Source organism: Ursus americanus, chromosome 19 (assembly GCF_024610735.1).
Source record: "Ursus americanus isolate L20-20 chromosome 19, mUrsAme1.1.p, whole genome shotgun sequence".
Classification (NCBI taxonomy): Eukaryota; Metazoa; Chordata; class Mammalia; order Carnivora; family Ursidae; genus Ursus; species Ursus americanus.
In genome coordinates, this window is record NC_142145.1 from 50,313,135 (window position 1) to 50,556,927 (window position 243,793).

Sequence of the window (243,793 nt, forward strand, 5' to 3'; positions counted from 1 at the left end):
AAGATCTACTCTCTAAGCAACTTTCAAATATACAATACAGTATTGTTAACTATAGCCACCTGCTATACACTGATTTTTAAATTTCTAATTCTAGAAATTTTTAGGTGGAAAGTGATTTTTAACTTCTGTTATTCATTACTTCTACACTAATCACTTGCCATTCTACTCTAAGGAAGAACTTTCCCTTCTCTACTATTTATTTATATCAGTATGGACCCATGGATTCTTATTTTAATCAATGTATTATAATCTATAGCTATCATTATTTATCTGATGTTTAAATTGTCCCAGGTTTGACCAGTGGGAGCCCTCTTCAGCCTGACTGCTCTATCCTTTTTGACATTTCTCTGTCTTTCTTCAAGTATTTACTTGCTTTCTGGCACAATCCAATGTTTCAGGCCCAGTCTTTACTTTCCTTGCTCAATCCCTGGAATTGGCCAGTTGTCCAAGGATGACTGGTCCCTTTTAATGGACAATGATATTTGGAAACCAAAACCTGAGCACTGTATGTATTCATTCCTACTAACGTGCCAGTGCTTCCAGTCCTTCCCCAAGGACAGAGCTAGAGTGTAAGTATTCACTTATATCTATATATTTCTATCTGTATCAATATACTACAAACTGTGAGTTCATATCATTAGGAAGTCCAGTGGTAGCTCTTTTACAGACCAGGGTGACAGAGGAAGAGGCAGGCAGAGAGATGAGCTCATGAACATCCATGGGGACAATGGGCAAAGGCCAGGAGGCTGCCCACAGTGATGGACAAGGTCAGAAAAGTGGTTTAAGGGGCTTAATCTGAAGAAGTTGTGGAGGTGGTTAATAGAGATGGTATCCCCAGGGGCAAAAGAGAAGGACAGAACGACACTCTCCTACTCTCTGTGATAATAAAATCTAAAGAAATATACCAAGGAGGGGGTAATCTTTTTTTTTCTTTAACTGATAGACTATCTTTTAGAGTAGTTTTACGTTAACAGTGAAATTGAACAAGTGTGATTTTTTTAACTCTATAATCAACAAAAAGCAAGAGTATTAGAGCAGGGGGCTAAGGATGGTCATCCCTATAAAAAGTCATAATCCATTGCTCAGTTACCAGATCTGGGCCACTTTCAGATCTGAATCCCATTGACTGAAGAGGCAGCTGAGTCTCCAGAAGGAGGGACCTAGCGACATCATGGCAAGTGTATATGGTGATGATTCCCCCCGTCCTTCCCCCAAAGAGACCCACAGCCACTTACTTGAGTGATCGTACAGTGTGAAAAGAAAACAAACCAGACTGTTTAGGACTATTTGACACAGGATCTGAGTTGACATTAACCAAAAGCACCAACACAGATGGCTCCTCTATGAGAGTAGAGCCTACAAGGACTAATTAATAGAGTCCTGGCTCAAATCTGGCTCATCATGTACTCATTGGGTCTATGGACCCACCCAGAAGTCATTTCCTCAACCTCCAAGTACATAATTGATATTAATATATTTGGGATTTGGAGTATACCCCACAACCCCACAACACGTCCCTGGTATGCAAGCATAAAAGCGGTAATAATGAGGAAAGCCCTATGGAAACTGCTGAAACTGCCAGCTTTGCCAAGATAGTAAATAAAAATAACATCATATACCAGGGAGGATGGCAGACATTAATGGCACCATTAAAGACCTGAAGGATTGAGACGTGGTGAAGGATTCACTATCATATCTCCACTTAATTCACCAGTCTGGCTCTCTCAGAAACAGGATGGTGCCTGCAGAATGACATAGATTAAAACGATGAATAAATTTACAGGTGTCAATGCAAAACCTTTTCCAATTCAAGGCAAGTAAGGACCCACCATGTTCTGGCAGGGAAATATCAGCTAAGAAAGGAAACTGAGTGACAAGTCTTGGACTTTGCCGACCCTATAAGACAAGCAAGACAGAAATAACAAGTGGTCCAAGAACTCTTCCCAGCCTCTAGAGAAACCCTGGAATAGTCGGTTCTACACATTAATACTCTGCACATATCAAGAAATTGATGGTTTTGCAAATTCTTAGCGAGCAAATGGATTTCTCTTCCATAAATATGTCCTGTCACCTCACAAGTGACTAAGCCACATGTACTAAGGATTTAAATCAAAGATATATGCAGGGTTTTAAACATATACAAGGAAATACCTGAATACAACCTCAAAGTCAGCAGCAAATTCTACAATCCAGTGCTAATAACAGATAAAACCTTCAGTGAAGAATTTCTTTTCAAAGCCTTATTCCAGTTTCATGAGACCAGCAGGAGGTGAAGCAAATGTACACTTCTGAATCACTTCATGCAGCAAATGCTGTGAATCTTCTTGCAGCCCGTTTAGAAACACCTGCAGTGAATGACGGAGGGTCCCACTTGTCCTTCTTCTGCTTGCTGATCCACATTGGCTGAAAAGTGGACAGTGAGGCCAGGATGGAGTCCCCAATCCACACTAAGTACTTACTTTCAGGAAGAGTGATGATCTTGACCTTCATTGTGCTGCGAGCCAGGGCAGTGATCTATTTCTGCATCTTATTGGCAATGTCAGAGTACATGATGGTCCCACCAGACACACCATGTTGACATACAGTTTCTTCTCAATGTCAACATCACACTTCATGATGGAGTTGAAGGTGGTCTCATGGATATGGTCTCACAGGACTCAGTGGCCAGGAAGGAGAAATGAAAGAGTTCCTCTGGACAGTAGAGACACTCATTGCTCATGTGATCACCTGGCTGTCTGGATGCTTGTAATTCTCCTGGTAGGAGGAGGACAGAGTGGTGGCCATCTCCTGCTGCAAATCCAGGGTGACATAGCAGAGTTCTTCCTGATGTCATGCATGATTTCTTTTGCTCAGTGGTGGAAGTGAAGCTGTAGCCTTGCTCTGTGAGGATCTTCATGAGGAAGTCAGCCAGCTCCCAGCCAGCAAGGTCCAGACCCGGGATGACTAAGGCTGGGTGGAGCCCTAGTAGATGGGCACCCTGTGGGTGACCCCATCCCTAGGGCCCATGACAATACCAGAGGTGTGACCAGCACAGCCTGGATGGCCATGCACATGACCCACATGTTGAAGGTCTCAAACATGTCAGAGTCATCTTCTGTCTGTTGCTCGTGAGGCTCAGGAGTGCCTCAGTCAGCAGTCCCAGGTGCGCTTCCAGAGGCTGTAGCTCAGAACATAGTCATGATAGAAGGTGTGAAGCCAGGTTTCCCCAGCTCATCCCAGCTGGTGACCGTGCTGTGCTCCACGTGCTACTTCATGGTCACGATGCACCAATTGCTCTGGGCCTTGTCACTCATGCAGCTGTCCTTCTGCCTCGTGCCCACCATGACACCCTGGTGTTAGGTGCCCAATCATAAATGGGAACACGTCTAGGGCTCCTCATTCCCTGCAAAGCCAACTTTACACATGCCAAAGCCATTGTCAATGACTAGCGTGGTGATTTCTTCTTGCATTGCCACCTGTGGGGGCTGGGAGCAGAGGAGCCGGGAGGCTGAGACACAGGAGCACGTGGAGCGCAGGCTGGCTGCAGCGAGTGACATCACAAGTCTTTGTATGTGATCATTGTCTACAGTTTCAGTTGGTGACTTCTCTTTGTTTTAAGCATAGTTTAAAGTGGTTTTAAATTTCCACATAGAAGTTTTGTTCCCCTGATTTTTATTAATATTGTGTTGTAATTAGAGAATACCGTCTTTACTGTTTACTGTTTGGACTTCGCTGAGGATTTTCTTTGTGGCCTAACAGTTTTTGTGAGTATTCATGGGCAATTGAATCCTTTTTAGGATATTTAGGATATTTAATTGGATATATTATCAATCAGATCTACCTTATCAACTATATAACTAAGGTTTCCATAATTATTTTTTATTTACTTGATCTCTCATAGATTGAGAAACAAAGACTAAGTAATTTTATCAAGTTCTCGTTAGTAAATGGTAATGTTCTTTAGGGAAGGGCAAAACCGAATTCAGGCAGTTTGACTTCAGAACTTCTACTCTTAACTATCATATCATGTTGACTTTCGTGGGTGTTCATTAGATTTTTCTCTGTGTGGCATCACTGGGGCGTCAAGCCATTCGGTAGGAGGAAGAGAGATCTCCCAGGGAAAATCAGTAAAAAGGATTGTGAGGACATGGGAGTTTGTGAAGCAATTTAGCAAAGTATCCAGGAAGTCAGGTAATCTCTGAAGAGCTGAGGAATTGTGCAAATTATAACACAACTAGAGAGAAAGGATCCGTAAATTAATGGAATATTGGTCAGTGAAATTGCCAAGGGTGTGGCACACTTAGCAAGGTTGCAGTGTGGTGGGGCAGGGGAGATGCAGTTAAATTGGGGATTGTAAATGGCTCATGTTGAGCAACAGAGTGATTAGGGACAAGCTCCACCAACAATCTGTGAGAGGGTTCTGATAGTGAGATAGTCACCTCTTACAGACCTCCCAACCTCTGACTGGGGAGGAAGATATGAGCTCTGAGTCAGGAGACTCCACCCACCAGACCATTGCAGGGGTAAGATACAAATAGGGAAGGACCGAGTTGTTTGCCTGTGAAAGGGAGGTGACAGCTCCATTGTGGTGGAGGGTGGGGTAATGAGTAGCTCTCTACTGGCAAGACTTTCAGCTCCTAAGAAAGGAGAAAGATACCCGTGCTGAGGAAACTAGTTTGTTCACTAGCAGAAACGAGCTCACCTTAAGGAAGTCCTCTGGTATTATGTCTAAAAGAGGACACAAACCAGAGCAGTATAGTTACAAGGAAAAATTACTGCCTGCTTATCTTTAGGACTGAGAAGTAGACAGAATATTTGTTCTCGGGGCGCCTGGGTGGCTCAGTTGGTTAAAAGTCTGTCCTCAGCTCAAGTCATGGTCCCAGGGTCCTGGGATCGAGCCCCACAATGCACTCTCTGCTCAGCGGAGAGCCTGCTTCTCCCTCTCCCTCTGCCTGTCACTCCCCCTGCTTGTGCTCTCTCTCTCTCTCATAAATAAATAAATAAATAAATAAATAAATAAATAAATAAATATTTTAAGATTTTATTTATTAATTTGACAGAGAGAGAGAGAGAGAAAGAGCACAAGCAGGGAGAGAAAGAAACAGGCTCCCCACTGAGCAAGGAGGCTGATGTGGGATTTGATCCCAGGACCTTGGGATCATGACCTGAGCTGTAGGTAGATGCTTAACTGAGCCACCCAGGCACCCCAATAAATAAAATCTTAAAAAAAAAAAAAGAATATTTGTTCTCTACAAGTTAGTTTCCCAAGCTCATAAGAAAAGGCCTTTCGTCTTTGCTCACAAGGACAGACAATGCAAAACTCCACCCATATGCTAGTAGAGAAATGGAAGTGTTGTAAAACTACTTTCTTAGGTATCTGACAGTTTTGGGTTGGGGAAGATGAGATTAGGTCTGTTTGAGAGGCTTGGTTTCTTAGACACCAAGTTATTTGGACCGTGGAAAAGGAATTCCATATCTGCCCTCATACCTACACCCTCCTGCCTCATATTCTGGAAGAGAAATACGGAGAGGTGGAACAGCTGATTACTTGAAATTGTCCATTCTCAAGCAAGCAAGAGAAGATGTGGAATTATATCAGGCCAGATATGAAGTTGGCCGTGGAGGAGGGGGAGAGGCTGAAGGGGTTCTCACACATCCCGCAGCAAGCCTCTGGAGGAAGATGACAGGCAAGCAGCAGGTGTCAAAGGCAAGAAATCCCATATCAGCCTGTGGTAGATACTGTCCATCTGTAGGTGAAGACAAGGTGAGCAATTGGGTAACTAGCAACTGAGAACAGCATATCCTGGTATCTTTCCTTAAGGAAAGCTCTACTCTGGGGCAAAGAAAGGGAACTTGGGGAGCTTGATCAAGTGAGGGGCATAGTGTGGCTTCTAGGGAAAGGAAAAATAAGGAGACTCCAATTCTGCGGGACAGTCACTCTGAGAGTTGAAGAAGTTACCCAAAACTAACAAAAGCCAGTTATAGCACACCAACCAAAGAAAAGGCCCTCAAGTCGTACCTGGGGTTTCTTGTTAGGAAAAACTGATCCTGGGGTGTCTCAGTAAGATAGAATAGGGTTTGTGTTTGTGCTGGTTGGTTCTAAGAAGGGACGGGTTGTTAACCTTGCTTGCAACCGCTGTGGAGTCTTCAATGCGTTTCGTTAGCAACATAGTTCTGTTGCCCCAAGTCCTGTTGAAAACCTTGTTTATCACAGTCTAACGGCTGGCAGAGCTGCGCTGCGCTTTCTCAGGCTCCAATTAGATTAAAGGTCCTGGTTGGGGAAAGTAATTTGGCCGAGCAGAAGGCCAGGGAAAAGCCTCAGTAGGGTTGTATCTAGAGGAGCCCTCGAGGAAAAAGTCCATGAAAGCAGACCAAGGGGAACCACGGCTTATGTAGAGGCCGGAGGCCGCCCGGCGTAGCTGAAGCTACTTCCTGCACTCCCATGGATACTTGACTCTGGGAGGAGATTTTGGCACGTGGGAAGAGAATAACAAAATCACATTAAGTGTAAGATACCATGTACTTCCCCTTCCTGTTGTGGTTGGCTTTGCTAGAACACACCTTGAGGAATTTGGCTTTGACTTGTAAGCAGTTTTCTTCTTACGCAAGCAAAGTTAGAGACAATACACTATTTACTATAAACTTCCTTTGTTCTGAAAAAGCAACAGGGTTGGACAGATTGAGTTTTGTAATAAAAGCCAAAGATGTTCTCTAAAATGGGAAGAGTTGAGACACTGTGAATCCAAAAATCTAAAGTGTTCGTGGGACCCTGTAATATACCATGTGTATGCGTGTGCGTGTGTGACTTGTGACTCCACTCAACTTCTTTCTTCTTTTTTGAGAAGCCTTTTTTTAGGTTTAGATCACAGGAACAGGAGGAGGGACACACCCAACAGCTGTAGAAGCAGGAAACATCTACTCTAAAACTGAAGAACAAAAACATGAAAATTGAGAGTGTTTGCACATATTTTGTTCCAACTAACTTTCTTTAAAAAGCCCACATTTCATCTGTGTATGATGGGGAATGGGGATGCTTGGTTCTCTTTGCGCCGTGTCCCCAGCATAACTTAAGCAGTTCTATCTTTGCAAATTTACTGTTTCCTTCGGAGAGTATTTCTTTTCTAGATCACATTCCAGGGCATTAGGAGCTAAATCCCCATCAGGGGATGATGTTCGCCTCATGCTGAAGGAGGGTCTGTGAAGAGGAACAGGCCTGAGCTTGGCTGAAGCCAAATTAACTAAATTACTGATGAGAGCATTTAGAACTAAAAAATAAAGATGGTACGGAATGTGAAAAATACAGGTTGTCCTTGTTTTTCATAATTTATTTGGTTATGTAAAAGTAAATGAGCTACTTGTATCTCTGATGGGGATGCTGACTCCCACCTTTATGACAGGCCAGCTGCCTTATAAGGGGAAGATGAGTAGTGTCCAGTTTTCAGGGGAAAAGCTTCTCTTTCAAGAAAGTGAAACCTAGATAGGAAATAGAAACTTAGTCCACGGGGGATCTTGTCTTTCTCTCTGAGTTTTGTTTGGGAACTATATTGGAAATAAGGTAGACATGTTTGAGAGACTACTGATTGCTAGGGGAAGACCACCCCCACCCCTCTGAAGGCAAGGGCTATACGCTGCAAATGATTCACTGATATTTTGTAAATCAGACTATATATTCTTTTTTATATTCATCACCTTTTTGTCCCCTTTGGTCCAGTCTTTCTCAAAATACGGTATTTAGACTACCTACACTAGAATCACCTGGCAGTTGTTAAAAATAAAAATTCCTAGTCCCGTAGAGTACGGGCACACCTCGGAGATATTGTGGATTCTGTCCCAGTCACCCCAATAAAGTGACTACTGCATTAAAGAACGTCGGATAAATGTTTTGGTTTCCCACTGCATATAAAAGTCATGTTTACACTATACTGTAGTGTTTTAAGTATACAATAGCATTATGTCTGGAAACAACGTACATATCTTAATTTAAAAATACTTTATTGTTAAAAACAAATAAAGCTAACCATCACCTGAGCTTTCAGCAAGTCATGCTCTTTTTGTGGGTGGAGGGTCTTGCCTCCGTGTTGATAACTGTTGATTCATTAGGAAGGTGGTTGCTGAAGGTTGAGGTAGCCATGGCAATTTCTTAAAATAAGACAACAATGAAGTTTACCGCATCAACTGACTCTTCCTTTCATGAATGATTTCTCTGTAGCATGAACACTTTTGACAGCATTTTATCCACAGCGGAACTTCTTTACAAATGAGGGTCAATCCTCTCAAACCCCGTCACTACTTTACCAACTAAGTTTATGGAATATTCTAAGTTCTCTGTTGTCGTTTCAACAATGCTCACAGCATCTTCACCAGGAGTAGATTCCACCTGAAGGAACCATTTCTTTGTTCGTCCGTCAGAAGCAGCCCCTCCTCCACTAAAGCTTTATCATGAGATTGCAGCCATTTGGTCATATCTTCAGGCTCCACTTCTAATTCTGGTTCTCTTGCTGTTTCCACCACATCTGCAGTGACTTCCTCCACTGAAGTCTGGAACCCCTCAAGGTTCCCCACAGAGGTGGAATCAACTTCTTCCACACTCCTGGTAATGTGGATATTTTGACCCCATGAATCACAAATGGTCTTAATGGCATCTACAATAATGAATCTTTTCCAGAAGACTTTCCACTGACTTTGTGCCCAGATCCATCAAAGGAATCACTGTCTGTGGAGGCTACTGCCCTATGGCATGTGTTTCTTCAATAATAACATTTGAGTTGAAATTACTCCTTGATCCATGAGCTGCCAAATGGATTTCGTGTTAGCAGGCAGAAAAGCAACATACATCTAATTGCGTATCTCCACCAGAGCTCTCGGGTCACCAGGTGCATTATTAGTAAGTACTTTTTTGAAAGGCATCTTTTTTTCTGAGCAGGGGGTCTCAACAGGGGGTTTAAAAGATCCAGTAAGCCATGTGGTAAACAGATGTGCTGTCATCCTGGCTTTGTTGCTCCACTTACAGAGCCAACACATGGTAAATTTAGCATAATTTTTTAAAATTAATTTATTTATTTGATTGAGAGAGAGCATGAGTGGGAGGAGAGGCAGAGGAAGAGGGAGAAAATCCTCAAGCAGACTCCCCACTGAGTACAGAGCCCAACACAGGGCCTAATCCCAGGACCCCAAGATCATGACCCAAGCTGAAATCAAGAGTCAGAAGCTTGACTTATTTCACTCAGCATTATCTCCTCCAGTGCCGTCCATGTTGCAGCAAATGTTGAGAAATCATTCTTTTTCATAGCTGAGTAATATTCCATTGTATATATGGACCCAAATAAGTCAAGCAGAGAAAGACAATTATCATATGGTTTCTCTCATCTATGGAACATAAGAACTAGGAAGATTGGTAGGAGAAGAAAGGGATAAAGAAAGGGGGGTAAACAGAAGGGGGAATGAACCATGAGAGACTGTGGACTCTGAGAAACAAACTGAGGGCTTCAGAGGGGAATGGGATAGGCTGGTGATGGGTAGTAAGGAGGGCACGTATTGCATGGTGCATTGGGTGTTATATGCAACTAATGAATCATGGAACTTTCCATAAAAAACCAGGGATGTATTGTATGGTGACTAACATAATATAATAAAAAAATATTATTATAGGAAAAAAAAGAGTCAGAAGCTTAACCAACTGAGCCACCCAGCTGCCCTAATTTAGCGTGATTCTTAAGAGCCGGAGAATGTTCAGAATAGTAAACGAGCATTGACTTCAACTTAAAGTCACCAGCTGCAGTAGCTCTAATAGGAGAGTCAGCTGGTCCTTTGGAGCTTTGAAACCAGGATTGTCTTCTTCTGTGAAAGTCCTAGACGGCATCTTCTTCCAATAGAAGGCTATTTTGTCTACACTGAAAATCTGTGTTTTAGGGTAGCCATCCTCATTGATGATCCAAGCTAGAGCTTCTGGGTCACTGGCTGCAGCTTCTCCATCAGCACTTGCTGCTTCACCTCGCACTTTGATGTCATGGAGGCGGCTTCTTTCCTTAAACCTCATGAACCCCCCTCTGCCAGCTTCAGACTTTTCTTCTGCAGCTTCCTCACCTTTCTCAGTCTTCATAGAATTAAAGAGAGTTAGGCTTTGCACTGGGTTAGGCTTTGGCTTAAGGGAATGTTGTGGCTGGTTTGATCCTCTATCCAGACCACTCATACTTTCTCCATTATCAGCAATAAGGCTGCTTAGCTTTCTTATCACTTATGTGTTCACTGGGTGAGTGCTTTGAATTTCATTCAAGAATTTTTGCTTTGCACGCATAACATGGCTAAACGATGCAAGAGGCCTAGCTTTTGGCCTGTCTCATCTTTCAACATGCCTTCCTCACTATGCTTGTTTCTAGCTTTTGATTTCAGGGGAGAGATGTGAGACTCCTCCTTTCCCTTGAACACTCAGACTCCATTGTAGGGTAATAAATTGGCCTAATTCTAATATTGTTGTGTCTAAGGGAATAAGAAGGCCCAAGGAAAGGGAAGGAGACAGTGGAACGCTGGTGGATATAGCAGTCGGAACGCACACAGCATTTGCCCCATAAGTTTGCCCTGTTAAGCAGGTACAGTTCATGGTGTCCCAAAGTAATTACAATAGTAACATCAAAGATCACTCATCACAGATCTCCGTAACAAATATGATAATAATGAAAAAGTTTGAAATACTGCAAGAATTACCTAAACGTGACACAGAGACACAAAGTGAGCAAATGCTGTTGGAAAATGGCACCAACAGACTTGCTCTATGTAGGGATGACACAAACCTTCAATTTGTAAACAACAGCAACAACAAACCACAGTATCTGTGAAATGCAATCAAGTGAAGCATGATAAGATGAAGTATGCCTACACTTGACTCATTTAAAATATCTCAGCATGGAATCTAGGAATCTGTATCTTAAACACCCCTTACAGGGGTTTTTTCTTATGCATACTAAAGTCTGATCACCCCAGCAGGATCTCAGCCGTGCTGCCAGCAATTAAGGAGAAGATCTGTGTTCATGACAGTGATAGCATTTTAAAGAGGGAACTGGTGGTGAAAACAGCATAAAGAGATTCCCAAGTGGAAGACTGGAGCTTCACTGTCTAGCTTTTTTATAGAGCCTGTGTGTAAATTCACCTTCTACTGCCAATTGAGAAGACTTTAGTTTGTTATTGCCGGAGATGGTAATTTCCTGTAGACTTTGACTCTTTCTTTGTAGAAAAGCTTATAAATACCTTATCTTTGATTTGCCACCAGATGAAGCCTGAAACTTCCAAGTTGGGCTGTTGTTAAATCTTTACGAAGGTGGTTTTCTTTGAGTCAGACCATATCTTTCTGCAACAATTGGAGTAGGATCTGTCTTGGGTGTTCGGTTCTATCTTCTCCAAGAACTACAATGAATCCTCACCAACATTTTATTTGGAGCCAGAGTCAAAGGTTGGAAATGAATGACCTGGCTGCTTTGTGGCCTCACAGGACCTCTGAGATACCCGAGTGCTCACAGAGGACTGATGGGAGCCTCAGAAACAACGAATACTTCCTCCTTTAATATTTTCTCGCTGCCTCACTTACCTGCCATGCCCAACCTACCGTGTGCTTACACGCTGTCAGTCCCATTCTTCCGGCCTCCTCTCTTTTCCTCTGCATGAGTTATGTCATTACTAATCTATAAAAGCAAAACTTATACTTTGTGCTGCTTCCTATATGATTAAGCATATCACCCACTATTGTTAGAAGCAAAATTAAACCATTTTGCACTATTAGATAAACAAAATAGTAGGGTCATCCTGACTTGTTCTGGTATCCAGACTAAGAAACCCTGGGAAATTTCCTGTAAACCTGGATTCCCTAAAAAAGTTGGGTTTTTTCCCCCACAATGAACATGCTAATTGAATTTGGTACCCTCGATAATTTTACCTTTCTTTCCCTGTAAGTGTGTTTTGAATTTGGTGAGCCAGTCTTTTTGGCTTCCTCAGAAAGTCTGACACCCTCGCATGGATGATAAGTAAAGTTTGTCCTTCCTTTCCTAAATTTGACGGAATCCTCAGTCTTCCTTTGGGGCTCCCTTCCAGCTCCTTCTATTGTGCCCTCCAGAAACCCTTCCATTGCACTAAGATCACTTATATTTCTCCCCATTTCAGTAAAAGCATCATTAGCCAGCCAGTGGCCTGAACCCAAAACCTAATAGTCATTTGTGACCGCTAGCTCCCCCCACTCCCTTCTCTTATATCCTAAAAGTCTTTCATACTAGTTCATAACTCAACCATGACCTTATTTATTTATTTAGGTATGAGAGTTTTTATGTTTTAATCTGTTGCTATTTGAAAACATCTTTACTGAGATATATAATTCAAATACCATAAAATTCACCCATTTAATGTGTACAATTCAATGGTTGCATGTATATTCCCAGAGTTGTGCAACCACAGTCTAACCTTAGATATTTTTATCATCCCAAAAAGAAATCAGCACCCTTTAGCTGTTAACTGTAGTCTCTCACTTGGGTTCCCTTAACAGCCTCCAACAAGTTATTAGTTTAAGCACTTGTGTCCCATTCTCCATACTACAGTCAGAGAGAACTTTCTTTTTTTTTTTTTTTTAAGATTTTATTTATTTATTCGACAGAGGTAGAGACAGCCAGCGACAGAGGGAACACAAGCAGGGGGAGCGGGAGAGAAAGAAGCAGGCTCATAGCGGAGGAGCCCGATGTGGAGCTCGATCCCATAACACCGGGATCACGCCCTGAGCCAAAGGCAGAAGCTTAACTGCTGTGCCACCCAGGCGCCCCAGAGAGAACTTTCTAAAGTGCAAATCTAAGTGCACCTTATCCTAGATTAAAAACCTTCAATAGTTCCTTATTCCCATTGTCGTCCTGACACAGTACAAAACATTTAAGTTGAATTTAGGGCCTTTAGGAACTAACCCTTTTTCTTAATTCAGGGATAAATAATATTTTAGAATCATCTGGGAGCCATGTGGGACTTCAGAAAACTGACAAACCCCATGAATATGTATGCAAGAGTTGATATGTGCTCGGATATGTTCTCCTCCTCTCCTGGAGAAAAGATGATAAATTGCATTAGATTTTCCAAGGTTTAGATTATCTAGAAGAGCAGATTAACTATATATAGTTTTACTCATCTTATAGTTTCGTATTGATTGTACTTTTATTTTATGTGTGGAGTGGGAGACACAATCACATTTTCAGAGTTCGAGGTTTCTAGAAGATCATTCTGGCCTGGGGTGTGTCGAGGGCTTATGCAGCCCAGGGCACAGAAGTTTTCCTTGGGGGAATAAAGTCTAAAGTGAGCCTTGTTAGTTAAACTAAGTGCGTGGGGAGTTGGTTGGTAGAGGAGGACAGAGCTGGGAAGGGCCACAGAAAGGCGAAAGTCATCTATTGGAGGGGGAATGGAATGCCAGCACCACAGTGCGTCTGAACTATATATCCTGGGTGTGAGACGGGGGACCCTTTTTTATTCATCTTTGAACCCCCAGTGCTTGGCACACAATAGGGATAGGATTGGCAGCAAGTGCCAAATGGATTAACAAACAAATGAATACTTCTGATAAGGCGTCACAGTTATTTATGTTTCTGTGCCTGTTTGATTCCTCTCTGACTCATTAATCTGACATGAAGTATTTGTTGAATTGCCCTCAGTTGCATAGCTAGATAGAGGCTAGGCTTGGCGCTTGGGAGCACACGCTTTACTCATAGCTCACTCCTCTTGTCCCTACCACCATGCCGACTCTTTCATGCTGTACAAGTAAACAAATGGACCACCTCTGAGACTTCTCGGAGGCTCACAAACCACAGTTTCTTTTGTGATAATTAGTTTCATTTCTTCTCAGTTAGCCACATGTCTTATGGGTAAGCAACATTTTTCTGAAGCTGTGAATTTCAAATATCCAAACCCTTGTATTTAGGTAAATACAGATGTTTTCTCTAATGGATGTAAGAGAGCACAGTAAGTGTGTACTCTTGACTCTGCCATGGTGCCTAATGTCTGTTGTGGGACTCTAATGTCTTAATGGAACTGAGTCATCTGAAGAAAAGCTTGATGTGCTTGCCAATATAGTACTTTGCCTCCAATTTCTAGTTGATCAAAATAAAGTTTATTAAAACTGAAGCTTTCAGGGAAAAAACACCAGATTTTGCCTAAATTTTAAACAATGCTGACAAATATTAGAATTTATTTTGAATTAGATGTATTATTCTTACCAGAGTATAAGTTTTCAAAACAATGACACACCTTCACATTTTAGCACTACGTTCTACAGTTTCAGAGGATTTCAGGAACATTTGATACTTGGTGTGGATATATGTAGAGATAATCTAGAGAATTGTATTAATGAAAAAATGGTTCGGTTCACGATATCATATGAATCCCAGATGAGTTCATCCAAGTGTATACGTGTTTAGGCTTCCGAGTCAAACAAATTTGGATTTTAGTCCCAGCGCTGTCAATTACTAGCCATATGACCTTGGGCAAGCGGTTTTTCTTTATATCTCAGTATAGAATAATATCTATCCAACAGAATTAATTGAAATAAGTGCCTCATTTAACTCAATAATGGCAGTTATTATGACAACATTCACAGTAAGGATATCAGTCTGCAATGTATCAATTGTGGTTTTTAGTTGCAAAGAACAAAAACCATCTCTGGCTCTTGTAAAAGCAGACACAATATTTTTGACTAGGAATCTATGTAGCTTGTGGATTTCCTGGGAGGTTGACACATCCGACTTGAGAGCTACATAGCTGAAAGCATAGGGAGAATGAAGAACTGCTTCCGTGAGAACCCCATTGCCAGCTGCCTCTTGCACAGTGGACACAGATCTACCCTGGGCTAAGGGGGCCTCTGTTGCCTCCACTAGCTGGATGCTCTGGTTGCTGCCCCATTAATGTCTGATGGGACACATGAGTGCATCGCAGAGGCCTGGAAGACTAGAACAAAGAGTTTCTGGCATTTACAGCCACACCTTCAATCAGAGATGTGCTCTGTCTGGCACCTACATTTATATGATGGGGTATCCTCCAAACATAGGAGATTGAGAGGCTGAGTAGCCAAAAATACACAAGCATGCACTATCCTTCTCAGGGAGCCACGCATTTTAGAGATTGCCTTGACTCCTCTCTTTTTCCCATACTCCACATCCAATCCGTTAGTAAATCTGTCAGCTTCACCTTCAGAATATATCCCGAACCTGACCACTGCACCTCAGGTCCACCACCACCAGCCTAGATCAAGCCCTTATTATTGCTTGCCTGGATTATTGAATCAGCCTCCAGTCGTTCAGCCCCTTACAGTCTATTTTCAACATAGCAGTCAGAGTAGTTCTCGTAAGAAATATGTCAGGGGGCACCTGGGTGGCTCAGATGGTTGAGCGTCTGCCTTCGGCTCAGATCATTATCTCCGGATCCTGGGATTGAGCCCCAGGCTGGGCTCCCTGCTCAAAGGGGAGTTTGCTTCTCCCTCTGCCTCTCCACCCCCACTTGAGCTCTCTGTCTCTCTCTCAAATGAATAAAAATCTTTAGAAAATTTTGACTTAAAAATATATGTCAGAGCATATCATTCCTTTGCTCTAAGTCCTCCAATACTTTCCCTTTTGTTCAGGGTGAATGCCAAAATCATCATAGTGACCTAAAAGGCCCTTTCCATTAGTCCCTCTCTCCCCCATTCATCTCTCTATTATTATTATTATTCTCACCCTCTATTGCTCTATCACAATGCCAGCCATGTTCAAAACTCAGGGGCTTTGCACTTGTTTTTCCTTCTGCCAGGAACATTTGTCTCATTGATCTTTACAACTCGCTCCTTTATTTCCTTCAGCTTTCTTCTCAAATATCACCTTATCAGAAAATGTTCTCTGGCTATTATAAAAAATTGTGACCCTCTGCCCCCTAGGACTCCTATCCTTTTAAATTTTTCTCCATAGCACATTAATCACCATCTGACATTCTGTATATTTCATTGTGAAATTGTTTCTGCCTCCCCGTATTGAATATGAGCACCATGAAGACAGGAAATTGATTTGTATCCTCAACATCTCGTTGGAACACAATAAATATTTGATGAATGAATGATAATAGATTTTTCATTATCACTTTATTTATCTTCTAAATAAGGTACCATAAGGTACCCTACTTACTTTACAAAATGTACAAAATAGTGTCTGCACAAAATGTCATCCGTCCTTTACACTGTTGCCAGAGTGGTGTTTTTAGGATGGCTCTTATTATGGCACTCACGCATATATCATTTTTCTCTTGCTTCTGACTGCTGATAGGTGTTTCTCAATTTGGGGTATGAGAGGATGGAAAAATCACAGGATAAAGTAATGCATCATTCTAGTCCAGAGGGTCAATTCTACTTTTAACATTTGAGGGAGAAAATTTGCAGTTTTATTCCGTTTAAAAATTTTGCCTCATGCATGTTTACATACAAACAGAATCAAGTTTTTCCATTTAGTTCAGTTGGTAAAAATCATGAAAATCCAGGAAGGAAAAAATTTGCATAAGCAGTGAGTGATTAGAAAATTTATTTCTTCTGTGTTGTTAGGTAACCTTGTCTATTTGTGCTGTAATCGAATCAGAATGCCCGGGGTAGTTAAGAACAATATGAAAAAGGATTTTCGGGCATCTCATAATGAGCTTGATGTGGAGGCAGATAACACCTTTCCAAGCACAACTAAGTGTTTAGTAGTAAGTAATACCACCCAATTTTAAAAGCTTATACTGTGCTCATTAAATTTTAAAGTAACCTTAAAAAGCTTATACTGTACCCATTAAATTTTAAAGTAAGTAATACCAGTCAATTTTAAAAGCTTATACTGTACTTATTAAACTATGGGTTTTGTTACTGTAGAAATGGCAGTTGACTATAATCTCAAGTGTCTTTTTTTTTTTTTTAAAGATTGTATTTATTTATTTGACAGAGCACGAGAGAGAGCACAAGCAGGGGGAGCGGCAGGCAGAGGGAGAAGCAGGCTCCCCACTGAGCAAGGAGCCCGATGTGGGACTCGATCCCAGGGTTCTGGAATCATGACCTGAGCCAAAGGCCTCCTCTTAACCCGCTGAGTCACCCAGGCGTCCCTCAAGTGTCTCTTATGTGAGAAAACACTAAGCAAAAAGAGGAACATCAACACTCTTAAAAACCAACTCCATGACTCCCCTGAAGAAGAATGAGGTGGTTTGCTCTATAGGACATCAAACCACAATAAAGCTAGATTATTAAGGCAGTGCAATATTACCTGAGAGGAAGAAAAATAACCAATACGACACACTAGAAAACCTGGGAACGGAAGCATGCATTCGGTTACATGGGACACAGCAAGGAAAAGATAGGCTGAGTATCCTATAAACAATGCTCAATGATGCAGAAAAAAGAATGGCACTGGTTCCTTTGTCGGTACAATACAAATCAACTCCATACAAATTAGAGGAAAAAACTTCAAATGGAAAATATTTAAACTTTAAGAATAAAATTTGAGAAAGCATTGGAAGTAGAGGAATTTTTTAAAGGAGACCAGAAAGCACTAACCATAATGGAAATAATTAAGATATTCAATCATATTAATTTTGTTTATTTATTTGTCAGAAAGAGGAAGAGAGAGAGCCCAAGGAGGCAGAGCAACAGGCAGAGGGAGAAGGAGTCTCCCAGCTGAGCAGGGAGTCCCAATGTGGGGCTCGATCCCAGGACCCTGAGATCATGACCTGAGCCGAAGGCAGATGCTTAACCAGCTGAGCCACCAATTCAATCATATTAAGATCAAGTACTACTGCTCATTAAAAGATCTCCCAAAGAAGGGAAAATACGAGCCACGAACAGAGGAAAGATGTTAAGAAGACATATAACCAGCCAAGGGTTAGTAGCCACTGTATAGAGAGAACTCCTACAAGTCAACGGGAAAAGTCAAACCATAGAAAAAATGGGTGCTCGGCATGAAGAGGCATTTCACAGAAGTGGAAGCACAACTAGGGAGTACACATAGGGAAGGGTGCTCAGTCTCATTTATAAGGAGGGGAATGCAAATTACAGCCACGATGATAAACTATTTCACATTCGCCAGACTGGCAAACATTTTTTAAGGTAAAAAACATTCCCAAGTGTTGACAAGGAAATGGAACAGCAGGAACTTTTCTATAATGCTGAAAAAAAATTGACGTTATGCGGTAAGTTTATAAGTACACATACTCTGACCCTGGATATATACCCTACACAATATATCCATTGCGTAAGGACACCAGAATATAACACACAAATATTCATAGAAGCCTGATTTTTAAAAAGCAAAAACAAACAAGAAACCCCAATCCTGGAAATAATTAAAATGTCCATTGAGGGATGCCTGGGTGGCTCAGTCGCTTAAGCATCTGCCTTCCCTCAGGTCATGATCCCAGGGTCCTGGGATCGAGCCCCGCATCCAGCTCCCTGCTCAGCTCCCACCCTCTTCTCCCACTCCCTCTGCTGTTCCCCCTGCTTGTGCTCTCTCACTCTGTCTCTCTCAATAAATAAACAAAATCTTAAAAAAAACAACAACAACCAAAAAAGTCCATTGAGTCCATCCTTCTGCCCGGCACCTGCTGGTGGTGCGACGGTTATCGCATTCTGTCTGTCGGGGCCCCAGGGGCTCTGGAGGTCGCAATGTTGGGCCCCAATGGGGACCTGGGCATGCCTGTGGAAGGCGGGGACGACGGCTCCAGGGATGCAGAGTACACTACCGTCAGCTCCACGTTGGACCAGATCAGCTCCTGTGTGGACTACCTGGAGGAGAAGAAGGACCACCTCCACACGCGGCTCCGGGAGCTGCTTGAATCCAACTGGCCTTGAGTGCCAGCAGCAGCTATGGGAGGCTCCTAGCGATGCCAGCTGCTAGGCTGTGGGAGCCCCCAACCAGCCCCAAACCTGCCTTTTTCTTAAGTTGGGGGGTGGCTACGATGAAGGATAGTTGGAAGAAAGGCAGGCAAGGACAAGGAGGTCCCTGTCCTATGAGGAAATCACCCTTAAAAGGATTTTACGCAAACAGTTAATTTAAAAATTTTAAGGTGTTTCATTCAAAGTTAATTCTTTAAGTGACATGGAAATTAAAGCTAATGTATCAGGAGAAAGTTGACAAAGGCCTATATGGCTAGAGATATATTCTGAGATATTAACATATTTTAATGTTCTTTTTCCTTCTTTGATTTTCCCTTCACCAACTCCACCAACTCCTTACCCCCATTCAAAATATAGCAGGCTGTGTGCTTTCTTGCCCCAGGAGAACTTTGTCACAGACTGTTACTTTGGTAGCCCCCGATGATCCATTTCTCCCATATTCTTGCCTGTGGTATAGTCCCTTCCCTTGAATTTAGGATGGCCCTCTGACCTACTTTAACCAATAGGGTGCGGCAGAAGTAATGCTGTTCCCGTCCTAAACCTTGAGAAGTTGTGCAAGCTTCCACATTTGTGCTCTAGGGGGAGTCAGCCGCTAGTCTGACTACCCTGACACCACCTCTGTGAGAATCCCAACCAAGCCAAGAGGAAGGGTTGAAAAAGACATCTGAGGGCCCTGCCCAACAACCCCAGTGGAACTCTCAGCCAACAGCCAGCACCAACTGACCAGCTACGTGAGTAAAGCATCCTGGAAGTGACTCCTCTGAGAACTGCCCAAGCTGATAGCACCAGGAGCAGAGAAATCCGGTTCTACCAAGCCCTGCCAGAATCACAGAATCATGAACAAATACAGAAAAAGATTATTGTTTTAAGCCACTAGGTTTTGAGGTAATTGGTTATACAGCAATAGCTCACCGAAACAAGATACAGAGTGAAAAAGACACTTTGGTCCCAGGAACTTATTTTTTTTCTAAAAGCTTAAGCTCTTAGAAGAATGCAGAGGCTTTTGGAGAGGGCATAAAAATGAATGAAGGACTTGTAGTCATTGATAGAGTACCTTGAAGAAAGATGAAGAGAGATGGATTAAAATTAAAAAAGAGATTTCCTCTGGGCTGGTAAGAAGAGATGGTACTCCCAAGCCTCCTAAGTAGCTATATAGTGCCTCTGAGCAGATGGGATCAAGAGAAGCCTTGTAAGTGATTCCCATGTCCCAGGTGGCACGAAAGCAACAGGAAGCCACCAGATCTAAAGAGGCCACGTTGACAAGGATAAGCTGCTCTCCCCACTACTCAGAACTTGGAACTTGTTAAAACTGGCAACAGAAGGAAACCCAAGATATTTCCTACCAATCTGGTAGATTGGGGCTTAGAGTCATAAACTGTATTACAGTTAAGTATTTTTAGCTAGCAAAGTCTGAACTCAGATCACTAACATCGTCCTTACCTAACATCGTCCTTACCGAAAGAAATGTATTTAAAAAAAATTTTTTTTGAGGGGCACCTAGGTGGCTCAGTTGGTTAAGTGTCCAACTCTTGATTTTGGCTCAGATCATGATCTCAGGGTCATGAGATCGAGCCATACATCAGGCTCCCAGCTGGGTGTGGAGCCTACTTAAGATTTTCTCCCTCCCTCTCCACCTGCCCCTCCCACCGCCCCCCTGCACTCGTGAGTGCTTGCTCTCTAAAAAAAAAATTTTTTTTAGAAGATAGGAGTACTCAAAAACTCACTTTCCTTGCTCTTTATTTTCTTTCTTTTCAAATTTAAATTCAATTAATTAACATATAGTGTATTATTAGTTTCAGAGGTAGAATTCAGTGATTCATCAGTCTTATATAATACCCAGTGCTCATTACATCATGTGCCCTCCTTAATGTCCAATACCCAGTTACCCCATCCCCACATCCCCCTTGCTCTTTATTTTCTTGGTATTTTTATTTGAGGAGAATTTAACTTCATCAGCAAATCGTAACAACCCTGTATTTCCCCACCCCCTTCTTTCTGGCAACTCTCCTTGATCTGTAATAGTTGATCAACCTGGTCTCAACACAGTTACACAGATAACAGCACTAACCCCCAAATCAGCAGGGATTTCTGTAAGCTTCCCTCTATTGTGGGGACCACTCAGGAGTTCGGCTATGTGACTAGCTTTGAGTAATGACATCAACAAACATAATGCAAGCAGAGCTTTGATAGGCACTTCACATTAGAACTTTTTCTTTTGAAATTCTGTGACCGCCAAGTAAGAAAACCAAGCTATCCTATTAGAGATGCCTAATAGAGGAGAAGGAGTTTCGGTTCTCAATAGCCTCAGCTGCCAGCCATGTGAATGAGACCATCATGGACCATTCAGCCCCACTCAAGCTGCCAGGTGACTGCTGCTGTATATATGACTTCAAGTGAGACTTAGCAGAGCTGCCCAGGAAAGTTCAGCCCAAATTTCAGAATCATGAGCAAACACATGGCTTCTGTTTGAAGCCACTAAGTTTTTTAAAATAGAAAACTATTTACTGGCCGCTGTTCACCAATATTTACAATAAAATAAGCAATACACAGTTGGGTAACATTCTGATTACTACAAAGTTACTGTTGTTCTGGACTTCTGCTGAACCAGTAACACAAATCTGAAAAGACTGAGCCTGCATGTAAGGAATGGTTTGGGTAAAGAAAAAAACCCCACACAAATCAATAGTTTAAACTACAGAAGTTTATTTGCTCATTTATGCTAGCAGGTCTGAAACAGCAACATTTCTAATCATCTGATTGGTTTCATGAACAAAGACTTCCCATGAATCATGATCTTTTGGTCAATATAGCACAAGAGTTTCAACCTTTTGTAAAGGAAAGGTTCTCTAGAAGGAACTTTGAATGCCCATTTAACTAAGCCTTGTTTGGATTATTAAAATAGCATTTTTTTTAGTCTTCTCCTCTGAGTGGGGAGGTTATTGGGAGCGGTAAAATTTTTCCTTCCAGGGAGTTTTGCAAATAAACTGTTGCATTAAAATAATTATAGATATAGATAGGAATTGTGATAAGTCTACTTTAAATTGTCCAATAAAATCGTTTTTATTTAAATTGTCCACTTAATTACAGAGTCATCTGTTTGCTTGAAGGTTTACGGCTTCAGGAAAATTTTCAATTTCCCTTGAGGTAGTCTATTTCTTGCTTTGCTCAGAAAGATGGCATCCCAGAAACAACATGGACTTACCCATGATTGTGAAATGCCACTTTTGTTTTGGTGAATGCAAAAAAGACAAAAACAAAAACCCAACAACAACCATTTATACTTGTATAAATAAACAAACAAAAAACCCAGAATGTTCCTTAGCCATTATAGGTTAAACATAAGTTCTGATTGAGTTATGACTATGGAAATTTTTTCTAACATTTAGAAAAACTGCTCTTTAATGAGAGAGAGAGAATAATCTACCATGGTATCATATGTTCTTTTCTGATAAATGAAGTAACTACGGTAAGTTTTTATTTGTCCAAAGTAACCAGTCCTATTGACGCAAAAAACAAAAACAACACTTCCTTTGATACTACTCAAAATGAACAGATTAAATTTGATTTTCATTAGAATATAGTTATTCACATAAGTCATAGAACCAAGACATACATACATATATGTATGTGTATATATATATATATATATATATATATATGAAAGAGGCTGTTCAGATTGCCATACTGGCACATAAGACTGATTCAGACTTGACCTTTAAAAAGATACTATCAACGCTTCCACCAATAGTTTCCCATAATATTGTAGTACACTTCTCTGGCAGTTTTCTCTCTCTCCTCTTGGCAATTATCTTGAAATCTCTTCTAAAGGTATCTTGAAATTCTTCTAAAGATATGAAAAGAGTTTCTGTTTGTATCCACATATCTATACAATTTGGAATTACTGTACAGAGAAATGAGACATCGCCCTGATGAACTGGACCTAGTCTCAATTTGATGAAATGGTAAGGCAATTCATTTTACCCATTAACTAAGAATTTTACCCAATTTGTATTTTTCTTGAGCCATTCAAATCAAAGACTATTACATAATGGGATAGAAGGAAAAGGTCACATGAATTTGAGAGGTAAAACATGAAACATCAAAGAAATCCCATTGGAGTCAGAGGTTACTTTGGTCTGCCTTTCCCTACTTCTCCCTTCAGGAACAGGAATGGCATTTGGCCACAACTTGCCTCTTGCCAATTTATCCTTTACCATCTACTGCTCCATTCTCCCCACTTCCAGCCCTAATTATGTACCCCAGACATGACATGCCTTCACACTCTTGTTCCTACTGTGTTCTACCTTGAATATCATACATGTCTAGCCACTTTCCTCCCCCAAGATTCTGGAACATCTTTATATGGACAAGCAAATTTAAGTTTCTAACATACACAAATGATAAGAATCTATAAAATTAACCATGAAGGTCTTTTCAAACCTAGTAAAACAGAAAATATACTAAATAATTACTCAGACTTTTGGAGAATCGAAAAAATCCCTTAGTCAGCCTACCTTGGGCTTAGCAAATTTACATGTCACTCTCAGGTACAAAATATTCACTAGGTATTTTTAAGAAATGGAAGGTAAATGATTAGACGAGTCCTCTCAATAATGACACTTTTATTTGTTGAGTTAGGGCACTATGCACCCATGGTAAGGATATTTAATGAAACGCTATAATAAAGGCTTTTACCGAAAGAGTACTACTCTATATGAAGCATTTTGCTAAAATCACTTAGCTTAATCCTTTGGTGTAGGTGTTCTAATTCACAATTTTTAGCAACATGGCAACAGCGGTGGAGGTAAGGTCAAGTGGGAAGGTTTAAACACGGAGACACTTCAGGACCCTCGGAGGCCCCCTGAGGGAGGCCACGGTGACGTCACAGCATCTCGGTTCGGACGTTCTCAGGGACAAGCTTTGTCTCAGTGGCCTACACTGGAGCCCACATAAAATCACTAGCAAATGAGGTAGAAGAGGCGGCGCAGGGTGTCCGGGCCTCTGTTTTCTCCGCGTGGGGACACACGAGCCCGCTACGGAGGAAATCCCACCCAGCGAGGCCAGCAGGCCTGACGCTTCCCGCCGCCGCAGTCCCGCGACCCGGGCGCAGAGGCAGCATCCCTGGCCTGGGCACCACCGCCGCGGCGCCGGGAGCTCGAGGCCAGGCAGACTCGGTCGGGGGTCACGTTGAAGCTGGAAGGTACCAGGACCCTCTCGGCTGGCACAAAACCACCACTCCGAAGACACCCGCCGCGGGTCTCGGTACTAGCTCTCCCTCCTAGGCTTTGGGTCTTCCTCCAAGGGCGCAGGCGCCCGCAAGGAACCGCGTTTCCCTCGCAACTTCTCGAGGGCCAAAGGGGCGGGCCCTGGGCGGCAGGCGCTGAAGCCCCGCCCCGCCCGCGCGGCCTGCCGGATTCGCCCCGCCTCCTCTGCACCGCGGTCGGCCCTTCTTCCTTCTGCGCCACAGACCGGGGCGGTGGCCTTAGTGCCGGCTCGAGCAGCGAGGTTCGCGTGGGAGGCGGCGGGCGCAGCTTCGGGCCCTACGAAGAGGGCGCCGCGCGCCCCCTTCTCCCCGGGAGCGACGGGCCGCGGAAGTGACGTGTGCAAGAGCAGGAGCTCGTTTGAATCGGTTCCCGGGTGATCCTCGCGCTTGCCGCTGCTCGGCCGTCGCCTCCGCAGCTGAGGGAGGAGCTGCAGCGCGCCGGGCTAGAGGCCTCGCACCGCCCCGGGGGCTTGAGCTGAGAGCGCCGCGCGGAGTGTGCACCTCGGCCTTGAGCGCGCCCGCGGTAGACGCCGGCGCTGCGGTTTTTTCTCCTTTCCCCCAATATGGCAGCGGCGGGCGGCGGCGGGCCCTCGGTGGGGCCCGGAGAGGACGGCGGAGGCGACGGCTGCAGGACGGTGTACTTGTTTGACCGGCGCGAGGAGGAGTCCGAGCTCGGGGACCGGGTGCTGCAGGTCGAGGAGCGCTCGGACTACGCAAGGTTCCGCGCCTCTGTGTGTCAGGTACGCGAAGGGGCCAAGGAGGGATGCGCGGGTAGAGTTGGGTTGGGAGGGTGACGAGACACTCAAGTTGCTCACGAAGGGCAATAAACCTGTCACCTGGCGCTAGTTCTACGGCCTTGGCTTCTGTCTCCCGGGTGCCCGCCATGCCTGTGGCCCGGCGGCTGGAAGCTTTGGGCCGGTCCCAGGCTCGGCCTGGGAGTGCAGAGCCAGCATCTCCGTGGGCCTCCCCCTGCCCTTTTAGGGGGTCGGGGTGGGGGTGGTTCCCGCTGCCTAGGATTTCATACCTCGGGTTTAATTGGCCCGTGGCGACCTTAGTACTCTAAGGCCTTAGTACTCTAAACTCATCTTCCAGTAGGGAAAGCCACTTGTGTCTCTTCATGTGGAACTTTTTTTAAAATTACGAGCGTAGAGTTAGAACCCGATGGCTGTGTTAGGAGTGTTAAGATGGTGCAGAGTTCTGAAATTTCTGGAGTCGATTGAACTCAGGTTCATTAAATGATACCATAATTTCCCGGGTCGTCCTGTCAAGGAGGTTTGTAGGCCCGCCCTGGCGGGGTCCTTCCGTGGTGAAAACATTTGTCCCAGTGAGCTTCGCAGGTGGAAGCTGCCCTTCTGGTTTTCTGAACCCGAGCCCATGAGAGTTTTAGAACTAACTCGAGAGGTGTCTGTGGGTAGCTGTGGAACACCAAAGAAGGGTGTGTATGCCTGAGTACATGTATGTGTATGTGTGAGATAGATAAATGTGTGAATATATATATTTGTGTTATATGTATCTCCACTGTATTAGTTTGCATTAAAAATTAATGACTACGTAGGAAAAGCTACTTTAAACTGTGAAGAGTTTTATAGGTAGGAGGTGGAGGTGGTGCCTGAGCTTTAAAGAAGGGATATAGTCCTGTGCAGCGTTAACCACGTAAAGTTCTTTTTAAACTACAAAGAACACTTAGCTTCCAGGGAAAGAGAACTTTGTGTGAAGCATTGTTTTAACTTGAATAGGCTGATGATTTAGTACTGTTCTAGACACATAACTCTGTAGTTGCTGAAATAATTGATATCAAGACCTATAGAATAAAAGGGACTTGAGAGCAAGGACTTTGGCTTGTTCACAACTGTATTCCCAGTGTCTAGAACCGTGCCTGGCACATGGTAAATGTCGAAATTAGAATGAATGAGTGAAGAGACAAATGTATAAAGAGTGAATTCCTTCTATGCCTGGATATAGCAGATTCCCGTGTGTATATGAAAACCGAATGAATGAGTGCTCATCTTTATTGATGAATGTTTTCTATTCAAAACCACCCCCCCCCAAAAGGAAACCCTTTATGTTTGTTATTTTTATTGTTTAAAAGATCAGCACATTAAAGAAAATACGGAACCAGAGGGGAATATAAGTAAACCTTTTTTTCACTGTAAAATTTATAACTACTGGTAGCACTTGGGGTTATTTCTCTGCATCCTTACCCCAATTTTTTTATAGCTATTTTTTCACTTAACGTTGTTAGTATTTTTCTATTTTAATGCAAGTCTTCATAATCAAAGTTTGAAATGGTTTGTTTAGTACCACCGTTTACATAACCAGATCCCTTCTTTTTGTCTACATTTACATTACTTTCAATTTTAAGTGATGCCATGATAAACATCTTTGAATAATAGTCTTTTATTTCTCTTTAGTTTAGGCTCTTGACAGTGAAGTTCCTCCAAGGTCAGGAATATTTTTAAAGCACTTGATAGGTATTTTCAGGTTGGTTTTCAAAAAGGTCATACTAATTTACTCTCCATCTAGAAATAAATTGTCTTCTGTGAAAAGTCTCACTGTTAGATGGGGAAGTATTATTACAGAAGTGGAAACTTACTTTTGGAGATGGATGACTCACTTAAGTCAAACAGATAGTACAGTCTCAAATTAGGATTCAAACCCAGAACCCATATTCTTTCTGTTATACTACTTTGCCTCAAAATAAGTTGTAATAGGGAACATATATATTTATTCTATTCCTTCAATATGTATTTTATAAAGATTTTATTTATTTATTTGGTAGAAAGAGCAAGAGTGCATGCATGAGCCTGGGGGAGAGGGAGAGGGAGAAGCAGACTCCCGGCTGAGCAGGGAGCTCAAGGTGACCTCCATCCCAGGACCCCCAGATCACAACTGGAGCTGAAGGTGGATGCCTAACTGACTAAGCCACCCAGGTGCTCCATTCCTTCAGTATTTTAATTTGAAAATCAAGGAAAATATTTCTTTTGACTAATTCTTCTTCGCACTTCCTGCTGGAAGAGACAAAGGTTAAGTTTGATTAGAAGTGAGAGGGAAGAACTAGTAAGAAAAAAAATGGAAGGCTAACTTTTTTCAGAGAATTTACTTTCTAAAGCATCGTTAGATTATGTAACCTAATCCCGTAACCTTGTTTCCATTACCTACATGAACAACTGAATTAAATTACTGAATTAAGTCCAAGGTTATAAAGTTACTAAGCAGCGAAACTGGGATTAGAATCTATGTCTGTTTGATTCTGAAGCTTGTTATTTTTAGTTAAAAAAAAACCTCTGCAGTGCCCACACTATTTACTAAAGCCTTCATTTTCCGTGTGTGTGGGGGGTGGAGGAGGTAAAATAGTGCACTAAATTAAAGTTTTTCCTTAGAACTTAAACCAGCACGTGCTTGTAGTGCTAGAAAGCATTATGGATCTTAAGGAAAGAGTAGATCTGGAAGAACCCCTTAGTCCTGTGATAAGCAGCTATTGACTCACCTGAACACTTATGGCCTTGCAGAGTCAAAGATTAGAAGATGATTCATTTGGCTAGTTCTTAAGCTATATCCAGACATTAAGGGAAGTATGCAAACTTTTCCCTCCATCTCCATATTTGAGGAAGTGCCTACTTTTTCCTTTGTATGGTTTCACTATACCTTGTTTTTTTTTTTAATATTTTATTGATTTATTTGACAAGAAAGACAGCCAGCGAGAGAGGGAACACAAGCAGGGGCAGTGGGAGAGGACGAAGCAGGCTCCCAGCAGAGGAGCCTGACATGGGGCTCGATCCCAGAACGCCGGGATCACGCCCTGAGCCAAAGGCAGATGCTTAATGACTGTGCCACCCAGGCGCCCCTCATTATACCTTGTGACTGTACCATGGCACTTATACCATCGTACTTAAAAAAATTTTTTTTGCATGGTCCTTGAGGGCAGGAGCCTTACCTAATAGTTGGTTTATAGCTGTCTAGTTACATGAATCACTCTCTTCCTTTAAAAGAAACTTGTACTTAGGGTACATATATTAAAAATTCTAGGAGATGAGGGGTGCCTGGCTGGTTCAGTCTGTGGAACATGTGACTCTTGATCTTGAAGTTGTGGGTTTGAGCCCCATGTTGGATGTAGAGATTACTTAAAAATAAAATCTTAAAAAAAAATTCCAGAAAAGGAAGAAACATAAAAGTAGATACAGGAAGGATTAAGATAGTAACCTGAGGCGAGTTAACAAACTTTGATAATATCTTACACCATTGCTGAGCCATGAAATCAGTTTTTAGTTTCTCAGAGGTCAAAACAAAAGGACGGATAATTTATAGAAAAACTACAGTGTCTATAAAATAAAAACATTCCAAGTGCTAGTGAAGCAAATCTTTGACTTGAGAAAAATTTCTGTCCAGATTTCTTACAATTCCTGGTAAAATGGACAACATCCCTAAAGATAGGAAAGTCTGCTGCTTATTTCCTTTAACACAAGGTAGGATATATGTGTTATTTTGGGTAATGCAAGCTGCTTTAACCAGTAACCACTCAATTTTTTTTTTTTTTTTTTTTTTAGAGATTTCTCACTCAAGTGCAATATGGGTGTTCCTGGTCTGTGGGTGATTCAGGGACAAAACCATTGGATATTTTGTCAAAGGACAAATCATTAAAGGCTAGTTTGCAGAGTTTCAGAGCAGTGCATTGAAGGATATAGTTTCTGGCTTAATCCATGGATGAACTTTAAAGTATTTGAAGATTTTATGGACTACAATTTAGTTAGCCCTTTATAGATATTTCTTAAACTTGGCTTTTGAGAGAAGTTGGGCAGCAGGTAGTTTGAAGCTGACCTAAAGAGATGGCAGGTAATTTTTATTACCCATTAAAGGCACTTTCATCTTCATTACCAATTAACCCAGAAAAAGATGGGACCAAAGTGCTCTTATAAAAATGAAAAAAACCTAATCAAGGCTATTGCCCAGATAGAATGTTATCCTGCTTTCGCGTAGGGAAAGGCAGAGAAAGTATATCTATATTTAAGGCCAGGTTAATATAAACACATGAAAGATTTTAGTTTATGTCTGATAATATAGAATTTAGACTAAAAATATGGAGAGAAAAGGGTATGCCATCTTAAAAAAAAGCATAATGAGTAATTAAAAATATTTAATTTATATTTGTCAAATACCAGGCTTTTAAATATTCGGAAATATATGAATTCAAGAAATAATTTTTATATAGAATTATAGGTAAAGAAAAAAGATAGCTTAGTATCTTAATTGAATAATAACAGGTTATTGGAGAAGAGTGTATGAAATAATTAGATATAAATATTTTTCAGATATACATAGATCTTAAAAATTCAACTTGGCACATAGTTTTTTCAGTAACTGTAAGAACAGATTTTTTTTACAGGATACATAAGCTCATCTAACAATTGGGACACTAGAAATAAAGTAGTACTAGCTAAAAAATAAAGACTCAATACACAAAATCCTGATAAAGTTCTGTAAAAACAGTTTTTATTTGTTAAGTACAGTTTTCTTCCCCATCGGTTTATATCTGTAGCTTCATTTCTTAGTATGGCATTGCGTGGGAGATGATTATCTTTAGTTTTAGTAAAGTATACCAGATTGCTCTTCAATATAGTTGTACTGATTTTCAGTCTTCTCAGCAGTGTGTAAGGTCCAATTTCCCTATAGGGAGGCCTGTACTTTATATTATCAGGACTTAAAATTTTTGTCATCTCATGGGAATGATAAGTTATTTTAATTTCTCTACTAACTAGTGAAGATGAGCATCTTTTGTATTTTCTAGTTTTTTCCTTTATGGCTTGCAGTTCTTATATATTTTCTTATATATTTTCAGAAATTCTTTTCTCAAAATTATTCCCCTATGTGTTCCTCCAAAATTTTGGGTTAATATGCAGCACCTTTAATTCTCCTGGCATTTCTTTTTGTGTATGTTGAGATGGGGATTTTATTTTGTCTATTTTTATGCAGTAACTAACTGTTTCAGTGTCATTCATTGAAATTATTCTTTCTCCACCAATATATAATGTCACCTCCTGTTTGACAAGATCTTCATGTATATATATGAGGGTCTGTTTCAGGGTCCACTGTTCTCTTCCACTGATCTATTTATTATAGTATATTTTACATTACAAATTTTTTCTTATGAAAAGTTTCAAACATCTATAAAGAGATAATAGTATAATGAGCCCACATTGACTCATCATCCAGATTCAACAGTTAACCAAGTATTTACCACACAAGCATCATTTTTGTCTTTTGTAGCATATTCCAGTTCTTGGTTCACTTCACTCCTGTATATTTCACATGTATTTCTGTGATCATACTATCAAAATTAACATCTTAAAATATCATCTAATAGCTTAGTCCATATTTAGATATCTGTCTCAAAATGTCTTTTTATAGTTTGTTTAAATCAGGATTCCAACTGGGTCATCAAATGTCAAATTTGGTTTTTTATGCATCTTAATGCTTTTAAAATTTAGGGCATTTGAGCAAAACCCTCTCTTTTCCCCAATCTCCTTATTTTTCCTGACATTGGCCTGTTGAAGAAATCAAGTAGGTTTTTCTTTAATAGTGCACGTTCTGGATTTGTCTGTGCTCCTTTATTGTGTAACTTGTTCTATTTCCATATATCCTGTAAACAAGTTATTTTTAAAGGTTTATAAACAAAATTTAGGCTCACCTTCTTTGATGTATGGAGGCAAAGAATACTACATAGGTGGTGCTGGTACTTTATGTTCTGTCATATCAAGAGGCATGTAATAAATGGGTATTTCTCCCCCCTTAGCAATGCTACGATCCTATCAGTGGAATTCAGGTAGTTTCAGCTGGATTCCTCCATAATAAAAGTTTGAGCTGATGGTTCATCTATTGATGGTGGTACTCTGATTGCTGTTCCTCTTATTTTATTAGCTAGAGTTCTCTAAAGAACAGCTTTGCCTCATCAAGTAGAGCCATTTGGTTACCTGTAACTACAGTTGGTATAAAACAGCAGGATAAATGCTTTATTCTTTTTCTTAATTAGTGTTCGGAATAAGGAGTTGGTGCCCTAATTAGTTTCAGTAGGAACCAATAGGGTTTAGTATAGCTATTGAAGATTTGAGTATCTTTAGTCTAGATTTCTTTTAGTTGTCTTTGGTGGTAAGGTTGGTCTAAGATTAGTCCATCATTACCTGAAGCAGAAGTTGGTCTTTTCACTTAACTGTACATTGTTTAATTTTAGAAAGAGCATATGTCTCTTAATTTGAAAGATATATAAAATTTTAATGAAAACGTTAACTCATTTTTCTAATTCTCATTTTTTGATTAGTTGTAAAATTTCAGTTTTTTGTGTTCGTTGGATGTTTGTTTGTATTTTCTCCTTTTGATTGTTCATCATTTTTTGCTCTTTCTCTTTGTTGATCTTCATCTTGTTTTGTGAAGGCTTTTTGTTTCCTAAGGATGCTAACTCTGTCTCTTGTTGCAGTTCCCTCTCATAATTTATAATTTGCCTTAATTTTTAAAAGTTATTCTGTTGGAAGGGGTTATAATAGGTAAAAAATTCTTTAATACAGAAAATCCTGCATAGCATGGCTGTCCTTATCTCAGTGTTATAAAATATTAACCTCTATTTTTTTCTAGTACTTTTGTTTTTATATATTTAAATATTTAATCTATATGAACATAGGTGTTAATGATTTGCTCCAGATAAATTTACTTATGTATTGACATGAAATAGGAGGCCCTGTTCATATTAAAACCCTTTAGAAAATGTTCCACCTAATCATCATGTTCCTAGGTGACTTAATGTGAGAAGCAGAAAAAACAACCTTGCTAAGCAAATAGGTAATTAATAGATAGAGCTGTGCTTAATTATGCAGAGGAAAAATGTTAAAGTATTGAGACTTAGACTTTTTAGGTAAATGTAGTAACTGTTACAAGATTATGATACACTATTGATATTTTCATATTCTTATAAACTTGAATGCATATTTATTTCTTTTGTGTAATAATTGATTTTATTCCTGTTATTTTGGATAGACACTTGGCATTTCACCTGAAGAGAAATTTGTTATTACAACAACAAGTAGGAAAGAAATTACCTGTGATAATTTTGGTAAGCAGCGTTTAATTGATGCCTTTGTATTTAATATGTTCTAGTACATCATAGGGCAATAACTTTTTCATTATACAGATAAGTATCTAAAACTATTGATAATTTTGGTTACTTTCTTGGGATGAAGGGGGAAACTATATATGCATAGTTTGTGCAGAGGTCATATTTTTTCTTTTTTCTTTTTTTTTTTTTAAGATTTATATATTTTAGCACACACCTTCCATTGGGGGGAGGGGCCGATGTGGGGGGAGAGAATCTCCAGCAGACTTCCCACAGAGCATGGAGCCCAACTTGGCGCTTGATCTCACCACCCTGAGATCATGACCTGAGCTGATATCAGGAGTCAAATGCTTAACCGACTGAGCCACCCAGGCACACCGAGGTCCTATTTTTAAAACAAGATTATAGAAATATAGTTATCAGTTATGGCTGCAGAAGATGAGATGTTCTATAACACCTGGTCACATTTTTTTTACATGGGCCCTCAAGAAGTTAATTCTCACGAACTTGGATTCTTCCGTTATATATATTTTTAAAATCAAATTAGATTCCAGGACCTGCCAGGTTTTCATGCATGATTCCTTTTGAGTTTAATCCTACTTCTCCATTCATGTTAATGCCACTCTAATGCAGTTCCTCATCTGATTTCCTGTGGTTGTTTAACTTTTTAAAATTGAGTGTTTCAGATGAGTGGAAGTATTTGGGCCTATTCCACTATACTATCCTTAATAAAACACACCTGAATTTATAGATAGATCCATTGTTTGAGGGTTTGCCTGTACCATCTTTAAAGATATCTTAGAGATACAATTTGCATATTCAAAATTATAAATCCATTGTGTTTTTGATGCTAGTGTAGCACTTAAGATATTACTTCTTAATTACAGATGACACTGTTAAAGATGGAGTCACTCTATACCTGCTACAGTCAGTCAATCAGTTACTACTAACAGCTACAAAAGAACGAATTGACTTCCTACCTCACTATGACACACTGGTTAAAAGTGGCATGTATGAATATTATGCAAGCGAAGGACAAAATCCTTTGCGTAAGTATTACATTTATACTGGTTTTGACAAACTATTTCTCTCTTTTATCCCTTGACCACGTGTCACATTCCTTCACTGTTTGAAAATTCTCTTTCTACTTTAATTAGAAGATTATGACTCGTCATTGTGAACTTCCTTACTTCAGCCTCTTACATTATTGTTCATCACAATATGTTTCTTTTTCTCAGTCATCTTCAGAGTAAAGATACCTCTCCTTTAAAACTAACCTATTATAATTCATTCCATTTTAACGCATAAGAAATGTACCTACCGATCTTTCCATCTCCTGTGTACTCTGATTTATTCTTCCTGGCCTCCTGTAGATGTCTCCCAATTGAGAAAATATTTTTTTTACCTTGCAAATTTCTGTAGCTGAACTATACAAGTAAGTGGTTTGTGTTCTGGTCTCCATTTCTTTATTATTTCTTTCCACCTTCACTTCTCACAAGTTTTTATCGTACCTTTGGACTGTTTGCTAGTGATCTTTACAAATCAGTTGATTTAGAAAGTCTTTTCTATCTGGACCCTGCCAAAGTGTTTAAAACTACTAAGATGTTCATTATAAACTTCATTAAAAATATTTTTCTTATGGCATATGTATTATAGTTTGTAGGAAATTAGAAGACGTAGATAAGCAGAAAGAACATAAAGAACATCGTGACTCTACCACCCAGATAGAACCTCCACTTATACTTTGGTGTTTATCATTTCAGACCCTTTTATATATTTTTTCTTTTTAGTGGTTTTATATGGAGCATACTTCTTTAACCAACTTTTTTGTTTAAAATAAAATGAACATCTTTAATATATATGCCAGTGTATATTTGTTTTTAGTGTTTATGTAGTATTTATATAACAGACATTTTTTGAACAGTGTTCTTTTAGACATTTAGGTTGTTTTCAGTCTTTTTTATTGTTACACATGACTATTCTTTTGTCTAAATCATTGTACACACCCTCACCCTAAGTACTAGTAGTATTACTGTCAGTCGCTGTGCCATGCACCATGCCAAGTTCTTTATGAACATTATCTCATTTAATCCTTAATCCAGTGTGGTAACTAATGTTATGTAATGACCCTACTTTGCAGAAGAAACCTGAGGCTAAGAGATTTTAGGTAGCTTGACAAAGGCCACGGTGGTTAGTAAGTATTGGAGCCAGAGTTTGAACCCTAGCAGAGGAATTACAGAGCTTGAATTCCTAGCCAGTCTACTCTTTACCTCTGATACTGTTCCTTATATACATGAAAGCTCCCATCTTATTTCTCACATCATATTCTTCTTTCACCAGCTTCCACCCAGTTTTTTGCTCCTGTTTACAACAGCAAAACTCCTCAAAAGAGTTGACTGTATTTACTTTCAGCAGTGGTGCTCCTTTTCCCATTCTCTCTTATTCACTGTCTTGTACTTACTCTTTGAGGGTCACTGGTGGCTAAAGCCAGTGATCAGCTTTCAGTTCCCATTTTACTCAAGCTATTGACACAATATATCACTTTTCTTCCTCGATAAAATAGTCTTCACTTGGCTTTTGAGAAATCATACTCCTGTTTTGTTTCTACCTCACTGGCTGCCTTCTTTCTGCTCTTCTCTTCCCATCTTTTTCTTTCTTTTTTTTTAATTGAGATATAATTGACCTTCCTTCTCAACCTTAATATTGAAGAGTCTCACAGCTTAGTCCTTGGTCCCTTAACCTCTCTTACCTCCTTGGTGATCTTGTGCAGTGTCATGGTTCTAAATGCCATCGTTATGGCAGTGACTCCTCAATGGTGGAAGTGGTCCTTTTTTTTTTTTTTTTTAAGATTTTATTTATCCATTTAGAGAGAGTGCCTGAGTGAGGGGAAGGGGCAGAGAGAAAGGGAGAGAGAGAGAGTATCTCAAGCAGACTCCATGCTGAACGTGGAGCCAGACATGAGGCTTATCTCATGACCGTGAGATCATGACATCAGCCGAAATCAAGAATCAGATGCTTAACTGAGTCATCCAGGTGCCCCAGAAATGGTAATTTTTAGTCAAATATTGAAAGTATTGCCAGACTTACCTCCTGAATTCCAATTTTGTCTGTCCAGCTGCTCATGTGGTATCTCCATTCGCATATCTTAAGATGGGAACCCTGATCTGTTCACTGAATCCTAACTACACATAATTTTCCCATCCAAACTGATTATCGCTCTTTTCTTTTAGTTGCTTAGGCCAAAAATCAAATTGATTCTTCTTTGTCTCATACCTTTCATTCAGTCTGTAAGAAAATCTGATTGGCACTATCTTCAGTATTTATGTAGAAATGACCATTTCTTTTTTTTTTTTTTTTAAAGATTTTATTTATTTATTTGACAGAGATAGAGACAGCCAGCGAGAGAGGGAACACAAGCAGGGGGAGTGGGAGAAGAAGAAGCAGGCTCGTAGTGGAGGAGCCTGATGTGGGGCTCGATCCCATAACGCCGGGATCACGCCCTGAGCCGAAGGCAGATGCTTAACCGTTGTGCCACCCAGGCGCCGCAGAAATGACCATTTCTTACCACTTCTGTTTCTTTAAAACCTGATCTTGAGAAATCATCACCTCAGTTATATAATGGATTCTTAATTCATCTCTCATTTCATGCCTTTCCACATAAGGTTTGAGAAGTCAGATATTTACTCTTCTACTGAAAACACTGATAGCTACCCATTTCACTGAGAATAAAAGCCGAGGCCTTTCTAATTATCTATATGTAGCTCTGCTTTGTTTACTCTCTGCCTTTGTTCTGCAACTTTTCCTTTTTGCTTTTTCACTGCGGTACCAGCAATATACTCAGCTTAGGGCCCTCTGCCTCTTTGCCCAGATAGTCCCTGTCTCATTCCCTCACCTCTTTCAAGTCTTGTTTATCTGTTACCTTCTCAACAAAAATTAACCTTGATCGCCCTGTTTAAGATTGCAGCTGTGTTCCCTCTGTGACTTTTACTGTTATTTGATCCCTTTTTTCCTGCTCTTTCTTTTCTCCATCACATATACTACCATCTAACATGCTAAGGAGTTGTTAATTATGATTACATTTCATTTTCCATCTTTCTCATTGTTTTTCCATCCTTCTAACTAGAATGTTAACTCCACAAGAATAGGACTCTTATCTGTTTTGTTCTGTTCCTAGAAAATGCCTGAAAATGGTAAGTATTTAAATATTTGCATATTGAATGAATCTTTAATTTTTCTCTGGGGATAGATTTCTAAATGTGTAATCATGGAGTCAGTAGATACATTCATTTTTAAGACTTTTGATATATATATATATCAAATATATATATATCAAATATATATATATCAAATATATATATATCAAATATATATATATAACATTTCCACATTAGTTGTACCAGTTTTCATTCCTGCTGTCATTATATGAACAAGCAGAAAATCTCCTTGTTTAAGCTCTTGCTTTGATTACTGTGATTTTTACACTACATTCCTAGGTCTTTCCCTGCTTTTGTTTCATTTGCCTTTAGTGCTGCTTTTGGTTATTCTTTTTTTTTTTTTTTTTAGAGTTTTATTTATTTATTTATTTGATAGAGAGACAGCCAGTGATAGAGGGAACACAAGCAAGGGGAGTGGGAGAGGAAGAAGCAGGCTCCCAGCAGAGCAGGGAGCCCGATGCGGGGCTCGATCCCAGAATGGTGGGGTCATGCCCTGAGCTGAAGGCAGACGCTTAACGACTGAGCCGTCCAGACGCCCCTGCTTTTGGTTATTCTTGACCATATGGTGGATATCTTTTTAAGTCATGCTGTTCTTTTTTAAATACTTTTCTCTTAATGAGCTGATCCAAGACTTAACTAATCTGTCAATGAAGCAGAAAACCTTATCTCTGGCTGTTTTTATTCTCTGAAGCCTGGTATCTGTTCTCGCCCCTTTGGAACACCTCTTCTACTCATTGAGCTTTGATAGAGTAGTAGGGCTTCACATCTAAAACGGAGTGTTTTCTTTCTTCCCCTCTCAATTTTTGCTTCATGAGAAATATGACGATTTATCCTATTTGGTCAAAGACTCAAAACCGTCTTGGATTCCTTCCTTCCTTCCTCACTCTCCTTCTCTCTCCCCTCCCTTCCCCCCTTCCTTTGTAATTTTTTATCTAAGCAGATACCAGATTCTAATAATTTCTTCCCTCTAAATTTCTCTTACCTCTTTTTTGCCTCCATTTCCTTCTCTATTTTCTAGACTTAATACCATTGGCCAGATCCTTATATCTGATTTGTGGTAACTTCTTTCTAGTGTATAAACATAGCCATCCCGTAAGTGTTCGGAGTGTGGAATGCTTGCTGGGGTGCTGCTCTGGATTAATTACAGTGTTAGTTGGGTTGCACTTCAGTGGCAGTAAGAGACATAAATTTGGTGTGTTCCCCTTTTTAATTAAGGAAATAAAAGTGGGAAGTTTGAGTAGTGACCTTGAAGAAAGGAGAATATTGGTTAATAATACTGAGCCAGTGATACGTTGAATATCAAGTTGGTTGTGTAGTAGGAAATAATTAGTTCTTTGTCAGACAGACATGTTCTGCCATTTGATAAGTTGCCGTTAATCATAAGATTTCTATATCTAAATTAGTTCTTAATAGACACTTTCATAGTTGCTTTGTATTTGCAACCCCCACCCCTCCCCGTCTCTAAATGTGTTTACTTTTGACTTGTGCATGATGTATTACATACCACGAACTAGTATTTGATTTTATGGTTATGGTCTTCTGTTTGTCTCCTATGTCTGTATGTCTGTCTTTAGATTATAAACTCCTTGAAGCCAGGAGTCATGGCTGGCTGACTCATGCCGTATAGTGCCTTACAAGTACTGGTTGATGACTGCTTTTTAATGCTGGTGGTGATTGGTGATGATGCCTTTATTATGTATTATATCATTAGGATCATGATAATACTTTAATTCTAGCTCTTTGGAAAATAAAAGTGATGGCTTAAGGTACTTCAGAGTTTCTTCTATTTTGAACTTTTAAATGAAGTATTTGGGAGGGAAAAGTTAAGCAGTAATGTCTTCTCATTCTCTTTCAGCATTTGCTCTTGCAGAATTAATTGACAATTCATTGTCTGCTACTTCTAGAAACACTGGTGTTAGAGGAATACAGATCAAATTGGTAAGAAAATTATACTATAAAGAAATTTAATTTTTCTTTTTATAAAAGTACTACAAGTCCATTGGAAAAATTAGAAAATAAAGAAAACTAAAAGTAGAAATAATTATCTGATGTCTCTTCATTGTTACATTTTTATGTGCCCTTTTTTCTGTGTATATATGTATACATGTATGTGTGATCATAGTGTACATTGTTTTTTTGTGATCATCTGCTTTCTCTTGACAGTACATTGTAGACATTTGTCATATCATGAATATTCTGCAGTATAATGTTCCATTGTTACAGTTTCATTTATTGACTATATTATAAATTATGTAGTCTATTATTATTGAAGATTTAGAATTTTTTCTACATTTTTGCCATTGTAAACCATGCTGGCATGAACATCCTTATAGGTCTTTACATGTCTGTAATTAGTTCCTTAAGCTAACTTCTGAGAAATGGAATTTCTGGATTAAAGGGATTAAAGGACATGAATTCTAAGGCCTTTGATTTATACAGGTGATGTACCTTTTAGTAAGTTGTAATACATTTACACTTCCACCAGCAGTGTATGAGTGAACCCATTTAATTCTTTAATATTTAACTTTTTATATTTTTGATATTGATTTGACTTTTCCTGTCTTTTTGAACTTATTTCATAGCTTTTTGATGAAACACAAGGAAAACCTGCCGTTGCAGTGATAGATAATGGAAGAGGAATGACCTCTAAACAGCTTAACAACTGGGCCGTGTATAGGTTGTCAAAATTTACAAGACAAGGTGACTTTGAAAGGTTAGAAAACCTTATTCACTTTCTTGATGGGTAGCTGGGAATTTTAATAAGGATAAAAACTCTAATATTTCTTCAGTTATGTGTGGTACATTGGAGCTTTTGATATTACCAGTGTATATGTTATCAGCATATATACTTAGATTTTTTATATAATAAAATGTTTATTATCAATACTTAGAAATAGTCAAAACTACATAATATTATGCCCTTCCACTGAAGAATCCTTTTTGTATTTTCTAAAATATGTAGGAGTTATGTCTTAAATACTTTGGAATCTTCCCCCTTCCCTTACTAAAGTTGGATGAGAGCTTTGTGGCCTCTCGACCAGTAGGATGGTTTTATTTACTAATTTTTTTTAAAGATTTTATTTATTTGAGAGAGAGAGAGAGCACGAGTGGGGCGAGGGGCAGAGGGAGAAGCAGACTCTTTGCTGAGCAGGGAGCCCAATGTGGGGCTCAATTTCGGGACCCCGAGATCATGACCCAAGCCAAAGGTAGATGTTTAACCAAGCCACCCAGGTGCCCCAGGAGGATGGTTTTAAACTAAGCTTTAGCAATTACCTGATGCCACTTGCAAAGCGTCTAATGAACCACACTTGTTCTGTTGAGCTCATTGTTGCTCTGCTTTCAGGGCTCTGCTTTTTCTTTTCTTTTCTTTTTTTTTTAAAGATTTTATTATTTTAGGGGCCCTGGGTGGCTCAGTTGGTTAAGCATCTGCCTTTGGCTTGGGTCATGATCTCGGGGTCCTGGGATCGAGCCTTGCATCAGGCTCCCTGCTCAGCAGGGAGTCTCCTTCTCCCTTGCCCTCTGCCCCTCCCCTGGTTGTGCCCTGTCTCTCTCTGAAATAAAGAAATAAATAAAAATCTTAAATAAAAATAAAAGATTTTATTTATTTGAGAGAGAGTGTGGAGGGGAGGAACAGAGGGAGAGGGACAAGCCGACTCCACACTGAGTGCAGAGCCTGACACAGGGCTCAATCCCATAACCCTGAAACTGTGACCTGAGCCGAAATCAAGAGTCAGGCACTCAAGTGACTGAGACACCCAGACGCCCTTCAGGGCTCTGCTTTATAAAATATTCATAGCTGTTGGGGAATAGAGTCTAGTCAGGACTTTTGTATGAGAATATGCTTGTAGAAAATACCCTGAATGAGAATGCCATAGGGGAACAAAATATACTAGAAGTTGTCAGGGATATAAAGATTTAGGTCTTTGGGATAATAACTGATTCTAGTAAGAGTTATGACCCACACGTCTTTTGCTATTTTTAGCTATGTTGTGTACTTTGGGTAACATACTTGGGAAGGATCTGTTGGTATTCTTACTAAGTAATATTCGTTCACATCCTGTTTTGCTCTTTGTTATGTCAAGGAGAATCACCCAAATTTAAGGATCAATCTTAACAATCTTAAAAACTAATATAGTTAGCACAGAAAATTCCCACAGAATTTTTATCAAATTTGTAGACTTACAGTGTCATGTTGAGAGGCAATATAATGAAGAAGAGCTCTGAAATCATTTGGCCTCGTTTGAATCTAGCCTTAATAGTTGTATGACATTGGTGAAGGTATTTTACTTCTCTAAGTTTCAGTTTACATATCTGCAAAATGTGGATAATACCTCAGAAGGTTTTGTGAGAACCAAATTTGTTAGTACATGGTGTAAAATCCATAGGATAGAGCCTGGCCTATAGTAAGCAGTCAGTAAATATTATATAAACTATCATTTTAGTTGCTACTTTCTTATTCTTAGCCTCAGATTTTTCTATAACCATTCTTCATCGTTATGAGTACATGCCATTTCAAGGATTTACAAAATATCCATAGAGAAGGCAAAGACCACAGTCTTTTATAGCCTAAGGATAGAATTTAGCATGCAATAGAAATATCAGGTGGTAGATTGGCAAAAAGGTTAGAAAAATGTTATTTAAATCAAATGGAAGAGAAGGAAGTACCATCTATGATGTTAGAGTAAATTTTAACTGAATTCATGGAACGTGGACTCTGATTTTTCTCTAGGTCTTAGCACAACATAAACTTTTAAACTTAAATGTTGGGGAAATTTTGTTTCATTTTTGATAAAAAGGTACCTGTTGCTGGCTTTTGTCCTGGGTTTTTAGGTATTATTTTAATAAACCATCAGCTGTTGTAGCTATTACGTACTCATACTGTCTTTGAGTCTAGTATCAGTCCCTTGACCCACCCACTCTGATTTCTGTTAACTTCATTTTTTTTATTATGATATGTTAGTCACCATACAGTACATCATTAGTTTTTGATGTAGTGTTCCATGATTCATTGTTTGCGTATAATACCCAGTGCTCCATGCAATACATGCCCTCCTTAATACCCATCACCGGGCTAGCCCATCCCTCCATCCCCTCCCCTCTAAAACCCTCAGTTTCCAGAGTCCATAGTCTCTCGTGGGTCATTTCCCCTTCTGTTTACCCCCCCTTCATTCTTCCCTTCCTTCTCCTACCGATCTCCCTGCAGTGATTTCTGTTAACTTCAGATGCTCCGCCTCTCTCCCTCAGCTTCTACTCCTATAGAAAATATTGTCAGTTGCTTTACCGTTTCCAGTTAAGTTTTTACTGGATACGAGAGTGGATGTTATAGGATACAAGCTATGGAAGAAAAGGAGGACAGTATAAAAGTATAAAACAGCTGACCCTCTTGGTCTATTATGTTGTAGAGAGAAAAACAAGTAAACACACAAAAAATTTATAAGCATTCCAGGTATAGATTATTGCTGTTAAGAAAAATATCAGGTAATATGTTAGAGCCTGATGGGCATCTCTTAAGGTAGATGAGGGTCTCTTTGAGATTGCATTTAAGTTGAGGCTTGAATGATTAGAAGAAAACAGCCAAACGAAGATCCGGGGGAAGAGTACTCCAAGTAGAACACCAGCAAAGACAGGCACTGAAATTATGATCAGCTTCTTTTATTTGGGACGGTGGAAGGAGACAAGCGTGTTATGTTATATGAGGGGGAGAATGGAGGGAGATGAGGTGAAAATTCTAATTTGCCAGTATTCTTTATAACTCTCAACTTGGTACTACCCTTCCTCCCACCCTTTTTATTTTGAAAAAGTTAAAGCAAACAAGTTGAAAGAACAATATTAGCAAGCATGTATCCTTCACCTAGATTTATTAGTTGTTAACGTTTTGTCACATTTGTTATCTTCTATATATATGCATGTACACATTCACTTCCTAAATCATTTGAAAGTAAGTTACATTCTTTATGACATTTCACTACTAAATACAGTAGCGTGTAATCTCCTTCACAAGGACATTCTCATAACCATAATACTACTGTCACACCCAATAAATTTATCATTGATTCAAAATATATAATGTCCGCATTCAGGTTTTTCCCCCTTTGTCATGTCTCTCTGGATTCCTTTATTCTACAATAATTTGTCACATTTGTGTCTTTAATGATAGTTTTTTTTTTTTTTAAGATTTTATTTATTTATTCGACAGAGATAGAGACAGCCAGTGAGAGAGAGAACACAAGCAGGGGGAGTGGGAGAGGAAGAAGCAGGCTCATAGTGGAGGAGCCTGATGTGGGGCTCGATCCCATAACGCCGGGATCACGCCCTGAGCTGAAGGCAGACGCTTAACCGCTGTGCCACCCAGGCGCCCCTAATGATACTGTTTTTTTGTGGAGTTCAGGCTAGTTGCAGAAAGGCCCACAACCTGGATCTGAGTGTTTCCTCAGCACTATTCTTTTCCTCAACATTTTATGAACATTTTTGAACTTACAGAAAAGTTGAAATTCTACAGTGAAAACGCAGATACTCATACCTACTTTCTACCATTGACCATTGCTTTCCCACGTATCTACCCTACTCATCTTCAGTTCAGGTTTTTTTTGTTTTGTTTTTTTCCCAAAATAAAGTACAGATATCTGTAAACTTTCTCCTAATGCTTAAAGCATAGATACCGGTATCTGTCTTTGCTGCTGCTGCTGCTGCCGCTGTTGTTTTAAGGTGAAATTGACCTACAGTGAAGTGCTCACGTCTATCATAAGCTTATCTTCTTTGACTTTATTTATTTTTTATGGACATACAATTCATATACCATAAAATTCACCTTATTAATTTGTACAGTTCAGTAGCTTTGAATATAGTCACAGAGTTGTGCAGCCATCACCACTGATTCCAGAACATTTTCATCACTCCAGGAGAAACCTTTAGCCATTGAAGTCATTTCTGTGTCCCCTTACCCTCTCCCTCACTAATCACTAATACACTTTAAATAGTTGTTAGTCTATTTTTAGTTGTTTTTCTAGGGATTAAAATTAACCTCTTACAATCCAGTTTGGATTAATATCAATTTACTGTAAATAATATACAAAAACTTTGCTCCTGTATGGTTTCATTCCCCTCCCACTCCTTCATGTTATTAATTTTATATAAATGGCATTGTAACTGCATCAGCATCGTTTTATAGTTACTGCTTTATGCACTTTTAAATCAGAAGAATTGTAAGAAGGACGGTCTTTAATAACTATTTTGGGCAGATCTACTAGCAATAGATTCCTTCAGTTTTTGTTTATCTGGAAATATCTTAACCTTATCTCCTTCGTTTTTGAAGGTTGATAGGTTTTCTTCCTTTTTAACACTTTGAATAGGTTAGCCTACTGCCTTTGGTTCCATGGTTTCTGATGAAGAATCAGCTGTTAATCTTACTGAGTATCACTTGTGTGTGACTCATCTCTCTGTCTGCTTCCAGGATTCTTTTTGTCTGGCTTTTAATAGTTTGATACTGATGTGTCAAGGTTTGCATCTTTTTGAGTTCATTCTACTTGGTGGTGGATGAACTTTTTGGATTTGTAGGTTAATGTTTTTCATCACATTTGGGGAAGTTTTTGGCCGTTATTTCTTCAAACAATCTTTATCTTCTTTCCTTCTGTGACTCCTATTATACATATATTGATATGCTTGATGGTGTCCTTTAGGTCTCTGAGGTTCTGTTCGTTTTTCTTCATTCTTTTTGTTCCTCAGACTGAGTACTTTCGATTGACCTGCTTTTTTAAGTTCACTAATTCTTCTGCCAAATCAGATCTACTCATGAGCCACTTAACTGAATTTTTCTTTTCAGTTCTCATTTCTTTTTTTTTTTTAAAGATTTTATTTATTTATTCGACAGAGAGAGACAGCCAGCGAGAGAGGGAACACAAGCAGGGGGAGTGGGAGAGGAAGAAGCAGGCTCATAGCAGAGGAGCCTGACGTGGGGCTCGATCCCGTAATGCTGGGATCACGCCCTGAGCCGAAGGCAGACGATTAACCGCTGTGCCACCCAGGTGCCCCCTCAGTTCTCATTTCTTTAAATGCAGAACTCTCATTTGGTTCTTTTTTTTTTTTTTTTAAAGATTTTATTTATTTATTTGACAGAGAGACAGCCAGCGAGAGAGGGAACACAAGCAGGGGGAGTGGGAGAGGAAGAAACAGGCTCATAGCGGAGGAGCCTGATGTGGGGCTCGATCCCAGGACCCCGGGACCACGCCCTGAGCCGAAGGCAGACGCTTAACGACTGAGCCACCCAGGCGCCCCTCATTTGGTTCTTTTTTAAAAAAAAAATTCTATCTCTTGTGCTGTATTTGGTGAAACACTGTTCTCGTACTTCATTGTTTACTTCATGATTTTTGTTCATTGAATGCATTATAAAATACCTGGTTTAAATTTTTGTCTAGTAAGTCTAGTGTCTGGGCTTCTCTAAGACAATTTATACTTAACTGCTGTTTTTCCTGTATATGGGCTGTACTTTAATATTTTTGTCATGGCTCGGATTTTTTTTTGCTGAGAATGAGACAGTTTAATATAGTGTAGCAGCCCTGGGAATCAGATTCATCCCTCTCCTCAGGGCTTGTTGTTTGTTTCTTCTGTTTTTTGTTGTTGTTTGTGTACTTACTCTCTAAACTAATTCTTTAACATCTGTATTTTTTTTTAAGATTTTATTTTATTTTTTAATAATATTTTTTTTATTATATATGTTAGTCACCATACAGTACATCCCTGGTATTTGATGTAAAGTTCAATGATTCATTAGTTGCGTATAACACCCAGTGCACCATGCAATACGTGCCCTCCTTACTACCCATCACCGGCCTATCCCATTCCCCCACCCCCCTACCCTCTGAAGCTCTCAGTTTGTTTCTCATAGTCCATAGTCTCTCATGCTTCATTCCCCCTTCTGATTACCCCCCCTTCTTTCTTTCTTTAAGATTTTAAATTTATTTCAGTGAGAGAGAAAACATCATGGAGGGGAGGGGCAGCGGGAGAGGGAGAAGCAGACTCCCCATTAGCAGGGAGCCTGATGTGGGTCTCAGTCTCAGGACTCTGAGATCGTGACTTGAGTTGAAGGCAGATGCTTAACCAACTGAGCCGTCCAGGCACTCCTGTAGCATCTGTATTCTTTATCTTGTGTTGCCACTGAAATCTCTGTGTAGCTTAGTGGTCAGGTTCCCTAAATGTCTGGAGCCATTAAGTCTTCCCAGCTTTTGTCAAGGGATTCTGTTTGCATATTGGAGCATGTTTTTAATGCTCTGGCAGGAAGTTTACAACTCCGCCTTAGTCTTTACTTCTTGCTTGCACAGAACCTCAAAGTCAGCCAGAAATGAGAGATTAGGGCTTTCTGAATGCTTTCTTGAGCGTGTATATAGTCCTATATATGAGTGTGATCTTTTCTATTTTCATAAATATGTTGGAGCTTTTATTTTATTTTTTATTATTTATTAAAATTCAATTAGCCAACATATAGTACATCATTAGTTTCAGGTTTAGTGTTCAGTAATTTATCAATTGCATATAATACCCAGTGCTCATCACATCACGTGTACTCCTTACTGCCCATCATGCAATTACCCTATCCCTCTACCCCCCGCCCCTCCAACAACCCTCAGTTCATTTCCTATAGTTAAGAGTCTCTCTGATAACTTCCCTTTCAGTTTTCCCTCCCTCCTCCTATGATCCTCTGCACTGTTTTTTACATTCCACATATGAGTGAAACCATATGAGAATTGTCTTTCTCTGATTGACTTATTTTGCTCAGCCTAATAACCTCCAGTTCCATCCACATTGATGTGAATGGTAAGTAGTCTTCCTTTCTGATGGCTGAGTAATATTGCATTTTGTGTGTGTGTGTGTGTATATCACATCTTTATTTATTTGTCAGTGGACATCTCAGCTCTTTCCACAGTTTGGCTATTGTGGACATTGCTGCTATGAACATTGGGGTGCAGGTGCCCCTTCAGATCACTACATTTGTATCTTTGGGGTTGGGGTGCCTGGGTGACTCAGTCGTTAAGTGTCTGCCTTCGGCCCAGGGCGTGATCCCAGGGTCCTGGGATCGGTAGCCTCTCACAGGCTCCCTGCTCCTCTGGGAGCCTGCTTCTTCCTCTCCCACTCCCCCTACTTGTGTTCCCTCTCTTGCTGGCTTTCTCTCTCTCTGTCACATAAATAAATAAAATCTTTAAAAAAAACCCCAAAGCCCTAGTAGTGCAATTGCTGGGTCGTAGGATAGCTCTGTTTTTAACTGCTTGAGGAACCTCTATGCTGTTCCAGAGTGGCTGCACCAGCTTGCATTCCCACCAATAGTGTAAGAGGGTTCCCCTTTCTCTGCATCCTTGCCAACATGTGTTGTTTCCTGTCTTGTTAATTTTAGCCATTCTGGCTGGTGTGAGATAGTATCTCATTGTGGGTTTTATTTTTTTCTTTTTAAGATTTTATTTATTTGTCAGAGAGAGAGTAAGCACAAGCAGGGAGAACAGCATGCAGACGGAGAAGCAGTCTCCCTGCTGAGCAAGGAGCCCGATGCAGAACTCGATCCCAGGACCCTGGGATCACGACCTGAGCTTAACCGACTGAGCCACCTAGGCGTCCCTCTCATTGTTGTTTTGATTTGTATTTCCCTGATGCCAAGTGATGTGAAGCATTTTTTCATGTGTCTGTTGGCCATGTGTATGTCTTCTTTGGAGAAATGTCTGTTAATGTCTTCTGCCCATTTCATGACTGGATTTTTTGTTTTTTGAGTGTTGAGTTCAATAAATTCTTTATAGGTCTATACTAGCCCTTTATCTGATATGTCATTTGTAATTATCTTTTCCCATTCTGTAGGTTGCCTTTAGTTTTGTTGACTGTTTCTTTTACTGTGCAGAAGCTTTTTATCTTGATGAAGTCCCAAAAGTTCGTTTTTGTTTTTTTTAAAGATTTTATTTATTTATTTGACAGAGACAGACAGCCAGCGAGAGAGGGAACACAAGCAGGGGGAGTGGGAGAGGAAGAAGCAGGCTTCCAGAGGAGGAGCCTGATGTGGGGCTCGATCCCAGAATGCCGGGATCACGCCCTGAGCCGAAGGCAGGCGCTTAACGACTGCGCCACCCAGGCGCCCCCCAAAAGTTCGTTTTTGCTTTTGTTTCCCTTGCCTTTGGAGATGTGTCTAGCAAGACGTTGCTGTGGCTGAGGACAGAGAGGTTGATGCCTGTGTTCTCCTCTAGGATTTTGATTAATTCCTGTCTCACATTTAGGTCTTTAATCCATTTTGAGTTTATCTTTGTGTATGGTATAGAAAAATGGTCAAGTTTCATGTTTCTGCATGTTGCTGTCCAATTTTCCCAGCACCATTTATTGAAGAGAGTCTGTCCTTTTTCCGTTGGGTATTCTTTCCTGCTTTGTCAAAGATTAGTTGACCATACAGTTGTGGGTCCATTTCTGGGTTCTCTATTCTGTTCCATTGATCTGTGTGTCTGTTTTTGTGCCAGTACCATACTGTCTTAATGCTACAGCTTTGTAATATAGCTTGAAGTCCAGCATTGTGATGCCATCAGCTTTGGTTTTCTTTTTCAACGTTCTTTCGCTATTTGGGGTCTTTTCTGATTCCATGCAAATTTTAGGATTATTTGTTCTAGTTCTGTGAAAAATGTCAATGGTATTTTGATAGGGATTGCATTAAATATATAGATTGCTTTGGGTAGCATAGATGTTTTAACAATATTTTTTCTTCCAGTCCACGAGCATCAAATGTTTTTCCATTTCTTTGTGTCTTCCTCAATTTCTTTCCTAAGTGTTCTATAGGTTTTTTTTTAATTATTTTTATTTTTAAAGATTTTATTTATTTGAGATAGAGCAAGAGAGAGAGCACAAGCAGGGCAGAGGGAGAGGGAGAAGCAGGCTCCCCACTGAGCAGGGAGCCAGATGGGGGACTAGATCCCAGAACCCGGAGATCATGACCTGAGCAGAAGGCAGACACTTAACTGACTGAGCCACCCAGGCGCCCCTGTGTGTTCTGTAGTTTTTAGAGTACAGATCCTTTACCCTTTTGGTTAGGTTTATTCCTAGGTACTTTATGGCTTTTGGTGCAATTATAAATGGGATCAGTTCCTTAATTTCTCTTTCTTCGATCTCTTTGTTAGTGGATAGAAATGTAACTGATTTCTGTGCATTGATTTTATATACTGCCATGTTGCTGAATTCTTGTATGAGTTTTAGCAATTTTGCGATGGAGTCTTTTGGGTTTTCCACATAAAGTATCGTGTCATCTGCGAAGAGTGAGAGATTGACTACTTCCTTGCCAGTTTGAATGCCACTTATTTCTTTTTGTTGTCTGATTGCTGAGGCTAGGACTTCTGGTACTATGTTGAACAACAGTGGTGAGAGTGGGCATCCCTGTCGTGTTCCTGACCTTAAGGGAAAAGCTCTCAGTTTTTCCCCATTGAGAATGATATTCCCTGTGGGCTTTTCATAGATGGCTTTTATGATATGGAGGTATGTTCCCTCTATCCCTATACTGTGGAGAGTTTTAAACAAGAAAGGATGCTGTATTTTGTCAAATGGTTTTTCTGCATCGGTTAAGGGGATCATACTGTTCTTGTCCTTTCTTTTATTAATGTGATCTGTCATGTTGATTGATTTGCTGATGTAATCAACCTTGCAGCCCGGAATAAATCCCACTTGATCGTGGTGAATAATCCTTTTAATGTCTTGTTGGATCCTGTTGGCTAGTATCTTGTTGAGAATTTTTGCATCCATGTTCATCAGGGATATTGGTCTGTAATTCTTTTTCATGTGGTCCTTGTCTGGTTTTGCTACTGGCCTCACAAAAAGAGTTTCTTGGAAGTTTTCTTTCCATTTCATTTTTTGAAACAGCTTCAGAAGAATTGGTATTAGATTTTTTTTAATGTTTGGTAGAATTCCCCTGGGAAGCCATCTGGCCCTGGACTCTTTCTTGTTTTTTGGGAGATTTTTGATTACTTTTTCAGTTTCCTTTATGTTTATGGGTCTGTTCAGGTTTTCTATTCCTGTTTTAGTTTTGGTAGTTTATAAGTTTCCAGCGATACATCCATTTCTTCCAGATTCCCTAATTTATTTGCATATAGTTGCTCATAATATGGTCTTAAAATTGTATTTCCTTGGTGTTGGTCATGATTTCTTCTCTTTCATTCATGATTTTATTAATTTGGGTCCTTTTCTTTTCTTTTTGATAAGTCTTAGGGTTTATCGATCTTAATTAATTCTTTCAAAAAACCAGCTTCTAGTTTTTTGGATCTGTTCTAATGTTCTTTTGGTTTCTATTTCATTGATTTCTGCTCTTACTTTATTTTTTCTCTTCTCCTGCTTGTTTAGGCTTTATTTGCTGTTGTTTCTCCTGCTCCTTTAGGTGTAGTTTAGCTTGTGTATTTGAGACTTTTCTAATTTTTTGAGAAAGGCTTGTATTGTAGTGTGGTTCCCTCTTAGGACCAGCTTTGTTGTATTTCAAAGGTTTTAAATAGTTTTCATTTTCATTTGTTTCCATGAATTTTTTAAAATTCTTTAATTTCCTGGTGGACCCATTCATTCTTTAGTAGGGTGCTCTTTAACCTCCACATGTTTGAGTTCCTTCCAAATATCCTCTTGTAAATGAGTTCAAGTTTCAAAGCATTGTGGTCTGAAAATATGCAGGGAATAATCCCAGTCTTTTAGTATTGTTTGAGACCTGATTTGTGACCCAGTATGTTATCCATTCTGGAAAATATTCCATGTACACTCGAGAAGAATGTTTATTCTGTTGCTTTAGGATAGAATGTTCTGTATATATCTGTGAAATCCATCTGGCCCAGTGTGTCATTTAAAGCTCTTGTCTCCTTATTGATCTGCTTAGATGATCTGTCCATTGCTGTGAGTGGGGTGTCGAAGTCCCCTGCTATTATTGTATTATTATCAATGTGTTTCTTTAATTTGGTTATTAATTGGTTTATATAATTGGCTGCCCCCAATTTAGCATAAATATTTATATTTGTTAGATCCTCTTGTTGGATAGACCCTTTAAGTATGATACAGTGTCCCTCTTTATCTCTTGCTACAGTCTTTGGTTTAAAATCTAATTTTTCTAATATGAGGATTGTTACCCAGCTTTCTTTTGATGTCCTTTAGCATGATAAATGGTTCTCCATCCCCTCACTTTCAATCTGGAGGTCTAAAATGAGTGTCTTGTAGATAGCATATGGATGGGTCTTGCTTTTTTATCCAATCTGATACCTTGGTTCCTTTGATTGGAGCATTTATCCCATTTACATTCATTGTAACTATTGAAAGATAAGAATTTAGTACCATTGTATTACCTGTAAAGTCCCTGTTTCTGCAGATTGTCTCTGTTTCTTTCTGGTCTGTGTCACTTTTGGGCATGCTCTTTGTTTACAGGATCCCCTTTAATATTTCCTGCAGGGCTTGTTTAGTGGTCACAAAGTCTTTTAATTTGTTTTTCCTGTAAGCTCTTTATCTCTCCTTCCATTCTGAATGACAGCCTTGGTGGATAAAGTATTCATGGCTGCATGTTTTTCTCATTTAGTATCCTGAATATATCATGTCAGCCCTTTCTGGCCTGCCGTGTCTTTGTGGATAGGTCTGTTGCCAGCCTATGTTTCTACCCTTGTAGGTTAAGACCTCTTGTCCAGGGCTGCTTTCAGGATTTTCTCCTTATTTTTGAAATTTGCAAGCTTCACTATTATATATTGGGTTGTTGATCTGTTTTTATTGATTTCAAACAGGGGTCTTCTCTACTTCTTGGACTTGAATGCCTGTTTCCTTTCCCTGATTAGGGAAGTTCCTAGCTATGATTTGCTATAATGTACCTTCTGCCCCCCCTTTCTTCTTCCTCTTCGGGGACCCCAGTAATTCTAATATTGTTTTGCTTTATGATATCACTGATTTCTCGAAGGTCCATTTGTTGTTTCTCTCTTTTCTAAAGCTTCCTTCCCTTCCATCAGCTTGTCTTCTCTGTCACTTACTTTCTCTTCTGCCTGATTTACCCTAGCTGTTAAGAGCATCCATTTTAGATTGCATCTCAGTTAAAGAATTTTTAATTTCAGCCTGATTATATTTTATTTCTGCACTGAGAGATTCTCTAGTGTCTTTATGCTTTTTTCAAGGCCCGCTGGTAACTCTGTAATCATTTTCCTGAATTCCAGCTTTGATATTTTACTTATATTCATATCCATTAGATCTGTGCCAAAGAGTATTACCTCTGGTTCTTTCTTTTGTTGTGAATGCTTCCTTTTAGTCATTTTGCCCAAAGAATAGATGAACAAGAGAACAAAATAAAAAATGTCAACCATGACCCAAACAAAATACATACTAGACAAATCTGAAGAGGTCAGAAACCAAAAAAGAAAAGGAAAAGAAAAAAAAGGAGGGTGGGGAAGAGAGAATATGATCCCCCAAGTGGACACAACAGGGTAATCCACTTTGTCCTTGGGTGTATTTGGTCTGTTAGGAGACACTAAATCCCAAAATTTTAAAGAAAGCAAAATTTACATATATATACAAAAATAAAATTAAATACAGTGAAAGGAAGCCAAAAAATGAAGCATATACCTATAAAATGTAAAAGTAAAAAACGAAAGTTAAAAAAAGACTTAAAAACAGCTGATTAAATAAGAAACCTGTTGAACAGGAAAAAAAGAAAAAAATTTTGTACTGAAAGATAAATGAATCATGAGAAAAAACCTCGAATTCTGTATACTATTTTCTCCTAGCACTGGAGTTTTGCAGGCCTGTGTGCTACGAAATCTTGGTGTTCACCTGTTGCTCCAGTTGGTCTTCTATAGGAGGGGCCTGTTGGGCTGATTCTCAGGTGTCTTTGCTAGGGTGGAGTTGTACTGCCCCTTGCCAGGGGGCTGGGCTCAGTGTAAGCTGTTTCTGGTTGCTCTGTGTGTCTTTGGTTCCCTGAAGGCTTTCCGCGCCTCTTGAGAGGATGAAAACAAAAATGGCCATGCTCTATCTCCAGCCCCAGAGCTGAAGGTTTCTGGCCACCCCCCCCTTCAGTAAACCCTCAGGGATGAGCGGTCTTCCCTTTTGTGTGCATTGCCCACTGGCACCGATCCTCTCCAGGGGAAGCAGGAGTGTCACCACATTTTTGCCCTTTGCAGGGCCTGCCTGCGTGGAGGGCTGTTGCTGGATCATGCTGCAGTTTGCGGTTTATGGCAAACCGAGCTGAGAGCCCCCTTCCAGCCTCGCTGAATGAAACCAGTTTCCCTCCTCCAGTGCTTGGAAACTGCCGGCTCACGCACCCATTCTTTCTGTGACCCCAGGGATCTTGAGACCACACTGTCCCACCTAGGATTCTGCCCCACTTCACCACCTGAGCACCTTTCAGGCAGGGACGTCTCTCACTGGAGCAGATTTCTAAAGGTTCCAATTTTGTGATCTGGGGCTATATCACTTTCTGGTAGCTAGCTTACGGAGGCTTCCTCTCCCTGCCCTTTGTCTTCAGCTATCTCCCCTTAGATTCACTTCTGTATACCTCCTACCTTGCAAAAAGTGGTTGCTTTTCTATTTGTAGAGTTTCAGCAATTCTTTTCTTATATCTGAGGTTGAATTCATAGGTGTTCAGAATGATTTGATAGTTATCTAGCTGAATTCAAGGGACCAGATGAAACGAGGTCTCCTACTCATCTACTGTCTTGCCTCCCTTTAAACCTGTGCTGGAGCTTTTAAAAACCACTATGGACCTCTCATTCTCCAGCTTTTCCTTGTAAGTTTTTGGCCAGATTTTTATTTTCTCTAGATTGTTTTCATTGCCTTAGTCAGCTATGATCATAAACAATTGCCACTGGTTGTTTTTTTTTGACAAATGACCCAGTGGAAAAAGTGGTTCACAGGGAGCAAGTTCTGAATTAGGTCAAGTAAAGACAAAGCCTACAAGTGGAGGTTCCTAGGGATCGGTCAGAGAAATCTAATAATGACGGGTGTGTGGGGAAGGGGCTTTGAGGGAACTCCAAATTTACTCCAGTGACTCCTACCTGGGTGGCTGGTTTTCACCATGATTTCAGGGCTGTCAGTTTTCAAGGCTTCTGTGGAGCTGATGAGAAGAAAATGGGATAGGGCATGTTAAAACATCACAGAGCTCACTGTTCTTACTGAGATTTAGCTGTGTATCTTCAATAAACACTCCTTGGATTGTTCCAAGCCTTTGGTTAATACTTAGAGTTCTGAAAATGTTGATTTTGACAATGTTTTCAGATGTTTTCAATGATTTTATGAATGAGTGGGTTTTCATAGGTCCTTACTCTACCTTTATGGAAGTGCTCCCTCTCTTAACTGGTTTTTGACATAAGCATTCATCTGTGTAATCCAAACCTCTCTTATCATGTAGAACATTACTTGTACCTAGAAAATGATTTTATAACCTGCAATCATTACATGTACCTAGAAAATCATCATCACTTAGTCTCTGTTATAATCATTGCCTTAGAAGTTAAATTAGATACCTAGAACATAATTGTAATACTGTGTGTTCATTTAATTATTTTGTGGAATGAAGAAGTATGACATTAGTTAGGTCTCCCGGGTGGGCATAATTCAGATGTGTGTTGGATTAGTGGTTCTTTCTGCACTTTCAACTTGCGTAGCAATTAAAAGGTTCTCAACTTAGGGAGCCAGTGGTAAAAATACTATGCCACATGGCCCACTTCCAATGCCATTTTTTAGGTTGTAGAAATGGACCCTTATCAGGATTTTCCCTAATTTTCCTAAAGAAAAAGCTCCTTTGTCTTCAGTGTATCTCTGTGAATTAAGATGAGCTTTCATTGACCTTGATATTTGTGTTATTTGAATTCAGAGAATGAGTATGTAACATTTAGACCTCCTACTTTAATTTGGTTATTTTTGTTGTGTCACACAAATTTATTCCAGAAGTTCTAATAGGGATCTGTGGCCATTTGTCAGTTTGTTGGAGGTGAACCTTTAGTTGGGGGGTTATTCCCTTTGGTGGATTTGAGACAGTGAGATACAAATATACATATGTAGTCACTCTGCCCTATTTCCTGGCAACCACTTATATTGTTTTTAGTTTCTTTTACTAATTTGATTACACCGCCTGTTCCTTTTTCTTACTTTCAACACCTTTTGTGTTTGGTTTCCTTTCAGATTTTGTTTCTCTCTTCTAATGGGATACACTTATTTCAGAAAGATAGTGTCATTTTACATTGTATCAAGTGTACGATTGAGATGTTTTTTGAAATTCTTTTGGACCGTGGTGTGAATTTATTTCTGAGGCAGGTGACTTTCTAAATTCTCCAGAGGATTGCTTCTATAATGCAAGATTTATCTTAAGGCCTTAGATTATCTTCCTCTTCTCCTTACCTTCACGAAGGGGTATTTATATAACCCTTGAGTGTGAATACAGAAAATTTTCTGGACTTAATTACAGAAGTCTGAAACCTACTGGAAAGTTGTAGTCTCAACCTTACTTGCCATGATAGGGTTTTTGCCTAGGTTAGGTTTACATGGATGGTTTGGGTTGAAAGAGAGACTTACTTCCTGGTGACTGTGTCCATTCCTTATCAGTGAACAGAATTTCTTAGTTTTGAGTTAATTTAAGTATGTGTGTGTTTTATCTCTGAGCTCCTCTCTCTCTAAACTTTTATATAGTTCACATATGTTTTAAGATAGTATTTTCGGCCTATTTCCTAGAAGTATTGCCATAGTAATTAAAGTCTTAGAATCATTTACTTTTTTTAAAAAAAATTTATTTTTAAGTTATCTCTGCACCCAGTGTGGAGCTTAAACACACAACCTCAAGAGCAACGATTGAGTGCTTCAGCCAGGCGCCCTGAACCCATTTACTTACTTTTCTTAATAGACATTAGGTTCATAGAATTTGATTAATTACAATTCTTGATTTATAACAGTTCATCAATTCAGGCGTTGTATTTTTTAAGGTTTATTTATTGAAAAATTTAATAAGCTTGAATAACCAGAATTTACCACCCAAACCAGTAAGTTGCACATTTTCCCTAATGTACATTTATGTGCTCGTCCCTTGTTCTGTTTTTTCTCCCCACCAGAGTTAATCACTATCTTGAATTGTTTTCATTTCCTTATTTTTTTTAAGATTTTATTTTATTTATTTATTTATTTGTCAGAGAGAGAGACAGAGACAGAGACAGAGTGAGCACAAGCAGGGGGAGTGGTAGGCTGAGGGAGAAGCAGGCTCTTCGCTGAGCAAGGAGCCCGATGCGGGACTTGATCCTAGTACCCTGGGATCATGACCTGAGCCGAAGGCAGATGCTCAACTGACTGAGGCACCCAGGCGTCCCTATTTCTTTATTTTATAAAAACCTAATTTTACTTATTTTTTGATGCTGCATAAAAGGATAATCGTACTATATGTAGTTCTACAAGGGACTTCTATTGTCACTTAATATTAGGTTACTAAGATTTCAACTTTGTGTGGGTCTGTAGTTTATTTTTTTTCGTAACCATAAAATATTCTTTTGTATATATTTAAAAGAAATTACGCTGTATTTATCTAGTCTCCAGTCAGTGGGCATTTGGCTTCCCCTACACATTTAGCATTATGAGTAGTACTGTCTTATAAGTTGTATAATTGTGTGTGAGTGTGTGTATGCTGTTACACAGTGTTAATGTATGTTTGCTAGTCCAAATCTACATAAGTTCTTAGGTATCTAGAAGGGAGCTTGCGGGTTGTAAAGATGAAAGTTCCAATATACAAGGTAATGTCAAATTGTTGTTGTTTTAAAGATCTTATTCATTTATTTGAGAGAGAGAGTGGGCGAGTGAGAGAGAGTGCAGGAGCTGGGGGTGAGGGAAGAACAGAGGGAGAGGCGGACTCCCTGCTGAGCAGGGAGCCTGATGCTTTGCTTAATCCTGGGACTCCAGGATCATGACCTGACCCTAAGGCAGATGCTTAACTGACTGAGCCACCCAGGTGCCCCAGCAAATTGTTTTCTAGAGAGATTATATTTATTTATTCATACCTCCATCACTTATGAAAGTGTGAGTTTTTTTTTTTTTTTTAAGTTTGAGTTTTAAAACTTACTTTGGAAGCCATTTGGGTCTGTTAAGCTTCTTGCAGGAGGAATTTTAATTCTTTTTTGATTTTGTAAATAGAGTTATAAGAATGGGCTATTACTGACTTAGTTTTGGTAAGTTATATTTTACTTAAAGTTAGTCTATTTCATTAAATTTTCAAGTTTGTTAATGTATAGTTGTTGGTAACGTTTTCAAAGAAACAATGTTCGATAAATTAAAAATTTTTTTTCTGGTTTTAAATTCTTTTTCTGTTTTCAAATTCTTTGATTTCTGCTCTTTATTTATGTCCTTGCTTTGGGTTCATTTTGCTTTATTTGTAACATCTTGAGGAGTGGAATCTTAGTCAAGTCTCAAATCCATAATCTTAAGATGAATATTTTGTGGTATAAATTTTCTTTTTCTCTCTCTTTCTTTTATTATTATTTTTTTAGAGAGGGAAGTAGGAGGAGGGGCAGAGGGAGAGAGAGAGAAAGAGAATCTTAAGCAGGTTCCATGCCCAGTGTGGAGCCTGACTCAGGGCTCGATCTCAAAACCTTGAGATATGACTGGAGCCCAAATCAAGAGTCAGACACTTAACCAACTGAGCCACCCAGGTGCCCCTATAAATTTTCTTTTAAGAGCTACTTTCACTACATCCCAAGATTTGATAATGCTATATATATTCATATTCCTACAGTTTGGTGTATTTTTTATTTCCTTTGCAACTTGTTCTTTGATCCATAGATTGTTTTAGGAATATGTTAATTCAGTTTCCAAGTGTTCTTAACATACTTTCCTCTTATCTTTATGTTGATGTCTAGTTTGATTTTATTATGGTCAGAGAACATACTCTATATATACTCTTTTAAATTTGTCAAGATTTGTTTTGTGCTCCAGAATATATCTGTTTTGGGGAATTTTCTGTGTGTTCTTGAAAAGAATATGCATTCTGTTGTAGAGAGGAGTGTTCTGTAAATGCCAGTTTGATTCCGTTGGTTGATGTTATTATTTATTTCTTTTATATCCTTTCTGGTTTTCTATGTGGTGGTGACTAAGATAGGGATATTGAAGTTCCCCACTTACTTGTAGGTGTGTTATTTCTTTTTTCAGTTCTCTGAATTTTTGCTTTGTGTATTTTGAACTTGTGTTATTTTGTGTATACACAGATTTGAATTCTTGTATGAATTCTTGGTAAGTGCATCCTTTTATCATTATGTAATACTCTTCTGTCCCTGGTGCTTTTCTTGCTCTGAAGTGTATTTTATGTGATATCCATCAGCTCTTCTTTTCATTCATGTTTGCCTGGTATGTCTTTTCTCATCCATTTTCTTTTAACCTACTTGTATCATTATATTTGAAATGAGTTTCTTGTGAAACAGCATATAGTGGAGTCACTTTTTTTATGTGTCACTCTGCCAGTTTAGTGTATTTGCATCATTACATTTACTGTAATTGATATGTATATTAGGACTTAAGTGTGTTATAACTTCTATTCCCTTTATTTTTCATTTTTCTTTTCTGACCTTTTTATGGATTACTTGAATATATTTTACTATTCCATATTTTACTATTTTCTTTATAAAGTGATTTTATTTTTTGGTTTTTTTTTTTTTTAGGGATTGCTCTAGGGAATACTGTATTATATACAAAACATTACATTGTACTAGTGAAGATATTTTACCACTTAAAATGAATTGAAATATTTCCAAATTATTTAGGTCCCTTCACTCTCTCCCATTTATAATTTAGGTTTTGTTTTGTTTATTTAAGATTTTAGTCATTTATTAGAGAGAGCATGGGCCAGGGCAGGGGAGGGGAGGGGGCGGACAGGGCAGAGGGAGAGGGAGAAGCAGACTCCTGGCTGAGCAAGGAACCTGATGTGGGGATGGATCCCAGGACCTGAGCCGAAGGCAGACACTTAGCCAACTGAACCACCCAGGCGCCCTGTAATTTAGTTTTCTTAAGTATTACCTCTGTATACATTGAGAACCATATCAAATAGTGTTATTTTGATTTCAGCAGTCTAATTTTAAAAACTCAAGAGGAAAAGAGTGATCTATTAATTTACCCATTATTTGTTTTTTATTGTTCTTCATATCCTGGTGATAATCTTCTGTCTACTTTGTTTGATGTTTCTATAGCTACTCCAGCTTTCTTTACATTAGTGTTAAGATACTAACTCTTTTTTCAACTTTTTAACGTATCACTTTATATTAGGCAGCATATAGTTGTGTCTTAAAATGTCACAATCTCTGCCTTTACGTGGGGTATTTAGACCAGTTACATTCACTGCAGTTATTGCTATGTTTGTTCCTGATTTTTTTTTTCTGCCTTATTTCAAATTAAGTGTTTTGTGTGTGTGTAATTCTATTTTGTTTCTTTCCTTTGTTGGATTACTAGTTGTTACTCTTGTTTTACTGATAATTTTAGGATTCAAAATGTATATCTTTAATTTGTCTTAGTCTGTCTCAAGTAATATTATACCACTTCACATACAATATTAGTACATCACAGCAATAATATCCATGCCATTTACTGTCTTGATCTTTTGTTCTTAAACATTTTACATTGACGTATATTAAATATCTAATTGTATTCTGGTTTTCCTTTAAACAGGATTCCTTCCCTCTTGTTAATTGACACATTCATTACCTTACATATTTAGCTTTTTTTTTTTTTTGGTGAGAGCATTTTTAAGTTTTATTCTCTTAGCACATTTTAGTTATACAGTAGAGTGTTAGTGGCTAGATTCTCCCTCAGACCTTACTCATCTTACAGCTGAGAGTTTGCATTCTTTTACAACCTCTCCCTATTTTTCTGCACTCTCCAGCTTCTGTCAACCAATATTTGTAGCTTTTCCCATTTTCTCCTCTCTTCTTTCCAGTACTACACTTGTGTGAGGTATTTTCCTTTAGTCCCTCATGTCTTTTAAACCCACTTTGATATTTTCTGTTCCTTTTCTTTTTTTATTTCTAATGGGAAAGTTCTTTGAATATAACTTTGTGTTTTCTAATTCTTTCCAGTTATGCCACATCTGGTGCTTAGCTTTTCCATTGACTGTAATAGCGGTTCTGGCCTTACCCCCAGTTCTGTTTCTGTCTGATACTGGGAAATGGTGTCCCTGGACACCTAGCCTGTATTTTGAGAGACCAGGGATACCTACTTTCCAGAGTATTGTTAATGGTTCCATAAGAGATTCTTTTGTGATGACACCTGGAAGTAAGAATGTCTTTGCTGTAATTCTGTATCCTTCAGAGAATATTTTAGTTTTGAGGCAGTAAACAATTTTGAAGGGACTATTGTAGGGGCAGTAGGATAGATAAGGATACAGGTATTTATTTAGTCTTGTTTGCTTGAGAGAGTTTGATTTAGTAAGGTGGGCCCAGGAATATGCATTTCTTGATTTTTTTGGTGATGCTAATAACAGCTGGTCTGGGGAATATATTTTGAGAACTGCTGGATTAGATGATATCTTGACTTTGGGCTCTGATTCCTTTACCTTGAATAAGGGTGTTTTCTAGCTTGGAGATCATTTTATTAACACTTAATAAAGTTCTATAACAATTTCGTTTGGTACCTAAGTAACCTGTTTAAAATCACTGCATTAATGTTTTATTTTAGTGATCATTCAGGATATGTTCGTCCAGTACCAGTGCCACGCAGTTTAAATAGTGATATTTCCTATTTTGGTGTTGGGGGCAAGCAGGCCGTTTTCTTTGTTGGACAATCAGCCAGAGTAAGTAAAAAGGTTTCTTATAAATGAAAGTTGATTAAAAATATTTTGAGGTTGATTCTGTCTAAGTGTGTTAACCAGTTTAACTTTTAGGAATTTTTAAAGTACTTTTTAATATTTAACAGATGATAAGCAAACCTGCAGATTCCCAAGATGTTCATGAACTTGTGCTTTCTAAAGAAGATTTTGAGAAGAAGGAGAAAAATAAAGAGGCAATATATAGTGGATATATTAGAAACAGAAAGGTATGATACATTTTAACTCATTAATTATAAAGTTGTTACTGTTGGACAGATGATAGAGACAAGAATTTTTTTTCGGTTTCTGTCCGAGATACTTACACTGTTGCTTTAAAAACTTGAAGCTGTGGCATTTTTAAATTTTAAATTTTTCCTTTAGTCATGTGAAAAGCAAAATTGACTGTTTACATGCTCTTTCATACTGGAAGCCTTCATGCTGGAAGCCACCAACTTGTCTCATAAAGCTAGCTTCCTGGAAATTGCTCATAAGATTGTAAACTTTTTTCCTTACACTGACATTGCATTTTTAAATCTTTTTTGGTCTAACAATTTCAAGTTAGAGTAGAAAACAGTTATAGGATAATAGGCTTTTAGGAAATCAGAGCTTCAGAGAAGTAAACGAGTGATTTATTTCTGTTAGAAATTTGCATTCAGATTCTAATTTTAGTGAGCAGAATGTTAACAAATTTGGGTTGTGGTGGTGAGTATATAGTATTTATTGTATTATTCAGCTTTTCTCCACTTGAAACATTTTAGAATTTTTTTAATGTTTTTAAAAATTATTATTATTTTTAAGTAGGCTCCGTGCCCAACGTGGGGTTTGAACTCACCACATGGAGATTTAGAGTCACATGCTATACCCACTGAGCCAGCCAGGTGCCCCTAAAATCTTTATTTTAAAGTAATTTCGAGCTTCTTAAATTCTTCCCTGATTCTAAAACAAGTTGTAAAAAATGTGTAGGAAACTTAAATAAAAATTGTCTCAAATTCTGGGAAGAAATTTCTAGTTGAATTTCTAGTCTAACTTTTTTATTATATGCTTACAGGGTTTTGTTTTTTGTTTGTTTTTTATTTTAATTCCAGTTTTGTTAACATACAATGTTATGTATTAGCTTCAGGTGTACCAGTATAGTGATTCAACAATTCCATGTATTACTCAGTGCTCATTGAGAGAAGGGTACACTTAGCTGAAACTAATGTAACACTGTAACACTGAAATTAAAATAAAACCTCCTTATTGGCATCTCGAGTTGGGAAAAAAGTGTACTCTTAATCTCCTTCGTGTACTTACTTTCTTAAAATATATTTATATTTTTGAGCCCACGTTTTTTAACATTTTGGGTATTTCTCCATTTTACGAAATATTTTTGTACACACACACTTTTAATAGGTTCATAGTATTTTGTCTGAATGTATTGTAATTTATTGTGTTGAGTATTTAACTTACTTAAAGGTTTTATTATAATTATGAATAAAGACACTGCTATGAATGTCTTTGCATAACATTTGGCCAGATTAGTTTTTCTTCATATAGGTTATAGAATTTTAAAAGTGTGACAATGAATTTGAACTTTTTAAATGTTCACGGTGTGGATTACAAATTGTTTTTCTAAAAGGTTAAACCCAAATCAAATACACTCCCCAAAACAGTTTATGGAAGTGCCTATCTGATACTTTCCTTGTTTTTTAAAAAGTGGAGTGGAGGGAAAGGCAGCAAAATGCTGGCAGTTTGACAGGTGAAAATAATACCTTTATGAAATGGGCTGAATTTTTTTTTTTTTTTTTTTGGTATTTTTAAGCCACTTTTTTTTGTATAACTTAGCATTCTCCTCTGTCCAGGAAATTTCTTCATTTTGCTCATCCCGCTTTTTCCGTTTTTAAATTTGTCACATTTATTACACAATTTACACGTCTTATTATGTTTACATAATAGTATTTCATCTTTTTCATTTTATGTTACCGTCACAAAGCCCTATAAGGTATATTTGTGGAAATATTTGCCATGTCAAAACAAGTGAAAAATAGGAATTGAGAATTTAATAAGTGATTTTCAAAACTGTATAGGTATTATAAAGCTTGGATAGAACTAATATTTCTTGGGTCATCATTTCTGCAATTTTTTCCTGTGATTTGTGCTTAATTTGTGCCAAGAAACATCTCATGGGTACTGATGGGCCCCGGTCCTTTTCTTTTTTCTGACCAGTCTTTTCCAGCCTACTTTTTGTCTTCTCCAACTGTTATACACAATCTTGTGTACAGAGTTGGTGGTTCTTGATTTACAACCAGGAGTCTTGCTTTTTCTAGGGGGCAGTATATAGGCCACTTAATACCAGCTGTTCTCAAATCTGTGTTTCTTGTCAAGACTTTTAAGATTGAGACGTTGAATCAGGCTGGACTTCATTGAGGAAACAAATCATTCTAGACGCTTCAAACAGAAAAGCATTTAATAAGGGGAATTAGATGCTTGCTTGATTATTTGAAGGACTAGGAATGAACTCTTCGCTCAGCCTCATAGAATACTGAGACACTCCAAATTGACCTTCAAGGGATGCTGCAACATCTGCTATAATCATGTAGCTGGAGGACCACCACTAGATCAGGAATTTAGAAACACCCTGCCTCATCTGTGATCCAGGAGTTGTAAAGGTCTTGCTGGCACAGTTCCTCCAACACCAAAACACAGACCTTTTGACTATAACCAGTGCTGTATCAGTGTTAACACTTGCAGCCGGAACCTGGATGTCAGTTGTTCAGTACCTTGCATGATAACAGAAAACATTCAGGAAATCTCAGGAAATGGCCTTTGTCTCATTTACCCCTTCTAAATCTTTCGCTACTACATCTCATTGGTGAAACCTAATTTGCATCCACAACCTAAAGTGTAAGGGAGTCTGAAAAGTAGACTTTTGGCTTTCCATTCTCTGCAGTCCAAGAAGGGACAATGAAAGGTGGGATGAATGGGTGCTGAATACCAGCTGATCGTATCTGGCACACTCATTTCCGATTTCAGTTAGATGCTTTTCCCCAGATGTTCCATGAATATCTCACTTTTGGTACATCTGAAATCAAATACTATCTACAAACCTTTTCTGTTCTTTCCTCTTCCCAGTTTTCCCCCAACTACCCTTCGCAATTAACAGCATCCCCTGGCCAAGTAGTTAGTAATTGTAATCCTTGGTAATTATTCATCATTCAGTTCTGTCTTTTAAAATAGTTTTTCATCTACCCTCTCTTCCATCCATTTTCACTGCTTGATTCAGCCATTCCAGACTCCTCTTTCATCATTATTTATCATATACTTTAAACTACCTTGTTTGCCTTATACTCTCAAAGGCTTCATGTTCTCATTGGACTGGAATGTTCTAGTCATGTGCTGGGTAAATGTCACCCTCTTTTTAACTCTGTAGCTCTTGGTTCATATCTTTATAATGGCACATTGTTTTGTAATCATTTGTTTCTCATCTATCAGAATTTGTAGGGAAGAAGGGCACTGGTCTTATTTAACTCTATCTTCCTTGTGCCCATCTTGAGTCGTAGAACTTAGAAGGTGCTCGATAAGTATTTGGTAATGAACGTGCATCACTAGTAAACTCAAACTAAACCACTAGCTCTCAAAGCTTATCAAATGTTACTTGTATACTGTATGTTGTAGCTGTAATATTAGTGTATAGGGATGCATTGGAATGGTTTTGGAGGGTTTGTTTTTATTTTTAAGAAGTGGTAATATATGTTTATTTAAAAATATCAACCAGTTTCCTAGATATAATTGTTTGATGTGTATCCTTAAAAGCTTTTATGTATATAGCAACATACATAGTATATACGTGCATATATATGCATGTAATTTCAACATATAAAGACTTAGAGTAAAAATCGAGACATTTGTAATTCTTACCTCAAACACTCCTTACTCTTTCCCGCTCCCCACTTCCCTTCTAAACAAGCTATAGATAATCTCTGAAAGTGGACTAGGGTCCAGGAGTATTTTATTCCCTCTTAAACACAGTGCCTTGGGCTAAGCCAGCTGGGTTCAGGCTATGTCCCAGTTTTCTGGAACAAGGAGGGCTGGGCATTTATTTGTCCTGACCAAGTTAAGTGATAGGTATCCCAAGCAAGGACTCATTCCATCCTAGGGTAAGTGTCCTCAGTTTTTTTCAGCATTTTTAAACTCAGTATATTTATATATATTGTTTTGTTTTGTTTCTTACCATTTATAATTCTAAAATTGATTTAATCAGCATTGTGATATAGGGTACTCCTGTATGTGTGCCAGTTTAGCAGTCTATGTTAAAACTATCCTGTTCTCACAGCATTGTCACATACTCAGCTAATTTGTCTTGGGCTATTTTCTTTCAAGTTTTTTGAAGCCTGTTGGTGAAACTAAGTGAGTCATATTAAAAGTTAATGTAGATGTTATTTGTATATTACAATTAAGTGTATCTAATCTGTTGTATTTATATTCACTCTCCTAGCCATCTGATTCTGTTCACATTACAAATGATGATGAAAGATTTCTACATCATCTTATCTTAGAGGAGAAGGAAAAAGATAGCTTTACTGCTGTGGTTATCACAGGAGTACAACAAGAACATATACAGTACTTGAAAAATTATTTCCTTCTTTGGACCAGACAGTTAGCGTAAGTAATTACTTGATTCAGGACATGTTGCTATGTATTCTTTTTAAGACAGAAAATATTTAGAAATACATTGAAACCTCTTGGCTGCGTGCTTTGCTTCTGTCTCATTTCCTTCCCTTCAGTGCAGTAACCAGTACTCTAATGTTGGCGTTAAAACAGTTCCCAATTCTGTAACTATTTATTGATCACCTGTAGCATATTGGTCATTATTTGAGGGGCAGGCTTTTAAGACCTATGATAAAATTTAAAATAAACTTCAGAATTTATCAAATTCAGTACCATCACTTTTTTTTTTTTTAAATATTTTATTTATTTATTTGACAGAGATAGAGACAGCCAGCGAGAGAGGGAACACAAGCAGGGGGAGTGGGAGAGGAAGAAGCAGGCTCATAGCGGAGGAGCCTGATGTGGGGCTCGATCCCATAACGCCGGGATCACGCCCTGAGCCGAAGGCAAGACGCTTAACCGCTGTGCCACCCAGGCGCCCCAGTACCATCACTTTCATATTCCCCTTCCGTGCTGCTTCTCTATAACACCTATCCTAATCTTCCATACCATGTATTTTCATTTTTTTGTCTGCCTTCCCCCATTGGAATGTCTTTTGTTATGCACTGCTATATCCCTAGTGTTTCCTGTTAAATAGTAGATGCTTAACAAATGAATGCATGAAATCTATTAAAATAATATATGCAAATGTGCCCATATGACATATTAATAGTACTGAAAATAAATCTTTGTATATTATTCCAGGAAAATTTTTAGAGGGTATAACATATTCCGTTAGAGCAAATCATTAGAATATTTAATGATTCTTAGTTTTTTTTCTATAGTTATATAGCAAATACTATTTACTGGATTGTTTCAGTAATTTGCATTAGTCCACATTACTGAGTCTTACAAAAATGGGTACATCTGCACGAAATTAACTTTTTTTTTTAATAAGATTTTATTTTTAAGTAATCTCTGCTCCCAACGTAGGGCTCTAACTCAAAACCCTGGGATCAGGAGTTGTATGCTCCACCAACCGAGCCAGCCAGGTGCCCCCAAAATTCACATTTTTTAAACAGTATTTCTTCACATTTACCCAAAAGGTTAGCACTTAATTGTGGTTATTCTTTATTTTATTTATAAATGTATGCTGACAGTTTACATTTTTTTCTTTTATAGGAAAATAATTTTATTTTAGTTAATTTTATTTTTTTATTCTTAAGATTTTTTTTGAGAGAGTGTGAGAGAGAGCACAAGCAGGGGGAGGGTTAGAGGGAAAAGCAGGAAGCCCAATGTGTAACTTGATCTCAGGACCCTGGAATCATGACCTGAGCTAAAGGCAGACATTTAACCGACTGAGCCACCTAGGTGCCCAGAAAATAATTTTATCTTAGAAGTACCTTGTCTCTTGCGGAATATTGATGTTTATTGACTGTAACCCAATAATTTTAAATAAGACTTGTGAATTTTTATTCTCTAAGTCTGTATTTCATTAGCTATTTTGTAATTATTTCTTTTAACCAAAGGAACTCAGTGTACATAGCACATTAGAATATAATCTTGTTCTAACAAAGAATAACATATTATTTTAACCGTTCTTTGAAACCTATCTGTTAAGCTAATTATAACATTCTTTCTGCATGTATTATTGTAACCTTACTGTTGATTATGATGTTAACAATTTTGAGGTGCCCGAAGAAAGATCTGAAGGTTTTCAGTGATTTCCTTTTATCTCAGTATTTTAAAGAGTAGCTACGATAATTTTTTAAAATAAAATTCATACAAAGGAATATTGAAAATTCCTGTTTGAAGAGTAATGATAGATGCAGTGTGTTCTAGCCATGAATAATCTCACCAAAATATCTGTTAAAACTTTAGTAGTAAGAGTTCTGATTGGTAATTTTTGAAGGGATGATGTTGAATTTATTAGTTTTGTTTTGGGAATGTTGGGGTGGTATTGTCTTGATGCTGTAGGAGAGAAGGGATGAGAGTTACAGAATGATATTCTCATGTTGAGGAGATAATTTAAAGATATCTAATCCTACGTACTCCCTGATATTTAAGTCCTTTCTAGAACATTCCTGACAAGTAGAATTATAGTGTCTTGCCTTCTGGTTTTAATTTTTTTTTTTTTTTAAGATTTTATTTATTTATTTGACAGAGATAGAGACAGCCAGCGAGAGAGGGAACACAAGCAGGGGGAGTGGGAGAGGAAGAAGCAGGCTCATAGCGGAGGAGCCTGATGTGGGGCTCGATCCCATAACGCCGGGATCACGCCCTGAGCCGAAGGCAGACGCTCAACCGCTGTGCCACCCAGGCGCCCCTGGTTTTAATTTTTTTGATAAACTATACTTTTGGGAGGTATAAACTATGTGGGCTTTTTATGTTGGAAGGGTCTAGATTGTAGTCCACCTCTCAAACTAGTTCTATAACCTTAAAGTATATAAACCCCTTGCATCCCAATTTCTGTACCTATAAAATGGGTGTAGTAATACCTGCATCTTAGGATTGTTTTTACCATTACATGGGATACTGTATTTAAGAATGCTTAGTATAGGGGTGCCTGGATGGCTCATTTGGTTAAGCATCTGACTCCTGATTTCCACTCAGGTCATGATCTCAGGGTTATGAGATCAGGCCCCACACCAGGCTCCATGCCTGCTTGAGATTCCCTCTGACTTTCTCTCCTCTTCCCCCTGCATGTCTCCCCCACCTCCAAAAAATGCTTAGTGTAGTGTTTAGCACCTACCAAATAGTAGTTATAAAAATTTTTTTGTAGATTATTATATGAACTGTAATTTTATGAATTAAATTGAATTAAAAGTATAAAGTTATTTTTCTGTATTTTAGGCATATTTATCATTACTATATTCATGGCCCAAAAGGAAATGAAAAACGTACATCAAAAGAAGTTGGACCTTTCAACAACATTGATATTGAAGTAAGATAAAATTCTTTCTTAGAATATTACAGATTATGAGGTATCTGTTCCAGTTCCAGGTGACTCTGGATAAGAAAAATCAGTCAATTATTAGACAACACCTCTCTCCCTGTGTTTCTCCATAGTACTTTGGCAATTTGATATTTAAGTATAGAGATCATTACTAAATGTATGTGGTTTTTGAACCTTTATTTACTATAGTATTTGATTTCTCTTTTTCCCCTGTCTTCCATAGAGATATGAGTAGTTGCTGAACATCATGTCTCAAAGCAGGGAGAAAAAGGGATATAAATGTTTCTCTTTGTTTATAGAAGTCTTATGATGACAAAGTGAGATTTAGAAGCACAGAACATTTGACTATTGGGTTCTCAGTTTCCTTGCCCACACATTGGAAAGAATTTCACATTATCATTGTTCCATGTCCTACCTCTAAGCATGAAACCTTATATGCACTCCTGAGTTATCTGTTCTTCAGCTCTGCTTTGCTCTTTCTTTGCTTACGTTCTGTTTTTTTAGTAGTATATTATATTCGTTATAGAGATGCTACTTAATGGTTATTTAACCCATATATAAATATATATATATTAAGCTATATGATTACTTGTATAAATACAAGTTTTTGCCTATTCTGTTGTTGGATCATAGTTGAGAACAAAAGTAAATTCATCATAGAATTTAATTATTTTTGTTTTATTTTTATTTTAGATTTCTATGTTTGAAAAGGGGAAGGCACCTAAGATTGTCAACCTAAGGGATATAGAAGATGACATGCAGACGTTGTATATAAACACAGCAGCTGATAGTTTTGAGTTCAAGGCTCATGTTGAAGGAGATGGTATAGTGGAAGGGATTATTCGATATCACCCTTTCTTATATGATAGAGAAACTTACCCCGATGATCCATGCTTTCCATCAAGTATGTTAATCTGTTATCTTAGCTACAAAATGTGAAGTTGTGATTTAGGATTTTTTAACTATTATTAGTTGGACTGTTAAGCCTAGATAAAATAAAACTTTTTTCCTTATGCGTATCTTAGGTATTTATAATTTTTATAATTCTTGATTTTTGTGTGTATTCATTTCCAGGTGAATAAAGCATTGGCTTTAAAGAACATTACATATTCTTTTCTCATGGATTTCTTACTGAACTTTTAGCTATGTACTGCATATTAATCCTTAAATATTCCCCATATTGTCTTCCCATTATCTTTGTAGGTATTTATAAAGAAGCTTTAAACTTTATATAGCCGTACCTGTTTTCTCTTTATGCTTTCTGATGTTGTCTTGCTATGGAAAGCCTTCTTACACTTCAGATTATAAAAAGATCCTGTAGTTTTATTTTTCATCATTTTATGTGTAAATCTTTAATGCACTTACAATCTCCTTTTTTGTATGTACAGTGAGGTGGGGTTTTGACTTAATATTTTGCATGTGAGTGTTTCGTTTCCTAGCACCAGTTACTGAACGTTACTATTTTTTAAATGGTTTGAAATATTACTCTCATAATAATATTAAGTTCCCATAAATACATAAATCTGGATTCTTTACTATAAGGCATTGATCTGTTTTATATTTATATACATGAGTAATGATACTCTTGTAGCTTTATACCATGAATTGATATCTGTAGGGTAGGAAACTCACTTTTTTTTTTTTTTTTTGAGAAAATTCCTAATCTTTTGCTCTTCTGCATAAATTTTGGAATCACTTTGTACATTCACTTTTAAAAATCCTAGTGGAATTACTGAAATTGCACTCAATTCATAGATTAACAATATTAAACTTTCTCATTCAGAATACTTCCTTACTGTATTTTTGGTCTTATGGGTTCTGGAACCAGATTTCCTAATTTATATCCTGTCTTTGCCACTTTCTACTTTGTAAACTTTGACAAACTACTCCTTATTTGCATTTCTTTATCTGTGAAATGGGAGGTAATCTCTTTCCTTATAGAGGTATTGTGAATGTTAGATAAGAAACTGATGCAAATCCTTAGAATAGTGTCCAGCATTGTTGAGTTAGTGCTCATACATGTTATTATTACTCAGTGGCTCTACCTCCCATGATTTTGCTGGCCCCTTTTTAATTTGACATTTGTAATTTTTGTGTGCTGTAGAAAAAAGATAAAGTTCTTCAAAGATACCTTAAAATAAGAACCAGCAAGTTGAGTGATCCAGAGGGGTTCTGTAAAAGCAAAGTGATTTGGTTTGATAGAAAGGAACTTATTTGTGTTTTTTGGGGGGTGGTGAGAAGGGTTTATTTTGTGTGGGTACCTTAATACCAAAATAACTAAGGTGTTACTGCTTCAGGATCATAATGTTTGATCCTAATTTGTTTGGGTATATGAAAATGTATTGGTAAGAAGCATAAAAATGTTACAGACTATTGTGCTAATTATGTGTTTGATGCTTTGTAGTGTTATAATTCTAGCTGTGTATCACCTGAATCTGATCTTTGAAAAGTTAGTTTAGTAAATTAAATTTAGTATTATTAATTGATTTGTTCAAACTAGGCAAAGTTGTTGCTACTAGATACTGTAGATTTCCCAGGTGACTTTTATGTGAATATAATATGTTGGTTCTGACAGAATTGTGGAACTTGTATTTGAGGTACAGGATTCAAGCTTCTATATTTGTAGGGAAGAGGGATTCTGCTATAGGGCATAATCTCTGCATGTGTGACCCTTTTACTGTATAAATAGATTTTAAAGATTGCAGGCTCAGTAGCTAGTGTAGTACCCCTAACACAGATTGATAAGTATATAAGTAACTATATATTGACATAAATCAGAAACACCCATTGGTAATGTGGAACCACTTTGGAAATCTGCCTATCTGAGAGCAAACAGAGTAAAGCTGTTACTAAGTTTTGTAGAAAGCAATGTGAGAGATCTTAGGAGCTTTTGTTACAATTTCTCTGAAGCAATGTTAATATGAGTTGGTTACTCAGTGGTAAAAATTGCACAAATTTTATAGCAATAAACAGTGCTCCACTCATGCCTTTGCTTTAGAATTGAAAGAGGAAGATGATGATGATGATTGTTTCATACTTGAGAAAGCAGCAAGAGGGAAAAGGCCTATTTTTGAATGTTTTTGGAATGGACGGCTAATACCATATACATCTGTTGAAGAGTAAGTTTTGACTTTTGCTGAAATTACATTGTTTTATAAATCTAATCTTTTACTAATTATAATATTAATATTTTGTTCTGTTCAAGCTTTGACTGGTGTACTCCTCCAAAGAAGAGAGGGCTTGCACCAATTGAATGTTACAATAGAATATCTGGTGCATTATTCACTAATGACAAATTCCAGGTCAGCACAAATAAACTGACTTTTATGGATCTTGAGCTAAAATTGAAAGATAAGAACACCCTTTTTACAAGGATTTTAAATGGACAGGTATGATTTTAAATATCAATCTTGCATATTTGCATATGTTCTATTTTAAGTACAGTGAAAGTCACAAATATAGATTTGTACTGATAATTTACATGCTTTATTAAATCAAAAGAATATGTATATAAATTTTCTTCATGAGCATTTATGTGTTGACATTACTCAAAAATGTCAAACTGATTAGACGGTGTTTGGATAAAATTTACAGATCTTTATTTAGATCTTAATGTCAAGACCTTGACAGTGAGTAGAAGCTACCGAAGCATGTCGATTTGATGAGAGCATATGAGAACAGCATTATATACTACGAGGGCTATATGTTGAGGTGCAGTATAAAAATTTGGTAGACTTAATTTTTTTAATGATTAAGATACTGGTTTTCCAACTGCAAGTTACAAAAATTTAAGGTGAAATCATTTTTAATGTCCCATTTTCATTTGGAAATGGTATATTAATGGAGTAAGGTATATAGGAAGAAATGAATTTATTTAGCTTTATGCATTATCTTCCACGAGAGCGTGTAGTGTGGAGATTTTCTTCCTTACTAATTCTCTTAAAGACAGGCATTAAACAACTTATGCTTGAGTATAAATCTCTCTGTACTATCTCCCAACAGGGCAAAAAACTATAAGCAATAACACATTTTCTTATGTATTATTAGAAAACAGTTTTCATTTCATGTTTTAACTGTTTTGAATAGGTAAACCGTATGTGTAATACATAACTAAAAGGAAAAATGTGTTTTGATAGCAGTGTTTCTCAACTTTTTTTTCATTATCATCTTCATAAGGAGCTTTTTAGGCTTTTTTCCCCCTAGTTATTCCCCCAGTGATATTTTCATACTACAGATATACTGTATATGTGTTTACTATATATATGTACATAGTAAGGGATACATATATATATATGTATATAGAAAGGGATTTTTATCACCTTGTTGAGAATGTGTCTGGTTCAGAGCGAGAAGCCTACTGCTTACCCTTTTCCCATAACCAGCTAGTTCTCTTTCTCCTAGGCAGCTAGTGTTCATCATTTTTGGTGTGGTTTAGGATTTATACAAGGGAAGCAAAGCTTTGTTACTGGTAGTAACCATTGAGACCTTGGTTCCGAAGATGATAGCAAAGATTTTCTTTCTTAGCAATGCTTCTGTTAGAAATCTAAAATTGTGTGAGGAAAAAGCTCTAGGAACATGTTCTAATTTTTTATTAGGTTTTCTGAGCGTGGGGGTATGTGGAAGGAAAAAAGGAATGAATGACAGTGTCTATGGTTATATTTGTTTACTAGTTGCTATATTTCATACAACATTAAATTAATTTTTTTTTCTTTTACAGGAGCAGCGAATGAAAATTGACAGAGAATTTGCCTTATGGCTGAAGGACTGCCATGAAAAGTATGACAAACAGATAAAATTTACATCTTTTAAAGGAGTAATTACACGTCCTGATCTTCCTTCTAAAAAGCAGGGCCCCTGGGCAACATACTCAGCAATAGAATGGGATGGAAAAATATACAAAGCAGGACAGCTGGTAGGTTTAACTTATTTCTAGATTCAGTTTTTAATAGAATTTAAAACTATATTAGATGTATTAGAATTTAACAAAATAATGCATGTATTTGGCTCCTCGGAGCCAGGAAGGAATGAAAAGGTCAAACTGATTTTGATTGCATAATTTAACGTGGCAATTTTTAGAAATCTTTTTTGTTCCCCCACAGTCTCAATTAGCAAGGTTTTTAATCTTTTTCTTGCACTAAACTTTACTCAAATGCAGATTCTTAATTTTTTATGTGATATGAAGTAATGAGTGTTTTACTGAATTTTTATTGAGTACGTGCTGCTTGTAAGTCTGCTTGTTGACTGTATTATGGAGAATGAAGAGATCTAGGAGAGGTCTTTTGTCCTTAGGGATATTATAGTCTAAAATCAGATATAACCTAAACATAAGTAATGGTGAATGAGAACCTAATAAGTGCTATGGAAAGAGGATGAATGCTGCTTTGGCAGTTTGGAAGGAGAAGAGAGGATTTTCTGACTTTGGATGGGCCTGGGAGAAGAGCAAATCATGAAATTCTTTGGGCAAGAAGTGGCATTTGTATGGACCTTGAAAGAAGTAGAGGCTTGGGTGTTCGTACAGATATTACAGAGGTCGGACGGTGTCCATTTACTCTGTAAATTCAAGTCATCATCATATACTTAAAGCCTTGGAATTAGATGTGATCGCTAGAGAGGTAGTGCATGTAGCTAGAGCCTGGCTTTCCCAACATACAGGGGGCTTAGAATGAAAAGGATAAGCTAGCCAAGGAAAATAAAAGGGATAAGCTGATGAGATACAGGGAAACTAGGAGAACCTGGTATCCCTGAAGTCAAGTGAAGAGTTCCAAGGAAGAGGAATTTGACTTTTGTCAAATTCTCTACAGTTTTTGAGTAAGGTGTTTACTTTCTCAGAGACCATAATCTGAGCACAGACAACGATACAGGGGAGTACAGTAGTAAAGTTGGATTGCCCTGCAATCTATTGTATGCGAAGGAAATAGCTTAGAAACGAGCTGAAAAAGTAGATGGTGAATAAACTCTGGTGGTCCCTTGTGGGGAGTTTCTGAATAGACTAATGAAAATTATCCTTAGATTTTTAAAGCCGAGTGAGGGAAAGAAATACCATAGGCAAGCTTTAAGCTAGTTTGTTTGAAAGAAATAACTTGTCAGAGTTTGTAATTACTGTTCATAGTCTGAAAGCAAGATTTTATGGGGAAAAAAGGGTTTGAGGTATGTTGGTTTTCATAATTGACTTAGAAGGATTTATGGACCTTTTAGACAACATGTATAGCTATGACATTTTTGTATGAAGAAACCACTGTGTGTTTACAAAGATTTGTTAAGAGTAAGTGGAAAACTTATACAAGTAAATAGAAATAAATATAACTTTATTAGAATATTAGGATGCTTTTTTCAGTAATTTTTCTGATACCGAGTTTTTCCTTTGGGTGAAATAGTTCTGTGAAATAGTTACTAATATTAAGCCTGTTTTAGTAAATACTAAAAGCCTTTTTTCTAAAAACTGAACATTAGGTCAAGACAATCAAGACACTTCCTCTCTTCTATGGAAGCATAGTAAAATTTTTTCTTTATGGTGATCATGATGGAGAAGTATATGCCACAGGAGGAGAGGTTCAGATTGCAATGGTAAGATAGCAAGTAATAAAAAATTTTTATTGAAAGTCTCTTGGTACTGCTTACTTTTGTTTAATGCTGAAATAAAGATACAATATTTTGTATTTTGCGTTTGGTTTTTCTGTTGGATAAAGTATTGTTAGCATGAATTTTTATATTTCTTGTTTGGGTGTTTTAAATAACCTGTAGAGCTTAATATCTGTATAATATCTGTATGCACACATAAAATATGTGTATGTTATTTCTAGTTGTCAAAGTAATTTTGTAAAACATTTTGTAAATTTGTAAAACATTTCATCCACATTGGAGTAAAAATTGGAGCCAGAATTCTTTCTCAAGAACGAATAGAACTCCAAAACTAAAATGGGTTTTATCCTTCTACCATGTTCTTGTTAATATTTGAATGATATTTAATTGTGACTAAGGAGGTTACATGAAAAATAGAAATAAACATTGTGGTATAATGTAGTAATAGCTATTATGGTTTATATACTGAATTAGGGTAAAACATGTTTCTTCCAAAGAAGCAAGTTTTCATGCAGCCAAATTTGAATAGTTTTTTTTTTGTTTTTGAAATGTTGATACAAATTTTTTTATTCAGGAACCTCAGGCGCTGTATGATGAAATAAAAACTGTGCCAATTGCAAAGCTCGATAGGACAGTTGCTGAGAAAACTGTGAAAAAATATGTAGAAGATGAAATGGCAAGGTAATTCACATTTCAAAATGCAGGATAAGAATAACAAGAAACTAAAAAGTGAATTGTAGTGCTTTTAACTATTCTTGAGTATGTTGTTATGGACACATAATAAGACATTTGTAGTCTTAGATTTATATATTGTGATGAACTTCTTGCTGTTAAAAAAGAATGAGAGCTCTGCTTGTAAAAACAGAATCCTATATTTGTTTTATATAAAATTTCCTCCTTTTTCTATATCTAAAGTGTTATTGTTACAGGCACTATGAATCCGGTATGTTAGAAAACAACTTGGTTTGACCTACAACTAGAAGAAAATTATAGTGACTGTTGAGAGGTAAAGATTAGTGCAAGAGAAGTAAAAGAAAGTAGAAAAACAAAACTACAGCTCTTGTTTTATTATTTTTTTAAGGTTTTATTTATTTATTTCACAAAGAGGAAGGGAGGCGTGAGAGAGCACAAGCAGGGGGAGCTGCAGGCAGAGGGAGAAGCAGTCTCCCTGCTGAGCAAGGAGCCGAACACGGGGCTCCATCCCAGGACCCTGGGATCATGACCTGAGCCAAAGGCAGATGCTGAGGCGCCCCTGTTTGTACCTCTTGTATAGCTAATGATGCAGTCATTTTGATTCTTAGTGAATCTCACTAATAATTATTCTATTGAAAGTTTATCTTATCTTTCAAAGGTAACTTGTATTATAAAAGAGCAGAAAAACCAAAAAAAAATGGACAATTCCTGACAATTCCTGGCTCTTAATACAAAGAGATTTTGTATTACTGTTTCAGTAGACAGTAATGGTTAGGGAGGAAAAAATTTTTAGATTATTAATCATACAGAATTTTAGCTTTAACCTTTCAAAATATATCAGAAATAAACATTAAAGTTTCCAGTGACTTCTGTTTATCTAATTAAGACCATAATTAACATAGTTCATGAAACATTAATATACTGGTTTCATAATAGGCTCCCTGATAGATTGTCAGTAACTTGGCCTGAAGGAGATGAATTATTGCCAAATGAGATTAGGCCTGCTGGAACCCCCATTGGTATGTTTTTTTTCTTCCTTAATGCTGAAAAAATACTTTTTGTGTGCTTTATGTATTTAATATGTAAAAGACCATGACAAATTAAAATGCAATGTTAAGACCTAGCAGCCTCATCCCTTTTTTTGGGTGTAACTAAGACATTCTTATTTTAAATTTTGGACTGATAGGTGCATTAAGAATTGAAATACTGAATAAAAAAGGGGAAGCAATGCAAAAGCTTCCAGGAACAAGTCACGGAGGGTCAAAGAAACTCCTGGTTGAGCTCAAAGTTATATTACATTGTAAGTATGCAAACAAATTTGGATCTTTAATATTGTTCTCAAATGTGTAATGCAGGTTTTAATATTTACATATAATTATTGATCTAGCAATCTGATAGACACAGTAGATTTAAGGTCAGGATTTCAAATGTGTTATGACTAATTTTTTTTAATTGATACTTTTCTTAGTTTTTGGTTTTTTAACTCTATTCTGAATTTTCCCAAGTAGGTAACTGTGAACTAAAATAAGATACAGTGTACATATGTATAGGAATTTGTACTAGATAGGAATTCAGATTATAGATAACCCATAAAATCTATTGTAAATCCAAAAACTATGACTGTGAACCTGTGGGCTAGAAATACTTGCTTTAGATTATAGCCCTGGTAGAGGAGAACTGGGTATTCCTGCTCATCTTGTATTTCCCTAATTTGAATCATCTTGTTTCTTGTCCATTGTTTTTGTCTTGATGGGCTTTTGTATTTTTACTACTTACGTTTAATAATCTGTTCTGTCACTGTATACTTGTGTGTCTGTCATCCATGGATTTTAAAGACACAATGTTTTATTCAGTATGTGTTTATTTCCAACATTTAAAAACTAGTCAATGATCATTTATACTTCATATAAATGTGTTGTTAGGTATCTCAGCATTGAACAGTTTGACTAACTTATTTTATTGAAATACTTGCATTTTTGGCCTGTGTGGCACTACTTCTCCAACTGTGTGTGTGTGTGTGTGTGTGTATGTGTGTGTGGCTTAAAACAACATTTATTAGAGTTCTGTAGATCATACATCCCAGATGGGTTTCACTGACTAAAAATCAAAGTGTCAGCAGTATTGAAGGGGGTGCCTGGGTCTCCTGGGTGGCTCATTTAGTTGGGTGTCTGCCTTTGGCTCAGGTCGATATCACAGGGTGCTGGGATCGAGTCCTGCAGTCGGGCTCCCCTTCTCTCTCTGCTGCTTCCCCTGCTTGTGCTCTCTCTCTCTCTCTCAAATAAATAAATCTGAGAAAAAAAAAAAAACCAAAAGTGTCAGTGGGATTGCATTCCTTCTGAAGGCTTTAGGGCAGCCTTGCCTTTTCCTCGTTCTAGAATCCTTGTTCTTAGCTTGTGGCTGGTTCCTCCATCTTCAAAGTCAGTAGTGTAGCATTCTCGAGTCTCTCTCTGACTCTCTGACCCTCCTGCCTCCCTCACCCCGTGTTATTATTTTTCAGTCAAAAATATTTTTTATTGTGTTAAAATATGTATAACAAATTTATTATTTTAACCATTTTAAGATATAAAGTTCATTGGCATTAAATACATTTATATCGTTGTGGAACCATTAACTGCTGCCCATCTCCAGAACTTTTATCATCATCCCATACCAAACTCAGTAGTGAACTAACTCCCCATTACTCCATCTCCACAATCTCCTGGGAATCATTGTTCTACTTTCTGTCTGTGCGACTATGACTGTTCTAGGTATCTCAAAAAAATACATGCAATCATATTCTAGTGTATGTATGTACCATATTTTGTTTATTTATCCATCGATGGACACTTGGGTTGCTTTCATGTACTAGGTGTTGTGAATAATGCCACTGTAAACATTGGTACATAAATACCTGTTTGAGTCCCAGATTTCAGTTCCTTTGGATATATACCCAGTTGTGGAATTGCTAGATCATATGGTAATTCTAATGTGTGACTTTTTGAGGAACTGCCATACTGTTTTTCACAGTGGCTGCACTGTTTTACATCCCCACAAGCAATGCACAAGTATTCTAATATCTCCACATCCTTGCTAACACGTTTTCTGGTTTTTTTTGGTAGAAGACATCCTAATTGGTGTAAAGTGATATTTTATGGTTTGTTTATTTATTTATTTATTTATTTATTTATTTATTTATTTATTTATTTATTTATTTTATGGTTTTGATTTGCATTCCCCTAATGATGAGTAAAGTTGAGCATCTGTTTGTGTGCTTATTGATCATCTCTCTATCTTTTTGGGAGAAATATCTTTTCAGGTCCTTTGCTCATTTTTTAATTGAATTGTTTTTTATTGTTGTTGAGTTGTAGGACTTCTTTATAGTTGGATAATCCTTATCAGATACTACTATATAATTTGCAAATACTTCCTTTTCATTCTGTGGACTGCCTTCTCACTGTATTGGTGGTGTTTTTGATACAGAAAATGTTGTAATTCTGCTTTAGTCCAATTTTTCTGTTTGTTTTTTTTAAAGATTTTATTTTTTTTTGAGAGAGCACGCATGTGCTGGGGGAGGGGCAAAAGGGGAGGGAGAGGAAGAGGGAAAGAATTCGAGGCAGACTCTCTAAAGCCTGATGTGGGGCTGGATCTCATGACCCTGAGATCACCACCTGAGCCGAAACCAAGAGTCGGACACTCAACCAACTGAGCCACCCAGGTGCCCCCAGTTTTTCTGTTTTTGCATATGTTGCCTTTTCTTTTGGTGTACTATCCAAGAAGTCATTGTCAAATCCAGTGTCAGGAAGTTTGTTTGTTTTTTTTTTTTTTTTTTGTCTAAGATTAGTTTTATCATTTTAGCTCTTACATTTAGTTCTTTGATTCATTTTAAGTTTAATTTATATAGATTAATTTCTTTCGAATGTGGATATCCAGATTTCATAGCACCAGTAATCAGAAACACTGTTCTTTCTCCATTGAATGGTCTAGGCGTTCTTGTCAAAAATCATTTGAACATACGTTCAAGGATTTATTTCTGGGCTCTCTCTGTCTCTTCTTATGCCAGTAACACACTGTTTGGATTACTGTAGCTCTGTAATAAGCTTGGAAAGGAAATGTGAGTTCTCTAACTTTCTTATTCAGGATTGTTTTGGCTGTTTGGGTCCCTTGAGAATCCAAATACATTTAGCATGGGTTTCCTATTTCTGCAAAAAAAAAATGGTATTAGGGTTTTGATAGGGATTATATTGCATTGGTAGATCAGTTGGATGTTATTGTCATCTTAACAATCCATGAACATGATTTTGTGTCATCCGAGTGTGCTGAATTTATTGACTGATAATAAACAAAGTCACTTGAGGGGCACCTGGGTGACACAGTTGGTTAAACATCCGACTCTTGATTTCAGCTCAGGTTGTGATGTTGGGGTCATGGGATTGGGTCCCATGTTTGGCTCCCCACTCAGTGCGGAGTCTGCTTGGATTCTCTCTCCTTCTCTCTAAAATAAATCTTTAAAAAAACAAAGTCACTTGATATAATCCTTTTTTAATGTGGTCATGTCACCTACTTGATGTATGTTTTGGTTTTGTTTAAGAATTGCTGTATTTTAATTCTGTTTGTTCAATTTCTAAGTCATTTACATAATTTCAAAGTGAGAAATAAATCTTAAGAGAAGTTATGTCATCCCTCTGTTTACTTCCTCCCTGTTTAGGTAGTAATTTTACTACTTTTTGGCTTACCTTTCCTGCTATAATGCTGAGCAGGAACAAATATATTATTTCTTACCCTTCCTTACAAAAAAGGTAGCATGTTATATATATATATATATATATGTTTTTACTCCTTCTTTCTCATAACAGTCAGCCATTAGATCTTAACAATTCTATATAAATAAACTGTGGTATTTTAGTCTTGAAAAGTCTTAAGGAAAATTATTTTTAATATCGAAACAAAATCATCTCTGATCTTTTGTACCAATTAATCTTATTTACAGATACATTTTTAAGAATTGAAATAAAGGAATTTTAATGAGCTGAATGAATAATTTTCATTATGCTGTTCACTTGCTTAGGATAGCTTCAGATCCTTTGATGAAGTTTCAAAACAATTTCTAAAAATGTACAACAAATAAAAATATTTGATGCCGGTGTGACATTTCATATTCATATTGTGTATTCAGTTTCTCAAGGTATAAATATTTCTTTTTTCTTTTTATTAAGCTTCAAATGGAAATAAAGAAATCATTTCACATATTAGTCAACATGGAGGAAAATGGCCTTACTGGTTTAAAAAAATGGGTGAGTTATTATTCTGAATGTTAAAAATGGTATCAGTATTATGTTGACTTGATTTTTAATTTCTCTTAATTTGTCCAGAAAATATTCAGAAGTTGGGGAATTATACATTGAAATTACAAGTTGTATTGAATGAAAGTAATGCAGACACTTATGCAGGAAGACCACTACCATCAAAAGCAATTAAATTTTCTGTTAAAGGTAAGTGAAACACTATATACCTACATATTATACTGAAGGTGGCATTTTAAATAAAGGGAGAACAGATAGATAGGTAATTCAATAAAAGATGTTTGGCCAGTTGTGATCATCATTATCTTAAAATGGCTTTATGATTCTGCTTCATAATCATATTTCTTCAAGTTTTTATTTAAATTCCAGTTTTAATATGCAGTGTAATATTAGTTTCAGGTGTACAATACAGTGATTCAGCACTTCTGTACATCACTTGGTACTCATCACAAGTTCACTCCTTAATCCCCATTTAACCCATCCCCTTGCCTATTTAACCCATCCGCTTGCCCACCTCCCCTCTGGTAACCATCAGTTTGTTCTCTGTAGTTAAGAGTCTATTTCTTGGTTTGACTTTCTCTCTTTTTTCCCCTTTGCTTGTTTGTTTTGTTACTTTAATTCCACATGAGTGAAATCATATGGCACTTGTCTTTCTCTGACTGACTTATTTTGCTCAGCATAATAATCTCTAGCTCCATCCATGTCATTGCAAATTCATAATCATATCTCTTTAAAGTTTTGAAGGCATCATTGTTTTCTTCTGTTGGTGGTGGTAACATCTAAAGCTATTCTGATTCCTGACCTTTGCATGTGTGAGCTGTTCTGCCCACCACCCCCACTCCAGTCTTCCCTCTTCCCTGATGCCCAGCTGTGTGGAGAATCTTTTTTTGTTCTACTTTCTGAAATTTTTTTTTTCTTTTTAAAGATTTTATTTATTCGACAGAGATAGAGACAGCCAGCGAGAGAGGGAACACAAGCAGGGGGAGTGGGAGAGGAAGAAGCAGGCTCATAGAGGAGCTTGATGTGGGGCTCGATCCCATAACACCGGGATCACGGCCTGAGCCGAAGGCAGACGCTTAACCGCTCTGCCACCCAGGCGCCCCTACTTTCTGAAATTTTAAATTCTAGGAATTTTTCTTGAATTACTTTGATTTCCTACTCTGTTTTCTATATCATCTTGTATTAAGACAAGGACATCTTGACTGGTGTACTAATATTCTTTTTTCTACTTTCCATCTCTTGTTTTCCTGTGTTATGGGAGATTTCTTTAACATGACATGTTATTACACTTTCTATTGAATTTTTCCTTTCTGCTGTCATTTTCAAAGCATTCTCTGCCTGCTTCATGAATTCAGTATCTTTAATAATTCTCTGAGGGTATTAGTAATAGTGGTGGTCTTTTTTTGAAGCATTTAAACTTTATTTATAGTCTGTTTCCTCCATGTTGGTTTTTTTTTGTTTGTTTGCCCTTTCATATAGTAGATGCTGTCTTACATGACTAGTGATTTGCTTACTTTTAAATCATAGACATTTGAAAGCTTTTATTTCGTTTGGTGCGATTATGAGAATTTTTAGATTTTTCTCTTTTACGCTGTCTAGATTCCCCAAAGTAGAGCTTTCTAGTCTTCTTCTAGGAGGGTAAACACCTGGCTGCCAGCATTTTGGGAGCAAGCTGGGGAAGGCTGTTGGGGATTTCACAACTATATAATCTTTCAGTTGGTATTTTCAGCAAACTCATGCTTTTAGTAGTGCTTTGCCCCTCACTTCTTAGCCCTACTCTTTTACCTTCTTCAGAGAATAAGCCTTTTATCTGTTGCTGGGGCTGAGGAAGGCAGTTGACTGGTTCTCAGTATTGAGGGGTGGGGATCTAGGGAACTCTTCTTTCTTTCTTTCCTTTTTTTTTTTTTTTTTTTTTTTTTTAAGATTTATTTATTTTAGAGAGAAAGCACAAATGAGGGGAGAGGGGCAGAGGAAGAGACAAAATCTTAGCAGACTCTGTACTCCTCTGCATGTGGAGCCTGACATGGGGCTAGATCTCACAACCCTAAGATCAAGACCTGAGCTGAGATCATGAGTCGGGCACTTAACTGATTGATCCACCCAGGTGCCCCACCACATTCTTTGAGTAGCTGCAGAACACATTCCAGAGTATGGACATGCTATAGTTGAAGCATTTTTCTGTTGATGAGCATTTCAATCGTTTCCAATTTTTTGGCTATTGCAAACTGTGTTTCTACATGGAAAAAATTTATGCTGCTTTTTGTATGTGTGCTTGAAATTCTCTAGGGTGGGTAAAAAGTAGAATTGCCAAGCTGACATGTATATGCCTTAACGTTTTAAATATATTTACTGTCAAATAACTCTTCCAAAGGTTATGCCAGGGTACCCTCACCAACAGACCACGAAAGGTCTAGTTTCCTTATGCTCATTCCTGGCCAGCATCTGTATTTATCCTAGTTGGTGGTTAAATTATTTAATTATTAGATTTTGCATCTCTTCTCACTTTTCTTGGGCTCTCTGTGTCATCTTTGAAAACCTATTCATTTGCTGTGCCCATTTTAAATAGTTTAAAGGTGTGGTTCTCCGGAATGGGAGAATATATTTGCAAATGACACTACAGATGAAGGACTGGTATCCAAGATCTACAAAGAACTTCTCAAACTCAATACACGAGAAACAAATAAACAAATCAAAAAATGGGCAGAAGATATGAACAGACACTTTTCCAATGAAGACATACAAATGGCTAACAGACACATGAAAAAATGTTCAAAATCATTAGCCATCAGGGAAATTCAAATCAAAACCACACTGAGATACCACCTTACGCCAGTTAGAATGGCAAAGATAGACAAGGCAAGAAACAACAATTGTTGGAGAGGATGTGGAGAAAGGGGATCCCTCCTACATTGTTGGTGGGAATGCAAGTTGGTACAGCCACTCTGGAAAACGGTGTGGAGGTCCCTTAAAAAGTTAAAAACTGAGCTACCCTATGATCCAGCCATTGCACTACTGGGTGTTTACCCCAAAGATACAGAAGTAGTGAAGAGAAGGGCCATATGCACTCCAATGTTCATAGCAGCAATGTCCACAATAGCTAAATCGTGGAAGGAGCCGAGATGCCCTTCAACAGATGACTGGATTAAGAAGTTGTGGTCCATATATACAATGGAATATTTCTCAGCTATCAGAAAGAACGAATTCTCAACATCTGCTGCAACATGGACGGCACTGGAGGAGATAATGCTAAGTGAAATAAGTCAAACAGGGAAAGACAGCTATCATATGATTTCTCTCATCTATGGAACATAAGAACTAGGATGATTGGTAGGGGAAGAAAGGGATAAAGAAAGGGGGGGTAATCAGAAGGGGGAATGAAACATGAGAGACTATGGACTATGAGAAACAAACTGAGGGCCTCAGAGCGGAGGGGGTGGGGGAATGGGATAGACCGGTGATGGGTAGTAAGGAGGGCACGTATTGCATGGTGCACTGGGTGTTATATGCAACTAATGAATCATCGAGCTTTACATCGGAAACCGGGGATGTACTGTATGGTGACTAACATAATATAATAAAAAATCATTAAAAAAAATAAAAAAAATAAAAAATAAAGGTGTGGTTCTCAAATTTGACTTTCTATCTTAATCACCTGGAGAGCTTTTTAAGACACTAGTCTGTGGGGTATCACTCCCAAAGTTTCTGGGTTTGAGTGAGCCCTAGAATACATGTTTCTAATAATTTCTCAGGGGATGGCTGAAACTGTTTGACTAGAGACCACACTTTAAGAATAGCGGGTTTATAGAAGCTTTTCATGTATTTTGGATTTTAATCCATTGCTTATGTTGTACATATTTTCTCCTGTGGAGCATCTCTTTTAACTTTGTGTATTTTAACTAATAAGATATTTTAAACTTTACCAAATATATTCTTTCGTAGCTGTTGAGTACAGTAGTCCCCCCTTGTGTGTAGGGGATATGTTTTAAGACCACCCCCAGTGGTTCTCTTGAAACTGCAGATAGTAACAAATCCTAAATCTACTATGTTTTTTTCCTATATATGCATACATATAGTGAAATTTAATTTATAAATTAGGAACAGTGGATTAATAATAATAAAATAGAACAATTGTAACAATGTACTCTGATAGAAGTTACATGAATATGGTCTTTTTCTTTCTTAAAATATCTATTGTACTACTATACTCACTCTTCTTGTGATGATGTGAGGTGATAAAATGCTTGTGAGATGAAGTGAGGTCAATGACCTAAGAATTGTAACATAGTTTTGGGCTACTGTTGACCTTCTGACAGTGTATCAGAAGTAGGATCATCTGCCTCCAGACTATAGTTAACCACAGATAAGATGAGGGGGTGATACTGTGTTTTGCCTTAGTTTTTCCTATGATAATGTTATAAACTTATTCTTTATTATATTCTAATAATTTCATAGTTTAAAAACACATTTTTTTCTACCTCTAGAATTTTACTTTTATGTATAGTGAGATAAAGATCTAACTTTTCCCAAGTGGCTTATAGATACAATTTATGTAAGTTTTTCACAGATTTAAAATGCCACCTTTTATCATAGTTTAGTTTAGTGTATATAAAATATGGCTGTTTCTGACCTATAATGAATTTGCTTCTCATGTTTACTTTTTTTTTTTTTTTTAAAGAGGGTAAACCAGAGAAATTTTCATTTGGTCTTATGGATCCTCCTTTTCGTGTTGGAGTCCCATTCAATATCCCTCTGGAGTTTCAGGATGAATTTGGTCATACTAGTCAACTAGGAAATGATATTCAGCCAGTTTTTGAAGCCAGGTAATTTGAAGGATCAACCTATATGTGACTTTTCATATTTACTAAGCATTCAGTCGTCTTCTTTTTTTTTTTTTTAGCTTACATTATTTATATGTGTTTAACTTCACATTTATCATTTAAAGTATTAGTGTATTTTATAATATCTGGGGGATTTATTTAGCTCCAACCTTTGCTTTATCATATCATATATAAAGTGCTTCACTAAAGTTTATGTTTTGACTGAATTTACTGTGAAAGTTTAGGTGAGACTAATAGCTCTGTCTTACTCTTTTTTTTTTTTTTTTGCAAGTATGATATGAACTTATGGCTACTTAAACTGAGTGGTATTGCTCACTCTAGTCAGTTTTAAACCTGGTAATACAACTTATTTTGATTTGTTTTTAAAACCATAGCAATAAAGTTCATGGTTTCCATGGAAATTTGGGTCTTTCCATAGAATTTACCTTTATTTAATAGTTCTTTAGAGTATTGTGATTGGCTTATGTTAAGATAGAACTCTCAGAAACTTGACAGTGTGTCCAGTGATATGATTAAGGATGTTCACTGTCTCCCGTTATCTTCTTAAGGTGTCTTGGGAGAAATTCTTGTTCATTCTCAAGAGCATGAATGCTAAGTGTTTCTTTTTTTGCATTAGCTGCCATGTTGATCTTTTTGAGCCCACTTTTAATGTATGCTTTCTTCTGTTGTCTCTATGTATTTTTGTTGTAATCATTCATTTTTATTTTCTTTTTTTAAAGGGCCTATCCATCAGGAAGACCTAACAATTATAATTGTTCACTCTTAATTATCTGAGCATGTGCTGTATTCCAGGCATCTGCTAGCTAGACATATAGAAGTGAATAAGGACGTAGTATTTGCCTTCTAGAAGCTCATAAATTAGGAGATAGTTTAGTGGTTAGATTTATAGCATGGTTAAGTTCTTGAAAAACAATATATAGTTAAATAAAATTCAATAAATTCAATATTGAATAAATTCAATAAAAATATTCAAAATGAGTTTTTTAGTTCTATGTTCTCTAAAGTTGCAAAAAGTGATTCTTATCTTTTGACCTATTGCATTCATTTGAATGTTAAACAGTAGTGGAAGATTTGAACACTTAAATGTGTTTGTTTAAAAATAAAACACTAGAGGGGCGCCTGGGTGGCACAGCGGTTAAGCATCTGCCTTCGGCTCAGGGCGTGATCCTGGCGTTATGGGATCGAGCCCCACATCAGGCTCCTCCACTGTGAGCCTGCTTCTTCCTCTCCCACTCCCCCTGCTTGTGTTCCCTCTCTCGCTGGCTGTCTCTATCTCTGTCAAATAAATAAATAAAATCTTTAAAAAAATAAATAAATAAAACACTAGAAGTATCCCTTCTAGTCACAAATGGAAAAATATTAGCACATCATTTTACACATATTATTGATTATAAGTCCATCATCCTATCATCCTATCTTTGATAGGATATTCTTACATGAGAAGTCTCTGTCAAACATATGTATTTATATTTCGGGTTTTGAACTTAATAAAAAAAAATCCTAGTGGCATGGCCATGTGAATTTATCTTCAACAAAGACCATTTTCTTAGTGGGTTTCTTTGTTGTTTTATTTTTGTTTTTTCAGTGTTATGTGAATTTTAAAAAATCATGCATGTAGTTTTAAAGAGTCAAGTAGTTTGGTAAGGCTTATTATAAAAAAAACAGTTTCTCCTCCTTCTGCCCTCTCTACCCCACCCACAATCCACTTCTCAGAGAACCCTTTTCAACTTTCTTACTTGAATCTACTGATAACTACTGCCATATATCTAAATTTTTTATTGCTGTTTCTTCATTTGTCTGTTTTAGACATTATCTCTTCACTTAATGACTATAGACAATGACATATTCTCTTAATACCAGTTCTATTACAAATAAGCTTCCTTCCTGTTCCTCTGTTCCTCAATAAAGTTTATATTGTGGCTTGGTCAGTATTAAGTGCTTGCTTTATTGCAATTATGTAAATACTAGTCACTTTATTGTACAACTTTGTTGCTACTGTACTTTTTTCTTTGCTAAGTTTATGACAAATTAAACTGTAAACTCTATGCCAAATTTGTCTCTTCTCCAGATGTTTTAAGTGCATAGATAATCTATCAGTTTTATATTTTTGGAGACCTCTGTTTTGGAGCTTGTGATGTGCTTACAGTCTGTACTGATTGTTTTTTTTTGCTTGTCGTAGTTTTCTGTGCTCTTCCTTCACCTTCATCCTGGGGATTCTGTCTTCTCTGTTAGGGAAGTAAAATTAAAAACAAAACCTACCCTCAATGTAGAAAACTTCTTCATAAAGTGAGAAGAGAAAGAAAATTTTACTATTGACTAAACATTAAACCAGAATATGATGATTATCACGGGCAATCTGATATAGAGACTGCAAAGGCTGAAGGAAATCTTACTCCTTTATATGGATAAATGGCTGGAACTCATTATATTCATGTTTTAAAGTTAAAATGGCTAAGTATCTTTATTACTGCTTGTGGGATTTGCAGTTTGGAGTCAGCTGACTAGAAGTTAGGCCCAGGAAACTAGGAGATAGGGTTTTACCTTTTTTGATGGTTACACTATAGAGAGATGGCTCTCAGGGCCCTAAGGAAATATTCCCGAATTGTGAGTCTGTTACGTGGCTCATTTTATTTAGCATTTAACTTTTCATGGCGCTCCAGTTTTTCAAAAGAATCCCACATTCCTCTCCTTTTGCTGAAACACATCCCTGACTAGGTTCCTGTGAAGGAGTACATGTGATGAGAGAAAATTATTGCTCCAAAAATGCCTCTATTCTACTTAATTGAATTGAAAGTTGGACACTGTTTTCCTCAAAATTATGTAAACATTGTTCCATTTTGGTTTCCTTAAAATTATGAATGCATTGCTTCATTTTTGCTTTTTAAAAAGCTTCCACTTTTGCTGATAAATTTAAATTCACTTTTATTTTCATTTTTGTGTTTTCTGTGTATCCTGTCTGGAAGCATATAGGATCTACTTTTAATTCTCAGCATGGCAAAATTTTATAGTACTAAATCTTTGCATAGATCTCTACATTATTTAAAGTATTTTATTCTCTACTTTCCATCATCACTGTTTGCTCTTCCTGAGATCCTTATATTTTGGTGCTGAACCTTCTGGACTGCTATGATTTTCCTCATTTTTCTATTTTCCTTATTGTGTTTCTGCTTTTCTCTCTGACAGATTTTTCAACTTTATCTTTACAACCTTTCCATTGAGTTTTTCCTTGCTGCTCTGTTTTTAATATCCAGGAGTTTTTCTTGGTTTTCTGAACTTTTTTGGTAAATCTTGTTTTATGAATGTAATGCATTTTTTCACTGATAAGTGATAGTTTGTGTGTGTGTGTGTGTGTGTGTTTTTTAAAGTTTACATGCACAGGAAGTTTTTGTTTCTCCAAGTTTCTCCAAGCTCTTTGTTTGTTAGTTTTGTTTTTTTTTTAATTTTTTTTTTTTTTTAAATCTCTTCAGAAACCTGGTAATTTTTGGTCATCTGCTTATAACCGAATGGCTAAAATGCAGATAAGGAAACAGAGAATGTGAGAGAAGCTGTTGACTCTGAACTCCACTGTAGGATGATATGTCTGTAATGCTTTTTTGGAGGGTCTTTTTTCTTGGGCTAGGCAGTTTTCTCAAATATTTATTTGAAAATAATTTTATTTTCTTGCCTGGAAGAGAATAGTTGGTCCAGGTTCCTAGTCAGTCCAGGAACAAGGCTGGGGTGGGAATAGGGATGGGAAGGTCTCAGCAGCCATGTGCATTCATTCAAGATTACCTTTTCTATTCTTTTAGTATTTTGCCCTGCTTTTCACTTTGTCTGCTACGCCCTGGTCTGGACATCCTCCGCCTCAGCCTTTTCAGCAGTTAATCTTCGGTCAGCTGCTAGAGGACGGGGGGAAATCGGGGGTCCGGATTTTCATCATTCTTACTTTCCACCGTTCTGTTTCCCCCTACTCCGAGAGGCACGTAGTACCACCATTTCCAGAGAGGGCCTAGGAATTCTGGGCCGTAGATTGATTTCCAGCTTTTTCCATTGCTGTTCTAGGGTTCAGTTTTCTTGGGAGATTACGAAGTCCTGTTTTCTAGCAGATAAGTTTTGTTGTCCTTGTCTCTTTTTCCTTTCCTTCCTTTTCTTAGCCTTCAATAGTAAATAAAAGAAATTCCTTTGTTCTCAAATTAGAGATGTAAGAGATAGTGAAAGCAGATGTGTGTGTTCAATGTTCATTTTCCCCAGGGAGTCTGTTTTATCTTACACATCACTTCACAGCTTTTTTCAAACAAGGCATGCCATTTAATTTTTATAATTTATTTGCATAATACCTGTAAATATTTAAATTCCATTCTTCAGAAAAATTTGGCTTTTTCTCCCTCATGGTGTATCTTTTACTTTTATTCCCTCATCTTATCCCTTGACAAGAGTAAAATGTTTACGCTGTAATGACCTACATGTGGTCAGAGGCTATTTAGGAATGAAATTGCTCATGGTAATAGATTAGGGCATCTCAGTGTATATTCTAATGAGGTTACATCATAAGACTGTACTTGATTATTTGGACTTTATCTAAAATTACTATATAAGTGCCAGAAGCTCTCTAACATCTCACTGGATGAAAGATTTGGAAAAAAAAATACATGGCGAAGTCTGAACATCTCCTAAACCTGGCCTATTTGGATATTTCCTTTTCTTAGACCTGTATACATAGTCTAGCATTTGATTATTTCCTGCCTTGTATCTTATTTAATAAATAAAGCTTTACATTTTGTAATTTATCATTTACAGTGTTTGGCCCAGTGCTATCACTTATGGATCATTTTTCTTTGTGAAAGAAGTTCTTAGGAATTTTCTCCTATTGAATTATTTATTCTAATTTTTAATATACTATCTTATTAGAAAAATGAATTAAACATGAGAATGGCATGTGAGAAGGTAACACATTTGCAACTTACTTATAGGTAATGCAGGGGAAGTTAAAAAATAATTTGTTTTTTTCAGTGGTTTATCTTTACATTATGAAGAAATAACCAAAGGACCGAATTGTGTGATTCAAGGGGTTACAGCTAAGGGCCCTGTAAACTCTTGTCAAGGCAAGGTAAGCATTGTACATAAATGTTTTAATACATGCTTATTTCCTGTGTGATAAAAATGAAATGGAGAATTTAAAATTGGATGACATATTTTTATAACAGGATGACAATATGGGGTTCTTAGGAATTAATCAGGATCATGTCACTAAACTTAACCATTTATATCTCTAAGGAAACTAGCATGTTTGCTACTGTGTAACATTTAGGAATTAAATATTTTTTAAGTGTCTTTATCTTCATTCCAGTCTTTTCACATTCAGAGTCATTTTACCAACAGTTATCCAGTACTAGGTTTCTTTTTTCTCTCCAACTTTTAAAAAATTTTTGAATATTATTTTTAGAACACAAAAATATGAGAAACTTTAGCTCACATTTATGAACATACTGGGTTTGGTATTTGGATAAAGGAAAGTGTTTTGGGAGGGATAAAGTTAGGGAAGGTAAAAATATAAATTCCAATAAGGTAGTTTTTCAATCAGGTATATAAAGTATCTAGTAGATTTACATGACTAAATGGAATACTATGGCTAACAAGTACTATATAACTTTTCTTCACTGCACCATTAACCTACAAGATATATTCAGAATTTCTCTATCAAAGTGGCATTTAGAATAGAGCATGGGAATTTCTTTAAGTACTGTATGCTGCACTGCATTGTATAATGAAATCAAATTAAAAGTCAAGTTCTTTACATCTTTCTGAATTCAGAGTTTCCTGGAAGAAGAACTTGAATTTCGGGGAAATTTGACTTTAATAAGATAAGCTTACTAAAAAACTAAAATGATTTCTAGATTTTTTAAAAACGCTTTTTTGAAATAACTTTATATTTACAGAAGAGTTGGAAAAATAGATAATATAGAGAGTTTGCATATACTGTCTACCCAGTTTCCTCTATTAATATCTTATGTAACTGTCAAGTATTTATCCAAACTAAGAAATTAACATTGGTACAATACTATTAACAAAACTATGGACTATTCACATTTCACTGGTTTTTTACTAATTAGTTTTCTATTCCAGGATCAAATCCAGAATACCACATTGCATTTAGAGAGGTCTAGATTTTTGGTATTTATGCTTCACTATTTTCCATACTTTTTATAATGCCCATCTTTATTCTGATTATTCAGAGGTTATTCCTTTTGAATTTGAAGAGGCTGTTATCTGTAAAGAAGCAATATGAGTACATTTTTTCATCTATAAATGACCATGTTTCTCACTATAAATTTGCTGAATAGATTTCTGTAATGTTATGGAAATGAAAAGCACAAATTAATCAGAATTGAGTTGTTAAACTATTGAGCTATTTAGGACTTGGATTTAATTAAAATAATTTTTTTCAACAGAATTTTAATTTGAAGGTTATTCTGCCGGGTTTAAAAGAAGACACACAGATTTTAAAAATTAGATTACTGCCAGGTAATATTTTAAGAAATATTCCTAATATTTACATTTAAAATAATATTCTTACTATAAAATATAAGATGAAGTGTTTTTTGGCTTGATTGTGGTATAAGTCTTGAAAATACATTAGAATGTCAAAGTACTGACAGAAATGACTAATTGAAAAAAACAGGAAAATGTAGAGGAAGACATTAGAAAAGTGTGAATGTTGAGAATGTATTAAGGAACTATTCTTAAGAGATACACTAATTAGGCTTATATTAGAACTGGACCTGTCTTTGTCTCTTCTGGCATAACTGTAAATGTTTCATATCTTAAGAAGAAAAGTTTCTCATGCATTTATGTTAACGTGATAATGACTTATCAGCTTTGTAATGAAGTTACATTAAAGTAACACAGGGTAAGAAATGCTGGCTAATTTGAGAGGCAGCCTGTCATATAGGTTCAAAGAATACACTCTGATTTTATCTCTTCTGGTTTTGAATTTAAGCCCTTGACACTTATGAGCTAGGTAAACTTGTCCTGTACCTCAGTTTTCTCATGTGTAAAATGAAATAATATCTACTCTCTCGCGGTGGTTGTGAGGATTCAATGAGTTAATGTAGGCAACCCTTACTTTGCGAGATTTTGTGGTAACCGAATGGAGAACAACACAGTTCCAATATGCATGAGTTCTTGTTAACACAGTACTGTGCAAAGTGAGAACTGCATGTGCTTGTAAAACACAACAATGCTTGGTATGTCAGTTTTAGCTCTGTCATTAATAATACTGTAATCCTGCCTTTGTCCACATATGACCATTTGCACTGTTTTTAAATGAAACATGAGTTATGTCCTTTCACAAATTCAAGTTGTTTTTTTCCCTCAAGCACAAATTGATAAAGATGTCAAAATTAGCACATTGGTAGAAGTACAAGAATAAAATTTTCGAGGCACCTGGCTGACTCAGAAGAGCATGTGGTTCTTAGTCTCGGGGCCATGAGTATGAGCCCCACGTTGAGTGTACATACTTAAATACACATACACACACACAGAAGCAAACTTATTTAAAAAAAAAAAGTTACATACTAATAAACACTTACAATGCTTTTATTTTAGAGGTTAGCTAAAAGTTATAGATTTGGGTAGTGAAATTCTTAATAACCCGGTACTTTGGCATTGTTTTGAATTTGAGAATGAAAATTTGTAAAGTAGGAGGTAGGATGGTATAATGATAATTAATGGTCAAGAGGTTTCAGATTACTCAGAACATTAACCTGCGCCTACCACTTACTAGTCATGTGACCTGGACATGATACTTAATCTCTCTGGATTCCAAGTTCCTCATTTACAAAATAAGGATAATAATATTACCTTCTTCATTAAGATCATTGTGAAGATTATAAAGATAGTGCTTAAAACTTAACGTTGCTTGGCATTAGTTAAAAGTAAATAATAACTAATGTTACTATAAAGTAAGTGTTTTCAGTAACTGTTCTTGGAATTTTTTTTACTAGCATTTAGCATAAATTGTATTTAAAAATATCAGTGTTTATAAAGCACATCAAGTCATCTTGCTACAGAAGTGTGAAGTCTCTTTGGTTAATCTTAGAGGAAACTTGTGTAGCTTGCTTATAAAAACATCAGAGTAGTGGGCAATCAAACAAGTAAATTATCTGCTTATATCATTACATGAACTGATCCTTTGAACACTGTTATCTAAAATGTGTTTTCTCTTAACATGTTTTGAGAAATCAGTCATTGTGTAAAGTTAAAGTGAATAAATAAATGTTTTAAAAAACTTTTCTTCTTGAATACTTTTTCCAGAATCTCTTTTACAGTTTTATACCTTTAGGTGTTTTCTAGCATTAGTTACCATTATGTCATAGCTTGTTGGGTAGAACTAAGTCTAGACATCAAACATTTTACATAATCAAGACAACTCTGGTCATTTATAGGACCTGTGCATTTTGGGGATAGAAATGGTTAAACATGGGTATTGCTAATTTTTTTCTTTCTTAATATTAAGATACTAAAACTTGAAATGTTAGAAGCTTTTTTTTTTTTTTTTTTTGCTGTTTCAATATTTTAGTCTTAGAAACTTGAATCTGTATTTCATTATATAATTCTCTGGTAGGTCCTCCTCGTCGTTTGAAAGTGAAACCTGATTCTGAAATTTTAGTTATAGAAAATGGAACAGCTTTCCCATTTCAGGTAGAAGTTTTGGATGAATCAGACAATATAACAACACAACCAAAATTGATTGTTCATTGTAAGGTAAGTTATTGTAAGATAAGAATATGTAGGTTTTATTTTGAGTAGTATGGTAGTAAATGGACATAACTGTCTCTTTTAGCTACTTTTTAGTGAGACTTATATTGTGTTTAGATCTTTAATGATTATTCCATGGAGAAACTAGTGGGTGTCTCATTGCCCATACTTTTTGGCCAATAAACACATCTCCTATACCAAGGTGTGTAAAGAAGTTTATAGACAAAACATTCTTCGCCTCCTTTCTTGATCCATTCCCCTCTATTTAGATGAAGTATTTAAATTATGAATAGAATGATAGAAATGTTTTTTAGGGTTAAGGATGCGTAGACAAATGAAGGTAAGTAAAAGAGCACAAAAAGAAAAGGAAAACCCAAATAAAGTTTAAAAAAAAAAAATAGTGGTTGAGGAAGTTGGTGTTTCAGAAGATATATATTTTAGAATTATAAAAAATTACTGTTTTCATTCAGAAGTTGTCTAGAATATTGGTGAATTCTATTTTATGTTTTCCAGTTTATACCCAGAAATAGTAGCTGTAGTGGATTATTTGAAAATTTAAATAACAATTATTGAATAATTTGTTACATTTGATTGGGGTCTTAAATTATTTTGTATGTTTTCAAAAGTTTTCAGGTGCCCCAAACCTTCCAATCTACGTTGTAGATTGCAGCAGTTCTGGAACCAGTATTTTAACAGGATCTGCAATTCAAGTACAGAACATTAAAAAAGACCAGACTCTTAAAGCAAAAATTGAAATACCTGTAAGTTGTTGTTATTCATTGATATTATATTGTTTTCAAATATTTCATAACAGCCTTATAGTATTTTATGTAACATTTGACGTTTAAAAATGAGGTATTTGTGGATCTTTTAGCTAAAGGGAAGAAAAGGCAACATGAAATGGTATGGTAACATTTTGTATTAGTAATTTTCTTAATTAACCCTTTTATATAAAAGGGGGCCTGTGTGGCTCAGTTGGTTAAGCGTCCAACTCTTGGTTTCGGCTCAGATCATGATCTTGGGGTCCTGGGATCAAGCCCCACATCAGGCTCTGTGCTCAGTGTAGAGTCTGCTTGAGATTTTCTCTCTCTTTCTGTCTGCCTCTCTGCCCCTCCTGCTCGTGCTGTCTCTCTCTCTAAAATAAATAAATAAAATCCTTTTAAAAAACGTGGCATTTATATGTCAGTTTTATTGTTTCTTGTAAGTTTAGACGTTTCTTAGAAAGTCTGGTAAACCACCACTGAAGGACATATGAACAATTTATCTGTATAATTTAAAAAATAAATATATGGTTAGTATATTCATATAAAGAGATTTCTGTGGTAATGTACTAGTAGGATACTAGTTACTGGATAATATATCATGGTGGAAGGTGAAGCCAGCCTAGAGGAGGGTAAGCAGTTGTTGTAAGTAGTTGATCTCCTAAGATTGCGAAATGGGACAACAAATACTTAAGGAAAATATTCAAATGTGGTTTCTGCATTATTGATATGGTAGATGATGAATAACCTAACCTAACCAGTTGATTAACTGATGCTTTCCTACTAATTATGCATCAGTTAACATCTTGAGCTTCAAAAAGGTTAAAGACAGCTTTTTATTCACTAGAATGAGATGACTCTTGACTTCATTCCACTTTTTTTTTTTTTTTGGTGTAAAGATTTTATTTATTTATTTGACAGAGATAGAGACAGCCAGTGAGAGAGGGAACACAAGCAGGGGGAGTGGGAGAGGAAGAAGCAGGCTCATAGCGGAGGAGCCTGATGTGGGGCTCGATCCCAGAACACCAGGATCACGCCCTGAGCCGAAGGCAGATGCTTAACCGCTGTGCCACCCAGGTGCCCCGACTTCATTCCACTTCTTATCAAACTGCTTATATTGATAACCTTCAAATCCCTCTTACGCACTTTTTTTTTATTATGCATTTTTTTAAATTTAGTCGTGTGGACAACTTGTTTTTGAGCATACTCTCTTGCAAAAGATCAGGAAGATTCAGGAAGGAAAGATTTAGAGTTAGGGAGGAATTTGGGTTTGGAAGCAAAGACTAGTGAGTATTAGGAATTACATAAATTCTGTAGAGCAGTGACAGGCAGAAGACCAAGAATCTAGATCAGTTAGGTCAAAGATCAAAGTATACTGGGGCGCCTGGGTGGCACAGCGGTTAAGCGTATGCCTTCGGCTCAGGGCGTGATCCCGGCGTTACGGGATCGAGCCGCACAACAGGCTCCTCCGCTATGAGCCTGCTTCTTCCTCTCCCACTCCCCCTGCTTGTGTTCCCTCTCTCGCTGGCTGTCTCTGTCTGTCAAATAAATAAATAAAATCTTAAAAAAAAAAAAAAAGATCAAAGTATACCTTATAATACACAGTTAGAAAATGTTAATCCAAAGGCAGTGACTTGAGTTTGAATCAGGTAAATGCAATAGGTTTATAATAGAGCGTGGGTTATTTACCTGCTATTTGGTGAGGTAGGAATTTTATATATGTCATTAGTCATGTAGATGGACTTAGATAGGAATGACTGCAACTGGATGAGGAAGGAGAAATGGGCTAAATAAGATGTAAAGGTATTTTAGGCTTAGGCTTATTTTGAATTTTGTGTATCCTGTGGAATGCACTATAACCTGGGTTATGAAACAATGAATGTAATGTTTTAAGTTTTTGTGCCTTTAAAATCAGTTTAGCATAATCCAGCTCATCTTTGCTGATATGTGGGACATTGATGTGCCCATAATAAATTATAAATGTGCCAGCTTAGCCTTCATGGCATCTACAGTCTTCATTTAGCTATAAACAGCCTTATTCACTTACCCCAATATATTGTTTCAAACGTGTAAATAGTGTATTTTATGGCAACTATTTGTCTCTGATTTTATGGGAAGTTCTTAATTTCTTACATCTTTATTCTTATTAATAGATGCTAGTTACTGAATCTGTCATTTGATTCCAAAGAAGAGGAAGAGAATCCTTTTAAATTCAAATATGCTAGTTTTTGGCTTTAAGAATGTGGCTTGTGGGGCGCCTGGGTGGCACAGTGGTTAAGCGTCTGCCTTCGGCTCAGGGCGTGATCCCAGCGTTACGGGATCGAGCCCCACGTCAGGCTCCTCCGCTATGAGCCTGCTTCTTCCTCTCCCACTCCCCCTGCTTGTGTTCCCTCTCTCGCTGGCTGTCTCTATCTCTGTCGAATAAATAAATAAAATCTTTAAAAAAAAAAAAAAAAAGAATGTGGCTTGTGCTTACAAGTTGATAGTATGATACTAATAGTATAGTATCTTCTTAATGCTAAAATCTATGAATGTTAACAGTGTATATGATGATCTTCCATAGCTTTGGAAATAAATCCTTAAGCAATGTAGAAGATTCACCATTAAAGCCCAAAAATATATTTTCAAAAAGTGCAGATGTCATTCAATATATTTTTGTGTTTTTCTCTTTTCCTAGAGTTGTAAAGATGTGGCACCCGTGGAGAAGACTATTAAGTTGCTTCCTAGTAGCCATGTTGCCAGATTACAGATATTCAGTGTGGAAGGACAAAAGGCAATCCAGATCAAACATCAGGATGAGGTTAATTGGATAGCAGGCGATATTATGCATAATCTTATTTTTCAAATGTATGATGAAGGAGAAAGAGAAATTCATATAACATCGACTTTAGCAGATAAAATTAAAGTAAGTATCTCAGATTAGTTATTTGAAAAATTTTGTTCATTTTATGATTGACTGTAAGACTCTGAACAAGAAGTATTATAGGGTGGCTTTTAAGAAGAAGCTTATCACAGAAAAATAATGCTGTTATATAAAATTCCAGGCTAAATAAGAATCGTTTCATGCTCTAGATTGAAATGTGAATGATTCATATGTGACAAATTCATACTTAGAAAAATGATTTTGACCCTTAACTAAATGCCGAAGATTGGAGTTTTCTTTTAGTTGTATGCTTGATGACTAACTATATTTCTGCATTCACAGTCAAGATCACCTTACCAAAGCAATGTGTATTTGTAACTGTTCCGAAGGCACTAAACAAAAGGTCTGTTAAAGGCAAATGGTGAAACATTACTGTTTTAACTACAGGCCCTGATTTGACCGTTTGAAATTGGCATACCACTCTCTAAAAGCATGATCTTAGAAAACAGTTTTGTAGATTCTCACTAGCTTCATATGGTCCTCATCAATCTGCTATGATTTAAATTTATCATTTGTACCTTGTTAGGGTGAATGTATATATTGAAACTTAATATCTCTTAAGAAGACCAAATCAAAATACATACTTATCACCTAAGGTAGGCCTGTCTAGTACTCTTCTTATGATTGATTGAAAGAATAGTGGGCATTCTGTGCTTACTGTTTTCAAGGTCAGTCAGTTCTGCTATAATGAAACACATGCATTTCTTAAAATCACTGTGCCAGATAAAAAGGTGCAGTAAAAATCACAGGGCTCATGGGGAAAATGGGAATTAGAGGCATAGTACTTGAACTTTATCAGTCAGATAGGAAACTAATAAAACAGTATCAAAAATAGAAATAATAACACATATTAAATGATTAAGAAGTCTGTAAACACTGCAATAATATGTCAGTTTATTTTGTGGAAGTGAGTTCAGGAAAGGTTGCAGCTTACTCTGAAGTTGTGGAAACTCCACTAAATGTGGACATGTGTGGCTGGGTATACATGATCGCCCAAGGTGGCTGGTAGGTTTGAGTTGTGTCATTTGTGTATTTCCATGGATTGGTTTAGCTGGGTACAGTTTTCCATGTTCACCTATTATTTTCATGGATGATATTGTGCATTAGCAAATGTAATATTTGCTTTGTACTCAAACTGTTCCCTGGTGTTTTAATAGCATTGGAACAAATTTGCATTCTCAAACCAAGCAGTATAGCAGAACTAACTGTGCTTTTTTCCTTGACACCCATAGAGAAAAAACTCAAATCTTGTGTGAGAAAATAATGTTTAAAAAATTCAGTTTTCTTTAAGTCAGAGACAAAACATCCCCTTTTTCTGGAAAGCCAACATTTGCAGACCCTTATATAAGGGGGTCCCAATTAACTAAATTTGTAGAGAGTTGCTATGTGGGACAGGAGGTAGAAATTATTTCTTTGTACTATTTTATCCTGTAGCCATCTGGAGTTTCCAGATACAGGATCTGATATTTTAAAAGAATTTTGCTCAACAGGGGTTTAGCTGACCTTATTTTAACTCTTATTTGAAATATTCCTTGCCCCAGCCAGTTTAGTTTTTCCCTCTATAATGAGGACTGGAGGACTGATGGAGACATAATCCTGATCCTGCTTGGAAAGGGAGGCAAGCCATTTTTATCTTCATCAGCAGATGTGAAGTTGAGTGGTTTATAAGTGGTACCAGGAACCCGGCTTCTGAACTGGTTCCTTGCTTTCTCATAGTTATTTTCCCATATTCTGGTTTCTTAATCAAGGTTAAGAAGTGGAGAGCCTCCACCTGTGTATAACCTTCTTTTTGCCATTCTCCAAGCATGTGACCAGCATTTGACATACCTTGCCTCACATTTAGTAGTTAGATACTTGTTGGGTTACAAAGATTTTAAAACATGCACCACTTTATTGGCAATAAAATATTAAATACTATCTTTTGTTAAATGTATAATCAATGTGATTTTTGTGGTCTTCAGAGAATTCTCCAATATTGAAGAAAGCTATCCCTAACTAAGCTGGGAATCCATTGAAGGGATAATACAGCCTGTGTGAGGGAAGAAAAGCCTTTTCGAAAAGTGTAACTCCTGCTTTCTTCCATTAAAAAAAAAAAAGTATATGATAAAGAATAAAACATGGTTTAAAAGATAAAAAGGTAATAAAGATTAGAACAGCATAAACTAGGGTCAAAATATTAGAATATCAATGATTTAAGAATCACAACTATGGAGTGCTAAAAGAGAAGGTTGAACTAAAAATTCTTACAAAGAAAGGAGTGGAAGTTTAAGAATAGAGTAAGATACTCAGCTTAAAAAAGGGATCAAGTAACAGATTAATACATGGAATGCAGGAGATGCAAAATTAAAATAGAGCTAAAAGCATCTAAGAATGAATTAAGACCAAAAGGTGGCCAGAATGGTAAAGTAAATACAACTTGTTTTCTCATTTTGCTGAATAGGAATTAACCTAGATCTTATTCAAAGCCCATATAAATAAATTTCTTTTAACAAAAAATTTGAATATCACTTCCCAGAATTGATCATATGATTTGATCTGTATGGTATTTTATTTTTTAAGTTTTTTTTTAGACAGTGTGCACACATGAGCAGGGGGTCGACACAGAGGGAGAAGGAGAGGGAGAGAGAATCTTAAGCAGGTTTCATGCTCATGCAGTGGGACATGAGGCTTGATCTCATGACCCTGAAATCACAACCTGAGCTGAAATCAAGAGTCAGACACTTAAACTAACTAAGCAGCCCTGGCACCCCTGATTCTGCTTTTTACTTATTCATTGGTTGGGGGTTTTTTGTTTTGTTTTAGATTCTACTTATAAGTGGAATCATATGGTATTTTTCTTTCTCAGTCTGACTTATTTCACTTAGCATAATCGTCCATGTCTCAAATGGCACGATCTCATCCTTTTTTATAGCTGCGTAATATTCCATTGTATGTATACGCCATATTTTCCTTGTCATTTGTCTATTGATGGACACTTAGGTTTCTTCCATATCCTGGCTATAGTAAATAATGTTGCAGTAAACATAGGGTGCATATGTTTTTTCATATTAGTGTTTCATTTTCTTTGGGCAAATACCCAATAGTGGAATTATGGGATCATATGGTATTTCTGTGTTTAATATTTTGAGGAACCGTCATACTGTTTTTCACAGTGGCTGTACCAGTTTACATTCCCACCAACTGTGCACGAGGATTCCTTTTTCTCTTGGCAACACTTCTTATAACTTGTGTTTTTTATTTTAGTCATTCTGACAAGTGTAGAGTGATATCTCATTGTGGTTTTGATTTACATTTCCTTGGTAATGAATGATGTTGAACATCTTTTCATGTGTCTCTTGGCCATCTCTGTCTTCTTTGGAGAGATGTATATATATATTCAGGTCTTATGCCCATTTTTTAATCAGACTGGGGTTTTTTGGTGTTAATTTTTATGTATTCTTTGTATACTTTAGATACTAACCCTTTATTGGATGTCATTTCCAAGTATCTTCTCTTACTCAGTAGGTTGTCTTTTTGTTTTGTTGATGGTTTCCTTTGCTACGCAAAATCTTTTTATTTTGATATAATCCCAATAGTTTATTTTTGCTTTTGTTTCCCATGTCTTAGGAGGCATATCTAGAAATATGTTGCTTTGGCCAATGTCAGAGAAATTACTGCCTGTGTTCTCTTCTAGGATTTTTATGGCAGGTCTCACATTTAGGTCTTTAATCCATTTTGAGTTTATTTTTGTGTATGGTGTTAGAGAATGGTCCAGTTTCAAAACAACAACAACAACAACAACAACAACAACAACAAAACTGTCCACTTTCATTATTTTATGTGTAGCTGTCCAGTTTTCCCAGCACCATTTATTGAAAAGATTATCTTTCCCCATCGTATATTCTTACCTCCTTTATCATAGATTGATTATATAATCATGGGTTTATTTCTGGGGTCTTTATTCTGTTCCATTGATCTATGTGTTTATTTTTGTGCCAGTACTGTACTTTTTTTGATTACTACAGCTTTGTAGTATGTCTTAAAATCTGGTATTGTGATACCTCCAGCTTTGTTGTTCCTTCTCAGGATTGTTTTGGCTATATCAGGTCTTTGTGGTGCCATTACAAATTTTAGTGTTAATTGTTCTAGTTTTGCCAGTGCCATTGGTATTTTGGTAGGGAGTGCATTGAATCTGTAAATTTCTTGGATAATATGGACATTTTAACTATAAATTCTTCCACTTCATGGGCATGAAATATCTTTCCATTTGCTTGTGTCACCTTTAAATTCTTTCATCAGTGTTTTACGGTTTTTGGAGTTTAGGTCTTTCATCTCTTTGGTTCAGTTTATTCCTAAGTGTTTTATTCTTTTTAGTGCAGTTGTAAATGGTATTTTTAAATTTCTCTTTCTATACTTTGTTATTAGCATATAGAAATGCTACCCATTTCTGGGTATATCTTGCCACTTCGCTGAATTTGTTTATTACTTTTACTGGTTTTTCAGCAGAGTCTTTAGAAAGGAAGAAACTTCTTAATCTTATTAATATATGAACCACCACCATTTATGTTCATAAAGGGACTTTTTCTTTGAAGGTGGGGAAGATGAGTTTATAAATCAACTTTGTTTCTTCAGTAAGATAAGTGGCAGTAGGAGGACATTAGACCAAGCTTTATATTTTTCTTAGATAATATAATTTTTCTTTTAGGTTAATTGGACTCCTGAGATTAACAAAGAACACTTGCTACAGGGTCTGCTTCCTGATGTACAAGTACCAACATCTGTGAAAGATATGCGCTATTGCCAGGTTTCATTCCAAGATGATCATGTGTCTTTGGAAAGTGCATTTACAGTAAGGTTTGTGAGCATATATTATATTTTGAGGGATTTCAAAATTCGGCATATGATAACAAAAAAGCTTTTCTCCAAAGCACGCTAGTGAGAGTTGTTTTTAATGTATAAAATAATTGCAATTTCTGTGAAATATGGTAAGTTGTCTTTGGAATAAAACTTCACTGGAGATAGTGGTTAATTCATCAATCTTTCACATCTTTGGTTGTGTTCATTCCTAAGTATTTTATTCTTTTATATACCCTGTACTTAATTGGCTCTGTGGTATCTGTGAGAACTAGAACTGTCATTAAAGGAAAGCCCTCCTAGTGCAAGCAACAGTGAAAATGCCTGTAATATGACGGACGTGAAAAACATAAAAAATAGAGTGTGATCAGTCAATGTGGTGTTCACAAGAAAAAATTCTTTCATTGCTTAGTGATGATTTTTAAACCTGAGTCCAAACAGACCTAATATGTATTACTGAAAGAAAAGGGGAAGACTTATGTAAATACATATATATGTAAGTCTTTGACCCTGGCCTGTCAGTTCCTTGCTCATCTGTTCCAGTAACCTCATCCGCTTGAATTCTTCCATCCGTTTTCATATTTTTTTTTTATTAAGATTTATTTATTTATTTATTTGACAGAGATAGAGACAGCCAGCGAGAGAGGGAACACAAGCCGGGGGAGTGGGAGAGGAAGAAGCAGGCTCATAGCGGAGGAGCCTGATGTGGGGCTCGATCCCATAACGCTGGGATCACGCCCTGAGCCGAAGGCAGACGCTTAACCGCTGTGCCACCCAGGCGCCCCCATATTTGAGATTTTTTTGTTGTTGTTTTTGAGAGAGAGCATGTGTGTGCATCGCGGAGAGGGGCAGAGAGAGAGAGGGAGAGAGAGACTCCCAAGAGACTCCCAAGTAGGCTCCACATCCATTGAGGAGCCCAGTGTGGGACTTGATCTCACAATCCTGAGATCATGACCCTAGCCGAAGTCAAGAGTTGGTCACTCAACCAACTAACCATCCAGGCGCCCCTGAGATAAAATTTTGAGATATACTACTCTCTACCCATAGCCAGATCTCTTGATGATGAGTTATTCTTACTGACCCACCTTTTCTTTCTTAGTTCTCTTGTCCTAATTCCTTTTAATCTAGCATAGATGCTATGGTATAACACTTCTTTGCTAGCTATCTTTTTTTTGTTTCCATTTGGGTAAATAGTGTGGTGTTCTATAAATTGAGGTATTTGGAGGAGTGTTGTTGTATTTAAGTTTTAGAAAATGAGTGTTAAGTATATATATATGTTATTCTTTACCATATTTTTCTCTATAATCGGTGGTATAATTAAAGCCTTTTAACTTGTTAACTCATTTCAGACCACTTCCTGATGAGCCTAAACATCTAAAATGTGAGTTAAAAGGAGGGAAAACAGTACAGATGGGCCAAGAGCTTCAAGGAGAAATATGTTAGTATGGTCTTTTTTTTTCTTTAAAATACTTCTGTAATATGTACTTACATTTGTGTTTTGGCATATGTGATCTGAAGGAAAGCTTTGCTTTTATATACATTTATTGGTTTAAAACCCACTGTTGGAAAAGATTGCTATATTTTCACTGTCTTTGTCTGGGCTGACATAACTTTAAAATCAGTTTGGCAAAAATAGTTTCATGGAAAAATATTGGCTTTTGTTAGAAGTAATAATAGTTAATATTAGAAGTGTAAAGTAAATGGATCAATGGATTCATAGGTTTATTTTTCTTATATCTAGAATATTACATAATACTAAGTTATTTTCTTCAAATTTTGATGATAAAAAATCTGATTAACATCAACACCATGTTAATTATGTAAATATAAATGTACTTAAGTAGATTCTTGATTTTTTTTTTGTGGTGATTATAAAAGAAGCAAGTATGTTTACTTTTTACAAAATAATGCATAAGAGAACAAAGTGTTTTCAAAGCATAAGTTTAAGTGTTTTAATGTATTTATAAATATTTATGTCTTTTATTAAAAGATAACAGCTTAATTATAAACTGTCCTTTTTTATATAGTTGTAATAGTTACAGATCAGTATGGAAATCAGATTCAGGCATTTTCACAAAGTTCTTTATCTGCCTTGGGAATTGCTGGGATTGGACTTGATAGCTCTCATTTGAAAACTACCTTTCAGGTATGGCTTCTTTTCATAACAGTTGGCTTATACCATTGGTTTACAATTAACAAAATTTGGGAAAAACTAAAATAACTAAAAGAAGTTTGATGTTTATAATGCAAAATCATAAAAGGCATTAAAAAGGTTTTGTAATGACAAACTTTGAACATGTGCAAAAAACAGGATAGCATAAGTAATTCCCATGTTCCCATCACTCAGCCTCAATAGTCATCACTTTCCCCTTTACCATATCATTTTGAAGCAAATTCCATACATTATATCATTTTATCCACAAATATTTTAATATGTGTATGGAGGTAGTTTTTCATAATTAATAAAATTTCGTAGTGCTTAGATCCTGCATTAAATAGGATGCCGGGGAAAAAACTAATTGGGCAAGTTTGAAGCTGTGCAGTTAATTGAGATTAGCTTGAAAAATAAGAACTGCAGTGGAATTATTTCAGTTTAAAAGAAGCAGGCAAATATGATGTATTCTGCTTGGAGAGATCAAAGACAATTTTTGGGAAAAAAAGATGTTTGAGTTGGGCCTTTAAGGAACCTTCTAGGCCAGAGTAGATGAAAGAGGAAGAATTCTAAGGCCAAGTAAAATTGAATCCATTTAGAACATTTAATGCTTTTTTAAAACTTTTATTCCTTTTAGAGGCTCCATTACAGTTTTTTGTTTGTCCGTTTTTTAAAGATTTTATTTATTTATTTGACAGAGAGAGACAGCAAGAGAGAGAACACACACAAGGGGAGTGGGAGAGGGAGAAGCAGGCTTCCCGCCAAGCAGGGAGCCCAATGCAGGGCTCGATCCCACGATGACCTGAGCTGAAGGCAGCCGCTTAACAGCTGAGCCACCCAGGCGCCTCTCCATTACAGTTTTTAACTTGACAAAGTAATCACAAGAGTAGCCTCTTTGCTGCCCTTCCTTACTAGAGTTTCTATTTTCACTATCATGTTCAAGACAACTCACTATATCTTAGCAGCACTGAAGAACTTTTCATCTCGTTTTGTTTACTTTGCAAAGATAACGTTTAGTGTTTGACTTTCAGGTTCTTCCATTATTTATCTTCACCCTGTGTGTATCTGAAATCAGTAGATAACTATGTTTCTGCTGTTATGTATGAACAATCCCTACTTTATTCGTAGACGCCCATCCTCATCAATATTTCTCCTGAATTGTAACCCGCCTTCCTACGTTTTCAGTTTTCCCCATCTGTTAGATTCCTATCAGCATGTAAACATGCTGTCATATCTCTCATCTTGAAAAACAAATTACACCCCCTCGCCCCTGCCACCACTACCAAACAAAATGTTCTTTAGCCCTAATTCCCTATCCATCTATTGCTCTATTTCTCTTCTTTCTGTAGTATAACTTCTTGGAAGAGTTGTAAGTATTCTGTTCCCCCATCCTTTTCTGTCTCTCAGGCAAGCCACTCTCATCATATTTTTTGTTTTTTGTTTTTTTTGCTCTGTTTCACCTGACCAAATACATTGTCAATTTTCCGTTCTCATTTTATGCCACCTATCAGATCTATCAGCATTTTATACTATAAGTTTAGACTTCTGTCTCCTCAGTATGGCCTAAAATATCCTAAAGTATTATACTGAACTCACACCTTTCTCCTCTCATAGCTCATTATTTTTCAGCCAAGGTGACTTACTTTCTTCCTATTGTCATTTTACAACAGATGGATACTATCTTGACTCACTTTCAAACACCTTCCCCAGTCTCTGCAGAAAGAAAATGGAGCCTTCTGTTTTAAAACTATTTTTTAAAAAATAGTGGTTTTGGGGGGAAATAAAAAGTAGTTTTAATATGTCATCATTTCTTCAAATTATTTCCATATTTATGTAAAATGTACTGCTATTCCGAAGTACATTCCTTCGATAATTTCAGCATTAGACCTTAGTGCCTTTCAGAATTTTATATTTAATTCTATTTGGACTCATCTACGATTTGTAAATGCATATTCAAATTTCATTTTCAAGATTAGAAGTAAAACCGAAACAACTTCCAAGATGACTTAAACAAGAAATCATGTCTTCAAATGGGCTGTTGGTGTTTCACTAATAAATGTGGAATTCTAGGTTAGATTTTACATATTTTCAGCTTTCAGTATGTTTTACTAAATTAATTTGTTTTCCAAATATTGAAAAATTCTGTGCTTGTTGGTGTTTGGGTGGAAATTAATCTTAATTATTTTTGCAATGTCTTTGTACAGAAAATGTTCTACAAACAGTTGAGAATGGAAAACATGAAATTTTAACTCTGATTTTTAAAATCTGATGGAATAGATTTGTACTCATAGAAATTTAAGATGACAAAATTATTAAGGGTAATTGTTAAAATGTGAATGCTGTAGTGCTTCTGCCAGTACGGAATTAGGTTTTATCATTAGATCACATTGCAGAAATTACAGGCTAGTTTCATTGATTCCCATTAATAAGATGTGAACCAGAGATTGAGCAATAACAAATCAAAGCCCCTACCTTTTTGGAGATCACCTTATAATGGGAAGAGTGGTAAGAAATGAGTGATAAGAAAAATAAAATGAGGTAATGGAAACAGTGCCTTATATAGGGTGGTTAGAGAAGACCCCTCTGATCTGGGTGTCCCGTATGAGAGACCTAAAGAAAGGCCATGTAATCTACAATTTTGCAAACAGCAGGAAAGAACAAGTGCAGAGGGTGTTCAGCAAGCACATGCTTTGCTGTTTGGGGAATAAAAAGGAGACCATGTAAGTAAGAAGGAAATTAGGAAAAAATAAAGTAAAAGGACATAGCCAGAACCTTTTATATCTCTCTCTCACAGAAGAGAAATTCAGTTTCTCTTCTCAAGGAAATGAATTTCACAGTGTGCCAGTATTGGTATGTGTGCAGCTTATTTGTCATTGTTTTATGCAGAAACATAGGCACATGAGTAAATGACAACATTTTCTTGCTTTTTTTTTTTTTTTTTTTTGAAAATTAAGCATAATATCCTGTCTTTTCTCAATGTACTTTTCTTCACTAGGAAAATACACAAAGTATAAGTGTAAAAGGCATCAAATTTATTCCAGGCCCTCCTGGAAATAAGGATCTTTGTTTTACTTGGCGTGAATTTTCTGACTTCATTCGAGTGCAGCTAATTTCTGGACCACCAGCAAAACTTCTTCTTATAGACTGGCCAGAATTAAAGGAGGTAAGTAACTCTGCCTTGTTTGAAAGTATTTGCTATCACATGGCTTATTACTTTCAGATTATCAGTGGATCAGAATAGATATATTTTATTGTTGAAGTAAAAACAAATAGCAGTAGTAATAAAAGGATAAAGTAATATGATTTTTAATACTTCATTATTTAATTCATCACTTGTGTCTTCACTTGTTAAAAAACAGTGTAATAACTTACTGTGATGAGCACTACTTAACATACAGAACTGTTGAATCACTGTATTATGTACCTAAAACTGATATAACACTGTATGTTAATTTTACTGGAATTAAAAATTTTAAATTTTTTAAAAAAATGCAGTAATAATTGACACTTAAAAATTTTATTACAGGAGCACCTAGGTGGCTCAGTCAGTTAAGCATCTGCCTTCAGCTCAGATTATGATCCCAGGGTGCTGGGATCGAGCCCCATGTCTGGCTTCCTGCTCAGCAGAGAGCCTGCTTCTCCCTCTCCCTCTGCTACACCTGCTTGTGTGCTCTCTCTCTCTCAAATAAAATCTTTAAAAATTTTTTTTAAAATTTATTACAGAAATTTTCAAACGTGTAAAAGTGAAAATAGCATAATGAACCCCAAGTTTCAACAGTTACTATTTTTTCCCAATTTTGTTTTATTGTTCTGTCTTACTGTCTTAAATGTTTTCTCTGGAGTTTGAAAAACATATTAGATATCAAGTAATTATATGCATAAAAACCTTGGTATGCCTTCCTGTGCAGGTAATTAAATCTTAAATACTGATTTTGCAAGTGTCTGTTTAATATGTTGAGTTTTTACTAAATGTTTAGAATTCTGATTTTAAAATGTTTAGATTTTGGTATTCAGTTTTGGTCTAACAGAGTTTTACTTGTTGATATGGTAGCTTACATTATTTTCTAAAGGAAAATGAGATTATATCACCATGGTAATGGATGAAATTATACTGTTAAAGGTCCTCTAAGAAAAGTTTACTTTACCTGTGCCTTAGTTTGAGATTGCCATTTTTGATTTGTGAGTTTAAAATAACAGATAAACAAGTGATGACAGTGAGCTTTAAAAACTTTTTTCTGTAATACTGTCTTGACTGAGGAGTTTTACTGAAAAGCCAGTGCATTTATTTTTATCTGAGAGCATTTATACTACATAAGTTAATATATTCTTTATGCCCAGTGATGTCAATAAGGATTTGTTGGTTTACTATGTTATGAAATAATTGTTTACTTTTGAGGTGGAAGAAATGTTGACATGTTCGTCTTTTAATATGACTTTGTGTTGGGGAATGTCAAAAATAATGACAGCTTAACTCAAATTTCTTAGAAGACTAATTTGTAGATGCCATAGAAATCCAGAAGTTTTTAAAACAAACTGATATCTCATTCTGTTAGAGTTACCATTATATGTAGATAAAGCTGTAAAAGTAATCATTGAATATCTGATATTTCTAAAATTTCCTAATTAATTCTTGACCTACCTTCCCCCTAACACGATCTGAAGTGGAATAGGGAACTGATTTAACACCTAACTGATAAATAGAAAAAAATAGGTAAATGTTATGTTAACGTACACGTCTATTCTCTCATTTAATCTTAACATGATGTGTTATTATCATTCTTATTTTATAAATGAAGAAACTGAAATCCCGAAACATTAAATTACATGCCAGTACTAAAAAGTGGCAGAGGGCAGATTCATATTTATAAACATTTGATTTTGGACACTGACTTTTTCCCAGATAACTTTAAGAGCTTGGGCTACAGGTTATTTATTAAAGAATATTCTTTAAAAATAGTTACTATTTGATGGGTAGACCGTTAATGTCATTAGGGATGAAGTACATTGATATGTTTGCATTTGGAAACTGTCATCAGTTTTTTTAAATTCAGGCTTTTAATAAACTTTGGCAAATGGAATATTGTCAACTGTAGCCATGTAAACTTTGTGATGGTCAAGCATTTTAACCAAACTAGTCTCAAGGATATTTTTTTTTAAAAATTAAGTCCTATCTGAAACCCATTATTAATTTTTTCCCCACTTTTAGCAACCTGCTAGCATTATTTGCTCATCAACTACCTCCAATAAAGTGGGGGTTGGAGGAAGCAGAGGGAACATTATTGATAGGAGAGAGCTGATAAATCAGCTTTACTTTATCGCTTGTCTGTTCTCTCCCCTCTTTTCTTTTTTTTAACTTTTAAAATCTGACACATTAGATTGGAACTTTATCAGGTTTCTTGCTAGATAATGTGTTTCCTTTGATGTATTTAGTATTAATAGGTCAACAGGCAAATTCCCAGAATTATACAAGCCTTACATAAAGGTGTTTTAAACCAACTAGACAGTGTAGATCAGCGACCAGTCCTATTTAAGGAGCACTAGAAATCTGTGTATTACTGCTTCATGGAGAGTGGCAGAGTGCTGACAATTGACAGAGGAGCTAAAGTATAAACAGCCAATACTACATCTGAGAACCTCAGATAAGCTTTTACTTCCATCGAAGTCATTCTGATATATAACTTTTAGGAATGTGTTAGAAGCTGGTAATGTCAAATGCTTTTTTTTCTCCCTTTATTATATTATTAATCATTTCTATAAGAAGATGATCACTTGTAACAATATAACTGACTTTCAAAAGTTTGATGAAAAGCCATTTTTGACTAGAACAGATAAATTAAGTAATCATTTAGTAAGTATACAAGTAGTAATTACATTGTTAGGCACATTTGTTTTTGTTTTTTTTTTAATATTTTTTTTTTAAAGATTTTATTTATTTATTCGACAGAGATAGAGACAGCCAGTGAGAGAGGGAACACAAGCAGGGGGAGTGGGAGAGGAAGAAGCAGGCTCATAGCAGAGGAGCCTGATGTGGGGCTCGATCTCACAACGCCGGGATCACGCCCTGAGCCAAAGGCAAACGCCTAACCGCTGTGCCACCCAGGCGCCCCTAGGCACATTTGTTTTAGTGCTTCTTAAAATATTTTTATCTGTTTTAGTCCATTCCAGTGATTAATGGAAGAGAACTACAGAATCCTCTCATTGTTCAACTTTGTGATCAGTGGGATAATCCAGCACCTGTGTCACAGGTTAAAATAAGTCTCATGAAAGCTAACAATTTAAAGGTAAGTTTTAAACGTCCTTTACATAATTTTCATCTACTTAAAATTTTGAGTTTCATTGTCATGGTAATGTTGTTAGATGTCATGTTTTTAAAAATATAGTCTTATATAACCTTTATTATTGCTTATTTTAAATCAACTTAAAGATTTTTCATAATTTTGAGGAAGTAAAGTTTGTATCTTGCAGTGTAACAAGGGGCAATAATCTACAATTATGATTGAGTGGTTATTATACAATACTAATATTTGGATTTCAGATTAGGGTGAATAGACAACACTGAGAAGGTGAGTAAAGGCAAATATAATGACCTGCAGTATGGGTTAAGGAACAGGTATTATTTGGGAAACTTACAAGCTAAGGGTAATCAAAAAGAGTCATGTGAGTACCTGTCCTATGCATACCTTATGGAGAGCTACCAGGGCCTGGGCATAGCTGCTAGACTTACACTGAATTGTATTCTAGGGTATGGGGCAAGCATGAATATGGCCTTGTAACATTTGGGGCTAAACATAGTGATTAATACCAAGAAGTCCAAGATTTGGTACTACCTGTTTACATGAGCACTGGGGTAGCCAGCTGTGGGGACTTTGGGTGCCTAGTACAGAAGAGTTGGAGGGCCCTCCTGTGAGGGGAAATGGGAGAAGCTGCCTACTGCAAAGCTGTATTTTGACACAGTTCCTCCTCTTGAAGGAAATTAATTTGTCCCAGTCAGGTTGTTACCAAGTAACACAGAGAGAATTCCTGGGCTTATATTCAGCTGGGCTTAAGTATCCCTCTACAAACATTTTGTAATTTTAGTGGATGAAAACAGTTGATATCATGTAAATGCAGTTCTCTTAAAATTAACCCGTTAGTTCAGTAAGAATTCTAACAGGGATTTCCAGGACCTGAGAAGTTGTAAATGTCATATGGAAGATTAAAGTGCCAAGACTGGCTTGTGATCCACATGGATTTGTTTTTCATAGTAAAGTAATTGAGGTCAAAGGTCTTAAAGCCTGTTAAACAAACAAACAAAACTGTAATATTGCTTGCTATACAGCCTGATATAGCCTTGCTTCTCTGGCTTAGTAACAAGAATTTAGGACCCAGATGGAAGAAATACTTTGAAAAAGATGGGTTGGGAGACAGTGGATCAGAGGATAAATGAGATAGGTACAAGTATAGGATTTTATACTGTCATTTTGATTACTCCTCATTTTTGCCTGTTGCTTTTTTTGTTTGCATGTATCATAATTACCTAATTTTTAGGTTCTATTAAAGCAGAAATGGGAATTACGGCGTAGGAGAGAGTCTGATACTCTGCTACAATAGTTTACAAATTCACTTTGTTCTTATTGTTTGCTTCTAGAAGAGTTAAAGTGATTATTTTCTACCATAAATAAGAATATTATTCTAGTTTCTAGAGAAGCATTTGTAGAAGGCTGCTAGATTCTTCTAACCAATGATGAGTACCACTGATTCTTAGTCATTTGAAAGTGAGCTTGGTTATCTCTAAGAGGGTCATACTGCAGCAGAGATATAAGGAGCACATCTGAGTAAACTTAAAGAGAAAGATGAAATAACAATGGACATGGTATTATGACGCCTTGACTTAAGATGTAATTTATTTATTTCACCTGTGCCATTCCCCACAATCCCCAGTTTTAGAATATATCTTCAGTGTTTGTATAACCAAACTTCACTTGAAATATCAGTGTTATTGAAACAGTGAACATTGAATTCTGCAACTTAATAACTGAAATACACTAAATTGTAGTTTAATTGATGCTGAGTGATGATTGTCCTTTGGGTTATGTAATTACGTATCACATTGTTTCTACTAGTTCACATTAGGAGATTAAAGATTTTAGAAGTGTGTGCAAATATAATTTTCAAAATAGTATTGGAAGAAAAGAACATTGTAATAGAGGAAAAGAATTTGATGTCTGGAATTTTCTAATTAACTTGTTTTGTTTTTTGTTTCGTTTTTAGCTCACTCCTTCAAACCAACAGCATAAAACAGATGAAAGGGGCAGGGCTAATTTGGGAGTATTCAGTGTTTATGCCCCTAGGTAAGAACCAAACGTTTGGTAGTTATTAGTATTATAGAGATTGATTTTTCTTATTCCTTGCTGAAGTTAAGAGTAATAATTAGCGGGGCGCCTGGGTGGCACAGCGGTTAAGCATCTGCCTTCGGCTCAGGGCGTGATCCCGGCGTTATGGGATCGAGCCCCACATCAGGCTCCTCCGCTATGAGCCTGCTTCTTCCTCTCCCACTCCCCCTGCTTGTGTTCCCTCTCTCGCTGGCTGTCTCTATCTGTGTTAAATAAATAAAAATCTTTAAAAAAACAAAAAGAGTAATAATTCCTTCTATTTAGTGTTAGAATATGTAACTAAACAGGAGTAAAGAGTTTTTTTAAATGAGTTAAGCTTTGTAAAAACTGTCTCAGAATTTTTAAGTTATAACTAACGTAATTTGAACCCTTTGTCTCTTTTTTCCCCTTGTTAGAGGAGAACATATGATGCAGGTTAGAGCCATCTATAACAAGAATATCATAGAGGGACCTATAATTAAGTTAATGATTCTTCCAGACCCTGAAAAACCTATTCGTCTCAATGTTAAATATGACAAAGATGCTTCCTTTTTAGCAGGGGGTATTTTCACTGGTGAGTAAGTCACAAATTTCAAAGAAATTTGTAATGATAATTTGCTTTTTACAATAATGGAATAAACTATTTATCCTAGATGTTCAGCATGATAAAAAAACAAGCCTGCAATAGTCTTTTAAATGGCAAAGTACGTTTGACTTAGCTTTGTCTTCTTTCATCTCGGTGTCCTACATTCCCTTTAATGGTCAAAAATGAGCTGGAAGTTTCTTCATAAACTGAGAGCCTGTTGTAATTGAGTTTGTGATTGTTTGTTCACTGGGTTGTGAAGTTCTACAAAAGGAGCATGAACTGCTAAATGGCAAGAACTATGTGGGCTTTACTAAATAGGTTGTAATGTCATCTTCAACCAAATAGAACCAGGATTGCTTAACGTAATTTGGATGAAAATATATCACATCAGAATTTATGATTAAAGATATTTCAGAACAAAATTTCCTAAATACTTGCAATGTCCAGGCACTATATTGGGCTCTTTGTTCCAGTAATGTATATAACAATTTCCAATGAGTTCTAATGCAGGAGACACTTAAGTAAGCAAGTAATTTCAGTGGAATGTGGCAGGTACCAAGTCAATAGGAAATGGTATTTATTACACAGGTAATTTTCTTGAAGACCTCTGTTTTCCTAAATGGATGCATTCCTATACATAGTTATAAGCAGTGGAAACAAGCAGACCAAAAAATTTAGATCAGAAAATTAGTCATTTTTAGTAAGTTACATATATACATAGCCTTTATACTCATAATTTTAAATCTGTTTTGGAAGATAAGACCTGTTTCCTGTGATTAAAAGACTATATCCATCATATGGGTGCCAAATGAATGATAAACATAAGGGAGATACTATATGTAATAATAGTTTAGCTACTGTATGCTATTGAAAATCATAAGACAAACAGTGTATTCTTGGAATACATAAAGCATAAGGATTTATGACCAGTTGCCTTAACTCTAGGTTGCTGAGTATCCACAGTCTAACCTTTCTGGTCTTCCCTAGTAGAACTTTATAGCATTGCAGACTGTGAAAATAAGACAAGGGACTAATAATGGCAAAGATGTATATGTTAGATTTCTGGAGGAGATTTAGCACTAAAGAGAGTTGTCTGTCATGATTAGTACGTTTTTATAGACAGATTATTGGGGAATGCTGATTACCGAATAGTTTTGTTTTCTTCAGCATTTCATTATTAATATTTAAACAAGATGTACATTTTAAGACATAGAATTATTTAACCAAATCTATTAAGTGAACTAGAAAATAATTTTTTAATATTCACCATGACAGATTTTATGATTACTGTTATTTCTGAAGATGACAGTATCATTAAAAATATTAATCCAGCACGTATCTCCATGAAAATGTGGCAGCTGTCTAACAGTGGGAACCGACCACCAGCAAATGTGAGTTCTGGAAAGCATTGTAGAAGTTAAAAGTAGCTCTTATATTTAACTTAAAATTAAATGTAACTTAATGTAAAAATGCACTGGGTATATGCTGGAGAACGAGACATTAACCTACTTCATCACTTGAGATTGACAAAATTAAGTGTTGATGCCTTTGAAAACGAGGAGCCTACATTGTGATATTTCTTAAACTTTTAAGATACTTTACACTTCAAATTATCTCAAGGACAGTGGCACAGGTCAAAAAGCCGTTGAATACCAACAAGAGATAATATAGAAAATGAGATAGTAAAGAGATACGATTGATAGACTTAGAGGATAGGGAAAGGAGGGTAGAGTGGTGAGAACAGTTTGAGGGTCTAAAGTTTAAAGCGGCACAGTCCAATAGAAATATAATACAAGTCACACATGATATTTTTATTTTTTTAGTAGCTACATTAAAAATGTAAAAAGAAAGAAATAAAATTAATTTTAATGTAGTTTTAACCTAACATCAAATTACCATTTCAGCATGTATTCAATATTTAAAATTTATTAAATCAACACATAAAAGAATGTAAAATCTCAAAGATTTTACATTCTTTTATGTTATGAATTCTTTGAAATTTCCTGCGTATTTTATGCTTGTACCACATCTCTTTTTGAACCAGATATATTTCAAGTGCTCAGTAGCCATGTGGAGCTATTTGCTACCATGTTGGACAGTGTAGATCTAAAATAAATCTCAAATTGGAAACTAAACCATACCAGAGTGTCTTAATTTAACAGTGCCTTTCAGGATTTATGATTCATTTTAATTGTGTGTTTAGGAAACTAGCTTCCTAAATTTATACTGTCCCATCAAGCTGCTATTACCTTAAACTATGTCACCACCATTGAGATCTGTCGTGTGCCCTTTTAATAATAGTATGTCATCATGACTAATCTCACTATTGAATCTTAAAATGTATTGTAAAGGTATATACATACAGGTGTATGTGTATGTATTTGTAAAGCCAGATGTGATCTGTATTTGCATTTAGTGAAGGTAATAGAAGGTTTCATCCTGAATATATTATGTTAAATGTGATTTCTCCCTCCCCACTTTCTCCCCTACTTCCCTTTCTAGGCAGAAACATTTAGTTGTAATAAAATAAAAGATAATGACAAAGAAGATGGCTGCTTCTACTTCAGGTATTTCTCAAATCATTTCATATTTTTATGCATAATTTGTTACAAAGTGATTTCAGCCTTGATGGTGTTTGCTCAACTTGGGAAAAGTAATTTATGATTGAAAAGAAAATATTCATATCTCTTAATTTTTCTCAGGAAGTTTTTTGAGAAAATGTGTATTTTATTTGTAAGCTTTCTAAAATGGTTTGGGGAAAAGACTGTTGTGATAATTATATTAGCTTTCAAAACTATGAAAGCCATCCAAAAAAAATTACATTATGTTGTCAGAGCATTTTATTTTATTATATAGGAGATTTCCATAGTTCAAAACTTAGTTGTTATGAAGTAAAACAGATTGAACTAGTTTTTTTATGGTTTAACTATGTTACTTTGAATTGAATTCACTTGAATTTTTGCTTCTGGATTCTGGACCTCTACTTTGATATATGAAAATTGGCTTTGAATAAACTATGTCCAAGGTTCCTTTCATTTTTTTTTAATGAGAAATGTCCTTTTAACTTTTAGACTAAGTTTTGTTTCTTCAAATATATTAGTCTCTTGAATCATGTAGAAAACAAAGAGTACAGTTATAAACATTGTTACAATAATACTAACATTATGAGTGCCTGTGTATTTATCTATAGAGCTTTTTGTTTCTCCATGTGGTTTCAAGTTATTGTCTGTTCTTTCATCTTACTTTGTAGTATTTCCTTGAACATTTCTTACAGGCCAGGTCTAGTGGTAATGAACTCCCTTAGCTTTTGTTTATCTGAGTATGTCTTAATTTCCTCCTCAATTTTGAAGTACAGTTTTGCTGGATGTAGGATTCTTGGCTGAGAGTATATATATATATTTTTAAAGCATTTTGAATACATTGGTCCATTGTCTTCTGGCCTCCAAACTTTCTGATGAGAAATGTGATGCTCTTCCTGAGAATCCCTTGTATGTAATGATTCACTTTTCTCTCATTGTTCTCCATATTTTCTTTGTCTTTGGCTTTTGAAAGTTTGATAATGTGTGTTGGTGTGTGTGTTTTTCAGTTCATTTTACTTGAAATCTGTTGAGCATCTTCAATATTTACATTCATGTCTTTCATCACACTTGGGAAATTTTCAGCCATTCTTCAAATATTCTCTCTTCCCCTGGTGAGAGGGGCCCTTGCTGGTGTCCCAAAGGTCCCTCAGTTTCTGTTCACTTTTATTCAGTCCTTTTTCCTTTCTGTTCCTCCGAATATAATATCCATTATCTTCAAGTTCACTAATCCTTTCTTCTTCCTGCTCAAATGTGCCATTGAACACCTATACTGAAATTTTCGCTTAAATTATTGTATTTTTCAGCTCCAAAATTTGTTTCTGGTTTTCTGTTTCTTTATTGATATTTCCATTTTTTCTCTACATCACTTTTATTTTCTCCACATCTTCCTTCAGTTTTTTGAGCATCTCTAAGGTAGGTGTTTGTTGTTGTTGTTGTTGTTTCATTGTTGTTTTGAGAGAGAGAGAGAGTGCTTGAGTTGGGGGTTAGGAGCAGAGGGAGAGGGAGAGAGAGAATCTTAGGCAGGTTCCATGCTCACAACACTGAGATCATGACCTGAGCTGAAATCAAGAGTCAGAAGCTTAACGCACTGAGCCATCCCAGGAGCCCCTACGACTGGTGTTTTTTTAAGTCCCTGTCTAGTATATTTGCCATTAGGTGTTTTTCAAAAACAATTTTGGTTGACTTATTTTTTTACTTTGAATGGCCGATACTTTCCTGTTTGTCTTCTGGTGTTTTGGTTAAAAACTCTGCATTTGAATCTAATAATGTGGTAGCTCTGGAATTCAGATTCTCTGCCTTATCCAGGGTTTGCTAGGTTTAATTTTTTCTGTTATTTTTTCAATTGTTATATGCTGTTTGTCATGGATCAGCGTTAGGTGTAAACTTAAGGTCTTCTCATGTCTTTTCTGACCCTTTCTCTGGGCGTGTGTGGTCACTTTCTCGTTTTCCCTATATATGTGGTTGTTTAGTAATGTCCTTTAATGTCTGGTTTCTAAAAAGGAAGAGGGGAAGGAAAGAGTGCTGGCCCTTTAAGTCCTCTGGAAGTTACTTCAGCTGGAGGACGAAGGGCTTGCAACAGTGGGGACTGGTGCAGGAACAATAGCTAATCTGCATTTTTGTTTGTTCCTCTCTGATCAGAAGCAGCAATCAGAGCACGGATCCCCAGTGTTTGGAGGATAGGGTCCTTTTTGCCCACGCTAGTTCCCATAAGCTGTGAACTGCTCCAGGGACATCTGCCTGTCATGGGTCTGGGAGGTGGGGAATGAGTAGCTACTACTGTGCTAAGAGCTGAAATTGATCAGAATTAACTGCAGTTTACTATCCAAGTTTTTGGTAACTTTGAGAGGTGCAAAATAGTTACATTACACAGATTCTGCCAGTACAGTTATTGTCTAGACAGGGAGACAGATACCTGATGCTTCCTGCTCGCCTGGTCTTCCCAAAATCCTTTCAAAGATTTCTTTTTAAACTTCTTTAGTCATCATCAGTAGGGTCAACATGATCATTATATTAATATAATGGTTATTATATTAATATATTCAGACTAACTGTACCAAATGACTAGTTTGTTTTTTAAAATATTTTTAATCTTTCATAGACAGATGCTCTTTTCATTAAAAAAAAAAGATCTTCTCAGTGTGCACTTTCTGTTAAGGCAATGTCAGGTAGTTATGTATTTCTAAATATTCTGAGTTTTATTATCTTGTGACAGACAAGTAACAAATATACTATCATGGTCCTTTTTTACACTATGATAACATTGCCTTGGGTCTTTAAGGTATACTCATGTTACTGCATGGAACTGATTTAGACATCCAAGAAAGCATATACTGCCTTCTTTTCAGTCTTTTAAATTATCTTTCAGTGTATAAATCTATTAAAATGTGTGATAATTGTGCTATTTCCTTGTATTTCAAATATTTGTTTTAATTGAATCATATTTTAGCATTCCAGGGTATCAGAACGAACATTTAGGAAATCTTTTTAAAATAGTCACACATTTTAAAACTATAAAGAAGTAGCAGTTGCAAAACAATGTGAATATACCAAATGCCAATGAATTAGACACTTAAAATGGTTAATTTTATTTTATGTGAATTTCACCTCAATAAAAAATCTTGGGGCGCCTGGGTGGCTCAGTCGGTTTTGATTTCGGCTCAGGTCATGATCTCAGGGTTGTGATATTGAGCCCCACATCGGGCTCCATGCTCAGTGGGGAGTCTGCTTGAAATTCTCTCTCCATCTCCCTAGCCTTCTTCCCCTCCCCCCACTTTTGCTCATTCTCTTTCTCAAATAAATAAATAAAAATTTTAAAAAAATGAAAAGCTGTGTAGGTAGATGGGCAAAACGGGAAGGGGAGTAAAAGGTGCAAACTTGAAGTTATAAATAGAGCATAAGGATACAATCTACAACTTAAGGGATATAGTTACTGTGTAACAACTTTGTATGGTGACTGATGGTAGCAAGATTTATTGTGGTGGTAATTACTTCCTAATGTATGCAAATATTGAGTTACTATGTTGTACCCCTGAAACTAATATAATATTGTATGTCAACTGGATTTCAATTTAAAAAAATAAAATTATAAAAACGGTAAGTCAGAAGGAAAGATCTTTAAAAATCATGTGCGCTGTCAGTTATACATGTAATATAATAAAATATATATCAGGTATATTTGAATGCATGAGAATATCTGAGTTCCTAACGTGTCACTGTGTTTGGTGTTCTGCATGTAATCTCAGTTTTTTAACCTTTTAAAAACAAGTAGAAAATTCATAAAGTTAAAAGGATACGCAGTTTTGTGACTTCTCCAACAGTGAATTTCTGTGCAAACACTACCGAAGTCAAGAAATAAAAGATTGCCAAAACGGGGGAAGCCCCACCTTGTGTCCCTCCCAGTCATTACCTGCTTCCTTCCTGTTGTGTGTGAACACGCGTGCACGCGCGCACACACACACGCGCACACACACACACACAGAATAAACTCTCCTAACTTGGTTTTCTTTGCATCCCTCAATTCTCCAGTTGTGCCCATTTATAAACTTTATATGTATTATCTTCTTTTGTATACAGGTTCTTTCAGCATTGTAAGCGTAATCTGTTACATGGTTTGTAGCTATAAACTCATTCATTTTCGTTGCTGTATAATTGCTGGATCCTAGATTATGTATATGTTTAACTTTATTAGTCGGTGCCAAGCAGTTTTTCAAAGTGTTTATGACACTTATACTCCCACTAACAGTGTATGAAAGTTCCCAGTGCTCTACATTTTCCCCAACAGTTGGTTTTATCAGTCTTTTCAGTTTTCGTATTCTGGTAGGTGTGTACTGGTATTACATTTAGTTTAAAATATTCTCTTTTCATGGTGTGTTTATTGGCCATTTGGATAACCTTTTGTGAAGAGCCATCATGGCTTACGGATTTTTCTGTTTTCATTTTCATATTAATTTGTAGCAGTGCTTTATATATTCTGTGTACAAGCCTTTTGTTAGATGTCTTTGCCCATTCCATGCCTTGCTTTTGTACTGTATGTTATCTTGAACAGAAGTTCTTAATTTTTATATAATCAAATTTGTTAATCTTCTCTTTTACAGGTAGCCGCTTTGTGTCCTTTAAGTTCTTTCCTTACATTTAGGTCATGAAGCTATTCTATATAATTATGTTGAGGGTTCCCGAGAACACCCCCAGGTTTGATGATTGATTAGGAGGACTCGCAGGACTTTATTTATAGTCATACTTAAAGCTACGATTTATTACAGTGAAAGGATACAAAGCAAAATCAGGAAAGGGAAAAGGTGCATTGAGCAACGTCCGAGGGAAAACATACACAAATTTTCAAGGGTTCTTTCCCAGTGGAGCCACACAGGACTTGCTTAATTGCCAAACTAGTTATGATAACACATACAAAATGTTGTCAACCAAGGAAATCTTATCAGAGACTCAGCACCCAGGGTTTTATGGGGGTCTGGTCACATAAGGGTCCTCTGCGTAGTACATATCAAAATTCACATTCCCAGAAGGAAAGCAAGGGGTTAGCATAAACCATATTGTTTGTAGAAATACTTGAAGCATTGTGAGCCACTCTTACCAGCTAATGGTGGGAACCTTTCTGAAATCTGAGTTCACAGATGCTAGCTAAGGACTAAGCTTGTAAGCAGGGCTTTCTATCTACTTTATTAAGTTTTTAAAATTTATTTAAGTAATCACTACACCAATGTGGGGCTCGAGCTCATGACCCTGAGATCAGTAGTTGGATGCTCTTCTGACTGAGCCAGCCAGGCACCCCAACTTTGTTAACTTTTTTGAATTATAATTTGTACAGTTATGCTTGGAATTAATATTTTTAATGTATGCTATGAGGTATAAGTGTAGGTCAAGTTTGTCTTTATGTATAAAACTATATAAACAGTTGTGGCTACGTTATTTATTGAGATCATTTTTTTTGCAGTGCCATCTTTATTTTAAATCATATGTCCACATGTGTGTGCATTTGACTCCCTATTTTGATTTCTTCACCTGTTTGTATTTTGCCATACTGTACTTTCTTGTTAAGTCTGGTATCTTATAGAACAAGTCCTCTCACCGTGTTCTTCATGCATATCTTGACCCTTTATTTTCCATATAAATTTTAGAATCAGATTATCAAATTCAAATAACACAAACACAATTTCAATAACAATACCTGTTGGGATTTTGTTTTGGTAGAAATTTGGGAACATCTTACAGTCTAATATGTCATATTCTTCATATTCCTCTATTTAAATTTCTTTAATTTCTCTATATCATTTTGTAATATTTTGAATCAAAGTGTCATACATCTTTCCTTAGATTAATTACTAAATAGTTGATATCTTTTCCAGTTTTATTGAGATATAATTGACATAACATTGTATTAGTTTAAGGTGTACAACATAATGATTTGAGAGATATATATCCATCCATCCATCCATCCGTCCGTATGTTTTCCGTAGTAGTTCGGTTACCATCCGTCACCTTACACAGCTACAAATTTTTTTTTCCTTGTAGTGGAAACTTTTAAGATTTACTCTCTTAGCAACTTTCAAATAAACACTACAGTATTGTTAACTGTAGTCACCACCTGCACAGTACTTCCCCGGGATTTGTCTTTTAACTGAAACTTTGTGCCTCTTGACCACCTTTGCTCATTTCCCCCACCTCGTCCATCTCCCAGTTGCTACCTCTGGCAAGGACCACTCTGTTCTTTGTATCTACAAATTTGAGTTTTTTAGATTCTACATATAAGTGAATAATAGAGTATTTTTGTATTTGTCATTTATTTCACTTAGCATAATGCCTAGATAATATTGTGGATGCTATTGTAAACAAATCCTTTAAAATTTTTTATTTTATGTTTCTTGTTGGTTACAGAACTCTAGTTGATTTGTGTATATTAACCTTGTAGCCAGCATCTCTCCTAGCCTCCTTAATTTCCAGTTTTATTTATAGATTCTTTGGGATTTCAAAATATTTGCACAATCATGTCTGTGAATAATGATAGGTTGATTACTTTCTAGTCATTGTACATTTTCCCTTTCCTGCCATACTGCACTGGCTTGGACTTAGAGTAAAATGTTAAATAGACATGATGAAGTGATCATCCTAATTTCATTCCTAATCCCTAATTTCATTAGTAGGTACCTTTATCAGACTGTTCCTTTCTAATCATTAGTAAGAAATTCTGTTTATTATGAATTGACAGATTTCATCATCTGTTGAGGTAATATGTGATATTTTTCCTTTCTTTTTTAATGTGCTAAGTTCTACAGAACATTAATTTTCTGAATGTTCATTCAGCCAGTCTTGCATTACTGGAGTAAACCCAGTTTTATCATGATGCATAAACTCTTTTATTTATTGGTGGATTTGTTTTGCTAATAGTTTGTTTGGAATTTTTCCATCTACACTAATGGGTCAAGGTTCCCTGCACTTTCTTATACATTTTTAGGTTTGGTGTCTAGGTCATATATGCTTCACTACAGTAATTGGGGAAAGTAGTCCCTAAGTCTTGGTATTTTTTCTGGGTTTTGTGTGAGAGTTGTCATAATTTCTTCCTTAAATGTTTGGTAGATTTCATCAGTGAAGCCATTTGTGCCTGGAGTTTAGAGAAGGGAGGTTGTACTTATGGATTCAGTTTTTTCAAATTCAGTAGTTATATGAGTATTTTTATTTCCTGTGTCATCTTTGGTCAGTTTTGGTAACTTAAAATTTTTAATTTGTCAGTCTTATCTAAATTTTAAAAGTTGTTCACAGTTTATTTTGTCTGTAGAATCTGTAGTGATCTCTCATTGTTAACATTATTTGTACTTTTTTGTTTAGATTTATTTATCAGAGAGAGAGCATGAGAGAGGGGAGGGTCAGAGGGAGAAGCAGACTCCACAATGAGTGGGGAGCCTGATGCAGAACTCAATCCTGGGACTCCGGGATCTTAGCCTGAGCCAAAGGCAGACACTTAACTGACTGAGCCACCCAGGCACCCTATTTGTACTTTCTGTTACTTGATTAGTCTTACCAGGGGATGTAAATTTTGTCAGTCTTTTCAAAGAACCAAGTTCTGCCTTTTTAAAACTTCTTGAGATTGTTGCTTAACATGTTTATTTTCAACCTGTGTATACATATTCATGTGTACACATAAATTATATATTTATATGTACATATATATGTATATAGAGCTATAAATTTACCAGGATTTTTTACATTGTATTTTCATTATTATTTAGATCAAGGTATTTTATAATTCCCATTGTAATTTCATCTTCTACCTATGGCTGTTTTTCAGAAGTATATTGTTTAATTTCTGAATTGTGGGATTTTCTTATTCTCTTTCTCTTATTGATTTCTAGATTAATTCCTCTGTGGTCGGACAGCCTGCCTTGTGCAATTTCATTCCCTTGAAACTAATGGATAATTGTTTTTCCCTTTGTAGAAAACAGTATGTGCATATGGTCAATTTTTGTAAATATTTTGTGTATACTAGAAAATCGTGCAAACTGCACGTAAAGTACAGTGTTATGTTCATTAATTCAAAATTTTGATAATCATTGTGTTTCATTTTTCTATATTTCAATTTTTTTCAAAATATTTTAAATTTTTCTATCTATATTTTTTAAAGCAGTGTAGTAAATCTCCCATTGTAGGTGTGGATTTGTTTATTTTTCCTCTTCGTTCTGTTAGTGTTATTTTAAGGCTATATTGTTATTTACATAAGATTTACATTATATTTTTCTGACAAATTGAATTAGCTATCATTATGAAGTATACCTTTTCTCTAGTAATGCTTTTTGCTTGAAAATCTGCTTTGATAACAGTATACCAACTTTCCTATGAGTGACATGCAGAAGCTACTTTAGGGATCATGAAAGTTAGTATTTGTATAAGTATCCTTTTTTCATTACTTTTGTATCTTCATATTTTAAGTGATCATTTACAGATGGCATTATAGTTTTTTTTTAATATTTTATTTATTTGTCTCAGAGAGAGCGCACAGGCAGGGGGGGCAGCAGGCAAAGGGAGAAGCAGACTCCCTGCTGAGCAGGGAGCCTGACCCAGGACTCGATCCCAGGACTCTGGGATCATGACCTGAACTGATGGTAGACCTTCCTCAACCAGCTGAGCCACCCAGGCGTCCCTGTAATTGTTTTTTTTTTAATAATTTTTAATTAAAAAGTTTAGATCATACAAATAATTACCAAAAGCACTTGTTTTTTATTTGATCCTACTGTTTGTTCCTTTTTCTTTTGAATTTATTGTTTTTAATTATCATGTTTTACTCCTTATTAACTTGGTAGTTAATAGTCTTATTATTCTCTTAAGTGATTTTTTTTAAGTTTTTATTTATTTATATGACAGAGCGAGAGAGCACAAGTAGGGGGAACAGTAGAGGGAGAGGGAGAAGCAGGCTCCCCGCTGAGCAGAGAGCCTGATGCAGAGCTCGATGTGGAGCTTGATGTGGAGCTTGATCCCAGGACCCTGGGATCATGACCTGAGCTGAAGGCAGACCCTTAACCATCTGAGCCACCCAGGCACCCCTCCTAAGTGATCTTTTTGAGACACTACAACATGCATAGTTGACATTCTATACCAATAGGTGATGACACATTGCATTTTTTGCCCTCTCCTTGGTCAGTGCATGAATCTTAGAAGGCTTAAACATCATTTCCCCTCTTGCAACTTAGATGGTTTTGTTGTGTATGTTAAACCTATCAGTACATTATTATTTCATATAGTTAGTGTTCATGTAGATTTACCAGCTCATTTATTCTTTCTGTTAATCTTCAACTCAGGTTTTCCATCTAGTATCATTTTCCATCTGAGGAAGTTCCTTTACCATTTCCTTTAGTGTACATCTGCTGGTGATGAATTACCTCATTTTTACCTGAAAATATATTTATTCCACCTTCATACTAGAAGAGTAGTTTTCTTGAAAATGATATTTTATATTGGCAGTTTCTTTCTTGCTGTACTTTAAAGCCAGCCTTCACTCTCCTATCATTTATGTTGAGAAGTTAGCTGTCAGCCTTTTTTTTTTTTTTTTTTTTTAAGATGTATTTGACAGAGAGAGAGTGTGTGCATGGGTCTGGGGAGGGGGAGAGGGAGAGTCTTAAGCAGATGTGGGGCTTGATCCAAGACCCTGATGAGATCACAACCTGAGCCAAAACCATTAGTTGGTCCCTTAACCAACTGTACCACCGAGGCACCCCAGCCTTATTGTTACCTTGAAAAGGAATTATTTTCACTCTTCTTTCGTTGTTTTGAGTTTTGTTTTCAATAGTTTTACTATGACGTGCCTATTCATGGATTTCTTTTTATTTTTTCTTCTTAGTTTTTTTCATGGATTTCTTTTTTTTCTTCTTAGTTTTCATAGCCTTTGATTTTATGGTCTTTGTTCAGATTTGAAAAATTATCAACCTTTATTTCATCAAATATGGCTTCTGCTTATTCTTTCCCTCTTCTTTTTCTGACAAACTAGTCCTTAGAATATTCTGTCTCTCATCCTCTTTTCTCTATTTGCCATTCTTTTTTGGCTCTCTTCATTCTAGATATTTTCTTCTAAACTGCCTTCACTAACTAATATCTATTCAATGTGTCCAATTTGCTGTTAAATCCATCTTTCAATTACCAATTTCTGTTTGGTATTTTTAGTGTTGTTTTGTTTCTTGAGGTCCAGTTCTCTATTGGAATTCTCAGTCTTGTCTCTATCCTAAGATAAAGTAACCAGAATTTATTAAAGTCTGTCTCAAGTTCTTCCTAGTCTGTTTCAATGGGCTCTTGTTTCTGTTGGTTTTCATTTTGATTCTCTTACCTCTTCATGTACCTGTTTTTTGTTGTTTATGATACATTTTGTTTATGAATAGTTATGTAAATAATTTGAAGTCTAAGGTATATTCTTTCACCAGGTCAGGTTTACATTTGTTTCTGTTATCTGGGCTAGTAGCAGCCTGTTTTCATTTCAGTCCAGATTCAGAGATTGGGATGATTCAAAGCTGAGTTGTTTCTCCCTTGGGACCTGAGGTAAACCCTGGTATTATAGGAAATATTTGGTGAATGAAGGCAAATGTTGTAATAGTAGTTCTTTTTTTATTCATTTACTTTTTGTGGAGAGAACAGAAATGTTGATGATTTGAGTTCCTTCCCCTTATATGTAAAAATTGTCAATAATCCTTATCTCTTTCTTTCTAACATAGGGATAAAGCAATTCCTAACAAAGTGGGAACATATTGTATCCAGTTTGGGTTTATGATGGATAAAGCAAATATTCTTAACAGTGAACAGGTTTGCTTACTTTTTTTATATACCATAGTTAGCTTTACATTTTCTTGCTTAGTATAGGAATGAAATGGTTTTGTTTAAAAGTGAATTAATTATTGGATACAACTGATAATAAAAATATAAATAATGTAATTTTCAGGAATATTAGAATATATTTAAAATATGTTGATTAATATGACCCGATGCAGAAGTTACTTTTCCATTCCTCTTTATTTTGAAGAGTCCAGTAAGCATTTTAGTGTATATCATGGTAAGGTTGCTCCTATCAACCATACATTGCAAATTTTTCAGTTATTAACATTTTGTGTACTAGAATTCGGGATAATAATGTTTAAGGTAGTTTCGAAATACATCATCACCATTCAGTAAATTAGTTAACTAAATTTTTAAAAATTACCTGTATTTTTAAATCCCCTGAATTTGTTCTTAGATGGCTATTAACATTCAGAAATTTATCTGATAAACCTTTTTTTTTTGAATTTTAAAAAGTAAGTTGATTAGTTTTAGGAGATAATGGAAATTATTTTAGAAAGTAAGATTGCTTTTTATTTAGTATATGCTAGCATTATTTCTTGTCTTACTCTTAAATACTGAACCATCAATATATTGTTAATCACAATGCTGTTTTTGTTTTGTAAGATTATAGTTGATGTTCTGCCTAATCAGCCTGTGAAGTTAGTTCCTAAAATTCAGCCAGCTACACCAGCTGTTTCAAATGTTCGCTCAGTTGCCAGTAGGACTTTGGTCAAAGATTTACGTCTTACTATTACGGTAATGTTTTATTTACTTCCAAAATTGCAAAGAGTAACAAAAATTATTTCTAGTTTTAGTGTGCAGAATAGTTACTTACAGAGTCAGATCTTAGTTATTCAGTTTAAGATTATAGGGAAAATTTGTGTGGATGAATGAAATATTCATAAACACCTTTGTATTTTAATACAAATAGAGAATGTATACATACAGTGTATCCAGATATACCAAGTAGAACTGACTCAAAAATGTAGAAATTTGCCTACCTTTCTTAATAGATACCTTTCTTTAATCACTTATTTCCGGTATGTATTATGAATTTGTGTGAGGTAAATTGATTCCTCAGTGTCCATTTCACTGATGAGAAAGAAGGAAGTAATTATTTTAAGAGATCTGCTCTGATGATTGATCATAGCAAGCTCCCCAAATCTTCTGATTACTGGGAGAGTAAGCACCAATAAAGCTGCCAAGAATATTGACAAAAACATGTAAAACACAGTAGTGAGACTCCACCTTTATGGAAATTTTCATGGTGGGATCCTTCTTTCGGGTTTTTTTTTTTTTTTCTGTTTTAGACAAGTGAATCCTTCTTCTCTTCCCCCAAATCAGTAGATGCTAAAAGTACATAACAAGGTGAAATTTTTAAATGGGAGTCCTTTTGGTAAAGTTATAAGCCATTATATTAGATGGAAGCCTCTGGTTCTTTTATAGTTTCTGGGATTATTTCCTGCCTGTAGAGCTCTTAATCTGAGAACTGAATTCTGTGCTTGGGAGTAAGAAGGATCAAGATAATTTAATATTTAGGGCTTATATCGTTTTTTCTGATATGATCATGTCCTTTTCTGGGTTTAATCTTCGTAATTACCTGTTCTTCTAATTATTTTTTATTGTTTACTTGAAGGATGACTACAACAATCATACTGGAATTGATTTGGTTGGCACTATAGTAGCTACCATTAAAGGTTCTAAGGAGGAAGATACAGATACACCACTCTTTATCGGGAAAGTGAGAGCACTCGAATTTCCCTTTGTGAAAGGATCAGCTGAAATTACGGTAATTTTTATGTCTTCTGGTAGATAACATTAGTGTATTTAATAGTTTAAACCACAGTGTTATAATACCTGTTCTTTTGTATGTATAGCATGAAAATATTCTAAGTATAGCATTAAATTAGAAAGTGAGTGGAAATATTTTGTGATTTTGCTGTAAACTATTACAAATTAAACCTCCGGGATTATTATTACTCTGAGCAAGAACCTCTTTTTCCCTGTGGATGACTGCTCTCTCTAATAATTTTTAGCTTCAGTGATAATATATTCATATATCTAAAAGTTACCATTCTGTGGATAGAAACAAAATATAACATAGCCCAGGTAAAATGTGTACATAAATAGAAAAATTTAACAAAGCAGCTTCTCTTTGTTACTCTTTTTTTTTTTTTAATGGAAATATTTTTACTTGTATAAAAAATACACAGTGTGAACACTTTTAAAAATCACTATTTTGGGGCGCCTGGGTAGCGCAGTCGTTAAGCGTCTGCCTTCGGCTCAGGGCGTGATCCCGGCGTTCCGGGATCGAGTCCCACATCGGGCTCCTCCACTGGGAGCCTGCTTCTTCCTCTCCCACTCCCCTGCTGTGTTCCCTCTCTCACTGGCTGTCTCTCTATCACATAAATAAATAAAATCTTTAAAAAAAATAAAATAAAATAAAATAAAAAATAAAAATCACTATTTTATCACCCTTCAGAGATAATAATGATTAGCAATTTAGTTACTTAACTACCAGACTTCTGTATATACACAAATACTGTATATACACAAATACCCTGTGTGTATATGATTTATGTACATGGGTGGGGTATAAAATTTCATTAATATAATAGAACTCCGCTTTTATAAAAATTTTATTTAGAACATCTTTGGTATCTTCATCAATATGTATACACCTACCATCATTGTGTTGATCATAATTTATTTGATCAATCCTAAGTGGAAATTTAGTTTCTTTCCAGAGCTTGTTGTTATCAACAGTGCTTTTCATCAGGTTTCTTCTATGTGTATCCTTTTGCATATGTCTGATTGTTTACTTAAGAAATTAGTAGAATTGGTGGCAGGGTATGTTATTTTAAGCCTTCTGGTCGTTAGCTGTTGCCAGTTGCTGTTCAGTTGATATTCCCACCAGAAATATGTGTGTGTGTCCCTCATAATATTAACCAACCCTAAATGTGAATGATTTTTGGAATTCCATCCCAAGTTGCCTATATTTCAAAAAATACTTTTGTTACTAGTAAGGTTGAACATTTGTCTTGTTCTTGATCTTTTTAAGATTGTCTCTTGATGCTTTTTCTTTTGGAATGTTTGTCATTTTCGTAATTTTATATTAAAGATATTCATGCTCTTCTGTATATAAGTACATTTTCCTGAGTTTGTCTTTTAGATTTTAGCTTTGCTTGTATTGGAGTGGAGGAAGGATTATATTTACAGTTCCTGCCCTAGTATTCTTATGCGTTTAATCTTTGATTTGTCTGAATTTTATTTTTGCATTTTTTCTAATTCATTAACTTAATTTCTTGATATTATTTATTGAATAATTCTTCCTATATGTATAAATTTGAAATGTCACCTTTCTTGTATTTTTTTTATTGTTGTCATTGTTCATCTTTATATCTAAACCAGTGCTAATACCGCATTGTTTTACTAACATTAGGCTTACAACTGGGGAGCCTGACAGCTTGTACCTGCCTTACAGTAGATGTGTTAGTTGGTCTGTCAGTGACAGACTGTTAGAGCATTTCCGTCTTTTTTTTAAAAGATTTTATTTAACAGGACCCAGGGATCATGACCCGGACTGAAGGCAGCTGCTTAACTGACTGAGCCACTCAGGCGTCCCCCCCATTTTTTTTTTAAGATTTATTTATTCTAGAGAGAGAGCACTCACGCATGCATGGGGCAGAGCAGAGGGACAGGGAGAGAGAATCCTCAGTCACCCCGCTGGATCTCAGAGCCCCACAAGGTGCTTGATCGCAGGACCCTGTGATCATGATCTGAGCTGAAACCAAGAGTCAGACACCCAACTGAGTCAGCCACCCAGGCACCCCTACAGCATTTTCTTTTTTTTTCTTTAATCTAAATTCAGTTAATTAACATATGTATAATTTTTTTCAGGGGTACAGGTCTGTGATTCATCAGTCTTATATAATACCCAGTGCTCATTACAACACATTCCCTCCCCAGTGTCCATTAAACAGTTACCCCATCCCTCCTTTCATTTTTATTACAGTAGAGAGTTAAGTGAAATTTTCTTGTATTCTAACAAAAAGTCAGTAATGAAAGCCAAAGGGGGGAGACATGTTGAAGGTGCAAAGTAAGTTTGTGTTGGAAGAATACACCTAGCCCACCCTACCTTTGTCCTGTTTCTTTGACACTACCCCACCCCTAGCCCCTTGTAGGCATTTGAAATTTCTACCCCAGCTCTACACATTTGTGAAGTTAAGATAGTGACTTAAGCTATTTCCTTGCACCTGCCTGTAGAATCAAGGCTTCGTGTCATACATATGAATTTCCACTAGAGGTTCCTAATACCACACTGAATAAGCAGAAAACTGTTGAGTTCTCCTTGGCTTTTGACTCATACATTGATTTAGTAAGTCTAGGGTAGGGCTCTGGACTCTAATTTAACAAGCAGGTAATTCTCATCACTAGGAACATTTAGGAAATACTGGCTCAGAATATAACCAGTTATTTGTAAATGTTCCGTGTTTGCATGAAAACAATGTATACTGTTTTAAGTTATAATCTAAGCTTATTCAAGTTTGTTAACTATTTTCAGATTCTCTATATTATTTGCTTACTTAGATCTGGAAATTCCTGAAAAAGGTGTCTCAGTTTTGTTCTGTGTATTTGTTCATTTCTCATATTCCAGATTCCCATTTGTGCTTGGATCCAGTTATGGACTCTTCAGTTCTAACTCTTCATTTCTTTTATGTTTCTCCTTGATAAACTATACATCAGAGATTGCAAACTATAAAACTTTATAGGAAACGGGGCGCCTGGGTGGCTCAGTCGTTAAGCGTCTGCCTTCGGCTCAGGGCGTGATCCCGGAGTCCTGGGATCGAGCCCTGCATCACGCTCCTCCCCTGGGAGCCTTCTTCTTCCTCTCCCACTGCCCCTGCTTGTGTTCCCTCTCTCGCTGGCTGTGTCTCTCTCTGTCAAATAAATAAATAAAATCTTTAAAAAAAAAAAAAAGACATAAAGGAGAAGATTTTACATTTAACTACATAAAAAGTTAAAACTTTATTATAATCATATCTTAGAAGTAAAAGAATAATAGCAATATATTGTGTAGAAATATTTGTATGTACACACACAAGTATTGGGTTAGGTACATTAACATAAATCTTCTGAAAAACTTCTGCAAATCAATAAGAAAAAAGATAATCTAACAGAAAAATAAATGTAAAAAAAATAAAGTAACTTTTAAAGTAAAAAAAAATAAAAAAGAATATGAGCAGACAGTTAATGGAAGAGAAAGTATAAAGGACCAATAAACAAGCATGACCTCAGTACCAATCAGGGAAATGCTAATTTAAACAATAATGACTGGTTCTTTTTAATCCATTTTGGGATTAAAAAACTCGGGGGAAAAAAACTTGATAATGAAGCGTTGGCCAGCATCAGAGAAACTAGATATTCTTATACACTAATGATGAGAAGCTAAATCGACAGGCTTTTTGAAGGGAAATTTGATATTACCTATTAAAATGAACTGTTTATTATGAGTCCTATTTCTCATTATTCTAGAGAACACCCAGAGAAATACTGGAAGATATTTTCTTTGCTAAATAGTAGTTTAAAAATGTGAGCAGTTTTAAGCAGTGAAAGGATATAGTACTGTATACCTATCCTATGCATTAATTTTACAGATTGGTATCTAGACATTCACTTGCATTGATCAGCATATTAAACTGCTGAATTATTATAAAGTGTATGTTTTAAAAATATGAACAGTGTTTTATGTGTTTATATTCATGTAAATACATTGAAAATAGCTCTCAGAAACTAAGTGCGATTGCAATTTGGTTTAATGGTGGTCTCGTATTCTGTATTTCTTGGAAAGAAAAGAATTGTCTGTAATTCATAATTTCATTTCATGAATTGTTCTACAGTGTTTTATGGATTTAGGTTTTTAAAAATTCTACTTCTCTATCTGTAAATTGTACTAGTCTAAAAAATAAAACAGCTAGTATCTATTGTTTCCTGTAAAGAATGTAAAAAAAGGTAATTTAGGATTTAAATAAATATATTTGCCTTATTTACTCATTATATGGTATGGTCTTAAGCTAAATTGTATTAAAAGTGTTTTGTATGTGCATTAATGAAGAAAATACAATTAAAAAAAAATCTTTCAGGCTTTTTAGGACCTCTTGTTTGGTCACCTGAGACTAGTGGGTCCACTTCCATGGTAACAGCTGTAACTTAAACTCAGCATTGGGCTTTGGGCATGTCTTTGTGATTGTTTTTATAACTTTTATGCCATCAGCTGTTTCACACTTCTTCAACTTCTTAAAGGTTGGCATCAAAAAGACTTTGCAGGTTAAGATAGTACGTGGCCATTGATACTTCTCCAAAAGAAAGATACTTTTTTTTGGTAATTGTCTATTACATATAATTTTTGTATAATCTATTCATTGGTAAGCTCACTTTCAAACCAATACCAAAAGGTAAAAGGTTTTGTATCTTGGGTGGTACTGCTGTTTTAATGAATGTTAATGAATCTTAAGGATTAGTCAGTGCCTGTTGCCTTTAAAATTTACCACTTGGAAACACACAATGATATTCATAACATTTATACATTGACAAATACTATTTTGAATCTTGTTTTTCCTAACTGCTCTTTTCTTCTTACAGAATCTAGTGCTGGCAGAAAATAGTCCTGGAAGGGATAGTACTGAATATTTTATTATATTTGAGCCTCAGCTACCAGCTCTATCGAGAACATTAGAACCATATATCCTACCATTTATGTTTTACAATGGTAAGTTTTTAGGAAAATAGAGGATTTTTCTTATGTTTGTGGTATTTTTTTTAGTTTACTTTCCATTAACATGGTACTTATTAGTTACTTAATCATGTTACGACATGTTTTGGAGAAGTCACAATTTTAGAATTGTTTTGAATTATCTGAATGTCTTTTCTTAGATGTTAAGAAGCAGCAACAAATGGCAGCACTTACAAAAGAAAAGGACCAGTTATCTAAGAATATTACAATGTATAGAAGTTTATTTGAAGCCAGCAATCAGCTTCTTGATGAAATGAAGTGTAAGTAATTTTGTATTCAAAGGTAATAAAAAATTAGGCTTTGGGGAATGGTAAGGCAGAAGGTGAGACTATGAGACACAAAAATTGTCTACTTTCCTAGACTACAAATAAACTGCAGAACACTGCAGTAACGATGTAGGGAAGTAAGGCAGTAATGATTACTTATATTCTTAGTTATTTGATCTCCTTATGATGATGTAGTCCATCATTTTAAATACATTTATATCCTGCTTACTTATAAAAATTTGAGCTTTTTTTAAATTAGAAGTCAATCTGTGGAAATGTAAGGCTTTTGACATGATAGTAATATTTATATCTAGCTCCAGGTTCTGGCAGAAGATATTGAAAGACAGTATTACTGGGGAAGTGACATGTAGTTTAATTTTTAGTTTGAGTCATGAAACTCTGTGTATTTTACTAAAGATTCTGCAGTGTGTCACACTATGGAGGTGTACAGGGCAGCACATCCTGTATAGAAATATGTAAGTTATTTTTAAGTCAATGCACAATGTTTGCTGCAATTTGTAATAAATTTTGTAGACCACTAAAATAAGACATTTGCTGAGTTGTTGTTTATCTTTTTCCATTTGTCAGATTTTTTTCGCTGTGGTTTTTGTCTTTGTGTTAATTACATAGGTAAAATTTTGATCCATTAACTGACAAATGTACTGCCTGCCTCAGAGTACTCACTTTTGTATATCCAAGGGCAACAATATTTAGAGGATAATGGGAGCTAAGTAGGATGATGAGATAATACATCAGTAGTAACACTAAAGATTCTTTTTATAAAGTCTTACTTGGTTCTTGTCGCAACCTTATGCAATTCTGTATGTTATATATAGTCATGTGGATTAGGATTAAATAATTTATCTAAGATTACTTGGAGTTTGCAGTATTAACATATATATAATATCTTCCTTAACTCTGCCTTATAACCGCATTTTGGTTTTTTAAAACCAACCTTAAAACCAGCTTTAAAACCAAATTTTGGGGGCGCCTGGGTAGTGCAGTTGTTAAGGCGTCTGCCTTCGGCTCAGGGCGTGATCCCGGCATACTGGGATCGAGTCCCACATCGGGCTCCTCTGCTGGGAGCCTGCTTCTTCCTCTCCCACTCCCCCTGCTGTGTTCCCTCTCTCGCTGGCTGTCTCTCTGTCACATAAATAAATAAAATCTTAAAAAAAAAAACAAAAAAAAACCAAATTTTGTTTCTCATTTTTGTGTATTAGATGCAAATCTTAATTTTAGACTTCTGGTTTCATTTTGAATTTCTAAAATACTCAGCGTTTTTACTTTAAGATCAGTCATTACAAGGGAAAAAAACGAGATTGAAAATATTTTTCAAAAACTGTATTTTGGGGATTATTACAAATTGATGCAGGTTTGTTTGTTTTTGTTTTTAATTTTAGGCCAAGTCGAAGAAGCAAAATTAAAAGAGGCTCAGTTGCAAAATGAACTAAAAACACATAATATTGACATTCCTACAACACAGCAGGTGCAGTTTCCATGTATATGTGAAAGATTTGTTTAATTAAATTCTAGTCTAATTTTTTTATCATTCATTTTTTATTTACAGTGTTATGGGCACTCTTGCTTTGGGGGGTTCCAAGACATGTGGATTATAGTCTGGTCACTTACTAGACATTAAAAGAGGCTAACAAAATGATAGAATACTTTTTTCAAAGAAATTACAGTTTGTATTTCTAATGTAATGACCCCAATAAGTGAAATTAATAATACACCAATTTGAGAACTGCACTGAAGGGGCTTCATAATTTATAGCCAGTATATGTGGTGACAAAGAAAATGAGAGAAAGTGACAACTGATTTTTTTAAACTTATTTTTTTATGTGTATAACTCAGTTGCAAAGAGAAGTCCTATTGTAGGTTGTGTATTTCCTAAGATAAAGTCAGTGAGGTGAACATTTTGTATTACTACAACAACACTCTTTTAAAGTAATGCCTATTTAATAACTTTTTGTTCTTGAGTTGTCTAAATTGTTGATTTTTCTCTGCTATCATTATGGCTGTCTAGTACAGGAATAATTGCCTTGTAGTTAATTTTTCTTTATAAATTACAGATGCCACACATTGAAGCACTTTTGAAAAGAAAGTTATCAGAACAGGAAGAACTGAGGAAAAAACCTAGAAGATCATGTACTCTTCCAAACTATACTAAAGGCAGTGGAGATGTTTTGGGAAAGGTTTGTGTTTAAGCCTTTTAAGAGGCAGTACATTTTATTATGTTGTTTTGTCTAAAATGTGTTTTTTAAAGTAACATTATAATAATAGAGTGTCAGTTTCTTTGTACTTTTTCAATTTTTCCCATAAGTTACTTGTTCTTGTTACCATAATAGGGATTTGGCAGAATTTAAAACTGAAATGCGGGGCGCCTGGGTGGCGCAGTCGTTAAGCGCCTGCCTTCAGCTCAGGGCGTGATCCTGGTGTTCCGGGATCGAGTCCCACATCGGGCTCCTCCGCTGGGAGCCTGCTTCTTCCTCTCCCTCTCCCCTGCTGTGTTCCCTCTCTCGCTGGCTATCTCTCTGTCACATAAATAAATAAAATTTAAAAAAATAAAAATAAAAAATAAAACTGAAATGCATAATTCCATAATACTTATATACTGTTGAGGGCTATGGCAGAAATTAGCATGTCTCAGTCCAAAGCTTGTTATCTACTTATAGTTGCTTTCATGTCGTATGACTTTATAGGTAGCCAAGACCTTTCCATGTGACTCAAGCTTCAGTGAAACAACAAAAGAAAAACATCAGAATTTTTCTGAGTTTAGTATTGTTAGAAAGTGAATTCTGGGATGCTCCTAGAACTTAAGAAAAAACAACAATAAACAAAAAACTTCATACATATTTACTGCCAAAAGAGTGCCATTCTTTCTTCTTTAATTCTTTGCCTCTTTGGTTTTTCCTTTTGTCAGATGAATTGCATTTTCATATTTATCTTATGATTATTAAGTCCTGAACATTCTATTTTATAGAAGGTGTTTCTATTTTTTTTTTAAGATATTATTTATTTACTTGACACAGTGAGAGAGAAAAAGTAAGCACAAGCAAGGGGAGGGGCAGAGGGAGAGAGAGAAGCAGACTCCCGGCTGAGCAAAGAGTCTGATGCAGGGCTCTATCCCAGGACCCTGGGATCATGACCTGAGCCCTAGAAAGTGTTTCTTATAGGTGTCCCCAGCACCTTCAGTGTTTGATGGTATTAAGGTTTGTGGTATTATATGTATGTGTGTTTTACTTGTTAAACTTTTCCATTTAATATGCATCTCGCTTTCTGCTTTTACCTCTGTTTTAAAATTGAGGAAACTGAAACCGAGTTGCAGAAAGATTTTTTTTAAAACTTGTTTAAGGTTACATAGCAAGCAGGTAAATGGCAGAGCACAGACTCAAGCCCAGGCAGTCTGATTGTTAATCACTAATCTTTATGCCTACGTACATTACTACTTTTACAACCACTGTGTGAGTTTGTTGGGGTTTTTTTTTAAGATTTTATTTATTTATTTGGCAGAGACAGCTAGCGAGAGAGGGAACACAAGCAGGGGGAGTGGGAGAGGAAGAAGCAGGCTCCCAGCGGAGCAGGGAGCCTGATGCAGGGCTCGATCCCAGGACCCTGGGATCACGCCCCGTGCCGAAGGCAGACGCTTAACGACTGAGCTACCCAGGTGCCCCATTATATGAGCTTTTTATAGTGTTTATAGTTTTTTCATGAGGATATTTAAATTCAGAGAACTTAATTGTCAATATATAGTTAGTAAGGAGCAGAACTTAGATGTAAACCAAAGTTTCCCTGACTCCAGAGTCCATTGTAGTTTCTTTGTAAGTGGTTCCCTAACATCACAAGCCAACTACACAGTGAAAATAGAGAGTAATGGTTACTCTAAAAGTGTGTAGCCAAGTTTAATATCGAAACCATGTTGCATTATTATTTAAAACCCAAATATGGGGGCGCCTGGGTGGCTCAGTCGTTAAGCATCTGCCTTTGGCTCAGGGCATGATCCCGGCGTTCTGGGATCGAGCCCCACATCGGGCTCCTTTGCTGGGAGCCTGCTTCTTCCTCTTCCCCTCTCCCTGCTTGTGTTCCCTCTCTCGCTGGCTGTCTCTCTCACTGGCTGTCTCTGTGTCAAACAAATAAATAAAATCTTTAAAAATAAATAAAACCCAAATATGAAAATTGAAAAGTTAAGATGTAAATTTATAAATTGGAAAACAAGGTTCTGATTTATAATTTTTTAAATTGTTATTCCTCAGAAGCAGTTTAAAGAATTTACAGAAAGAAGCAGTCTTTATAGAAGAAGCAGTCCTACGATTTAAGCATATAGATATCTATAGTTAGCCTGCTTTTAGGTACTAACATTCCACATTCAATGGTTATTTGATACAAAATTCTTAATCAATAGGTAAGATTTTACCAAAGCATAAAATAAATTTTAGCAGAAGAAATATATTTTAAAGTCTTTCATTTTAATATTTCTCATATCTTAAAAATCTGGGGGAAACCTTTGAAATCCCATTTTGTGTAGTTTCTTCTCTGTCCTCTCAGAGTACGAGCCTTCTCCTAACCATCAGGAGAAAGTTTTCCACTCCCTTCAAATCATGCTTAATCTTCATTGATTCCTCATTAAAAAAAATTTTCCTGGTATTTATTCTAAAACTAGAATAAATAATTGTGGAATGTAGTAAGGGACAAGAGGAGATTTTCACCTAGACTTTATAATGTGTTTATTTTTATAATTGTGAATACCTCAGTTAACTTGGATGCTTTAGTCTTGCCGTCCTTGATTCCAAATACCTTGAAATTCATCTGTATTTCTTTTAAGTGCCATTCATCTCCTATGCCTGAGGAAAAATTTATAACATCCATGAAAAATGGCTAGGGTAGGCTCAAAAAAGCTGAAAAAGTGGTAAAAGCTTGAATGAACAGAACATTGTATATGGTACATGAGTAAAAATATTGAGTTCATGTCTCCTTTCGGAAAAGAAACTACTGTATATATACTTTGTATCACCTGAAAGTTTAAGGAGAAAGTGTAATGTTGAGGAGCCTAATGAGAGCTTCCACTCATAGCTTTACTTAGAAGTTACCCATGGACCGCCTGGGTAGGCTCAGTTGGTTAAGTGTCCAACTCTTGATTTCAGCTCAGGTCAAGATCTGGGGGTTGTGAGGTAGAGCCCATATCGGGCTCAGTGGGAAGTCTGCTTGGGATTCTCTCTCTCCCTCTCCCCCTCATCCCACTGTGTGCACTCTTTCTCTCTCTCTCTCTTTCAAAATAAATAAATAAATCTTCAAAAAAAAAAAAAAAAGAATTACCCCGTTTATAAGATTAGAGTACTTGTGAACAACCACAAAAGAGATACCATGGTCCTAGTACTTGTGGTTACACGTAGAATGAGATCACTCACTTTGATTTGCCTCTAATCCTTCCTCTGTTTGCTGGAACATTTTTTTCATCTTCATTTACATGTGCTGGTTTCTTTGCTTGTCTCTCTCCTTACCTTTACTCCATTAACATTTAGAGAATTGGAATACAAGAGTAGACATTGTGATGTTTCCAGCAGCGACACATTTTCATTGCTAGGGCAGGCTTTTGCAGCCTGGTCAGTTAAGAATAAAGGATATATGTGACTATACCAGTGGTGTAGTGAATGAGGTTTTGAAATTAACCTCAAAATTTCGATCTTGTTAGACTTTGAGGAAGAATGCTTGCAAGTAAAGTATTTGTAAATAGAAGGGTGACTACTTATCCTAAGTTCCAGTGTGTTCTTATAAGCAGAAGAAATGATTCTTATTTGTGATGTTTAGATTTGTTTTCAGAAAGAAATACTACAGGGGTGCCTGGGTGGCTCAGTCGTTAAGCGTCTGCCTTCGGCTCAGGATGTGATCCCTGCATTCTGGGATCGAGCCCCACATCAGGCTCCTCCACTGGAAGCCTGCTTCTTCCTCTCCCACTCCCCCTGCTTGTGTACCTCTCTCGCTGACTTTCTCTATCTCTGTCAAATAAATAAATAAAAAATCTTAAAATATATATATCTGTAATATTGGAGTAAGATATCTACTTAGAAAGATCTGATATATAACTATATTTTTAATTGAATCTTCCATCTATTGTATGTGTATATTATTTAAATGTATTTTATGATTACTTTATCAGTTAAGACATAACCTCAATAGTAGAGCTATCAATTGTGAAAAATGTGCATCATCAATTAGCTGATAACATTCTATTTTTACTTGCTCATTTCCAAGATTTACAGGAGTTTAATTTGTAGAACAGTTTTTCCAAAATTTAATAGCAGAATAGACATTTAATATTCAAGCCAATAAGTTTTTACAGCTTGAGAATTTTTTGTTAACTCATGTGAGTATTTCAGAAAAGTTTTTGCTGTCTAGATGTAGGCTTTTAAAATACTTAATAGCAAATTTTTAAATATTTAAAAGTTTCTTACTTGATTTTTTAAAATGGCTTATAGATTGCACACCTGGCACAAATTGAAGATGATAGAGCTGCAATGGTTATTTCTTGGCATCTGGCAAGTGACATGGACTGTGTTGTCACCCTGACCACTGATGCTGCACGTCGTATCTATGATGAAACCCAGGGTCGTCAGCAGGTGTTGCCCCTGGATTCTATTTATAAGAAGACTCTTCCAGATTGGAAAAGGTTAGGAAAAAAGTGGGAGTAATGATTTTTTCTGAAATATCTTTTCTGTTAACAAAGTGCTTAATTTTAAAATGGTTTCTATGAAAGTGGCTAAAACAAACTGAACAGTGACTCAAATTACCTAGATTATTTTTATCTTCACTACGAATGTGTATACTTCATTAAGGTGGGTATTGCAGTGTATTTACTCATATATGCTGGCCATGATTAATTTGCCAAATAAATGTTATTTGTATATAAATTACACAGGCACATACAAACCCAAAGCAAATTTTTGGCTTTTACAATAGGAAGGATGTCAAGATCATTGATGAAATATGAAGCTCTTTTATTTGGACTAAGAGTATAAATGCATGTGTTTTGTCCTGTTTATGTCCTGTGAAGATAAGCACTCATCATTTAGGTAGAGAAGGTCTCTATTAGAACTGCCAGTAGCGAAGTTGAAATGTAAGAGACTCTCTAGTTAGGATGTTTTATTATTTTAATATAAATTGGTTTCTCTAATTACTTCCTCATTTACTTTTTTAAATGTTTTTAGGGAGTAACCATGCAAACCAATTAGGTATTTTTTATCTAAATTTAAAAATATTTTGGGACGCCTGGGTGGCTCAGTCATTAAGCGTCTGCCTTCGGCTCAGGGTGTGATCCCAGAGTCCTGGGATCGAGCCCCACATCAAGCTCCTCTGCTGGGAGCCTGCTTCTTCCTCTCCCACTCCCCCTGCTTGTGTTACCTCTCTCGCTGGCTGTCTCTCTCTGTCAAATAAATAAAATCTTCAAATAAAATAAAATAATAAAAATATTTTATGTATAGTCTGATTTTTGACTTTAAAAGACTGAAAGGAAATGGTAACAAAAAAAATGTAGAACAGTATTAATTGATAATTTTCTCAGATTCTAAACAAAGCTTTACAGTTGGGTAGGAACAGGGACTTAAGGAGAATAGGAACTCTAATATATTAAAGAGTCTACTTAAAATAACATGTATTTCATTTTGTATTCTAAAAATAGTTTGAGGAAACAACTAGAATTTAAACTCAAATCTATCTGCTTCTAAAATCTCCCAGTCTGCTACTGGTCAGTACCCATTTTAAACAAAATGGAAATCCAGTCAGATCATAATTCCTGTGTTCATTAAGGGTAGTACTTTTTGTGTGAATAACTTTTCCCTTTAGGGGAGATGCTTTTGTCAGCAGAATCCGTGAAGACCAAGTTAAAGATCTTTGATCTAGGGAAAGTGTGGATTTGGTATTTAGAGCTAAGGTTTGCACTAGAAAATAGTTATCCTCTGTTCCTGGTACTGTGGCTCTTACTGAGATTGAGTTAACGAGCTCCTAGAGCCACCCCTACCCTCCAGCACTCCTACTTTCAAGATGTGCGAAAAGCTCTGCTCCGTGGAAGGGAAAGGGTCCTGACACACTAGTCAGCCTCCACCTCTTGAATCCCATTGTCGCCTGTGGGCTTCAGTTGTCATTCTCTACTCTGTGGGACGGGACAGGGAGCCAGAGTACCTGATCTACCTCCCTCACATGGAAGTCTGCCGTGGGCCTTGCCTCTTCCCCTGTCCATGCCAGGGCCACTCTCCACAAGAGATAGTCATTTTATTGGCATCCCCATTTAGTGCCAGCTTTAGAGGCTGCTTTTCTTTTTTTCCCTTGTCAAACTCAACAGCAGTTAGTTTATATTGATTTTAGTAGAACAAATAAAACTACGTAGGTATTCTTATATAGTAAATATTCTTATTTCTAAGGGCATACTAGTTAATCATTTAGGAGTGTCATTTATGGATGGGGAATTGATTTAAACGATCACAATAATAAGCAATATATACATGTGTATTTTATATTATGTTTTTTAATTAAAAATATATATTTGTTTTAATATATTTTTTAAATTTCATTCAGACCTCTACCTCATTACCGAAATGGAAGATTGTATTTTAAACCCATTGGAGATCCAGTCTTTGCCCGAGATTTGTTAACATTTCCAGATAATGTAGAACATTGTGAAACAGGTAAAGGAAATTATGGTGACTTTCTAATACAGATGTTACACTTATGATCCAGATATACAAATTGCTGTCTATGGAAATTTATGTTCTTATTTATTTTATAAGTTATAGTTTTATTAATATTTTAATCTCTTATTTTTTCTTGTTAGAGGAAAGTGTTGAAATAAAATTCTAATGTTACCATTCTTTTTAAGAAAATTTTGTAATGTGTTAATATTTTAATATGATGAAAGAAGTCATAATTTTTAAAATTTATTGAATTTTTTAGTATTTGGTATGCTGTTAGGAGACACCATTATTTTGGATAATTTGGATGCTGCCAATCATTACAGAAAAGAGGTATGTATTTGAATTTTTTTAATTTGTAGCTCTAATTTTAATGCGTATTTTTAAAGTTTAACATATTCGGGTCCTATATAGAAATAATATTATGATGTTCAGATGACTAACCTTGTCAAAACTGATTTAAATCCTACAAATTGTTAAGCAGTATAAAATTGGGCACAATATGTGAATGCTTGAGCCAAGAAACAAATTCAAATGAGACATACTTTTGGGATTTGGAGTTGTCTAAAACTCAAGGCCAGTATTCTACTGTTGATGATGGTGTTGGAAAAAGTGTATTCTCAGATAATGTTGTGGAAATGTAATTTGGTGTAACCCTTATTTGTTAGTTGTTAGGGCTGCTGTGACAAAGTGCCACAGACTAAGTAGCTTAAACAATAGAAGTTGCCTCACAGTGGAGGCTTGAAATCCACATTGGAGGTGTGGTCAGGGTTGATTCTTTGTGAGGGCTGTGAGGCAAGGATTTATTATAGGCCTCTCTCCTTGGTTTGTGGATGGTCATCTTCTCCCTGTGTCTGTTCACATCAATGCCTATGCATGTCCCCTTCTTATAAAGATACCACTCGTTAGATTAGGGCCTAACTTTATGACCTCATTTTAACTTGATTACTTCTGTAAAGACACTATTTTTAAGGTCACATTTGGTGGAACTGAGGGGTTAGGACTTCAACATAGGAATTTTGAGGGACAAAGCTCGACCCATAACACCTTTGAAGGGCAGTTTGCGATATAAATGGTTCAGTTATCCATTGCTGCCTAGCAAACACTGCAAAAATTAATGGCTTTAAACAATAACAGCATATCAATTGTCACGTTTCTGTGGATGTCTCCAAGTAGTGTTAGCTAGTTGCAGTGTTGGCTAGTTACACTTGGGGTTGTGGGAGCTCCAAAGTGCCTCACACAGCTGGCAGTTGGCGTTGGCTACTTTATGGGAATTCAGCCGAGTCTGGCCAGAGGCTCTGCTGGCACTGTCTACTGGGGTTACTGTTCTCACACACATCCCCTCCCCAGGTGCTGTGGTATAATGTCATTAAGAATTTTTAGAAACTCTTGTCTACCTAAGAGAATCTAGGAAGCAGTACCTTAAATCTGAGGTCTTAACAAAGAGACATCCTTGACTTCATTTGACTCTTAGGATACTTTTTACTGGCAGGGCACTGGGTTTTATCTTAGTGCTGAGGCTTTCTATTTCTTTTTCAAGAACATTTTGGTCACTGCACAGGCTGGAGATGAAAATCGCCTCAAAATTATTTTTATTTCCTAATTCCTTTATTATTAATTTTCTTGAAGTTCCCACTTTTGTTTTATTAATTTCCTTGAAATCAGTTCCCACTTTTGTTTATCTCCCACTTATACTGACTAGTTGATACTGGCTGCTGGCTGGGCACTCAGCTGGAGCTGCAAGCTGGTCACTGGATCTCTCCATGTGAGTCTCTACTTGTAACTGCTTAGGCTTTTTCAAATGGCATCTGGGTTTTAAGAAGGGGTGTTCCGAGTGGTAAGACAGAAGCTGCAGGTCTTTCAAGTCCCAGCCGTGGAAAGTATATTTCGTAGGTCAAAATCTGGCCAGCTCAAATCCAAGCAGTATGTGGAGAGGTGGGACTGGACTCTCTCTTCCCCATGGCAGAAGGAGCAAAGAATTTGAAGCCACCTCTATACCATCACAAAGTATTAAAATAATTTATCTTACAGATACACTCCCACAAGTATGTGAAGATATATATAAGAATATCCAAGTATTAAAAGAATTTATAATGGGGAATTTTGGAAATAGTCTTAAATGTCCATCATTTAGGATTGGACAACTCCATTATAGTAATAATTTATACAGTAAGGTATATGTTGCTGTTACAGGAATATAATAAATTTCTGTGTCCTAACAAGGAAGGTATATATAAAATATATTTTGTTGAAAAGTTGCAAAATTATGTATAAGATGATGCCTTTTTAAAAGAAAATAAGCTTATGGTGGTGAGGGGACAGGCAAAATGGGTGTAGAGGAATGGGAGATACAGACTTCCATTATGGAATGAATAAATCATGGGAATAAAAGACAGCATAGGAAATATAGTCAATTATACTATGATAGCGATGTATGGTGACAAATGGTAGCTCCACTGGTGGTGAGCACAGCATAACCTATAGAGATGTGGAATCACTATGTTGTACGCCAGAAACTAATATAACATTGTGTGTCACCTATACTCAGAAAAAAAATTTTAACTTAAAAATACATGAGTTTATGTACTTTAAACAAACTGGAAAAATATGTTGTATACTGTTGGATATACTAAGGGTTATCACTTCTCTATTACTTATAAAAAAAAAGAAATCTCTGAAGGAGGGTCTTTCAGAGGGTTGTTCTAGAGATTGAATAAAATTAATACATATAAAGCATTAAGCAAAGAGCCTGGAATACGGAAAAATTTCAGTAAAGGAAAGTTCTCTTTGTATCTGAGATCCAGGGGTCTCGAATACACAAGAAGTATTACATTTTATAAGTATAGTGTTAGGAGCTTGGAATTACCAGGTGATAAACATGTATGAAAAACATTATAGGCTTGCAAATTACTCTAACTGAAAATGAGTAAGAATGTTTGTGGTTATGTAAGAGAAGACAGAGGACAGTTTAAACTATGAGCCAGTATCTATAAATAGTATATTGTAGAATCATGGATACCTTAGAGATAATATACTCTCACTTTCTAAATGAGAAACTTTAAGCTCAAAACAAATAATGGATCTGTACGACATCACACCAACTTATGGCAGAACTAGAACCGTCAGAGAAGTTTTTCTTTGGACCCAGTTAAGAAGAAATAAATGTGCCCTGATTTAGGGGAGCTAAATTAGTGAGATTATTGAAAATTATACAACTAATTGGGGAATAGTATTTGGCATCTTCATGAGTGTTTCCATGGGAACCTAATAATGGCTATAATATACTATACTAGAAAACAGTTGTGGATGGAGAAGCTACTATATTCTGGTAGTGATTAGCATATTTATATGTCCTGAGTATGGGGTAGAAACCATACCCATTAAATGTCATGACAACATGGAATCTATTGGAAGAAGATGAAAAACTTACTAGTGAAAATAGAATTGACAAATTGGATAATAACTAGAAGATTTTACTTAGTTCAGTCAATATTTGGACACTTGACTGTATGAGACACAGTGGATGCTATTACATGTTGAACAACTGGCTCTCCAGTGAGTGGGGGTGTGATTGGACCCTGATTTGTAGCTTTTGCCCATGGTGTAAGTCGTCCTATCACGGTTGATTTCCAGCTGCCTATGTGCGGCCATTGAATGAGGTGTTCAGGAGAGTTGGCTCTCATGACCCAGTAAACACTGGCTCTAGCACACTACCAGGCACAGTACTAGGCACTGAGGTTTATACAGAGATGGACTAGACAACTCAAAGGAAATTCATGCAGAGATTAAAGGGCAATTTCTGGCTATATGTCATTAGGATATGTATCTTAACGTTTGAACTGACAAAAGGGTAAGGTTTCGAAGTGATGGTAGAACTCAGATAAGTAAAACACTAAAGCCAGGTTTTGCTTACAGAACATTTGTCAAACTAATTGAAATTGAGCATCAGTTTTCATTCCTTTGAGAGGCTCAGAGGGTAGGAGACAAATAGAGCCCTTCTTAGGGCTTTAACCAGAGTGGGGAATCTGATAAAAGATCCCTTTCCCAATAAACTGGATCCCCCAAAGGGCTAACTTTAGTGTAATTTGAACAAAAAAACCTGCCATTTCCATTTCAACTCCTGAGTGCCTCTGGAGACTGCAAGAAAATTACCTCTCTTGAACCTTGGCACTAGGTGGAAAAGGGAATTTTTTCCTAGAGCATTCATCAATATCAATAAATTGGCCTTTGTCTGTTTGCAACCTGCATTCATATTACTTGGGTGGTATGAAAAATTTCAGGGTAAACATTTGGTTTCACATAGCCCTAGGCTGGTGTAGTGTCCTTAGATACCTGATTGGAGGAAACACGATTATCTCTGGAAGAATTCACCTTTATCTTAGACCTAAAATAATTTCCATATTGAACATAAGAGCAAATATTTTTTAAGTATGTTTAATATAATTCAAGAAAAGTATTGAAAATGGGAAAAGAACAAGTTGACTTGAAAAAATAGAGATTCTAAAACTAGAAAATATACATAAAAAAATAAGATGCTTGCTGGGAAGGTTAAATAGCTTAAGAGAGAATTAATGAATTGGAAGATAGTTTAGAAAAATTGTCCAGACTACAGCCCAGAGAGAAGGGAAGTAAGAGAAGAAGGACATCGAGAGTCTTGAAGGACAGAATGAGAAAATCTCAAATAGAAAATTTTAAAAAGTCTAATCAGAGTGCCAGAATAGATGGAGAAAAAGATCATAAGGCAGTATCTGAATTACCTAATGGGTGAAAACTTTTTAGAAATGGTGAAAAGACACCAATCCATAGCTTTAAAAAAGAAGTGTAGGGGCACCTGGATGGCTCAGTTGCCAGCTCTTGATTTCAGCTCAGATCATGATCTCAGGGGTCATGGGATTGAGCCTCTCATTGGGCTCCACAGTGAGCATGGAGTTTTGCTTGAGGATTCTCTCCCTCAGCCCCTCCATGCCCTCGCTCGCTCTCGCTCTCTCTCTCTCTAAAATAAGTGAATAAATCTTAAAAAAAAAAAAAAGAATGTAATAGAGTATACATGACGAAAGCTGGTACAGTGTTTGTTCCTCATAATTAGTATAGCAAATACTGATCGCTTTGCTTCCTAAATTTTGAATCAAGTCTTGTCATTCTACCAGTTAAGTACTGTTCTAAAGCTTTTCTGAGAAGAGGCTTTTAGGCATGCCTTTTTAACATTGTTTTTGGTAGTGTTTGTTACTGTTTTCTCTTCCTAAATACTTTCTGCTACTTCAACCTGTCAACTCCTCAGTTTATGCCACCCCCTGGTAGTCCCCACAGCAGTTTTGAATAGGTATTTCTCAGAGCTGTAGGACTGTTGCTCACTCACTGAATTTGCAAAAGCTGTCATTACCTTTTTTGTCCTAATTGAGTGCTTAGAGGGGTAGAACCATAAGACTGAAGGATACTTTGAGAATTGAAACTGCCCATGATAGTAGTATTTGCAGAATTGTTGTAGAAGGGAGCCAACTCTCCTTTTACTGGAGGCGTGTAGCTCATATTGTCAGTCTGTTAAGAGAATGGACAAGTCTATAAATAAATTTGAGTGTGTATGTTATTTAAGATGGTATCAAATCCTTAAAAACATTGCCCCTGAGTCCTGATAAATGGATAGTACATGACTCCACTTTGTATTTTTAATATTCACTTCTAGAAAACATATAAATCCAAACCAAAGCTAAAAAAGTAAAGTGTGATTGTTTGTAGTAAAACAAAATTATAGTAAAACAAAAAGATTGATTTCACCAAAGAGTTTACCACAGATATTCTTCGAATAGACATCTTATTGCATTTAAATTTTCTTTTTAAGATTTTATTTTTTAAGTAATCTCTACCCCCAACATGGGTCTCAAACTTAAAACCACAAAATCAGAAGTCCCATGCTTTACTGACTGAGCCAGCCAGGACCCCCTGCGTTTAAATTTTTTAAAAAGTATCCACTTCAGTGGGAAAACATTTGTAAACCTCTGAAATTATATTTAAAGAATAAATACTAGTCATGATTTTATATTACATTTTTTTCATTTACTATTTTTCATTTTTTAAAAATCACGTTTGATATTTTTCCTTTGTAATTCTGAAGCTAACCCCAATATTAGATTGAATTAGGTATTTTTACATATTATTAAATTGTGTTCTTCTTTAATCATTTTTTAATGTATGTGTTCTATTTCACTGTGTAGATGTACCCTAATTTATGTAACTTGGTGAGACATGCAACTTTCATATCTTTTATTAAAACAATATTTTAGTGCACATTGTTCACATTTGTGATTTTTTTTCTTCAGAATAAATTCTTAGAAGTGAATTGCTGGGTCATGCAAAACATTAAGCTTTTTAATGCTTACTACATTTCCTTTGAAATGTGCTGTCCCAGAATAGATTAGTACAAGAAGACCTTTCTCCCTCGCTCTCCCAACATTCAGTGTGGTGTGTGTTAGCAATTTGAGTAGTGAAAAGATCTTTCTTGAATTCCACCTCTCTCATTTTACATTTTATTTTTGTCTATTTCCTAGACCTTTTTTGAAAGAGCATTCTTAAAGATCATGAAATACTAAATCCAATGTCTGTCTTTTATTCTCTGACTTCTCTGAAGCATCTAATTCTTCACTAACCTTTCCTACTTCCCATTCCATGACTTAGGCTTTACTACATAATTCTAGTCCTCCCAACTCTGGCATTACTAGCTCTTTTTCTTCTCATAGTTGGAATTATATTAGTATCCTCTAAAGATTCGGCCCGGTGCTTTTCCATCTGTATTCTTCAGTCTCATATTCTCTTTTTGCTCTCCTTTGGTGATCTGGAAAACTTGTGTCTAATAGAAGGGAACTGAAATAATGATGCTGCCTTGATAACTGCCGTGGTTTTCAGAGCACAGAGTTCTCTGGCTTCTCTCTTCCTTCCTCTTATCATTAAGCCATCAGTTTGACTGTTTCCATTGCATCCAGTTTAGGCTGACACTTCAGAAGTAATCTAATTCATCTCGCTGCCTCTTGGTTTTTACCCCAATTCATCTTATATTTCACTAGCTTGTTTTGTGAAAATACTAGCATGATCGTGTCATTTCTAATCTCAGAACCCTTAAGTGATTTCCCCTTTCTTAGAACAACTGAGATACATTTTATAGGCTCACTAATTAATATTCATTTGCTTACAATAGGTTGTTAAAATTACACACTGTCCTACACTGCTCACCAGAGATGGAGATCGCATTCGAAGTAACGGAAAGTTTGGGGGCCTTCAGAATAAAGCTCCTCCAATGGATAAACTTCGGGGAATGGTATTTGGAGCTCCAATACCAAAACAGTGCCTGGTCTTAGGGGAACAAATAGGTAGGTTGAATAACTAATTAAATAACAATTTCTCATTTGATTTCAATCCTTTGTCTGGGGCTTGTGTATTGATACTCTAACATGAAAAATTAACCAGTAAAAATAGGAATACAATGTTTTTGTCCAGTACTTTCAACTTTCTTATATCAGGTAGTTTTTAATTATATAGAAGGTAGGTTTTCCTTCTTTTTCATTCTTATCTTGAAATAAAATACTGTCCTTATTGAATAGATTAGTATTTCATCACATCATCATACTTCTTTTTATATTAAAATTGGTAACTATCTAGATTACAACTAAGAGCTTTTTTTAGAGTGCATGACATGTGACCTCCCTCCCCCATTTTCCCTTCTGCAGGCCTGTGCCCTTGTTTCTAAGCAGCCAATTTAATGGCCTCTATATCTGTGCTCTGAAGTGCATATACTTTATAGGCTATAACTTAGAGTCTGCTCTTACTTTTTTATAGTTCTAAATGCTTGGGTGTCTACTTTTGTAGCAAGGAAGTAGTCTTTTGTCATTGTTAACTTTAAAAAATTTTTTAACTACTCTAAGCACCTCTTAAAAGTAGAATCATACAGTATTTGTCCTTTTGTGACTGGGTTATTTCACTGAGCATAATGGCTCCCAGGTGCGTCCGTGTCATCGCATATGTCAGAATTTCTTTTCTTTTTAGGCTGAATAATATTCTCTTGTATCTGTATACCATATTTTCTTAACTTTTATTAAAGTATAATATACATACAGAAAAGTGTACTCTTTGTAAACGCACAGCTTGGTAGATTTTCACAAAATGAGCACTGTCCCTGTATTAAGGAATAGAACGTGATTAACCCCGCAGAAAGTCTCTCACGCGCTCTTCCAGTCCCCACCCAATCCCCTCTTGAAAGGATAACAGCTTCCTTGACTTAAAACAGCATCTCTGTTTTCATACCTTATGTAAATGGAATCATGCAGTGCATACTTTTTTGTGTTATCTGACTTTGTTCATGCAACACTGTGTATGTAGTTGTTTGTTTTCATGACAGGATAATTTTCCGTCATATAAATACACTGTAGTTTATTTCTTTATTCTGCTGTTAAGGAACTTGGATTGTGTTCACCTTGGGATTATTACTTCGGCTACTACCAATATTTAAAGTAATAGTTGGGAAAGATGGTGGGAAGAAGATTGTTTTGTGTTCTTTTAAGATGTTCTTTTGTGTGTTCTTTTATGTGTTCAATCAGGTGCAGCTGTAAGAGGAGACCCAGGAGAGAGGCTCAGAAAAACAAAGTGTAGTATGCTCACAGGTCTTAGAGACAGGAGGCATACCACACCACTGAGGGCCACATAGAAAAAACACAAATGTGGTGAGGAGGCAGAAGATAAGAGCAAGCAGAGTGCTTGGGCCACAGCTTTTATTGAGGTTTCAATAGGAAGGGCATGACAGGGCAAATAGCTCAGGATTGACTAGTTTGAATAATTTCAGTGGGCTTTGGACTATAGGTATGGTCTGTAGGCAAAGAATGATGATTAAGGCAAAGGAATACTGCTTTTTGGGGTGTACAAGCCAGATAGAAGAGGTTTGGCTCTGGATTGGTTAGTTAGCATGCTGTCTAACTGGCTAGCCCCATAAGGGGCAGTCTTTACCCAGCCAGAAGGTTTTAAGATGTTAAAACATCATAATATACAGAAAATCAAAATTGTATACAATATAAAGGCTCATACTTCTGCTTATGATGGCAGTGAATGCATGCAAAAATATTCTCTGTAAACAATAAGTGAGCATCTAAAGAAACTGATTATAAAAAATCAGAAAAAACAATTCACTCAGGGCTAGTGAATTGCATAAAAAGCCCCAACCCATATTAGTCTAGCACTACAGGTTATCTCCATGGTTCCCAAGCCAAAAAGAATTATCTGTGAAACTTTAAAAATACACAGCTGTCATACTGACAATTTGCAGTTTCCCTGGGCATCTGAATGTTAGTATAACAGTGTGAAGCATTATCTGTAGATCTTTGGGAATAAAACAATTAAAGATTTTTGTGCCCTTGTTGGGTTATCAAATATGTAAAGTTAAGAAATAATGCAAGGATTTCAAAAATACAACAGTTATGTATCCTTCTTGGTAAATATCTTCAAAAATACACTATACACATAGACTAATGAGAACTCATTAGAACTCAAATATTAGGGGCTCCTGGATGGCTCAGTTGGTTGAGCATCCAACTCTTGATACCTGCTCAGACCATGATCTTAGGGTCCTGAGGTTGAGCCCCTAAGTTGGGCTCTGCACTCAGTAGGGGGTCTGCTTGGGATTCTTTCCCTCTGAATCTCCCCCAGCACGTGCACATTCTCTCTCTCTCTCAAATAATTTTTTTAAAAAACCTCAAATATTTAATGATTTAAAAAATCAAATGAGATCATTCAAGATTATTGATATGTATAAAATACTTTTGGTTGTAAGCAATAGCAACCAGACCTGACCACGTCAAACAAAACAGGAATGTACTGGCAGGAAACTGGAAGAAATTGCAGATTCAAAGATTGTAAACAGCCAAGACAAAATCAGGGATGACTCTGTGACATTCAGCAACCTTGAGTGTCTTGCACCTAGTCGGTTTGCATTTTTTAATGTGCTCAGACTCTACAGTTCCTAAGAGAGCGAAATTCCCTCCTTAATCAGCTGCCCATAGTAATCAGTTGGCCATAGTAAAGATCAGATAGAAGAGAGCTTTGAGAAACTTTCTTGTATATCGCGGGATTGTTTGCAGAGAAAAAGCAAATTTGAACTAGACTGTTGCCACAAAAATTGTCTACTACTGGCACAATTAAAAGCGGAGTGTCTTCTAAGTAATTGTTTCTACACAGTGTTTTGCATTGCAGTATTTGATATGAGATACAAGCAAATAAAATCAGAGCGTAAGATGAAAAAATGAGTATGTACATGTTATAAAATAAGGTGATTAAAAATAAGATCTTGAATAACACATAAATACATGAAATTTTACCACTAGAAAGCAAAGACACTTAGTTTTAAAAAATCTAGTCCCAGTACATATAAAAATTTTGTCATTTGTCATTTGTTGGGTGCTTAATATATGTCAGGAAGCATAGAAAAGTTAGATGAAGTGAGTGACAAGAGAAACTATAGGAATTTAAATGACATGCATACTGCCACATGATCAGTAAACTATAAAACAGGAATCTCTTACATAAAGGCTGTGTCTGTGACACTCCTTTATGTTCTTTACAAGGAATCTCCTAACCAAAATACAAAGTGAAATAAAGAATTAACAAAAATGTCATGTAAACATTAAATAGAAGAAATCACCAGTAACAAGTGTTAATGCCAAAGCTAACCTCAAGGCAAAGGCGCTAAAAAAGTGCAAAGGTAAATTCATTTTGATAAAAGATGTATTCCACACTACAGGTACAAAACTTAATAAACTTGATGCAATAAACCAAAATTTTTAAACTTGTAGTAATAGAGATAGAAACATTGTTTTGAAGAACCATTTTTCCATGACAGGTTATTAGTCAAAAACATAAGGAATTATCACCAGTAAGTTGCATTACCAGTACTTTCTTTGGTATTTATAGAATATGTCACAAAAATTGGTCATAATTTCAAAGGATTTAATTGCTACTCAGCTACGAGACTCCAAATTTTAAAAAGCACATTGTGTACATTTTGTACCATAATGTAATGGAACTCTTAAAAATAACTATTCCTTTCCTCCCAAAGTAACTACCCCATAGCGGACATATTTTTTTTAAAAAAAAAAAAGGTATTTTGTCAAAAAAAGTAAAACTTTATGGGGCGCCTGTGTGGCTCAGTCGTTAAGCGTCTGCCTTCGGCTCAGGGCGTGATCCCAGCGTTCTGGGATCAAGCCCCACATCAGGCTCCTCTGCTGGGAGCCTGCTTCTTCCTCTCCCACTCCCCCTGCTTGTGTTCCCTCTCTCGCTGGCTGTCTCTCTCTCTGTCAAATAAATAAAATCTTTAAAAAAAAAAAAAAAAAAAGAAAAACTAATTGACCATCAAGTATTACATTTAGGAGACATGAAGACAGCTGAGATAAAATATCAAATCTATAAGCTGAATGCTTTTATTTGTAAATGAGTAAGCAAATAAACTAATTGAAGTCAAATGGCAGGGAAAAATACATTTCAAGAAATAGTACAACCAGGGGCGCCTGGGTGGCACAGCGGTTAAGTGTCTGCCTTCGGCTCAGGGCGTGATCCCGGCGTTATGGGATCGAGCCCCACATCAGGCTTCTCCGCTATGAGCCTGCTTCTTCCTCTCCCACTCCCCCTGCTTGTGTTCCCTCTCTCGCTGGCTGTCTCTATCTCTGTCGAATAAATAAATAAAATCTTTAAAAAAAAAAAAAAGAAAGAAATAGTACAAGCAAATGAATTAGAAAAAAGAAAAACCTTGTACTGAATATATAATTCCTAGAGATGGTCTTTGGGCAAGAACAAATGCAAGAGGAATGTAGGCTCAGAGGGTCTATTCAGATTTCTATAATATTATAAATACATTTAGCGTCTCCAAATAAAATGGACTAAATTATAGAAAATTGCAAACAAAATTGCTTTAAATAAGGGAGAAAACTTAACATAGACCATTACCTGAGGAAGTGTTCAAAAAGTTCATCCTTTGAGTTTTTTAAGTAAATTTTAAATATAAATTGTTGCATAATATAAATATGGAGAATACCCAGATCATCTAATGAAATAAAATAGTAGAGAAAAAGAAAACTAATATTACCACTCTTCAGCTGTGTTCAGGAAGTTCTTACCACAGTTAAATAGAAATGAGTTTTATTTTGCCCCACATAACGTCCATAGCTGACTTCTTTCTTTCCAGTCTGTACTCTAGTGTTCTACTTCAGAAAGAACTTCCTTGATGACCCTGTCTGAAATTAGAAGAGTTTTTTGATATAGAACTACTAAAGTGAGCAAAGAAAATATTTTATAGTTAATTTTTTTAAGTTTGCATAAAATTTTAAAGCACTGTGAAGAAAATAAAAAGGCAAATGACAAACTAGGAGAAAATTGCAGCATATGGTAGACATAGGTGTTATAGCCCTACTATTAAAACAACCTTTAAAAATCAAGGAAAAAAAGCAAAGATTATAGAAAAATAGAGGATATAAATAAGCAATTGTCAGGGGAATAATAGTTCATAGTTGAAGGCTTACTTATGTATTGGATACTTTGTTAAACTTGTCACTGGAATGATTTCATTTACTGCTGCTCTCCTCATTTGATAGATGAGGATGTTGAGGCTCAAAAAGGTCAGAGAACTTTCCCAAGTTTAGAACAATATATGTGTTCATTTACACGGCGAAATGAAAGAGTAGAAAGAGAATTGTTTTATTTTTGGATTACATAATTAAGGTAATTTCCTTCTCCATTATCCTTTTCTATGTATTTTTCCAGATCTAACTCAACAGTGTGTGTCAATTTTTATAATCAGAAAAGGTTCTAATTAGTATTTCATGGAAGAATGTGCCATAATTTCCTTATTCCTCTGTTGGTATTTTGTTGCAATAGACATCTTTTTGTACCAGTGCTAAAGTATATCTTTAAAAAACTTATATAGAAGTAGAAAAAAAAAAAAAGGTTCTAATTGTTTTTAATACTCCTGTTCTTTGAACCTTTAATTGATCTTCTGGGGAGCATGCTTAAATATAAAAACCATGCGACATACAGACAAGACTTTTTTTTTTTACTCAGATGAATATTGTAAATAGCACTGTTTTTCAGGCTAAACATCAGAAGTGTTAAATGCTTTAATTGAATTTAGAATCTGGGAAATGCCTGTTATACAATGTTGAAAGTGGTTAGAACATATAAATGCAGATATCATATATGCTAAAATTTAAACCTGCAAGCTTTGTGGAATGAAAAACAAAAAGAAAGTAAGGTGATTTTTTTCCCCCAATATTCCCTTTCTATATTATTCCAAGTTTTTTATAGAAATCTTATGGTAGAATTACTTCTTAACAAAAAGTATTAAAATAACTCTGGGCATTGTAGAAGCCAAGATATGAAAGAAGAAAGAGTTGTTAATAGCAACTGAAGAAAGGAAAATCCTTTTAAAATAACCAATAATTAGTTAATATATATCTTATTACTGTGACATCATCAAACTCATTAACACTTTTATTATGTCCATATATTCCAAATATGTATTATTATATGTGGCCAGTTTAGGGATTATTATACCATGCTTAATTCATCCTACTTAACCTCTCAGTTATTACTATCCATTTATTTTGTTGTTGTTGTTAAGTAAAACCATTCTTAGTGTTTTTAGAAGTAGTGACTAGGATTATTTAAGTGCTATAGTTTTCAGGGCAAGGATATTTTGTTTTATTCTATTATGGAAATAAAGCAGTAACAATGAGCTCCTATGGACTTATCATCTAGCCACTCTTAATCCATTCATAATCTTGACTCACAACTTGCCTCTGGCCTCCTCTCCTCAGGTGGATCATTTTGGAATAAATCAGAGGTTCTAGTATATTTTCCCTTTTTTCCTCCTCTTAGTCATAAGTGCTTATTAGGTTTTTGCCTAATAAAGTTCTTAGAATCATGTAGAACATAAGAGTTTGAAGAGACCTAAATATTTAGTAAAGTCTGCCTACCCATCTAACTGCTTGAATCTTCTAGTAGTAAAAAAGCTGCTTCTGCCTTCTAAGCAAACCTTAAATACCGCCCAATCAGCCCTTCAGATATACTTTCAATTCCTTTATATTCTTTTTAGTAGCTTTGCGTACGTGGTCATTTGTCAGGATATATTGAAATAATCTCTTTCTTTAGTATGTATCATACAGAAATTAATGCATTGTATTCGAGCTTTCTTCCCTTTATAGGAATTAATTTTTTAAAGTATTTTTCTTTTTTCACAGTAAAGCTTCATGTTTTCCCCAGGTAATTGAAATTTTCAGACAACATATAAATGATTCAAAATCGTTTACAAACAGGGGCGCCTGGGTGGCGCAGTCGTTAAGCATCTGCCTTCAGCTCAGGGCGTGATCCCAGCGTTCTGGGATCGAGCCCCACATCAGGCTCCTCCGCTAGGAGCCTGCTTCTTCCTCTCCCACTCCCCCTGTTTGTGTTCCCTCTCTCTCTGTCTCTGTCAAATAAATAAAATCTTTTTAAAAAAATCGTTTACAGTTACACGCAACTAATGAATCATCGAGCTTTACATCGGAAACCAGGGATGTACTGTATGGTGACTAACATAATGTAATAAAAAATCATTTAAAAAAAATCATTTACAAACAAAATTAATTGTGAATTTTGAATTTTTCTCTTTGACAAAATTCTATTATATGAGTTAAGAAAGACTTTTATAGACACCATGGTAAATAGAAGTTACATTTCATGTACAAAAAATTGGGGGTTAATAGGGCATATTAAGTTAAGCTGCTAAAGGGTGCCTGGCTCGCTCAGTTGGTAGATATAAGTCTTGATTTCAGGGTCGTGAGTTTGAGCCCCACGTTGGGCATGGAGATTACTTTAAAAAAACAAAACAAAACTGTCTTATTCATAAAATATGAACCTACTGTTAGTGCTGCATTTAATGAGAAATACTTAACATTCCATCTTTCTACTTATAAATAACAGGACCACTGTCTACTAAAGTACTTGAATATACTAATTTCTTGAGTATTTAAAGGTGAAAGAACCTCATGACTAACTTATTAAGAAATAGGATATCAGACTCATCACTATAGAGAACAAACTGATGGTTACCAGAGGTAAAGGGAATGGGCAGATGGGTTAAATAGTGATGGGGATTAAGGAAGGCACTTGGGATGAGCACTGGTGTTGTCTGTAGGTGTTGAATTACTATATTACATCCAAAACTAGTATTACACTGTATGTTAACTGGAATTTAAATAACAACTAAAAAAAATATATAGGATATTAAGCCCTAGTGGCCTAAAGTTTTTGTGTATTGTCTTCTGAAGAAAGGTAGCATCATTGATATACAGGTCTGGACCTAATTTTATAACTCATTCACATACAAAGTAAGTATTGTTTTGCATTGTTTTACTGTGTAAAAATGCACTTCCTTATGTGAAGAATAAACTGTAAAGTAAGAAAACATTACATTAATATAAAATTAGACGTACTTCATCAGACTAGAAAACTAACCTATTTTCTAGATACCTTTAAAAGTTCTCAAAAAGTCATAAAAAATTAAGGATCATAAGGACCTTGTCATTGCTCAGTTACATATAGGATTTTTATTTAAATATATGAATATATTCATGAGCATACACAGCTGTACATGAGTGTGGATTTGCTTGCTTATCAGAATGCTAGTTGTCTTTTCCAAACCCTGTTCTTGATCCTTAAAAATTGTAGATTTCATCTTATATCTCATGTTCTATCTAACGTACTCAGACTCTTAAATAATTTCTTCCACAGTTTTACGTGTAAACTATGTACGTTAAATATCTGGTGTTTGTATGCCCTTTTCCATGCATATCGATCATCTTTGTGTGTGACCAGAGTGTCCAGAGGACCACATAGTGAAATTTGAGTAAAAATTGATAGTAACATTTGAGTAAAATCTTGAGCCAAGAGGCAAAATGGAGGGTATTATGAGGGCTTTTATACATTTAGAATGTAACTGTTTAAAACTGTATAAGGCGTTCTTGTCCTTGACTAATTTGCTGACCCCTGAATTAGAGTACAGTCACTGCATTTAATATTTAGTGTCTGACAAATCAGGCAAAAAATAGTCTCAAACGTGAATACTATAGTACATTTTTAGACAGTAGTTTATAGAAAGTTAAGCTTTTTGAAAATTAAGTATTTTATCAAGAGTGCATTTTTGAAAGCTCTGTTTAAGGTAATGGTCATATCTGTTGGAAGTAGTGATTTTCTAGCAGTACTAATATTTTTAAATTTTTTTTTAAGTAATCTCTCTGCCCAACATGGGGCTTGAACTCATGACCCCGAGATCAAGAATCGCATGCTCCACCAACTGAACTGAACAAGGCGCCTCTAACAGTACTATATTTAATGCGTTTGCCACCCCCCTCAACTTGTCTTGTGGAATTACATTGAATAATGAGTATCAAACAAAATGTAAACATTGAGAGAGGGATCCCATTCACAGAGCACTTTTACGTAGAAAACTTTTTCCTGACACAAATTAAAGTCAAGCAGTTGAAGAAAATTAAAATTTAGCAAGCACCAGTTTTGTACTGGGGTCTAAATTGCATTTTTATTTTGTCTGTTTACGCTGAACAAAGTCTTGTGGTTTTAAAGGTAGTTCCCATATGTACTGTCATGCCCAGTGTTGCTAATTCTTCTTTCCTCAAACATTGACTTGATACCGTAACAGTCATTTTAATCGGACATCTTTGGTTTCTTTGCAGATCTTCTTCAACAGTATCGTACTTCTGTGAACAAGTTGAACAGTGTGATCGAGGACCTTAACCGTCAGTTAGAGTACCTTCACACTCCTGATATGAAGAAGAAAAAACAAGAACTTGATGAACAAGAGAAAAATCTGAAACTAATTGAGCAAAAACTAGGTTTGTGCTTGCTTTTTATTACTTCTTTCTCTGCATGAAGACAAATATTTATGATTAGAGTTAAACTACAAGAAGAAAGAATGTGAATGCTCCATGACTTAAGTCGATACTCTTGTCCTCCGAGTCATCTGATAAATGGTTGTAAGCTGTTCTCTTAACAGGAGTATTAGGAAGCATTCTCAGTATTATTAGTTCATTTTCTATAAATTAAGATGGATTTGCTTTCTTATAGGAATCCCAGTCTTTTAAAAGTTCATTTTCTACATTTTCTGTTTTTACAGGTATGACTCCCACACGTAAGTGTAATGACTCATTGCGCCATCCAGCAAAGGTTGAAATGACAGATTGTCCAATTCCTCCTAAAAGAATGAGAAGAGAAGCTTCAAGACAAAATAGGTGAGTTTATTGTGACCTCAGAGTTATCTTTGGGTAGTTTATCAAAGCTCTTGAGTCATCATACTTAAAAACCAGCATGGGGGCACCTGGGTGGCTCTGTCATTTGAGCGTCTGACTCTTGATTTCTGCTCGGGTTGTGATCTCAGGTTCGTGGATTGAGCCCCACATCAGGCTCCACACTGAATGTGGAGCCTATTTGGGATTCTCTCTCTGCTTTTCCCTGTGCTCCTTCCTATTCACACACTCTCTCTCTCTAAAAAAATAATGATAATAAAATAAACTTCTTAATAAATAAAAATAAAAGCCAAGAATTTATTTCTGATTTCCCCTTTGAGCCAGAATTAGGGGTTTGGTTTTGTTTTGTTTTGTTTGAAAAAACTAAATGATGAGTAATGAAGATAAGACGAAATTATTATATTCTCCTAGGATATTCCAGTTTTGTAAATGATTTTTCTAATTATTTGGAAATGTTTATCATTTATGTTTTGTTCAAAATCAGTGTTTAAAAAAAATCAGTGTTAAGATTTAAATTGCTTTTCTGTTGTTTGGCTTACCTTGCAAATATACGACATTCTGCTTCATAAGATCAGCAGCTTGCTAAGTTAGAATATACAAAACCATTTGTTAGTTATTTAAAAATCAAATATACTAGTTGGTTTGGGAAATCAGATACCATTTACATAGCACACCAAAATCCCAGCAAAGTTATCTGCAGCCTAACTCAATGGTAAGAAAACTGTTCTTTTGGGGCACCTGGGTGGCTCAGTCGGTTAAGCCTTTGGCTCAGGTCATGATCCTGGAGTCCCAGGATTTCTGGGATCAAGCCCTGCATCAGGCTCCCCGCTCAGCAGGGAGTCTGCTTCTCCCTTTGACCGTCACCCTTCTCATGCTCTTTTTCTCCCTCTCTCAAATAAAATCTTAAAAAAAAAAAAACAAAGAACTGTCCTTTCTCGATTAGATGTTAGTAAGGCCATCCTATAGGAAGATACCATGGTACTGGGGTTTCTTGTACATTATTTCAAAAGGTTTAAATATGGACTCTGCCTGAAAAAGTGTCTCATATTGACCTTAGAGAAGTTTTTTTGAGACTGTGGTGTTTGGAATTGGTATTCCATGCCCTATCCATCTACATAGTCTATATTTATTCAATAATTACTTGAATGCTCATTTTGTGTTATGTGTTGCTGGGTGAGTAAAAGTGGTGTGGTTCTTACCTCTTAATGGGGCTCTACAGTCCTGTGCAGAAGGACAATTCCAAAAAGTACGCATTTTCCTGTGTACAAAATAATGTTAAGTTCTATGAAAGAAAAAAGGAAGAAATGATATAAAATGGTGGGAAAACTACACTGGTTGTCAGGAAAGATGCATTTTAGCAGAGAACTAAAGGATGAGAAGCTACCAGCCAAATAGTTGGTTTCAGTCAGAGGGGGAAAAAATGGATATGAAAGTTTTGAGAAAGAAGCAAGTATGGCATGTTTGAGTAACTGAAAAGATGCTTGTGTGGCTGAGGCATGGGAGGGGAGAGAAACAAGAATGTTTGGAGAGGTAGGCAGAAGCCACATTATCTGCACTCTCAAAGGAGAAATCTGTGTTGCAAAAAATTGTGAGGTAAACTTCTTTATCTCATTGATATCTCTTGAGTACCTAATATTGTGTGCAAGTAGGGGGGGGAGTGTCTTGAAACAGCTGCCTTTAAAGTAAATTAGGGAGGAGAGCTACTGAAATGATAATGAGATTATAAGAATACGGTAGTCATCAATATGAAAGAGGTGTTTCCACCGAGGTTATATGAATGATGTGTATTTATTATGGGTGCATAATATATAGAAACTATTAAGCTGACCACTGAAAGTGTGTTGGAGCAGTACAGAATCAGAAAGAATATTTGTAATGGATTTAAACACCTTTAATTTTTACAAATCATGAGTTCAAAATGATGCAAAGGAGTCCTTACTGATGATCATTGGCAGTTGCTAGTGCACCAGCTCATTATCATAAAAATTGATATATCCATATAGTAAAGGCACATTCTTTTTTTAGATGTATTTTTTTAATAATAATTTTTTATTACGTTAGTCACCATACAGTACATCCTTAGTTTTAATCTCAACACCCTGAGATCATGACCTGACCTGAAACCAAGAGTCAGACACTTAACTGACCACACCACCCAGGCACCCCCTTTCTTTTTGTTTTTGTTTTTTTTAAAGATATGTTCTTACTTAAATGAACTGTTTTTCAGGGTAACCAAATAATTGAAGAAAGTTCTTTGTGCGTGCGTGTGTGTGTGTGTGTGTGGAAGCATAAGGGTAGTATCTAGTGATTCATCAGTTGCATATAACACCCAGTGCTCCTTATATCAAGTGCCCTCTTTAATGTCCATCACCCAATTACCCCATCCCCTCAGCAACCCTCAGTTTGTTCCCTGTAGTTTTTTGTTTTAAGATTTGCTGAGCAAAGAACCTGATGCAGGACTCAGTCCCAGGACCCTGGGATTGTGGCCTGAGCTGAAGGCAGCCGCTTAACCGACTGAGCCACCCAGGTGCCCCTGTTCCCTGTAGTTAAGAGTCTCTTCTGGTTTACCTCCTCCTGGCTATTTTTGTTTTGTTTTTCCTCTAGGAAAGTTCTTTTTTTTTTTTTTTTTCAAGATTTTATTTATTTATTTGACAGAGCAAGAGAGCACAAGTAAGGGGAACAGTAGAGGGAGAGGGAGAACCAATAAGGTTCTTTATAGAAGTTCTTCTTTAAAAAGTTCTTTATAGGGACACCTGGGTGGCTCAGTCAGTAAAGAGTCTGCCTTCAGCTCAGGTCATGATCTCAGGGTCTGGGATCGAGCCCCACATTCAGCTCCCCACTCAGCGAGGAGCCTGCTTCTCCCTCTCCCTCTCCCTCTGCCTGCTGTTCCCCCTACTTGTGCTCGCTCTCTGTCAAATAAATAAATAAAATCACACAAGAAAAAGTTCTCTGTATGAAGTATGAGAAGCATGATAAAATTGCAACATGATTTTGCCACCCCTAATAATAATAGATCTAGGCAATAATGATAGATACTCAAATGATTAGGTAAAAAGTTGATGGGGAAACTTAATGGAAAGATCAGATTGATATACCTGAATCCACTGATTGATCTTAGCAACACTAGAAGCAGGATGTTTGCTATTATGTGATTGAGTAGGAAGTAACCTGAATCCAATAAAGCTTCTAGGTATTTCCCAACTGAGGTTATGTGGAAGAAGTAAGCACTCCAGAAAACTATTTTCCCTAGGGTAGTATGTAAATGGTAACCTCCTCCAAGATTGGGAAGGAGGTTAATTCATTGCTAAGAATAGATACTATAAGACATAAGAGGTTAAATCTCTCACAAATTGAAAACAGTTTAACTACAAGTGTAGAGGAAATAGGGGAAGTTTATAGGGGAAAGTTAAATGATACCACCAGGAAGTATCAGCCAAATCCAGAATGTCAAGAATGGGACATAGTTCAGGGCAAATGACTGATTTGGTTAATAAATTGGTGCCATAAAAGAAGGACTGGAAGAAGGATGAACTGTTTGATACGGAATAAAAGTGATTGAAAGGTATAAGAATCAAATGCAATGTGAAGTCCTTGTCTGGATCCACATTTGAATCTTTAAGATGAGAACTTTGAAAAAAATTGGAGAAATTTTAGTATCACATGGATATTAGATATATTAAGGAATTATTTTGTGTATAACAACATCATAGTATTTACATTAAAATAAATATATTATTAGAAATGTGTACTGAGGTATTGGTTAAATAACATGATGTGTGGGGTATACTCTGAAATACTGGCAGAGAGGTGAAAAAGTGACAGGATATCAAAACAAGATTGGGCAAAATATGAAATTACTGCAGCTTGAAATAGGAATTCATTATATTATTCCCTTTATTTTCATGTAGGTTTACTATAATTTTTTTGCAGTTTATTTATGAAGTTTATTACTTAAGTAATCTCTACACCTAACATGGGGCTCGAAGTCAAGACCCCAAGATCAAGAGTCTTCTGACTGAGCCAGCCAGGCGCCCCTACTATAATTTTTAAAGAAGTGTTTTATTGATTTACTTATTATGGGGAGCATACTTCCAGTTCTCTAAGAGACCAGGAAGGAAGTTCCTGCCAAGCAGTTCTAGACTAAAGTACATATTCTTGAAGCTGCACTATAGCCTCAGCACTGAATTAGCCCCAAACCTTGCCATTACTACAGTACAACTAACTACGTCACTGATTTGAATCTTGTTAATTAAGATTTTGTAGCAAATCAGAGGTGGTATGGGCTAGAGTTGATTTTTTAGTTTATCATTATGTTGTTAGTAATGATAATATCTTTTCATTGAAGTCATACATGTAAATAAATCAAATGGTATTATATAAGATTTAGTGTTGTACTGTATTGTGAGCCACACGTGTAATTTAAAGTTTTTGGGGAGCCAGATTAAAAAGAAACAGGAAAAAAAAAAAAAGAAACTGTGAGATTTATTTTAATAATTGATTTTCTTGAACCCAGTATACAAAATATTATCACTGGAACATGTAAACAGTGTAAAACATTTCTTGAGATACTTTAAATTCTTTTTTCATACAAAGTCTTAGAAATTCAGAAGATAGCAGATCTCTAAGAACTAGTTACATGGCAAGTGTTCTGGAGCCACACATGGCTAGTGTTTAACCCAAATGGGAGAGCGTGGATATAAAAGAGAGCTTACGATGATGAAATCTTATATCCTGTGCATCCTCACCCATCCCATTCCCCAGAAGCAACCTTTGCTTTAATTATTTAGTGTCAGTTATTCTGTTGTTCCCTTTCTATTTTTTACATACTCCGTCTCTCTTAGCAGCTTTTAAGACAGTACATCTCACCCGACCCCTGGGTGTGGATGTCCATATTCCCTGGCCCACCTAATAACTTTTGGACTAAATTATTTGGAAACGTTTTAGAACTTTCCCTCTATCGTGGTATTATTTAGTTATAGTCTATCCTGCAACCACAAGCAAGTCCTCCATGCTTTTTTCAAAGGTAGAAAGCTATAAACCACACATATATTATTTTGGTTATGTAAATATTTAGTATTAGGCAAAGCTGTGTGCTAGGATTACATTGACTTCTGTGTAAGGTTCTAGGCCACCAATTAGTGTTCCAAATGTCAGGATCAAATAAGTCTTGTATACTGTAGCAGTTTTTTAAAACATGTTAAATTTTAACCCAGTCCCTATTTAGGCTTTCTTGGATGTCGTTAATTTTTCTGCACTAATTTCCTTTTTTTTTTTCTTTCACTGTTTACCTTTTTTTTTTTTTTTTAAGAATTTATTTGAGAGAGCGAGCAAGCATGAGTGGGAGGAGTGGTAGAGGGGGAAAGAGAGGGAGAGAGATAATCTCTCAAGCAGACTCTGCTCTGAGTGCAGAGCCCAACACGGGCCTCAATGTCACAACCCTGAGATCATGACCTGATCCAAAATCAAGAGTTGACGCTCAACAGACTGAGCTGCCCAGGCGCCCCCACGTCACTGTTTACCTTGATCACATACTCTTCCTCCTACTACAATGACTAGTAACTATACATAGCTCTTGTGGATCTTCTTTGGCTGCTCTTAAGTTGAATCCACTGTTTCTTGGATTCCTTATCTTTCTCTCCTATAACTTTCTTAGAAAAAGTGTGTACAAAGAAACTTGGAGCCCTTGTGTATCTGACAGTGCCTTCATTCTGCCTTCACATTTTTTTTAAAGATAATATTTATTTATTAGAGCACATGCGAGGAGAGGGGGAGAGGGGGAGGGAGAGAAAGGGAGAGAATCCCAAGCAGACTCCACACTGTGCATGGAGCCCACCTTGGGGCTTGATCTCACAACCCTGAGACCATGACCTGAGCCAAAACCAAGAGTCAGACTTTTAACCAACTGAGCCACCTAGGTGCCCCCTGCCTTCACATTTGATTGACGTTTTCTGGGGATAACACAATAGAAACAATACTAGAGTATACCAAAAGAGGAAGGACTGGGAAATAGTCTAGAGACAATGGGAGACAGTCGGCCTGATGGGACACAGAGGAACAAAAGAGAGTGTATGGGAGCAAAATGGAAAAAGAGAGGAAACCGTGGCCTAGAATATGCCAGATTTTCAACCCAAAAGTCTGAAAGCTTTATTTCCTTGTCCCCAGGCATTAGAGATGCCCCCACAAAGTTAGATAACAATGGTAATTAATTAAATGTTGGCATATTGGCTTCAGATACAGTTGGTGGCACCCTTGAGGCTTATCTCACGCTGGCACCTAGGGAGCTAGCAGCCTGATAGTCGGCTCTCCAGCCATGTACTTCTAAAGCAGAGCCTGCTGGCCCATGGACCCTGCTCTGCCCTGTTCCACCTAAAATTTCCACTCAGAGGGATTTGATGGGAAAAAAGTTCTGGTTTTCGTAAAAGGAGAAGAAATCCAGGCCAGAAGCATAATTCTTTTTCTTAAATGTGATTGGATAACTAAGAATCATCATGTATATGAGGGGAGTCAATAACGTGTGAGAGAAAGTCCAAGATAAATAGTAAAACCCACCCTGGAAGATGATTCAACTGAACTTTTAAAAATTTTAAATTCCTAACTAGATTTGCAGGAGAAGTTCTATTCATGAAACTCCATATATTTTTAGGAGAAAGATATGGCCAGGATAAGATAACAGATTATAAATACTGTTGCTGAAATAAAAATTTCAAAAGACTAAAAGTCAAGCTTCCCAGAAAAATAGAAAAAATATGTGAAGACAGAGAAGGAGACATAGAGAACCAATTCTGTTACGAATCCTAGAAAGTAGAAAATGGAGAAGTAAAAAAATGTGGAAGAGAATTTCCCAGTGATAAATGAAAGGGCCCACTGAAGGCCCAGCACAATGACTGACAAAAGATGTACCAAAATATATTTCATAGTAAAATTTTAGAATATCAAGGAAGGGGGGGAGGAGCATAAATGTTTCCAGAGAGCAAAACAGAACCATATTGCCTACACAGATTTGACACACAGAAAATAAACACAAAAAGTTAGCCATTTTTGTTTAGCTTTGTGATGGCGGTGTTAGAAGTTTTAGGTTGGGGGTGCCTGGGTGGCTCAGTTGGTTAAGCAGCCAACTCTTGGTTTCTGCTCAGGTCATGATCTTATGGGTCATGGAATCAAACCCCAAGTTGGGCTCTGCACTCAGTGAGGAGTCTGCTTGAGGATTCTCTCCCTCTGCCCCTCTCTCCACTTGTGCTCTCTCTCTGTCTCAAAAGAGTTTTAGATTGAAAATTTGGTATATTCTATCTCATGGCTTTCTCCCCCCCTGTTTATTTTGGGGAGATTTAAAATCAGTCTAAATTTCCATTTAGAAAAAAATTTTTTAAGATTTATTTTTATTTATTTTAGAGAGAGTGCAAGCGGGGGAGGGGCAGAAGGAGAGGGAGAGAATCTCAAGCAGATTCCCTGCTGAGTGGAGGTGGGGCTCAATCTCACAACCCTGAGATCATAACCTGAGCAGAAACCAAGAGTTGGTGGCTTAGCCGACTGAACCACCCAGGTGCTGCTAAAATTTAAATTACAGGTATCTTTTTTTAAAGATTTTATTTATTTGAGATAGCACGGGCAGAGGGAGAGGGAGAAGCAGGACTCGATCCCAGGACCCTGAGATCATGACCTGAGCCAAAGGCAGGCACTTAACCAACTTAGCCACCCAGGTGCCCCATAAATTGCTATTTAATTAGTAATTTCCTCATTCCTAATCTCTGCCAGTTCTCCATAGATCTTGAACTAATAATTCTTGCACAATCTCAAAAACTTTAGAGCATTTGAAACAAAAGTCTCTTGGGGTGCCTGGGTGGCTCAGTTGGTTAAGCATCCAACTCTTGATTTCAGCTCAGGTCATGATGATCTCATGTTCACTACGTTCATCTCTATATGAAGGAATTATGGGTATTTTTAAATGTTTTTTCTTTTGGTTGGCCTTATTTTGTGACTTTTCTGAGATAAGCACTGTAACTGTTTATTTTTAAAATAGTAATTTCATTTAAGGAAAGGGGGAAAGAAAAATGAAAATCTTCAGTTTGGGGGTCTGAGATATACCATTCCAAAGAACTGGGGTACAAATTGCTTAATCTTTACTCTGTATAAGTACTGCTTTTATTTTGAGGATTTCTCTCTCTCTCTCTCTCTCTCCCCCTCCCTCTCTCTCTCCCTCTCTCTCTCTTTTTTGGCATACATGGGATAGTAATTATATACAAGAATTTAATTAAATATCTTCATACCAAGAATTATCATAATTAATGGAACATAGTTCCATTGGGTATTTAAAACCATCTAGGTCTGCTGAGGGAGTTTAGGAAAACTGTGGTACATAAAAAATTTTTTTTCCCACATTGACCAGGATTATAACCAAATCAGATGTGTGAACAATTACAGAGAAGAGGGGGCCATTGGGCTCATGAAGAATGCCCTGCCTTCTGCAGCTCTGTTTCAGAAGACCAAGAGGGCAACTTAACCAGACTGAATATTTCTGGGGACGATACAACTATCTGGGCATGCATTTCCATGTCAATCCAGATGGGACTGGAAATAGCCATTCAATTTTATGAATCTCACTGGACAGTATGGATTTACTGGAATTATTCCAAAGTCATCATGCCCTTTAGTTGTCATTATCTTGCAAATGTGTCAGAGGAAAATGTGCAAATATGACAGTGACTATAGAACCTTCACATGACATTTATTAATCCTGAAGAAAAGCATATGTACTATTTTTCAGTATGATTATCATGGATATGCTAGAACTATTTCTTGAAAACAAACCTTTTTATTCTGTGTGAATTTATTTAACAGAACTGTTCTGTCTGTTGTGTCTGAGGAAAGTTCTAGAGGTTAGGTATTTAATTGTAAATATGTGAGGAAATGCTTAATGAAGAATTCAGAATAAAAATAGAAAAAGCACAGATATCTGGGAATTCAAATGTTAAGATACATGGAAAAATGTTAAATTGATGAGTGAACTTGTGACAGCAGTAGCTTTTTAAATTTCTAAAGACTTATCCTGTGTGTGTGTGTGTGTGTATATATATATATATATATAAATGCAGCAGCATCAATTTTTATAAGTATTGTTTGACTTTATTAATACTAGAGGATATAGTCTCAGCCTTAATTCTACATTTTCATTGTTTTGTAATTTTTTATTACTATTTTTAAAGATTTAAAGAAGTCGTACACTCCCACATTAATGTAATAATAGTCTGCTAGAAAGTTGCTGCAAAAACATTCAAATTGTGTAATAATTCAAGCTAATGTATGTCAATATATATGTCTTTGTGTAAGTCCAGGACTATTGGTTTGTGAAGTTATTTTGTAAGGAAATGCTTTTGGTACAATTTTTGTGTCCCAGGAAATGTGTGTTTTTTAATCCTTTCTGATTATACAGTGAGGTTAATAAAGAGGATTGTTTCTTCCCTATTAAGTGTTTTCCTTTTTTAACATTGAAAACTCTATAAAAGTTACCTTAGTAAAAACTATTAAAATATTGATCTGTCTTTGTAATTGGAAAGCATTTAACTGTTTTGTTGAAGAAGGAAACAAATTGGCAATAATTTAGCTAAAGGAAAGATTGGATTCCTTTTAAATGACAGTAGTTCTTACTAATACAGTGTTAGTGCTAAAAAAGAGTTCCATCTTCCAAATCGTTTATACTTTTGACTATATGACTTAGTTATTTACAATCACTATGAAATGGGTGAGGTTGTTATATTTTTAGTATGTAATTTTTGAATAATACTTGTTAGTAAGAAGTTTGCATTTGTTCCCTTTTTATACTGTCAAGATACTTTCAGTTTTATCAGCTAAATATTTTCATGGGATCATCTCTTCCTCTTCGTGACTATGTAATTATATTTGTAAAATTATACATGTTAATTTAAGATTTTTTTTGCATGTCTGTTGAACACCTAGTATTTCTTTTGACTTCAAAAAGAGGTTGCTACTTTTCATTATCACATAGAGGTTTAAATTTAGGAATAGATTGGTAGCAACATTAAAATTCATTGTAGGACCTTTGGCCTTAAAATATTAATTATTTAATATTTTCTCCAAATCTGGCTTTGTGCAAGCAATTATTTCACATAGAGATTTGTCAGTAACCTGAGTGTGACGATATCTTACTGTTTAAAATTACTTCCCTTTTGGAGAGTGATCAAATTGGCGTTAAAGAATCACCTGTCCCAGCGACAAACAATTCATAGTAGAGACAGACGTTCTTAATATATTTCTATGTTAGGAAGCCTAAATTCAAGATAAAATGATGTCTGATAATATAAAATAGATTCCCAGTATTCTGATTCTTTAGACCATGCTCCAATAAACAAATGTGGAATAGAAAATATTAGTAATTATATCTCCGTAAAGTACTGTATTTAAATCTTTGCTAATAGCATTTGTGTACATCTACCTTTCTCACTTGTGTTTCTCCCCCACAGTTAATTTTTTTTTAAAGATTTTATTTGTCAGAGGGAGAGAGGGAGAGCAAGCACAAGCAGGGGGAACAGCAGGCAGAGGGAAGCAGGCTCCCTGTTGATCAAGCAGTGTGATGCGGGACTCGATCCCAGGACCCTAGGATCAAGACCTGAGCTGAAGGCAGCCACTTAACTGACTGAGCCACGCAGGTATCCCTGTCCCCCACAGTTATTCTAATTCTACTTTTTAGTTCTTGAGAGAACTAGAACATTGCATTTCGTTTTTCTGTATTTGTATTTTAGTAAATTTTATTTTAGAAAGACTTATGTACCTTGACTATTTGATAATCCATTGGGGAAGATTTTTTTATTGGTATACTTAAATATAATTGGAATTCAGTTTGATACTTTAAAATAGCCACAACAAAACCAGTATAGAATGAGACCATTACTTATGTTGTGCTAGAAATTATAGGGTAATACTTAAAAGCCAGGGAATCTTCGTATTCTTATGTCATTTAGATATGAGTTCTGTGATATATTTAGTGATAAGTGGTTAGCAAATTTAGTGAAAAAATTTATTTCCATTCCTTTGTAGACCAGAAGTATGTTTTGATTTGTTAAACTTGTTACATATTTCTTCTCGTCAGTAGTTTTGCAGAGTGAATTACTTCTTTGAAGAACTGACAAGTCAGCTATGGATCCTCTTGTCCAAATACTAATGAAAAGTCAAAAGAATCATAAACCAATCAGATCTGTTTAAAAGAAATAATATATTGAGCTTTGGCTACATTTGTATTAAATATTCAGGTGCTAATTGCCTTAATGTTTTATATAGTAGAATTCAGATTATTAGATATATAAATTTAGAACGGAATGCCAATTTCATAAGACATTTGTTAATATGAATCCTGAGATGCTTCAGAATGTAAAACCAAGTTGGCCTTAGTTGTTTGAAATACAGAATGATTTTTATTGCAACATTTATGAATTCATTAATTCAGCAAATACTTACATCTGCTATTTTGCAAACCAGTGTGTCTAACTTGTGATAGAAGATAATAGCTACCAATTAATGAGTAACATGCTGAATAAAATATTTACATATGTTATTTACAGAAGGCACATTAGATTAAAAACATTAAAAAGAAGGAAAAGGATACATCATGCAAACAGCCATCACAGCAAATTTGGAGTGATATTAATAGACAAAATTGACTTTGAAACATGTTAGAGATAAAAAGGGACATTTTATGGGGCGCCTGGGTAGCGCCAGTCGTTAAGCATCTGCCTTCAGCTCAGGGCGTGATCCTGGCATTCGAGTCCCACATCAGGCTCCTCCGCTGGGAGCCTGCTTCTTCCTCTCCCACTCCCCCTGCTGTGTTCCCTCTCTCACTGGCTGTCTCTCTGTCACATAAATAAATAAATCTTAAAAAAAAAAAAGAAAAGACATTTTATAATGATAAAAGGGTGAATCATCAGGAAGATATAACAATTATACATGCATCTAATAGCAGAGTACCAAAATACATGAAGCACAAACTGACAGGAATGAAGACAATTCAGCAATAATAATTGGAGACCGTATGCCCTGTTTTCAATTATGGTTAAAACAACTATACCAAACACAGTAGAAGACTTGGACACTATAAACCAACTAGACTTAACAGACATACAGAACATAGCGCCCAATAACAATATATATTCTTCTCAAGCACACAAGGAATATTTCTCATGATAGACCATGGACTAGAGCATAAAACCTTTAAAAATTAAAAAGGACAGAAATAATACAAAGTATGTCCTCTGATCACAATGCAATCAAATATGAAATAGCAGGGGAAACTCACAAATATGTGGAAATTAAGACTACTCCTGGGTAACCAATGGATCAAAAAATTTTTAAATTCACTAAATATTTTGAGGTGAGTGAAAACACGTAACAATTTATGGAATGCAGCTAAAGCAGTGCTTAGAGGGTAACTTAGAGTTGTAAATGACTAAGAAAGGAAAAAAGTTCTCAATAACCTAATCTTTTACCTTAAAAGAGGAGAAAACTTAAACCTAAAGTAAGCAGGAAGAAAATAGAGGTTAAGACGGAAGTGAAATAGAATGAAATAAAGACTAGAAATACAAGAAAAAGAAATGAAACCAGGGTTTTTTTTTTGAAAAGATTAACAAAATTGATAAAATTTTAGCTAGTTTGACCAAGAAAAAAAAGAACGTTTTGAAATAGAAAATACAGTTGACCCTTGAACAAAGTGGGGGTTAGGAGCACCAACCGCCCCCACACGCACACTTTAAAAAATCATAAAACTTTTGACTCTCCAAAAACTTAATCACCTACTGTTGACCAGAAGCCTTACTGATAACAGTTGATTGACACATTTTGTGTGTTGTATGTATTACATACTGTATTCTTACAATAAGGTAAGCTAGAAGAGGGAAAACGTTAAGATCATAGGAAGAGAAAATATGTTTATGGTATTGTACTATACTGAAAAAATTTGCATATAAGAGGACCCATGCAGCTCAAATTTGGTCAAGGATCAACTATATACTAGAATCAGAAATGAAAGAGGGACATTACTACTTACCTTACATAAATAAAAAGGATTATAAAGGAATACAATGAACAATTATATGTGAACAAATTCCTAGAATGACACAAGCTACTGGAACTGACTCAAGAAAAAATAGACAACTGAATAGACCTACACAAGTGACAGGATTGGATCAGTAATAAAAAACCCACAAAAGCCAAGGCCCCGATGGCTTTACCACAGAATTTTGCCAAACATTTAGAAGATTAGTACCAACACTTTTTTTTGTAGATCACATGCTATTTAATAAAAGATAGAAATAATGAAGTTAATTCTGTTTTCCTTTTCGGTATTTGCCTTAAGAGAAAATTCTTGAAATTTGTAGGGATTTCTGATGCCAGGAATTCATGAAATGTAAGAGACTATTTAGCAATCAGGGTGGCTTGGCTCATGGGAATCAGCCTATGTACAACCATAATTTGCATTCCACTTACTCTAAGCTGAGCTATCCTTGCTCAGGTTGAACATACTGTGAGTAGATCTCTTCTTCTAAGAAATAAGATGGAGTCTTTGGAGAATGGCCTCACTGAATTGGTAAGTTAACTTTCTCCAAATTTTGGTGATTTCCCCAGTTCTTCCATAATTTCTCAGTGCTGTAGCCATCTTCTGGTAAGTCATGGTCTTCTGGTTATCTTTTCTTTTCCCCCAAAGTTGGGCAGGTGTTCCTTTGTCTTGTTTTTGTTTTTTAAGTAATCTCTACCCCCAATGTGAAGCTCAAACTTGTGTCCCTGAGATCTAGAGTTGCATGCTCTTCTGACTGATCAAGCCAGCGCCCCCTTCCCTTTGTTTTTTGATACAAACAGAAAGATACCTTTGGTTTTATCTACCCACTGAATATAAAATGCCATCTCAGGATTACACAGAGATTCATGAAGGTATTCAGACAGCTGGAGCTTCTTCCTGCCTTTGCTTCCCTTTTGCTAGAGAACAACAGGTAGTACTAGCTGTTTTTCAGGAATGTTCAGTGGACAGTAGGATCCAATAGTACATTAAAAGGATTATTTACCACAACCAAGTGGGATTTATTCCTGGGCTGCAAGGGTGGTTCAATATTTACAAATCAATCAATGTGATACACTACATTAATAAAGGACAAGAACCATATGATCCTCTCAATAGATGCAGAAAAAGCATTTGACATAGTACAGCATCCTTTTTTTTTTAAAGATTTTATTTGAGAGAGACAGAGCATGCGCAGGGAGGAAAGGGAGAACCAGGCTCCCCGGTGAGCAGGGAGCCCAACACAGGGCTCAATCCCAGGACGCTGGGATCATGATCTGAGCCAAAGGCAGACGCTTAACTGAGCCACCCAGGTGCCCCTATAGCATCCTTTCTTGATTAAAACTCTTCACAGTGTAGGGATAGAAGAAACATACCTCAATATCATAAAAGCCATATATGGAAAGCCCATAGTGAATATCATTCTCAATGGGGAAAAACTGAGAGCTTTTTCACTTAAGGTCAAGAACATGACAGGATGTCCACTCTCACCACTGTTGTTAACATAGTACTAGAAGTCCTAGCCTCAGCAATCAGACAACAAAAAGAAATAAAAGGCATCCGAATCGGCGAAGAAGAAGTCAAACTCTCACTCTTTGCAAATGATATACTTTGTGTGGAAAACCCAAAAGACTCCACCCCAAAATTGCTAGAACTCATACAGGAATTCAGCAAAGTGTCAGGATATAAAATCAATGCACAGAAGTCAGTCACATTTCTATGCACGAACAATGAGACAGAAGAGAAATTAAGGAGTCAATCCCATTTACAATTGCACCCAAAACTATAGGATACCTAGAAATAAACCTAACCAAAGAGGCAAAGATTCTGTACTCTGAAAACTATAGAACACTCATGAAAGAAATTGAGGAAGACACAAATGGAAAAACATTCCATGCTCATGGATTGGAAGAGTAATATTGTTAAAATGTCTATGCTACCCAGAGCAAGTTATACATTGAATGCAATCCCTATCAAAATACCACCAACTTTTTTCACAGAGCTGGAACAAATAATCCTAAAATCCATTAGCCAAAGGAATGTTGATAAAGAAAACCAAAGCCGGTGGCATCACAATTCCGGACTTCAAGCTCTATTACAAAGCTGTAATCATCAAGACAGTATGGTACTGGCACAAAAACAGACACATAGATCAACAGAACAGAATAGAGAAGCCAAAAAAGGACCCTCAACTCTGGTCAACTAATCTTTGACAAAGGAAAGAATAACCAATGGAAAAAAGACAGTCTCTTCAACAAATGGTATTGGGAAAATTGGACAGCCACATGCAGAGGAATGAAACTGGACCATTTCCTTACACCAAACACAAAAATGGACTCAAAATGGATGAAAGACCTAAACGTGAGACAGGAATCCGTCAAAATTCTAGAGGAGAACACAGCTAACAACCTCTTGCTGGACACGTCTCCAAAGGCAAGGGAAACAAAGGCAAAAATAAACTATTGGGACTTCATCAAGATAAAAAGCTTTCGCACAGCAAAGGAAACAGTCAACAAAATCAAAAGACAATGGACAGAATGGGAGAAGATGTTTTCAAACGTCTTATCAGATAAAGGGCTAGTATCCAAAATCTATAAAGAACTTATCAAACTCAACACCCAAAGATCAACTAATCCAATCAGGAAATGCGCAGAAGACATGAACAGATATTTCTGCAAAGAAAACATCCAAATGGCCAAGAGACACATGAAAAAGTGCTCAACATCACACAGCATCAGGGAAATACAAATCAAAACCACAATGAGATACCACTTCACACCAGTCAGAATGGCTAAAATTAACACAGGACACAACCGATGGCAGGGATGCAGAGAAAGGGGAATCCTCCTACACTGTAATTGGGAATGCAAGCTGGTATAGCCACTGGAAAACAGTATGGAGATTCTTCAAAAAGTTGAAAATAGAGCTACCCTACAACCCAGCAATTGCACTACTAGGTACTTATCCAGCGGATACAAACCTAGTGATTTAAAGGGGCACCTGCACCCCAATATTCATAGAAGCAATGTCCACAATAGCCAAACTATGGAAAGATCCCAGATGTCCATTGACAGATGAATGTATAAAGAAGATGTGGTGTGTGTATACACACACACACACACACACACACACATATACGCAATGGAACATTACGCAGCCATCAAAAATGAAATCTTGCCATTTGCAAAGACATGGATGGAACTAAAGGGTATTATGCTAAACAAAATAAGTCAGAGAAAGACAATTATCACATGATCTCACTCGTGGAATTTAAGAAACAAAACAGAGGGGCGCCTGGGTGGCACAGCGGTTAAGTGTCTGCCTTCGGCTCAGGGCGTGATCCCGGCGTTCTGGGATCGAGCCCGACATCAGGCTCCTCTGCTATGAGCCTGCTTCTTCCTCTCCCACTCCCCCTGCTTGTGTTCCCTCTCTCACTGGCTGTCTCTCTCTCTGTCAAATAAATAAATAAAATCTTAAAAAAAAAAAAAAAGAAACAGAACAGGATCATAAGGGAAGGGAAGGAAAAATAAAGATGAAATCAGGGGGAGACAAACCATAAGAGACTCTTAACCTCAGGAAACAAACTCAGGGTTGCTGGAGGGGAGGATGGTGGAGGGATAGGGTAACTGGGTGATGGACATAAAGGAGGGCACGTGATATAATGAGCATGGGGTATTATATAAGACTGATGGAATCACTGAATTCTACCTCTGAAACTAATAATACACTATATGTTAATTGAATTTTTTAAAAAAGGAATGCTTGTCAGAGATTGATGAGTATTTCCTTCAAAATAGAGGTCTGCAGCACTGTTTATTACTGTTCTCCATTATAGACAGGTTTCTCTGTAAGCAGCACACCATAGCAGTTGGAATTTCCTCTGATATGAGAGCAGTGGTTGATGAAAGCCAGGTGAGTTTTGTAATCTGGGTAGTACTAAAGATCTCCAGGTGAACGTTGCCTCAGTACTTCCAAAGCATCTTCAAATGCTTGACCCAGCTGGTCTTGTTCAACACAGGCCGTCATACTTCATTAATAAATTGACAATTCTAAATCCAATAGAGGCTCCAAAACAGAAACAGCTCATGGGTGGTGATCTGGCAGGATACACTTGAAGCTGCTGATTTGCAGAGAGGTCCAGTTCTCTTATTTAGCTAGAGGTTCTCTTGGAGATGGTTTTCATCAGTGGCTCTGGTGGCAATTATGGAGTGCTCCCTTAACCTATAATGCTTCCTTCCCTGTCCATCCATCTGCCCAATTACCCATTGCCATTTTGCTTATCAGAGTCTTGATTAATGCCAATTTTACACAGTCTTCCAAAAAGTTGAAGGGATTACTTCCCATCTCATAACCCTGATATCCCTGATAAACAAAACCAGAAGGAAACTACAGACCAATTATCTCTTATGAACATGGATGCAAAAATCTACCAAATACTAACGAAACAAATCCAGCAACATATAAAAAATTGTATACCATGACTAAGTAGAGTTTATCCTAGGAATGCAAGATTGGGCTAATATCTGAAAAGAATTGATATAATGCTGATGTAATATATAAATAATTGATATATTGATATTATCATATAAATCGAATTTTTAAAAATCGCATCTGCATAGGTGGAGAAAACACTTTTAATAAAATCCAGTGCCCTTTCATTATATACTTCATCCTGATGAAGATCATCTATGGAAAGTCCAGAACTAACATCATACTGGATGCTTTTCCTTTAAGATCAGGAACAAGACAAGGACATCTGCTCTTACCACTTTCTACTCAACATTATACTGGAGCATCAGCGAGGGCAATTGAGCAAGAAAAAAAAAGCCACACAGACTGGAAAGGAAGAAGTGGAACTATCTCGGTTTGCATATGACATTATCTGATACATAGAAAACTCTAAACCACTAAAAAAAATTAGGGCTAATACTTGAGTTCATCAAGCTTGCAGATACAAGATCAATATACAAAAATCAGTTAAATTTCTATACACCTGCAATGAACAATCCAAAAACTAAATCTCACAGTAGCATCAAAAAGAATAAAATATTTAGGAATAAGTTTAATGAAGGAAACGCAAAACATGTACTCTGAAAACTACAAAACATTGTTGGAGGAAGGTCAAAATAAATGAAAACTCTCATATCCGTGGGTGGGAAGACTTGACTGTTAAGATGACAGTACTCCTCAAGTGAATCTCCAGATTCAACACAACCCCTATCAGAATCCAGCTGACTTTTTTGCACAAATTAAAAGTTGATTCTACAATTCATATGGAATTGCAAGCAACACAGAATAGCTAAAACTATACTGAAAAAAGAACAAAGGAAGACTCAGACATCCCAGTTTCACAACTTACTAGAAAGCAACAATAATCAAGACAATGTGATACGAGCACAAAAATAGGCATCGTTTAACTGCATGGAAGAGAATTGGAGTTCAAATCAACCTATGCTTCTGTGGTCAGTCAGCTGATTTTCAGCAAGGATTTCAAAACCAACCAAAGGGGAAACAGTCTTTTTGACAAAGGGTGTTGAAACAACTAGATAGTCACATGAAAAAGAATTAAGTTGGACCTTTACCTGATACCATGTACTAAAATTAAAATGGACCAAAGACCTAAATATAAGAACAAAAATAAACTCATAGAAAAGATAGGGATAAATCTTCATGATACAGGATTTGACAAAGAATACTTAGATGTGACACTAAAAGCAAGAACAACAGGAAATAAGATTAATTGGACCATCAAAACTGACACCTTTTTGCTTCGAAGGAAATTATCAAAGAAAAGTGACAACCACCAGAATGGGAGAAAATATTTACTAATCATACTTCTGAAAGGGACCTATATCTGTAATATTTTTAAAACTCTTACAACTCAATAATTCAAACCAAAATAGTATGGTTTTGCATTAAACAGGTAGATTAATGGAAACAGGAAATAAAACCATACCTACAAGATCAATTAATTTATGATTAAAGAGCCAAGAATATACAATGGGGAAAAGACAGTCTCTTTAATAAATGGTTTTGGGAAAACTGGCCAACCACCATAAACAAAAATAAATTCAAAATGGATGAAAAACTTGAATGTCAGACTTGAAACTTAGAACTCCCAGAAGAAAACATAGGTGGTAAGCTCCTTGACATCCGTCTTGGCAGTGATATTTTTGGACCAAAGACAAGGAAAGCTTAAATAAACAATCATAACTACATCAAACTTTTAAAAAGCTTCTGCACAGGAAAGGAAACCATCAATAAAATAAAAAGGCAACCCACTGAATGAGAGAAGATATTTACAAATCATATATCCAATAAGGGTATATATATATCTGAAATATATTTTTTAAAAACTCCAACTCAATAACAAAAGCCAATCTGATTAAAAAATGGACAGAGGATCCGAATAAACTTTTTTCCAGAGAAAACATACAGATGGACAGCAGGCACATGAAAAGTTGCTCAACATCATTAATCATCAGGGAAATGCACATCAAAACCACCATGAGATACCACTTCACATCTCTCACAATGGCTATTATCAAAGAAAAAAATAAATAACAAGTGTTGTTGAGGATGTGGAGAAAAGGGAACCCTTGCTCATCATTGGTGGAATTTAAACTGGTGCAGCCACTATGGAAAATATTATAGAGATTCCTCAAGTACCATATGATCCAGCAATTCCACTTCTGGGTATTTATCTGAAGAAAACTAAAATAGTAACTGAAAAAGTTATATGTACCCCCCTGGTTTATTGCAGCACTATTCACAATAACCAAGGTATGGACACAACCTAAATGTCCATCCATAACAAATGGATAAATAAGTTGTGGTATATATGTACAATAAAATACTATTCATCCATTAAAAAGAATGAGATCTTGCCATTTGTGACAATAAGGACGGAACTTGAAGATATTATGCTAAGTGAAATAATTCAGACACAAATATCATATGATTTCACTTATATCTGAAATCTAAAAAAAAAACAAAACGCAAACTTGTAGATACAAAAAGCAGATTGGTAGTTGCTAGAGGAGGGGTTTAGGGACGTGGGCAAAATGGGCAAAGGAGATTGAGAGGTACAAAGTTCCGATTACAGAATAAAGAAGTCATGGGATGTAATGTACAGCATGGTGACTATAGTTAATAATACTGCATTGCATATTTGAAAGTATTGCATATTGAAACTATGTACGATGATGGTCATTAACCAGACTTATGATGATCATTTTGCAATAATACAAATATTGAATTATTATGTTCTGTACGTGGAACTAATATAATGTTATATGTCAATTGTAACTCAGTTCTATAAAAAAAAGAAATTTAAAAATCTAATAACCCTTAAAGAAATTGAAAGATCTAATAATCCTTTTAAAAAAGTAGTGGAAAATCTAAATTTTGGAATAAGCTGAATAAATAATAGGGGAAAAATGAAGAGAGAAATCCTAAAGCAATAAGAGACAGAATAAGGTGATTTAATGACATCTTGCCATAGCAGAGCTGGTCAGGAGTCTAGAGGTCGTGAAGACCAGTCCTGCTCTGAGAGCCAAGTTCTCCCCAGAAAACAGTGTATTTTTGACTCTGAATAAACAGTCAAAAAATATTTTGACAAGTATATCAAATATGTTTTGAGCCTCAATATGAGTAAAGGTTTATAAAGGCTTATAGAGCTTTCTAGACATAGACAAATGCACCATGATATCCTTAAAACATTTCTGTTTCAAACCATCACTCAAAGCTGTTTTTTCAGGATGATTTAAGGGGTACAGATCCCTATTTTGCCAGGTATGCTTTTTAAAAGATTCTTCCTTATTCTGAAATGTACATATCTATTATATGTTTTATTTATATCAATATATATAAGAAATGAAGCAAACGTTGTTGATTTGTTAAGTTCCTCTACCCATTCTTTATCAGATACATGTTGCAAACATGTGAGATCTGGAGGTTCCCAGGAGAGCTGCAGAGAACAGATGAAGACTCCAAGGTCTTGCAGGTGGAGTTAAAGTTCTCCAGACATGGAGAAAATTCCACACAGACGGAACAGTTTATGCAAAGATTATATTTTTTAAGGACCTGCAATCAACATAATTGGAAAAGGTAAAAAGGAGAAAGAACCAGTTTCCTTCTCAGCTCTCCCCAGGCAAATTAGATTTGCTTCTGGATTTAACATTCTTAGTTTTAATGTGGATGAAACAGATTTGTGTGTTTCTCTAGTTTGGGCTTTCACTCTGCTCTTTGAAGCCTCGTCTCTGATAAAATACAACATTTCTGGGCAAGGGGGAGGCGGGAAATTAAGGAAAAGCATCCTCTAAAAAAAAAAAAAATGTTTTTATTGTCCAGACTTGCTCCCTTACAATTTTTGAAGTACCCTAAAGAAGTATTTAAAACTCCAACCTAAAGAGATTATTAGATTATTCATAATGAATCTGTCCTTCAGAGGACATAATTTATTTGTATTTCCCTGGGCAACATTTAGGAACAGCAAGCAGTTCAAAGCCTGAGATGGATTTTCCTCTTATTTGTTATTTCTACAGTTGACAGATCTTTTTGGCTAAGCAGGGATTTGGCAATGTTGGGTTCTTGATTCCAGCTTTTTCAAAGTACAGTTAAGGAAAATTGTAATTCTGAGGCGACATACGTTTGAAACCTCATTTGGCCCCTCTTACCTCATTCATTAGACCAAGAAGCACTCTGGCTGGAGATCACATGCTGTGGCCCAGAGAGAGGGTGACTCTTATTTTCTTCTCCGACTGACCGGGCCTCAGAGCGGGGTGGAGGAGGACTGAAAATAGTCATTTCTTGGCTGCACTGGTCAGGCGGGAGGGCCTCTCTAACATGGGTCCATTTACAAGTGAGAAAGAGAAACAAGGTCTCTGGAGGTTGGCCTCACCAGTTACGGTGGATACCATGTGAACAGAGTTTTACAGAGGTTTCGATTTATTCACTTACAGTTGTTCAAAGATTAAACTGAAGTGTGCTCGTCTCTTCTAAGTTTGAGTTTTCAATTTGTTTTCAAGTTAGCATCCCCAGAACCCAGTTCTCTCCCAAATGTAATGCCGCTTTCCTCCCTAGGTATAAAACATATGTTAACTCGGCCAACTCTCTTAGGAAAGTCAGGCATCCGTCTACTTTCTTTCACTTATTCAACGGATGTTATTAAATAAAGTGTTATGTGCCAGACACTGCCAAGTATAGGGATAAAATCTAAGATGAATTAGAAACTGCTTTTTTCTTCAACAAACATACCTTCAAAACTAAGCCATGATGCTGGAAGTCAGAATCAGTGTGACTTTTGAGAAGGATTCATGATTGGAAGGAACCATGAGGGGCCCTGGGATGCTGCTTATGTTTTCCTTCATGACCTGGGTGCTGGTTACATGGCTCTGTTCACGTCATGAAAATTCATTGCGTCACTTATGACTTAGGCACTTTTTTGTAAGAATGATATACTTTGGGGCGCCTGGGTGGCTCAGTCGGTTAGGTGTCTGCCTTCAGCTCGGGTCATGATCCCAGGGTCCTGGGATGGCCTGCTTTGGGCTCCCTGCTCAGTGGGGAGTCTGTTTCTCCCTCTCCCTCTAAAGCTTCCCCTGCTTGTGCTCTTTCTCTGTCAAATAAATAAACAAATAAATAATAAATGTTTAAAAAATAAAGAATGATATGCTTTGATAAAATTCACAGGAGAAAATCATAATCTACAAATATTTAGTTTTAAAAATTCTTCATGAAACTGGAATCCCTAGTACTAAAAGGGAAGATTCTCTTTTGGGTTGAAACACATTGGAACTGAGTTCTGATAGTTTTTTTTTTTTTTTCCCAATGTTCTTCCTATTTCTCCCAGGAATCCTGGCACCACTTTGCCCTCAAACAGCCCTTGGGATAGCATAACCTCAGAATATTCAGGCAATAAAATATTTTGGTTTTGTATTTTTAAAAGCGAGGGAAAAACACGTAAGGGCACTCTAGAAAACTAAGGCACTTTCCTGCTTGACCCCTCCACATTCTCTGAATATGAAACTCTTGTCTCACCTGTATTTTCCATTAGTCAAAAGATACTAGTAACTTTTATCTGCCCGTGGCTTATTATTTATGTTGTTTTAGTTTTGTTTTTTGTTTTTTGTTCTTTTAAAAGATTTTATTTATTTATTCGACAGAGATAGAGACAGCCAGCGAGAGAGGGAACACAAGCAGGGGGAATGGGAGAGGAGGAAGCAGGCTCACAGCGGAGGAGCCTGATGCGGGGCTCGATCCCATAACGCCGGGATCACGCCCTGAGCCGAAGGCAGACGCCCAACCGCTGTGCCACCCAGGCGCCCCTGTTTTAGTTTTTTTAACCAATGAATGTTCAAAGATGTCAATGGAGACCAGAAAGAGAGCTGCATTTGAGCAAGACCCTTCCCTGCTCTGCACTATGTAAATGTGCTAGAACCAAGCCTGAATATTTAAATAGAATGAAGCACCACAGTGCTGGTTCTTTCTTAGCTCCTGAGGGTGAGTTTAGGTGATTAAGTGCAAGGAGACAGAGCCAAGGAAAGCTCATGCAAATATCCACCTTCATCAACCAATTAAACAACCAAGGCTTTGGTGCTTCATCAGCTTTTTTTTTTTTTTAATAATACAAACTTCAGAAAGTTACCAAAATGTGCATGAGGTAATAACAGAAGAACTTGATCCAAGTAAAGTTTGGCTTAGAGAAAACCGGTACTTTCTCATTTTCTGATTTTGTTATTTGCATTGACATTTCCTAATGTTTTAGCCTTTATAAAGGCTAAACAAACATAGTGTGGCTTTCAGTTCATTTTAGGCCTCTTAGAGTGACCATATAATTTATTGTCCAAACCCAGGCACTTTTGAAGATGAAAGGAGACACTAAAAGTAATTAATAGTGTTAACTGACGCTCAACAGGAGTAACCTCGGACTGGCCGGGGCAGATCAGGACATCTGGCTACTCTGCCTATGTTAGATAAGGGAAAAAGAGAACCAGAGTTGTTTCGTTTTTTGTTTTGTTTTCCACCAGCCTATACTGCTCTCCTTCCTCCTGTTGAGAACTCCCGAATCCTACCTGGCCTCTCTGTCCCCCCTACGTCTGGCTACATCTAAGACCACATACCTTAGTCTGGCTACCCTACCAGCTGGCCCCATTAGAAACATACCAGGTACAAGGTCACATTAATTGCCCCTTCCTCGATAGCAATCACATTCATTTTTGATATCATAGTGGATTTAAAGCAAAACAAAATGTTACACTTCTCTTAAACCCATAGTTCTCCACAGACTTTCCTAATTAACATCCAACTTTTCTGATTGCCTCCACTGTATTTCTTCATCACCTAGCTACACAGTTTTTACTATGTTGTATTCTATTTCCCGAATGTGACACTGTTACATTATTTCAGTCAATTAAGATGAGAAAGAACTAAATCTGTTTTTCTCTGGCTCCCACATTGCCTGGTACAGTGTTGAATATGAATAACTTCCCCAATATGCTTACTGACAAAACAAATCTTTTTATGGCCACAAAACTCCAAGAACTTTCCCATATCCTAACATTTTCTTACTGTTCCTGGACTTAAGTTGAAATACCGTTCATCCTCATTATTCATAGATTCTGTTTTTAAATCCAAACGCCATACCTGTAGCATTTTCACGGTCATTTGTGGACTTGTGCAGAGAGGCAAACACTTCCTTGCCTGATGTGTGTGTTCCCAGCTGAGATCCAGCAAGACAATGCTCTGTTTTCTTGTTTTCCCTCTGAGTACTGCAAATAAGTGTCCTTTTCATGGTAAATTTTCTGAGTTTTTTTTTTTTTTTTGCATTTTCTGCTCTTTGATTTTGCTGTTTAAAGTGGCCCCCCTAAAAAAATAAATAAAATAAAATGGTCCCCAAGCATAGCCCTGAAGTGTGAGCTAGTGTTTCTAAGCGCAAGACAGCTGTCATGTGCCTTATGGAGAAAATATGTGTTAGTTAAGCTCTGCTCAGGCATGAGTTACAGTGATGTTGGCCGTGAGTTCAGTGTTACTGAATCAGTAATATGTATTGAATAAGGTATCTTTAAATAGAAACACACATAAAACAAGGTTACGTATTGACTGGTTGACAAAAACATTGTGACCAGAGGCTTGTAGGAACCTAACCCTGTATTTCCCCTAGGAGCAATTGTTCAGTATTAGCTAATTCAGTGTTGGCAGCAACTTCCTACAACATACTACATCAAATAATGAGACTTGACCATACTTAAATACTTATAACATTGCTTAGAACCGCATAATCTGAAATACTAAAAAGAATGAATTTGCTCATGAATACTATTTGAATGAGCATAGACCAAGATTGTGCTAAAATTTAATAATGTATTTTATAATCATCAAACATATTCTGCCTATTTAAAACGTTTTGTTGATTCCAGAATAATCAACTCTTACTCCATAAATAAATGCTGAACTACAGCATAGTTTGATGTGGCTCATATATGAGGACAATACTGCCTGAGCTGTTACAGCTCTCTTGGAAACAAATCGAATCCTAAGAGCCTATTTTTGTCAGTTATTTCTTATGAAGAAAAAATGTGTTCAAAACCACACCATAAGTGTAACAGCAGTGAATTCTCAAACATATTATTTGGCTATAGGAAGCATCCTTAGAACTAAGAAACATCTGAAAAAAATTAAGCGATATGGAATTAGAAACTAATTTCATCTTTTTGAGAAAGAAGATGTTCACAACTGAGTTGCCTGGTGATCTGAGTTTATTTTTATAGAGGTATTGATCCTTCCAAAGATCTCATTGAATTGTCCTAAAATGAATTTCTTTGTAGAGGATGAAATCTCCTGAACGATAAACTGAGCTATATATTTCCCCCTGGGGGGCAATAAAAAACTGGGCTGGGAGTCAAGAGCCCCGTGTTCCATTCCTGACTATCACATTTAGTCATTCTGAATGAGTCATGCATGTGCTTTCATGACAGCCATTTCTTCGTATATTTCTTACTTAGGAAGAAAAACTATAGTAGATGGTCAGCTGCCCACATCAGTTGGCACAAAAAAAGAATGACAAAGTTTCTGAACCTGGCTGCAAATCTGTTGGAGTGCTGATGTGGTAACAGTAACAATTGTGAATATTTATCCTCCACTTACCAGGCACTTGTCAGTATGCCTGGCACTGTGCTAGGTGGTTTACATGTGGTAACCCAGCTAATCCTCCCAACAGCCACACAAGGCATTCCCATTTTCAGAGCAGAAAATGGGGATTGAAAGGACTACTGACTTGTCTAAGATCATTCTGCTAAGAGGCGAGGGTACCCCAATTTTGAACAGTACGTTAATTCTGCTGCATGAGCTCTTAACCACTATTTGTTTTCGTGTGTGATTTCAGGCAGGATTTTAACTTTTCACAGTTTTGAAGTTCTCGTGTGATAGTTTAAAATGTATTAAGTCACACACCCCTGATTAATAGGGGGAGATTTGTTCCTGGCATCTCTCAAGAAAGATGATTAAAATAATGGCCATAATCCTTAGTAGTGTCACTGAATCACTCGATTGAGAAGTAAGATCAGTCTTGGGTTCAGAAGATACTGAGATTTTGAATCTTCAGCTATGTACAGCAAGTGGGATATTCGCAAATAAGTATGTTAAGAAAAAATTGAAGAGAGCAATTGTTCTTTGTTCTGTTTTGGTGTATTTGAGCAAAGCCTTTGACAAGACAGGAAAGCAGCTATTGTTTGTAAATTTTGAAGTCTAGGGACTCGCTGAATTCATTCTGAAGATGACTCGCCCAATGCTATGCCTATATCAAATGTAGCTGAATGAAATTGTATCAACCTTAGCATTCCAAAGCAAACCAAGCTAGACGGGACAGTTAATTTTTCTCAGAGATACTTCTGTCTCTCTTTCCCTACCAAGCTGCATTTCTCTTTAAGGAAGGGCATCTTATCACTAACTTATGAATGTGCAAGACATTTTCTTAGGGTGTATTATGTTTGGAATGCTTTGCAATCAAAATTCATTCAAGATATCCAGTCTTCAAGGACTTTTCCCCCCCATCATTAGATAAGCAGCACAAAGAAGCAGTAAAGACACCCAAAAGTATACCTAGACATCAGGAGGGAAATTTTTTTGAGTTCTAGAAAGTAAAGACAAGGAATGAGAAGGATGGGACACCCAGACTAGTCTTATGACTCTTGACCACATACATCCTAGATGCAAATCAGTTCATCTTGATCAAGTGTCATGTGCTGATGACTGAACGTGAGGATAGGGGAAAAGTACCCGTCTGCTGCTTCTGTAATGGTCACCCACTCTCCTCCACCAGGTAACTGAAGGGGGAGTCTAGGGGTACTGGGGACCCAGCAGGCTCAATGCTTCCGGAGATGTGCCCCCAAGTACAGAGCCTGATGGGCACTGTGATCATGACCAACAGCGAGGGAATAGGTTTTAGGAAGTAGGTCTAACTTTGCATTTTTGCTTTAGCTAAGTTGGTCACACAGTTGAGAGTGGAAGTTACTACGGGGCACTTTGATTTTAAAAGCAGAAGAAATGCCTTCATTTTTTTTTTTAATAATCATTTTTTAATATATTATGTTAGTCACCATACAGTACATCCCCGGTTTTCGATGTAAGGCTCGATGATTCATTAGTTGTGTATAACACCCAGTGCACCATGCAATATGTGCCCTCCTTACTACCCATCACCGGTCTATCCCATTCCCCCACCCCCTCCCCTCTGAGGCCCTCAGTTTGTTTCTCATAGTCCATAGTCTCTCATGTTTCATTCCCCCTTCTGATTACCCCCCCTTTCTTTATCCCTTTCTTCCCCTACTGATCATTCTAGTTCTTATGTTCCACAGATGAGAGAAATCATATGATAGTTGTCTTTCTCTAAAAGCAGAAGAAATGCCTTCAGATAGTGATAAGAAGCTGACAGTTTTCAAGTGGTTGTTTAAAGTAGTAGGCAGCTTATAAAGAATTCACACTTAATAGCATTCCGCCAATGACTCCTCCATAATTTCTTATGTCTGGGGCCACGTGATCTGCCTAATTAGTCTGTTTCCTAATGTGCTTAAGCTCTCTATCCCCAGGATTCTTCCTCTGCTTTCTGGAGAGGGCTTTCTGGTCCCCAAGTTTGATGTGTCCCTTTCTGTAGCTAGAGAAGAGAAAGGGAAGAGGGTCCCTTGGGATCTTGGCCTCAAGTCTTCCTGAGAGCCAAAAGTCTTTTTCCACTTTCCCAGAGCAGCCCCACACCAGGTACACATGGGCATGTGTCTAGAGAAACACATATGACAAGTATTGTCTCACTTCATTGAGTGTACATCAGAAATTTTCCACTTTCACTACACAGGAATGCCTGGAAGCTCTGAACACAGAGCCCAGGTCGGTGTTGGCTCAATTGTGAATCCTCAGTATTTTCACACAATGCCTAGCCCCTAACAGATGCTCAGAATAAAATGTATCTACTGATAAGTGCCGTTTATAGCTCATTAAATATAGTATTGTTGTCTTCTCAATAAAGAGTTGGTTCTCAAATTCGTAGACTAGAATACAGCTTCCTAGTATAACTTTAATTCAATGGAAAAAGTAGATTTGACCTCATCAGTTCAACTCGCTCTCAAGTTTGAGAATTACCTGTACTGAAGAGACGTTATTAGCTGCTGGTTGTAGACATGCATCGTTTGTGTTTCCTTTATTTTTTTTTTTTCTGTCACTCTCTTTCATTTCTGTGCTGCTTCTTCCCTATGACACTTCATGAACAAAAATAGTGTTAGGATGGGGACAGCAGGGAAGTCACAAAGACACAGATTGGGTTACGCAAGACCATTTTTTATCCCTTTCTGTGATTTTTCCCCTCCGGGTGGCTCTTCTGAAAGCTGGGATGACTTCAGCCCTTTTTGTGTCTGAGCTTCCATTAAGAAAGTTCATGGATGGACTATTTCCTTACATGGTATAATTTTCTGCTTGGCTCTTGTGAAGTTTCTACTTAGGGAATATCCTTGCTTCCATTCGCAAATCAAAAGGCCCAGCAACATTATCAAAGCCTATTGGAAATAAAATGGACCAATGGCTTCATTTAGAGAACACAGCAAATGTTTACTGTCCACCTAACAATCCACAGCTAGCGGCAACCTGTTTCCTCACAAATACTGTAGTTATTTATGCAGTCTGCAAATAACCTCCCTCTAATGTTCCTTAGATGAAGCAGGTTGATTCAAATACATCCCCCAGCGTACAACACTTGGGCAGGGATTTTGTGTAACATTCTTCTGTGGAGTCGTTTGATCCCCAAAAGAAACTGGTAGAGATTAGTGTCACTCAAGAATAGGCAGAAAATAGGCAAGCAAGCAAAAAGACAAACGTCTAGCAGTGTTCGGACGTTTTACCATTGTGGTCTTTAATGTTGACAGAAAAGGTTGAGATTCGGACATCAGAAACTGAGGCTGTGAGATTATCTTTCAAACTGCAGTGTAGCATTTATTAGCGTCTGATGCCGCCCTTGGGTAGCTGTTGTGGCGCGCGGGGCTGTCCCCGTGCTGCCCTGCACGTTGACTTGGAAACTGAAATGGAGGCATGCGGCAGAGTTCAGAGAAGGGGACCCGCGTCCATATCCCCCTCAACTCCAGAGTCCAAATGTGGGGGAATGGCGACGTCCTGCCGGAGGAGGAAACCCGAGTCGAGTCCCTCCCAGGGACTGATAAAGATGTCCCTCACGCTCTCCGGGGGGCCGGCACCCGGGCACAACAGGCACGACGTGAGGACGGCCAGACTCGCCGACTGCGGCCACATCCCCAAGGGGCCGGGGCGCGCCTGCTGGAAGGTGGGAGGAGGAGTTGCTGAGCTTCTGGGAAGAGACCAAAGGATTGAGTAATTGGAAATTCTGTAACTTAGACCCTTCTCCTAAACTCTTCAGCCCTTTCACCCCAAACCCCCTGCCGAGAGGCAAGGGCACCGGAGACAGGGAGCCGCGGTGGAGAGAGAGTCACGTTTCGGAGAGGGAAGTGAAATAAAGAGGGCGGCACCCGGGGGGACCTGTGCGTCATTGAGGGACCGAGGAGAAGCGCGGGCGCACGGGGTGGAAAAGGAGAAGTGGGAGCGAGAAGCCGGAGGGGGCGGCCGCGGAGTGCGGGTGGGGGCGTCGCGAAGCGCCTGAGCCTCTCCTGCCTTCTCCGGCCGCGCCCCGTCCGCCCGCAGCCTTGCGGCTCCAGCCTCGACCCTCAGCGCTCGGGATCCGGCAGGCGGGGCGCGCCCGCCGCGCGCAGAATGTGGCAGCGGACACGGCTCCGGCCCCGCGCGTCCTGGCGCTGGGCACTGGCGCTGCTGACCCTGGGCGGCGCAGGGCTGTGCCACGCCGGCCCGCAGCCCATGCACCCCGCGCGGCCGGGAGCCAGGAACAAGTAAGTGCGCGGTCCCTCTCCTCGTTCCCCGCACGGAGCCCTGGGCCCCCCGCCTACCCCTCCCCGACCGGCGGCCGGGTCCGCGACTGCCCTGCCACAGGCGATGAGCAGCAGCCGGGGGACCCCTTGGGCTGCCCGGGCGGCGCCTCCTCCCGCGGGGCCGTGCGCTCTACGGCCGGCGCGAGGCGCCCGGGGTGATCTCGCCCGCCCTTCGAGCGGTGCTGCCTCCGGGGCTGTGGCGCGCAGGGAGTATCCCGCGGAGCAGGGCGTTCAGGAAAAGACTCCCAAGAATTACCGAAGCCCCTGGAACCGTAGGCACTTTTCTTTTGCCGTCTTTTGCCGGCTAAAGGTGCGGGTTCCCCGAAGGCGCAGCCGCGCACCCTCCCGATGGCTGCTTTGTGGGGCTCCCGCCTCCGCAGAGCCGGCGGGCTCCGTGACCCTCGCTCTATCGGCTCGCCCCCTCTCCCCCAGCCCCATTGTTCTCAGGGTTTACACTGTGGCTTCTCGCTCTCCCTCCCTCAACCCCAGGAACTGGTGCGCCTACATCGTGAACAAGAACGTGAGCTGCTCTGTGCTGGAGGGAAGTGAGAGTTTTATTCAGGCTCAGTACAACTGTGCCTGGAACCAGATGCCCTGTCCGTCCGCGCTGGTGTAAGTCCTTGAGCCCAGGAGCGGGCGGGGTGCGCCGGGGCCCGGGCGGTGGGTGGCGTCGGAGCGTTGGGCTCCAGCCCGTCCGTAAATCTCTTCCAGAGGGAGAGAAAACTCAGGAGCTGAGCAGTCGCTGAGCGGGGTCCCAGGCACGCTGGGGTCTTTTAGAGGCGTGTGTTGCCCGGAGTGAGCGTGGAGGATGCGCACGACTTGCGAGCTTGTGATCGCCGGGGCATAGGAGGGGTGAACGAAGCCCCCACCCCCACCCCACCTCTTTTTTTCTTTCAATTTTATTACTAACATAAGGCAGCTGGACCTAATTAGATCCATATTGTGTGTGCTGGGGCACACAGAAGATTCCAAAATGTATACTGCTCAAAACGTTGAAATGTAGGATTAGCGGAGAGGTTTGTTCTAGCCCGTGTCCTAAAATAGGCGCATTTTGTCCAAATGTCCCCATAAACCGGACCTCTTCCAGTGTTGTAGCTCTCTAAACTGAAGTCCCAGCAATAACTTGCTTGAAAGTGAGTCATTTTTTTCATGTTACATTTGGGGATTTCAGTTAAGACGTCAGGAGAAAATGGTCATCTTTTTGATGAGAATTAATCATCATTTTGCTTATAAAGATTTCATCATCTTAAAAAACAAAGAGGAAGCAATGCAGTAGAATACAAATTCCCTTAAATACATCACACACATTCAATTGTCTTCTGGCAAGCCTTTGTGTTTTTGTGTAAGTCAGTTATCAGAGGATGAGCGATTGTGAATCAATGGCTGTTGCGGAACACATGTGATGGTTGAAATTAATTGTTTTCCCCTAAGAATAAGTTGTTTGTCTTAGGGCATTGTTGTCATTACTGCAAAGAATAGCCAGTAGGCGGATCTGTCTTTGGCAAAGCAAAGGGACAGACTGAAACGGGACTCCAGGAAACCTTCTTCCAGAAGGCAGTAGATGAGCCTTCAGGCTTTGTGGGATGGAAGCCGTCTCTGGATCATTCCACTTGGGCTGCTGTGGAAACTGCGAACAGGGAAGGGATAATTTCTGCTAGGCCAACAGCAACAACAACAACCTAGAAGAGACCCCCCCCCCCCACTTTCGAATACACAAGAAACAGGCAGAGATAGAATCTCTGGCTCACTGGGGTGGATTTGTCAGAGGGGGTGCGGTACTGTCACAGGTCCTGTATCTCTACTCTAGTTCATAGTTTGTAGACCTCACGGTCCACGGCCCGCAGTGAGAGGAGAGCCGAGTAAGAGCTCTGCATTGTGGCAGAGACGCGGACTAAGTATTCAACACAATTTAAATGGATGTGCTTAAACTGAGAATTATGACTCAGGAATATTTCATTTGTTTTACCCAAGAACTACATGTCGTGGTTTGCTGTATAACCTGAAGACGTGTGGCAACTCAGATGTATGAATTTTGCATTTGGGGAGGTCCTGCTTTTCATTTTGAAGATGTTTCTTTTAAATTTTCTGAACCTATTTAGTGCTTGTGAAATTAAGGGGTGATTTAATTGTTGTATTTGACCAAAACTCAGTGGAACAGATTCTTTGTCATCAGTGGGGAGCAAATCACCTCCAGATCAGCAGATTAATGAAAGGCAGTTGGAGCATATTTTTGCTCCCCGGTGGGAAGGACAACAAAAAGGGCTCTGAGAAATGGCAGAGGTGGGGCGCCTGGGTGGCACAGCGGTTAAGCGTCTTCCTTGGGCTCAGGGCGTGATCCCGGTGTTATGGGATCGAGCCCCACGTCAGGCTCCTCCACTAGGAGCCTGCTTCTTCCTCTCCCAGTCCCCCTGCCTGTGCTCCCTCTCTCGCTGGCTGTCTCTATCTCTGTTGAATAAATAATAAAAAAAAAAGAAAGAAAGAAATGGCAGAGGTTTCTGTTGTTTTATTAAATAGAAGCAAAATAAGTGACCTGGGTGTTTTTCTTCAATAATAGCCACCTGAACAATTCAAGTGTGTTTTTACACTTTAGATACTGCATTGTAAGTGTGAAATAAAAAAAAATAAGGGCAGACTGTTTTAACTGATCAAGCCGAAAATTTTGAAATTAACTTGTCAATTCAGACATGACTTTTTTCTTTCTGTTTCTTTAGAGCTAGGAAAGGAGTGGTTTACCTTATTTTTCAACTATGAAATGTTTCCTAAATTTTGATGCTTGGTGGATGATGAAAGTCAAAGCCTCTTTATACTTAAAGAGAATGAATGGCTGTTTAACGTGGAATTTCCCAGGTGTTTCTGATGAATCCAGAAGCCCCAGTCACTTCTGTCAATTCACGGGGTTGTTGTCAGGTGAGGTCTTCATTGTTTGATCCCTAGGACCTGAGCCGTGTGGAAGTGAAAGTCCTTTGGAAACTCATCCTGCAGTTACTGAGGAATCCTTTTCGGGTGGTGGAAGTGCTGCAGGGCTGGAGGTTGGCCAAGATGGTGGAGCTAGAATGCAGTTTGGCATGTGGGGCCCGCTGAGCGCCTGGAGTGGCAGGTGCGAGCCAGCAAGGCCTTGCGAGGACAGGGGCGGAGCGGAGTTTCTAGGGATGGTGGAGGGGAAGGAGGAAGAGGAACCAGGAAGGCGAGAGAGCAAAGCCAACTTTAGAAGAGGAAACTTCATCTTAGGGACCTCAGGAGGGGAGGTCCAAGGCTAAGGGGTCCAGTGAGGCGGGTGGCTTTAGCTAGCAGGAAGAATTTTCTTCTACAGAAAGGACGTGGACAGGCATTGCAGTTTGTGTAAGATTAAGGGAATAGGCCGAGAGGAAACTCGGTAACACAGGCATCACATGTGTTTCAAAGACTTCAGTGGAAAAAGGGAGTTGATAGTAGCCAAGCAGGTGAAGAACCACTTAAAGAGAAAACGCTGCATGTTCTGGGACGGAAGTGGAGAAGCCAAGGGAGACACTGAATAGACTCCCAGACCTAGAGGGCAATCAGCTAGGAAACAAGAGGTTTTATGGGAAGTCCATAGAAATAAGTGGAGAACATCTGTGTCTGGTCATGTCACTGGGCACTGAGCCTCCGTGGGCTGTAGAGACCTAGCCCATGTGCCTTTCCAGAAGGTTTAGACCTTGCTCCATTTGCATATATGAAGAGCCTTTGATTACAGATTGCAAATTTGGGCATCGTTATGTGAAACTAGGAGCAGAGAGGGGTTTTGTGTATGTGGGCATTTTGAGTCATTACTTTTCTGAAACTGTAAAGAAACTTCTGTGTGTCAGGCACTGCTTTAGGGCTTTTTATTCCATGTATGAGGTTATTTAATTCTTGCAACAACCCTTCAAGATGAAAACCACAGTCCCATTTTGCCAATGAGGAAACAGACTAGGTGTTCCCTAACTTATCTATGGTCACGTGCTGGTAAGCGGCTGAGCTGCCTGCAAACCCAGGGCTCCTGGCCTTTGGCCCCGCAGCGATGGGGAGTAAATTTGTTCCTTTTGGTGTGTGCCTTTGGGGGATGGCACAGTACTCAACTATTGAGAACAATTACACCTTCTTTCATGGAAGCAACTCCCATGTAAGAGTGATTGAGAGCTGTGCGTATGCGTGTGCGCTTAAACCTTTATTGTGGATTATTTGCTATGATGCATTGGACTGTATCATTTTTCGTACTGTCCACTATGCTATACAGTTTAATTTTTCCCCAGTTTTATTGAGATTTAATGGACATACAGCACTGCATAAATTTAAGGTGTCCAGCAAAAGGACTTACATCTGTTGTCAAATGATTGCCACAGTAAGTTAACATCTGTCATCTCATAGAAAAAAAAAAAAGGAAACATTTTTTCCTTGTGATGCAACTGTTAGGATCTACTCTCTTAACAGATTTCAAATTCAGCATCTATAGCAGTGATAACTACACTCCTGTGCTAGGTTACATCCCCAGGACTTTGTTACAACTGGAAGTTGGCACCTTTGACCGCCTTCATCCGGTTCCCTCTCACCCACCCCTGCCTCTGTTAACCACAAATCTGATTTCTTTTTCTGTGAGTTTGTGTTTGTTTTTTCTTTAGATTCCATGTGTAAGTGAGAATATATACATACATACAGAATTTGTCTCTCTCTGACTTCACTTAGCATAATGCTTTCAAGCTCCATCCATGTCACATGGTAGGATTTTCCTTTTTTTCATGGCAGAATCCTATTCCATTGTATGTATATACCACAACTTCTTTATCCATTCATCAGCGGACAGTTAGGTTGTTTCCAGATCTTGACTATTGTAGAAATGCTGCTGTGAACATGGGGTGCAGAGATCTGTTTAACACAGAGTTTTTGTTTCCTTTGCATGTATACCAAGAAGTGAAATTGCTGGCTCATACGGTACTTCTTTTTTTTTTTTTTTTTTTTTTTTTTTGAGGAACGTCCACACTGTTTTCCATAGTGGTCGCACCAATTTACATTCCCACCCACAATGTACAAGAGTTCCCTTTTCTCCACATCCTTTGCAGCATGTATGGCTTGTCCTTTTGATGTCTTATTTTAATAAAGTATTCAGGGCCTGACGCGAGTGAGAGTACCTCCCTGGAGCACATTATTGTGATGAGAAGAGCGGCTCATCACCTTACACCTTCAGAGCAGCTCCATGGGGGCATTATCCCCATTCTACAGAAGGTCATGTAGTTAGGAAGTAGCTGATCCTGGATGCAAATCCAGTCATATTTCCAAGCCTTAGACTCTTCCCCCTCCACACCGCATGGTCCCTTGCTGTCTGGACCCACACCCGAGGGTGTGTGTGTGTGTGTGATGCCTGCCATAGCGCATGCTGGGACACTGGCACCCCTGGTGAGATGGAAGGGAGGGGTGATGGTCTGAGGTTTCCTAGATCCCGCTCTACACGGGATGGTGGCGTGTGGGTGGACTGCTGGTAGGAGACAGGCTACCTTCTCCTTCTTGGACTGGGCATTGTTTCCTCTCATGCAGCATTCATGCTTTGGGGCACTGATTCCAGAGAGTCCATAACCTCCCACTCCTCTGCTTCAGTCCAGCTGACTGCTGTGAGTGTTTGAGGCATTTGGGGGAGTCCTGTGTGCGGAGCAGCTGCCCTGTAGGTGAGGACATCCGGGGATTTCCATTGGAAGGCAGGATTATTTCCCTGTATTGGCTTTGCTCCCAGCTCAAGGCTGAGGCGCTCTGCAGGGTGGGGTTTCCTACTCTCTGCGCCCACAAACTGACTTGGGTTTATCAGCATCTACTCAACCCAGCTCCTGCCCCGTCTTGGGTGTGTTGCATCTGGGTGGAATTTTTCCTATGAGCGCTTTAAAAGAATCTCATCAGTTGGGGGAGGAACTGGGTGGGACCAACTAGGGGAGCCTGTGCTGCTGTGATAACATAGGCGAAGAATTTGTGAATTTGTAGCAGGTGTGAATTCTAAGTGCTGAGTTCCAGAACTCCTCTAATTCTCAGATTCCAAGGGGGAGCAGATGGTCATTCAGTTGGAAAAAAAGTTGTTTATTAGAAAGCAATCTCAACCAGGAAAAGCTTTTTTTTTTTTTTTAAATAACAACACTTAAGGCTGCAAAAATAATGAGGACTTACCTCTTCTAGAGTAAATTCTGCAGTTTCTACATCTCCAGGAACAGAATTCCATTCAACTGGAAAACGTGCCTCTTGTGTGTACAGCTTTGGGGGAATTCTTTTTCCTTCAGCTTTTAAACATCTTGCAATCAGTTGGCTTTTAAAAGCTTTGCTCCTTGGCTTTGAGGGTAATTTGAATCAACTGAGGGAGGCTGAGCTAGCGTGTGGGGGAGGAGAGAACGCGTGCCTTGAGTGGCGGCGGTACCCAGACCCCGGGAGCCGCGTGCACTGTCCGCCCTTCTTCGGTTGGCCTTCCTTATCAGCTTTTTGGAGGTACATCAGTGTTGCTGCTCTAGAATCTTCGGATCTTCCCTTCAGTCTTTTTGTACGTTTGTTCTTTCCCTCTTCTTAGGTTCCTGGTAGATCAGATGCTAGGTTTGTAGAGTCCTTCCATAGTCATTAAGGTTTTCTCATCACAAGCTCAGCCAGATTAGTTAGGACAGAGATGGGGGGTCTTAGAAGAGGTTTATGGTTATGGGCTACATTTTCCACCTTTCTTACCCTGGAGAAAAATTAATGGGATTCAAATAGAGCTTATGGTCTTAAGCTTATGGTCTTATTTTCTTAAGAAAAACAGTTGCTTCTCGTTAAACCCCCTTTTGGTCCCATTGTTTGGTCTTTCTCCACTGATCTATTCCTCTCTGTTGGCACTTGGTAAACGAACTAAAATTCTGAGGTAGCCAAGAAAGGGGACCTAAATGGGAGCAAGTGTCCCCTGAGGTAGTCCTTCTAGGTTGCCTGATGTGGCCAATGTGCTCTGGAAGAGGAAATAGAAACCGTGGCTTCTGGTCTGACTTCTACCGCCACCGAGCTGTGTGACTTCAGGCAAGTCCGTCAGCCTCTCTGAGACACATTTTCCTCATCTCTACGTTACTGGTGCAGTACCATAGCTGACAGAACTTTTAAAAGTGTGCTATCACGGGGGATGGGGTAACTGGGTGATGAACATTAAGGAGGGCACGTGGTGTAATGAGCACTGGGTGTTTGTTACATGCAACTGATGAATCACTGACCTCTACCTCAGAAACCAGTAATACATTATATGTTAATTGAATTTAAATAAAAATAAAATTTAAAAAATAATTCCATTTGGTAAAAAGAAAAGTGCACTCTCATACTCCTGTAGGGTACACTTAGCAGGAATGTCTCCTGAACACTCCTTATTCTCATCGTTTGGAGTGCTGTGGCCTCTCAGGTGTGTTTATTGTTGAAGGCTTTGAATTCGAAGTTAATGCTTCTGGACCTGTTAGAGAAAGCCTGCAGTGCTAAAAAATGAAATAGGGGCGCCTGGGTGGCACAGCGGTTAAGTGTCTGCCTTCAGCTCAGGGCGTGATCCCGGCGTTCTGGGATCGAGCCCCACATCAGGCTCTTCTGCTGTGAGCCTGCTTCTTCCTCTTCCACTCCCTGCTGTGTTCCCTCTCTCGCTGGCTCTCTCTATCTCTGTCGAATAAATAAATTAAAAAATCATTAAAAAAATGAAATAAACTCCGTAAACGAAGATAATAATTCAGTAAATGGAACGAATAAAATCAGCTCCAAACATGAAGTTAACTTGGAGATTGCTCTGGAAGCAGAGGCAGCCCTGGTTTCTCCGGGGAATGCACGTCGATGATTCCGGTCGATTTCAAGGCCGTGTTCCAGGGCTGGTGGGCCCCGGCTGCAGGTGTGCGCGCCCGCGGTGGCTCAGTAGGGAGCCAGCGGGACGTGCCAGGCTGCGGGAGCGCCGGTGAAGTCTGCCTGTCCCCCGGCCACCGTTCCGCCGGCCACCGCGCCGCTCTAACCCTTTGCCTTGAGGAAAAAAGGCCCCTTCCTCGGGTTGATAATAGCGGGACGTTACTAACGTTGACTGAGTGTGAGTAATATAGTAGGGACAGGACGGGGCGGTTACCCAGTGTTGTACATACTGGTTTTTATAAAACCTAAAGCTGACAGACTGTCACCCAAATGTTCTGACTTATTGCTGGTCCAAACAAACACTGACTTTCTTTTTTTTTACGACTCAGAATTAATTGTTTCTGTCCTTGATAAAACTGTTTTCTGGACTTAAAGATAACAAAGAACCACTTGATCAAATGATGCGAGCTTGACTTCTCATGAAGAACAGTTTTCCTGGACAGCTGGGGAGAGGAACGTAGTAGTTGTCAGTGTGACAGCAGTTCCCACTGGAGGAAAATAATGATTAAAATGAAACTCATCAAGAAGTTGTCTTCTTTCTTTCCTGTTTTAAAGTGGTGATGTGTGCTGGACAAAAGTAGGGGCGGTTCAAACTAACCAAATGCCTGGTTTGAAAATGCTGTAGAAGCAAACTTTTCTGGGTGTGTTAGGACCCAGCTGTTCTTGCCTCCCCCCACTTTCCACTAAGAAAATATTAGATTAGGGAATACGCCTAAACATTATTCTCTGCAGCGTCAGCCTTTCAGGGCAGTGTATTTTACTAGGCATTTGCTTAAGAGACCAGTGGTTTAGGCGAAACCTTCTCACACTGGCCATTTCGATGAAAGGGAATTTGCTATAAGACCTCTCAACTTTTTCCTAACATTCTCCGACTTCATACACATTTGTGATTGTACGGGGTCTGCGGAATGGGCTTTATTCAGTTATCTTTGACAGATTTTGCTCACAGTCCATTATAAAACAAGGTTCTAGAAAGTTCCTTCTTCAAGTCGTTTCTCTACAATTGCCCAGCAGGGATGCTGTTGAAGGATCATAGGTTAAGGACCTAAATTTTTTTTCTAAACTATAGTGGTGAAAATGCCACTTGTTTTTCTGCTGAGGTTTTCTATGTATCTTGAATTTTTTAATTTAAATGCAATTAGCCAACATATTAGTATATCATTAGTTTCAGAGGTAGAATTTAGTGATTCATCAGTTGCATATAACATCCAGGGCTCATCACATCATGTGCCCTCCTTAATGCCCCTCACCCAGTTACCTCATCCCCCATCTCCCTCCCCTCCAGCAACCCTCAGTTTGTTTCCTTTTGTTAAGAGTCTCTTATGGTTTGTCTCCCTCTCTGAAAACCGAGCCCCAAAGCTATGGCTGTGATTGCGACAGAACCCAGGGCGGGGTGAGTTTCACAATCCAGCGTTTGCGGGAGATCTTTTCACCATTAAAAGTGTTTCTCTGGCTTGTGTCGGTGTCAGTGCAAAGAGCTCTCCCGTGCCGGTAGAATGAGGCCTTGGGCAGGGAGGCAGAGTTGAGCCTTTCTGAATATTTTGAACATTCCAGAATCTCGGGTCTGGCCAGCTGTCCTGACAGCATTCGGGTCTGGTTCATGCGTCAGGGGTAGTGCGTTGGACATTCTTCAGCTGCTTTCAGCTGGGACAGCAGCTTTCCAGGATGACGGTGCCAGGTCAGGGCTCTGGCTCGGTCATCATCAACGAGGCACCCTCTTCCCATCCCAACATGGTGCATCATCTTTTGGCAACTCACAAGATATTTGGAAGTCCTTCTGTTGCATTATTGCAAAAACAGCTAACAAGATGTAACACAGAGTCCTTGCTCACTGATGGTGAGGAGGGAAGGCAGAAACACCATCTATGGCTCGTTTCCTGAACCAAATAGCACAGCACCCTCTAAACACTCCTTGTCAGAATTGTCACTGGGAAAATAATGATCCCAATGAGTAGTCACTCTTTGTCATATTTTTTTTTTTTAAGATTTTATTTATCTGAGAGAGAGAGAGAAAGAGCCTGAGTGGGAGAAGGGGCAGAGGGAGAGGGAGACGCAGGCTCTCTGCTGAGCAGGGAGCCTGATGTGGGGCTCAATCCCAAGGTGCTGGGATCATGACCTGAGCTGAAGGCAGATGCTCAACCGACTGAGCCACCCAGGTAGGTGCCCCTTGTCATATTTTCAAAATGCCAATTTATGTTTTTGTGTGTGATTCTGCACAAAATGGCAATTTTGATTGTTTTTACAAAGTGGCAATTTGAAGGCAGTTAGAAAAAAAATTGTTTTGACTATCTTCCTTAGTCAACGATCCATACCTTGTAAAGTACAAAAACAAATATTAGGTCTAACTTCCCAACAGATAAAGCAAATGGTTGTGTAAAGAACAATCTGATACATTTAAAAAGAAAACCCAAAACTTTAGTTAAATCCTCATCTTGGAAAACTCTGAAAAAGACTTAATGATGTGGTTTTGGTTTCTACTTAACTGAGTTCTATTGCGTAGTCAAGACAAGACTATCTGGCACTCGATTTCCTAGTCCTGAAGAGATTTTAAACACCCTAAGACAGAAATGCATGTGTGTGTGTGTGTATGTATATAAAATATATGTATTGTATACAACAGCTTTATCGAGGTCTAATCTGCATAAATCATACATATTTAAAGTGGTATAATTAAGTGCTATGACATGTGTGTGCACCCATGAAGCCAGCATCACGATCAAGATATCGAACATATCCATTGCCTCCAAAACTTTCCTCGCACCCCTTGCAAGCCTTTCCTCTGGTTTCTCCCCACATTCTCCCCAGGCAGCTGCTGATCTGCTTTCTATCACCATAGATAAGTTTGCATTTTCGAGAGTTTGACGTGTAAATAGTCATAGAGTACGTACTCTTACATGAGCCTTTTTTCATCCGTCATTGGGAGGAACACCCATGTCGTACTACGTATCAACAGGTGCTGACCGTGTCGCTGAGTAGGATTCCTTCGCATGAGCGTGCCGGCACCTGCACACAGTTGTTTGTAGCTGAGGACTTGCGGCAAAACGGTGTGGAAAATCACTTGTATTGATAGTAGGGTCACTTCTCTGATTTGTCTGAAGACAAATTAGATGGTAACAGATGCATGACAGATGTAGGGCACTGGATAAAACCATAGCGGATGGAGTCAGAAAAACACATTTCACGTTTAGAGCCCTGAAAAATGTTGGATTGAGGCTACATCATTAGCTTAAGCCATTTCAAATTGGCAGAAAGCTCAGTGAGGTTAAAGACGACTCATTTGGAGACCATGGGTTACTCCGCTTCATTAAACAAATATTTTTGTGGAAGGCCTCCGTCTGGCCCAGGGTTAGTCCCCATGAGGACACAGCAAGGAACCCGACCTCTCTCCTTCCCTCCAGAAATTCCCATCCAGTCAATGAATGAGACACAGAACTAATTACAAAATGAAAGGTAGAAATGAGGATTGTAGTACAGAAGTACAAGTGGCCGAGGACGTTGGGAGGTGGAAGGAACGACTTCGGCCAGGCGGAGTCTAAGAACCTGCTTGCCGGTGGTGACATCTTAGCAGGGCTTTGAAGGGTGGCCCCAGTTGAGTATGTGCAGATTTGAGAGGACACCAGCATAAAACAGGAAGACGTGGGCTATAGTCTAGAGGTGGGAAGCGAAGAGGCATCTGTGGGGAAGTGTGAACCCGTGTCTGGAGGGCTGCCTCCTCCTGAAGGCTGAGGGAAGGCTCTGCTCCGGGCAGCTCTCCCTGGCGTGTAGATGGCCACCTTCCTGCCAGTGTCTCCCGTCCTTTCCCTCTGTGTGTCTCCGTGCCCCATTGGATTAGGGCCCATCCCGATGGCCTCATTTTAACTTGATTACCTCTGTAAAGACCCTATCTTTAAATCAGGTCACACTCTGAGGTACCAAGTAGGGGGTGAGGACTCCATATCTTTTTTGGAGGAACACAGTTCAACCCACAACAACCAGTGTTGGGAGGTTGGGCTGTATCATTTAGGCAAAGGTGAGTCATGGAAGGTTTTTTTGTTCTGTTTTGTTTTAAGAAAGAGATAGAGAATGAATTGGGGGGGAAGGGAAGAAGGCAAGGGAGAAGCAGACTCCACACTGAGGAGGGAGCCAGACATGGGGCTCGATCCCAGGACCCCGGGCATCACGACCTGAGCCAACAGGAGACGCCCAACTGACTGAGCCACCCTAGTGCCCCCATGGAAGGTTTTTGATTTGGGACACCATTGGAACTTCGCTTCCAAATGCTAATCAGGCAATGTGTGCAAAACAGATCTGAGAGGGGGAGAGCAGGCTGGGGGTGAGGGGGTGGTGGGAGGGGCCCCGTGGGGAGACTGGCCACAGTCCATGCAGAACCTGTGGTGGGGGAAGCCGACCTGGCCATGCAGAGGATGAGAAGCAGCAGCCCAGTCGAATGGCCAGGTGGCCTCTCCTCTGCGCGGGTTGAGGATACATGAAGAGCTGTCACGGGGTGATCTGTGTAGTGCGTTGTCAAGGGTATTGATAAAAAGGACCACGTGTGTGAAGAAAGGCACGTTAGTTCAAGGACTGTAGTTTGAAGGTTATGGCAGGATTGCCTTTATCCATGGGACAATCACTTCATTATTCATCACCCTCTGTCAAGAACCAACTATAATTCTTCATATGGGCAATTGAGACCATTATTGTGGAAGGAACTCATATTTTTAGTCTTATTGCAAATTTTTTGCCTTACGATAAATTTATATATGTCCGCATGCATACAACACATGGAGTGTAAGCGTATAATTTATATAAGCCTTTATAGTTTCACAGTTTTCACAGCTATTGTCAAATTTTATTCTTGAAATATCTGAGAGGTAAAAGGGGGGCAAATACTAAAATGCCAATTTATTTAAGTTTTAATTGAATTCTAGTTAGTTAATATAGTGTAATATTGGTTTTAGGAGTAGAATTTAGTGATTCATCACTTACATAAAACACCCAGTGCTCATCATAACAAGTGCCCTTCTTAATACCCATCACCCAGCTAGCCCATCCACCACCCCACCTCCATCCAGCAACCCTCTGTTAGTTCTCTATAGTTAAGAGTCTCTTATGGTTTGCCTCCCTCGCTTTTTTCCCCCTTCCCCGATGTTCATCTGCTTTGTTTCTTAAATTCCATGTATGAGTGAAATCCTGTGGTATTTGTCTCTCTTTGACTTGCTTATTTCACTTGGCATAATATACTCTAGCTTCATCCATGTCATTGCAAAGAGCAAGAGTTCATTCTTTTTGATGACTGAGTAATATTCCATTGTATGTATATACCACATCTTCTTTATCCATTTACCAGTTGATGGACATTTGGTCTCTTTCCATAGTTTGGCTATCGTGGACATCGCTGCTATAAACATTGGGGTACAGGTGCCCCTTCGAATCAGTATTTTTTGTATCCTCTGGGTAAATAACCTAGTAATGCAATTGCTAGGTCATATGATATCTCTATTTTCAACTTTTTTTTTTAAAGATTTTATTTATTTATTTGACAGAGATAGAGACAGCCAGCGAGAGAGGGAACACAAGCAGGTGGAGTGGGAGAGGAAGAAGCAGGCTCATAGCGGAGGAGCCTGATGTGGGGCTCGATCCCATAACGCCAGGATCACGCCCTGAGCCGAAGGCAGACGCTTAACCGCTATGCCACCCAGGCACCCCTCTATTTTCAACTTTTTGAGGAACCTCCATACTGTTTTCCAGAGTGGCTGCACCAGTTAGCATTCCAATCAACAGTACAGAGGGGTTCCTCTTTCTTTGCATCCTTGCCAACATCTGTTGTTTCCTGTGTTGTTAATTTTAGCCATTCTGACAGGTGTGAGGTGGTATCTCATTGTGGTTGTGATTTGCATTTCCCTGATGATGAGTGATGTTGAGCATCTTTTCATGTGTCTGTTGGCCATCTGGATGTCTTCTTTGGAAAAATGTTGATTCATGTCTCCTGCCCATTTCTTAACTGGATTATTTGTTTTTTGGGTGTTGAGTTTGATAAGTTCTTTGTAGATTTTGGATACTAACCCTTTATGTCATTTGCAAATATTCTCCCATGCAGTCAGTTGCCTTTTAGTTTTGTTGATTGTTTCTTTCACTGTGCAGAAGCTTTTTATTTGATGTAGTCCCAATAGTTTATTTCTGCTTTTGTTTCCCTTGCCTCAGGAGACCTATCTAGAAAAATGGTGCTATGGCTGATGTCAAAGAGGTTACTGCCTATGTTTTCTTCTAGGGTTTCCTGTCTCACATTTAGGTCTTTAAGCTATTTGGAGTTTATATTTGTGTGTGGTGTAAGAAAGTGGTCCGGTTTTTCTTTTGTATGTTCCTATCCTGTTTCCCCAGCACCATTTGTTGAAGAGACTTTTTCCATTGGATGTGCTTTCCTGCGTTGTCGAAGATTAGTTGACATAGCGTTGTGGGTCCATTTCTGGGTTTTCTATTCTGTTCCATTGATCTATATGTCTGGTTTTGTGCCAGTACCAGACAGTCTTGATCACTACAGCTTTCTAATACAGCTTAGAGTCCGGAATTGTGATGCCTCCTGCTTTGCTTTTCTTTTTCAAGATTGTTTTGACTATTCAGGGTCTTTTGTGGTTCCACACACATTTTTGGATTGTTTGTTCCAGCTCTCTGAAAAAAGCTGGTGGTATTTTGATAGGGATTGCATTCAATGTGTAGATAGCTTTGGGTAGTATAGACATTTTAACAATATTCTTCCAATCCATGAGCATGGAATGTCTTTCCATTTCTTTGTGTCATCTTCAATTTCTTTTGTAAGTGTTCTATAGTTTTCGGAGTACAGATCTTTTCCCCTTTGGTTAGGTTTATTCCTAGGTATCTAATGGGTTTTGGTGCAATTGTAAACGGGATCGACTCCTTGAGTTCTCTTTCTGCTGCTCCATTACTGGTGCACAGAAATGCAAGACATGGGGTGCCTGGGTAGCTCAATGGATTAAACATCTGATTCTTTTTTTTTTTTAAGATTTTATTTATTTATTTGACAGAGAGAGACAGCCAGCGAGAGAGGGAACGCAAGCAGGGGGAGTGGGAGAGGAAGAAGCAGGCTCCCAGTGGAGGAGCCTAATGTGGGGCTTGATTCCAGGACTCTGGGATCACACCCTGAGCCGAAGGCAGATGCTTAACGCCTGAGCCACCCAGGCACCCCAAACATCTGATTCTTGATTTCAGCTCAGGTCAGGATCTCATGGGTTGTGAGAGGGAACCCCATGTCGGGCTCTGTGATCAGTGGGGAATATGCTTGAAGATTCTTTCCCCCTGCTCCTCCCCCAACTTGTGTGCGCGTTCTCTCTCTCAAATAAATAAATAAATAAATAGATCTTAAAAAAAAAAAAAAAAGAAATGCAAGACATTTCTGCATGTTAATTATCCTGCAACTTTGCTCAATTCCTGTATCAGTTCTAGCAATTTTTTGGTGGAGTCTTTCGGGTTTTCTACATAGAGTATCATGTCATCTGCAAATAGTAAAAGTTTGATTTCTTCCTTGCTGATTTGGATGCCTTTTATTTCTTTTTGTTGTCTGATTGCTGTGGCTAGGACTTCTAGTACTATGTTAAATACCAGTGGTGAGAGTGGACATCCTGTCTTATTCCTCACCTTGGAGGAAAAGCTCTCAGTTTTTCCCCATCGAGGATGGTATTAGCTGTGGGTCTTTTGTATATGGTCTTTACGATGTTGAGGTATGCTCCTTCTATCCCTACTTTGTTGAGGGTTTTTATCAAGAATGGATGCTGTGCTTTGCCAAAGGCTTTTTCTGCAACTATTGAGAGGATCATATGATTCTTTTCCTTTCTTTTATTAATGTGGTGTTATCACATTGATCGATCTGCAAATACTGAACCACCCTTGCAGCCCAGCAATAAATCCCACTTGGTAGTGGTGAATAATCCTTTTAATGTACTGTTGGATTCGAATTTTTGTATCCATGTTCATCAGGTATATTGGTCTGTAATTTTCCTTTTAGTGGGATCTTTGTCTGGTTTTGGAATCAAGATAATGCTGGCCTCATAGAATGAGTTTGGAAGTTTTCCTTCCATTCTTTTTTTTGAAACACTTTGAGAAGAATAGGTATTAACTCTTTTTTAAATGTCTGGTAGAATCCCCCTGGAAGCCATCTGGCCCTGGACTCTTGTTTGTTGGGAGATTTTTGATTACTGATTCAATTTCTTTGCTGATTCCAGGTCTGTTCAAGTTTTCTGTTTCTTTCTGTTTCAGTTTTGATAGTTCATATGTTTCTAGGAATTTTATCCATTTCTTCCAGATTGCCCAATTTGTTGGCATATAATTTTTCATTATATTCTCTTATAATTATTTGATTTCTGTGGTGTTAGTTGTGATATCTCTTCTTTCATTTGTGATTTTATGACTTTGGGTCCTTTCTCTTTTCTTTTTGATAAGTCTGGCCAGGGGTTTATCAATCTTATTCTTTCAACAGACCAGCTCCTAGTTTCATTGATCTGTTCCGTTTTTGGGGTTGGTTTGTTTTCTATAACATTTACACCTGCTCTGATCTTTATTATTTCCCTTCTCCTGCTGGCTTTAGGCTTTATTTGCTGTTCTTTTTCTAGCTCCTTGAGGTACAAGTTTCGGTTGTATATTTGAGACTTTTCTTGCTTCTTGAGGTAGGCCCGCATTGCTGTGTACCTATAAACGCCAATTTATATTTGAGGTAACTGAGGATTAGAGAAGTTTTCAGGTCTTGTCTGACACAACTGGTCTTTGGTTGAGCTGGGACTGGAACAGCCCCTGTTGTCATGGATAATAGTACTGGATTTTGTTCTCCATATCGTCTCCACAGAAATAGGATTGCTCGGTATAGGATCCCAGAGACTCAAGGAAAGCCATAGGGTGGTGGCTGGTACCACTTGGTATGCCTCCAGAGGATGTGTGCTGAATGCATGAGTGAAAGAGAGCGTGTGGGTTTTAATTTTTCTATTAAGACTATTGTTTTTAAAACAGTCAATGTTCACAGCAAAATTGAAGGGAAGGCGCATAGATTTTCCTCATTCCCGCTTCCTCCACACACGCACAGCCTTCCCCATTCTCACCACCCCCCACCAGAGAGGTACATTTGTTACAGTCGGTGAACCTACATTGACACATGATAATCACCCAAAAGTCCACAGTTGACACTAGGCTTTATTTTGGGGAGGGCATGTGATTTTAGCTTGTCTTTCCTCCCATTGTGAAGAATCATGTGTGTTTTCAGTGTTCAGGTTTTAGTCATGGAGACCATCAGTCTGAACAACTGTCTTTGGTTTGTGTTTTTAAAATAGAAGTTGTGACACACATATTAGTCTTGAAAATAATTGTTAATACTGAATGAAAATGCAGTGACTTGCAGCTAAAATGAGGATTTGAGATGTGACAGATTCCAGTCAAATCGAAGTAATGATGTAACTTAGCTTCTTGAACCGGCAGTCTCCGTGTAACCTTTAAAGATTTTTGCCAAGTTGTGAGTGTACGTCAGCTAGCTCTCTGACGCGTGATACAGCTTTCGTTCTGTCAGAGTTCACGTTACACAGCAGTAAAGCAAAATTCAACTGAGTAAATGTTAAGGTTGTAGTGTCGTCATTCAGCAATTCATGAATCAGGCAGCCTCCCGTTTAGTAGAGAGAAGGAGCTCCAAAGAGCTTTTCAAAATGAACAGCTTTTATGGGTAGAAAATGGCGGGGAAAGGAAGTGTCTAGCGAAGAGTGGATTGTTTTAGACAAAGTTGCCTTCGAATGGGGTGGGAAGGGGTCTGTCGGTGGATTACCTCACTAGTGCTGACCAGGTAATTCGGGAGAAACTGGTGAAAGGTCACATTCCTGGGAGAGGCTGAAACTGCTGTGAGGTTAGATCTTGAGTCTTGGTTTGCTGACATGGGGCCTGGGGCTTAGCACAAGAGACTCCATTTGGAGCCCGTTTACTCTCCCTTTTTTTTTTTTTGTTTTTTTAAGATTTATTTGTTTATTTATTTGAGAGAGAGAGAGAAAAGCACTAGCAGGAGGGGCAAAGGAGGGAGAATCTCAAGCAAACTCCACGCTGAGCATCGAGCCCCAGAGGGGGCTCGGTATCACCACCCTGAGCATGGCCTGAGCCAAAACCAAGAATTGGCCACTTAACCGACTGGGCCAACCAGGTGCCCTGTTATCTCTTTTTAAACACAAGTATAAAGAATGATTTGGTGTTACTGGGAAGTTACAGTGACCAAAGGCAGAACTTCATTTCGAGAAAGCTAAGTTATAAAAATATAGGGAAGTACCTCAAAGATTAATTTTGTGGCTTTGAAAATATCGTGCTGGCTTATATATTTTATTCATAAAAGTTGAAGCCAGTTTCAGTGAAGGCTTTGGGTGGTGGGCCAGCTTAGGCACCTGCTTATTGGGAGGACAAGAACTACTACTTAAACCACACATTTAATTGTCTTACTTAAATTAAACAACACAATAATGCAATCTGTGTAGTTTTTCCTAAAAATAAAACCAAAAAAAACCCCAAAACCATGATTTCAAGGAAATGGAAGCAAGCTACTATCTTAAAACTAGTTAACTGACGTCCGTTGGGTCCCCCTTCACCTCAAAGTCTATATATTTGTCTTCTCAATTTGCAAGAAGTTTGAATGCCCAGAAGGTTCCCTCCAAACTGGGATAGTGTCCGAGGCATACTGTCCAGCAGCCCCCTTGTACCTGGGTTCTGTGTGGCTCTCTCAGAACCACACGGAGCTAGCCAACACAGGGAACACCGTAGCCTCCAGTGCCTTGAGAAAATCCCACCTGACAAGTCTGCAGGAGTAGTGAGGACTTTCCTGAAGACTGTGGCTATGGTTAGAGAATGCCATAGAGTCATCAACCCTAAACATCCACTGGCCACACCAGCATCTTGGAGAATAGCTCCCCCTCACTTCTTTCTCCTCTGGTGGCCTCCTGCTCTGTCACCCGTACCCCTTTGAGAGCAAAAAAACCAAATTCTTCTTCTTGCCTGGCTAGGCAGCTGCCAGCCCCTGCTCGTCCACACGTGGGCCTGGGCTGGAGTGGGTTGTGGCAGCACCTTCCAAAGAAAAACCACACTCATTCTGAGTGGAGTGCAGGTGAATGAAAATCTCTCCACCTCACTGTGTTAAGTGTGGATTAAGGAAAAACAAACAAACCTAAAGGAGTATTGGGTTATCCCGGACAATGTGAGAAGTAGGAAACTAGACTGTAACATTGTGGTCATAAATTAGAAAAGAAATGGAAGTGGTCCTGTATTTGCAATATGCCCAATTATTACTTCTACTGAGAATGAAGTGACCCGAAGGAAGAAGGTGTTGTTTTTGTATCTGCTGAGAAATTCCTACTGTCTTGGGATTTTTCTAAGCATCTCGGGGACCTCACCAAGTCACAGGTGTGGTCTGAAGCTTGCCAGCATCCATGGTGTCCAGCCAAAGGACGGGGATCCCTACAGGGGAGGAATGGATGTTGCAAACCGAGGCAAAGGAAACACAAGAAAAAGGATTTTGAAATGACTGCGACATTCGTAGGAGAATTTGAGGAAATGATTTCTCCTCTTAAAAAAAAGAGGAAAAAATCAAAATAGAGTTATCTGGTAGTTCTGGAAAGAAAGGTTTGGATCCCCAAACCACGGAAAGTCGTTTTCGTGGTGAGCATCCCGGGAAGGGCCGAGCCGGCAGATGTTCTCATGGCTCGCACCGTGGGAACAGAGGATGAGGGCAGCAGGGAGAGAGCGGGAGGAGCGTCCTGTCATTCTGGCTCCGGGGGGGACGAGGAAACATGATGTCAGTGTGAGGAATGGAACGGTATAGAATTTGGGGGGGGGGGGAAGCATCCTGCAGCCGTGATGACCATCCAGGAAGGAATCCTGTGGGAGAATGCAGGCCTTCATTAATTGTGGATTATGGAGCCTTCCAGAAAGTCGTCACCGTGCACTGGCCGGCCCTCTACTCCACTGTGGCCTGACTTTTGTAATGGATTACCCAAAGTCAGGAAGTGAAAACTAAGAATGTGGGCTCCTAGGAGCGCATGCATAAGCTGTATTTCACGGTGCTGGACACGCCCTGCCCTTGGACATGTGGTCCTTTCTAGCAATGCACGCTCTCTCTGAAGGATGGTGCCCCCTGCTCTCATGGGCGACCCGAGAATAGCAGCTTCGCCATCTATTGCCGCTGACTTGGGACCCAGCCTCCAGCGAGCTGAGCAGCGAGCTGCCGGTGGTGTTCCTGAGTCATTTTCCTTCAGGGCAGCAGAGTCACTCTGTCCCCAGGCCAAAGCGGAGGAGGGGGGATCATTGTAAAGGACGGGGGGGAAAACTCCTCACGCTGTGTAATCGGAGCAAACCACTGAGGGGTAAAGAGGAGTCTAGGTTTTGAAATTTAACTTGCCACTCTAAGTACATAAGGAAATCAATTCAAGAGGAAACAAACATAAGTAGCTTATGATTGGGGTGTCTCCAGCAAATACAGCCCCTTCATACAGGGAAGAAACAGTCTCCTGTGTGTACGTTTTCATTTTGAACACCTTGCTTTGGTCTAGGATATGTTTGCTTGTTTGTTTGCTTGTTTTAAGTGAACTTAAAGCTATCTTGTAATCTGATTTCAATCAGGGCTCATCCATCTTTTGGTTTCATTAGATGCATTTTGTATTTCAGACATGTGTTTGCCTAAGCATTCTGGCTTTTAACACTCAGATGGATTTGCCTAAAAAGCCAAGGAAAATACTCTATGTTTCTTTCCTTCCATTAATTTCTCCATGCAGAGATCCTATTGAAATTGTGTCACTGAGCCGAAAAAGAGAAGATGAAAATTCTGGTTTGTGTGTCTGGTGTGCTTTAACCTGGAAGAAGGCCCTTTGGTGTCTTCACTTTGTCCTGTGTGGGAGGCCTTTTCGTCCTGTGGAGAGCTTGCACTGGAAGGGACCTCGGGTGGACAGAGTCCCCTCCTCCGATCGCAGAGATTGTCCGTGTAGAGGCGCAAGGTCTCCAGTGGCCGGGGTTCGGTTGTCCAGTGAGAGAGAGTGGGTTCACATCAAATGGCAAGTGTCTCTTTCTCTTCAACATGGTTCTGGAATCACTTCCAGTGTCAAACTGTGTACCTCTGTTGCCTGTGTTTTCTGTCGCTACTTCCATAAAAAGCACATCTATTTATTCATTGATTGATAGAAAAACAATAACAGTGAAAGCCAGAAAAAAACTCGTTTGTCACTAGTAGTTTCTAGAAAATTCGTTTACTGTCTCATCAATCTCTAAATTAGCACCGAGACCAAACTTCATAAAAGTGAATTAGTGTGTAAAAAGCAGGGAAACTTTCACCTGTGTTACAACTACGGGCAAACCCTGAGGGTGAAGGAGTTCAGAACAGGCCATCCCAAAACGTTCGGCGTTGGTATATTGATTATTTTGACCTGAAGGCAGTTGAGGAAAAGCAGAGACAAGAAGAGGTCTCTGTCTTCCCTCTTTTTTTTTTTTTTAAAGATTTTATTTATTTATGTGACAGAGAGACAGCCAGCGAGAGAGGGAACACAAGCAGGGGGAGTGGGAGAGGAAGAAGCAGGCTCCCAGTGGAGGAGCCCGATGTGGGGCTCGATCCCATAACGCTGGGATCACGCCCTGAGCCAAAGGCAGACGCTTAATGACTGAGCCACCCAGGCGCCCCTCTGTCTTCCGTCTTCCTGTCTAAAACCAGGCTTGTAAGTTCCTGTCTCCTGTACCAGGATGAAGAGAATGACCCTCGTCACTGCAGATGGATGAGTCTGCATAAGCAAACCTTACTAAAATTGCCCTTACCTTCCCTCAGTTTCCCCCAAATACTTACTAGCCACATTCCCACAATTTATTGCCCCTAGAAGTCCAGACCCCTTTTCCTTGGTCTAGTCACTTCAGAATTTATCACCCTGTGTTAACATGGTAGATAGACTTCTGAGTCTAACTGCTTGTTTTCACTTTTTTCTGTGAAGCCTCCAGGCATGTAAAAAATATTAATAATTTGGATGTCTTTTCTCCTGTCTTTTGTCAATTTAATTCACAGGACCTGGAACAAACCTAAGAGGGGAGAGGAAAAGTCTGTTTCTCTCTTATAGGGACATTATGCTAAGGGAAACAAGGCAGTCACAAAAGGACAGATGCTGTATGATTCCACTTCTGTTAGGTCCCTGGAGAGGTCAGGTTCAGAGCCAGGAAGTAGAATGGTGGCTGCAGGGGCTGGGAGGGAGGGGAGTGGGAGTTAGTGTTTAAGGGGTGCAGAGCGACAGTTTGGGAAGATGAAAAGCGTTCTGGGGGTGACATAGAACGGTGCGAGTGGACTTAATGCCACTGAACAGTGCTTGTAAAAATGGTGAAGAGGGTAATTTTCTTTTTTTAGGGACTGGGTTTGAATCCGTTGCCCCCCCCAAGCCCGCTGCACGCACCCCCACCGTGTCCGTGGCCGAAGGGCTAAGGGACCCGAGCAGTCTCCCTGGACGAGCACCGGGACTGCTTCCCCCGGCTCCCGCGCTGCCCTCCCGGCTTTATCCTTCCCTGGTTAGGGTTTTCCTGCACGTGGAGGGACATATGCTTCATCAGCCTCCTGGTCAGCGCCTATTTCCCATTTCCCGTCGCGAGCAAACTTGATGGGAGAGGTTTGGGGGGCTGTGCCGCCCTCTCTTGCTGGTTTCGTCCTTTCGTCGGCCCCAGCGTCCTCTCTCCCCGTTGATCTGAGCGGCACTGGCTCAGGTCACCGAGCATCTCCTTGTGGGACAAACAGCATCTCAGCCCTTCTGCTCCACGAGCCTCTCAGCGGCGCTGGAAATAGTCCTTTCCCTTGGCTTCTGAGAGCGTGTGGTTTTCCTGCTCTCGCTCGCAGCACGTGTGCCCGTTTTCTGTTTGCCCCCAGATCCATCTTCCGTCCTTCTCCATCCTGACTTCGCTCTAGGAGTCTGCCCTGGTTGTGCTGTCATCCTTTCACTGTACTCATGAAACCCGAGCTGGCACGTTCCTTGCCTGTCGCTCGGGTAACTGGTGAAAAGGGCTGTTGCTTTTGGTCTACGGATACTTGCAAGTGGTTTCGGTTTTCAGAAGTCTCTCTCGCACCACCTCGCTGGGTTCCTTCCCCGTCCAGCTCCGCGTGGCTCCGTCCGCTGTCAGGCATCCGCTCTCGCCCTCCAGGGTGAAGTCAGCAGTGACCGCGTCCTCCACTGAGGGCCCCAGCTCCTGTCCAGCAGCCTTCCCCGAATACTCTACTCACAGCCTTGGTTTTCTCTACATCTTGATAACCTTGTGCTCCCTTTGCCCTTTCAGACTGTAGGGTTGGTACATTTCTCCCATTTTTTTTTAATTTTAAATTATTTGATTGATTTAAATTTTAAAAAAAACCGGTACACCCATTTCTCCCACCCCTATCGCCTACTTCTGGCAACCACCAGTCTGTTCTCTCTATCCATGAGCTTGATTTTTTGTTACCTTGTGGTTTTTTGTGTTTTCGATTCCACGTAGAAGTGAGATTGCATGGTATTTGGCTTTGTCTGACTTACTTCGTTTAGTGTAATACCCTCAAGTTCTGTATGTGTTATCATAGATGGCAGGATTTCATTCTTCTTTAATGACTGACTAATATTCCTGTGTGTGTGTGTGTACGTGTGTGCACCACATCTTCGTCCATCCATTCATTCAGGTGTCCATCCGTGGACACTTAAGGGCATCCATATCTTGGCTATTGTGAATAATGGTGCAGTGCACATGGTGGGAGGCGGATAGAGAAAGAACGAACTTCAAGTTAGTGCTTTCATTTCCTTCAGATAAGTGTCCAGAAGTGACATTCCTGGATCATATTTTTATTTTTTAATTTTTAATTTTAATTTTTTGAGGAACCTCCATACTGTTTTCCACAGTGGCTGCACCAATTTGCATCCCTAGCAACGATGCACCAGGGTTCTCTTTTCTCCACATCCTCGCCAACACGTGTTCCTTCTTGTCTTTTTTTTATAAAGATATTTTTAAAAAAGATTTTATTATTTGAGAGAGCGTGAGCAGGGCTGGGGAAGGGGCGGAGGGCGAGGGAAAAGCAGGCTCCCCACTGAACAGGGAGCCTGATGTGGGGCTCATTCCCAGGACCCTGAGATCATGACCTGAGCCAAAATCAAGAGTCAGAGGCTTAACTGATGGAGCCACCCAGGCACCCCAATTTCTTATCTTTCTTGATACCAGTCATCCTGACAGGCGTGAGGTGGTACCCCATTGTGGTTTTGATTTGCATTTCCCTGATGATGAGTGATGTTGAGCAGCTTTTCACGAACCTCTTGGCCATCTGGATGTCTTCCTTGGAAAAATGTCTATTCAGATCCTCTGCCTATTTTTTAATAAAAAAGAATTTGGTTTTGCTTTGAGTTATATGAGTTCCTTACGTATTTGGCTATTAGCCCCTTATCAGTATATGATTTGTAAGTAGTTTCTCCCGTTCAGTTAGGCTGCCTTTTTGTTACGTTGGTTTCCTTTGCTGTGCAGAAGCGTTTCAGTTCGATGTAGTCCCACTTGTTTATTTCACGTTGTGTGTATTCCACACGTATGTTACACATATTAACCACAGTGAAAAACAAAAAGTGAATTCTGGGCCTGGGTGTGGAAGACTTGGAATAGTTCCTGAACGTCAGATAACCGAGTCTGCCCTGGATGTGCGTCCTGACACCCGCTGAAATGTCTTCTTGCTTGTATGTACGTGCTGACGTTGTCCCAGATCGGCGGTTATTTCTTCAGGTCCAGGGTGCTCCCTACCAGAGAGAGGGAGGCACCTCTTCTTTCTGGCTTCCTTCTCCATCCTAACAGTCCATTCCAGTGGATACTGTGTGGGACCACACGCAGAATGAAGCAAGAAGAGTTAGTTCCAGGTTTTTGGGGACAAGCCAGCATTTGGAGAAAGAGAGGAATTTACTAGAAAGTCTGTTCTTGGATGAAATCCCAGTCAAACAAGTGTCCCAGTGGGGGCACTGGGCTTTTAGATTAGTGCACTTTTAGTGGCATGTATTCAAAAAAGAAGTTAGAGGTGAGTACTAAGTGCCGGGAAATGATCCTTACCTTGTAGGTCCCTACCTTGTAGGAAGGAACGTCTGCCAGTGATGTGTGGTTATTTCTGAAAAGCCTTCTACTGGCAGCCCGGGAGGGACGTGGCAGGAGAAAGAAGACAGGTGGCTGTGGGATGGGAGCGAAGAGACGGACAGATGTGTGCCATTGCTGCTCCCTCAACAGTCTCATGAATGTCCAGGCCAGCTCTGTCCAGGAGACACCTATGATGATGGAGATGTTCCTACTAACACCACAGGTGGCTCCTGAGCCCCTGAAACGTGGCCGGGGGGACCGAGGAAATGAACGTTCAGTTTCGTTTACTTTTAATTAGTTTACATTTTATTTTATTTTATTTTATTTTAAAGATTTTATTTATTCATTCGACAGAGATAGAGACAGCTAGCGAGAGAGGGAACACAAGCAGGGGGAGTGGGAGAGGAAGAAGCAGGCTCGTAGCGGAGGAGCCTGATGTGGGGCTCGATCCCATAACGCCGGGATCACGCCCTGAGCCGAAGGCAGACGCTTAACCGCTGTGCCACCCAGGCGCCCCAATTAGTTTACATTTTAAAAGCCACACCTGATTAATGGCTATCTTTTTGGACAACACAACTCAGGTCACCTTCTTGTGTGTGATTCTTGTCCAACCCATCATGAGCCAAGGACTCTGGAGCTTGATTTGGTTCTGGGAAGGCTCAGGAATTCACATCTGCTGGGGTTAGACCTGAGGACAACTCGGGGGCTTTTAACGTGGACATTGGATTCCCCAACACCTCATCGAAAGTAGACTTAGTATCATTAAATAGTTTGATTAATTGATTATTGATTAATGATTAATACTTCATTGTTTGTTGAACAACTACAACAGGACAGACACTGTATTTAAAACTGAGGATGTTGTGGAGAACAAAACCAGAAGGAATTCTTGCCCTCACAGGGCTTATGGTCTGTGAGAAGACAAACACTGAACACGGTGAACAGACCATGTTATGGAAGAAGTCTCATCTCCTGTCCATGGGAAGGAGTCTGGGGGGGAGGGGAGTGATGTCAAGTTTTGTCCCATTTTGTTTCAATAGGGACATTTCCAGTCCTATGGTCCCCGAACTCGGATTCAACTTTTCCAGCCTCTTCTTGCCACCTTCCTTCTCAGTAGAATCTTCTGGGCTGACCTGATGTCTTGACACGGTGGTTGAACTCATAAAAATGGTGAACCCTGGTTTCACCACCCCCCACCCCAGAAGGCTTTCAGACGGAGGGGAAGGGGAGGAGAGTTGAGAGGACGGGATGAAGAGCGCTGGCAGAGGTTGGGGTGGGCTCGGGCTTTGGGGCGGCGTGCTGCTGCAGCCCGCAGGGGCCCCAGGAGTGCCCAAGGCAGCTGTGGATGGGGCTCCCTTGAGGGACAGGATTTTGTTCCAGTCTCTACCCAAGACTGGGATGGGGGCCAAGGCTGCAGCCTGAGTCAGCCTTCTAGCTACAGCCCAGCACCGCCTCGACTCTGTCCCTTGGGCTGTCAGTCCTTCTGCTTGGCCACCTCCAGCTGGGTGCAGTCAGCTGATTCAGTAAGTGTCCATGGGGCACCTCCAATGTGCTTACAACCCAAGGGTTCTTGGGGGTAACACTTGGGCGGCTTTGGGTCAGTTCACTCCCCCTGCCTGGCTGTCCAGCCCTCGGTTGCCTCAGAAGCTCCCGGCTCCCATGAGGAAGGAAGGCTGATGTGTGCCCTGACTTTTGAGCTGCACTTCTCAACTCTGGCTGCATTTGATAATTACTTGGGGAGTTTTTGAAAGGTACAGATGCCTGGGCACCCCTCGCCCCGGACCAATTAAATTAGAATTTTGGTCATAAAGGCCTGGGCATTTGTTTTAAAGCTCCCTGGCCAGGATATTGTCCTGCAGAACACTGAGGGATGGAATCCCAGGGAATCCTGCTGTGTTCTTCCCATCTTCTGGAGAACCTCCTGGCTGGCTCTCGTGGAGATGCAAGCCCCATTTCTGCAGGGAAAATCCCAGGAAAGCTGCAGGGCTGCACAACCCTACCTCTTCCCCTCCCATCCCCAGATTGAGGCCTGAGGACCCACAGTCGCCTCTGGGACCCATGTCCTCGTGCACAGAGCAGTCAGAACGTGAGCTTTCCCATGGCTGGAGGTGGCCTCCTGGTGGCTCCCAGCCGTCACCCCTGGCCAGGGAGGGCTCTTCCACATGCTGTTCTTTAGACTGTCAGGAAGGCTGTCCACCTGAACTCCACGCCACAAACCGGAAACCCTACAGCAAGCCCATGAGGGTGGAGGGCGGGAGTGGGGCCTGTGTGTGGGGCTGGAGAGGAAAGCAGGAACTCCAGGGAACTTTCCTAAGTTATGAGCTGGCTCCAAGATAACTGCCTTTAAAGAAAATAACGAGGTGTGTTGGAAGAGCGAGCACTTTTCTTACACTCGGCTCAGTTGGGGCCAAGGCCTCCGGGTGGGGAGGGAGTCGGACTTGCAGCCTCGGGTTTTGTTCTCCTGGTCCGGCTCAGCCAACATCCAGAAGGGTTTGCTATGGGCCGTCATCTGCTGGCTCACGTTCAACACCCGAGCACAAACACGTTTTCACATTCAGTCTTAAATGCTCAGAGGAACCAAGTTTTTCTGAGATTACACATTTTTGCAGCATTAGGCTATACTTGAGCGTGCAAAACAATGAAGTGGAACTTTCTTTTCCTTTTTCTTTCTTTCTTTTTTTTAAAAATAGTTTCTAGGACCATACAAGGAATTCTTTTGGCAGGTAGGGTGCTACCTAGGGGCTGGTGTGCCCCGGGCAGGGTCGGATGCTCGGACAGGTGTTTGTGGAACGGGGCTGGCAGCTACCCTCTGACCCAGCTCGTAGGTCTGTGGAACATCTCTGGGCGGGTGGGGTTGCTTCAAATGTAAGGCAGTCTCCGAGTCCCTGCTTCTGTGTGCTGGGAGGGCCTTCTGGGGTACAGGAGAGAACACTGGGGTTTAAATCCCAGCCCCGGCCCTTCCTGACTCTTGGAACTTGGCCAGGTCACTCGACCTCAGCGAGCCTCTGTTTTCCCATTTGTGAAAAGGGGAAACTAAATAGTTGGGCCTTGATGGAGTGTGGTGGCAATAAGAGGGAACGAAGAGCCTAGAAGGGAAGTCTTGCCCCACCCGCACCCTTTCAGGGCCCTTCTTTTCTGGTTCGTTCATTGGGCTTTCTCTTGTTTTCCTTGAAAAAGTCTCCCTCTGGGGCTTCTCAGCATCGGTGCATCCAGGCCCCAGCGCAGACCAACTGAATCCGAACCTCTGAGAGTGAGACAAGGGCATCAGCAGTTCTTTACGGTTCCTGGTGATTCTGATGCTCGGCCAGTGCTGTGAACCACTGCCCTAGAAGGGCCAGTGAAACGGGGACAGTGACAGGTGTTGGAACACGAATGCTTGGGACAGCGCCGTCCCCAGGGCCCAGAGGGTCACCTGGGGTCCTGTTGGTGGGAGAGTTTCTTACACTTGAGGTTTTAGGTGTCATGGTTTTGACCCTGAGGGGCCAAAAGCCCATGCATTTAGTAATTAGCAATTTTCTCAGGAATGTGACTTTGAACTCCACCCACCACAAGGCGGGTGCCTGAGATGGAGTCACCTGGCTGGCACCAGGCCCCATGGGACCCAACTCTCCCCTGAGCAGCACACAGCAACCTTGGGGAAGAGATAGCGAGCTGAGTCCTTCCTGGGAATTGGCCCCCAAAGAGAAGGGCAGCTGCTAGGGCTGGTGTTTAGAATGAAGGCCGAGTGAAGACGTTCTAGAGAGCCTCGATGCCAAGCTGGAAGCAGAAGCTGGGATAAGTTAAGGAGCAACTTGCCTCTGTGCTGTGAGCAGGGGCACCCAGGGGTGTTGGGTTCCTGAATCCATCCCTCTGAGTGGCCGGGGGCTGCTGGATTGCCACGCTCTGTTCCCGACCCGGCCCTGGGTCTGGAGGACGTTACGGCTCATCACAAGAATCTCTGTGTGGTGTGCACGTGTGTGGGGGAATGTGTCCTTTTTTTTTCTTTTTAGAGAGGATGGGGAGGGGCAGAGGGAGAGGGAGAGAATCTTAAGCAGGCTCCACGCCCAGTGTGGAGCCCAACAGGGGGCTTGATCTCACACCCTGAGATCATAACCTGAGCCTAAATCAAGAGTTAGACACTTAACTGGCTGAGCCACCCAGAGGCCCTGGGGAATGTATACTTTAAAAGGGATTCTTATTTCTGTCACTAGCTGTATGGATCAGGGCATCTCTTTAAAAAGAACTGAACACGGATGTCTGAAGGCTCACAGCCTGCTACCTTTGCGGGAAGGAAGGTGCCAAGATGAATGCACAGATACTATGGGACACAAAGGTGCTAGGGAGGGTTCCTTAAAATATGAAACAACTGATGCTGAGTTACCCAGAATAAATCTCCACAAAGCAGTGACCCCCCCCCCAAAAAAAAAGTTGTGGGTGAAACGGCTCAGTTCGGGAGTTGTGGGGCCAGGCTTTTCTAGGTCGTCTGTCTCTCTGGCATCAGTGGAAGGGGACCTGTGTGCAGGTGGGTCTAAGAGATGGAAGAAGGAGGCCAATCTGATTTTGGCTAAACCCCGGGGGTCAGGGCTGGACTGAAGAGACCAGTGGTCCCCTCTGGGTCCTCTTGGAGAAAGCAGTCAGGGGCTTGGATCCTGTTCATTCTGGTCCAAGTCAGGGAGGGCCAGCGGTGCTCACGACAGCAATTGGTAAAGAGAGATGCCATGCTTTTCTTCCGCAGGTATCGTGTGAACTTCAGACCCAGATATGTCACCAGGTACAAGACAGTGACACAGCTGGAATGGAGGTGCTGCCCTGGCTTTAGAGGAGGAGACTGCCAGGAAGGTCCCAGGGACCCTGTGAAAACTCCCCGCCCCACACCTGCTCGGCCTCGCAATAGCATGAAGAAAGCCACAGGTAACTTCTCCCTTGTGCTTCCCTGTGCGTGACCACCTGTGATCTTTCCAGGGCTCCTGCAGACAGTAGGATTTATGATTTACAATGGCGATCTCCCCAAGGTCTTCAAGTAACACACACACTGCCTGCAGTGGGCACCTGTGGCATGCAAATTTATGTGCAGAAGCAGCAGCGATCAGAGTACAGATTTTTTTTTTTTTTTTTTTTTTTTGCAAGTGAATTGCTTCATCAGGGCCAACTTGTGACAGCCAGGGACTTGGCAGTCAGCGCAGGGGATGGTTTCAGACCGGTGTAGCGTGTGGCACAGAGGAGAAGAGTCAGGTGTAGAGATGCTTTGTTTGTTTTTTGCTTTTTATCTACAAGTTCCCATAAATCTGAATTTGAAGGAACTAAATTGTTGGTTTTTTAGAAAATAGGTAAATCAGAATCATTGTCATTCTGTTTGGGGTGAGATATTTGCAAAGCTAAGCCCCAAGTTAGAGGCATCCAGCGAAGTTGCTCTTAAATTTGTTTCTGAATTTTTTTGTGGCACAAACTCAGCGCTTAAGAAAGCAGTATAACTTGCACCTTTGCTTTTAACATTAAGCAAATGACTTTTGTGGATAAAACTCTTCTGTCCTTTTATCTTTCCTTCTTTTTTAACTTGAGAATAAATGTGACCTAGGTTTTCTCATGAATTTGATAGTTAACTTGTCTTTAAATGATTATATTTTCCCGTGAAGTATTGTCAGTTTTAAAACTTGCAGTGTTTTCCAGTATTGTCTGTAAAATATTTTTAAATAATTTTTATGAAAAAAGTAATGCATATCAATTAAACGATGTTTATAAAGTATAGGGAAATACTTAGTTACACATAATCTCACCACCGTATGATAACTACTGCTAACACTTTATCACACATTACTCTCTTTCTTGTGTCTCCATGTACATTTTGTTAAAGAAAAATTCATTTATTCATCCCACAAATATTTATTGAGCTTCTGTATCTGGCAGGCTCTGTACTAGATCCTTGGGAAAAGTAAAAAACAAGGCAGACGGTCCCTGAACTCACAGAAGGCAAGCAGAAATCAAGTGACTACAATAAGTCATCATAGATAACGTGATGGGGACACACGAAGGGGGTCTTTTGTTCATAATAATTTACTCTTGTTTCATTTTTATTTTATAAAAGTTTAAGCCTATATGTAGTTTACTGAGTCAGATAGCTTTAAAAGGACCATTAGGAAACCAGTGACCCTTCTTCTCCCCTACTTTCCCTTCCCAGAGGTAATTACTTTAAACTCTTTCGATCGATCGTCTTTTGGAATTTACCTGCATATCTATTGACCTCACAATCGATGAGGGTTTGACTCCTTTTCATCTGCTTTCCAGCATATGGCTCCTGTACCGTCATCCTTTCCGTACAGTTTATACCAAGTTTTAAATTATTTAGTACTTATTGTTTACATTGTAGTAACTGTATAGGCAATGTTTACAGCTGACCCATGTAGTATACTATGAATCTGTTGCCTTCCTATATAGCTTTTTGGTTTCTTTAGAGTTAGCAATTGTCTCATAGTTTCCTTTGCTTGCTTTTTTTTTTTTTTTTTTTTTTTTTTGGGTTTTGTTTTGTTTTGTTTTGTTGTATGTCTTTGTCCCTATTTCAACCCAAACTTTCCTCTGGGTGATTATCTAGATGTCCTCTCATTATGCTCAGACACTCAGTGTCTTCCTGAAGCAATCTCTTCTAGAGCTTTCTTACCTGCCCCACCTGGTCATCCTCTTTTCCTTCACAGCTGCCAACCAGTGATCTTACTTGTCTCTCTCCCATTGATTCCCTCTTTCCTGTACTCCCTTGTTTTGGTAAAGCATATCCTCCAGGGGTTTTATGAGAAGATTGTATGGGAGGTACACTTTCTATTATTTTATAATCTGAAAATATTTTTATTCTACCTTTAGAATTCTAGATTGGAAATAATTTTCCTTTAGAATTTTGAAAGCATCACTCAATTTTCTTCTAGCTTTCAATGCAGCTGTTAAAATGTCCAAAACCATTCTGATTCCTAATTTTTTATACGTGACATGGTTGTTCTGTTTTTGTTTTGTCATTTCATGAGATTTCAGAAAGGAATGGAAAGGAAATGCTCACCCCTAATCCACTATAAAGAGCATACTATTTTTCTCAAAGATTTTATTCATTTGGGAGAGAGTGCATGTGTGCACGTAAGAGTGAGCTCAAGCAGAGGGAAGGGGAGGGGGCAGAGGGAGAGGGAGAAGCAGACTCCCCACTGAGTGCAGAGCCTAATGCGGGGATCCTGTGAGGCTCATTCCCAAGACCCTGAGATCGTGACCTGAGCAGAAGTCAGAGGCTTAACCGACTGAGCCACCCAGGTGCCCCAAGAACATGCTGTTTTTAGAATTTATTTTTTAACTTAATCTATAATGAACAACTGTTCAATAATTTACAATATCATTTAATAGCTTTTGAGAGCGTCATTACTTGAACACAATCCCCTACTATTGGTCACTTAGGTTGTTTGCAGTTTTTTCACTATTATAGGTAGTATTCGAATAAACATTTTTTCCTGTTAATATTTTAGGTTCATCCCTGATTATTTACTAGAATAAACTTCTAAAGGTGTAATTGCAGGGGCAAAGGGATTCTGAAATTTTGATACATATTGCCAAATTATCCTTCCAAAAAATCGTAGCAGTTTCCACAGTCACCAAGAGTATGTAAAAGAAGCATTTTCTTACATGCTGATTCCCCCCCCCCCAGCCTCCTGCCCTTTGCTTTCATTTCCTTTGCTCAGAATGGCATTTCGTTTATATGTGATTCAACAAGTTGTTTTTTCTCCTAGTGGCTTGAGGTAGAATAAATTTTTCAGTGTGGAAAATAAGGTATTCTTTATAGTTCTCTGCTTGGGAGTTTGGCCATCTGAATTCTAGTCTTGGTTTTACCACTAAGTTGATGTTTATGAAAAATAGCTGTGGTTATGATTGTGTACAGAAGTTTAGGGGAGGAAGAAACAATGAACAGTAAACTCAAACATCTGCAACGTTCTACATTTATTTCTAGTGCTTGTTCAGTGTACCTTAATGCATTTGATTTCATTGTAATCTATATTGTGTTTGACTTTTTCCACCTGTCGTGATAGTCTCCATGTCTTCTGTGCAGGCTTATCAGTGTTAGCTCTTTTCTTTTCTCTTCTCTTCTCTTCTCTTCTCTTCTCTTCTCTTCTCTTCTCTTCTCTTCTCTTCTCTTCTTTTCTTTTTTTAAGATTTATTTATTTCAAAGCGAGAGAGCACAGTGGGGTGGGGGCAGAGGGAGAGGGAGAAGCAGACTGCCTCCTGAGCAGGGAGCCCAACGTGGGCCTCAATCCCAGGCCCCTGAGATCATGACCTGAGCTGAAATCCAGAGTCGGAGGCTTAACCGACTGAGCCACCCGGGTGCCCAAGTTAGCTCTTTCTAGTACTCCTTGTATCCTACCGTGTGTTGAGGGGCATGGTTTGCTTCTAATCTCCTATTGCCTCAGGTTTCAGTAATTTTCTTGTTTAGTTCATCGATCTGTCACTTTATTTTCATTTTTATGACTCATCGCGATCATCTTTATAACTTTTTTCCTTCTTTGGACTATTTCCTTGGAGGTATATTTCTCATATCAAAAATTCAATGTGTATATTCTTTGAGTTGGTGACTCTTCATAGCTAAGACCAGGTGGCTTTACTGTTAGGAGATACCGGCCATCACTGCTCTTTCGCTTTTAGCTTCCCCACCTGCGAACTGGGGCTGAACAAGGTCTTTGAGACTCCTGTAGCCTAGAGATGCTAAGAAAAGCCAAAGAACATTTAGGAGTTGCTTGGAGGATGACTTACTGCTATACACTATCGTACCACCCAGCCGCTAATGGGCGGATCTGGCTGAAGTGGCTTCTTGTGGTTTTACAGTATGTAGTCAACCAGCGGGGTGTGGCCGCTGCTCACTAACGTGGGAATGATGCGTTCACATGACAGAGCAGATGAAGAATACTTTCCCTTTGGGGTGAAAGAGACCATTGATTGTCTATTATGTGCCATGTGCCTGTTCTCTTAACAACTCTGGGAGGGAAGGGAGTACCTCTGCTTCACAGATGAGGGGATTATAGTTCACAGAAGTTAACTAACTTGCTCAGGGCACACAGTAAACAGCGGAGCCAGAATGCAAGGGAGGGGGGTCTACAAAGCCCACAGTCTTTTTCTCGCTACCACAATAATCGCCTGTGGTGAGAGGGGATCTGTAAGCGAAGGTTTCCGTGTATTCCTTAAGCACCCTGTTTATTGTCTTTGCAGAAAATGGGAAACGGTAGAGTATGTGAAGTCATATCCGACTCTTTCTTTGTAACAGATAATGAGCCAAGCCAAGTCTCAGAGCCCAAGAAGACTTTGTCACCAACTCGTGCAGCAGAACCAAACCAAACGGTAGACCCACAACAGGGACCGCAAGAACTTCAGGAAAAGAAAATCCAGGTGCTGGAAGAGAAGGTTCTCCGACTCACAAGAACAGTTCTTGATCTCCAGTCTTCCATTGCCGGAGTGAACGAAAACCTCAAACATGCCATTCAGGACGATGCCAGCAAAATGCTGGCATCATGGCTCAGTAACCTGCACCCCCAGTCAGTGCCCGACAGTGCCGTTGGCGGAGACACAGAGACCGTCCAGCTTCCTGATGTCCTCACCAATAAGGAATCTGGCATGAAGGACATCAAGTCTGAATTGGCTGAGGTCAAGGATGCTCTGAAGACCAAGAGTGACAAGCTGGAGGAGCTGGACGGGAAGGTAAAGGGGTATGAAGGACAGCTCAAGCAGCTCCAGGAGGCTGCCCAGGGCCCTACGGTGACCATGACGACCAGTGAGCTCTACCAAGCCTATGTCGATAGTAAGATTGATGCCCTGAGAGAGGAGCTCATGGACGGAATGGACAGAAAGCTGGCCGATCTGAAGAACTCATGCGAGTACAAGCTGATTGGTCTCCAACAGCAGTGTGATGACTATGGGAGCAGCTACCTAGGAGTGATTGAGCTTATAGGAGAGAAGGAAACAAACCTCAGAAGAGAAATAAATGATCTTCGAGCCCGGGTACAAGATCCTTCAGCTCAGTCAAATTGCTGTGGTGGTGAAAAGAATGGCGACTTTGGGCAAGAGATCAAGATGTTAGACCAGAAAATCGAAAGAGTCGCGGAAGCCACCAGAATGCTGAATGCACGACTGGACAACGAATTTGACCGCCTTGTAGTTCCAGAGCCAGATGTGGACTTTGATGCCAGATGGAATGAACTCGATGCAAGGATCAACGTGACAGAGAGGAACGCGGAAGAACATTGCTTTTACATCGAAGAAACTCTTCGGGGGACCATTAACGGCGAGGTAGAGGACTTGAAGCAACGTTTTGATCAGAAAATACGGTCTTTGGAAGAGCGCCTGGGGAGTGCTGTCCTGGAGGCGGCCAACAGCACTGAGGCAGAACCCACCCCCCCAGCCTCAGCCTCACCGGGTGGGTCAGGGGCTGGGAACGAACGGGTCATGACAGAATTAAATCACCTGAAGAGCAGAGTTCAGGTTGTTGAGGATATTTGCCTGCAGGACTTTCAGAGAGAGCCTCGTGGGATAGAAGATTCCCTGCCAAATGGAGAAGACCACACAGCGGGTGAGAGTTTGCACCTTTTGAAATCTCTGAATGACACGATGCATAGGAAGTTTCAGGAAACCGAACGCAGCGTCCAGAAACTTCAACAAGATTTTAGTTTTCTTTATTCTCAACTAAACCACACAGAAGACGATGTGAATCATCTCCAGAATGAGCTGAGCAGCTGCAGAGAAGGTAAAAACGCTGCGGCGGGCGGGCTTTCTAAGGGGGGTGAGCAAGAAGGGACGGTGGGGGCCCTCCCACCTGCCCGCGACCCCGCGGCTCATTGCTGCAGCCCGCTGCAGGCCAGGTGGCGGCAGCTGCAGAGCCAGCTCCTCTCGGAGCTGGACGCTTGTAAGGAGACCACGCACGGGCTCCAGAGGGACGTGTCCGCCGTCGAGGGCAGGGTGTCTCAAATGGAGAGAACGTGCAGCAGGCTGGACTCCATCTCAGGAGGTCTTCAGAGGATCAAGGAGGGCCTCGACAAGCATGTCAGCAGCCTGTGGAGCTGTGTCAGGCAGATGAATGGGACACTCCGGTCACATTCCAGAGACATAGCTGGCCTGAAGAATTCAGTCCAGCAGTTCTATAGCCACGTTTTCCAGATTTCTGCGGACTTGCAAGATCTGATCGAATTTCAGCCATCAGCAAGTAAGTTGACCTTTACAATTCCATCTCTCGTATTTGTCTGCCGCCCGGATCATGCTAGATTTTGGATGGCCCGTGGAATTGACATCAGTCCTCCCCAGAGTGTGGTTCGTAGATTGGTGCCAGTTTGTGAATCATTGGTGCTGCGTGGCAGTGAGAGAAGTACCCACATGGAGCGTACTTAGAAACTTTGATTTAAAGCAGTGTGACATCACTGTCGCGTTCAAACACAGCATCTGGGCACTTTACACGAGTATCAGCACAACGAACTGAAAACGAGAAAGGAGTACGCCTTTGCCACAGGGAGGACGGCAAAAGGCTGATCTGTGTATATGGTCATGTTGGTGAGCTTGGAGTTGGGGTCAGGTGTTTGGCGGGACAGCTTGGAGCGGTGGCTATTGTTGTCCCATCTTTTACTGAGGGAGTCGCCTGTGCGCTGGTCGGTTCACTGGTCTACAAGCATCGCTTTTGTTTGTGGGGGTCCTCATGATCTTTGTCCTCATCATCTTTGGGCTACCTCCTGCTCCCTGAAATCTAAGGCCTAGTGGATGGTGGCAGGTAGAATACGGTCCTCTTCCTTTCCAGAGATAGAGACAAGACCATGGACGGAAAGCATTTTAGCGGCAGTAACTGCCGAAGGCCGTATAGTGCTTAGAACGAGGAAGCGCATCAGTTGTGCTTAGGGCAAAGCTCGCCGCACATTGGACGCTCAGCAAATGTTTGTTGAATGAATGAATGGTTCCTTAATAACGTGAAGTAATATAGTCAACAAAGTTCGTTTCTTTGTTACTTGAGGGTTCAGCCCATCCTCCCTGAAGGACAGAGCGTCTCCTATGCCTGGATGCTTTCATTTATCTGTCTCAAGAACGAGACAACCTTTTCTAATTGGAGGCAGGGAGGGAAAGTGGGTTCACCTTTATTGAGCACTTTCTGTGTACCAGCGCTGGGCTAGTTCCCTCAGGGGACATGTCTTAGAGCCCCCCAGCCACCTCATGGGGAAGTGTATCCAAGGGCACACAGCCGGGAAGTGGCGAAGCTGGGATGGGAATCCTGGGTGGGCGGCATTCAAGAATTATCTTCCAGGCCAAAGCATGTCTCTTTGTGTGTCCCAGAGTTGAACACAGATTTACTGGGTCCAAAAGGCCTTGTTGAGGACCAACTGTAGGCCCAGAAGGACCCCACTTCCTGATCTGCCCTACCCCTGTCTTCTCCTCTCCTCCTCTTTGGCCTTTATCACCTGTTTCACCTTGCTCAGCTCCAGGTGACAAAGGCCCTCACACACTGAGCTGAGATTTCGTGGCCTGGAGTGAGCCCCTAGGATTTTATGTCCAAGCTGAGACATAAAACCCCAGGAGGGGAGGGCTGGAGTCCTAGAGGCAGATGAGCCCTGGCGAGTCCCGGGTAGGTCCCCAAGAAGCTGGAGGGTCTGGGGTAGTCAGGTGGGAAAATGCTGTGGATGTTCCCAGAGATAAGGAGTTTGTAGATAAGAAGGTACCCAGGCCAGCCGGGACGGGAAGCTGGCCTCCACCCCAGCGCTGGGCCCACGACACCACCCTATTTATAACCCTCCCCTCCTCCCAGGCCCACACAGCTTCTGTATCTCTGGAATGTTGAGTAAAGGTCACAATACTGTGTGTGTTCATAGAATGATTGTCCTTGGGGTGACAGTGCTGTCTGGACTGAGCTTTATAATAACAGATTGAACCAGATATTTCCAGTTGATTGCAACTCCCAGGCGGTGTGGGAAGCTGTGTTAACTCTTTCACACCTCTCTGTTGAAGGAGGAGTCAGAGGTGAACGTCTTTAAAGAGAATTAGCTTCTAAAAGATTATCCTTCTGGAATGAATTCATTGCTGTGCATGTAGAATGTGTGGACTTTCGAGAATTCCATTGATTGAAAAGAACCAAAAATAAACAAGCAGGGCTTGCCTTCTCCTTGTATAGCATCCCGGGGCAGGAGGCCTGGAATCTGAGTAGCGGAGGTCCAGGGGCAAATCTGGAGTTAAGGTCACAGTGAAAGTCACACGTCGGCCAGTTAAAAGTCAACAGAACATTTATTGAGCGCCTGCTGTGTGCAGGGCTCTGTGAGACATGGAGAGAATGAGTAGCATGATTCTGACCCTCAAGGCATTTTCAGTCAGAGTAGCAACGACACGCAGGTCTGCAGAGAGATGAACGTGATAGTATGTAAGGCCCAGTCGGTGGTGTAGGGTTTATCCTTTCAGCTCATAAGATCAGAGACTCTATCATGTGGTAGTTAATGAGCTATGTGTGTGGATTCTGTGGATGACAATGGATGCGACAATGACAGTCTGAAGGCCAACAAGCCGACAAAGGGATGGTCACGGGAACGGGGTGTGCAAAGGCACACTGGGTATGTGGAGAGGCACCTGCAGCCACTGTGAAAGTCAGGGAGGGCTCCTCAGAGGAGGGAGCCCCTGAGCCAACCCTTCAAGGTTGAGTAGGTTGAGAGTTTAGAGGCTGGAGGGGTAAAGAGTGAGGTGGAGTGATAAGAGAAGTTTCTGGAAGGAGGTGTTACTGGAACTAATAATGACGGGAAGGATGGTTAAGGCCCAGAAAAGCAGGAGGGGAAGGTATACCTGGCGAGGAGTTGATATGAATGGGTGAGTTATTTATTGCTGTGTAACAACCTACCCCAAATCTCGGGGGCTTAAAACAACAAAGATGGATTGTTTTCCATTATTCTGTGCATCAGGAAGTCGTCAGGTCTTGGCTTAGCTTGGCTTGGTGGTTCTTCTGCTCCATTTGGCATCAGCCGGAGTCAGTCGCTGAGCTGTAATCATCTGGCAGTTGGGCCTGGCTGGGCTGGAAGGTCAGGGTTCCTCCACGTGGCCATTCTCTGTCTCTTTCTCTCCACGTGGCTAACTTCGGCTGCTTCACAGCCTGGCAGTCTCAGGGTGGTCAGACTTACTACATGGTGACTAGCTCATAAAGGAAAGTTGAAGCTGCTGGCCCCCTTCCAGCACATTCTGTTAGTCAAAGCAAGTCAGCTCTTGAAGGGTGACGTGGTTTGTATGTGCTGGGAGGGAAGGAATATCAATGTTAGTCATCACAGCTCCCTCAGGAAGCAAAGGCCCAGGGATGAGGATGCGTAACATAGGTTTGGACCAGTAACCAGATGGCTGGACCGGGGATGCAAAGTGTGACCTTTCTACCCAGTGCACTTTGCTGCTCTCGAACGCTGTTCTTTTCTTCAGAGGCATCCCAAAGGGGGCCCGAATTATCCAAGAGGCAGCCAGGGCGGGAGCAGAAGGGGCTTCAGCTGATGCTCAAATATCTCCAAGTCTATTTTGTCTCCTCCCATTCATGCAGATGTTCTTCCCTGGCATTTAAAAGGGACTCTTGAAATTCTTTGCAAATGTTGGCTGTTTTTTTTGGACCAAAGGTCCATGGCTTTTGTCTAGGATGCAGAGAGGTGCCCAACTTCCAAGAGTGAAGAACCAGTCTCTCACCTTAAGCTCAGTAAAATGGGTGTGATGCCCCCTCCATCCCACCCGTTCATTCCTATACTCATTCATTCAACTGATGGAAACTGAGCCGGGTCCTAGTGCCGCGTGCCAGCCCTCACGACTGTTACAGTCTCGTAGGAAGACAGTGCACAGCCAAGCAAATAATGATCTGATTTCAGCCAGTGATCAGTGTGCAAGGAAAGACATAACAGAGTAAGTTCACGAGAATAGGAGACAGCAATATGTTTTAGGTGAATGGGCGGGAAGGGTTGCTCAGTGAGATGACGTCTTTGCAGAGCCCTGCAGAGATCCGTGGGAAGTGTTCCAGGCAGACAGAACAGCACGTTCAAAGGCCCTGAGGCAGTAATGAGTGTGCCCTGTTTGAAAAACTCAGAATGCTAGTTTTATCAAGTATATGAACAAGGGGGGTAAGCGTTAAGCATTAAGGTCAGAGAGGGGGTAGTAACCAGATCATGTAGGATTTTATAGTCTATGGTAAAAGATTTGAATTTTAGGTATGATGAGAAACTATCAGAGGATTTTGAGCCAGGCATTTTTTATTTTTCCCAGGTTTGCAATCCAGCTACCTCCATGTTTTCTCTGGGACTTTGGGCAAGTCACTTCTCTACCTAATTACCTCACTTTCTGCATCTACTAATTGGAAATAATAATGACACTTACCTCAAAAAGTTGGTTTAAAGAGGATTAATACTCATAAGGAATGGAGTATTAAATAGTGCCTGGCCCCTGGTAATCACTCAATCAGTATTACCTATTATCGTAACCCTCTATCCCCTATAATAGATGTTTACTCTGCTCCTGGCTGAACTTTTCTCCCTTCCTCTTCCTACAAACCCCCAGGCATCACGCCTCAGAGGAGACAGAGCGGCCTGTCCACAAAGCAGACATGGGATGAGAGTCCTGGGGGTCGGGCTCCTGGCTGCTCTGTGGAATGCTTCAGATACCCAGTGGGGGTTTTCTCTCTTTTCCTTTCTTCTTTTTTTTTTTTTTTTCTTTTCTAAGTTGGGGGACAGGTGGGAAGTGTAAAAAGCCTAGAAATCTCCCCTCCCTAGCATTCAGGGTTCATGTTCAAGTACTTCTGTTGATGAGAGGCTCAGCACTTAGGACTAAGTCAGGTTGGTAAGTCCTCTGTCCTTCGGTCCGACGTGGCCATTAGGGGTTGGGCCCTCTGCCCGCACACGCTCACTGCCATTGCAGGAGACGGTGCGGCCCGGGGCTTCTGGCCGGCCCCTCGGCCTCTCCCCTGGTCAGCATCTTGTGCGGCAGGAGCTGCTCCGTGGGGGGCAGCTCCAGGGTCTGCCCCCAGCGTGGGTGAAAGGGATCGTTTCCCGCCTGGGCCCCGAGGACTGTCCTGGCCTGTCACTGAACACTGTCAGCAAGCCCTTCGACAGCTGGAGCCCCCGGCTCCTGGTGTGACCTAGACTCTGAGTCCTGGCTGGACACCAGCGTCTCCGCAGTGCCTCTTGCACTGGAAGAGAGGGGACTTCCTGGGGTTGAGAAACCTGGGACTCCCTCTGGGTGGAGATGGCAGAGGAATATTTCTGTGCCTTAGGGAAGCTCTTAGCCTGTGTCACAGTTCCAAGAAGGGACATGCCTGCCTGGATACCGTGATGTTGTTTCAACAGACGCTAGTGACAGCAGCGTTACTTCCTTTTTCAAATCCCCCCATCTGCTTCTTCTGCTCATGTCTGAGGGATGTTTGTCCTAGTCCTTGAGTGATACTAAGCACAGTGTTTCACTTAAGAGTGTTAGAGATTGAGGAATCCCATCTTTGTCAAGTTGCTTAATGCCAGCTGTGCCCCAAGAATGAAGAAGTGCGGATTTTCCAAATATTTAACCATAAAACCTGGCCAGGGAAGAGTAGCCTGATGCCACAATGCTGGCGTGGGCCCTCAACTTGAAACTGGCTGAAACTGGGGCCAGTTTAGGTCCAAGATAGCACAATGGACCAAGTCAGGGCTTTATAGATACATAAAGGCTGAAGCAGACTGCATAAGCTCAGACCATCCTGACTCCAGCAATACGCACCCTTTCTCCCTGTGGGCATCTGGTGTTTGTAATGGCCTTTGGCGGGCGTGAGTAGCAGCTGCTTTTCTGCATCTTAACCTCGGATTTAGAACCGTGATGTTCTCAGGGCTGAGCTCTCCCGAAGCCGCATGCACAAATCCTCAGGGAGCTTTAGAAAAATAAGAACTCCCGGGCTCAGTCAGGGGATTCCTCCTCAGTCGGGGTGAGAGGAGACCCAGGAATTTGTAATCAAATTTGTAATTAAAACCCCCCCCCCCCCGCCCCAGCTCTGGTCCCAGAAGCAGAAGGAAGCCACTTCAAAGGCAGCAGGATATCACCACACAGGGTGAACTGGGCCCAGAAGAAGGGGAGAAACAGGGAGGAAAGGAGAGGAGAGAGCATGAAAGGGCCGACTTTGACACTGTGCAGGCAACAAAAGGGGACTCAGTGTGAGCCAGTCCGTGTGTGGACTGTTCTAGTTGTTGATGGGACAGGCTTTACGTCTTGGTTACTGCAGCTTTTAAGTAAATCTGAAAACCAGGGAGCATAAATCCTGTGCATTTCCATAGGGATTTTAGGATCAGCTTGTGAAATTTATTTATATATATATTTTATATATAATATATATAAATCCATCCATCCATCCCAAGTGATGTTGAGGCTCGGCTAGGTGAGACTCCCCCACCCTGGGATTCTGTGATTGCAAATCCCTTCCCATTCCAGCGCCCTCCCGCGCCAGTACGGCTGTGCCTGCCTGAGTTCTGTGGCTTGTGCTGGTCGGAAGTGCGGGCCGTTCTCGCTGTGCAGCCCGATTGCGGGGCTTCCGGCGTGGCCGGTCAGGACTCACTGCCTCGCCCTCTCGAGGAGGTGCCAGCGACTTCCAGTCGGTCCAGCCAGAGCCGCCACCCGCGTCTGGGTCACCGTGTGCTCCGAGTAGAACCACTGCCGAGGAGACCCGGTCAGGAGAAGGCGTCAGGGGTCCGCGGCGTCTCCCCGCCCAGCAGCCTCGCGCGGGCCTGTGGTGCCCCACGGCGCGGGGGTCTCCGCCGTCGGGGGAGCCTGAGCCGTCCTTCCCGCGGCCACGCAGGCGGTCAGCCGCGAAGGCTTCGCACGCCGGCCTGTGGGCGTTTGGAGGCCCGATGGCCACGTAACGTGCTGGCGGGGTTGCGGGCTTCGGTCGGCACGTCGGCCGCCCGGCGCAGTGGCTCAATGCCAGGGAAGCGCCCCCGCGCCCCCGCTCGCTGACCGGCCCCCCGCTCGGTCTGGTTGGCAGGAGGGGGGCGGGGCACCGGCCCGTTGAGCGGACCAGGCGGATGAGGCAGGAGCGGTCGGTGGCCTTCCCGCAGCCGGACCCTGGGCGCGCGCTCCGACCCCCGCGGCCCGCGGCCGTCCCCACGGCCTCTGCTTCCCTAACAGACACCACCTGACGGCCTCCCTGCATTGCCCGGCACCTTGCAGCCGGCCGCCCTTCGGGGTCCCCGGCGGCCGCCGAGCCGGGGCGCGGAGCGGCCGCAGGACACGCGTTCTTAGCACGTCAGCTCATGGATTACTGGGGATTTGCTTCCGCGGGTCTTTGCTTTAGTAAAGTGGGAACTGGTTTTTCATAAGAACTCTAGGGGAGGAGGATAGGCCTTTCGTAGCTGGGCACCGGGCCCGTGCGCCGAAGGCTGTGGTGCTGCCAGACGCCTGGGGCGGCCCGAGGCCACAAGGCAGGTCGGCCAGAGCCTGGGCTGGTTCCCGGGACCGCGCACATGGGGCCCAGCGGGCCCTTCCTATGCCTCTCTCGGGTTAGACGCCCGGGCAGCAGCACTGGGCTCTTCCGGACAACTCAGTTCAGATGGTCACTCTCTGAATTAGAAACACATGGTGAGTTCAGAAAGCTATCCAGGGCCAGGAGGGATCTTTCCAGAATGAGCAAAATGCTGTCCAGTCTTCTTTACAACTTTGTAATGTATATGCATTGGAAACACCACCTGCGACCCTGAGGCCCGGAGGCCGCCAGGAGCTGAGGGGCAGGGGGCTGGGGAAATGACTGGACCCAGGGCAGCTTTCTCCTTACTGTCCTGGCTGAGACACCTCAGAGCTGTCAGCTGCCCCCAGCAGGTTTGGGTGCCTTCCCCAAGGAGATTAGGGGAGGATATTTGTTCCAAGGGGTATATTTGTCCTTGAGGGAGTGATGGGTATAAAAGAGCTGTCACTGTCTCTGCATACCAGTATTGCCTTGATGACAGTGACCTTTGGGCGAAATTCAGGTGCCTAATGCAACAGCTGGCAGGAATTAGACTGTGGCCCATAGTACCTTCTAGACTTCATTCATTCACCAAACACTCAAATGTCTCAATGTCATGTGTCAGGCCGTGTGCCAAACCCTGAGGAGAAAAGATCATTCAAATGTGTCCTCAACTGCTCATCACCCAGCATGACAGGAACGATAGAGAAACATTGAAAGAGCCCTCGGAGGCTCGATGTGCTTCAAGGTTCAGAGGCCGGATTGTTCAAGCTCTGTTGGGCGGATCCACAATGGCTTGCCAGGGAGGTGGTGTCCGGACTTGAGGGACGCTGCTGGAAGAGGCTGTCTTAGGGAGTTTGAACACGAAAAGCCAGGGTGCAAAGGCAGGGAAGCTCAGAGGAGGGCTGGGCACCGGTGAGGACACTGAGGCTGCAGGACGAGCTGGAGCAGGTGGTGGGGCCTTGGGATGTCGGGGGAGATTCGGTTGGATTTTATGAGCGTTGGGAAACAGCTGCAGATTTTTGAGCAGAGAATCCTAGAATGCTTTCGAAAGAGCATTCTGAAAAAGGTGTGAAAGGAGCCAGAAGTATTTCAGGATTAGAATCAGCTGGATTTAGCAACAGATTTTGTGTGTGTGTGTGTGTGTGTGTGTGTGTGTGTGAGAGAGAGAGAGAGAGAGAGAGAGAGAGAGAGAGAGAGAATATATGACTGAGCACCTGGGTATGGGGACCGGGAGAACGGTGGTGGCTTTCCGAGAAGTAACAATGGTCTGGAGGGTGTGGTAGGAACAGGTAAGCAAACAAGGACCAGTTTGGGGAGCTTGTACTTTGTTGACTGCCATCCATTGAGGACTGAGGAAGTGTTTACTTTTAAATTTTGGACAAGAACCATACAGTTGGAGTAAAAGACAGACCCCGGGGGGTGGGCGGGGGGAGGGAAGGAAAGAGGCCTGAGGGAGTGACATGGATGGAGCAACTCCCAGAAGGGAAGGAAGGCCGGCTGGGAAGCGGGGCTCTGAACTGGGAGCACAGTGTGAGGAGGAGGAGGGAAGGGAGGACAGATGCAGAGCGCAGGCAGGCACGCTTGCATTAGAGGGCACGGGTAGAAACGGGCCCTCAGAGTGTGTTTTCTGCAATTATGTTTTATAAAAATAAACTAGGCACCCAGATGGCTCAGTCAGTTAAGCATCTGCCTTCAGCTCAGGTCATGACCCCGAGGGTCCTGGGATCGAGTCCCGCATCAGGCTCCCTGCTCAACGGGGAGTCTCCTTCTCCCTCTCCCTCTCCCCCTCCTCCCTGTTCCTTCTGTCAAATAAAATCTTTAAAAATAAACAAACTAGTACTGAGAGGCTTATAATGAAACCAGCCCCTGTCCCCACGTGTTCCTGGCACTTCTAGCTCGCCAGAGGCAGCCACGTGCAACCCTTTTGGCTATCTTCCCCTGATACTTACCTCTATATTTCTAAATTGGCTTATTAATTTTAGATATCTCTCTACATAGACATTATATATGTAGCATTTAGACATTATATATTATGTATTAGCTATAGGCATTAGTTTATATATTAGGTTCACTCATATCTCCCCTGCTTCCCCTTCTCCCCAACTCCCACTAGAATTTACCACAAATATCAGTAGTCAACATTTATGCTGTTATGAGCAAAATAGGTCAGTGTAGCTGCATATGATTGTTGCTTTTTGTTTTGCTTTTCTTTGAATTAGTAGCTGTGTTATATTATTTGCTAGTTTTTATGTATCTGTTTTGGATTCTTCTTACCCTAGGACATCCTCTCAACATAATTTTCTATTCCGTAAAAAGTGATCATTTGTTGATTCAATTTTTTTTTTTTTTTAATTCATGACCTCCCCTCTGGAGTTCTCTCTCTTCCTATCCATTCTGGACTGCTTATTCCCTGGACTTGTTAACGGGCTTTCAATTTGAAACTTCCTTCCCTACCATCCTAGAAATTTCTTGAACCTCTCCTGTCTTGGACTGTTTTCTTTCTTTTTTTTTCATGGTTTACTTGTTTCAGTGGAGCATGTTTTCCAAGCTTTTTAAGGAAAGAGGCCCAATAGTTTTTTTTTTTTAATATTGCAAGTCTGAAAATATTTATTCTTGAATCATAATTGATAGATATTTTGGTTGGGTATAGAATTCAAGGTTGGCAATTATTCCCTCAATATTTGAAGACATTGTTCTCTTGTCTTCTAGTTTCTGTTGTTGAGAAGCCTGATGATGCTCTTTGGATTCAGTCACTTTTTAATTTTTTCCCCATGAAAGCTTATAGGATCTTTCTTTTTCCTCCATATTCTGAATATGCCTTGGTTTAGGTGTTTTATTCAATAATTGTGCTGGAATCAAATTGTGTGTGTGTGTGTGTGTGCGCGCGCGTGCCATTGAATGATGTGAATTCTCTTCTCTGCATCTGTGTTAGCTCTGTATTATCCTTGGGACGACTGAGAAAGTGGTGAATCATTCTCTTGGGCTTAATTCTCTCATGGAGCACTGGTCAGGAAAGGCTGTTTGAGAAGGAACCTCCCTTTGGGACTGGAGGTGGGTGAGCTATGTGGCTCTTTGGTGGAAGGGGAGCACGTGTTTGATCGCCATAGTTTAAACCTTAGTTTTAAAACGAGACAGTGGGTCAAAATGCGGTCACTGATTCTGCCTGGACATCATTGTATAGCTTTGGAACCTGGGCAGGGGAGGCACCATCCAGACCGCGGAGGTGGGTGGGGTTTGAGGCTGGTATCTGCCAGTCCCAGTTATTTTTAGATGCCTCGTGGGCCCTCAGGAAGCCTTCCTGGAAGCCTGCCTGGTTCCAGGAACATATGCATAGGAGGAAGGGGCGGCAGCTTCCTGGTGTGTCACAGCGCCATCCCATGAGGGCATGGAAATGCGAATCACAAGCTTCCTCCCGTGGAAATCCCCTCAGTTGGTGATCTTAAGGCTGTGGCAAGACGTGTGGGGTGTTTCTGCTCCTTTGGGGCCTGTGCCTGCTACAGAGGGGCCTCAAGCTGGGGACCCCTGTTGTAGTATCTGCATTCTGCAGGGCCTTAGCTTGTGGAACCACCCACAGTGACCCCGAGACTTGCTGGTTTGAGAGAACATAAGGTGGTTGGGGGCAGCATGTCCCGTTCAGTAATTCGTGGTACACCTGTGGTGCCATCATGCGGTGAAGTTTTAGGGCTGGGGCCAAGAAGGTGCTGTTTTGGGGAGTGCAACCCTTATGTAGAAAGGCTGCAAATCCTCCCCCCAACCCCTGGCCACTGTGCAGGAGGTCCCCACTGACCTCAGCAGCTCCTGGGTGGCCTGAGGGCAGCTTGACCTGTGCCCCCCTCTTCTGAAGCTGTGAGATATTCTGTCCCCATGCTGTGGTGGCTGCTGTGGGCTCGCTGGGGCCAGTGCCCACAGCGCTGTTGATGCTGCAGGGACAGCCACCAAGCACATACCTGCACAGGGAGCGAGCCAGGGCTCATGGAGGGGCCTGTGGCTGAGCAGTCAAGTCTGAGGTTTTTAACCCTGCGTATTTCTCTCCACTTTCCAAACGCTCAGCGGAGGAGCCCTCAGAAGCGCCCCCGCCCCATGGAAAGGCCCCGCAGGTGCCTGGAAGGCCCTCCCACCCGCCTCTGGTGGAGGCCCCCACGGAGGCCTCTCATCCCGAGCGGACCCCTCTGCCGACGCCGAGTGCTCCCCCGCTTCCCGAGGACCCCGGAAAACGGCCACACACGGGCCAGCAGCCCGTCCTGCCCAAGAGACCTCCGCGGCCACTGCCGCCGCCAGCATGGCCGGGCTGGACAGGGCTGCCCTTCTTGCCCGGCTCCACGGGGGTCATTATGGAGACTGGAGAGGCCGGGCCTCCGGGGAGGATGGGCGTGTCGGGGAGGGGCCTGCCCCAAGGAGTGGACGGCCAGACCGGGCAGCGGCCCATCCCCAGCGCCGAAGGCTTCGCAGGAGCACCAGGTAAGGCCCCTGCGGCCGGCACATCGGGTGTCGTGCGACGACATGGAGGGGCAGCCTGAGCCTTAGGGGGTGCGCTGCAGGGTCTTTCCCCATGTAGCTTCCAAAAAAGAGCTCTTCAGAGGTGCTGAGGGCTGATTCACGCTAATCGAACCCCCAGAGGCTGGGGCACTCCCAGGGATAGTGCAGTAAACACCTCGTCCCACTTCCAGTAGGAGGTGTACGCGGAAGACCAGTGTGGACCGGGAGCCTGCGCAGCAGCAGCCGAGAAAGCCGCACCTCAGAGTTGGGGGGCGGGGGGCAGAAGGTTCTGGCTCAAATCTCAGCCATGTGGCCACAGGCTTTGGGGTGGCTTTGGAACCCCTGGAAGGCTCAGCTCCTTCACAGCAAAGTGGGGGGTAATAGGAGCTTAGGGGGCGGCTGTGGGGGTGACTGTTGGGGCAAGGCAGGAGGGAGAAGCGAGCGAGCACGTGTGGGACAGGTGCTGGGTCCGCTGTGGGTCGCTAGTGCCGTCTCACAGATGAGGGCACGGAGGCTCAGCGCTAGGACGGTCGGCAGAGCGACGGTGCTGCGAGGACAGTGCGCGCCCGAGCCGGCGGCCCCTGCAGGCGGAGTCCGGTGCACCCGTGTGCTTTGTTCTGCTCAGCCCCCCAAGCCGCGGCCATCACAGCTCTCCCAGAGTTTGTCTCCTCCTAGGGCCGCATGAGGGCTGTTTATACTGTCGGGGCCGTTTGTCCGTCCGCGCTTCTACCCCCCACGTCCACGCATTCCTGCAGCGAGCACTGCGTCCAACCCCCCCCTCCCCCTCCCCCAGCCAGCTAGCCCTCAGGGCTCTTCTCTGCTCGGGGATGAGTGGGCTAGTGAGGAAGCAGGCACAGCGGGGGCACAACTGTGCCTCTGTCTCTGGGAAGGCAGCTTGCAGGGTGGGGGTGGGGGGCTTGCGGCTTCTATGTCTGAAAAAATAGCATGAGGAGCAGGGAGAAGAAGAGGGGCTTCTGTTTGACATTTGACGCCATTTTGTTTTTCAGGATACCCCAGCCCCCCTCCGGTAGCCTCCCCAGGTACGTCTGGAGACCAGGGCCTCCTCTCTCCGGGCGTGGGCGGAAGCGGGGGTCCTCCAGCTGAGGGGGAGACTGCTGCTGGCCGGACTGAGCCCCCCCCCCCCCGAAGATTTACCTCTCAGAGAGGGGCAGAGTCAGGCCTGAGACCAGGCCTTCCCCTCATGGAGCAGCAGCCAGCTCCCGGGGCTTGCCCAGAGGCTCCCTGGCCGGCTCTCTGCCTGGTGGCCGCGCCCACCCCGAGCCCCCCAGCCCCACACACGCGCCATGTCACACCGCCTCCCGCGCGGGCACGCGGCCTCACACGTGCGCCCCAGCGCATGCGCGTCCCAGCGCTCAGCCGTCCTGCCCACCCCGGCCCCAGGAGGGCCGTGCGGCGCCCGCGGGAGGCCTTGGTCACCCACGGTGCTTTACCACCTTAAGGCAACAGCGTACGGTGAGGCGGCCTGTCCCGCCTGGCACACAAGCCTCCGTGCTCCAGGCCCTGACCTCTGACCCCTCACCCCTGTGAACGCTCCATGTCCTCTCACTCCAGGGGTTCCAGTGCCTTCCCTGGTGTCTTTCTCTGCGGGGCTCACCCAGAAGCCTTTCCCCAGCGATGGGGGCGTCGTCCTCTTTAACAAAGTGCTGGTGAATGACGGAGACGTGTACGACCCCAACACCGGTAAGCTCGGAGACGGCGTGCGTCCCCCAACGCCAGCGCCCCCCGGTCCGGGGAGATGCCCGAGCAGCTGCGGGCATGAGGGACAGCTGGCCCATGGTGCTCCCCCCCCCCCGGGCATTGTGGGGCTTTCAGCAGCAGCTTCCAGCTCACGGGCTGCAGGGGGGGGGTGTGCGGTGACATTTTCTCGTCACGAGATGAGCACACCCGCCCTCGGCACTTGCCCTGGGAATCGTCGTTGCACTCGTCTGTGGGGGTCCCCGAGCTCGGCCCGCCGCGCCGCGCCCAGGCCCGAGGCCGCCTCTCTCAGTATGTCTCGTCCTCAGACGGCCGATGGGAGACCAGCCCCCGCCGTCTCCCGCAGACGCTTGTAGCTCACGAACAGAGCCAAGAACGGGGACAGCGTTCCGTCCAGAAGGCGCCGGACCCCGCCTGGGGGCCTGGGCTCTGCCGGGGCTTCTGCGGATGGCGAGGACCGAGGGCACCTCCGGTTCCTCCGCACCTGCGCCCTGGCTTCTGGCCGTCTTTGTTCCCAGGGACTGGGGTCCGAGCCTTCCTGAAAGCCCGGTGATGGGCATCCTGTGTCCTATATGACGGGAAGGCGAGTCGGGGCACCCCCTCCCTGCCGAGCCCAGGGCGGCCTTTCCCAGTAGCCCACAGCCCCCCGCGAAGTGAGTCGCTGAGCCCCTCAAGCGCCAGCGTGCTGAGGTGCCCACACGGGTCCTCCCCGAGGAGCTACAGGGGTGTGATGGCAGGTGGGGGCTCAGGGAGGTTACGAGGCAGATGAAACGGGGTTCCTTCTGAGTTTTGAGCCCTCACCCTCATGCCTGCCCCGCATGGCCACCATCTAACAAACCCCACAGCGGTTCGTAAGTTTTCGTGAGCATGGAAACTACCTGCAGAACTTGGAAAAATGGAACTTGGTGTCCTCCAGGCCAGTTGAAGTCAAGCTCAGGACTCTGCTGCTGTTTTTGTTTTGAAGATTTACTTGAGAGAGCGAGCAAGCATGAGGGGAGGGGCAGAGGGAGAGGGAGAAGCAGGCTCCCCCAAGAGCAGGGGATCCCTGGGATCCCAGGACCCTGAGTTAGGGACCTGAGCCAAAGGCCGACGCTTAACCAACTGAGCCACCCAGACACCCTGGGACTCTGCATTTTTGACCTGCTCCTGAGGCGCAGAGGCAGGTCGGGTACGAGAAGTGGCTTTGCTTTCAGAGACCTTTACTTTCCACTCAAGTACAGCCTCCTCCTGGGGCCCTCAGTCCATGCTGCCTTAGTGATGGGGACAGCTTTTCCACCGACAGGTCAGGTGGCCTTTGCGAGCAGGGATGGTGGCTGTCATTTCTGGCCTATGCCGGGACACCCAGCCCAGAACTGTATTCTCTCATTGAGCAGATCCTCGGTAAAGGAAATCCTGGGGGACCCTCTGTGTGGACTCCGCACAGGCAGTCTCTAAGCGGGGGGAAGAGGCCATGGGTCCAGGTGCCCCCAGGAAGACCATGGAGCTTCAGATTACTCACCATTACACGCTGGGGAAGAGGGCAGGATGGCCTGGCATTTTCTATTTTTCAGGGCAGATGAAGACCCAGCCCCTGAGATTCCTTTCAGGTCCTGAGCCCTCCATTCTGTCACTCTTGGCCTGTGGTCAGGGTCCACGTCTAGCCCCCTCCCCACACCCATGGAAAGCGGCTGCTCCTGCGTTTGGTGTGGGCTCCGACTCTTCTGGCTTTGGGGCCAGTTGCCGCTTTGCGAATGGTACATCTACAAATCCATCTCCTCTTCCCCGTGCCCTCTCCTTACCTCCGAGCACCGCTTCCCCTGCTTCCCCAGGCCCAGAACCTGGGAGGCATTGGCTCGATGGATGCCACCTGTATACTGGTGCAAGCCAAGGAGCCTGGCTCTTCCACATGAGGGCTGGCTGTGGTCTCTCCCACAAGCTTTGTGGGTTCTTTTTGTTCCATCTCCTCCGGGAGCAACTCAAACATTTCATAGATTTTGTGCCTAGACACAAGTTGTGAGGCTTATTCTAAGTGGGTCTTGGGGTGCTTTCCATGCTGGAGAAAACTCCCAAATGGCAACCAGAATCTGGGCAGCTGCTGCCGCCCACTAAACCTTAGGGAAGGTGGGAGCAGGCGCCAGGCTGGGCCTCGGCCTTGCGTCTTCACGCCTGTGCTGCACGCACAGCACGGCAAAGGCTGGTATACCCTGCTGCTGGGAACGTTAGAGGCACAGAGCTCTCTTCCAACAAGGCTGGATAGTTCGCCCCATGCACACGGCACGACTGAAAGGGGCAAGTTCCTCCGGGGGCTGCTCTGGGTGGAGGTGAGTTACAGTCATCGTACCACATGCTGGGGCTTTTGCACTATTTGTCTTCTTCAGAAGACAGAGGGTCTCACCGTGAGGACTGGGTTTGTCGCAGACAGCAGTGCCGGCTAAGGGGGTGTGCCGCTGGGTGGGTGTAGGGCAGGTACAAGTATAGAAAGGGGCTACCTCCCCTCTGCGGGTCGGGTGACCAACTCTCCCAGTTCGTCTCCGGGACAAACAAGATGGTTAGTCTCACAAACCTGTCCCGAAGGTGCTGTGATGGTGTTCCATGACACGAGTGTCTGCCTTCCCCCTCCCAGGCATCTTCACGGCTCCGTATGATGGGCGCTACCTGATCACAGCCACCCTCACTCCTGAGAGGGACGCGTACGTGGAAGCTGTCCTGTCGGTCTCCAATGCCAGCGTGGCCCAGCTGCATACGGCCGGCTACAAGAGAGAGTTCCTGGAATACCACCGGCCCCAAGGGGCTCTGCACACTTGTGGGGGTCCAGGGGCGTTCCACCTCATCGTGCACTTGAAGGCAGGAGATGGTGTCAACATCGTGGTGACCGGGGGCCGGTTGGCCCACACGGATTTTGACGAAATGTACTCCACGTTTAGTGGGGTTTTCTTATATCCTTTCCTTTCTCACCTCTAGGGTGCTGGGGAGAGACAGTCATAAGACCCGGGAAGTATTCATCTATGCAGTTTCTGATGTATGTAACTGGAGCACTGGTCTAGTTTCCTGCAGACATCCCAACACCTCCCCCGAGATCTAGGCCTGATGAGGCTGCTGAGGCCGCACACCTGAGGGTTCCCCGGCCTTCTGTCATTCCGCCTGGCTACCTGAGGAGCGGGGTCCTTCCTCCCCCGTGGCCCCCAGCTCTGGTGCCGCATCGGCAGGAGCTCTGCTCTCGGGGCTGATTGGGTGCCAACTGCAGAGCGCGACCGGCCACCCAGTCCGGCCCTGGGACCGCGTCCTGCTGACGGAGGAGGGAGAGCTGCTGGGCTACAGGGTGGAGGGGAAGCGGACTGGCTAGGCGGACCCGGTGGCCACAGTCTTTATTCACTGCGCCTGCAGGAGAGAAGTTTAAACACTGAAGTGAAGTGGCACGTGCCACCACAGGACCTGGGGGCCGCGGTGCGGGCTGGCCCGGGCTGGCTTCGCCTGGCACTCTGGGCCCTGGCCCAGGTGGGCACAGGAGACTGTGCAACCTGGGGGGGGCTCCTTGAATGACATGTACATGTGAAGTGCAAAGACAGGGAGTGTCAATAAAGATGTAAAACCACTTCACGTTACTGAAGTCTGGTGCCTTATGGATTGAGAGGTGTTGCTAAAAAGCAAACTGCACAAAGGTAATGGACTTTTTTTTTAAATGGCTGTAGAAAGTAAGCTCGAATAAATCAATCTCAACGATGTGTAACCGTTAACCCTCCCTATGCAAGCTATATATACACTTGGGGTTTTTTTTTTTGCTTGTAAAAAACCAGATGTGCTTGGAGGTCAAGCCGCCCCCCCCCCCCCACCGTGATCCCCGCAGCTAAAGAGGGGCTCCTCCAG

The 243,793-nt window shown here is 39.3% G+C and overlaps 2 protein-coding genes and 2 pseudogenes across 4 annotated transcripts; 3 read left to right on the forward strand and 1 right to left on the reverse strand.

Annotated features, from left to right (window-relative positions):
- Window positions 1-2,335: 2,335 nt before the first annotated feature.
- Window positions 2,336-3,449, reverse strand: LOC123782095 (actin, cytoplasmic 2 pseudogene; annotated as a pseudogene).
- A 15,182-nt stretch (window positions 3,450-18,631) lies between these two features.
- LOC123782026 (bublin coiled-coil protein pseudogene) lies at window positions 18,632-18,863 on the forward strand (annotated as a pseudogene).
- A 5,446-nt stretch (window positions 18,864-24,309) lies between these two features.
- Window positions 24,310-181,392, forward strand: SMCHD1 (structural maintenance of chromosomes flexible hinge domain containing 1). Of its 3 annotated transcripts, none has more exons than XM_087869946.1 (48): window positions 24,310-24,865; window positions 32,145-32,220; window positions 33,108-33,269; window positions 38,290-38,372; window positions 39,017-39,147; window positions 60,060-60,174; window positions 60,297-60,416; window positions 64,664-64,830; window positions 67,669-67,759; window positions 68,465-68,675; window positions 70,770-70,890; window positions 70,977-71,160; window positions 72,489-72,683; window positions 74,222-74,335; window positions 74,925-75,031; window positions 75,980-76,062; window positions 76,230-76,343; window positions 80,236-80,313; window positions 80,392-80,511; window positions 84,998-85,142; window positions 90,150-90,246; window positions 91,589-91,661; window positions 93,763-93,902; window positions 94,523-94,657; window positions 97,335-97,562; window positions 102,265-102,413; window positions 103,763-103,851; window positions 104,441-104,559; window positions 107,561-107,728; window positions 110,721-110,846; window positions 112,816-112,895; window positions 113,333-113,490; window positions 114,778-114,893; window positions 116,005-116,069; window positions 126,785-126,872; window positions 127,509-127,640; window positions 128,521-128,673; window positions 133,527-133,653; window positions 133,818-133,937; window positions 135,344-135,429; window positions 136,016-136,138; window positions 140,417-140,607; window positions 142,509-142,618; window positions 142,884-142,954; window positions 149,808-149,979; window positions 159,370-159,528; window positions 159,810-159,924; window positions 180,920-181,392. In XM_087869946.1, the coding sequence occupies exons 1-48, from the start codon at window positions 24,689-24,691 to the stop codon at window positions 181,104-181,106; spliced, it is 6,171 nt and encodes a 2,056-aa protein (XP_087726072.1). In that variant the 5' UTR covers window positions 24,310-24,688; the 3' UTR covers window positions 181,107-181,392. The 3 variants fall into 3 exon arrangements, with proteins under 3 accessions (XP_087726072.1, XP_045637902.1, XP_087726073.1); XM_045781946.2 differs by lacking the exon at window positions 180,920-181,392 and adding an exon at window positions 168,323-169,398 and having other exon boundaries at window positions 24,311-24,865; XM_087869947.1 differs by lacking the exons at window positions 24,310-24,865; window positions 32,145-32,220; window positions 33,108-33,269 and adding an exon at window positions 38,058-38,200.
- An 8,326-nt stretch (window positions 181,393-189,718) lies between these two features.
- Window positions 189,719-243,521, forward strand: EMILIN2 (elastin microfibril interfacer 2). Its single transcript, XM_045781906.2, has 8 exons — window positions 189,719-190,383; window positions 190,912-191,034; window positions 220,064-220,239; window positions 224,603-226,531; window positions 237,809-238,216; window positions 239,242-239,274; window positions 239,807-239,935; window positions 242,553-243,521. Exons 1-8 carry the CDS (start codon window positions 190,250-190,252, stop codon window positions 242,888-242,890), a joined length of 3,270 nt encoding a protein of 1,089 aa, XP_045637862.2. The 5' UTR covers window positions 189,719-190,249; the 3' UTR covers window positions 242,891-243,521.
- The last annotated feature ends 272 nt before the right edge of the window (window positions 243,522-243,793 follow it).

Excerpts from the sequence above, each read along its gene's own strand:
- SMCHD1 (XM_087869946.1), top strand. The coding sequence starts at position 24,689 with ATGGCAGCGGCGGGCGGCGGCGGGCCCTCGGTGGGGCCCGGAGAGGAC. Across the intron at positions 76,344-80,235 it reads GCTCAAAGTTATATTACATT|CTTCAAATGGAAATAAAGAA; the intron begins GTAAGTATGCAA and ends CTTTTTATTAAG. Across the intron at positions 103,852-104,440 it reads AGAGCTTCAAGGAGAAATAT|TTGTAATAGTTACAGATCAG; the intron begins GTTAGTATGGTC and ends TTTTTTATATAG.
- EMILIN2 (XM_045781906.2), top strand. The coding sequence starts at position 190,250 with ATGTGGCAGCGGACACGGCTCCGGCCCCGCGCGTCCTGGCGCTGGGCA. Across the intron at positions 191,035-220,063 it reads CCCTGTCCGTCCGCGCTGGT|GTATCGTGTGAACTTCAGAC; the intron begins GTAAGTCCTTGA and ends TTTCTTCCGCAG. Across the intron at positions 226,532-237,808 it reads CGAATTTCAGCCATCAGCAA|CGGAGGAGCCCTCAGAAGCG; the intron begins GTAAGTTGACCT and ends CCAAACGCTCAG.